Source organism: Myxocyprinus asiaticus, chromosome 27 (genome assembly GCF_019703515.2).
Source record: "Myxocyprinus asiaticus isolate MX2 ecotype Aquarium Trade chromosome 27, UBuf_Myxa_2, whole genome shotgun sequence".
NCBI classification, from domain to species: domain Eukaryota; kingdom Metazoa; phylum Chordata; class Actinopteri; order Cypriniformes; family Catostomidae; genus Myxocyprinus; species Myxocyprinus asiaticus.
Genome location: NC_059370.1, coordinates 33,984,498 through 34,223,391, shown reverse-complemented (window position 1 = coordinate 34,223,391; position 238,894 = coordinate 33,984,498). Strand labels below are relative to the sequence as shown.

The 238,894-nt window shown below is 39.0% G+C and overlaps 2 protein-coding genes across 2 annotated transcripts; both read right to left on the bottom strand.

The window, feature by feature from the left end:
* Positions 1 to 716: 716 nt before the first annotated feature.
* Positions 717 to 21,480, bottom strand: LOC127417805 (matrin-3-like). Its single transcript, XM_051658057.1, has 21 exons — positions 21,374 to 21,480; positions 16,946 to 17,855; positions 16,391 to 16,452; positions 15,101 to 15,139; positions 12,895 to 12,998; positions 12,447 to 12,505; positions 12,104 to 12,220; positions 7,935 to 8,060; positions 7,667 to 7,828; positions 7,067 to 7,191; positions 6,415 to 6,982; positions 5,698 to 5,815; positions 5,509 to 5,528; positions 5,252 to 5,374; positions 3,699 to 3,827; positions 3,487 to 3,609; positions 2,779 to 2,909; positions 2,370 to 2,667; positions 1,540 to 1,816; positions 1,261 to 1,376; positions 717 to 1,026 (listed from the first exon to the last, which is right to left on the bottom strand). The coding sequence occupies exons 2-21, from the start codon at positions 17,702 to 17,704 to the stop codon at positions 973 to 975; spliced, it is 3,510 nt and encodes a 1,169-aa protein (XP_051514017.1). The 5' UTR covers positions 17,705 to 17,855; positions 21,374 to 21,480; the 3' UTR covers positions 717 to 972.
* Positions 21,481 to 40,616: 19,136 nt separating this feature from the next.
* Positions 40,617 to 192,489, bottom strand: LOC127417998 (5-hydroxytryptamine receptor 4-like). The gene is made up of 7 exons (XM_051658303.1): positions 192,274 to 192,489; positions 154,699 to 154,780; positions 134,121 to 134,234; positions 125,490 to 125,690; positions 91,045 to 91,198; positions 79,043 to 79,605; positions 40,617 to 43,848 (listed from the first exon to the last, which is right to left on the bottom strand). Exons 1-7 carry the CDS (start codon positions 192,344 to 192,346, stop codon positions 43,761 to 43,763), a joined length of 1,275 nt encoding a protein of 424 aa, XP_051514263.1. The 5' UTR covers positions 192,347 to 192,489; the 3' UTR covers positions 40,617 to 43,760.
* Between the last annotated feature and the right edge of the window lie 46,405 nt (positions 192,490 to 238,894).

Below are 238,894 nucleotides of genomic sequence, written 5' to 3'. Positions count from 1 at the left end.
AAGTCACTTGGGGTAACCTCCTCGTGGTTGCGATTAGTTGTTCTCGTTCTCAGTGGGGTGCGTGGTAAGTTGTGTGTGGATGGCGGAGAGTAGCATGAGCATCCACATGCTACGAGTCTCCGCGGCATCATGCACAATGAGTCACGTGATAAGATGCACGGATTGACTGTCTCAGAAGCGGAGGCAACTGAGACTTGTCCTCTGCCACCTGGATTGAGGTGAGTAACCGCGCCACCACGAGGGCCTACCTATTCCCCTAGTTAGGGAATTGGGCATTCCAAATTGGGGAGAAAAGGCGATAAAAAAAAATAATAATAAAAATGTAAAAAGAAGTCTCAAATTTACAGATCAGTTTGATTTACAGAAATGGGGGAACCAAGTCCAATATTAGCAATCTAGATATATTTTCTGACATTCAGTGTCTGTCAATGGTCCAGAAAAAATGAAAGCTTGCCAAAAGCCAAAATTCCAACGCCTTGAGTACTCTGCAAGTGCAGATGAAAAAAATGGAAGACTGTGGCTAGCAGGTTTAAACTCAAAAATTTTTTTTTACTTTGAAAACCCTCCCTTTCTGATTACATTTTACTTCCAGGACCTAAAGATACCTTGTGTGAAATCTCATATATTACATTATAACACTGAATTTTTCCTTTTACAAAAAAAAAAAAAAAAAAAAAAAAAAAAAAAAAATCACAAGAGAAAATTACGACAACAGGCAGAGTCTGAGGAATGCTTAGTTTAATAAAAAAAAAAAAAAAAGGAAAACAGGACACAGTAATAGCAATTAAGGCATAAAATAACTCCACATCTATATTGCGATAACTAAACAGTTAAGAATTACTGATAAATGTGCCAGTTTTACTACATAAAAACTTTCTAATTACCACATAAGCAATCCCTCAGGTCATACTAAAAGTAGATGAAAGTCAATAGCATAACAGACATATCGAGAGATGTTCTAGCGTAAATGCTTCACTTCTTCGTCACATTACTCTGCACTTTGGCTTTCTCCTTTTCCAGATGTTTCTGGTGAGAATAACAGAACATATTTGTTTGAGAATCACATTGTATTGCAACAAAAATTTCACTTTAGAAACATTTTTTATTACAACACAGTTTCAAACACAAAGTATAATAGATTTCACCTAAAAGGTTTGCCTAATTTGATATGATACTAACTTTTTTGTCAAAATACCTCAATATTACTACTGTAAAATCATAAAAAAAAAAATAGTAAGGGAGTGTGATTGTGTAAATCACCTTAAGTTTATCATAGTGTGCTTGGCTACAGCAGTGAACTTTCTTAGCAGTGTCCTCATTGGAGTAAAACAGGAAACAGACTCTGCAGTAGTATCCCATCTTTACGAACTCCACACCTAAAATAATGAATAAAACAATGTTAAATGTGATTTATTAGTAAAAATGTCTCTTTAATGATTACACTGCACTAGGCAACAGTTTCCCTTTAAAGAAAAATACAGTGCATCACAAAGATCACCTCCAGCAAATCTTATTTCGTAGCAAAAACTGTCATCTTACCTACTGGGACATTAGGGTCATGTGCCCCAAGAGTAGCAAGGCTGGTTTCAGGCTTGGTTTCAGGCTTGGTTTCAGGCTTGGTTTCAGGCTTGGTTTCAGGCTTGGTTTCAGTTTCAGGCTTGGTTTCAGTTTCAGGCTTGGTTTCAGTTTCAGGCTTGGTTTCAAGCTTAGTTTCAGATGGTGGTGGTGTTGGTGTAGTGGCTTTTTCCTCAGTCTCCATACTCTTCTCCAATACAACATCAGGTGGAGTGGCAACAGCCTCTTCATCTTTAGCCTCCTGTTTAAAAGACAGCACAGGAAATCACTGGATAAAGAAGGTGCATTTTGGTTGGCAATGTGAAAGTACTGTATTTTTTTACATTTACTTGCGATTAAGTGATAAACTTATATTAACAAACATGAGCCAGGGGGTTTTAATGACCCAATGAGATTGCTTGATAAGTGCAGTTTTCTGTCCTCTGTTGCGAAGAACATATAAAATAGTTAGTCCCTTTTTCAAAAAGCCAACAAAATTTAGGTTACGTGACAGCCTTGAATCTTGATTTGCTATTGCTATTTGGAGGCAGATGGTATTAGGAGGAGGGAAATTCTTATTATAGACAGCATTTTATCAGATAAAATTTTGTCAAGATGAGCCATTAATATTTCTGATCTGTTTTACTGGAAGAGAGTATTTTAAAAGCATACATCTGCTAAAAGTTTATTTAATCAACTTTTAGGAGTACACTTGCTTATAGATGGCCTCAAAGCTAATAGGCATGGACTAAAAGTCAAAATTTAATTTCATGGGATCTCTGAGCATGCCATCTTCATCAAATGAGGCCACTCACAGGTTCAGTCTCCATGTTTTGGACCTCTGCTATGTCTTTGTTTGGTTCCTCCTCTGGCTCTTTCTCCACCCCAGGAGCAGCTTCTTCTGAAACACTTTGCCTTTCCTTTTCTTCCTGGTTCTCCACCTCCTCAGGTTTATCTGTGGCAGGAATTTCCACTTTGATCTTCTTGGCAGAGGGTTCTTCCTCTTTCTTGCCATTATTTTTGCCAGAGTTGCTGCTCTGGGCCTCAGCATCTCCAGAGCGCTCCCTCTTGGATGGCTTTTTATCCTCCAGTTCTGGGGTTGGAGGTCTGTGGCTGCAAGAGGGGAGATTATATTGGTAAAACAGACAAAACTATAAGAGAAATGCTCAAAGACAACAGCAATTTTTCAAGAAAAAAAAAGGAGGACCTGAATGTCAAACTGACCCATGTTTGAGTTGCTTATATTTCCTGCTTTTGTAGACAAGTAATCGTTTGCCTTCAAATTTAGGTGCATTTTCCTTGTAGGCCTCTACCATTTTCTCAGCATCTTCCCCTCTTTCCATCTCAATGAAGCACTGAACAAACATGATAAACATCACAACAGTGTTTCCTACAGAATTCCACAAACCATTCATTACAAAAATAAAAAAGCTCTTGTGATTTTGTAACTTAAACTAGGCCTATGATTATTGTATAAACAACCAGCCAGTAATTATACTAATTTAAGTCTCACAAACCATATTTCATAATTTGGTCCATGAACGGTTAAGTAAACAAAACAAGGTAACACTTCTTGGTTCGTTTTAAGTAGGAGAAGAATAACAAGAAACTGCTCTGACAAATTCAGTTGTTAACTTGTTTTTCCCGACTGAATCATTACGAGAACCGGCCAGTAAGAGAGTTTGTGAATCAATACAGTGGTCATGTTGCATATTTGTTTTGTTTAAAGCCAGCAAAAATGACAAGAGAAAAACACATTGTCTTTATTTTATTATACGTTACCCAGCCTTTTAACTCAATACATTCAAATTTGAATGCAAACTGTGGTAAAATCAGATTTTTCTTGATGTGGCACTGTAGGACAGTAGTGCAGGAAATACTGCATTATCATTTATTTTCTCCTTTTGCACCCCTTAGAAACAGATCCATTACCTCATTGCGTAATCGATTAACGAAATATCTTCGGACTTTTCCAAATGGTTCAGCGATTTTCAGAATTGATGCATCTGATGTTTTAAAGGGTGGAACATTGCCAACGTAGATAACTTTGCCAGTCTGTAGACGTTGCATAAACATGGGAGTTAGAAAGTTTAATCCTTGTAGATTCACAAGCACTTGATTCAGGGTGAGTTAACAGGTCTTACCTGGATGGTTGGATAGGTGTGTGAATGGTAAACCTTCACTGGTTTTCCACACACAGATGCAATGACATTTCCACTGTAGAAACTAGCCATTGCTCTTGCCTCTTGTTCACTGGAGAGCTCAAGAAAGGCCTTTAACACAGATCACAGCCACAAAAATTAAGAGGAAATTAGGGCTGTTAAATTTAACACGCACATTTCTGCGATTAATATTTTACACGTAAAAAAAATGTAAAAAAAATTATGCAGTATGTTTTTTTTTTTTCCCCCTTCCTGAGCCTAGTTGTTCCTGGCAGGCTACTGTGCCTTACAGGCTCCTTATGGTTAGGAATGGGGTGGTGGCGGGGTTAGAGCATCTGCTGCCTGCCTGGAACCCAGTCACCTGTGTACAATGTGAAACTAATGTTTTCCCCCACTTTCTGTGGTTAATTGGCATATATACATTTTCAGGAGGTACACACTCGACACGACTGTACATCCTAACACAGAAACTAATTGTGTGGAGCAGTGCATGCTTCGTTACACGCGACGCATGTCCCGGGCATAATAAACATGGGAGCGGATTTAATGCACGGAGAATGGAGACTTCACGTGAAGCAGGCGCACAAGAGGTACGAACCTGTAAATGCCCAACTACTGTCGTCTGAACCGGTTTCAAAAGTGGAACCGTGAAAGAGAGACCCCACGTGCGAGCATGATAGAGACTGAAGGACCTGTCCGTTCAGCAAGTTCCAGACAGGTATACTTGTAGAGACTGGATGGCAGCCAGAGAAAATAATAGTTCTGCGATTTTAAACTTCAGCAAATTAAACTTCAGCATTCAATATGGTTTATATCTGTATGTATAGTGTCTAATAATGTATTGTCAATGTACAGTACACTTAAGCTTATCTTACCAATAAAGCTTGAATTAAATTGAATCTGCACATTTGATCCTATTATTAAACAAAGTCCACTGTAAAACGGCAGGAGAAAAAAAAAGGAACATTTTAACATGTACATATTTATTTAGTAAATATATTTATGATTATTATTTTTAATGATTACTGTAATGTATCATGTACCATAATTTAATCGCGATTAATAACAGAAAATTGTGCGATTAATTAGTTCAACAATTTTAATCGATTCCCAGCCCTAGAAAAAATACATTTTGCCCAGAAAGGTTTAAGGTTCAGACCAATTTTGAGCTCTTTTTAGTGAATTTTGAAATAAATTATACAAATACTTTGAAATCAACTCATTTTACTTAACCAATATTATGCATATCTCATTTGTCACCATTAAATAAAATTATGTATTATATGATTGGCAAAATATTGACAATCAGTCACCCTCCAATCTAGACTTTTGCCTCGGTTATTAAATATATGTGTGTGTGTATTGATCGACCACTAGTTGTGGCGATAAAAATCTGCCAATACACACATTTTTCCTACACAAAAAATGTCCTACCACACAGCTGTGACCTAGTATGGTAGTCTAATAATTACAATTAAGCCGTTGCAAACACAGTGTCCTGAACCTTTAAGCAGCGAACAGAATTTCCAAGTTACCTCAGGCCTCACATCCAAGACCAGGTGCCGGACCACTCTCCCAAATGGCTTTGCAAGAGCAAGGAGTTCATCAAGATAACTGTAGCCACGTTTAAACCCAACAACATTGACAACTCTCAACCCCTACAATTAGAAAACACTCATTAGTACTGGTTTAATAGCATAAACATATACAAATATAAATGCTCCAATCAATTAATAGTGTAAAAATGTAATATTGCACAGAGCTACAAATAAATTAAATAAACTTCACTTACTCCACTTTCTTTGCCGCTTACTAAAACATAAAAGATAGAAAAGGGCACTTGTTAAATGGACTGACTTTAGAAAATTCATGCTTGTCCTCTTAAGAGATACATAATAAACAATGCAGATAATAAAATTGTATTTAAAATTTTGGCTGTTAGGCTGATATTAGGATGGTGATCTTCTTTAACGGGCACTACCTGATTTTTTAGGTTTGGACTTGGAGTCTTGTTTCTCGGCATCCTCTTCTTCTGCTATCTCATCAAGAGTAACAAACTCATCTATGTTTTCAGGGAAGTCGGTTTCACCTTGACCCTCCTAGTATAAGACAGATAGTCAACAGAACTGCAGGTCAAAACAGTTGAACATGCAGTTCATATTGAGTAGTTCACAAAAAAAAAAAAATATTCTGTCATTTACGCAGCTTCATGTTGTTCCTGTATGACTTTTTCTTCTGTGGAAAATAAAGAACATTGATGATGATGCTGCTCTTTTCAATACAATGGAAATATAAAGGCCAGGTGCTGTCAAGCTGGAAAAGCATAGCAGAGGGGAAGAATACCAGTGAATAACAACTTAAATTTCAGTCTGTTTCTCACACAAAGCCACCATATGGCTTCAGATTCAGAACACTAGGAAAATTGAGAACAAGTCATATGGAATACTTTATGACCTTTCTTAATCTTGACAGCCATGGTCACTATATTTCCATACAATATGTTGCAGTATGGAAAAGAGCTGCCTCAACCTTGTGAAAAACAAATAATCTCCTTTTGTTTTCCACAGAAGAAAGTCATACAGGTTTTGAGCAACAAGAGTGATAGTAAATGAAAGAAATTCTAATATTTGGGTGAACTTTTCCTTTAAGAAATAAATGGGTAGTGGCAATGTAGATGCTGATGTGCAAAAGGTCCTGCCTGCTCTGTTTTGTCCTCTTCAGCAACAGCATCTTCAGGTTGTTCATCATTTTGTTCCTCTAGCTCTTTAGGAAGCTCAGCGGCATTCTCCTCCTGCTCACCCTCAGATCCCGCAGGTTTCTCCAGCGTAGTCTCTACCTGTTTCTCATCAACGTCTTCTTGTTTCTCCGTAGTCTCTGCATCATCTATACCATCTTTGGCTTGCTGTGCTTCAGGGTCCTCATCCTCTATGGTTGTGTCAATATCTTCTGGCTGGGTACCGGCTTGCTCTGGATCATGAGATAGATTGACATCATCTGCAGAGGGCTCTTCATCAAAATCCTCTTCATCTCCATCACGTGCTTCCATAACATCAGCTTCTTCATCATTTGATCTATCTCCCTGGACTGCATCTTCATCTTCAGGCTTTAATTCCACTTTTTTCTCATCTGAGCTCTCCTTTGCTTTGGAGCTAGAGGATCTCTGGCTCCTTGATGAAGGTTTGTCACCAGTTCTGCTGGTGCCGCTGCTACTGTTGCTCTTGCGGGTATGTTCTTCCCTTCCTTGGCCATCTTTGCCTGGTGGGACCCTGAAACATCAAGAGAACAAATAACACATTTGGCTTATTTTCGTTCTGAAGATATCAATGGTTTCCCAGGAAAGACTAACTTACGTTAGTGTCTTGTACTTTGTGCAGATGTTCAGTCGGATGGATCTTCCACTGATAGTCAAATGATGTAGAGTGTAGTACTTGACCAGCATCTCTGCATCTTCATGATTGCTGAACTGAACAAAAGCCTGTATAAAACAAGTCAAAGTGGAAAAGAGATTAAGGTTGGGAAATATAATTGAAAATTCATTTGCAATGATTTGCTGGAGATACAAATTTAAGCAATATTGTGAAAATCAAAATGATTGTAACGTGCTTTTTCTTCTGCAACTTAAGTCAACTCCAGCAGACTTCATCATACGATTATTGTTGATTTACCTACATTTTACATGTAATAAAATGTTTTGGTAAAAATATATGCATGCAGATATTCCTGCTAATGAATAGTTATAGTGGTGCATAGAAATGAAAAAATATTAAACAATTTGTTTAGTACATAAAATTGTGTACAACATGCCTTGATCATTTAAAAAAGACTTTTATCTTTAAAAATAGGGAAAACAGGTAATAGGGATGTTTATTGCAAATCATTTCATAAAAAATAAATTACAGCACATTTAAACATGACATATTTGTCTAAAAAATGCTGCATTTGCAACATACCTGATCATTTAGGAAAAGATGTTTCTCAACAGTGCCAAATCTACGAGCTACTGTCAGGAGCTCCATTTTCTTGTCATTCCCTTGTGGCAAATTGGAGAAAAACACCACCTTGCTCTCTCCTCCCTTCACAGGTTTAGTGTCTCTGTCTGGTCTTCCAGATTTCTGAATTGATAAAAGCAAATAAGCTTTACTGATCTATTTAACAGCTAATAGGTTGGTCTTAACTACTTTCTAACTTTGAAACCCTAAATCATTTATGCCATCTTACCTTTATTACCATCAGTTCCTTAGACAAATAAATTTGTATCTCTTTCCCTTGTAAAATGGCAGGCTTGCGCTGGTAGTAATTAGCCATAGCCAAAGCTTCCTCATGTGTCTGCAGCTCCAGGAAAGCCTTTGAAAAATAATCCAGAGATAATGAGTGCAAAAAAAAAAAAAAACTGTCACTGCATCATGTTAGTTGGAATAAAGAGTGGCCCCAAAATTCTTTGGAATAGTTCACCCAAAAATGAAAATTCTCTCATTTACTCACCCTTATGTCATCCCATATGTGTATGACTTTCTTCTCAGAACATAAACGAAGATTTTTAGAAGAATATCTCAGCTATTGAGCTATATTAACCAAGAAGCAAGATGGCACCAGGTTGTATGTTGGCATGCCGTTGCTCCCTGTTTAGTTCATATGTTTTCATTATTTTTGTGCTCTCTGTGTGTTTAATCATGCATTTGGAATGCTCCCCTTTCGATCATCGGCTATGGACCTTTGGAGCCTTGACCCTAGCGTTGAGTGGTTTTCTGATCCTTGATTCATGTCTTTGGCTCTGGCTAGGGCCTGCCGTTTGTCTGGCTGCATGTACTTGAGGTAGAAACGCCGCAGGAAACGTGGTAAATGTGAGGGAGCTCTTTTGAGATTAAAGAAAATCTTGAGGAATCTGACCGATGGGTTTACGATAATTGAGGAAGATTGTGCTGCAGCGCGATGATGTTTAGATGCTCATTCCTGCTGCCTGTCTTTCCGGTTCCCTCTATGTCAACATTGCGGATTGTTCCGACAAGGAACAAAAAGAGTAAATCGCTCAAATCTTCGCTCTCTGGGTGGCAGATCGCCGATGGAATTGACTGGTACCTTTTCTAATCTGCCTCTTCAATCCACTTCAGTGCAAATGGCTTTGGTTAATGCACAATCTCATCAACAAAACTTTTATCTTCAATGACTTTTTCTATCACATGAACTTGATTTTTTTTTTTGCTACTGAAACATGGCTAAATGTTACAGAGACAAGCCCTCTTACTGAACTTTCGCCTTCAGGATGTTACTTTTTTAGTACCCCCAGGGCTACTGGTCTGGGTGGGGGGTTAGCATTTCTTTTTTAAATACATGTTTAAATGTAGATTACTGCCAGTTGAAAATTCAAAGAGTTTTGAAGTGCAATTAATTATGGTGGACATGTCTAGGTATGTGCTTTGCACTCTTATATATAGGCCTATATATAATAAGGACTCTATAAATTAGATTTTATCTGTTATTGTACCATCTTCAGACAGAATTTTGATTCTGGGTGATTTTAACATTCATGTCTTTTGCTCTTTGAAACCCTTGACCAAAGAGTTTTTAAATTTGGTTGATTCATTTAATTTGTCCCAATGTGTTTCTGATCTCACACATGAACACGGCCATACTCTCGACCTGGTGCTATACTTAGATATACCTGTGGGTGCTATCCTTAGGTATTCCTGTGTAGAATGTTATTGAGGATACTGTGTTCTCGGACCATAAACCCATTGTTTTTGATGTTGCTTTTATAGGTAAAGTTTAAACAAATCATCAGACACCTGCTTTTTTTTATCTTGTGTTCTTACTTCATCCACGACCAGTGAGTTCTCTACCGCTTTTAGTACCTGTTTTAACTACTTTTGAGTCCCCCACCTCACCCTCTACAGGACCCGAGGAGGTAGTTACTCTATTTAACTCTGTCTGCACTGATATCCTTAATTCGTTGGCTCCTTTTAAATCGAGAAGTCGTAAAATAAGGACACAACCGTGGTTAAATGGTACTACTCGGACCCTTAGACAAGAACGTAGAAAGGCTGAAATTAAGTGGCTGAAAGACAAATTACAGGTGTCTTATGATATTCTGAAAGAATGTATATTAAATTATCAAAGAGCTGTTAAGGTGGCTAGATCTACCTATATTCTCTAGCATTATCTCACGAAATAGCAATCTGAGAGTTCAGTTTGACACCGTAAATAAAGTACTAAAATCGGTTATTACAACTTTTTCAAATTCTTCTATAGACTTGTAAAAAAAAAGCGGTAAAAAAAATTTCATTGATAAGGTTGCCAGCATAAGATTCAGTATTTTACCATCAGTGCATGTTTAGTTGAATCTACTGCTGAACATTGTTTTAGTCGTTTTGTCCTTTTCACATTTAAAAGATATTATTCCACACCTGAAGACAATGACTTCTCATTGTGATAGCTTTGGTTTATTGTCTGGTAATAAGCACTCTCGTGTAAAACAAAATTGGGAATCATTTTTGACTCTGAGCTTTAATTTGATCGGCAGATAAATGCTGTTGTGAAAAACTGTTTCTTTCAGTTAAGATCTATTTCAAAGCTAAAATCTATCCTTTCTTTTAAAGATTTGGAAAAAGTTATGCATGCTTTTATTTCTACCCGTTTGGACTATTGTAATGCCCTGTATTTAGGTATTAGTCAGTCCTCTGTTTCTCGCCTGCAGCTTGTGTAAAATGCTGCGGCGAGGCTTTTAACAAATACCAAAAAAGGGATCATATTACACCTGTTTTGGCATCATTACATTGGCTACTGATAAAATTTTGAATCCAATATAATGTGCTACTAATTGTTTTTAAAGCCTTACATGGATTGGTGCCAGTGTACATTAAAGATTGTATCAACCTTCACCAATCCCAAAGATCTTTGCGTTCAATTGACTAGCTTTGCCTCACTTTTCCTCGGTCTCACCTGAAGTGCAAGGGTGACTGTCCTTTTTCCATTGCAGCCCCTAGATTGTGGAATGATTTGCCTCTGTCTATTAAATCCGCTACCTGCATTGATGCTTTTGAACCTGGCCTTAAGACTTATTTATTCACATTGGCTTTTGAATAAGTATTTGAATATTGGTAATGGTAATTATTTTAATCTGTCTTTTTTTCCTTGTAATGTTGTAAATGTATATCTCTGTACAGCACTTTGGTCTACTCTTGTGGTTTTTAAATTGCTTTCTAAATAAAGTTGAGCTCTGTAGGTTCATACAACGCATGTGAATGGTGACCTAAACTTTGAAGCTCTAGAAAGCACATAAAGGCAGCATAAAAGTAATCCATAAGACTCCAGTGGTTTAATCCATGTCTTCTAAAGCGATCCAATCGGTTTTGGGTGAGAACAGACCAAAATGTCACTCTTTTCTCACTGTACATCTTGGCATTGTAGTCTCTAGGCACAATCATGATTTCAAGCTCGATTACACTTCCTAGTGCTTGACACAAGTGCAGAGTGCTAGATGGCACTAGGAAGTGAAATGAAGCTTGAAATCACGATCGCTAAGAAGACTGCTGTCAAGCTTTAGTGCAAAAGGAGTTTGTTCTCACTCAAAACCGATTGAAGTGATTGAACCGATTGAAAACATGGACTAAATCACTGGATTCGTATGGATTACTTTATGCTGCCTTAATGTGCTTTTTGGAGCTTCAAAGTTTTGGTCACCATTGACTTGCATTGTACAGAAGGACAGAGCAGAGATATTCTCCTACAAATCTTTATTTGTGTTCAACAGAAAAAAGTCATACACATCAGATAGCATGAGGGTGATTAAATAACAGAATTTTCGTTTGAGTGATCTATCCCTTTAACCACAATTAAAATGTATGAATGGCTTTGCATTATATAACCAAGAGGCCTATATTTTAAAGAAAGCACAAACACACTTTTCAAGAAAAATATTTAAAAAAATAAAAACTTAAAAAGTTTGTTTGGTTTTAAAATATAAAACAATAGATATTTTGTTGAAATTCAGTCAGTTTCTGGTTTTTAAACTTAGTAGAACACATCCATAGTAAATCCTATTAACTACATCTGTGGTTACTCTGCTAGGGCACATGTGTGCACTTGAGGGGAACTGACCTCATCCAATAAAATGACCCTAGGACCAGTTGATTAAGGAATTAAAAAGTAGCTTAGAAAAGGGATGTTAGTTCTCAGAGAAAGGTCTAGCATCATTTGTTTGTAGATGCCACTTGGTTAATATTTTGTCTGCAATGATTCATACATTTTAAGGGGCCACTATATACCAATTATGTGCAATCATACTGCAAACTCAAGAATTAAAATATTGTAATAATGAGAAGAAAAAACAGCAGCAGCTTGTAAACAGACTTGAAACTGAGTGAAATATATATACAGCTATGGGCTAATACCTTGTTATTCAGCACTAGATGCACACGGATGGTACCAAAGGGTTTCGCCAAAGCAAATAGGCTATTTGGTGACAGTGGTTTCCTGTCATATTTAGCCACAACCACTCTACTTCTTATCTAAAATTAGGGGGAAAGAAATATTGATGAGTGCACAAGTGAAATGTCATCACTGAAAAGGCCCCTCCAATCAAATATATGTCAGTGTTTCTCAGCAGCACAAATTGCAGGTGTATTTCCATCCAAGAAAACTTGAATAATGGTGAACAAACTGACATATATTAACTTATCAAAACAAAGAAATTGTAACTGGAATAGAGCCTTGTCACTTTTAGTAAATTATTACCTTGGGAGCCGCTGAATATGATGACATTTTATTTTTCATTCCCATACTGGAATCAGACCCTTAAAAAGAGTGATATAAATTAGCCAATATATCATAAGAAAAGTGTTTGTTATTTTCAAGTTTCAAGTTTTTGATAAGGTAGCTGTTCGGGTGTAGGTAGAATATGACTTATGCACCTGTACATTTTTTCAAACATATGTCAAAAGTTCTATTCATAATTTTAGGGCTAAAACATTTTTTTGTAGAAAAAAAAGTTACTTGGTGGAGCTTTAACAAAAGAATGAGGAAAATCCACAGAAAAACTACTGCACTAAATTCTGCAGTTTGACAATTTTATGAAAGTGGATTGCTGATTCAGCAAAACGGTCCTTTTGTAAAATGATAACAAAAATGCTAAAGAAAAATAAATGTTGCTTTGTCGGACTACTTCCTCAGAAAGATTTATTACCCCAGTTGGAGCTCATCCCTGATCTTTGTAGACCAGCACCCATTGGAGCAGCTCCCAGCAATCCATCTTGACGACTCTTTGCGTCCAATGAAAGGGAAGTCGACCTAAGAGAAATTCATTTTAATGTTTTTTTTTCCAGGGGTGGGACAATAAGGTCATCTCACTAATTGCTCGATGTATGATATGAGGTTCAAGATTCGATATAATCTCAATTTGATTTAACAATACTTAAAAGACAAAGATCATGTTTCCACCTGGTATTAAGATGGGTTTTTGGTGATCGGATCACATTTGGACAACACTAAATACAGGTCTAAACAGGTTCTAAAACGCATTGTGATCGGATCACAAAACACACATACGAATGTGGTCAAAAAGTATCTGAATGCATCACAATTGAGATGTAAACGCTAATCTGTCCTGTATGCATCCCGGCAGCAGTGAAGCATCACCCCTCGCCTGTCAACCGCTGCACTAAAACAAGAGTTTAAATCTTGCCGGTTACAAGCGGCTTTAAAAGGAAATAACCGTCTGATCGGAAACATTTAAAAAGCGGATAGATATACACAAGCATGAGAACTTCACAGATCTTCTTCAGTGTGTCTGATATCAACATGCATGGACACTTATGAGAAGCACAAACATCTGCAGGTTAATACAGGTAATCCACTAAAATAATGGACAATTCTGCTCGAAATGTTGCTTTTGTGCTTAGATTAAATTTCAGCTGCATCTGGGAAAAATAGTGTGCTGTTTTTTCGCACTCTCTTTGGCATTTCTGACTTTGTTGCGGTTTATTATCATGCAGTAACACACTGTCATAGTGACTGATGTATGTCGTCATGAAACAGTGTCCTTCCCTCCAAATCCGATCACAAGTGGTCACAGAAGACACATTTAAACAACCAGGTGTAAATAGCGATGTGCCTCGCCTGACCATGTGATCGGATCACCCGTGATGCATCGTAATACCAGGTGGAAACCAGGTCAAAGTATGACAGGAAATTTTATATATATATATATATACACACACACACACACACACATACACACACATGAAAATGTATGTTTCAGCAAAATGCTAATTATAATTTCTCACCAAAATAAAGTTCTATAATACATATTATAAATGTTATAAGTTCAAATAATAATAGGTTCTCATTTATCTTTCTCTATACAAAAGATTAAAAATAGTTGGCTACATTGAGAATGATCAGGTGCAGGACAAGCAATTTATCTGAGCAGAACATGTCCTGAAACAGGTTGACAGGTTGCAATCAAAGCTCCTCTATAACATGCATGGGACAGCTGTACCTGTTTCTATCCCAGGTTTTGCCAGTAAAATATTCTTTTTTTCTTTTTTGCTTGTCATTATTAAAATCACATTTTAGATTTTTACAAATGTAAAAGTTCTAAATTCTATAAATTAATATCATCATGAAATTGCATATACTGCATAGTAATGATATGCACTTTCACTGTTTGAAATAATATGCACAATTTACAAGTATATACATGGAGCTTACATTCAGTTGTATTACAAGCGCTTAATTGGTACCGTCTCTTTAAGAATGGCGGCAGTTCAGCTGGCGCCTCAGTGTTTCAGTTCAGTGCACATTAACGAGAAGAGTTGCACGGATTCTTTACCGCATCCATGCTGTGATAAAAATTACTTTGACTCTCTTTTTACTTTCTGATCAACATCTGACTGTAAAGGGTAGCATGGATATTAAAAGTGCAGCGCAGAGCGTGGATCTCATCTTTGATGGACACACATTACAAAGAAGAAATGCTCCATTTTACCTTCAAGCACTTTTTAACAAAACAAGGTGATTTTCCAGGAATTCCAGTGCTTCAATTTCTAAAAGCTAAATTCAAGCACTTTAAAGACCTTTATGAAAATCCCATAAAAGTGCAGACAAAAAGCAAATGAGATTTTGATGTTTGACAGTCATTTATGATCACACGGACAAAAAACAATGCTGCAAATTTAAAAACATAAATTTTTTGCCTTGATATGGTTTGTCATTTATTTTGGTTTGCAATATTTTGAAATTCAATATATCGTCCCATCACTAGGATTCCCTACTCTTTTTTTCCACGGAGATTACATAGACAAGCAATTTTCGTATTCAAAAATGCAAGATGTCTCAAAATCATGGAGGCAGTGTTTGACAGTGAATGTGAGAATGTGACAGTGACATACATGCGAGCAGAGGGCAAGTGAGGATCCCAGTCCGGGTACCTGTAAAACAACAGGAAACAGTTTGCAGTTGCTTTAGAATTCTTGAGCTCTACATTTTAAAGACAAATACAAATTTGCACAGAGTTCAGTGGAAGCTTCAACTTTGATTTACTTAATACAGTAGTTTCAAATTGGACCTGATCCCAACTTATGTTGCTCCAAACCCGTTGTTCCTGAAAAAATTACTTTTATAAAATGAAAGTGAAAGGGGATGGATGCTAAAAAGTCAATACAACTTGTGGTTATATTCCAAGTGTTCTGAAACCATAAAATGGCTTTGTGTAAGGAGAAAAACTGAAATTTAAACTATTATACACTGAATTCTTGTTCTTAAATCACATTTGCATTTATTTATATGCCGCATTAGTGAGATATGAGAGCTATAATGAAGGGAAAGATAATAATTATAATAGCTTTAATTTTGGTCCTACACAAAGATTCATTTGGACTACTTTTATGGGTCTTTTCTGTTTTTTGGGGAGCTCAACAGCCCATGGACATGTGTTGAATTTACTTAAAATATAAACATAGAATTTTTGAATCAAACTTTTTAAGAAAATTCAACTTATGGTCATTTTATGTCAACACAACTAGAAACACAACTTTTTTTTTTTTTTTGATATACACAAATGTATCAGTTCATTCAACTTTGTTTACTTAAAAATGTGTCACAAATATGATCTAGCAGCTAAGAGCAAGTTCAAATTAACATTTATATCACTGTTTCAACTTAAATTACTTGGTTCTAAAGAAATTAACTGCGGTCAGGGTATTCCCCACAACCTCAGTTTTGTACTTGATTGTTTGAGTTAGTAGTACTACAAATCTTAATTTTATGTATTTGAAAGCTTACGAAGTTCAAGGGACTCACGATTATTCATTTACTTTATGTAACTCTCACCAAGTTCACCTTAAAATGTATATTTTTTGTTGTACACATTAATTAAATGCTAAAAATATTATAAATATTAACATTGAGTAGAAAATATTTCTTATTCATACGTTATGGTTGATGAGCCAAATTTATTTATTTTTATCAGAATGAACCGAACAGTCTCCATTAGAAAATGATTAATCCAAAGGATACTATAACTGGAAATGCACAAACTGGAGATGAGGCCAATTACACAGTAAAACCCAGAATAATTAACAGTTTAGGATTGTAAAATTTTACAATGTTTCTAAACGGCTATCAGCATGGTTTAAACATCTGAACAGGACAGTTGGACAGTTTAACACAAGTCCACTTACATTTGCAGGAGTAGTCTGCGGTTTTCGGAATGCCGAATCCCAGTTGTGTGCCGAGTCCATTCCTTCACAAACACAGAAAAGGATCAAATAAATATACTGAATACAGCAACAAAATGACCTGTATTTGACAGTAAATTTACTGCTAGAACTAAACAAGTGAAAGCCTTATCCTATTGGATCAAAGCTAACTTGACAAGTTGAAAATGTTGTCAAATTATCCCTCAGCTACCAATCAGCTTTGATTATTGCCTATAAGTGCCAATGATAAATGAGTTCAGAAATGAGCCTGGAATGTGTACAAGGTACAGGATTCCTAATTGGAGACAAGAATGAAGACCCAGCCTCTTTACCAAGTGTATACTATAGACGTCCAATGTGTTCCTCAATCACATTTAGTGCAATACTTAACTAACTCAACATATTCAACATATATATAATCTAATTGTTTTTTTTTTTTTTTTTTAAAAAAGGTCTTCTCAAACATGTGGGACACTTGGACAAGAAAAGGAAGTGTGTGTGTGTGTGTGCAAGAGGCAAGTGGCTTTAATTACTCACCATGACAGAGTGAACATCAAAATCACAAAGGGCACACACATGGGGAAACATAGGGGGCATGACTCCCAAGAAATCTTGCACTTTTCCCTGCGACGGGGTGCCCATTCTTCTCTGCATGAACATGTCATCAGATGCCGATGTGGACATGCCAAGGTAGGAGTCGTGGGAAAGCTCAGAATATTGGCCATCTCTGCCGCCACTGCTGCTGTAATCTAACATGTCATACCCTTGACCAGATGTATCGCGCATGGAACTATAACCAAAGTCGCCTTGTGAGCGGCTTTGACTCTGCCCGCTGGAACGGTCCAGTCTTCCGCCCTGCATGTCACCCCAATCCTCTCGCCCACCTCTGTAGGAAGTCTCTGAAGAAAGTCTTGACGGATCGCCAGGTATGCGGCGGCCAACTTCCATCTTGCGGTTCTTAAGTTGCATGATAAGATGGGGCAAGGTCTCCACGCTGATGTTCTCCTCTGGAATCTGTGCCAGAGCATCCAGGTCAGTTGGTGACAGACCTAGGCTGGAGAAGAGTTTCATGGTATTGCTAATGTGGTTGCCTGCTCGGTGGGGCAGCTGAGAGTCGTGGTCTTTTCCCTCCCCTCCAATTAAACCAGCCATGCCACTATGGGACTGAGAAACAGAGCTGTAGGGATCCGAGTGTGCCTCACCCATACTAAAGTTCAAAGTCTCTGCAGCTGCCAGAAGGCCACGGCCAACAGCAAAGCCTTTTTGAGCGCCATCATTGGTCAGTTTCTGGGACATGGTTTTAAAATGATGGAAATTCAAATCAGTAGGAAAAGAGAGGAACAAAGCGAATCAAAAAGTCCCCAGAAGGACAATCCGTCGATACAAGTCTGGATCTCAATGACACTTCAGTGCCGAGAAAAGATTGCTCCTCTTGAATGAAATGGGTCTGCAGAAACACAATTGGAGCAATGATTTCGAGCATGCTCACGAAATGGGTTAGCAGTGGCACAGGAAAGCAAGACAGTGAACTCCAAATGATACAATGCAAGTAATAGAAGCAAAAATTCTTTACAATGAAGAGACAGTTTGGTACACCGACCAATTAGACCATAAAATGAAGATTTACAAGTACCATAGAGTGTTATTAGCACCATTTATTAGGGAAGTGCAATCGAGCTTTGAAGGAAAAAGAATTAGAATAAAATTTAAATCCTTAAATGTGGTTGTAAGAGACTGGGATTGCATTGCACTGCATAGGCCAGGAGAGGATTTAAAATGTCAAGTTGTACTGTGACTGAAAACTACAAATAAGACAATCAGGAACAGAAATAAATTTAATGGAAATTAATTTAAAGAGAAGAATCAGAGCTAATGCTTTTTGGAACCAATCTTAGAACATAACTGAACATGATTTAGTATTACCGGTAAATGGACTTCTGAAAACAGACAAGCCAATAGTCGGGCTACAAGTGAAACACATGGGGTCGCAAAGAAAGAGAGCACAGAGCTGAACAATCTGAAGCGAACAAAATTGGTGAACAATCTTCATCCAAAGAAAAGTGAAAATTTACACACATTAAATTAACGGCTAGTGGTATTGTTGGTGTTTGCTACAGAAAAAACAATATAAGGTGGCCAAAAATGAAAGTAAGAGCTTCACAATTGACAAGCTATGCTGAAAAAAAAACAAAAAGCTGTTGTTCCGGAAAGCTGAAATGACATTGTTTGAAAATAACATTTCTTAAAAAACAGGCAGATGCTTCATTATTTATTATTTTTGCTCATCATCAGCAGAGAAAAATATTAAAATAAAAATTCCAAGGCTTAAGCCAACCATATATGCATTTATTCACAATATTATGTTTTATTGTGTCCAGTCGCAAGTCCTGGAGATTGTGCATGAGGCTGTATTTCACAGATAATCTTTCATTTTCTATGAACAAATCAAGCTATTTATCCACTTTCAGAGGATTCTGAGCAATAGGCTCTTTTCTGAATTGTAATGATGAATGAATTGATGACAAGAATAGAAAGAAGAGTGGAAGAGTATAAACGCCTTCCTGTTGTTAAAAGTTTGAAAGGTTGATGGCTTATCTTTCAGAATGACAATACTATACAGTACTGGGATGACTGAAAAGGTTAGTTTGAAAAGAGAATGCTTAGACCAGAGGTGCACAAACTTTTTCCTACGAAGGGCCAAAAATCCAACTTTTTGAGGGCAGTGGGCCAAAAGTATGTTGCATATATCAAACTGTATTATTTTAAAATTAAACTATTAATACTGCAAAACAGACAGAACTCTTAAAGTAAAATCATTTAGTGTCATATACTTGCACAATGCACATTATTGATTTCAATAAAAATGTTATGGATGTTGCGTCTCTCATTTGTGAGTGACTTTGAATAAAATGTCTGCTAAACGTCAAAGTAAGCCTATCTTAAAACATGGTCTCTTTAAGAACAGCGCATCTCCTCACATTGAACACACGGTAGTTCTGTGCAGTTTTGGAGAAATTAAGATACAATGGCATGACATAATACTATCAAGTAGGATACTGTTTTGCAACAAAGAAGACATTAAAGATATTTCTAATCATAGACCTAGGCTACACACAATCCTGGATTTCACTACCATATACTGGGACAGCCAAATGTAATAGGATTATTTAATTAAACAATGCTGTAATAGGGGCCTGGGTAACTCAGCAAGTATTGAAGCTGACTACCACCCCTGGTGTCACGAGTTCAAATCCAATGCGTGCTGAGTGACTCAAGCCAGGTCTCCTAAGCAACCAAATGGGCCCGGTTGCTAGGGAGAGTAGAGTCACATGGGGTAACCTCCTCGTGGTTGCAATTAGTGGTTCTCGCTCTCAGTGGGGCGCGTGGATTGCGGAGAGTAGCACGAACCTCCAAATGCTGCGAGTCTCCGCGGTGTCATGCACAACGAGCCACGTGATAAGATGCGCAGATTGACTGTCTCAGAAGCGGAGGCACCTCAGACTTGTCCTCCGCCACCCGGATTAAGGTGAGTAACTGCGCCACAAGGAGGACCTACTAAGTAGTGGGAATTGGGCATTCCAAATTGGGAGAAAGAGAGATTAAAAATCAATCAATAAAATAATGCTGCAAAATGTTTTTGTGTAGTTAATGCATTTAGCCTACTTTTATATGACATAAAAAGGAATTTTTGAGAGTACTGATCTGTTCACGTATAGTGCTTGACGTAATGTTGTGCGGTGTTTGGAGTGAATGGAAACGTTGTTTATATTGAAATGCTCCCTCATCTGACTTTATCAAGCCCGCTTCATGGGTACGCTTCAGTGGTCGCGTTCACGTGGATATGAAATGCTGCACAACGTATAGTGCGCGTTCAAGCCATATTTCATTTCGGTTGACTGTACCTGTTCCGCGAGTCCACCTAATTACCAGTCATTTCTTGACGATGCTTCAGTTCCCGCTCCGTTTTAAACCAACTAGGTTCTGTCTGGCGGTATTGAATGACCACCTTCGACTTTGGAGGATTTTGGGGCGGCACCTGGGATGGCCAATGGAGCGAACTCTCAGACAGGACTTATTTAAAGGTAACTGAAGTACGCATATAATATATATATATATTTTTAATTATTAAATCACTTATACTCTCTACTTTTCAAATAAGCTATAGTTTTTGTAATGCAAAAATAAAACAACAAAAAATTTTAAAACAAAAATATTAATCAAAAACGAAGAGCTGCAACAATGCCATATTTTTTGTCATCTATGGCAAGGCGGGCCAAATCAAAGGTCACCGCACGGGCCCTAGTTTGGGCACCTCTGGCTTAGACAGTCAGCTTTCGGTTAGTTTCTTAGGCTTATTCTACAAACAGAAATATGAATTGTAACTGCACACCAAAAAGAGTAACAGCTGTGTAGACATGGAAATGACAATGAGCTATGCTCCGTTTTAGTGCAGATGAAGAAAAAGGCAGAAAATACATGGGACAGCAACCAGCCAAGTATTGAAGAAACATCTCACAGCCGTTCCACAAGAAGCTCAATCACTAGACTGAATATCCCATAGAACTCAATAAACCTGTGATCCATTTCTTAAACCAAACAGATTAAATAATTAAATAAATTGTTAAATGAGAAGCTGCAATTCGACATTCCGCCCGCAAGGACAGTTCACTTCCATTAGCTTCTAAAAAAAAAGGTGAAATGTTTTAAGTGAATATTTCATAAACATGAAAGGATACGTGAAAGAAACCAGGCACGCTAAATACAAGATAGAGTAAGGAAGAGTAACGATAGAAACGGCATGTAAAAGACGCTACAGGAAGGACTAAACAAGAACGAGCAGGCCTAAGCGAAACCCTCCAGTTAATAAGTATTTCGAACCGCAACTCAAATTTATTATAAACTGTACTTCAAATTACAGTGTGTTACATAATATTTGTCTTTGTATTGGAGTGTATTACTACTTACATTTTTGCTCTTCTTTGAGTTTTATTTTTTGTGTGTGTGTGACGGTTTTGAGAAAACGTGAATCTCCAGCTACTAGGACAACAGCGAACAGAGTGAAGGCAGAAACGATGATGTAATACTTTACTTCCGATAGAAATTTCAAAATAAAAGCCTTGCAAAAGTAAAATAAAATAAAATATAAAATAAAAAATGTTAATACAGATAAAACTATAAATAAAACTCCACTCTAAAAATAATAATAATAATAATAATAATTTAAATAAACATTTATTATTAAATGTACAACAAAAATATAAACAAGCCTGCTTGACGGTCTACAGATAGAGACATAACAAGGCACTGTCAGATAGTATTTTATTTTGAAGAAAAAATGTGAACAGTTTCATAAATAATAACACTATTATTATATTACTGAACAGAAATAGAAAAGGAGATGCGTTACAAATGAGACTGTTGCAGAAATGGGATGTGTAAGTCATGACTCAGGAGAGGAGGGAATGGTTGCCTTTTTTTTTTTTTTTTTTTTTGCTTTAAAGAGGTCATGACATGAGGAATTACATTTTCCTTTATGTAATATATATATATATATATATATATATATATATATATATATATATATACATACAGGGTTGGGGAGTAATGGAATACATGTAACAGGATTACGTATTTAAAATACAAAATATTAGTAACTGTATTCCACTACAGTTACAATTTAAATCATTGGTAATTAGAATACAGTTACATTCAAAAAGTATTTTGATTACTGAAGAGATTACTTTGCATTGTATTGTCATTTGTTTCATTTAATGTTTAGACTATTCAGTTGGAAAACATTTATACATTTAAATGATGCAATCTGAGGAGCTTTCGAACAGCAGTGAAACACTTTTTTAAGTTGTATTACATTCATTCAAGTTCATACTGTTGTGAGTGAAAAGGTGGATATGACGTCATTGAGGAATTTTCCTTTGGGAGCTTAATAGAGGAGCTACATCACGTTTCTACAGCTTAACAAGAAAACAGTTAGAAACACTTTGACAGATGAAACAGAAATCCAATAAATACACGATTACACGCCTTGTCAATGTTGTAATGCCTTGTTTTTACAAGAAATGCTAACCAATGTAGCCTTAACATAGTATAGAAAGCTACAACCAATATATCTATGACGAAAATGCACATTGGAGCATAACTTCTTTTTTTTTCTAGTGAGACCTTTGATATTAGAGCAAAGATGTACTGCAAAAACCTTATTCTTAATGAGAATTTAAATATTGTTTTTCTGTGGGGGCTTGGGTAGCGAGTTCGCGAGTTCGAATCCAGGGCGTGCTGAGTGACTCCAGCCTGATCTCCTAAGCAACCAAATTGGCCCGGTTGCTAGGGAGGGTAGAGTCACATGGGGTAACCTCCTCTTGGTCATGATTAGTGGTTCTTGATCTCAATGGGGCGCGTGGTAAGATGTGTGTGGATCGCGGAGAGTAGCATGAGCCTCCACATTCTGTGAGTCTCCACAGTGTCATGCACAATGAGCCACGTGATAAGATGTTTGGATTGACTGTCTCAGAAGCGGAGGCAACTGAGACTTGTCCTCCACCACCCAGATCGATGTGAGTAACCGCGCCACCACGAGGACCTACTAAGTAGTTGGAATTGGGCATTCCAAACTGGGAGAAAGGGAATAAAAAAAATAATAAATAAAAATATATAGATTGTTTTTCTGTAAAAATATCAAAAAATCCTTAAAGCATGATAAATTTAAGTGAATGTTCGTACTTTATTTACTTGTTTATAGTCAAAATAAGTGAAAAATTTGCCAGTACTGAAGAAGTAATCCAAAGTATTTAGATGCGTTACTGATTTTAAGTAATCTAATGGAATATGTTACAAATTGCATTTTACAGCATGTATTTTGTAATCTGTAGCAAAATACTTTTTAAAAGTAACCTTCCCAACCCTGTATATATATATATATATATATATATATATATATATATATATATATAAGAATTGATTGTACTATAAAAATATACTGTACATTTCAGAATTCAAAACTTCCTCCTCCCAGCTAGAGCATTTGTTGGGTCAGAAAGAGTGTGGAAAATTATCTTTTTTTTTGTCTTTTTTTTTATATCTTTTTTTTTTTATATATATATATATATATATATATATATATATATATATATATATATATATATATATATATATATATATATATTGTGCAAAAACAAAACAATAATTAATTCTCACAAATTCTGTTAGTATGTAAGTGTTACAAATAAGAATATTCTACAGGAAATAATTGTGTGATGTGTTGGTTGGGAGAGAAGGGGATAATGGTCTTTAGTATATTTGCACTCTTAAACTGGAGTGTCTTATAGAGCTCTCTGATGCGTTGTTTAAATAAAATGTTGTCTTAAACTATATTCAATAATCTTCAAGTGCATGTCATTGTTTAAATCTATTGTTTGTTTGCTTGAAAATGACATACCCAAAGTAAAACTCTTCCAGTTCTTAAACCCTATGGTCTACAAACACAAATTTAGGCTCGTTTGAAAGTAGACACTTAGACATTTGTTATTCAAGAGTAAAAATGTATCATTGTAGTATAAAAAAATTTGTTAGAGCTATTCAAATATTTTGAATAGTGACCACAAATATTATTTATAAAATATAATTTTTTTTTTTTTAAATATGCAAGACTATGCGCAGTGCCCCAAAAACACATCTGATACAAAGCCACATGTCTGATGAAGGTCTAACACAATTTTGATGTCGATATGACCAAAACTCTTTGTTCAATAATGATTTATGTACGTGTACTTACACAAAAAAAAAGGCCACTTGGAGGCGCCAATAGACCACTTGTAGTAACTCCGTAAACCAATTCTCAAAGTGGTTCAAAACACACAATTTGTTTATATTTCAATGTAAAAAATACCATACAAACCAAAATATACATGAAGATATCTTTTTTATTATTATAAAAATTATTTGAGAATATATTATAATGCATTCCATTTATATTTATGTATTTTATAAACAATGTGAAAAGAACATTGCAATTTGAAATGTTCAGTGGAAATAAAAAATGTTTTAAACTTACTTACAATAAAGATGCTTCTGTTAATTTTTTCCCCCATACAAATGCAAATTGACTTATTTTATTTTTTATTTTTCAGGACTTTTGCTCTGCCGTTCACCCTGGGTCTTTAGCCACTGCCTCAAGCTGGGGAGCCTCGCGCTCCCCGGCTTCGACCGCCGTCAGTGAAGCCTGGAGCACACCTGCTCCCAATGCAAATTGAACGAAAAGCAGTGGAAAAAAAATTTGTCAATGCACTGTGAGCGCATGTGCTCTGGGGTCTAACTCATGCAAGAGCCCCCTGGATGTGCAGTTGAACAGGGGTTTTGATGAATAAATGCAGTCGAGAGGGCTCATTTTGTTCGTAAGACCCTCCCAAATATCATGTTTGGGTGTTTTGCTACTGAAACACTACACAGAGTGCAAGATTTCACAGAGAATGGACATGAATGATAATGATGAATATGTAAAACCTGAACAAAGACAGATTGATCAATATTTCTTCATATTTGTACATTTTTGGACAAAAATCTCTAATGGATTTCATTCTTGCAATGAAAAGCATACCAAAGTTTGGAGATTGTGCTCATCTGTGTTTGGCTGGAAGACACTAAATGTCAGAACTTCCGGTTTCATTTTGCGTGTTTTGATTTTCACTCTTGACACGTTTAATAAAAACGTATTGTTGTAACTTTGCGATCATGAAAATCTCTTTAAAATATCAAATCTTGAGACCCAGATCAAATGATATATTGGATGTCAATATTAGCTTACAATTTCACAGTTTAAACATTAATTAAACATATATTAAATATAAATAAATATGCAAGTTGACCCACCCATCATTAAGAGGTTAACATAGCACACATTGTCTGTATTTTTTAAATAATAACTAGTGTAAAATCAGATTAAGTGTCACTGGTTTTTATTCCAAATAAGCACTGTTACACAGGTGATTGGAAATACTAGTCATTTTATCACACTATACATTTACATTTATGCATTTGGCAGATGCTTTTATCCAAAGTGACTTACAGTGCACTTGTTACAGGGACAATCCCCCTGGAGCAACCTGGAGTTAAGTGCCTTGCTCAAGGACACAATGGTGGTGGCTGTGGGGATTGAACCAACAACCTTCTGCTTGCCAGTTCAGTGCTTTAGTCCACTACGCCATCACCACTCCATATACTGTATATAATAATGCAGATTGTCCAGATTACTCTCACTGAAGAAATCATCTAATATCATTGCTTTCAGATATCATTAAACTGTTGTTTTCTTGTTTTGCACAAGCACCAACGTTTTTGCTATTTTATCATGCTTCTTGATTATCAAATCAAATCAAATCAAATCACTTTATTGTCACACAGCCATATACACAAGTGCAATGGTGTGTGAAATTGTTGGGTGCAGTTCCGATCAACATAGCAGTCCTGACAGTGATGAGACATATACCAATTTACAATAACATCAAATTAACACAGCACAATTTAAACATCTGATATACACATAATTACACTCAACAATATACAAAGAATAACATACACTGTACAGTATACAATACACACATTATAGATACACATTATTCAATAAAAATAAAAAATAAAAATATATGAAAAAGTATATATAGTATATATAGAATGTACAGTATTGTACTGTATTGACATTCAGGCTGTCAGTTGATAGTCATTTGTTCAGAGAGAATATAATATAATAATAAAATAATTTATGACAGTCCGGTGTGAGATATAAGAGTAAGGGTAATAAAGTGCAGTGCTGATGTATTTGATCGTGGGAGATCAAGAGTTCAGAAGTCTGATTGCTTGGGGGAAGAAGCTGTCATGGAGACGGCTGGTGTGGGTCCTGATGCTGCGATACCGCAAAGAAACCCAAGATCAAAGGACTTAATGACTACAGACTTTTCACTCTGACGTCTGTGGTCATGAAGTTATTTGAGAGACTGGTGTTGGCCCACCTGAAGGACATCACTGAACCCTTTCTGGATCCCCTTCAATGTACTTATAGAGCATTACATACATCAGCATCTAGATAGATCAGGGACTTATGCAAGGATACTATTTGTTGACTTCAGTTCGGCTTTTAACACCATCAACCGCTCTCCTATGGACTAAATTAACCCAGCTCTCTGTTCCCGGCTCTATCTGTCAGTGGATCACCAGCTTTCTGACAGACAGGCAGCAGCTAGTGAGAATGAGAAAATTCACCTCCAGCACATGTACAATCAGCACTGGTGCTCCCCAGGGACGACAATACGGTCATCGGCCTCATCCAAGATGATGATGAGTCTGTACACAGAAGGGAAGTTAACATCTGGCCGTCTGGTGCAGTCAAAAAAACCTGGAGCTGAACATGCTTAAAACAGTAGAGATGATAGTGGACTTTAGGAGGAACACCCCAACATTAACCTCTTGCTCACCATTCTGAACAGCACTGTGGCAACAGTTGAGTCATTCAGGTTTCTGGGCACTACCATCTCACAGAACCTGAAGTGGGAGACCCACATAGACTCAATTTTGAAAAAGGCCCAGTAGAGGTTGTACTTCCTTTACCAGTTGAGAAAGTTCAACCTGCCACAGGTGCTGCTGATATAGTTCTACTCAGCAGTCATTGAGTCTATCCTCTGCACTTCTATAACTGTCTGGTTTGGTTCAGCTACCAAGTCAGACATCAGAAGACTTCAAAGGATAGTTTGGACTGCTGAGAGGATTATTGGTGCTCCCCTACCCACCTTGCTAGAACTGTACACATCCAGAGTGACGAAAAGGGCTGGTAAAATCACTCTTGACCCCATTCACCCAGCACACTTCCTCTTCAAACTGTTGCTCTCTGGCCGGTGCTACAGAGCACTGAGCACCAGAACAGTCAGGCACAGGAACATTTTTTTCCCTCTTAGGCCATCCACCTCATGAACAGTTAAAACTGCCACAAAATACTTTCCTTTGGTCAATGCAACCATGTGCAATATTCAGTCCATCCATTCCTATTTATATCCATATTTAATTTATATTCTTTAACATATCCTACCTCTTCAATACATCACCTTCACACAACTTTATATCTGTATATAAAATATTCTAACAACATTATTGCGCTATTGTATATTTCTCTTTTATTTATTTGTTTATTTATTTATCTTATCTTTTTATTCTTATTTTTTTATGTCACTATATATATATATATATATATATATATATATATATATATATATATATATGTGTGTGTGTGTGTGTTCAAATGTATATGTTTGTATGTTTGTATATACGTTGCATTCTCTTGCACTGGAAGCTTCTGTCACCATGACAAATTCCTTGTGTGTGTAAGCATACTTGGCAATAAAGCTCATTCTGATTCTGACAATTGCTGCATCTGATATAGGCTTTAGAATCTTTTAGATCATCATCAGAGGCATATTTACTAAAGCAGCCCCTGCATTTGTAGGAGCATTAAGTCCTTTTATTCAGAATTTTATCAGCCTTTTGTTTTGTATTGTTTTGATTTTCATCGTAAAGAAAGTGTTCTAGGCTTGAATGTGTTCTGTCCTCATCAATTTTTGACATGACGGCAAAGTCTTTGACTTCTCCAACTATGGGTGGTGCATCTGAGCTGCTCTCAGTGATGCAATGTGCATTGTCTTCAGTGGGGAGTTTTTTATTTTGCATACGGGAAAGGATGCTATCTGTGGCAGGGGTTAGTTCATGCTTAATGGTGGCACTTGAGATAAACATTTCATTGGAGACAGAAAATGTATTTATTGGGAACATTCCCATTGCACTGAAACCATCTCGGGCATCTTCAACAGTGGCAGTCTTCCATGCCTCCATGAAAACAGAATAATAATGTGCTTCGGGCAACTTCATTCCGGCACATTGCTGATTCCATTTTCAACGTACCTCATGCCAGTTGTGCTTTGGACTCCCAAAGAGAGCTCTGTTTGCTGACAGCAATGCAGGATAGCATATGACTTCCACGTTGTTGTCCTTCATGAGACTGAGGAAGCTGAGTTTGAAGAAATGGCTACTTTGGCCACCAAGGAGCAGGATGTGGGGCCTGGCATCATCCTTTGGAAGCCATGCAACAAACATTTCCCCCCACTCTACGAACATCTCTGCTGTTATCCAGCCATTATCCAATGCTCTCACGCACACATTTTCCAGGGAACCATTCAACCACTCACTTCTCAGAATGTTTCCTTTAAAAATGATGGAGTGGAGGAGCATATGTACCAATGGCATTGAATGCTGCTAGCACAGCAGTGGAAGTTTCCTCCTCCTCTTCAGCTGTGGTCTCAAAGCAAGGCTCCCCTGCTTCCACAAGAAATTGCTAAGAAGAGAAGTTGTGTTGAAGACCTGATACGTCACACTTCCAAATGTGTGAAGGGACGTCTTTAATTCCCAAGGCATTGAAGGTGGTTTCATAAGTTCTGAACCATGATCCCAGCTCCACCTCACTCCCCTTTGAAGCACAAGCAGGGGATATAGCCTCTGGTCTCTTTATTTTCACACCTGGGTTTCTCTTCATAAAGCCCTCGAATCAGTAATAGCCTGCCTTTTGCTTTTCTTCAGAAAACCTTCAGATGCCATTTCTCTTGGCAAACTCGAAAGCAAAAGACTGAACATCAGTCTTCTTTAATAGGAAGCATCTCTGTCAGAGCGAGGTGAGAAGGCTTGCTAACTCCCTCTCTGCTTTAACAGGGATGAATGGCTTTCTTCCAGATGCATGCCCAGATCCCTCGACAAGGCCTTTCACTCGCCTCTGAAGGGTTGTCTTTGGAATGTTCCATGTCCTTGCAAGTAGCCATAGTGCGGGCTTCCTACCAGACTCAACCTGCTCTTTATACGCCTCTATTGCTCCTTTCATTCTGTCCTCTGTCCAATGATTCATCTTAAGGTCTTTTCTTCCTTTTTGCTCTCTGTCCTCTCGCTGTCGTTTCTGCAATTTTATAGACTGCTTTGGGTCAGGTGCAATTTTTCTATGACAAGTTAAAAAGGCAGAATTATCTTCACACATCAGCTTACTAATGCAAAGCCTGTATACATAAAACAAATCATATACACTTGCATGCTTGCTTGTTGATGCTACACCACACCAGGTCTGGTAACACAGCACCAAATATTACCTATTGTAATAGCATTGCTGCTTTAATACTTATTAATATTGCTGAATAGTTTTTTTCTTTATATGAAACTAATTATTTTAGCTGTCAAGAATAATATGCTTTTATGGCAAAGGGTTACCTTCATTATACTTATTTGAAATAAGTTTAATCCCTGATGCTTCCTCATACTTGAATCTTCAGCCAGTTCATGTTAAGTAATGTTCATAAAATATTTGATAAACTTATCAGTCATAACCTATAATCCATAATCATTGCATATTAAAATTGTCTGTTTCCTCTAGCATAGCTACAATAACGCTCCTATGAAATATCAGGTCGAATTTAATTCATCAGAATAGCTCAAGTGTCCCACTTTGACTTGCATGTTAAGCAAAGACAAGTGGGTCGTATTTTAACATAACCTTCTAGAAAATTTAAAGCAATTGACAATCCAATCATCATCTTAAAATAAAATTACTCAATGAATGAATTTTAACGATGAGTTATAATTTCATAGCTTTTGTGTAGGGCATAATTTAACATGCGCTTGTTGTTACCGAAGTTATGTTGATGTTTCGCCACACCCACCAAGATGATGTCCAGCAAATGATGTTTATGTCATAGACACTGTGGTAATTATTCATTACTTTTGTATTTTTATAGGTTCCTGATATTTAAAGGGCAACCCCGCATGAAATTTATGTGACCCATTTTACCAGATGTCCCCTTTCTGCAGGCTCGTTTTAAACATAGTCCTGAAATTCAGGATCTTTCTTCACGGTCAAGAAACTAGATTGAAATTGCATTGTGAAATAGCCTCATTAACATTCAAACCCAAAGTAAGGGAAGGCCATTCATAACAAATTCTAAATTACACAATCAATTCACCAGCCCTGCCATTTGTAACGTATGCTGGCAATGATGAAGACGTGACGATGAAGAACCCAAGTGCAGTTTATTTACAAACGTGAAACATAACTATGGCTACAAACTTGACAAAAACCATGGCTTAACATAAACATCTACACTCACATTCAATACTTGACAAAGGCAAACATGAGGGCTTAAATACTAGACATGGGAAACATCAACCAATGAACAAACAGAACTGATAACAAGCTAATTAAACAATAAACCAATGAAAACATGACACATGAACATGGAGGGAAAACATGAAATCACATGAAAAGGGAACAGGAACTAAACTTTTCAAAATAAAAGACATGAATCAACAAAATACACGACACCATTTAGCAGAATTTTTTTTTTACAATGTACTATTTGCACGGCCAGTCCCTAGAGGAACCCTGCAGCTTAGTTGTTCCATACAATGCAAGTGAATGGTGGCCAGAACTTTGAAGCTCCAAAAGGCACATAAAGTCAGTATAAAAGTAATCCATACGACTCCAGTGGTTAATCCTTCAGAAGCGATATAACAGGTGTGGGTGAGAAACAGATCAATATTTAAGTTCTTTTTTACTGTAAATGTCCACTTTCACTTTCACATTCTTCTTCTTTTGTTTTTGGCGATTCACATTTGTTGTGCATAATGCCACCATAACGAATTTAAAGCAAAAGTGGACTGAAATATTCATCTGTTTTTCACCTACACGTATCATATTGTTTCTGAAGACATGGATGGAGTCTTATGGATAACTTTTATGCTGCCTTTATGTGCTTTTTTGAGAAATGTTATTTTTTAAGCTAATCTCCAAGCCTTGCCAGGCTATAGTGCTTATCTTGTTTTAGTCCTGCTCAAAGCCCCTCTAAAGCCAGCATTAAGACCACCACCCTTGCTTATTATTAAAAATCATATTTAAACTGACTTAAACTTTAAGACTATTCATTAAACAGTATAAGTGTTAACCACCATTAACTAAAACTGATACTTTTAGTTTGCAGTATTCTATTTTATTTATTTATTTTTATTGCACCCGTTGTCTCTTTCTGTTCGTCTTCTTGGTGTGCCTAACATGTACTCTCAATGAAGTAGACTTTGAACTTTTCACTCCAACACTGACCTTTTACATTACTTTGAAATTTTAACACTACTGCTGACCTTTTACATTATTGACCTAAACTGTAAAGACAAGTGAGTTGTCACAATGTTCGACAGTATCTTCAGTGCAGGCCAACGTGGCTTGTTTTCAAGTCATTGAGGTAATTATTTATCCATGCATCATCGAGGTTATTATAGCAAGACCTCCACAGGCCTATTTTGTAGTTTATCTCTCAGGAATGCCCTGCTATTCACAAAAAGGGACAATCTCTTGAACTACAATACAACTTGTCAAAGCAAACACATTTCCACAAGAGCAATGTGAAATAAAAGTATGGTCATGTGATTACCTAGTGGATAAAGCTTGGTTTATTAGAAATACAATGTTAAAATAGTATTTTCAAAGGGGAAAAAATATGTACAAATATTACAGTAAAAACCTGTTAATTGGTAAAAACTAACTAAGTTACCTTACCTTACACAGTGAAAAATTATAATTTTTTTACAATAAAATGGTGGTTAAAGTATGTTTCTATTGTGCCTTTCTGCCACTATTGATGACCAGTCTGCCACCTGCATTATAAAGATGGTTATCATTACATTTGATGGTAACATTTAAGCAGATTTTTGTAGTTCAAGATGATTGGTATATTACTATTACATCATGTAATGATGTATACAGACTGTACAAATTATATTGTTGAATTTATTTTTTTTAAATTGTCATCCCACAATGCCTGAAACATTGTCACTGTATTCCATAAAATTCTGGCAACCACAGCTGTCAGTTTTTTAACTGTAATATTAGCAAACATATTTTTGTTTTACAATGTAAACTACTCTAAGGTAACTGTTGCTTTGGTTACTCTGATTTGAGGGGTATTGAATGAGCTAAGATTATATATGAATATAGCTATTAATTATAATGTGATTTATACATACCAATTTCCCACAATATTCTAGAAATGGCCCACCACTGTCTGTAGCTCATGAGTATTTAAAAGTGACAATGAATTTCCTGCCATTCATGCATGACCTTTCACATTTTTAGACAATCTGACAGTGAACATGATGGACAGCAGATGGCACAATAACACTTCTTACCAAATAATGGTATTAGCACTTTTTCAGGCCTTTATCTCAGTGGGTCCTAAGCACATAAGGTCAAAAGTCACTAGACATTGAGGGAGACACAGTATCACTCCAATATTCAGAATTATGGTTGATCAATAATTAATAGTATTTCCTCAATAACTGATTCCTAAACTATTACATTTGGTCCTTCACCGGTATTTGGTTAATCTTTGGTTACTTCCTTGCTCTGATCTACATTATCTAGTAACCTGCAGGGCAAAGTTAAATTCAGGACATGGGCGTCTCACTCATGTAAAAATAATTTTAAAATAAATAAATATATTAGATTAGAAATCAGTGTGAGAAAACCTTCAAAACCCACTTCCCAGGCCATTTCATTTACAAAATCTATGGATTACACTCCACATTTAGGGCATATATTTTATATATTTATTTTAGGCATAGTCAGAAACTCACTCACTGCACTTGTTTACAGTGTATACAAAGACATCTGAGATGTTCACTTGTTTATGAACAGTTTTCCCCACACCAAAGCGAGGTGTATGAATTATGTAATGCAGTCTACTGACAGTCAGTCATGTGTCACAGAAAGTAGAACAGAAAAGCCCCATTTGATGTACCAAACAGCAGCCCTATAAAAAGATAAAAAGCAAGATATGGGGAAAACTGCTCTGTATCGCAGACTTTCTCTAAAAGCATTTCAAGCTCAGATCACAGCCATAAACCTTCGAGAGGAGAGAAACACCCTATTCAGTTTCCATTGCTGTGTGTCATGTAACTGTAACTGTCATGTTACAGTTCTAGAAGAAATACCTCACTTATCCTGTGACGACACAGCATCTCAAACAATACTTGTGTGAAAAGTACTTTAAGCCCTAATCTGACTCATTATGACCCCAGAACAAAGGGCAAATGGCATGTGGTTTGTTTCAAACAAGGCTAACTGCATTAACCTGACATTACCTCATTCGACCTCCAGTGACTCTTCGCTCAGTACAAGACAAAAAGTTAAGACTCTGGCTTAATGCCTACATTTCTCCCCATGTTTAAAGGTTAGATTCATTATTATTGTCCCATGAGGGACGGAAAAGCTTCAAATATGCAAAAAGGCCAACAAAAATTAGCAGAGAGATCCCACTAGCACATTAAGTGAGGGGAAAATAAGCAAAATTACCTCGTAGCAACGATGCATTAAAAATTGAAAACCTGCAAAGCAAATGATGAGAGTTTCACACTGAATTGCCAGCCTGTGTGTTTGCGTGCTAATTGCTATGTTCGATTTCCCACCGGCCAGCTAGCACTCTGCTCAGGCTTTGATTAAGAGAGAGCTCACCAAGCACAAAGGCCATTATCACACTTGACATTTAGGGATGTATAAATGAAGCATTCTGAGATTTTTCCCTAAAAACCGCCAAAATCTGTTCTTCAGGGCTGATGAGGGAAGCACTTAACACAGCAAGGCGCTCTAAAATGTAATCAAGGGAGAAGACATGCCTCTGCCCCTTTAGATAACTCTCAGTGCAGTAAAGTGTCAGTATTTCTCTGTGAAAGTCTGGGAAAAATCACCTATTCACCAAGACCGAAAACTTCTGTCCTTATGTAAAGGTGCACTCAGTAATATTTTGTTTATGTTGTGACAGTGTCATGCAATGTTCAGTCTCCCCATGAAATCCTGTTCCCCTTGGGAGTTGTTTATAATGCCTGCTGAGAAGTTTTAGCTGATCACATAAATACAGTCATTAAATATAGTATTACTTGCTGTACATATTGTGTCGCCATCAACTCTGCCCTCTAAACAGTATTGCACGGATCATTTGAGTGCTACTTTCTGTTAGCCATTTGGCTAAAGCATGGCCTGGTGTGGTTCGTGCAGGTTCTTGCTTTGTAGTAAAGTTTGATGTTTTTAATCTTGAAACTTGGCGTTGGCTGCTCCTCTCCAGGTATTTAATTATTTATTTATTTTCTTTTGTGTGTGTTGGAAGTTTGCTTCTCTGCTGCATTACAGCATTGTCAATTGCTCTTTTCTTGTTTTAGCCAGCGTATATATTGCGTAGCTGCAGTTGGCTGTTTTGGCATAGTCTGACAAACCACCTGTTCCTGGTATGTATATAAGGTAGAGCATTTTAAGTGTTGTAGTTTGTTTTTCTGTGTTTGTAATTGGTTTTGTTTTTAGGTGGGCTGGTTGACATGCTAAGCATCCTGTCTGTGGCTGGAGCTGTGGGGTTCACCCACTGACTAACCATTGGTGTACACTACTGTTTTGTTTTGTGGTTTTGTTTATATATGTTTTATATTTGTTTTGCTGTTGGGTAACCCAAGCTTATTGGGTTAAGTTTTGTTTCTAGCCAGATTGGTTAGTTATATATACAGGTGCATCTCAATAAATTAGAATGTCGTGGAAAAGTTCATTTATTTCAGTAATTCAACTCAAATTGTGAAACTCGTGTATTAAATAAATTCAGTGCACACAGACTGAAGTAGTTTAAGTCTTTGGTTCTTTTAATTGTGATGATTTTGGCTCACATTTAACAAAAACCCACCAATTCACTATCTCAAAAAATTAGAATATGGTGACATGCCAATCAGCTAATCAACTCAAAACACCTGCAAAGATTTCCTGAGCCTTCAAAATGGTCTCTCAGTTCGGTTCACTAGGCTACACAATCATGGGGAAGACTGCTGATCTGACAGTTGTCCAGAAGACAATCATTGACACCCTTCACAAGAAGAGTAAGCCACAAATATTCATTGCCAAAGAAGCTGGTTGTTCACAGAGTGCTGTATCCAAGCATGTTAACAGAAAGTTGAGTGGAAGGAAAAAGTGTGGAAGAAAAAGATGCACAACCAACCGAGAGAACTGCAGCCTTATGAGGATTGTCAAGCAAAATCGATTCAAGAATTTGGGTGAACTTCACAAGGAATGGACTGAGGCTGGGGTCAAGGCATCAAGAGCCACCACACACAGACGTGTCAAGGAATTTGGCTACAGTTGTCGTATTCCTCTTGTTAAGCCACTCCTGAACCACAGACAACGTCAGAGGCGTCTTACCTGGGCTAAGGAGAAGAAGAACTGGACTGTTGCCCAGTGGTCCAAAGTCCTCTTTTCAGATGAGAGCAAGTTTTGTATTTCATTTGGAAACTAAGGTCCTAGAGTCTGGAGGAAGGGTGGAGAAGCTCATAGCCCAAGTTGCTTGAAGTCCAGTGTTAAGTTTCCACAGTCTGTGATGATTTGGGGTGCAATGTCATCTGCTGGTGTTGGTCCACTGTGTTTTTTGAAAACCAAAGTCACTGCACCCGTTTACCAAGAAATTTTGGAACACTTCATGCTTCCTTCTGCTGACCAGCTTTTTAAAGATGTTGATTTCATTTTCCAGCAGGATTTGGCACCTGCCCACACTGCCAAAAGCACCAAAAGTTGGTTAAATGACCATGGTGTTGGTGTGCTTGACTGGCCAGCAAACTCACCAGACCTGAGAATCTATGGGGTATTGTCAAGAGGAAAATGAGAAACAAGAGACCAAAAAATGCAGATGAGCTGAAGGCCACTGTCAAAAAAACCTGGGCTTCCATACCACCTCAGCAGTGCCACAAACTGATCACCTCCATGCCATGCCAAATTGAGGCAGTAATTAAAGCAAAAGGAGCCCCTACCAAGTATTGAGTACATATACAGTAAATGAACATACTTTCCAGAAGGCCAACAATTCACTAAAAATGTTTTTTTCATTGGTCTTATGATGTATTCTAATTTTTTGAGATAGTGAATTGGTGGGTTTTTGTTAAATGTGAGCCAAAATCATCACAATTAAAAGAACCAAAGACTTAAACTACTTCAGTCTGTGTGCATTGAATTTATTTAATACACGAGTTTCACAATTTGAGTTGAATTACTGAAATAAATGAACTTTTCCACGACATTCTAATTTATTGAGATGCACCTGTATTTTTTTCCTATTTCTTTTCCATGTATTGATTTATTTGTATGTCTAAACATCTGTGCACACATGAATTTATGTTCTCCATGTTCTTATGCGCATTAGCTAAGTAAAACAAAATTGTTTAGCCTGCTGTAGTATGTATAATGTAATCCATCATATACTGTATAGCACAACATTGATTTATGTATGACTACATAAATATTCATGTGATATTGTAGGATTTCCGAAAAAGCACCAAATAGAATGCCAAAAAACCTTTCACACCAGTTAAATTGCTTTGGGGTCCAAGGGGGACAGGATTTCAAGGGGGGAGTGAATATTGCCAATATGACATTAGAATCTATACTGATGCATAGTGGTGCGGATGCAGCACCATGCAAAAGCAATAGTTTTCAGTGACTGGTGCCATTGCAGTAAGCCAAGATTAATTTCTTTTGACTGTGACTGGGGGATTACCAATTTTTCCTGGTCATGTGATCTCAACATGGCGGCCCCCATTAGGCAACCTAGCTCAAGGTAAAATAAAACTGCAGCTGTGTCCCTAATGATACACTATGCACTTACAAAATACATTGTAAGTGTATGTGATGAGGAGGGCAGATGAGGAGACATGGCTGCTGTGCGTGCGTGCGTGCTGTTGTTGTTTTAAGTTGAATTTATGAGTTGACCGTTCTGCCTGTTCTCGCCACCTCCTTGCCCATCCCTTACCCCTTACAGTGTATTTCAAAGTGTGCTATCTTCCCAAATGGAACACTTAACATTTTTTTTTGTTTGTTTTTTTTTTTGTTTACTACACGGAAGCATTCACTATTTAACAGCTGACGTTTCAAACACACTTGATGTATTGCTGCTAGCTGTAGTGTGTTAGCCAAACTCAGTTCAACACTTATATCTCAAATAATGATCATATTCACATAGTGTGAGGTGATTGTAAAGCATTCATCTCACATTTGTAAGGTGCTATCTTCACTCAAGTTTTGCTAGTTGCCACATGCTCCATTATTTACAATAGAGTGCAACAGTCTGGTTGCGGAAGTAAAAATCCCATTAATTTTTTCCATGACTAATTGTTTTTCAACAATAACTTATAAGCATTTAAAGACAGACCTACCATGAGCTTAGGTTGTTTATTGATGCTTTCGTGGAAGCCATCAGTCTGCGTTATTTCAACTTCATTGTTTAAAAATCGTGTTTCATAGCAGAATTTCTGGTGAATAACTACATTACCCATGGCCCAGCAGAGAAAGCTTCACCAATCAGAGAACAACAAAGCCTGCGAAACGAACCCAGGAGCGACCACCCACTCCCATGATGCACTTTGAATGACACAAATGAGTTGGTCTCTCTTCACTCTTAAACTAATTATATATTTGTACATATCTGAATATTTTGAAATAAATTAAAATATAGTTTTTATACTTATAATCAACAACCTAAAATCCATGGTTTGATATATTCCCATTGTTTTATTCAATTACATTATTTGCAATGCTTCATAGGATTGTAGTTCATGCCCATGTAAAAGATGGTAAGTACACACTTGTATCTCTTGACTTTTGTTTTTTTGTCCAGTTTTTAAATACTTTTTTGCCTCAAAACAAAGTTTGTAATGATGATTTACCTCGAAGCTGGTTGGTGTGGTTCATGGCTGACAACTTTTTATGGAGTATTTTATGAAAAGCAGATGTAAAAAAAATTAATGTGAAAAATACTTCCGGAACCCAGATGGCTGAAAAATAAGTACATCATCCGGGTACTCATAATACACTTCTTTTTGTTGCATTTTCAGTGTGAACTAATCGCACTACTTACACTACAAAATGGCATAGAATAGTGCAGAAGTGTGCAGTTTGGGACACACCAAGCTTTTATTAGGCTTCTGATTATGAATGGATTCTGCATCTCACGTGTATATGATTTTAATTTTTTTTTCAAAAGAACCATTTATTTCTTAAGGGGTAGGCCTAAAATGTTTTTTTTTTTTTTTTTTTTTTTAAACAAGGAAACAGTTATTGAGCCTTTTATTGAGTGACTAGTATTACTTTTATGTACACACCCCAACTTGGAATTGTTGACGCATTTCCCTAAAACATCCATAGATGCCATAATGTCAAGGTCAAAGTTCGTGGCACAGGAAGGGCATTTGGGGAGCTTGTAAAGCTGTTTATGGTCCATCAAAAAGGTAAATCAGCTCTGGCAAAGGTGAATGCTGAGCTGCATGCTCTACAGGGAGCAGACCTGAACAGTCTGCACCTCATTATTGCAGGGCTCACTGCCAGTAAGTTGTTTTTCAGAGTAAACATATTTATGAATAATTAAATGCTGTGCTTCCTTGTCTGAAGATAGCCTTATAGTTTGAAAATATAAATGTAAGTGATAGAGAAGAGAGGGATATTGAAGACATAGAGGCTAAAATCTAAAAGAAAATGGCAGGATGCATAACAGGGAGACAGACAGGAATAATGAGCAATAAATAAATAAGAAAATGAGTTTAAAACGATAGTCTTTATAAATGAGGAACAATTGGATTGCTTTTACAGCTGTTTCTGGCAAAGATCACATGAAAAATTCCAGAGCACAAATATCTATTTAGTCTACTGTGCATATGTGGAAAACAAGATGTTTTCTTTATGCGTTAAGCTTATCTGTCAATGTCTCCAAAAGTAAATAGGGCCATGTGGAGAAGCGTTTAACTCTTCTCATAATTACTGTCAGACTTCACATTGTGGAGTCCAAAAATACAATTCAACTTCATAATGAAAATGCATAAGTTGCATGTTGTCTACATTTCTTTATACCTACACAAAAAACACACAACACAAAGGTTAATAGCATCTCATAGTCTTTAATAATCATTTTTTTTAGAGCTGTCACATAGCAACAGAAAAAGTAGTACACGTAGCTCCTTGAACAAGAAGCCTTACATGAAAATATCAATCTTAAATCCACCAAAATAAATACTGAGTTTACAAAAGTTCTACAACTTGTTGGGTGATTTACAACACACGCATGCTTAGAACTTCTGCCTTCAGTGCTCTGAGGTGTTATAGAACGGTTTGTATGCGAGGTTGTTAGTTCTAAGGAGGCTGGAGGCATCAGGGTAGGGAACAATTTCATATGAAATTCTGACTACAGTGATTACCCTGAAGGTCCAGTATCTGGGCATGAAGGTTTTGGGAGAACTCTGAATAATTCTTCTGTCATATCTAACACCACATATTTTTGCCCACTCTTTTAGAAGCAATAATTCACAGCTCATATGAGTGTATTTGGTACTTTTATGGCTATGGAGTATCACATATCCCTCAAATCTGTCCATATCCATCTGGGCTCGTAACACAATATATTCCCTTTTCATAACTCAAGGGAAATCTGTTTTCTGCTCTTAGCTCACTTAAAAGTCAAAGTTATAAACCTCCATTCAAATTTAAACAAAGTGATGTGATCCAAACAGTAATTGACAGGAAATTGTGCAAGCTGTTTGCTCCTATAACCTACAAAACTGCTTGGTGTTAAAGGAAGAGTCTACCCAAAAATGAAAATTTTTTTATAATTTACTCAATTTTATGTTGTTCTAAACCCGTACGACTTTCCTTGTTTAGTTAAACACAAAATGAGATATTTATAGCAGAATATTATTATATAAGTAAAAGAGCAGCTCGGACAGTCTGCTAAACTTCTCCTTTGAAGCAAGAATGTCATAGAGTTTGGAATGACATGAGGGTGATTAAATGGTGATAGAATTGTAATCTTTGGGTGAATGCAACCTCTTAAATAATGACAAAGTCCCTTAAAATCAAAGGATGCTACATAATTGAGAGTAAAAAATTAAAACTGAAGATCAATATTTTGAACATTATACCTAATCAGACCCCTGTGGGTGGCTGGCTTGCCAGGGAAATTTTCAACTGTACGTAACAACCTTAAAAAGATTTTTTTTTTAAATATATATATATATATATATATATATATATATATATATATATATATATTTTTTTTTTTTTCAACCACTCTATCATTTATTTGTGTTAACTTGCACAGTTTCACTGCAAATCACAATGATCTGTACATCCGTGAGATGGTTGTGAAGGCACGACCATGTACATGTTTAATTGTAAAAAAAACAAGTAACCTGGCATACAGCTTATGGACACTGCTTTGAATGACACTGTGGAATTCATGGTCAGCGTTTGCTTATATACCAAGCTGGAAGAAGAGATGCATCGGACTAAAGCATTTAAAGGAACAAACGGGCCACTATCAAATTTCTTGCATAAAAATATATTCCTATGTACAATAAAAACAAAATAGACTTCAAACTAAGCTCTACATTAAGAAATTAAATATCAGCTGAAAAACATATGAACATGAAATAAGAAACCGAACGTGGGCATTCCCTTGAACCGGGTAATAGCTAGGTTTGTTTGCAATTCAGGTCAGAATTACAACAAATAAAGCCAAAATAGATCATTCTATTGGTTGATCAAATTTTAGTCTCTTTCTCTCATTCTGTCACGTTATTTCATCACATTATCACGCACATCACTCCAACAAATGATTACGATTATGAAAACTGATCACCAAAGTCATATTCATTCTTCTTTCATATTCTTCAAATATTAGTTTGGTCTGCAATAACATATTCATGACCAGAATACTGAATGACTTGTGGATACAATAATCTTTATATTATAAAAGTGCTACAAGTGCTTTATTTGCAGGAGAGGTCGCCTTGGAAAATAATCAGGAGAATGATGCATGAGGATAGTGCTGAGCTGTACATGTTTGATATTTATTTTGTTCTAAGTATTATGTTAACGTTATTGTCAAAGATGTGTAGCTGTCAGTACTTCCCTGCAAAACAGCAAAAAATTAAGCTTTTTTCCCCCTCATGAAACCTGTTGACACAAAAAACTTAAAATATTTACATTTCTTATATCAATTCAAACAACAATTTGTGTTCCCATAAGTGATTAATTTTAGATAGAGAGGCACGGTTCAAGGTTGCAGACTGGCAAGTGCTGAAATTAGGGGATGGAATTGTTCTGGGTCAGTTCTGCTGTGTCGGGCTCTCTAAGGAGCAAATATATTGAGGCCCTCATCTCTAGAAGTCAGACTTATTATGGCACACCACTGCTTAGGAAGTTTTTAGTTAAATAAAAAAATCTATTTGAAAAAATAAATAAATTATTCTTACGTTTTGTCCATGAAATTAGATTCACTGAGCGGTATATTTCCCCTTGTGATGTCTTGGAAGCATTCAAATGAAGTACTGCATTATGTATCCTTAAAGGTATAATTCATCCTAAAATGAAAATTCTGTCATTATTTACTCACCTTCATATAATTTTAAACCTGTATGATTTTCTTTCTTCAGTGGAACATGAAAGGAGACATTTTTGCCATAAAATAGGTTTGTGTAAGGAACAGACTGAAATTTATGCCATATGCACTAAAAATGTTCCCTTCAATCGCAGCTCTCAAATCTCATTTGCACATTTGCAGATTCAAACCTGGTGCCTCAAGATGCGTCATTAATGCCATTGGTTCTCATGTGTCTTGAGACTGATTTCATTACACAAAAGCATGAATGAAATTTGGTCACTCTCTATAGTCATTATATGGAGAAAAGCAGCTTGGAAGTCAGTCACACTGGTTTGGAATGATAAATAAAAGACTTCTGTCTTCTTTTAAATGGTGACTAAAAGAAGACAGAATTTTCATTTTTGGATGAATTATGCCTTAAGAACTTCTGCAAGAACAACTTCAGATTTCTGATCATTATTTTGCCCAAAACAATTGCAGCCACTCAACCTCAGGGTAACCTATATTCATCTTCTGCAGTTTAAGACATAGTAGCTGAAATTTGGCCCTGATTGCTGCCACCAAATGTTTTGTTTGGAGAGCCCTGACACATTGTCAGTAACAGGCAGAGTCACCAGGTATCATGTAGCTAAAGCACTCTCACAAATACTGTGCATGCCAGTGAATTGTGATGCATGGGAAGCACAATACTGACCTGACTGGGAATGGTCAGCCGTGGGTTCAAGACAAGCACATATGCCTATTCAGAGAGGTTTACAGAAAAGCCAACTGCGTGAACTAGCTAGGAGCACCAGTTTGTTGTCTGTGACCAGTACACCTCATTGCTCAAAGAGCCTTAGAAGTCTTACAGTACATAAAGGAGCTTTCAATTAATATCAAGGAAATGACAAAAAATGGAGATAGTAAGTTTCTCCCTGAAGGCCATTTTCATGGCCAGAAGAAAAAGTTATTACCCTGCAAAAATCCTTGGTATAAGGATTCTGCATTTGAGTCTAGAACTTAAAAAAGAAGAAGAACTAAATATATTTCACATGATGTTTTTATAAATTCATTTGGTGGTGCACCTTTGTAATAGATTTAATTTACCAAAAGGCATGACTTCTGCTGCATTCCTCTTCATTCAAATGTGCACGCTGAATCTCAAAACATCTTTCCCCACCAACAGACAGAAATTGTATTCTTTCATGCTTTGATCTCACAATTAAATGAGTTATTGTCTCTTAATATTAAAGGCCTTTCTTTTTAATTTAAGACTTTAAATTCAGGTGAAATTCCATGTTGTTATAAAGCATCAACTGTTGGTCTGAGATTTCATTGCTAAAAACATGGAAAGAAAAATCAATCCCTTATCAGTGCTACCAGTTGTACCTCTTAATACTGTGTGTGTTGTGAATGTTTTTGAGTCTTAACTATCTTTGCCTTTTAGAATAAAACAAATCTGGAACTTTTGAACAAAGTGTCATCTTAGCTACCCAGTTTTTGTGCAGTACTTTTTAGAAAGTGCAATCCTGACTCTCGATCTAATCAAAGCCTCTCCAGATAAAGCTTGTAAGATGTTTTTTGGTTTGGAAATAGCATTCCCAGGAGAACCAAAAAGGAAATAAACATATTGAGGGAATTTTACCACCATTCCTTTACAATGGAAATATTCATATCCTAAAACATAGACCAAATACATTTGGCTTTCCTTCATTGTTCACCAGCTCTTTGTGCAAATACTTCAGTCTGACTCCCTGTATGTGAGTCCTGAAATGCTCTGGCTGGGTCTGAGCTGCAGGCAGGGTGGTATGGAATGGCACCTTCCAGTGATGGTCCTCATTAGAGGGTGACCTGTGTCAGAAACATGACTCTTGGGACTCTGTGTCATTCTGTACTGACAGTTTCTCGTGTTCAGTGTGGTTTCCATTGTGAAGAACTGAATACCTGAAATAACAAAACAGAAACACCTTTTTAATTCCACTGTAACAACATTTAAAAGCACCTTTCAATCTCATATTCATCTCTCTTCTTGCTTGTAGAAATTTTTTGAAGTGATCTGGAAGAGTTGATCAGCAGGTATGTTGCATTATACAGTATAATAACTCACATTACATCTAATGAAAAGCTTCGTTGACAAAAACCTCAAATATCTTTGGCTCTGGTATGCACACTAGATTTTTCAACTAGGTGTTTACAATTTGCATTGAATAAACCTACAAATTGCTTTCTTATAGTTCACCCAAAAATGAAAATTCTCTCATCATTTACTCACCCTTATGCCATCCCAGATGTGAATGACTTTCTTTCTTCTGCTCAACACAAACAAAGATTTTTAGAAGAATATGTCAGCTCTGTTGGACCAATAAATGTAAGTGAATTGCGGCTAGAACTCTGAAGGTCCAAAAAGCACATATAGGCAGCATAAAAGTAATCCATATGACCCTAGTGGTTAAATCCATATCTTCAGAAGCAATATGATAGGTGTGGGTGAGAAACAGATAAATATTTTTTAACTTTTTTAACTATAAATCTCCACCTTTGACCAGCCCTGACCAGTAGGTGGTTATAATATGCACGAAGAATGTGAATTGCCAAAAAATATTGATCTGTTTTTTTGTTTCGTTTTTTTACCCACACCTATCATATCACTTATGAAGACATGGATTATACCACTGGAGTCTTTTGGATGACTTTTTTGCTGCCTTTATGTGCTTTTTGTACCTTCAGATTTCTGGCCACATTCACTTGCATTAAATGGACCACCAGAGCTGAGATATTCTTCTAAAAAAAATTTTTTTTGTGTTCTGTGATGAAATCTGAGTTAATGGGTTAATGATGAGAGGATAAGAGAAAATATTTTAACCTTGAAAAATATAACACACTTAATCTTTAAATCAGATGGAAACTTTAACAACTTGTGTGTTTTAGCACCTTACAAGGAATGGCCACTCTCTGAAATGGTTTGAAACTAGCTGGAAAAACTACATTTGTGCATCTAGATGACCCAGGTACAGTATGTCTTATTTTGTTAAATTACTGAAGCAGAACATATTGCCCTGCTGTTGCACATCGCTCAGCTTCCTCTGTCTGTAGCTACAGCAGCCATGAACCCCCCTTTCTTCTGGGCCAAGAAAAAAAAATCATACAATCTTTATTCATAAACAAGCAAACTCAAGGCAATTCCTGTGAGGTAATTGGGCATGAAATTTACCTTGAAAAAAAGGAAAAGGTACAAAAGAGAAACCTCTCTGAAGTCACCAATGTTCCGGGATTTAGAAAGGATATGTGCAACAGCTATTCAGCGAAGCAGAGCCCAAAATTGCTGCCACATTGCAGCTTTCTATCAGTACTGTTGGCCATAAGATGGCCCTGCACAAGCCAACCAAAGCCTGAGATGTGTGACAAATTAATATCATCTAGAGCAAACATACAATACTCCCCAATACACTTCAGTAATAATGTCTTGATCATGCTGGTACATCCAGTCTAGACATTAGCTGGCCGGATTAGAGGGAGAGCTCATTAATTTACATGAACATGAGCATGAGCTTTGGGTCATACATACACAGAGGCAGGATCTACATCATTCACTCTGAGGACTTATTCTCATTCTTAGACGCATTCTTAATTATGTGTGCTTAGGCACTGTGGAAACTACTGTGCCAGTCACACAAATAAGACTACACAGACCCCCGCAGAGTGACGGGAGAGAAAACAGTGGTGATTAAACAGAATAAATACATAAATAAATAAATAAATAAATAAAGTTCCATTAAACCGTTGGAGACCCAAGCATTGATATTAATAATATATATTTTTTTCCTCCTTGAAAATGTTTTGAGGAAGTTACTGGTTATAGAAATTGTGATTTTAATGCATATTTTGTTTGGAGAAAATTTGGGGAAAATGTTTTTTAAGGTCACAACATTTCAACATTGTTAAAATTAGTATACTGCACCAGCTTTTTATTTATAAATCCCTCCCAGCAATACAGGAACTGAAATTTGGATGTCAGAGCAGCCTTCTGACACTCTCTTAAGTTTAATGATCCTGGGATACTCCTAAATCATTAACCCTCCTGTAAATTATACTGAAATGCACATTTAAAAAGAGACCTAAACTTCTGTTGCTTTGCACTTTGTATAGTTTCTTGATTTCCCAGTAAGCAAGAAGGCTGAAACTGAAGTATGTTCAGCCATCCTGGGACACTCAAAATCATTTGAAATACTGTTTACCAGTGATTTACTGAACGGGATTTGTTGTGTGAATTAAATTAAAAATGCTTGACCAAAATTGTCCATCTGTATAATATTTGGAAAAATGATCTCAGCTGTTTTTTATTGAGATTTTGACATTTTTCTATTCATCATACTTTAATTGTTTTAAACAACGGTTGCAATTTTGCAACAGTGGGAGTCTGAGGGTCAAACATTACATGGACCTTTACTACATATGAATAGGCCTATGAAAGTATAATAAAGAATAATAGTAAAGAAAAATATAATAACAAATATACTGTATATGTTTATTCACCTAAGTGCTGCTATTGCTTTATGGATTATCAAAAAAGACAATAGCTACCGTGTTTCCTTCCATCTTGTACTTGCTTTATGTGACTAACTGAATATTTACACATACTATATATAGTTCAATCTTCTATTTCAGAAAGAAGGTTTATTAAAACAAACCACCTGTTTTCCTCTTGCACCATCTGCATTGCTGCTTTGATCACCTCGCTCTACTTTATTCACCAAACAAATGTATGCATGCTGTTTGTATAATTTATATGACTGCTTAATTAGTCAATTTTTTCTATATAAGGTAGGAGATGTAAATTCACAGTACCAAGCCATGAGGTTTGTAAGTTTCAAAATGTTTTAGTACACATCAAAGAAATTCATCAATGAGTGTAACAGCAATGTGATCAGTAAATGATGATAACCTAATCAGTCCAGGCTTTTAAGGCATTAGTGGCTCTCCACGTTTACTGATGTATGAAACTGGGAGAAGCTATAACCTAAAATGCCTAAAAATGTAGATCTTAGGTCTACCATCTGCCCAGTCATGAAGAGCAACAAGGGAAAAAGTAGTTAACATTTTTTAAAGTGAAAAGAAATGGCCAACAGTGACAAAATATGTATGAATTTATCACAATTATTGGTAGGGGCAAATATAGGATTTTTGGACACAGATAGGGGCATGTACCATTCAATGTTCCCTCTAAGCTGCATGCGTGCAGCACTTCTGATTTTGCTAATGTGCAGACGGAAAAAAATTCTATGCTGAAGGCAGACACAAAAATGTGTGGAAAAAGCTAGAGATTTCTTGAATCAGAGCTAAATGAATGGACTGGAGTCCATCTGTATGTCCACTGATTTTCAGAATGGAACTGAAGCTGTGAACATAAATATGCAGCAATGATTCATTTGTGAGATATGGACCTCATCCTACAGTCAGAAGTTCATAGTAGCAGCATAATTTAAACAACTAATAACTGTTTCTAAACACATATGACAACCCACAGAGGCCATGCATTATTATTTTTCTGCCTTGCTTACTCTAAGTCATGACATATTTTGCCTTGTAATCTCGGTGAAATAAGTTCTTTCTCAAGTTATTTTCAGAAATTAAGACACAAAAATAACACAAATGCATGGGCTCCAGAAAACTTAACAATATTAAATAACTCATTCTGGCACACATAGCATTATATTTATTCATTTCTCCATTTAGTTACTGTATAAAAAAAAAAAATCAAAAATCAAAGTGTGAGTCTACCAAAATGATATAAATAGCCTAAGAAAGAAATGACCAGTTTTGCAAGAGATTTTTTTTATTTTTATAGAATTTTGTTTAAAAGAATGGTCAGAGAACTATTGGTCTGTGTTCTGTATATGTTTTGTGAATTAGAGTGGCTCATTGTTGTTTTTGATATATTTGAAAACTTTGTGTGTATGCATGGAAACTTTTTGAATTGGGCCATATAATTAATTATTTTTCTAATTTTTCATTATAATATTCTTATTTGAGTGCTTATTTATATTATTTTATATTTTATGTTATGTATTTATTATATTATATACTTTTAATATACTCTTAGTATCTTAGGCAAAATAAATAATATTTTTATGTTAATGAGGTTTTATTACAGCCTGGAAGTACAAGGACTGTTTCGACATCTTGGTTCTCAGTTAATTAAATGTTTATGCTTCTGTTTCTTTAATTTTAGCTTATCATTTTGTGCCTGGCACCACACAGAAGGGTGAGGTTGTGATGGGCATTGTAGGGACTTTGATAATTTTGTTTATATAATCACTATGAATTGAATTAACAGTTTGTTATTAGTATAAATGTCAATAAATAAATGAATACATGAAAAGTAATGTGACATTATAATAACCAATTAATTTTCAAATGCCAGTGCCTAATTCAAGGTAACTACCAAGGCATTTTCTGAAATCTGAGCACACAAATGTTGTTCACATAGTCAGTGTTTGGATTGACAACCATATTTTCTAACAGGTGTGACTCTCAAATTGCCCTGTACACACAACAGCATACTATAAATAAAGTCTATATAATCAGGTAATCAAAGTCAATCTTCTTCTGTAACTTGTGAGTAATGCCTGTAACCATAGTGACAGATAAAGATAGTAAATAAAGACTTATTGTGACGTCAGGCATTACATTTTTGCTCTAAACTGATATTCCCAGTGCTTTCATCCTATGATTTTTGAGGCCAACTCTGTGGTTCCGACCAGGGATTTTCTTTCTCCTCAAACACTTAACATAAATTTGGTCCTACTGTCTGACCTGGTTACACTGCTATTTTCTGCAACAGCTGTTATTTTCATAACAGCCCTGTGAGGTGAGGTTGGCAGCCCTAACATTAGTGATTGACAGCAAAGAATACCCTGTGAAGTGTGTGTCTCATGCCATACGTATGTCAGTCATACAAATGCGGTTAATTTCATTCAGCACACATCAACCAAACTCTCAAAAATTCGGTTGTGACACCTAAGAATTTAAGGGAGTCACTTTGCTTATAGAATGCTGTTCTAGAACTGAACTGTGTATGAGAAGAAGTGTATTTAGCACTCCAAACAGGCCTGACAACCATATTTGGCTGCCATGTGAATATAGCCATGATTTATGGTCTTTAAAAGATATGAAGTTTACATCCAGGGAAGTGAAAATTGTATTCAACGGCTGGTAGAACAGGTCTGCTCAATTAAAACACACTACTGTCAGAATCTGAACAGTACAACTGAGCACAGACTAAAATGAATGGTTCCAAAAAATAACATAATTACAAGTAGAGCAGTGAAAATAAAGCTATTCTTTCTTTAAAACACATACACATCTAATGGAGGTGGTGATAATGGAAGACTTATTTAATTGGAGCACTAAACCCTGTTTATCAAGCCGTCTTATCTGATCTAACAACCTCTTTGTGCTACAGTTTGTGACATGCTCACTGTAATTTTAGAGTGATAGAGGCAATCCAAGAAAATCTCCTTCCACTGAATTGTTTAGGATTAACCAGCAAAGGCAAGGCAAGATAACTTTATTGCTGTCTGATACCATCTGCAATTGCAGGCTCACTTTACAGGAAGAATGCGTAGGCAATCTATTACAAACGTATCTATTCAGACATATTCCAGTTCAAATCAGGTCATTGCAAGGCACTGCAAAATTGTCCAATTTCAGTGGCTGACGTATTATAGCTCACACTCAGTGACAAACTAACTGGGCTTAACTCTGTCAGACCTCAGAAAATACTCATTTGATCTTTAATGACAACATCCACCCTGTGTAATACTGTGTCTAAATTGATTTTGACTGGCGGCACTCTTGTGTATCTATGCAACTTCCAAACTGATTTCCATGCTGCTACAATGAGGGCTTCCAAGGAAGAAACAGTTGGTGGATTTGACAATGTTTGTGAGGTTCATGGCATTCAAAAGTTTAGTTTAAGACACTTATTATCAAGTAAACAAGATATCACTGGACACACCTGTATATTCCTACTGTACCTGGCCTCATAGAAACATACTACTATAGCTAAAAAAATATATTTTTACATGGCTCATTGTATATATTGTGGCAGTTTCCTGGTGAAATGAAAGCAGTGCAACAACAATGACTTTTATTCCCTTACTTCACAAATCACGAGTAAAACGGCAGATTATCAATTCATAAACACTTACTTTTCACTCTGTTCCACACAAAATGCTATCTTATGACATAAAAACACTTTTACTATAGTACATCACTTCAAAAGGTCATTAAGTGCAATTAAACTGTGCTGTAGCTCAACTAATAGAGCATAGCACTTGATATGCAATGGTACGAGGTCTTAAGAGCACACGCGTTGACATGTGAGGTTAAAGTGTCATAGAAAGAGACAGACAGAGAGAGAGAAAAAAAGTGAAGAAAACAAATCAGGCCTTAAAGAAAAGTGCCAGCGCCAACGTTTACCTTAGAAACATAACTTGTGTGTATGTACTTCTTAGCAAGTCTGTCAGAACTCAGGCAAAGGACCAAGACAAGAAGGCAGTGCAACTCCATTTAGGTCAATGTTTGATCCATTTTTCCATTAAATAAACAAGAGAAAAATCTACTAATAAAATGTCAGTGTTCCCTCTGAGAAAGTGAAAGGTAAGACAAGAACAGCATCAATAAATAACTGCACTCATGTCTCTCAAAATACTTCACTACATGGCAAAGATGGAATTGATCACCACAAATCCAAGCAGGCTTTTTAGAGGAGAAATTCGTAACATTTACAGGATTAACCACAAGGTTCAAACATACAGCAAACACAGCATCAGACAGTGACAAATTCCATCAGTTAAGAATAAGCAACCTGCACATGAATTATGGAATAGGCTATGATCAATGGAGAAAGCCTTGTAAGCCTGACAGAATGAGATAGCAGCTGGTGTTTACCTGCCTCTACCATCTCAGGTGACAGTTTATTCTTGACATTCATAATTATGGAACTGAATGCTTGTTTTGTATTTGTGAAGTAATTGTTTAGTATTAATAGTAACTAATACATCTCTCATTCTACAAGCTTAATATATTTTCCGAAAGAGAATGTATCTTCTGTTGTTTGATTTTTCTTTAATCCAGTGTTATATTCATATTATTTTATCAATCAGCCCTAGAGATATTTATTATAATTCAAAAAGTTATTTGAGAAATCATACATACATACACTTTATAAATGGTATCACAACATCTCAAACTGTTCTTACATCTGTCAATATTGAAGAAAGTCTGCAATCAAAACTCAAACATATGAATTTTTTCAAGATCAAATTATCTGAGCTTTAAATAAAACAAACAGTAACTGAGAGCTCCATTAAGTATTGAGAGCAATCAGAGCATTTGCTCTTGAGAGCAAAATAATCTGCATATGCCACAGAAAACTGATTAATAAAAAAACAATCTCTAAATATATTTACATTCATTCCTTAAGGGGCGGTCACACTAGATTTTGAGCATGCAAGTTTTTTTGGTGGCTGAGCGGTTAAGGCTCTGGGTTACTAATCAGAAGGTCGGGGGTTCAAGCCCCAGCACTGCCAAGATGCCACTGTTGGGCCTTTGACCCTATCTGCTCCAGGGGTGCCATATCATCAATGATAAAGGAGGGCTTCTGGTGTAAGTAAATAATACATAACAAATAATATTAATATTAAAAATGTTAAAATATATTGTCTACTCACTTTCCTGCAACATTAAAGTGCACAGATTTAAAATATGTATTCTTTTTATTGAGCCAAGAGGTCAGGGTGTGACGTTTCAATCTTTTATTGGTCACGTGTCCTCTTGTCGTACGAATTCAAGGTTCAGAGTTCACCAAGCTTGAACTCTGGTACGCACTGTAGTACGTAATTTCTTTGCATGAGCTTGCATTTCTGGTCTCCTGCGTTCAGATGTGTTTGAATGGGAGTGAATGGAGTACAAAGTGTAGTGTGAACACCCATTTAGATGTAGAAATTACAGTCTGAATAAAACAGAACATACAACGCATGGATGGTTCACTAGTTTAAGTACTTTAATTAAAACCTGGTATTCAGTTAATAAACCTCTCCTATCCAGCTCAGTATTTTAAAAGGAATCAACAGAAAAAAGTATCTGACTTCTTTTGAAAAAGTCTTTGACCTGCTCATTTCCTAGGAAGTGTGAGTCATTTTCTAAGACCATGACTCAAGGTTCATTTAGATTGTGCACTGTGGTATTTTATTCATGTGCTCTGAATGTCAGTCTTCCTGTCTCCTCTTACACAAAAGGCAGTGATGGAAACAACAGCTTTACAAAACTGCATGCCATTCTCTAGAAGCTATTTTCATTTATTTAATAAGAACATTACATAAAAAGCAGAAAATAATCTCTGTAGCCTATAATGTATTCATCCTTTGCTAGAAGTACTTTGAGCTTTATGAATGAATCAATAAGTAAGTTATTCCCCGAAGGCCATTAAAAAGCTTTTTTGCTGGAAAATGTAAAAAACAATATTTGAGACTATTATATCTATTATATTTTCAGCAAAGTAATCTTTGGTCATGCATGTCTTCATATATTTCCCTTTAAGATGAATTTTCATATTTTACTGTTGTTTCTGATTAATTTGAATACAAATATATCATTCATCACACTTTATGGAATGAGTCATTCACTCATCAAAGAATTTAAGAACACAGCCTTGAACCGTTGTTTTTTTTTATTTTCAAATATGTTTTGCTTCGAATCAAAGCTTGTAATGTTATGATTCATCTTGGAGCTGGTTGGTTTGGTTGATGGCTTAGAATTCTTTTTTGAAAGTCCTATGGAGAATATGAATGGGAAAAAAACATCTGTAACCAATGCTAGTGAAAAGGCAAAAAGACAATGTTGCATTTTATTGTGCTGCATGTTTATTCCCTGTTACTAGTTTGCATTAGATATGTCATTAAATACAAGTCACATTAAGATGACTAGTTATTTCAGCACCACAGTGTTGGTCGTGGCTTTACGGCACAGCTGGACAGAGGGTTATGCGGAAAGCACATATTGGCTGTGTCTCGTTTGGAAGGATGCATCCTCCGGAGGTCGCATTTGTCAGCCGCATACATCATCGAGGCTGTCTCGTTTCAGAAAAGCAAGTAGGACACTTCGAATGCAGCCTTCAAATGCGACCTTCTTTCACGGGAATTCGGAGGATGCATGAGGTGTATCCTTCGTGGGCACTCATAACCCACAATTCTTTGCTTCAACGGAAATGTCTAAAAAAATGACGCCAATTTGCCCGTAAATATGATGTTCAAACACAAAGAATGTTAATTCCCAAGTTGAAGTACCTCAGTAGATGGGTGCAGAGTATATAATATGTATAATTATATTAATATATAATTAAAATAAAGTATTAGACTAAGAGTACACCTGTAAAATCTGTTTTCATTTCTCTTTACATCATTATAACTTCTCACTCAAAGTGCTCATGCTTGTTAAAGACTGGCGTGCTGTCATAGCAACCATATTACATTCCGTTTCCGTTTGTCCTACGAAGGCCGTCTCATTTAAATGAGGCTTGTTTAAAGGAGGACACTCGGTATACTGCAGCCTTCAAAGGATGCGTCCTACTTAGCACGCAGCCTTCGAAACTTGACACAGCCATAGACAGACCACACTGCCACATTATAACAACAATTTGAACCCACAAGCCAGTTGGAATATAAACACACTCGTGTTTAAAACTTCATATGTTACAGCTGCGCACTGAAGCAATACAAAGGGTAAAATTAGGAAAGTATACAAATTCATAGCATAAGCACAAATGTATATTCTAAAAACTAACTTAAATAGCAGGTGCCGTCTATCCAATTCGAAACAGAGCAAAGAGAAAGGAGGATAAGGAAGCTTTTGGAAAACAAACAAGCAATAATAAAAAACAACTTTAAAGTTTGGCCCAAAGTCACTCTAAAATACTACTGGATGAAGGCAAGGAATGCTGGGCATGGCTGGACTCTTCCAAGTGCCTCATTATTCTCAATCAGTGATTGCTGTTACATAAACTATAAGAGCTAATAATGGAGCTGGGGATTTGTTTTGACTTTATGACCTGATATACTGTAGAAACAGCACTCAGCCACAAAACCTCTTGCACAATCAGATTTTGTCCCATTCTGCTTGACATAATGCACACTTAATGGAAATTAAGAGCACTGAAGGTTTACTACAAGTTCCCTTTTCTTTTCAACTGCAGAGGCTTCAGGTCATGTGGGCTGTTTGCTGTGAGTTATCCTAACATTGCATTGATCTGCTCCTCTTGAATCATTTTTTGTTTGCATTAGGGAGCTACAGCATTTTACACACACAAACAAACAAACATGTTTGTTTTCTTTCATGGTGGGGACTCTGCACTGATTTCTATTGTTTTTATACTGAGCTAATGATATTTTCTATATCCTAACCCTCACAAAAACCTTTCTGCAATTTCAGTTTTTAATTAAGACACTTTTTAGAATGTTTATTAAGACAGTTTCCTATGGGGACTGTTGGATGGTGTCCACAATGCAGGTGATTTCAAGTTTTTCTATTTACTGTGAGGACATTTAGAAAACCTAACCCATACACAGGTTTATTATGGTTTACTATTTCTACTGTTTCTATATAAAGCTATTATTGTAATAATATAACTATACACTAAACCTAACCCACATAGTAACTCTACCCCTAAAAGAAAGAAAAAGTAATTACACAGTAAATGATGATGTCCCTCAGTGTCCCCATAAGGAGACTGTGTCACATTTAGTTCACTTTTGGGGACAATTTTGTCCCCACAAAATAGCTAAGTAAGTATACACACTGGACGTGCCCCTTTATCTGGTAGCTGAGTTTAAAAACACTAAACTGTTGCATAAGGGGCTGTGAAACACATTACATTTGGATATACATTTGAGCGTGTGCTCATTAGGAGGAAAGCAGGAGCCTGTCTCATGTAAACAAGCAATAAGCAAACTGCACTTCACTCATAATACTTGCTTCTCTTTTTAATGGTCTGATCAAAAGTGTTTTGTGCTAAAATGTTACTGACAAGATCTTTAACACTGTGGGAATCCTGTAATTGTGCCATGCTTAAAGTTCAGTCATTATTAAAATCCAGATACAGAGAACTCACTCTAATTAGGGAGACCTGACTAAACTTGAAATCGCTGGATGCAAAATAGTTTATTAAACTAGATATCTACATTTTCTGAAGTGAAGTTTAGTGGCGCTTGCCTGCGCAAAACTTGCCAGCGCCGACGCGATGCATTGGTGTAAGTGGTTGCAGGGCGTTGCTATGGGGTTGCTAGGGTTGCAAGGATGTTCTTAGTGGCTGCTAGAGGATTGATAAGTGGTTTCTAGGTAGGTAAATTTAAACCCACTAACCCTTAGCACAAGGAGCTATCAGAAATCTTACAAACAAATAAAGATAAGAATTTCAAATAAACACACACACACAAAAAAAAAAGAAAAAAAAAAAGAAAGAAAGAAACAAATTAAAGAAGACAGAATCAAACAAAGTAAGGAATAAAATAAAATCATGGAAAGAGATAAAAAGTTGGAGTTGTTCAGGAGAGAGATGCTGACAGTTCAGTGCATATGGCAGTACCATTCAAAGAGCTATGACAACCATCATGCTTATAGCTCTGTAAATGGCGCTGCTATCTGCACCACACAAGTTCTTCCTGGGTGTCTTCCTGTGGGTCTTTGCTGTAGCTTGGCTACAAAATAAATCCATTAACAGCCATGAAAGCAAAAAACACAAATCAATGTGGTATGCCAAAATTGTGTTTTCCCATTCAAAGGCATCGGTGTAACTCAACTTAAAAAAAAAAAGGACCTTTCCCAGCTGAGTAAGTCAAAATGAGAATTTGTGAAGCCAGGCAGAATAATTAGTAATCTATCAATAATATACACCTGCTCTAAAGCTCCCAAAATCAACACTGCAATCCAGCTGTTTACAGAAGCAAATGCACTGAGCTGAGTGACATTATTGAATATTATTTCTCGAGTGGAATGATATTCTGCCAGAAACCACTCTAGCTGAGCTTGTATTAAAACAAATGAAATATTGAATGATCAAATCATTTGTATTCATTTTCCACTGAATATTTTTATCAGGCAAATCCAATTATTTTACAATAAACCATCAAATAGGATAAAACCCACCCAAAAGAACTGTAAAGGGGTTCTTAAGATGGGCAAGGAGGAGGCGGGAACCAGCTGAACAGTCAATGTTAAACTTTAATAACAAACTGAACTCAAACATAACATAAACTGCAAAACAAACAAAGATGCATACACCCTGCTTCGTGCCCCCCTTATCTCTCTCCCGCTGATTAGTCAACTCAGTGCCAGGTGTGCGTAATCATGGCCTGGCCATGCCCACCTCCTCATCACACTCCTCCACTACCAGATTCAGGCCAGGGAGACCTCCGGCCTAACTTACTTCCCCCTTCCCTTCCTGGAGGGGAGGTGTTGCCCTTTCAGACGTCCTTTCTCTGGCCAGCCTCCCTCGCCTCCTGGGAACTGAGAGAAACGAGCCAGCGGGAAAGAACGAGAGAGAGACAGAGAGAGAGAGAGAGAGAGAGAGAGAGAGAGAAGTGGCTCGCAGGTCCCCAGAGATGCTGTCGTCTGGTCCACAGCCGCTCCTCCCCTGGTGGACAACAGCGAGTCCTCCATCCCCTGGCGGACGGCAATGGCTCCTTCGCTTCCTGGCAGATGGCAGCGGTTCCTCCAGCTCCTGGCGGATGGCAGCGACTCCTCTGTACCCTGTCCCGGCAGACAGCAGTGGCGAGGACTCCATGACAGCACATCCCTCCTCCTTCCCGGGTTTCGGCACCAGTGTAACATGTCTCTTTTTATTAACACACAAAACAGTAAACAAGTTCGCATAAGGCATAACGGAGAAGCTTCAGTCTATCATTGAGGGCCGGGTGATCAACACATACACAGCGTCAGGTGTCTGTCTCACTCTCTCTCACCCCACACTCTAAGGACTGGCCCTTTTTATTTCCCCCATCTCCCCCATATTTATTTACTCTCTTTCCAGACGTACGCTCGACCATGCCCTCGCCTCCACATACCCCCATCGCCCGACTCAGGCCGGGGAAATGCCTGGACTGCTGAACCCCCACCCTTTCTGGATAGGAAGCCCGCGACATCTGTGCCCCCGGTCTGTGGACCACCTCGAACTTAAACAGCTGGAAAGCTGTTCTGGGCGTTGGCATCCTTCATGCGGTGGAGCCAATGGAGTGGGGTATGGTCTGAACAGAGGGTGAATGGTTGTCCCAACAAATAGTAGTGGAGAGTGAGGACTGCCCACTTGATGGCCAAGCACTCCTTCTCTACGGTGCTGTACTTTGTCTCTCTCATAGAGAGCTTCCGACTAATGTACAGCATTGGGTGCTCCTCCCCCTCCACCACCTGGGATAATACAGCACCCAGCCCCTGTCCGATGCATCCGTATGCAAAACAAAAGGGAGAGTGAAGTCAGGGGAATGCAGAAGCGGCCTGCCACAAAGTGCGGCTTTTACCTGCGTGAATGCTTGTTAGCATGGCTCCGTCCACTGGACCGGGTCTGGAGCTCCCTTTCTAGTGAGATCAGTCAGCAGTCTAGTGATGACGTCCGAATAATTAGGCACAAACCTTCGATAATGGACAGCCAGCACCAGGAACTGTCTCACCTCCTTTTTGGTCTTGGGTTTCAGGCGGTCGCAATCACTGCAGTTTTATCAATTTGGGGTCGCACCTGCCTGTGACTCAAGTGGAACCCCAGATACCATAACTCCACCTGCCCAACTGCACACTTCTAGGGGTTTGCTGTGAGCCCCACTCAGAATGGCCCCCAGATGCTGCATGTGCCGCTGCCAATCATTACTGTATATAATGATGTCATCCAGATAGGCAGCGGCGTATGCAGTGTGCGGTCTGAGGACTCGGCCCATAAGACACTGAACCATAGCCGGTGACCCAAACAAACCAAACGGAAGGATCACGTTGGTGTAAACCAAACCATGTGGAGAAGGCCATTTTTTCACTGGACATCGGCGTTAAGGGTATCTGCCAATATCCCTTTTTGTTTTCCCCCGTCTCTCACTACGAACACAGAAACACGCAATTACCAGCAATTCATCTCAGGTGAGAACACTTAACGCTTACTCTCTTTCCAGACAAACGCTCGTCCATGCCCTCGCCTCCACATGAACATATAATGAACTAAGCAGTAATTTTCCCAGTTAAAAAAAGGTGATGTCTTTCAAAGATGTAGTTCAACAAGGCTAATCCAAAGAAAAAATGTGAAAATGTATTTATCAAAATACATAAATAAAGAATAATAAATGATAAATGAATTAATAAATAAATTAACAATTTTAGACTGCCAAGATTGCATTGTGATATTATATTTTCATTACATTTACGTTATTAAATATATTAAATTGTGAAATATATATATTAGTATATTTGTGAGATTCACCCATGATGATGTTTGGATGGTGTAGCACAGACAATGGAAAAGAAAGCACTGTTGTATTTTTCAAAGATGTCTCGAAGGCAATTGCAGTACTGGGTTTTAATTGCCATAATTAGACAGTGCTTTGACCATTGGGTCAGATCCATCTGCTATTAGTTTTTTTTCATGACCCTAGTGAAACTCTCCTTGCTGAAAAATAAAATCGAGTGCTCTCCTAAAGGAGCAACTCTTAGTTGCTGCACTTAATTACTAGAGCACTTCATACAAGCCACTGCTCCTCTATAGTCGAGATAAAATGCAATTTCACGGCTAAATGTGTTTTGTAAACAAGTCACTGGCTCTATGAGTCTCATAGCTAATTTCCTGAAGGTTCCTACAAAGATTATGAAGTCTATGTTATGTGTATGATGCTGTTTTTAGTGGAAAACAAAGCTGTTTATAATTAAATGGGTTATTAGGGGTGGGTCAAATTTTTGTTATAGTAGCAGTGCCTGAAAGGGAATAAAATTAAGATAAATAAACATATTATACATAATATGCAGGTCTCTGTTTTTTTCTGTGGACTATAAAAGTTAAGTACAATAAAAACCTATTTATTTCTTCAAAGTCTTACAGTTACCTTTGAAGGGCTGGCCGGTTTTTGGCTTCAGCCTGTGCTATTTCTAAAATGTCTACTGTCTACTATATGTACACATGCAAACAAACACCTTACGTTGCGTAGTATTTTGCGTTTTCATCATCTTGCACCAATGAGCATTGCGTTTTTATGACAGTTTCAAGTAAAACAAATTTTATCATCACACCTTGAGACCCCTACATTTTTTAAAATTCTTTTGTACTCTGATTAGCTGTTTTTGAATGTAAGAACGCATCCTATGAAACACACTTTAAAAAAAACGGCCCTTAATAAAACACATTTGTTTTCAAATGACACAGTACAATGTGTTCACATCACACTTAATAAGACATTTGCCCAGCCAAACATCTTGTTTGATGTGACAGGCTCACAGCTCTGGTTTGGTTTAGATCCTTTGTCTCCAGTATCCTGGGTGACATGGCCATTGATTTGCTATAATAACAGTTAAATTACCACAAGCTCTGGGCTCTGAATATTTCATAGCTCTCAAAACATCAGCCTAGGCAATTAGAAGAATATTGACGTCTGCTGTGGATTCACTTGCAGCCCTGCGAGGTGCTCCTCTGAGGTAAGTTTGTGCACGTCATGTTGAACAAAGCCAGTTCGTCTGGCACAGGAAGGAAATCATTCACTCTCCGAGCAGAATAATAATCCTCTCATTCACCAGCTGAATCTGAGAATTCCTTTCTAAAAGCCACCTCCTCACTTTAATGCACCTATTGATCTTGAGAAATTTGGCAACTGAGAAGAAAAGCATCAAAAGTTTCAGAGGTGATGAGACATCATTGCTGGATGAAAACATGAGTGAAACTCAAATTACTGGTGAGGGATAATTTACTGAAATGTGTATGTGAGGACTGCAGTCTTAACATGGTAGACCCAGCGAGCGTGTGCTCATTAGAAGGAAAGCAGGAGCCTGTCTCATAGAAACAATTATGAGCAAACTGTACCTTAATCATAATGCTTACATCTCTTTTTAACGGTCTGATCTAGGGGTGGACGGTATGACCAAAATCTTACATCATGGAAAGAGCAGTTTCCAGTATATTTCACAATGTAGTTATTATGGAAATATTTAATAATAATTTGGTAAACAATAATATCAAAATGCCTTATTCATAACAAATGCATGAAAAGTCTGGCATCGGTCTAAAAACAGCTGCTGCATCTGTACAAAAACACCGATACACATACAAACCTGTGACCGCACATCAGTTGAATTCTATATTGAATTGTGCTAAATATTCAGCCATTACTGAAATCCAGAGAGAACTGACTCTAATTAGAGAAACCCGACTCTAGCTAAAACAGACTTTCCACCTTCTCTTGATTTGCTGGATGCAAAAAAACTTCAAAAAAGTAGATTTTTACATTTCCTAAAGAAAATTGTATGTAGCGCTTGCTTATGCAAAACTTGCTGCCAAAATTCAGTAGCATCATTAGTGACTATTATCCATATGTTTTAGGGTACGTTTACACAACTACGATGTACTAAAAACAGAAAAGTTTTCCTTTGCGTTTTTTGAAAAGTTTGACGTACAGACGACAACTTTGTCAAAACGATCCCCGTTCACACAGATCTGTGAAAACGACAAAAAATGCTGTATTATGCATGCCAGGCCAGTAGTTGGCGATGTCACTTTGTAAAGAAACACTACGCGCCTGCGCACATAAGCATTCTTCCACAGAGCGGTGAATACAAACAATGAAGATGGCGATCGCTGGTCGTAGTAGTGATGTAGTAAATCTACACTTTGCTGGAGAAGCGTCAATAAACTCAAAAACTTGAGCAGCACAAACACAGTCCTGTAGTCCGCCATTGTAGTTTTGAATGTCTCACGCGTTGTTTTGAAGTACTCGTGCGCATGCCTATAGACTGAACTCTCAAGATTATTCAATAAACTCTGCTCATTTTTACCATCACTTCGTCTCCTGACTTCTTCTGTATTCCCCCTGCTGACTCTTGGGCTGGTAGGAGAGTAAGTTAACATCAGCTGTTGATGTTGACTGGTTTTGGATATCAGACAGAACACTGATATATGGACATCTTCTGATGGAGAGAGAGGTCTTGTGTACACTAGATCTAACATGCATTTTCACTGCCTCATGTTTTCATATTCTAAGCATATCATTGTACATGGCATCACATCTCTGTCTATAGGCTGTATACATAAGTGGTGGGTGAATGAATTGCAGGGTAAAGGTACATCAAATAAAATTAAGTAAATAAATAAATAACATTTAAAATACAAATAAATTTTTCCCATCTGAATCCATACATTAATTTCAAGATTTTCAAATGGCAGGTTCTGCCTACTATACAATGTTCACACTCCATACACAACACTCCAAATGATTAAATTGTTAATTATTGATATTTGCACAGACACCAGTATTCATATTGATAATTATACATCTCAAATTGATGCCTATCAATCCATCATTCTTTATATAACACGTGTGCGCATGACGTCATCGTTTTCACAAATGCACGTTTTTGTATGTTTACACGGAGACGATAACGGCATCGTTTTCAAAAACTTGCACTTTGAAACCCGTTTTCAAAAGTTTGCGTTTTCAGGCCCCAAAACGCCATTGTCGTGTAAACGAACAGCCAAAACACATAAAAAGTTTTCCATTTTTAGTTGAAAACGTTGTCGTGTAAACGGCCCCTTACTAAATGAATACTAAATGAATTGCAATTCACAGAGCCAGCTGTAAACAAAAAAGCTATCACTAAAGCATGAAAAAGTCATGATGAGTCAACAGAATAGATCTGCATTAACAAACACATGTAAAGCACGCACGCACACACAAGAACTATGAAGCCTTTTAAAATGCTGATGACAACCATTGGATCATTTGTTCACTGTACACCCAGCATAGAAAAATATAATCAGATGCCACACTAAAAAAAAACTTGCAGTGATAGGAAAAGAAAAGACTCACTTGAGAACTCCATATACAGCACTAGACAGGAACAGGTCTAATGTTGCAGAACCAAAGAAGCAGTTTGGAGGCAGAGGAGCAGCCACTGGAGCAAAAAAAGGACAGGGGGCAGTAGAGGGCAGCACACATGGAGGACAGAGAGGAAAAAGAGGAAGAGGAGGAGAGAACAGGAAAAGCAGGTTATTTACTGTAAGTCCTGATTGATTCAATCCATAATCAAACAATGAAAGCAATAAGAGTGAGAACTAGAAAATGAAAGTTTATGAAACTTGGAATGTTGACTTGACAAAGCCTTCACTGAAAGTTTAATGAAAGTTTACAGTAAAAAAGGCATAGTGATAGATAGATGGACAGGCAAAAGATAGAACAATGGATGATGGATGGATAGATAAATAGCTTACATAATGAGAGTGAGAGAGACTGAAAGAAAATACAGGGGAGAAAGAAAAATAAATCTGTAATATTATAGTTATAATTAGGAAAATCTGTTAAACTGTAACAGAAAGTAACTTATTTTTTGGGGTGTTGTAACTGATGCTATATTGTTTGTTTATTGATTGAAAAAAAAAAAAGGTTATTGTAATAAAAGAAAATGACAAGAAATAAACAATGAAAACACATGCAAGGTTATGTGTTTTGGGGATAATATTGAACAGATTGGGATAATTTTGAAATAACACCATTAAAAAAATTCTGTTGATTATGAAAACAGCTCAATAGTTTGAGAGCATAGTTTTACACCTGATCTTATTTCAATTTACGCAAAGAATTTGAGTGCTAGTATATCTGTCAATAAGAAAGTTAACAAATTTAGTACAGTTTATCCAATATTTGCAATGAAAACACTTCTCAATAAGCAACTGGGCTGACAGATTGCAGTGCCTTTTATGTACCATATAAATATATATATTTTTTTTTTTTCAGGTTTTAAGTAGGTGACACTTAAAAATGTATCATATCTTTGGTTCCTCATTTGTTGGCTTTATAATGGGCTCATAACACAGATTACTCAAACACAGAGGCTTGCAGTCGACCCAGGAATGATTGCATGACTCATTGTGCTGCCTCTCATAAAGGTTATGGATCAACATTCACTGTTCAATCAATGACACCATTTATGTATGTGTGCTATAAAACAAACAGAGCTGACGCATAGACTTCTAGATCCTCGTAATGAAATCCTAAACCAAATTTTCAAGTGCAAATCAACTATTCCTACAGAAACTCTGAGCCAGGCGTGATAAAAAGCAGAGGGCAGATGCACACTGGAGTACTCTGAAGGTGCATTGTGGGTAAATTCCTCCATCTCAGACATCACATATTAGATTGGTGCATTTTAATATCATCTCACATCACCAGTGAACGCATGGCCAGTTTCATATTAGGATTGACAACTAGACTTGCATTTCAGGAAGGAAATACCAGTGCTTGCAAAATTAAATAATGTTTAGTGTGAATAAAAATTATTTTTCTTTTGATATTAGGGTGAAATGGACTGGACCCATATACAGCTCCTACTGTAAGTTGGAAATTTAGGAGCAACTCTTAAAAATTAGGGGCGTGTCACTCCTAATTTTAGGAAATTTTTCATCAAAAAGTAATAAATAATTTTAATGTTAAAAGTAGCTCCTAAACCCAAGACAAATTAGAAATCGTCCTGAGGTCACTTAAATCCCAAACACCCTGTCTACACCAGATGCGGTTGGTGCGGCACGGAGCATCAAAAGCAATAGAACCCCATTTTAATCAATGATGCTGTCTACACTGAAAGCGTCCGTTGCGGCACGTCCGTCATGCCGACAATAAACGGGTGTCGCATTCCATTTTACAATGCATGCGCTGGTGCTACTACATAAATTAAATGGTTTAGAACGTTCGTGTTGACGCATCCAATGTAGACAACCTCAAGCTGTTGGGGCGCGTCAACGGACGAGCCCGGTGTAGAAAAGGTGTAAGAGTGAATCACAAACATTCCAATGCATGGCTTCTGTTGTCAATCCACATTGCAATTGAGTCATTGTATGAGAATATTATTATGACATTGACCTTTTAAAAAGGTATCGCCTGAATCACAATCGAGTCAATGTATTTGAATATTATTATATTGACATCACTTGAATCACAAGTTGTTTTTTTAATAATTGTAAACATATTTATGGATACAATTACCTCTCCCATGAATCAAAACAACCAAATTACACCAAAGATAAAGGTATTCACAACTCTGTGCTCCCTGGCCACAGGAAAAAAGCTACTGTGAAGCGTGGAAGAATTGGGAATTTCTGTGTCATCCGTCAGCAGAATCATCTACAGTTTCAAACTATAAATGCCCTCTCCAGGCCATACATCGTCCGTTGATTTCATAGCATATGTTTTCCTGCGGATGTGTGCTCACTTCAGAGCGACAAGGTGGCATTCATGGCCATCGCTGGGCTACAGTGTAGTTGATCCAATAGTGGTTCCCTGTTTACCGATCACTTTGTTCGATTTAAGAAAGCACACTCATAAAATGTCACATCATCCATAGCAACGAGTTTTAGCAAAAACTTTTAGTTAGGAACTCTTTGGAGAACTCCTAGTGGTAAGATAAATATCACTGTGAATATGAGCCCTGGGCATATTTTGATGAAGTTCACCGTAACTGGGTCAATTCTTAAATCATCCTGATTAAGGAAGTAGAACATGTGGCAAATGTTTACTAGATTTAGTGTGCACAAACCGAACCATAATTTTATAATTGAATCAGATTAACCATTTACTATATAAGTATTGTTATTCTGTTTTTGTAGCATTAGTGTACTGACAGCACCAATCAGAATAATACACACTTAAAATCACAGACATTGTTTCCATCCTCTCTGGGCATTTCGTTTGATCTGTCAGTTCCTGCTCTATTCCGAGGAAGTTTATTGTCAAAGAGCAAAACCCTCTAGGCGTGCTGCTCGGCTGTATCCAAACACTGGTAAGAGCTGACATATGTGTGGTATTGTTTCAGTCTGAGGGTTGTTGAAGAAAACATCCTGTCCCGAGTGAAACAGTGTTGAGTGATTGCTCATGCCAGATAACATATGCTTATCATCAAAATCCAGAGCCAACAGTGGGAAAATACTTTATCAAATTCAAAACCAATACGATGGCCTAAAGATAAGTTGATCTATGGCGATGACCTGTATAGCCCATACAAAGATTTTATGGTTCTCTCTTATGATGCACACTGATCTTTTACGTAGTCTACGGCTAAAGTAATCAACAATTTCCCTTCATGAAAACCATGGTTAATACCTCAATATTAATGTTAAAATATTTACAGGCAAAACTCTGCAAGCTGGGCAGTTTTATTGGGGCTGGAGACAAGAACCGTAACTTTAAAATACGATGTGGATGTGGAATGCTCAATTAGACTGTTAAGTCTGCTTCTGAATGGCTGATGGCATGCACAAAAGGCCAGCTGTCATCACCATACTGGTGTGTTGTGCCATGAAACGCAGGTCCATCATTTAAGACAGGACTCATCATACTTGCACAGAGACATGCACACAATACTTTGCTAAATCCCATATATCACCGCAGCTCAAGCGCAGCTAACGTGTAAAACTGCTGTTAGTTTTAGCAATGCCACCTGGGTGTTATGTAGCTAACTTCTGCTTCACATGCACTTCTTGTGCTAACGTTTGCACAGTACAAATCTTCCTGGCCCATCAAGACACAAGCTTTCAGATCTTGGGACATGCACAGGCCCTTAGGAATCACTCTCCTCCTCTCTACATACCTTAAAAGCTGTTTACAAAGGACACAATCTTGTGTGCAAAAGCAGCTAGATGCAGCACAATGGAATGAGATAAACACAGGGGTCTGAAGTCGTGTTTTTAAAGTTTACTTAACATGGCGTCTTAAACACTGCGCTTATGGTGCAAATGCTGAGAGGTGTTGCAACAGTCAAAGATGTCCATTTAGCATGTTTACATAGAAAAACAAAACTAGAATTTTTCGTTATAATCATTGCAGTTGCATGCTTGCAGTGCAGACAGCTTCATTGTTTATAATGAGAATGTTCTAGTTTTGTCATCAAGATTGGGTGTCAGTCTAAGCACAAGACTCATCCTTCAGGAAGAAAACTGCCTTTAAACCGATTTTAAAAAAGTCACTGAAATTTGCTGACTGGTTCATTGTGATATTCATTGTGCCCTATCAGATGTTTGAAGGATTGACATGTCAAATGAATCCCAGCAAACTGCGTGAAAAAATACAGGATCCCGTGTTATGTCTAGGTTTCATGCCTTCCTAGATCTGATTTCAAATACACATCAGTGGCCTCATCTCTCAAAACCCTTTAATGTGATGAGTGCATAATGTGTTTATACAATTACACAATCTCTGCAAGTTGCTTTATGGAGTAGATGTTGAGGTAAACAATCGGTGGAACAAACTTTGATGCAGTCTGTCAGAAATGATTGGCCTACCTCATTAAGCCAACCATAACTTTCACATATAAATTTTAATAGGGATAATTTATGGCATGCTGTAAGAGCCAGAGACCACAGCCCAACACAAACAAGCCCTTTCAGAGTAGCAGACATTACTGTTAGTTCTCTGCCTGACCTCCATAAGCTGACTCTCCCAAAAGCTGCCATATTCTTTGAGCCAGGTATCCGTGACAGTCCCGGGAGAGTCATACTTACAGTACAATTATGAATCCAATATATCAAATATAGTGCTGATGTTAGAGCAGGGGCCCTAGAGCATTTCTGTTATTAAGTTTCCACAACTCTTAATTTTTCTAAATTACTGTTGTTTTATTTTAAAAGACCACCTGTTAATTGTAATATGCAGCCCAAACATTGTAAGACACAAACCACATTCTTCCAAGCAGCAAATGCTAAATTAGTGAATATTTCTGCTTGTGTTTAATTAGTTAAATAGCATAATCAAATTAAAAAAGAACTCATCAGAAAATCAGATCCAGAATTTTTTTGTTTTTGTTTTTTTACTTGATCCAAATTTGGGAGCACATACAACAGTGGAAGTTAAGTGAATAGCTGAGCTGTGTGACTGGGGTCTTGAACGGAGTCAGCATGAAATCGAAATGGACACTATTTACTTTCTTAATACACATTCCTTCTTATGCATAATTCATTGGTACACATTATTACAAAGAAAAAATAAATTATTTGTAATATTTTAAAAACATTACCGCCTCTGACACTACTTTAATTTTTCAGCTGATATCACCAAAACCTCTTGTTTTTCAGTCCCTCCCCTCCAACCACCTAGCTCCATTCTGGTATGTAACTCCCACTTTTTACAATCCAATCAATTCCCAAAAGATGAAATCAAGTCCTGTTTTACATGTTTAACTCAGAAATAGTTTAGAACGCTTTCAACGTTTCATGTTGTCATTTTTGCACCACTCTCGTCACCAAACATAATTGCAAAAATAATGCCAGGTTTACTAAACACTCCTACAGTACCAACCTTTCCACCCTGCCCCATCTAACAATGTTCAAACAAACAGGTAGTCCTGCCCCAAAATCACACCATTAGTTGAGACATAACTTGGACTGCTCAAACAAAAAGAGCACCATTTTAAAATCATCACAGTGTCACAGTGTTTTAGGGACAACAAACTATGAATGCCTTGCATATAGATCTATTGAATTGGGAAAGGATGAATATTTTAACATTGAAAAAATTACACACTTCATCTTTAAGTAAAAAATCTACATATTGAAGATGGAGAATACCTGCACTTCGATTTGAGAATGTAATTTGGGATTAACAAACTAAACCCTGGCCATTAATCCATGACAATAGTCCAGTGCACAAGACAAGCATTAAATTGACCAGGAACTGGGAAGTCCGTATGTGATCATTAAAGACTGACCTAAATCTAAAGTAATGCTACTACATGCCACAATTTTAATTTGATTAACTGTCCATTTCAGTGTACAAGAAGTAACAGAGCACGCGTTCAAAATAAGCCTTTAAGCATTTTAAAGCTGTCGTGTGTCAGTCATACTGCGCACTGGTACGGGATAGAGTCAGTGATCGGTACTACTGCAGAATCACTGGCATAGTTATATCTTTTTTTATTTTAGTATCGACTTGGTACCAAAGTTCTGGTACTTTTGACAACACTACTACTGATTATTAATGTAAGTGCTGCAGATGCCTATTAGACAGACGGATTAGTCACAAAACACATTAGAGTATTAAGTATACAAATGTATTCATAATAAACACAGATGTTGAACAGCAACACTGAGCTTAAGTGTAAACTGTGCAATGACTCCCTATGCTTACAGACAAATTTATTTATTTATTTTTCCCAGTCAACTGCACTGCGAGAATATTCAGTGCTCTCAGATTATAATCCATCACAATATGTGATGTCTGTTGTGCATCTTTGCAAAATAGCAGGATTTGGAAATTCAGAACAGTAACCAAGAGAAAATATTGTGACAATTTTCAACAATCTACCAAATGGTGAGAGTCACTACCCTAAGGGGAAGTCCTCTAGAAAGTGGGTGTTAGTATACTGTACTGTTGCATGATCCTAACAGCACCAAATGATGTTCATGTTTTGGGTAAAAGACAAATAAGGATGTCCAAGATTATGTGTCAATATCTCAGAAATCTTTCTATTCATGTTGGTTAAACAAAAAGTATGCCATTTTCAGCAACAGTTTGATTTAATCATCCTAAAATTGTCAAGTTGTGTATTTTCCTTACATCTTGAATACACATGAGTTTACACAGCTTAATCATTATATATATATATATATATATATATATATATATATATATATATATATATATATATATATATAAAAAAAATTTCAGGTAAAAAGCAGACTTCACAAATGGTATTGATCTATGAATATTAGGCTGTTTTCTATGGAGTTAAATTCCTATTTGACTACCTGAACTAAAATGACCATGATATACATTAAAATGGTTAAATAACTGACCAGGGAATGCAGTCATGAGGATCTACAGGACTCCTCTCTACATTGCAATTTCCTGTTTTATGCTTTTCTTGTCACATGACAACAAAACAGACTTGATTTGGCAGACAAAAGCTTTTCAAATATTAATAATAATATATGAACAAAACTGCTTTACTGCTTTACAAAACTGCAGAACTACTTATAGTCCTTTATTTGCAAGAACTTTAGACTTATTTTTCTTCATTAAGATCTCAGGATGGGAACTGGTATACTTTATTCTCCCACAAAAAAAAAATCTAAAAATTATTTATAATTTAGAAATTAAAAACATGTTTATCACAGAAGTGGTGTTTTCAGGTTATTATCTGTATGAATTGCATTTTTAATTGATTATAAAAAAAAATAAAAATAAAATAAAAAAAAGATCCAGACACAAAAAATGTGCCACGTCACTGACCCATTTACACTACATTGCTGATGACTTTTATCAGTGAATAAATTAATCATATCTTGGCAAGACCTGAATACATGTTTGACACTGCTAATTCTAACCATTAAGATAAGAACACATTCAGACAGAACCCAGATGACCTTAAATACTCAGATGAGTATAACTTCTCCATGTTGCACTGCGGGTGAACAGGCTAAATAATTAAGACGGAAGACAGCAGGCCTGTGTTTAGATCTGTGTCGTCTGTGTTAATCTACCTGGATCCTCCCAAAATAATTAGCCTCTCCCACAATTTATGCGTCCAGCGTCTGCGGCAGAGCTATGGCTCTCCAAAGCAGCTGCCCCAGAGATCCCTACATACTTCACTCCAATGTTTATCAGCCAGATTAACATGCTGACATTCCCGCCATTTGGAAACAGTTGCGATTTATGTCCCGGGCAGGTTTCCAAGGGCCTTGGAAAACAAAGATTGGTAGGACATAGTGAAGAGCCTACATGGTCATTTGCAAAACCCAATCTGGACCTGTTTTCACCAGTAGGACTTGCTTAGACAACAACGTCTGTGGTGGAGAGGCCTTTGAAGAGTTTGAAACATAGGTTCATTGTTCAAGCTGCGTGAACAACCCGCGTCTCTGATCTTGCAAGTTTGTATACTATGGAGGTCTGGCAGACTACATTGATCTCTTATTGTATTGACATTAGTAGTGAATAATTTATGCAAAGAAGCAACCCTGGTATCAGTATTAGTTAACAATGTTCAATGCATTTTGATGTCTGTATACAAAATATTAGTATCTAAAGTTTTTACAGTACATCTAAGGCTTGTAGCTGTGACACTTTAGTTATAGATATGGCATGAACTGTACAGTGATGTTTGCTGAAAATCAACAAAAGTAATTTGTTGTTTTTTGTCTCGTTTGATGCACCTTGTCTTGAATGTAGACAAGATTAGGCGGTTGCAATCAGCGAAGGAAAAAAAAAGTTGGACACTTCCCACTTCTCATAGTCGGATGCATTTGAAACACTGATGCTTTAACATGAATATGAATTTCATGAACAACAATTCGCTCTATGTATTATTTAATTCTGAGGAAATCTGTGTCTTTTAAAATTTGTTCAGTTAAATAAAGACATGTAGAAATACAGTATTTGTTTTCCTAAACAAGCAATACAACAGTGGTCTTTGACTTTAATTATGCTTATCTGCATGGATGCAGCATCACTCAAAAGTAGGGGTGTAATGATTCACTTATCTCAAGATTTGGTTCACGATACTTAACTCATAGTTCGGTTTGTTTCACGATTATTTAAACTAAGCCTGAATCAAGAAAAGTTAAGATTGAAAGTTTCTTCTTCTTCTTCTTCTTCTTCTTCTTCTTCTTCTTCTTCTTATTATTATTATTATTATTATTACTTTAAATACATGCAAAACAGTTCCTTTCCTTTTATTAGCCCAGAACAGGGCAATGATGACACCAAATGGAAATATTAGCTAATAATTCTGCTTTGCTGAAATACTAAATTATGTTAGATACAGTACATTCTTCTTTCACACTGACACTGATTTCATATATTTTAAATATTTTAAAATAATATGGTATTGTTTCTAAAATAATACTGTCTCTGATTACATCTAAATATTCTTTTCAAAAATACATATTTAATGGGAGTGCTTGCCTATCCATTTAAATCATATTATACCATGGGTCTGTTAAATGCTTGATTCTGATTGGTTCACGCATGTTCTAAGGTGTGCAATTATTTTTCAAGGAAATGCACGGCTATGAATTAGTTCCAGGTCTTGATGACATAACGGTTCCATATCACTTCACCAAATTATTTCAGTTATTTCAAAGAGCCCTACAGGCTACCACAACAAAATAACCATATAAACAAAGACAATTGTTAAAGTTAATTGGTTAAGAACGACAAACAATGTCTAAAATATCCTACATTTATTTCAATTTTGGTTAAAAAGAGCCCTCATGCTCCCTCGTCTCCCCCTCACTTACACACGCTCACGCACGCACGCACGCATGCACGCATGCACGCATGCACGCATGCACGCACACACACACACAAACACACATTGAGGCTTGAGTCACGACCAACAAATAGAGCCGCACCCCCTGTGACTTGATTAATACAACAATATCTATTATCCGAAATAACTTTTAATGTATTTTGCCCTAATCAGCCTCACATAGCTATAGCAGAAAGCACCCCCCACCCCCCTTCACACACACACACACACACACACACACACACACAGAAAAGCAGCGCATCCTTCATTGCTAGTTCTAAAATGACATTTTCGAATTAGCAACGAAGGCTTTAGCTGTATCAAAGCTAGATACACGTGATCAATACAACAGTTTCTATATTATCTGAAATATCTCTGATATCTCTGAATAACCCTCGCACTCCACTTACCCCTCTCTCACACACTCTTGTGGGCACACATTATATGCGTAACGCACACACATGAAGCCCAAACATACTCGTGAGAGAAAAAGAGGATCGTCATGTCAGCGCACTACTGCATCTCAGTCAGGATGAAAAAAAAAGTTGTTAAGGTCTTGGATCAAGTCAAATCTTGGTGATTTTGAAGCGATGTTACTTCTGATGAGAGCATCGTCACATTTTTGTACTGCAATGTATTGTAAACCGTTACACCCCTATGCAAAAGCATAAGTAATATAATTATTCGTATGTGAGAGTACATAATTTTAACATAGTTCTCAAAAGTATTATTTATTCCTTTAGGGTTAAAATGTTTTAAAGGCATCATGTAATGAGGAATCAAATTTTCCTTGATATTTTGACATATAAGAGGTCATTCTACTATTAAACATACTGTAAATTCCAAAACTCAAAACTTAGTCCTTTCACACTAGCACTTTTGGTGCGAACCCGGGGTCGACTGGCATCAAAGTTTGGTTCGTTTGGATAATGTGAACGCTGTTTTCCGAAGTCAGGTGCGCTTGAAAAGGTGGTCTGGGGTACGGTTCATGTGAACACCAGTACGGTTTGCTGCTGATATGAATACAATTGTACCAAATCGCAGAAGTGATCTGCTTGTGATGACGTTCATTTGCGTCTTTGCAGGCTCCCGATCACAATTATTATGGTATAACTAATGTTTTGGTGCTTGTTTAATCTCTTCCGATTGAGTTTCAAAAATGGCTGAATTTGAGAGACTGTACGCTGTTAGCCATTCATAACAGAGGGCATTTATGGTGAAGTCGAGCTTTTCAGAAAGATGGCCAGAGACAGGGTGGAAAATTATCATATATTACAAAATTATGACTGTTTTGGTGGGGGAAAAAACTTTACTAACATTATCAGTTGACCTCAGGGAAGATAATGAAACTCTAAAAAAAGAGCATTCATGACCCCTTTAAGTGGAACAAAAATTATGTGCCCCTTTAATTTAAGCCTATGAATTTTATTATTTTTAAATTTTTTTAAAGAATAATAAGTTCAAGGAACTTAGATATTTGAGTTATGAGCTCAAAACTTGGCATTTCAAGTAATATTTAATTAAGAAAATTTGTGTAACTAAAGTCTTATTCGTATGTGAGAGTACATCACTTTAACATAGTTGTCAATAGAACTATTTATTTCTTGAGGGATAAAATGTTTTAAGCAGAACAAAAATTATGTGCACCTTTAATTTGGGTATCGAGGCTGAGAATACAGAATTAAACTGTCAAGGAAAAAATTTGCAGTAAATTGCGACATGAATGTTGTGACATGCAGATGACAGTGACATGCCACTCTGTAATTGCTGTCCCTCTAAGACCCACACTGTTGACATTGCAGTGTGTCTCATTTCCATGAATCATTTAATTGGAGTGGTCATGGAGAGACCTGAAGCAGACAGGACTTTGGACAATGACAAAACATATTATTCTTACTATGTCAAACTATGTGTCACAGATAAAGGAAATAGCTAATTACGTTTTTGGACATTGATGTTGTGGAAGAATCACACAAAGAAATGTCTGGGTTATATTTCATAGAAAAACTAAACTAAAGAAAAAAAAATTAATTCTTTTTTGCACAAAGTGGCATTCTTTTCATGATATTAAAGCACATTTTCCTCCAAAAAAAATAAAATCTAATTCCCTTAGTGTAATGCAGTAATTTAAATTATATTCTTTTTACACAACTAACGCTTAAATAGTTGTTGTTCTCTGCTTGGATTGCTCATTCCAGCAGCAATCATCATGACCCCGGCCAGCAAATGATCAGGAAAACTGTAGATACTTGCAACTGTACTTCACAAATGCATTTTTTTTTTTTTTTTTTTTTTTACATTAGAATAGGCTTCATTTTCCTTATGCAAATTGCTTCATTTTCTTTATGCAAACAGAATCTCTTATGTTTTTCTTTTGTGTTTAGTATCATGTTTTTCACCATTGTTTAGTATTACATCTGCTGACCACATTCTGTCCACTTGGTCTCAGAATCAATGTCTATTTTATCTGGGGACAGCTTCCATTTTACTTGTCATCTTTAAAATGCAAAAACTAAACGATAGATTAACAAATGCATTATGACTCCCTCTCCATGCCAAAGTGTACCGTGAGATGGCCAAACACAAAGACAGTCTAAATGTCAAAATGGAGGTAATCCATTGGTGTTTCCATGGAAACAAAATCCACAGATCTGTTTTGAGAAAGTAATTTAAAAGAATTTTCATCATCATATGGCATCATATGGTTAGGATGAGAAGAAACAGTACAACAATATTCACTGTGTGCTCATTACCATGAGTACAAGAAACAGTCAGGACTGTGAGGAAGACGCAAAACCCAAGCAGCTTCAAATTAAACTTTCGGCCCTACAGATCTGGACCATATGCTTTTGGTGACAAAGCACACCTCAGGTTTTAATCTCACTTCTACGTTTCATTATTTGCAGGACTGACTATGCTTCAAAAATTGCAGCAAATTAAATATAAAAAGTATGCAACAAACTGAAAGCACTAGCAGTGAAAACAGAGCCGAAAGGCACTGATCTGAGGATTTGTGGACATGAGGTGCCCTCATCAGAATATTTTTATTTGGCCTCTTTGAATGTTTGTCTCCTCATCCCAGCAGGCCCACCACTAAATGTCACCAACAAGCCATGCATAAAAGCACTATTATAAAAACAATGGTAAACTCCAGCTATAAAAAAAAAAAAAAAAACATAAATTTTTTATTGATAGTTTTCTTATGCTTAGTGTCTTGAATTGTGGCTTAGAATGGCTTAAGTGTTGAATTACAACAATTCATAATAAAAGATCTAGAGAGAGGACCAGTCAAAGCATATGATAAAAGATACTGTAATTGTGAGCATCTATAAAATGCATGAATATGAGCATCATAAGAATTTGAGATCTTTTCACCAGAATGTTTGTGGAACAAACGTAATTTCTACAACTGGAAAGGAAAGTTAAAATCTTCAGAGCACAATAATAATATTCATAATTTAAAGGCAAAAAAAAAAAAAAAAAAAATATGTTGTTGCCACTTGCAATAATATAAGTGTACAATATATGTGCACACACTGCAAATATGAATGCCCTTCAAAAATGTTACATCATATTAATGTCTTTTATATACAGTATACCTCATTCACTTGTGCTCAGCATATTGTACATCTGTCCTCCATGTCTTGTTGCATTAATAACAACAGACACAGGCATGTATTCTAGATTTCCCTTGAGGGTTCATGAGTTCAAATAAACCAGCTGGCTTAAATCTTTAATCTTCACAGTATCAAAAATAACATGCTATGCTGTGGTTAAAGCCTGAGGGAGATTCCCTCAGTAGACCCCTCACAGCGAAGAGCATCTCTCTCTCCTCTACAAATCTCCTCCATCAGAGCACTTCAGCTGCAATGACCAACAATCACAACCATGTTGTGTAAGGTTAAGGCCATTTGGGAATTGTTGTGTTCTATTAATGCTGACACTGTATCCTGCATTACCAAATGAGCATTTAAAGTGATTACATCATGACAAATCAAACTCTTCTTGATCTTTTGAGATAACGCTTGAACACTTGAACACACGACATCCCACATTTACATGTCAACAGAGTTTTTTTGGATATTCAGAAACTTTGCTAGTCCAGTTACAGTTAAGTAATAAGGAGAAAGCTAGATATACACTATTATTCTTAAACACCAGAATAACTAAGAACTAAGAGTAAAATGTAGGAAATTCCACAAAACCCAACAGAAATTCCACAAAACCCAACATTAATCCCAACATTAGAGACTTTAACAAAGTCCCTGATTATTTCAGTCCATCCTTCACAGTTTCAGCAGCACATTTCAGCACAGATTCTTGCCTTACCTTGTCACAATATATTGCAGGCTTTCCAAAAGGCTGTAATTTAAGGATGAGGCAGTTAAAACTATATATGACCTGAAAGCAAGCTTGCAGCTCATGAGTAAAAGTGTGCTGTCTCCTTTCACATGTGAAGAGGGCATTTATATAAGAGTCTTAAAGGCACTGCAAAAAAAAAAAAAAATAAATAAATAAATAAATGGACCCATTTAATTGTAACGACAAAGAGTGAATGGGAAATTGTCATAAATAATTATGAATAATAATAAAATAATGATGCAAAAAAAAAACAAAAAAAACTTAACATTATACAGTAAGTGAACTGCATAAATGCATGCCTAAACCTAGTGAGCTGCCTCGCTGTCTCCTGCTGTCTTCTATGGCAGCATCCTAACTGAAATGGAGCCTTAAAAGAGCTCTACATTGGTGGCAACTCCATGCGTCAATCAAATAGCACTCCTCACGGGCAGCGCACGGGAGCAAGTAGGGATAGCTGCAATCCAGAGATCTCCAAATTAGGGTGGAATTTCCAGAAGGGGGCAGGGTAACTCTAGAAGGGGGTTAGGCCAGCTTCAAAAGGGGGCAACACTTCCACAGTTGGGGTTAGGGGAAGAGTTAGGTCAAGGGCTCTGTATATCTTTGCTAACAGTTTGGAGCTTCCGCCTCTTTTTGGAACTCGACGCAACTGATTTCAATACAGGTGACGCGAGAGGAACGACGCAATACTCTAATAAACATAAATACACATAACACACACACATTTATGGGTAAAATAGTAATTGTCCCAGGGAAGAATACATACAATGCTACCATAGAATTTAATGAAAATAAGATATCATATAAGGGAGGACAATTAAACTGCCTACCTTGTGGAATTGCCTTTGCGTCGGGAGCATGCCTATGATGACTTAAAATGCTGCCTCCTGTGGCTCACTAGGTTTAGGAACTGACCCAATTTTTGTCAGTTTTAACACCAAAATCTTGCTGTACAGAAAAGCTCTGATCAAGTAAAACAATCCACCTTCTCAATCAACGTTTTTCTTAGAATAGTTTGGAAATGCATAAAACAGATTAAAAAGTAGTTTTAATTAGGGGTGCATCGATTAATCGGCCACCAATTCTAAATCGGCAGATTTTTGTCTTAAAGAGCACCTATTATGGTTTTTCAAATATTACCTTTCGTGTAGTGTGTTATATAGCTGTTTGTGAATGTAAAAAAGTCTGCAAAGTTTCAAAAATCAAAGTGCATGACAAGTAATTCCAGTGCACGTTAGTAATTCCAGACTTACTTCCTGTACTAACCTACATAATTTGGTAACAAAAAACCCGTCTCTGGTCTTCACTGGCTGCTCACGAACAGCTTTGACCCACCCTCAAACACTACACTAAGCGTTAGACCAATCACAACAGACTGGGACATCTGACCAATCAGAGCATAGTAGGCTCTCTGAAAGGAGGAGTTTAGAATTAATCCTTTAGAACAGATCATTGAACGAGTCGTTTTTGACACTGGGGAAAAAAAGGTAATGCTGCAATTTAAATTATGAGCAAATTAAAGTGTTTTTTGACCTTGGATACATGTAAATCTATTGTATGAGACCTTTAAAACAAAATTAGGCACATTTAAAAACCATAATAGGTGCTCTTTAAATCCATGATCAGCGATCGGCCGATCGTGCCTAGATTCACGGCCGATCTTTTTTGCAGCACGCATACACAGCTACTCTAATGAATGAGTGCTTGCTCAGACATTGAAGCATACAGTGTGGCCACTGGAAGGTGAGTTGGTGGCAATTATAAGCATTCACGAATTTAAACTTTCAGACCTACTGTAATTTATATTAATATGCCGGTTTGTTTTAAAACGTGTAAGAATAACGTGTATGAAAATTAAGCTGCCCATTTTCTAGAGTCAATATGGTAGTAATCTGACGTGCTGCACTATGAGCATGGAGAGGATAAAGAGACTGCAAACAGGCATAAAAACGAATTAAACAACAAATAAACATGCAAATACAAATCTGAGTATATGTTATGTAACGTGAGTCATGACAATCAGGCGATGTGTGGAGTGATTGAGACTGTTTGAACGATCATGAGTGCTATTAGCTTCTCCACCTTCAACATAAGCACTCTCCGTGTCAATCAAACAAGCGCGCTCTCCAGGTGCTCTCCATATCTCATCAGTCACTCATCTCAGCACTATTCCCAATTTAATTGAGGATCCCAATTTAAATCAGACTGATGTTGGCCATAATGCCACTAATAACAGATATAACTGTTTAACCTTAAATAACAGCACCGCATCTTCACACATTTGCTTAATAATTATTGATTTGTATTGCAAAAAAACTCCAAAGGCGGTAAACAAATCACAAATACTAATGATTCCACACAGGAGCAGTTTTGGAGCTAATAATAGACAACTTTCTTATTTTTGAACGTACCTCTGCTGTGTGTGATGCCCTCATGGTTTTTACTGGTTGCCAGTATGTCACAATGACCTTTGATATTGACAACAGAACTATTCATAATTGTTTTCAATACAAATAAATGTTAGCAGTTCACAATTAATGTAATTTTACAGTGTGGGGCATAAACATAACTGCAGAATATGCAAGTGTGGCTAAGGGCACTTAAAAAAAAAAATAAAATAAAATAAAAAACGGTATTGTATCGGCCGATCTTAGCGTAAAAAAAATCTGTGATTGTATCGGCCTCAAATTTCCTGATCGGTGCAGCACTAGTTTTAATAGTTCAAGCAGAATCACAGTGAAACTGAGATGGCTAAATTTGAGGTTTATGCTCTCACATAATATACCGTATAACAGCCCTAGTTCCAATGTACAGATTATTTGTGTGCTCTTTTCTGAGTAAATGTTGTTAGGTCATGGAGGTGAACTATCTAGAAAGGTACCAAGGAAGAAAATTACACCTGACATTGACCAAAATGTATGTAAACATAATGCTGAGCATAACTCGAAAAAAATAAAAACATATGTTCACTTTCCATGGCTTTTCCATGACTTAAGATTTTAAAAGTTTTCCAGGCTTGGAAATCAAAAATTTTAAATTCCCTGATATTTCCAGGTTTTCAATGACTGTGTGAATCCTGATATTCTCATAACTGCAACTGTAATTCCTGTGTTTGCAACTTTATATCTTAGACTGATGTCCCCAGGGCCTCACAGTAATTATACTGTATGTTTCAAGTAGCAATGCACAATTCAAGAGAATCAATCAGAACCACAAAAGAGAAAAGAGAAGAACTAGGAAATTTTTTAATTCTTGTATCACTTACTTCAGGACGTGTGTAGAGCCATTGATCTGTGTAGCCGCGCAGGGCGTTCCAGGCCCTAGGATGGAAGGTCGACGGTAACGTTTATGTCCACAGCAGAGAATGATGAGGAAGGCACGACGGAAGGACTTGTTGAGGAAGGCGTAGAGGATGGGGTTGAGCATGGAGTTAATGTATCCCAGCCAGAGGCAAGCTGCCCACAGCTGCTCAGGAACACTGTAGTCTATGAAAGGATCCACCACATTTGTGATAAAGAAAGGTGCCCAGCAGAGGCAAAAGCAGCCCATAATGATGCAAAGAGTCTTGGCTGCCTTGGTTTCAGTGCGCATACGGTGGTTGCGTTGGTGGTCCGCGCTGTCCGAGGCTGCGTTCCCTGCTCCTCCTGCCCGCTGCAGCATGTTGATCTGCCGGGCGTGTTCTCGAGCCGTAACATAGATGCGCTGGTAGGCCAGCACCATCAGGATGAGTGGTAAGTAGAAGGCCACAACTGAGCAGGTCAGCGCATATGGCTTGTTCACCATGAAGACACACACTGTGGAGTTGCCGGAGACCTTCCGTTTCTCTATCTGTGGAGAGGGGGAAGTGTATACATTCAGCATATGGAAACATAGAAGAATGTGATATTCTTTTTCAAGATTTCTAGCGCTTCTCCCTTTGCATAAGTTCATTAAAATTCTATTCTATATTTCTCTGGCCTAAGGGAACAGTCAGTATGAGGAGACATTTTAAGAGCAGAGCTGGCACTTACAATACTTAATTTGGTCAAACACACATATGGACAGACTTCACTCATAAGGCATTAATTTTTTAATGTTTTGCTCAAAAACACAATATATAGAAACAACCTCAGTACTTTATCTGTTATTGTTTCCCCTTTGTCTTAATAAAACCTACTTGACAAATGATTAGCCTTTTAAAGATTAGCCTTAATTAAAATGTTTTTAATATCATGAGAAATAATAAATAAAATAAAAAATAATAATAATCTGGTAAGCGTGTGTAAACTTTTGGCAGGTATTGTATGTTTCCTGTCCTTGCCTTTATAAGCCCATTCAAACTGCAGGAAAGCATTTTTAAATTATCTGAACAGGGAAAAATATGAATATATGAAACATATGAAATCTGAATCCATGTTCCATTTAGAAATGTTATCACATTTAATTACATTAATTGCTTCACACAATAAATGACTGTGGATCACTCCAGGTGTCAAGTCGATCCAATCACAAACTCATGTGAAACGCATGCCCCTGTTCTATGAGACACATGGCAGATGTAAACAAACATGGATGTGCAGGTGCGCTCCACTGATGTTGCTGAAACACTGAGTCTCAAAAGAAATGGGCCGAGCGCATTTGGGTGCAGTCATGGGTGGAAAGACGGAGACTGAAACATGAGTTGGAGGTGAGTGCCGTTAAATGTTTAGCTCCACACTGAGCGCTTCTTGCCATTCCATTTCTTTTTGGTCCAGTGCCGTGGCAATGTGCGGTTGATTTCCAGTGGCTGCTCACCATTTGACTTCATATTTAAGTGGTGGAGAATCATATACTAGGAGATTTCCTCTAAAGTTGTCTCTAAAATATATATATTTTTTATATCCTCCAACTAAATAGAATAATTTCACCATCTGTCCTATTTGATTACATTTTTTGATTCCAGAGTTACTGAATCATCTCCATCTCACGTCAACGCATCCTAACCTTGTACGTGCTCTAAACATTAATCTTACGACTCTCTTCACACATAGCATCAAAGCTGAACCTTTCAGGTAATTTTACAACTTCTCTTTAAGGAAAACAGCCATAGCTAAATGTATCGTATTTTCAAATGAAAAAAAAAAAAAGTGAAAGTGACTAATTTCGGACATTATGAACAAGAAAAGAGAAAACAACTTCAACTTCAAGTCTGAATTAAAAATCTAGTGAATTCTACAAAACTTTTAAGTATGTCTATGATAAAGCTGTTACTGTAGACAAAAAAAAAAAAAAGACAAAAAAAAAAAAAAGAAAAACATAAATTGTGTGCAATCCAGGGGGTCAGGAATTGGCTAGTTAGCATTGCCCCATTAAAACTATACCATATGGTGCCAAAAAGCATGTTTCCTCATTGATAGCCATTTATTCTGGCTTTTTTTTCCCTCCAAGCAGTAGGCCTATACAGTATACAGTTAATTGCAAGTATACTGTATGATAGTTGTTACCAGTTACAGATTGTTTTTTGGAGGGCTCAAAAAAGTGTGAAATGGACTTCTATTTTTCCATATCTGCTACCACTGACGAGTGATCAGAGTGGCCATGAGCAACCTTAAATTGTGTACTTTGTGGGGTCAGCAAAGCATTATAGTGATGATGAGAAATGTTAATGGACAGCTCTCTCCGGGTATATTAGAACACCTTGGCTGCAACACACTCTGACGCAGGCATCAGTTGACTACTGAGAATTTTAGAGAGGTGGCTCGAGGAGTGTTTTAGAAAGCCAATTTGCTGTATTCAGCTTGATTTCAAACTGACCTAGCTCTTTCCACACCCACAAAATACGTCTTATGCATTCCTATCCGTCAAATGCTCCATCTGAACTTTCTCTAGTGTTCTGCTAAAACATTACAATTCACTGATTCTTCAGATAAGGGACAAAAACTGTTTAAAATGAATGGATATATTTGTAGACAAAGGTCTCAGCTAACAAAACAATGTAAGGGAACATTTTTCTATAAAAACGCTTTTTTCCCCCTAAAAATTTACATTTATTCACTTCATAACTTACATCTTACTGTCATTTGTGTCAACTCCATCAGACACACTAAAATGGATACAATTTTAATATGATACTTCCAACAAGACCACATAGTCTTAATTATCTAATAATAAATAAGTCATTAAATACATTCTATAATTATTTTAATTTTTTTCTGTTTTCACACTATTCTGAAAATTCCAGCCTGGTCTCATGAAATTTACGCGAACATGACAACATTTGTTAAATTCAAAATTTACGTGCTGTATAGCATGTTTGGCTGCAGGTTTCCAGTGAAATGTCCAGCTGGGGGCACCAACAGCAAGTAAAATGTGTCATATTCAGAGGCGTTTTTAAGGTGAATATTAGATTATTTAAAAAATAAAAACATACCTCCCTAACCTAAAACTTTTGCCTGAACCTAACCAATAGTGTTTTAAAATATAAATTAGACATTTAAAAAAGACATCCTTACCAAATCAACGCCTAAACTTAACCATTAGTGTTTTAAAATACAGTATATATGAGAAGTTAAAAAAGACACCCTTACCTTACCAGTGCCTAAATCTAAGCATTAGTGTTTTAAAATGCAGAAGCTAAATGAAAATGCACATTTCTGAAGCAATCACCTAATTTCAAAGGGCGCTTCAATTACTCTGTAATGTCATATGTCAGCTTGAGTTCATGGCTGGACTTGAACTGTGGTCCTCCATCTCTTAGGTGAGCTCCTGTGCAAGCTATTCATGTTGGAATAAGTGCATACACTATATGGCAAAAAGTTTGTGGACACAATATGTTTTTGATGAACATTTGATTTCAAAACCTTATGCATCAATTTCCTCCTTTGCTGTAATAACAGCTTCCACTCTTTTGGGAAGGAGTTCCACTATACTGTATGTAGTAACATGGCTGCAGGGATTTGCTCTCATTCAGACAAAAGGCTATCAGTGAGGTCAGGAACTGATGTTGGTCGATGGGGCCTGACTTACAGTTGCTGTTCCAGTTCACCCCAAAAGTGATCAGTGGGGTTCAGGTCTGGGTTTTGTGCAGGCCAGTCAATTTCTTCCATGCTAGACACAGTAAACCATTTCTTTATGGACCTCACTTTGTTCACAGGGGCATTGTCATGCTGGAACAGAAAAGGGCTATCCCCAAACAGTTGCCACAAATTTGGAAGCACACAAAGCCCAAGCCATTACATAAAGAAACATTAAGATTTTTCTTTACTGGATTTAATGGAGTAACCAAATTTGTTAATTAGAAGGGGGTGTCCACAAACCTTTGGCCATATAGTGTATATGTAGAGTCTGTAATACAAGCATTAAAATGTACTGTTTCTCAAAAGATGTGTTTGAGTAAAAGTGTGTGGATATCATAAAATAGCAGAGTCTGAGTAATAGTGAGAAAAATAAGTATTTATAAAGTCATAATCAGCCATTAAAGTCATGATTTGAGTGAAAGTGAATAAAACAGTTTTTGTAGCGCCTCTAGTGTTCATTTCTCCTGGAAACTGCAGGAAATTGTACCTGGAGACACGTATAACAAGTTCTGCAAAAATGTATATAGAGTCACATTTTCACTATGAGACCAGGTTGGAAAATTCTGATGGAGTTGACAAAATTGAATATTTTTCCATCTTAACCATGTGTTGTACTCTGGAGCTATTTAGTTTTTTTCCTGCTGCCTCTATAACCTAAACTCAAATGCCAAAATTTAGCCCACAATTCTTACAGAAATTATCACAATTGGAATGACGGAGTTGACATGTTTACATATATTCATTTGGCAGATGCTTTTATCCAAAGCGACCTCCAAAAGAGTAATACGTTATAAGCAATTCATCTTAAGGAGACAGTGGTACGAAAAGTGCTGCATTATGCAGTTTCACTAGCATCAGAATAGTAGTGCAAGACAGATTAGAGTGCAACAAGAATACTATATATACGTATATTTAATGAGTGAATGGTTAAGTGCTCATGGAAAAGATGTGTTCCCTGTCTGTTACTGTCGATATAGTGACACTAGGGGTTCGATCTTGAGAGCCCCAATCACCTTTGCTTAAAATAGAATTGGCGATTGGAATTTGCATGCCACTCTCCGCCCCCGGACATACGGGTATAAAAGGAGATGGCGTGCACCGCTAATTCAGATTTTTTCTTCGGAGCCGAATGCATGTTTGTGTTCATCCTCTCACCTTTCACATACGCTGCTGGATTTTACGGCACATATCATCTGTCACCCTCACATGGTTGAGTGCTGTATTTCCCCTGTGCGCTTCGGCAGCCTGAGCCTGCAGGTGCTAAAAGAGTATATTAGAAAGAGTATATTTCCTTCTAAAAGTGCTTGCGCAAATGCTTGGCCTCTTTTTAAAGATGTCCTTCCGTGTTTGCGCTATTGGATCATTATATCTCCCCTCCGGACAACCATGAAATCTGTCTCGAGTGCTTGGGGTGCCAGTACGCCGAGGCAGCTTTCGTGGAAGGGTTATGTTCTCATTGTGAGAACACGCCGATCAGAACGTTGTGGTTGCGGCTCACTTCCTTCTTCATGAAGCAAGGAGCCACCACGGCTGCTCCCCAACCCGCTCCATCCTGGGCTGATGTTCAGCCGGCCGGGTTGGCAAGCACTGCTTAAGTTTAGGCAACCCCCGAAGACCTCCCATCCCCCAGAATGCTCGTTCTATCCAGAAGAGCTGTCACGCGATACAGGTGGTCTGCCTCAGGGCGGATTTAATGTGTCGTTTGCGGCGAGGATGAGGTTTCGGTCGCAGCATTGGAGGGTGGGCTTCTGCTGTCGGAAGTGGACAAATCTTCTGAGCTCCCGCCCACGGGTGGTAGAGCACAGGATGAGGTGGACGCTGAGATGGCAGCCGTGCTTGCCCAGGCAGCTGCGAACATCGGGCTGAAGTGGAACCCTCCACCCTGCCCTGAGCATCCTGCCGCAGCTGGATGATTGGTTTCTGGGCTCGGAGCGCGACTCACGGCCGCGCTTTCTTCCCGGAAGTGCACGAGGAGCTAACGAACTCATGGAAGGCACCTTTTTCTGCCCGTACACGCTTCACAGGCTCGTCCATCCTAACTACCCTCGATGTCGAGCTCCCCCAAGTAGAGAGCACTGCATTTATGCCCGCAGGGTGCAGCCACCTAGCGCGACCAACCAAGGCTCCCTTCCAAGGCCTGTAAGTTCTCTTCCTCATTAATGACGAAGGCTTACAAGGCCGCGGGTCAAGCCACTTCTGCCCTGCACGCCATGGCCATCCTGCAGGTCCACCAGGCCAAGGCGCTGAAAGATCTGCATGAGGGTAAAGAAAATTACGGCACGCGCCCTGGGCTGGACGATGTCCACTCTTGTGGTCCAAGAGCAGCACCTGTGGCTCAACCTTGCGGAGATGCATGATGCCGAGTAAGTCCGCTTTCTCAATGCGCCCATCTCCCAAGGGGGGCTTTTTGGCGACACCGTCAAGGATTTCACCCATCAGTTCTCTATGGTAAGGATTAAGCATCTTGCCGCGGTGCGACTCGGCCGCCTTCAGGCCTCCAAAGTCCCGTGCCCCATCTGCTTCTTGCCAGAGCCGTTCCCCTGCGGTGCTGACCCCGGCTCCCTTACCATCGAAGCCTGTATGCCAGCCTCAGAGAAGAAGATCCACATGGTCGGTAAAACAGCAGTTTCCTTATTCCCTGGGTCAGCGCAATCACAACGGCCAGGCGCTGGAAGTCTTTCTGGTCAATCAAGCGAACACGAGTACCTCCCATTTCCTCATTCTCCTTTGAGAGACAGCCGGCGAACAGGTAAGTGTGCTGGTCTCTGTAGTCGCTCACCGGCCACCGTTGCGGGATTGCAGAGCAGCACATCCCCCCTGGGATGTCTTCCAGGTGGGGCGCCTGCTCTGCCTTGCCGTGAACCACCCTGCCCGGGCACGGTAATTCAGTCGTCCCCTAGGTGCCACTGGCGTGGAATCTGGAGGCCTGGTTAGCGCTCTCCAGCCCCTCACTGTGGCTCATCAGGACGATTCGCCTCGGCTACGCAATCCAGTTCGCCAGATGCCTGCCCAGGTTCAGTGGCATCCTCTCCACTATGGTGCAGGGCGAGGGTGTCTCTGTCCTCCGGGTGGAGGTTGCCACCCTTCTGGCGAAGGGAGCAATAGAGCCCGTCCCCATAGCCGAGTTGCGCAAGGACTTTTACAGCCCTTATTTTATCGTAACCAAGAGAGGGGGAGGGTCGTGCCCAATCTTGGATCTGCGTGCTTTGAACAAAGCCTTACACAGGCTTCCGTTCAAGATATTAATGCAGAAGCGCATCCTGGCATCAGTACGACATCAGGATTGGTTTGCGGCCATTGACCTGAAGGACGCGTACTTTCACATATCGATCCTTCATTGACACAGACCCTTTCTTCAGTTTGCCTTCAAGAGATGAGCATACCAGTACAAGGTCCTCCCCTTCGGTCTGTCCCTGTCCCCTCGCATCTTTACCAAGGTCGCAGAGGCTGCCCTGGCCCCGCTGAGGGAGAAGGGCATTCGCATTCTCAATTATCTCAACAACTGGCTAATCCTAGCTCACTTGCGAGATCTATTGTGTGCGCACAGGGACCTTGTGCTTCAGCACCTTGACCGACTAGGGCTTCAGGTCAACTGGGAGAAGAGCAAGCTCTCCCCTGTGCAGAGCATCTCTTTTTTCGGTATGGAGTTGGACTCGGTCACTCCCAAGGCACGTCTTATGACCAAACGTGCTCAGTCAGTGCTGAACTGCCTGAAGACCTTCAGGCAGAAGGTAGCAGTGCCAGTGAAACAATTTCAGAGGCTCCTGGGACATATGCCATCCTCAGCGGCGGCTCTCCCCCTCGGGTTGATGCATATGAGACCGCTTCAGCACTGGCTACAGACTCAAGTCCCGAGGTGGGCATGTTGTGGTCACGACAGATGCCTCGAACTCGGGATGGGGTTCCATGTGCAACAGGCAGGCAGTCTCGGGGCTCTGGACAAGGCCCCGACTCCTTTGGCAGAGCATTAACTGCTTAGAGTTGCTGGCGGTATTGCTGGCCCTGTGGAGGCTTCAGCCGTTTATTCAGGGCAAGCATGTGTTCGTCCAGACTGATAACACAGCGACCGTAGCGTATATAAACTACCAAGGTGGCATACGCTCGCGTTGCATGTTGCAACTCGCCCACCGCCGCCTCCTCTGGAGTCAGCAGATGTTGAAGTCGCTGCGAGCCACTCACCTTCCGGGCATCCTCAACCAAGCAGCGGATGCGCTCTCACGGCAGGTAACGCTCCGTGGGGAGTGGGGACTCCACCCCCACGTAGTCCAGCTGATTTGGGAGAGATTCGGGGAGGCGCAGGTAGACCTGTTTGCCTCCCAAAAGTTCTCTTACTGCCCCCTTTGGTACTCCCTGTCCGAGGCTCCCCTCAGCATGGGTGCCTTTTGAGGTGCAAGTATATGTCTCCTCCAGTGAGCCTCACTGCACAGACTCTGTGCAAAGTCAGGGAGGATGAGCAGCATGTCCTTTTCATTCTGCCGTACTGGCCCAACCGGTCTTGGTTCTCGGATCTGATGCTCCTGGTAGTAGCACCTCCCTGGTGCATTCCCCTGAGGCAGGACCTTCTCACTCGGGGGCAGGGCACGCTCCAGCACCTGCAGCCAGAACTCTGGAATCTCCACGTCTGGCTCCTAGACGGGACACGGAAGACCTAGCGCGTCTTCCGCCAATGATGGTAAGCACGATCACTCATGCTGTATGCCTTGAAGTGGCGTCTCTTCACGAACTGGTGTTCTTCCCGTCAGGAAGACCCAGAGATGCGCTGTCGTGTCTGTGCTGTCTTTTCTTCAGGAAAGGCTGGAGAGACGGTGAGACGGCTGTCTCCCTCTACCCTGAAAGTGTACGTGGCTGCCATAGCAGCTTACCATGACACACAGGACAGGAGGCCCTCATGACAGCACGACCTTATCAACAGGTTCCTCAAGGGCGCGAGGAGATTGAATCCTCCTAGACCGCGCCTGATTCCCTCTTAGGATCTCTCTGTGGTCCTACCTGCCCTACAGAGAGCCCCCTTTGAGCCCCTGGAGCAGGCCGAGCTCAGTACTTTGTCTCTGAAGACGGCCCTCCTGGTGGTGCTCACTTCTATTAAGAGGGTGGGGGACCTGCAGGTGCTCTCTGTTACCAGCAAATGCCTGGAGTTTGGGCCGGCACACTCTCATGTGATCTTGTGACCCCGGCCCGGTTACGTGCCCAAAGTTCCCACCACTCCTTTTCGGGACTAGGTGGTGAACCTGCAAGCGCTCCCTTCAGAGAAGGAAGACCCGGCCTTGTCGTTGCTGTGTCCAGTTTGCGCCCTGTGAATCTATCTGGACCACACGCAGAGCTTTAGATGCTCAGAGCAGCTCTTTATCTGTTTTGGAGGACAGCAGAAGGGGAAAGCTGTCTCCAAGCAGAGGCTAGCCCATTGGATTGTGGATGCCATTTCTCTTGCATACCAATCTCAGGACTTGCCGTGTCCCTTGGGAGTCCGGGCGCACTCCACTAGAGGTGTTGCATCCTCCTTGGCACTGGCAAGTGGGACCTCTCTAGCAGGCATATGCAGAGCTGCGGGTTGGGCTACACCCAATACCTTTGCGAGGTTTTAAAACCTACGCATAGACCCGGTTTCGACCCGAGTTTTATGCGGTAACAGCAGGTAGACAGGGCGGCCGGTTGTGTGTACCGCTTGCATTGTGCCTTTCCCCTTTTTCAAAGGTGATAATGTGCGCCTTTTTGTCCACAACAGTTCCCCATATCTGGTGAACCCCGGACGCCTCTTTAATTCTTAAGCACTGTCCAGTGACGAACTCGGCGGAGGAGTAACGACCAGGCCCAGTACTCGTTTTATGCCCCTTTTCAGGTGAGCCCGTGTGCTCGGGCTCAGTGCTCCATGTGTGGTGATTCCCCCTTGGTAATCCCGTATGAAGAGTTTCCACTGTTCGGTTTCCCCTTAGGTGAACCCTGTGTTTCCCCTCGCCAGAGCTTTCTCTGCCTCGGCCACTGTGGTTGCGTACCCTCTCTGTAGATAGGGTCCTCAGGTGGTATCATTCCATATGTGATCTTCCCCGTTGGTAAGTCCATGTGAGGTATTCTCCACATGTTAACCTCCCTCTGGTAGGATGTGGTCTCCATAGTGCTCTACTTCCTGGAGAGGGAAGAGCACTTCCCAGCACTATTCTAGAAAGTGCTCGGTGGGAAATTGCTTAACAGCAAACCAGGAAAGGCACCGCCAGTAGCCTACTTGGGTAAGTGCCTCCTCCCCCCTTAACGGGACTAGGGAGATGCCTTACCTAACTCGCTGGAAGGTCACGACGTGGTTGAGTGCTCACTGCGAGGCACGCAGCAGCTTGCCCGTGTCCACTCTTCCATGCCTCGTGACACGGTTCAGCACCTGGAGCATTTCCTATAGGAACCCCTAGTGTCACTACATTGACACAATGTCAAGTGAGTGACAGACAGGGAACATCTTGGTTACTGATGTAACCTCTGTTCCCTGATGGAGGGAACGAGACGTTGTGTCCCTCCTGCCGTGGCGCTGAACCGGCTGCTGACATGGCCGGGACTCTCTATCGGCTCCTCAGCAATAATCTGAATGAGTGGTGCACGCCATCTCCTTTTATACCTGTATGTCCGGGGGCGGAGAGTGGCATGCAAATTCCACTTGCCAGTTCTCATTGGCCTTTTCTATTTTAAGCAAAGGTGATTGGGGCTCTCAAGATCGAACCCCTAGTGTCACTACATCAAAAGTTGGGAAGGTCATTCCACCAATGTGGTACAGTGAAACCAAAAGTCCGGGAAAGTGTTTTGGTGCCTCCTTGTGTTGGTACAACAAGGCGCCGCTCATTAGCCGACCGCAGGCTTCTGGTGGGAACGTAGATCTGCAGAAATTATTTTAGGTATGCTGGAGCAGACCCATTGACTGTTCTGTATGCCAGCATCAGAGCCTTAAATTGGATACATGCATCAAATGGCAGCCAGTGAAGAGAGACAAGGAGTGGTATAACATGCGCTCTCTTTGGTTCATTAAACACCAGATGTACTGCTGCATTCTGGATCATTTGCAGGGGTCTAATTGCACATGCAGGGAGGCCTGCAATAATGTTGAAGCTGTGACCGCAGATACTTAAACATAGTTTGTTTAAAATATAAAAAATATCAAACTTCTCAGACCATGTGTCCTACTGTTGCATCCACCATGAGCAGGAAGTGGGAAAGTGGTCCTCAGCGTTATAGCTGATCATGACGTTTTCTGATTTATTCAAGATTGTAAAAACATTGATGTAAAGTGAGGACAACTTTGATAGGCAGTTTTTTTATGGAAAATATTATTTAAAGTTTACTTTATGTATTGTTTGATATCTTACAGATGCCTACCTTTCATTTGATATTTATATTTATGAATTTGTAGCATTTTTAAACACTTTGTTTGACAGTTTAACATTGTGACATCTTGCTGAGGACATATGTGCTTCCAAGTATAGAGCATGCATTTAAAAACAATCGAATGAAAGTATTAAAAAATATGAGTAATAAATGGCGGAGTATACACATTTCCTTTAGACTGAACTTTTCCAGTAATTTTATTCTTTTTAATTTCTTGATTTTTAACATAAAGGTGACTTTTGTATTTAAAACATGTTTTGTCCCTTATCTCAAGAAACTATTTTATTTGAATTACATGTGCATGTCAAAACCGGAGAGAAAGTCTTTCCAGACATTCCAATACCATTTCCTTTTTTCCACCATGACTTTAATTATGGTGCATCTATCTTCACCCTGGGCCATTTTTGTTTGATTACAGGAAAGTAATGGATTAAGTTCCCTAACTGAAACTCTGGCATTTAATTTTCTACTCAATCATCCCACCCCTCAAAAAGGGTCTTTATGAGAGCCCCTTCGTACTGCAATTGATTTCCTCGATACATGGACAGTGGTTTGGTTTTCTGTGAATGGATGCATAATTGCCTTTTTCAAACTGCATAGAGAGTGGAGAAAAAAATATAAAATGCTTCAAAAAGATTTGGCTTTTATGATGTGCAAACACATGCATCTCAAATTTGCTGGGATTGCTAATAATCCCTCCCTGCACTTTTTATAGAGCATTTTAAAAATCCACGCTTTCTTGTGGTTTTGCTCTGATTGTAAACAAGGTGTCAGAGAATCAAAGAAACATCATTATTAAAAGAACCAAATTCAGATTTAATTCAGAAGCCTTATCAGCACAAACAATCTGTAACATCTAATGGAAATGACTCACCAAATCATTTATTCCAATACTGTTCCAGCCTTGCATTATTGGTAAGAAGGAAATAACAGTTGGAATTATCCAGCATCCTCCGATCATTAGAGCCACTCTCAGCGGTGTCATCTTATTCCTGTAGACCAGTGGCTGGCAACAAATGGCATAGTACCTATTAGAAAAGGGGAGCAACAGTTATGGTAATATTATGTTGCAAATTTTTATTTGTACATCAACACAGTAAAAGCTGCTCATGTGTCCTCCAAAATAATTGTACATAACCACGCTTAATATGTTGCAGAAAAATATTAGTACATAACCATGCTAAACACACTGCTGACGTTTTTCTTCTATGATTTTTTTGAGGGGGGGAAACTATAACTTTAATACAGTGTGCATGTGATGGACAACAAGGCACCTCAAAAATCCTGAAGGAAGATGACCTATCAGTGCCCCTGGCTGACAAAATGTCAACCTATCAAGCATCTGGAATATACAGGAATAAGAGATTCTGTCAACCTGCTAGACCTTCTTAACCTTCCTGATTTGTCGGTCTAGATAACTTAAAGTTCCCTGTCTGTCACTCACTCGATGTTGTGTCGATGTAGTGACACTAGGGGTTCGATCTTGAGAGCCCCAATCACCTTTGCTTAAAATAGAAAAGGCCAATGAAAATTGGCGAGTGGAATTTGCATGCCACTCTCCGCCCCGGACATACGGGAATAAAAGGAGATGGCATGCATCACTCATTCAGATTTTTTCTTCAGGGCCGAATGCATGTGTGTTCATCCTCTCACTCTTTGCTACGCTGCTGGATTCTTATGCCGCATATCAGCGGTCACCCTCACACGGTTGAGTGCTGTGTTTCCCCTGGGCGCTTCGGCAGCCTGAGTCTGCAGGTGCTAAAAGAGTATATTAGAAAGAGTATATTTCCTTCTAAAAGAGCTTGCGCAAATGCTTGCCGTCTTTTTAAAGATGTCCTTCCGCGTTTGTGCTACTGGATGTGGCCGTTATCTCTCTCCTCTGGATACCCATGAAATCTTCCTCGAGTGTCTGAGGTGCCAGCACGCCGAGGTGGCTTTCGTGGAAGGGTTATGTTCTCATTGCGAGAACATGCGAATGAGAACATTGCGGTCGCGGCTCACTTCCTTCTTCATGAAGCAAGGAGCCACCACGGCTGCTCCCCAACCTGGTCCGTCCTGGGCTGATGCTCAACCGGATGGGTGGGCAAGCACCGCGGGTGATCTGGATGTGGACATGGGAGCATTTCCGGTGGCTCAGCCCCTGCGGACCTCCCATTCCCCAGCATGCTCGTTCTGTCCAGTTGAGCTGTCAAGCGATGCAGGCGGTCTGCCTCAGGTCGGGTTTAATGTGTCGATCGCGGCTCGCGATGAGAATGAGCTTTTGGTCGCGACATCGGAGGATGGGCTTCTGCTATCGGAAGTGGATGAATCTTCTGAGCTCCCGCCCACGGGTGGTAGTGCACAGGATGAGGCGGACACTGAGATGGCAGCCATGCTTGCCCGGGCGGCTGTGAACATCGGGCTGAAGTGGAACCCTTCACCCTGCCCTGAGCGTTCGCAGCTGGATGATTGGTTTCTGGGCTCCCGGTGCCTTTCTTCCTGGAAGTGCACGAGGAGCTAACGAAGTCGTGGAAGGCACCTTTTACTGCCCATACACACTTCGCGGGCTCGTCCACTATGACTACCCTCAACGGCGGAGCGGCTAAGGGATATGTCGAGCTTCTCCAGGTAGAGTGAGCCATAGCGGTGCATTTGTGCCCGCAGGGCGCAGCCACCTGGTGCGACTGACCAAGGCTCCCTTCCAAGGCCTGTAAGTTCTCTTACTCTTTAATGATGAAGGCTTACAAGGCCATGGGTCAGGCCGCTTCCACCCTGCACGCCATGGCTATCCTGCAGGTCCACCAGGCCAAGGCGCTAAAAGACCTGTACGAAGGTAGGACTGACCCAGGGCTGATGCAGGAACTGCACACTGCGACCGACCCTGCCTTACGTGCGACAAAGGTCGTGGCATGCCCTGGGGCGGATGATGCTTGTGGTCCAAGAGCGGCACCTGTGGCTCAACCTTGCAGAGATGCATAACGCCGAGAAAGTCTGCTTTCTCCCAGGGGGGGCTTTTTGGCGACACCGTCGAGGATTTCGCCCATCAGTTCTTGATGGTGAGAAAGCAGACCGAGGCAATTAAACACATCCTGCCACGGTGTGACCTGGCCGCCTTCAGGCCACCGAGGTCCCGCACCCCGTCTGCTTCTCGCCAGAGCCGTTCCCCTGCTGTGCCGGCCCCGGTTCCTGTACCATTGGAGCCCGCAAGCCGGCCTCAGAGAAAAAGATCCTCCTGCGGGAAGTCGGATCCACCTGCCCGTCAGTCGGCCCCCAAGAACCCCAGACGGGCTTTGAGGCGGTCCTGACATGGCCCGCCCAGGGAATGAGGAAACTGCTCTTTTATTAACCATATGGGTGCCGAGGCCCAGAGGGCACTCGTCGATGTAATACTCACCACACTCTGGCCCAGGGGTGATGGTGGGGCTGGAGAGATGTCCCGGGCCAGACCAGTCAGGAGCGGTAGCCTCATCCCTGGGTGGGCCATGTCAGGCGCACTCGCAATGGCCAGGCGCTGGAAGTCTTTCCGGTCAATCAGGCGAATGCGAGTACTTCCCGTTCCCTCATTCTCCGTCGAGAGACAGCCGGCGAACAGGTAAGTGTGCTGGTCTCTGTAGTTGCTCACCTGCCCCAGTCACTGGCCACCGTTGCGGGCTTGCGGAGCAGCATGTCCCCCCTGCGCTGTCTTTCAGGTGGGACACCTGCTCTGCCTTGCCGCAAACCACCCTGCCTGGGCACGGTAAGTCCAGTTGTCCCACTGGTGCTGCTGTCACGGTGACTGGAGGCCTGGTTAGAGCTCTCCAGCCCCTCACGGTGGTTCATCAGGACGATTCGCCTCGGCTACGCTATCCAGTTCAGCAGACGCCTGCCCAGGTTCAGTGGTGTCCTCTCCACTACGGTGCAGGGCGAGGGTGCCTCTGTCCTTCGGGAGGAAGTTGCCACCCTACTGGCAAAGGGAGCAATAGAGCCCGTCCCCGTAGCCGAGTTACGCAAGGGCTTCTACAGCCCTTATTTTATCGTGCCCAAGAGAGGGGGAGGGTCACGCCCAATCTTGGACCTGCGTGCCCTGAACAAGGCCTTACACAGGCTTCTGTTCAGGATGTTAATGCAGAAGCGCATCCTGGCGTCAGTATGACATCAGGATTGGTTCGTGACCATCGACCTGAAGGACGCGTACTTTCATGTATCGATCCTTCCTCGACACAGACGCTTTCTTCAGGTTTGCTTTCGAGGGACGAGCATACCAGTACAAGGTCCTCCCCTTCGGTCTGTCCCTGTCCCCTCGCATCTTTACCAAGGTCGCAGAGGCTACCCTGACCCCGCTAAGGGACAAGGGCATACACATTCTCAATTATCTCGACGACTAGCTAATCCTAGCTGACTCGCAAGATCTATTGTGTGCACACAGGGATCTTGTGCTTGAGCACCTCGACCAACTCTGGCTTCAGGTCAACTGGGAGAACAGCAAGCTCTCCCCGTGCAGAGCATCTCTTTTCTTGGTATGGAGTTGGACTCGGTTGCTCTCAGGGCATGTCTTACGACCATACGTGCTCAGTCAGTGCTGACCTTCATGCAGAAGGTAGCGGCACCAGTGAAACAATTTCAGAGGCTCCTGGGGCATATGGCATCCTCGGCAGTGGTTTTCCCCCACAGGTTGATGCATATGAGACCGCTTCAGCACTGGCTACAGACTCGAGTCCCGAGGTGGGCATGGCGCCATGGCACCCGGTGTGTGACCATCATGCCACTGTGCTGTCAGACTTTCAGCCCTTGGTCAGACCTGGCATTTCTATGGGCAGGTGTTCCCCTAGAGCAGATCTCAAGGCACGTCGTGGTCACGACAGACGCCTCGAACTCGGGCTGGGGCACCGTGTGCAATAGGCAGGCAGTGTCTCCATTAGCACATCAACTGCTTAGAGTTGCTGGCAGTATCGCTGCCCCTGAGGAGGCTCCGGCCGTTAATTTAGGGCAAGCATGTGTTGGTCCGAACCGACAACACAGCGACCGTAGCGTACATAAACCGCCAAGACGGCGTATGCTCGTGTCGCATGTCGCAATTTGCCCGCCGCCTCCTCCTTTGGAGTCAGCAGACCTTGAAGTCTCTGCCATAGCAGACCACGATACACTGGACGGCAATCCCTCATGACAGCGCGACCTGATCAACAGGTTCCTCAAAGGTGCAAGGAGATTGAATCCTCCTAGACCGCACCTGATCCCCTCTTGGGATCTCTCTGTGGTCCTACCTACCCTACAGAGAGCCCCATTTGAGCCCCTGCAGCAGGCCGAGCTCAGCACTCTGTCTCTGAAGATGGCCCTCCTGGTGGTGCTCACTTCCATCAAGAGTGTGGGGGACCTGCAGGCGCTCCCTGCTCCCTGAAATAATAAAGCTGATTCTAAGGTGAAAAGTAGGCCTTGGCCTGTAGTAGTAACTGAGTGACTCAGATGGGCCTCACAAAAGTGTCACCATTTAAAAATGTGAGTTTATATGAAAAAAGTAAAACTGCACAATATAGACACAGAGAGAAACTACTGCGTAACACTTCACAAAGTCCTTCATTCATATTTCAATAACAAACATCAGACGATCAATATCATTTAACATTATTTTCAGCTTAGGTGACGTCAACTAAAAAAAAAATAGTTGCTGCAGAGGCGGAGGAATTTATTACTTTTTGATGAAACATTACAAAGACAAACATTATTTTTTATATAATGTGGACTGATGAATCATGCGCAATCAGACTTGGAACATGAAATAAAAATGTAAATAAGGCTAATTTGACTATGCCTATACTCCATCGATATTTGAATCTGTATATGACTCAAAGATTCATGAAAACATGTCTCTTTGAAAGTACATTGCTGTAATATATAATCTGTTAATCACACATCCAGTACTACTGTGATACTAATGATATTAATATTGTTATTAATGAAATTTATAAAAAAAAAATTCCATCTAATAGCTCTAAAGCTCTAAACCAGTTTCAAATTAATTGCATTTGATAGAAAAATGCTTGACTTGTTGAAGAGCTGAGTAAATGTAAGTACTGTGTATGGGCACTCTAAAAGTCTGTACCCCTCACACAACCTTCCACCCTTCGCTTCCCATCAAGTTCTAACCCTCACACTTTGCCATCTAGTGCACATTGACAGACTGGTCAAGGCGTGTGAACATTTTGTGCCTTTCTAGCAAGGATATGTGGTTGGATAGGTCAGGTAAGTCAAAGAGAGAGAGAGACAGGAATGAGGAAAAAGCCACAGTACCAACAATCCTTTAGATCAAATGGGTCCCTTGACCCAGATGTGTCAATGCTTCAGTCTGTGTGTGCTGAGGTTCCTGTTTATATCATGCTTCTGGCCATGAAAATCTGCCATTCCTACCATGTGGTCACCACAGCATGTTTACAGCTGGCAAAGAGTGCTAAACACTGTTGTACGTCAGAGGAAGTGCAATGTGACCTCTGCCCCTCCAGGTGAGTGTCTGGGCCTTATTGCACCTGAGTATGAAAAAGATAAAGCCTTGTGCCTGAAACCTACAAAGGCAGCATTCGCAGGCAGTATATGGCAGTCTCAAGGCACATTTGAATTGGGTCTAATGACATGCCTTCATCTAGTCTGTGCATTCATTATTTCTGAAGGCAGCATAGATTTACATGTACATTTAATCATCATCCAAAGTGACTTTCAGATGAGGAACATCACAAGCAATTTATCATACACAAACTAAAAACTTTGCAGTAATTATACAATGCCAAGGGTCAAGCATAATTTAGAATAAAACAGAAGCAAAAGCAGAAGTAGAAATATATATGTATATATCTCCCTCGCTGTCTATGATATCCCACAATTCAAGAAAAACATCATAACATTCTTAAGAAATCTTTTCAGGAATACAAAATATTCCTAATTTTTCCTTTAGTTAGAAAATATTAAGAAAATAGCAGTTAAGAAGAATTTTATTCTAAATTTTCCCGTTTAGAAACTTTCCAAACTATGCTGCCTTGTGCTTCACATCAACATGGCTGAGTGAAGCCATTCCGGACAGCATGTTACATCTGCCGGGCTTTCAGCTGTTCAGAGTGGATCGCATTGCAGAGTTAACAGGGAAAACAAGAGGCGGTGGAACATGCTTTTACATAAATGAAAGTTGGTGTACAGATGTAACAACGTTAAAGAAGATGTGCTGTCCTAATTTGGAATCGCTCTTTATCAACTGTAAGCCTTTCTACTCGCCACAGGAGTTTTCCTCGTTTATTCTGGTGAGTGTTTATATTCCTCCACAAGTGTGTGTGAGCGCAGAATTATGTTGTGACTAAACAAAATCCAAAATATATCAAAACTGTGTTATATTTTAGCATCTTCAATGTAGACCCATTTGCCTAGAATTTGCAGAAATGTACTCTTGACATTTTCTCAACCAACTTCTTGAGGTATCACCCTGGGATGCTTTTAAAACTGTATTGAAGGAGTTCCCATCTATGCTGGACACTTATTGGCTGCTTTTCTTTATTATTTGGTCCAAGTCATACATTTCTAAAACTTTTTTTTTATTATTTAATTTTAGTTTTATAATGAAATAAATTAATATGGTGGTATTTTTGTCTATAAAACTAATTTCAAACATTTAAGCATACGCCTTCAGATCAAAAGATTTTTAAGATCATGAGAAACATTTCAGGCAAGTGTTTCAAAAGTTTTGACCCGTAGTGTATGTGTGTGTGTGTGTGTGTGTGTATATATGTGCATTTTGAAATTAGTTCATGCAGCAAAGTTCACCCCGCAAACCTACATAAGATAAAATAGATGGATGGATGGATGGATGGAAGGAGGGATGGATGGATAGATGCCGCAGAGTTCAGATTTCTGTGTCTTTATTCAAAATGTCATGGTTACTTTTGTAACCTCCGTTCCCTGATGGAGGAAACGAGACGTTGTGTCGATGTAGTGACACTAGGGGTCACTCTTGGGAGCCCCAAACACCCCAAACACCAATGAGAATTGGCGAGTGGAATTTGCATGCCACTCCTCCGGACATACGGGTATAAAATGAGCTGGTATGCAACCACTCATTCAGGTTTTGTGCTGAGGAGCCGAGACCAGGTCCCGGCCATTTCAGCGGGTAGTTCAGCATTGTGGCAAGAGGGACACAATGTCTCATTTCCTCCATCAGGGAATAGAGGTTACGAAAGTAACCATGACATTCCCTATCTATCACTCGCTCGACATTGTGTCGATGTAGTGACACTAGGGGTCCCTATACAAAACGCCACAACTATCTGAACTGTGTTACATGAAATGGCGGTGTGTGATGGGTGGTGTGCCTTGTAGCCAGCGCACCAGGCCATCACGTAACCTCCCCCAATGCTCTTATGAGCATCAAATGGTCCTTCAGGAACAAGTCGACTGCCCAACAATAGGGACAGGCTAGCCCAGCCGAGGCTTCTTTCCCTCTCTTTTCTCCCCAAAAAGAGTGGAATTTGTTAACCGACTGGGAGCCATAAGTGTCTACGTCGGGGGGGGTGTCATAGGGGAATACACAGCGGAGACCACACCCTGGCCAAAAAGAGGGGGTATTTCGAGTGGAATACGTCACATGGTCTTACCGAGTCTTGTCGGAAGTATGTCATGTGGAGATGTCCCATGGTAGGTCCTAACTGAAGGGGGAGGAGTTTCTACAGAGCATGGCGATCGGGGGCAGAGGGGTCTCTGCCCAAGGAAGATGCAGTTTACCAACAGGGAAACGATTTTGCGGAAGATATCACATGGGGTCGCCTTGGGGGAACCAGCACATGTGGAGCACCTACCTTAGTGCAGGATCTCATTAGCGCATGTACTGGGCTGGCAGTGAGTTTCTCTGCAAACTCAACTGCCAGAGGGTTAAGGAGGAAAGTCATCCAGGGATCACAGTCTGTGAACACGACTGGGAGTCAAGAGCGCACGTCTTCACCTCAAGGGAGGGGAAAGGCGCTATACGCAAGCAGTACACCCGGCCAGCTTTCCTGGAACTTACCTGCTCGTGCCTGCCAATACACGGGATGAGACCGGCTCAACCCAGAGATTGTAGAACCTCGCAAAGGTGTTGGGTGCTGCCCAGCCCACTGCTCTGCAGATGTCTGCCAAAGAGGCACCACTGGCCAGGGCCCAGGAGGCTGCCACACTCCTGGTAGAGTGGGCTCGTAACCCTGCAGGGGGTGGCACGTCCTAAGCCTGATATGCCATCACAATGGCGTCAATGACCCAGTGGGTGATCCTCTGTTTGGAGACAGCGCTTCCTTTCTGCTGTCCACCAAAGCAGACAAAGAGCTGCTCGGAGCTTCTAAGGCTCTGCGTATGATCCAAATAGATGCGTAAAGCCAGCACCGGACACAGCAACGCCAACACTTGCAGGTTCACCACCTGATCCCTAAAAGGGGTTGTGGGAACCTTGGGCACATAGCCCGGTTAGGGTCTCAGGATCATGTGAAAGTAACCCAGACCGAACTCCAGGCATGATTCGCTGACAGAGAACGCCTGCAGGTCCCCTATTCTTTTTATGGAAGTGAGTGTAGTAAGGAGGGAAGTCTTCAAAGAGAGTGCCTTAAGCTCAGCTGACTCCAAGGGCTCAAAGGGAGCTCCCTGTAGACCCTGAAGGACTACAGAGAGGTCCCACGAGGGGACGAGGTGTGGTCTGGAGGGATTCAACCTCCTAGCGCCTCTCAGGAACCTGCTGATCAAGTCGTGCTGCATCAGACTGGACAAGTCCACTCTCTGATGCTGCGCTGGATAACTCATCGTCTTCTCAAGTTCCGAACGAGAAGTCGAACTCACGCTGAGACGAGCCGGCGGTCTCGTGCGAGAGCCCGATCGGGGCAAGCGAGCGTGCTGGGAAATGGGAGGTCCGTGGGGGGATACCCAGCGGAGGTGGTCCCACTGATGCCCCCAAATCGCCCCCAGTGCTAACCGACGCAGCCTCAAACCCGTAGGTAGAAGGACCGGTGCGGGGAGCCACTGGGATGGCTTGCTTTCTTACGAAAGCAAGCCGCGACTGCAACATTGCCATGGTCATGTTCTAGCAATGAGTACATGACTCATCCATGAACGATGTCTCCGCGTGGGTAGTGCCCAGATATGTAAGACAGCGATCATGGCCGTCAGGGGCAGAGAGATAATGACCGCAACCTGGAATAACAAACAAACGGAAAGACATCTTTAAAAAGACATTCCGTGTGTGCCGCTCTTTTTGTGAATGATAATATACACTGTTAGAATATACTCTCTTATTTTCGCTCTGCCGAAGCGCCCAGGGGCGTTCTTGTCACTCCACAGGTGCAGAGGGGGAGAAGCCGCTGAAATGCGCCATAAATCCAGCAGTTTTGAGGTGCGTCTTTGGAGGGAATTGAATTCAGTGCACTGAATACAACAGCTCGGCTCCGAAGAGAAAATCTGAATGAGTGGTTGCATACCAGCTCCTTTTCAGGGAGTGGCATGTAAATTGGCCTTTTTTCAAAAAAGCAGAGGTGATTGGGGCTCCCAAGAGTGACCCCTAGTGTCACTACATCGACACAATGTCGCGTGAGTGACAGATAGGGAACTGCTTGCATCAACCTGATCTGAAAGTAAATTCATTGTTGTTGCCTTCTCAGATTACAGTATATTATGCTAATATTACTTTTGTATCTCCATAAAATGTGTTATTACTCTGAAAGCTGGGTGATCTGCTCACTCTGCCAGGACTGTACTGTCACGGATCCATGTGATCACTCTCCCCTGAGTTCTAATTACATGCACCTGCACATCATCAGCATTCTAATCAAGGACTGCATTTAAACCCTGCTCTCACTCACAATCATTGTCTGTTCTTGTCTATGTTCTACCTGTGACCACAGACTCCCTAGTTTGTCGATACTTACCTATTTATACTTACTGTGTTTAGTGTTCTCCTCTTCAGAGTTTGGTGTTGTGTATTCCCACGTTATCTCCCCTGTGTTTGGACTCTCCTGTGTTTGTTTATGTTTCCTGCAAAGATCCAAGGATTGTTGTGAGTTTACCTATCATCTATACATTGCTACATAACCCTGTCTGGATCATACTCACCATCTGTTAGCATCGCTACTCTTTCTGGACTGTCTCTCCTGTTGTTTACATTGCTGACTCACTTCATCTGTTCAATAAACCCTGCGATTGAATTCATCGCTCTGCCTTTGTGAGTTTCTCCATGACAGAAGACAGACCAACCTAATGGACTCAGCGGGGGCTTCCAATTTTCCACCAACACCGACGAGAACAATATTAGAGGAGCTGGTGAACGAACTTCGTCGAGTCGTATCCCCATCTGGAACTCCGAACGCTAGCTCCACTTCTTATTCCTCCATTCACATCAGCTCCCATATTAGTCCACCCTGATCCAGAAAGACCGTTCATTGTGGAAGTTGATGTGTCCACCTCCAGCGTTGGAGCAGTATTGTCCCAGCGGCAGGGGGATCCACCCAAGCTTCACCCATGCGCCTTCTACTCACGGAAGCTAATGCAGAGCAAAATGATGACATTGGCAGCCGGAAGCAGCTCACTATCAAGCTGGCACTGGAGAAGTGGCGCCACTGGCTGGAGGGATCACGTCATCCTTTTCTGGTCATTACGGATCATCGCAACCTTGAATACCTGAGAGAGGCAAAACGGTTGAACCCCCACCAGGCCTTGTTCTTTACTCGGTTTTACTTCTCTGTATCTTATCGTCCAGGGTCCAAGAACACCAAAGCAGATGCTTTATCACGACTGTATGCTGCGGAACCTCCTTATGGAACACTGGAGTCCATTCTACCACCAGTGCTAATCGTCAGTCCCATCCAGTGGGCCCTGGATGACCAAATAGAGGAGGCCACCCGGGAAGAACCTGCTCCACCTGGATGTCCCGAGGGATGCAGATACATCCCTCATCACTTCTGTCCACTCCTCCCTGGGCTCTGGTCATCCTGGCTACCATCAAACCCTCTCACTTCTCAAAAATCGCTAGTGGTGGCCCCGTATGTCCCAGGAAGTCCAGCGATACATCCAAGGCTGTCCGGAGTGTGCCATCTTCCATCTGGTAAGCTCCTTCCTCTGCCCGTTCCTCAGCGCACCTGGTCACACCTAGGGGTGGATATTATAACTGACCTACCCGCCTCAGATTCCTTCACCTGTGTATTAGTTGCTGTTGACAGATTCTCCAGCTTGTTGTCTGGTTCCAGTGAAGGGCCTCCCCACGGCGCTGGAGACTGTGGAAGCATTATTCCATCACATCTTTCGGAACTACAGCCTCCCAGAAGACATAGTGTCTGACCGCGGTCCCCAGTTCATCTCACGGGTATGGAGGTCCTTCTTCTCCCTCCTGGGGGTATCAGTAAGTTTAACCTCTGGTAATCATCCACAGTCTAACGGGCAGACGGAGCGGAAGATTCAAGAGATTGGCCACTTCCTGCAGACCTACTACCACAACCACCAGAACAGCTGGAACCGTTTCCTACCCTGGGTTGAGTACGCACAGGACTCTCTCCATCAACCAGCCACCAGACTCATCCCGTTCCAGTGCGTGCTCGGTTTTCAACCTCCTCTGTTTCCCTGGTCTGGAGATCCTTCAGACCTTACAGCTGTGAGCCACTGGTTCGAGGAGAGTGAGAGGGTCTGGGACTTGGGTAGGGTGGGTATTCCCACGTTATCTCCCCTGTGTTTGTACTCTCCTGTGTTTGTTTGCGTTCCCTGCAAAGATCCAAGGACTGTTGTGAGTTTGCCTATCATCTATACTTCGCTACATAACCCTGTCTGGATCATACTCACCATCTGTTACCATCGCTACTGTTTCTGGATTGTCTCGTCTGTTCAATAAACCCTGTGATTGAGTTCATCTCTCTGCCTTTGTGAGTTTCTCTGTGACATGTACAGCATCAGTCCAGTACTGTGATGCAGGAATGAGAATCATCTCTTTAACATGCCAAAAGTCTGCATGACTACACCTGCATCTGGATATACGCCAGGTTAAAACACTCTTCTCCAACATGTTATCATTATTTTATAAATTATCGCTATTATGACTAAAAAGAATGTACACAATTGTTTTTTTTATTAAATTCAGTTCACCGTTTGCTTTCCACAGGCGGTAATAATGTGATGTTAATTGAGCTGGGCAAATAGAAAAGAGATTGGTGAAGTGTAATCTATAACGAGCCTACCTTAAATAGAATGGCGGTGTTTTTGCGCAGAAAGAAATTATAATGACTTACTTTAAATACTCAAGATGCAGTGCTATTTCAATGCTAATTGTGCCAGCTTAAATTAGATTCCTGGTGGTTAGTAAATACTACAGGTTTTTGAACTGAAATACCATGCACAAAAGTGTTTAGTGAATTTGCCCCTCAGAGTTAGGTTTCCCTCACCAGTGAATGTAAACCGAGCAAGGGTCAGGTAATAGAAAACCCAAAGTAGAGTTGGAGCAAAGTTATTCCAAAATGCTTTGAGTGGGGAGTACAAATTGATGTCACTCCACACCACTCACATTCTCTGCCAACGGATGTCATCAAGGACGTTCTGTGCACTTGCTTACCTGGCTTATTGAATTTTGACTATGGCACCTATTAGTGGTATCTAATGGGATGAAAGTGACCGTAACGGTGAACAGGAGGCAGACTTAAAACAACATTAGTATCATAATTACTGTCCTTATGATCAATGCGACCGGGGATAGCACTCGTTCTCTGAACACAGAGTGTATTTCAGGATATCTAAATCATTATCTATATGGTGTTGAAATGATGTGAAATTTGATCAGCATCATAAAATGAAATCTGTGCTTACAATTCCTAATATGTAGAAGTATATTGCCATTTTTGGACAGCTCCTGAAGCATGTACTGTATGAACTATCAGTCATGCAGATAAGTTTCCTTGAGAGTTGGCCCCATGGGGACATAGCATCATGAAAGTCTGTGTGAAAATCCAATTCCAAGCTTGGCTGGCATTGGACAAGCATGTGCTTTGGAGAAATTAACCTCCACTCAAATGAAAAGCAGACATCTAGCCTGAGTGGGCAGACACCCAGTTCTAATGACTATAAGCCTGTGAGCGAGAGCCACCTACAGGATATCACTGTTGTCACAGACTCATGCCTCTGTTGACCCATATCCTACTCTCATTGGCTCTTTCAAGTAACGTTTCATTGATAAGAGGAATATAAATTTTGTGGTAGACTTCTTTATTATAAACCGAACTGCACACACAATAAACCCTCTCTAGAGTTACGAAGACTCTTCCTTGTGCTATAAGCTTGTCAGAAATAGTTCTAGAGATGGTAGTCTGGACATAAATCCCATGTAATGCCCCTACAGAGTCAACAAGCGAGTCAACATATCTCTGGCAGTAAAACAATGTGGTATATCAGGCATGCCTAGAGAAAACTCTTTATTGTTGTCATATAAGGTGCATGACAGAAAAAGAGCAAAGTTCTTTGTGATACAGCTGGTTGAATTTGGAAGCTGAGATTGCAGGGGAAGGTTACATTCTCAAACATGTTTGCCAATAAAAATAATATATTAAAGTGTGCATCTTTTTTTTAAACGATTACAACCTCAATTCAAATCTTACAGGAATGCAACAGTTTATTGAGGTATCAGCCACATTACATAACACTCTACGAAATTTCAAAACTGCAGCCAAAAAAGCTGAAAGACTATAACAGCTCCCCCACTGCTCTTTTATTTCCCATGTGGAGGCTGATCAGGTGTGCCACTCGACATTTCATCTCTGGAATGCCATCTGGGTCTCTCTCTGTGCTGCTGAGGTGTGCAAATAGTCATGACAGCAGCAGCTCCTAGATCAATTTAAAACGTACAATGCATTTGTGCTCGCTCAGAGATTCTGTGCCTGAAGTTACAGAGTGTTTTGTCTGTGTAATGCAATGTTTTCAGTATGTACTACAATACATTCAACACTGATGTCTTGTTTTCCATTAAAAATATCTTAAATATCCTTAAAACAAGATACATTTACCTGAGAAGCAATATTTGGTGCAAGCATAACTTTAACTAAATTCAACTAATTCACTAAGCATACGGGCATAACAGGATATTAAATAAGACAAAAGTGGGCATTTCAATGGCGTACCAGACTGAAGCCAGACCTCAATGGCTTTTTGACCATTGGTTCAATGGTTAACATTATTTTTGCACCAAGGTGACATCAGCCAAAAACAAAAGTCTGACAACATAAAAGATTTGTATTGAAAGATTACAAAGACAAACATGATTTCTTAATAGCGTGCACTGGTGAATCATTCACAATTAGACTAGGAACATCTAGGCCTATTAAGAGAGTAAATAGGAACAATTTTGATTTCATGTTGATCAAATAAAAAATAAAAAATTAATATATATTTTTTTTGTAATATCTTATGCAATTTTGCTTTTTAGGTTAATTTATCTTGAATTGAGGATGTTTAGATTTTTTTTACCAGAAAACACAGCCAAGATAACAAGACTAAGATTAAAAACATGATTTCTTCAAGTGTGGCAGGTTAACGTTGAGCTATCGTGATAATGACATCACTAATGTTAGTAGAATATGTGTACAGTTAGAAAAAAAAATTCTTCATGGCTTGCTTTAATGTAGGCAAAATGAAAGCATAACACCTTTGGGACAGTTTATGCATGTTTTATCCTCTAACTGCACCTTTTCAAAACACCATAAAGTATATGACCTTCCTTATCATAGATATTTCACAAGTCTTAATAACCCAGAAGTCTTCAATAAATATCTCACTTGCTGAAATACACACCAATTATCAAGTGAAACTTCAGAAGGTTCTGAAACATATGCAAGTGGCTGCTCATGATGCACAAATAACACAGCTAACAAGCACCAACAATTAGCATTCAACTGGAATGAGTCAGATGAGCGGAGGCATAATAGAGAGCATTAAATTAAGCATTAAATCAACACTGAGATGGAGATTCATGTGAAGAGATACACGCTGTATCTGAGACATTAGCGATATGTGGAAAATTCATGATTTTGCTGGAGATTTAAAATTAAGCAACATTGTGAATATTGGGTGATTTTAATGTGCTTTTTATTTGGTCATTAGATTTTCTAAAGACAGTGTCATTACACTAGTTTCGGATCATTCCTTGTCTCTTGATTCGCAATTATGAGAGTGTTAAAGGCATAGTTCACCCGAAAATGAAAATTCTGCCATCATTTACTTAATTTCAATTTGGTCCAGACTCCTATGACTTTCTTTCGTAGGCATGTGACAGTATTCGATAATACAGTGTATCCCGGTTATTAACATGCATGATATTGTTATCGTGGGCACTTCAAAATACCGTAAATAATTCTAGATAACCTTTTAGCAAAATTGTTCATATTTTTGATCGTACAGTAGTTTTATTTTTCATCAGTGAATTAAGATTCACAACACTGCGTGTATGCAGCATGAATGACACATGCGCACTCTGATGTAAACCAATCCAATATGTTCGTTCATCTGTGGGACAATCATCCCATGCAATTCAACAAGATAAAGGTACGTTTTGACAGCTCTGCTTGTTTTTCCAAACTGTTTCTGAAAACAAAGAGACAACACTTTAAGAAACAACTAGCTAAGTGAAAATTAAGATGACAAAGACAGTGAACTGTTGTTGCCATTTGCAGATAATATGTAGCTTGCTTTCAATTGGCCAGAGAGTAGTTTGCTAAAACTATGCTAGTTACACAGTAATGTTTGCATCTTGTAGTAACAACTAAAATACAGTTGTAATCAGCTAACACTAAGTCCTATAATTAATAATGGTAATGAGGCACAATGATTATTTCAATATTAAAGGGATAGTTCACCCAAAAATGAAAATTCTCTCATCATTTACTCACCCTCATGATATCCCAGGTGTGTATGACATTCTATCTTCAGCAGAACACATTTGAATAAAAAAATCTTATCTCATTAGTCCTTAAAATGCAAGTGGATCGTGATCATACATTTAGCATAAACGTCATCCATACGACTCCAGCAGTTAAATTAATATCTTCTAAAGCAATACGATCGCTTTTGGTGCGAAAAAGATCAATATTTAAGTACTTTTTAACTATATACCATCACATCTGATAAGCTTCGAGAGAGGGTGGATTCCAAATGGTCTCTTGTGACGTATTCATGTTGCCATGTTACGGACGTAATCTCACATTCTTCTCTCAGTTGAGACATCCAGGATAAGCACACAAATGCACCATTGTGAGTAAAGAAACAGATACAAATACAGATGTAAACTAAAACCAATGAAGCTTCAGTACAGCGTTCCTCCTACAAAGTTGTAAACAGTGCTGCTCTTCTGGGTGTGTCGCAGCTGGAGTCATATGGATGACGTTTATGCTGACTATCTTTTCTTTTTGGAGCTTCAAAAGTTGGATCACCTTCCACTTTTAAGGACCTACATACAGAGCTAATATATTTTTCTATTTTTCTTCAAATGTGTCCTGGTGAAGAAAGAAAGTCATACACACCTGGGATAACATCAGGTTGAGTACATTATGAGAGAATTTTCATTTCTGGGTGAACAAACCCTTTAAGTTCAAGTTGGAACGCAATGCAATCATACGTTGCCATGCAGTGAGTGAACTTGCGTTTTTTTGCAAGCTAGCGCCTAGCTATATATTAGCAACTGGCTAACTGGCAACTATGGTGTTGAATTTTGTTCAATTTAAAAAAAAATATTTTATGTTCAGGGTTCTTTTCAAAGTTCTTTGTTATCTGTTAATTGAAAAGGCCAGTTTGGTATTGAGAAAAGTAATTAAACTTATTATTAAGAGAACAACAATAAAGTTTGTTTATCTTTCAACCCGTTTTTGCATTGTATTTCAATACCATGATAATACCGTACACCGTGATAAAAGCAATTATCATGATGTGAAAAAAGATGTAATGAAAGTGAACAGTGACTGAGGCTAACATTCGGCATGTGTTATAAGTCATATAGGTTTGGATGGAACAACATGAGGGTAGTAAATGATGAAATAATTTTTTATTATTGTGTGAACAATCCCTTTCAGACAGATATTATTTAATTAACTAAATAATGTATTTTTTTTATTACTGTGTATTGTTATATTGATTAATATAAATGAAAATGACTAAATATTATTCTTTAAATAGCAATTAAAAGCTTAAATGTAGGAATACATGCCTTGATCACTTTAAACTAGCTTTAAATAAAATATTTTGAAACTACTTGGCAACAATGGCTGTTATCTCAGAAATGATGGATCCTTATTAAGTCATTTGAGACACATAAATATCAAGATATATGAAATATCATCAAAAAGGCTTAAAGACACTGTATAAAGATTTTACTATATATGAGGAATGAGAGGAGACAGCTACTAAACCCAAAGGCCAAAATAAAAGGAGAAAGCCGCTTTAAAAAAATAAATAAATAAAATTGCGGAGTGTGTTTCACACACTCTTAAATGAGATGACATGGCTGTTATTGCTCTATGTGTAAGTTAATGCCTGAAGAACACCCGGCCAGCTTCACTGTCAAAACTCTGAGGGACAAATTAATTGTGAAATAGCTGTTTCCCTTCCTTGAGATACATGATTGTAATAAGTGCTGCCTGTAGTCGAGTTGACTGCAGCCTCTTCATTCCTCTGCACTCAGGAAAACATTACTCTCCTTTTGAAAATCAAACAAGGGCACAGCAGTAGACATCAGTGGAGTGTAAGGCGTGATAAATAGAAAAAAAAAAACCCCAGATGAACAGAAATAAACTGAGAGTGAAATCACTTCTATAAAAAGTTACTTGCTGCCATATTTTACTTTTAAAACCCTCGAACAATAGCAGAACAAGAAAGACCACAACAATTTTGAGTGCAGACATGTAAAAGACCATATGCTGCACTGCACTGCCATTACCATTTAAGGGCTATCAGTTGGTTAAACTTAAAAAAGCTATCTCTCGACCGAGGTTAAAGCACAATAAAAAGAGAGGACAATAAAGATGCAATGGAATGAGAAGGTGAAGGAGATGACAAAAATAAGTAGAAAAAGCAGTGCCAGCAAGGGAACAATATTGGTTTTGGGGTTGGTTCTTTGTAAATTAAATGCCATATCAGAGCCTCTTTGTAGTTGTCATGACATTGAGCTAGCATCTTAAAAAACATGACAATAAATAACACAACACCATCTTTGTAGTGTAACGATGGCTATAGATGTCTAAATATATGCAAGAAAGAAAAGCCCAATCACAATTTAGTGTGCAAATAGAAATAAGAAAGAAAACCATTTGGAATTCACTGTGCAAATATTGGGTGCCTACACCCTGGAGAAAGTGGACCCACCTCTCTGAAATTCTCATTGGTCAATGGATGCCTATGTCAGAGTGCGTTGAAGCACAAGTTAAAATGTTCTCAACATGATGGAGCATCACATTCGCAAACCCTCTATGCCCTTAGAGATGTACTATCCCCACTGAAATAAACAGATTTGCACTGTTTTCTGCACTAAACAGTCGTAATACAGTATTACATGTCCCTTTTCCACCCTGTCTCTGGCCCTCTGTCTGAAAAGCTTACTTTCTGTGTACTACAGGTTTAAGACACGCCCGCCATTATGATTGGCTAACATCATTGCAGAGCACATGCCACCATTCTCTACATAATATATACAATATATATATATATATATATATATATATATATATATATATATATATATATATACACACAGTATATGTAATATAGGCTATTTCAACAATGTTCATTTAGAATATAAAGTATAACATATAACACAAGGCTATTATTATTATCTAAACATAATTTTGCAACATTGGAATGGAGGCTTAAAGAGTAGACATGCACAGAAGAGAAACTTCTTATTCAACAAGAACCATTTCTGAGGTTGTACTGAATTATGATACATATGACAATTCACCTGTAGTCCCAATGTCATTGCATCATGAGTAGTGGTCGACCGATATATAGCTGAGGCCGATAAATCGGCCGATATTTTCCTTGAAGGTGCAGAAAATCACCTGCTTGCATGTGAAGCGTCTGAGACATGTAAACGACCAGTCACGGTTCGTTTTGTTGTTACGTGCCATCATGTGACTACAATAATAGACCGGTGTGCAACACAGTCTCATTTAAACGGTCCGCATATCTGAGCCGCGGCAGATGCGTTTGAGCTCATATTTTTAAAGTTTTATTCTCCCTCTCTCTCCTCAACAGTTCCCTGTAACTTTAACTGTCTTGTCTAATGAGAAAAAGGCAAATATCAATAAAACTAATATCATATACTGTCTGCAAATATATGCATATCTCGTTTAAACAGATGTAATAAACCAGCCTCACACAACTCAGCAGATCCAGCGTTCTGTGGAGCGCTCATAAATCTTTCTCTGAAGCATGTACTCTAACAGTCTCTCCTAAACAGTTCCCTGTAACTTTTCTAATGATACAAGGCAAATATTTAAAAAAAATTATATTATATACCATTTGCATATATGCAGATATCTCGTTTAAAAAGATGTCATTCACGAACCTCATGGAAATCCAGCATTCCCTGTCTGTCACTCACTCGACGTTGTGTCAATGTAGTGACACTAGGGGTTCGATCTTAAGAGCCCCAATCACCTTTGCTTCAAATAGAAAAGGCCAATGAAAATTGGCAAGTGGAATTTGCATGCCACTCTCCGCCCCGGACATACGAGTATAAAAGGAGATGGCGTGCATCACTCATTCAGACTTTTTCTTCGGAGCCGAATGCTTGTGTGTTCGTCCTCTCACCCTTTGCTACGCCGCTGGATTCTTACACTGCATATCAGCGGTCACTCTCACATGGTTGAGTGCTGTTTCCCCTGGGCGCTTCGGCAGCCTGAGTCTGCAGGTGCTAAAAGAGTATATTAGAAAGAGTATATTTCCTCCTAAAAAATCTTTTTAAAGATGTCCTTCCACGTTTGCGCTACTGGATGTGGCCGTTATCTCTCTCCTCCGGATACCCATGAAATCTGCCTCGAGTGCCTGGGGTGCCAGCACGCTGAGGCGGCTTTCGTGGAAGGGTTATGTTCTCATTGCGAGAACATGCACATGAGAACGTTACGGTCGCGGCTCACTTCCTTCTTCATGAAGCAAGGAGCCACCGCAGCTGCTCCCCAACCCGGTCCGTCCTAGGCTGACGCTCAGCCGGACGGGTCGGCAAGCACTGCTGGCGATCTGGATGTGGACATGGGAGCGTTTTTGCCGGCTCAGCCCCCACGGACATCCCATCCCCCAGCATGCTCGTTCTGTCCAGACGAGCTGTCGAGCGATGCAGGAGGTCTGCTTCAGGGCGGGTTTAATGTGTCGTTTGCAGCTCGCGACGAGGATGAGCTTTCGGTTGCGGCATTGGAGGGTGGGATTCTGCTATCGGAAGCGGACGAATCTTCTGAGCTCCCGCCCACGGGTGGTAGAGCACAGGATGAGGCAGACGCTGAGATGGCAGCCGTGCTTGCCCGGGCGGCTGCGAACATTGGGCTGAAGTGGAACCCTCCACCCTGCCCTGAGCGTTCGCGGCTGGATGATTGGTTTCTGGGCTCCCGGTGCCTTTCTTCCCGGAAGTGCACAAGGAGCTAACGAAGTCGTGGAAGGCACATTTTACTGCCCGTCCACTCTGACTACCCTCGACGGCGGAGCGGCTAAAGGATATGTCGAGCTTCCCCAGGTAGAGCGTGCCACAGTGGTGCATTTATGCCCGCAGGGCGCAGCCACCTGGTGTGACCGACCAAGGCTCCCTTCCAAGGCCTGTAAGTTCTCTTACTCTTTAATGATGAAGGCTTACAAGGCCGTGGGTCAGGTCGCTTCCGCCCTGCACGCCATGGCCATCCTGCAGGTCCACCAGGCCAAGGCACTAAAAGACCTGCACGAGGGTAGGACCGACCCAGGGCTGATGCAGGAACTGCGCACTGCAATCAACCTCGCCTTACGTGCGACGAAGGTCACGACACGCACCCTGGGGCGGACGATGTCCACGCTTGTGGTCCAAGAGCGGCACCTGTGGCTCAACCTTGCGGAGATGCGTGACACCGATAAAGTCCGCTTTCTTGATGCGCCCATCTCCCAAGAGGGGCTTTTTGGCGACACCGTCGAGGATTTCACCCATCAGTTCTCGACAGTGAGAAAGCAGAACGAGGCAATTAAACACATCCTGCCATGGCGCGACCCAGCCGCCTTTAGGCCACCGAGGTACCGCACCCCTTCTGCTTCTCACCAGAGCCGTTCCCCAGCGGTGCTGGCCCTGGCTCCTGTACCATCGGAGCCTGCACGCCAGCCTCAGAGAAAAAGATCCTCCCTCAGGAAGTCGGCTCCACCTGCCCATCAGCCGACCCCCAAGAACCCCAGACGGGCTTCGAGGCGGTCCTGACATGGCCCGCCCAGGGATGAGGTGACCGCTCCTGACCGGTCTGGCCCGGGACATCTCTCCAGCCCCACCATCGCCCCTGGGCCAGCGTGTGGTGAGTAAAGAGCAGTTTCCTCATTCCCTGGGCCAGCACACTCGCAACGGCCAGGCGCTGGAAGTCTTTCCGGTCAATCAGGCGAACGCGAGTACTTCCCGTTCCCTCGTTCTCCGTCGAGAGACAGCCGGCGAACAGGTAAGTGTGCTGGTCTCTGGGGCCGCTTGCCCACACCCAGTCACCGGCCAACATTGCAGGCTTGCGGAGCAGCATGTCCCCCCTGGGCTGTCTTCCAGGTGCGGTGCCTGCTGTGCCTTGCTGCGAACCACCCTGCCTGGGCACGGTAAGTCCAGTCGTCCCCCTGGTGCCGCTGTCACGGAGACTGGAGGCCTGGTTAGAGCTCTCCAGCCCCTCACGGTGGCTCATCAGGATAATTCGCCTTGGCTACATGATCCAGTTCACCAGAGGCCCTACCCGATTTAGTGGTGTCCTCACCACTATGGTGCAGGGCGAGGATGCCTCCGTCCTTCAGGCGGAAGTTGCCACTCTTCTGGCGAAGGGAGCAATAGAGCCCATTCCCATTGCTGAGTTACGCAAGGGCTTCTACAGCCCTTATTTTATCATGCCCAAGAGAGGGGGAGGGTCGTGCCCAATCTTGGACCTGCGTGCCCTGAACAAGGCCTTACACAGGCTTCCGTTCAGGATGTTAATGCAGAAGCGCATCCTGGCGTCAGTACGACATCAGGATTGATTCGGGGCCATCGACCTGAAGGATGCATACTTTCACGTATCGATCCTTCCTCGACACAGACCCTTTCTACGGTTTGCTTTCGAGGGACGAGCATACCAGTACAAGGTCCTCCCCTTCGGTCTGTCCCTGTCCCCTCGCGTCTTTACCAAGTTTGCAGAGGCTGCCCTTGACCCGCTAAGAGACAAGGTCATACGCATTCTCAATTATCTCGACGACTGGCTAATTCTAGCTCACTCGCGGGATCTATTGTGTGCACACAGGGATCTTGTGCTTCAGCACCTCGACCGACTCGGGCTTCAGGTCAACTGGGAAAAGAGCAAGCTCTCCTCTGTGCAGAGCATCTCTTTTTTCGGTATGGAGTTGGACTTGGTCACTCTCAGGGCATGTCTTATGACCGAACGTGCTCAGTCAGTGCTGACCTTCAGGCAGAAGGTAGCGGCACCAGTGAAACAATTTCAGAGGCTCCTGGGGCATATGGCATCCTCTGCGGCAGTTCTCCCCCTCGGGTCGATGCATATGAGACCGCTTCAGCACTGGCTACAGACTCGTGTCCCGAGGTTTACATGGCGCCACGGCACCCGATGTGTGACCATCACGCCACAGTGCTGTAAGACTTTCAGCCCTTGGTCGGACCTGCCATTTCTACGGGCAGGTGTTCCCCCAGAGCAGGTCTCAAGGCTCATCGTGGTCATGACAGATGCCTTGAACTCGGGCTGGGGTGCCGTGTGCAATGGGCAGGCAGTGTCGGGGCTCTTGACGGGCCCCGACTCCATTGGCACATCAACTGCTTAGATTTGCTGGCAGTATCGCTGGCCCTGAGGAGGCTCCGGCCGTTAATTCAGGGCAAGCATGTGTTGGTCCGAACCGTCAACACAGAGAGTGGCATGCAAATTCCACTTGCCAATTTTCATTGGCCTTTTCTATTTTAAGCAAAGGTGACTGGGGCTCTCAAGATTGAACCCCTAGTGTCACTACATTGACACAACATCTCGTTCCCTCCATCAGGGAATAGAGGTTACATCAGTAACCAAGATGTTTTCTTCCCGTCGAGCGCTCATCTAATATCTTCCTCTGAAGCGCTTATCCCATCGGCCAGAATCAAAACTTCAGGATCAGGATCAAAAGTTCCTCTTATTCACAAATCATGATGGTCCGTCTGTAACAACCCAAGTAGGCGATCCAGGCCTTTAAACTGTCAGGAGATTGTTGCTCGCGCTGGATCCTCACAAGTGTGTGAGCGCAACTTCAAGGCTGCGTCAGAAACTAGGAAAATGCTGCCTCCGGAGGCTGTATTTGGAGGTAGGATTAAAATAAGGTGCTTTTCAAACTGTTCGGAGATCAGTTTCCTTAAGAGTTCCATTCATTCAAAACAGCTGTCAGTTATGCCATTAACTGATTAGGCAGCAAGGTAGCAAGCCAGCTGCCTACATTTTCGGATGCAGCCCAAGGTAAAAGCGCTTCACGTGTGCAATAAGTAAATGTCTTATTTACTATGCACTGTATGTACAATTGGTTTGATTAGGTATTTTTTGAGTAAATGCGATTACTAACGTGGACATGCCATCTATGGCTGCTGGACTACTGTGTGTACTGTTATTTCCTTCTTCCTAATATATTAACAATTTCTTCATGTGCAAATAAATAAAAAAAATTTTATGACTAAACAGAAATAAGAAGAAACTGATATCTACCATTTAAAATACAATATTATTTTTTAGTTTTGTGTGAAATTGAGTAAATATAGTGCTAAATAATAATTATTATTATTATTTTTAGCAATTTAATGTTTGTTATTTACTATATTAAATTGCGTGATATATCAGCATAGTATTGGCCTTTCAGCCACCCAGCTGTTTGGATCTCAGCATCGGCCATTAAAAACCCATATTGGTTGACCACTAATCACGAGATGGTCTGAGATATGCAACGTTCTCAGAGAAGACACTATTCTTGCAAATTGTTCTGAGAGGACTGACAGAGAAGAAATAGTGAGAACCCATCATATGTGTGTGTTCCGTGAAACATGCACACGCTGCGCACGTGAGCACCAAAGCGCCAATAAACATCTAAACACACGGCGAATCACACACGTGCATCGCCGGCTTTTCTTTCATCTGTTCTTCAAAATATAATCAAGTGCACTTCATCAAACCCGCGTCTTTGTGTCTGTGGCAGACAAGCCTCTCGTTCATCAGGAAAGGAGGAAGCAGGAACTGGTCCCCTGGCGGACGGCAACAGCTCCTCTGCTTCCTGGCGGACAGCAGCAGTTCCTCCGCCTCCCAGCAGATGGCAGTGACTCCTCCATCCCCTAGCAGATAGCAATGGCTCCTCCGCTTCCTGGCGGACAGCAGTGGCTCCTCCGTCTCCTGGCGGACTGCTCCAGTACCATAGAACCACTCCTCTACTCGGCGTCGTGATCCTCCGTCAGCGGCGAGGGCTCTCTGATGGCGTGACTTCCTCCAGTCCCGGGTTGCAGCACCAGTGTGGCAGACAAGCCTCTTGTTCATCGGGAAAGGAGGAAGCAGGAACCAGATTAACAATCAAAAAGACTTTAATTCAACATAAAACACTGAACTGAAACATAACAAAAGCACACACACAAACACTGCTGCATGCCTCTCTCTCTCTCTCTCTCTCTCTGGCATCCCTGGTTCCTCCTTTTATCTCTCTCCGGCTGATTGGGCAACTCAGCGCCGGGCATGAATCCTCTCGGCCCGGCCACGCCCTCCTCCTCGTCACAGTGTCTAATGGCATTTATTGTCATTTGTCATTCTGAGATTTATTGGTCGCCTGCAGCATGAAACACCCGCACTTGGCAGGTGCTAATTTCATACCCTGGTAGGGATCCTTCAGAAGGCTATGCCGAGATGCAGTTTTTTAACAACCAGGAACACAACAACATCTGGGGACCTTCCTTGACATCTTAATATTTTCACTGGTTAAGAGTAAATTACAGTAATAATAGTACCACTTTCTGTGTTGAAATACCTCAGCCGTTCTCTCTTTCACTGCAATGATTTCATGTGTTGTGGAGGCAGGCTATTCAAATGACACTGCACTGTGATGTCACAATGTAGCCGATTTCAAAACAAGTCGTTTTTGCAGGGTGGAAACAATAAATGTTTAGAATTTTTGAGTTCTGAAACTTATAGACCATTTGAAGCATGCAAACAATAACAAGGAATTCGAATGTAATTTTTTCTGCAGCACTTCCGGTATCATTAATGGATCCTATAAATAAGACTCTCAGTTAACATATTTTCCTCAAATAATGTCAAATATTTACCTGAAGTGACTTATCTAGACGTGATGTTGATTTTGAGCGTGTACGTGGTGATGAAATTGTATTGCAGTTTAGATGCTCACAATTATTTCCTCAGCGGAGAGCTCAGGAATGATCGCTTCTTTCATAACAAAGTCTTTTTAGGCAAGTCAGCTTCACCATCTTTGGAACGCTCTCGTGCAGATGTTTTCTATGTAAACAAGTAGCATACAAGTGCAGCTCCTATGTACTTGAATGGGAAAAGACCAAAATCCCCAAAACGGTTGGTCAAGATAACTATCAAAAAACATATTTCAAATCAGCAGTAAAGTATGACAACATTGGTATAATAAATTGTGCTTCTTTATCACAGATTACAAAAAAAAAAAAAAAAAAAAATCCTGGCTTGTATAGCTAATGCGCATGCACATTCTCGAGTTGATTGACAGATAATGTCTGTATAAAAGGTGATTGGCTCGTTTACCTGTAAGACGGGACTTCCTTTTTACATCTGTTGACCGCTGGGTGTTCCAATTTCTCCCATTCATTTTAATAGAAGTGACCCGTCTCTGCTAAATAGTCTCTGGTTATAATCAATGAAGCTGTTCAATAAAACTGTCTGCGTGACCTGCGGACAAGGTAATAATTTCCTTTTTTAATGATTAAAATACTTTCCTTGTCTCTTTCTTCTGGATAAAAGCGTCTGCTAAATGACTAAATGTAAAAGTAAATTACTTACAGAGCTTAGTAATCGTGTTTAACCCTGTGATACCCACAGTTTTAATATTACATCAATTTTAGCTCTACTAAAATAAACCTGCACATGTTTGTTTTTTTCTCTCTAAGACCATTTACACAACTAATAGGTCCTATTGTTAAGCCTTGCAATGCTATTGGATGGTAGATTTTGTAAACAGGCCTGTTCACCTGGCCATGAACTCACACAACCTGCAAACTTGCCTTGAAGCACATCATCTTGTTTTGCTGGACTGGATGAATCAAAATTCAAGTAAGTAAAATGTCTAAAATATTTTTTTTCTGTGATTAGTAATATGTCTAGATCATGCAGATATTAAAGTATTGTTGAATGCTTTGATCTTTGATTTTGAGCTTGTTATGTCAATGTTGTAATTTTACAACACTGGGCGAAAGGGGTAGCAAAATTTGCCTGTGCACCTTACACATTACATGGATGATTTGTACTTCTCACCTGTTACAAGTGAAAAAAATACTAATAGAAACATACTATTTTTGATCATTCACAAGTTTAAAATGTCTTCTTTGTTACCATTTTGAGTTTCAATCAAAATTAAATGATTATTAAATGATAAGTTCAAGTTGAATTAAAGAATATATTATTTCTTTGAGAATTTGAAAGTATTTGTGTAGCAATATTTGAAACTATCTGTATCTTATCATTTATAAAATATACTTAACTGGTCCTGTTTTCTTTTCTGGGCTTTGCTTGTTTGCCCAAATATCTGCTTGCTTCATGAGGGACAGGTGATAATGTTCTGGAATGTGGGGGGTATAAGTGCTATTAGCATGATAAGTAGAGGGCACAATAAGCTAGCCAGACAGTATTGTGTAAATTCTGTGGAATGTGTGAATTCTGTGGAATGGGTCAATTCTTTAAAATGTGTAAGTACGATTGGGATTTATTTGCATTGAGATTATTTAGCCTGGAAAATAATCAGTGATTTTTTTTTTTACATTTCAGAATGCCACCAGCCAGAAAAGACCGTCTTATCTACAATGTGTATGATGTCATTGATGCCGTCCAAAATGGGAACAGTGACTTTGAGAAGGACTCTGATACAAGTGATGAAGAGGAATGTGGAGATGCCTGTGAACTGGAAAAGGAAAATAAAAAACCCAATGATCGCCCATCGGATGATTATGTGGACATCATGCCAACAAAACCAAGCCATTCAAGAACACAGACCATGCCCCGTGACAGGTATCGTTGGCTGAAAAAGGATTTTATCAGTACCAACACTGATTTTTCAGGTCAGTGGTATGAACAGAGCTAAACATAGTAAATGCCAAAGTTTTCATTCAGTTCATCAGGTTTTGTAAATACAATCTGAACATATATCTTTTATAATAAACAATTTTTAATAAAAATATGACTTGTCTGATTATCATTATTGTGTGATTATTAGTGTATAGATATATAGGCTACTGTTATGGGGCTACATAAGCAGTACACCCTGCAAATGAACCATTAGATGTTCTCTACATTTGTTCAGACAGTGAGTAAAATCACTGAAATTCTGCTACCCAACAGGCCCAATGTTGCAATATTACAACTTTTTCCTAAAAACTTACTAAAATGTAAAAAATGTAAAAACCCATTTATTTCTGTATTAGAGGCCTCCTACAACAACATATAAAAGGTTAATTTTTTTTTTTTTTAAGTTTCTATATTTGGGTCTCACAGGGTTAAGTCGCTATGAATGAAGCGCCTTGCACTGTTGTTTTTAATAAGGGTGCGTTCTATTCAGAAGTAATCATCCATTTCACTGTGAGATTATTGTGGCGCCCTAGGCAAGATCCATTTTAGCGCCCCCGTCAAGGGGGTAGGGGGTGTCACGTGACGCGGTGTTTGAGGGAAGGACCCAAATGCAGATTAGCTACAATGAGCTTTCATTTAAATAAAAAGAAAACAAACAAAACCAAAAACTCCCACAATGGGGAAAAAGGAAAAACAAAGGCAAACTAAAAACTTGAACTGACAGGGAATGTAGACAGAAGACACAAGCACTCGACATCAGGAGAGAATAAAACAATCCAGTACAGGACAGCATACTAGAGGAGCTAATATAGGGTGAGAAATCAAATGGGTTAACAAGGAAGGCAGGTGAAACAAATGAACTAATAATAAGCAGACAAGGAGGTGGGGTATGAAGCAAGACTGAGAGACACATGGCAATACGGAACCAAAAAAAAGCCACGGGCTCTCACAGACAAAACAAACAAATGGCATGAGCAGATATCTCCAAAAACTACAAGGCAACAGGAGCTCATGCCAAACGACAGACAAGAGAACGCATGGCAACACTAACAAAGTGATGCCATGCACTCTCATACTAGACAAAACCTGAGCGAACATCGCAAAGCAAATACCACATGATGCACGCAACAGGTGACAAAACGAGATGGGTCATCTATGCAAGAGTCATCTGTGCGAGGTTCGGCTACAAATAAACAGGCACTGAAGACAGAAGCGGCCGAACCCCAGCACAACATGAAGACGGATCGCGACCTAGACATGCAGCGCAAGCGAGCGCAACGCGAAGCGCACTCGAGGTCGCAAGAGACAGACACAAACGATTGACACAAGTGCATGCTGCAAGGATGACATAAGAGCAGTGCACTCATGCCAATAAACAAGACAAGAGAAGGCATGACAATGCCAATAAGGCAAGCCATGCATTCTCACACAAGACACAGCCTATACAAGACACTAAGTATGAGTGTCAGAGTTCAGCCACAAAGACAATGGAACATGTGCATGGCGGTGCCTAGTTCACCAATGCCTAGAAACAGCCCTGCTGTGAGAGCACTGTAATACAAAGAAAGAGGAAGTCAGTTATAAGAAAGAGGTAGACATTTAAAAGAAGCGAAATATTATCATTCTCTCCCTCCCGGTGTGCCCCTGAGACCCCTTTTTATGAGCGAGCCATTGGAAGGCAGTCTCTGTAACTGCAGGGGCCGAATGATGACATAAACTAGAGGAGCAGCTGAACACTCAGAGCTAATCTTGAATATCAGCCCTCTGATCTAATGCATCACTCTAGGGCAGTGGCTCCCAAATGTTTTACAGTGGCGTACCCCTCCAAACATTCAACATCCTTTCACGTACCCCCTCTCTAACGCATAGATAACATTCACACAATGTATTTTGAAAATGTCTATTTAACACAATTATCTTTGTAAAACAACTCCCTTATATTAAACATGTTTAATTTTTTACGTTTTGTACGTTATATTAAAGCTACACTACGTAACTTTTTTTTTTTTTTGTTAAAAAATAAAATGTAATTAATGAGTGCAACAAAAATCCATCTTCCAAACCATGTCTTTACCCAAATACACTTTGATAAACCTATAATAATGATTTATATTTTAGAGCTGTCGGGACGGATTTCGCGGGAAATTGCATACATATGTCATTCGCCCGTGTGTGTTGACATCATATCCGTACACAGAGAAAATAAGCTCTGGCTACTGTAGCACATGTATGGTGTGGGAGCAGTGTGAAGCTGAAAATTTGTTGTCACAACGAGCAAGAAAAATTGACCATGGATCATTCAAAACGGCAAACCTCTGGGGAATCACCGGTTGTAAAAACAAAGGAACCCCGAACAGAGCAGAGTCTACAGGCAAAAAGGGAAAGCGACAGAGTCCGTAATAAAACCTGAATCAACATCGGCTTGGCTTTTCAGAGATGGCGATAACTGAAAGGATTTAAAAGCGACCCAGAGATGGCTTTTGCCTTACTCAACAGGTAAGATATTTTATTGAAATGGTTTATGTATAGTTGTGTAATCACACACATATGTCTGTGTGTGTGTGTGTAGTGAAATACAATAATTATACTGTAATCGGTGCAGAACATTTCACTTGCTAACACATGTATGTATTTTTCTTTATAGCGGCAATAATTTATATAAATAAATCCTTTAGTCCTAGACTTGCCAAGGACATGTGAGTCTTGAAATGATGTTGACCACTGGTTGGTAACAATGACAATCTATAAATTAGTTACTACCGTGGTCTATTTGGCCAGAATATCCAGCAGTTATAAAAACTTTACAGCGTTTGACCTTATCAGACTAGCAATCGTTATGTCTAATGTTAACGAACGTTGCTTAACTTTTGTAACGTCATTTATTTCAAAACATCAGTGTTTCCAATAAGTCAAAACAACAGCATAAGATATGGCACTTACCTGCTCAGATTTCAGATATCCGTCTTATCACTTCTTTTGTTATTTATTTGTCCATTCCCTCTGATAAGATGTCCTGTATCAATGTGTACACCGGTGCATCGAACCACATTCATCCACGCAGAGGAGCAGAGTCGAAGCACAAAAAAACAACGTTCTTCCGCAAGATGCATGCAGTTTTATTTTTTAACCACTAGAGGGCCAAAAGTTACACAGTGTAGCTTCAATCATATACTTACTGAATAAATGGCTTACCGATTGAGATGGGTATGCTAGATATGATATAAATGCATAACTTGAAAACTCCCCCCTCATTGCGGGTAAGTATCTGTGCAATTGCGTGGTCAGCTCAAGGTTCTTTTTTTATGTCACATTTGACACTGTTAGCAAGGTTGAGCTCATTTGCTGAAAAAACATCATGCAACAATGTAAAAACAGGTCTCTAGCATGTGAGCAAATGTGAGTGAAAATTACTGCATGTGAATGTGGGAAATTATTTGGCGGCACCAGATGTCTGACACCTGTCATCAAATCTTATGAACTTATACCATCAGAATCAAAACTCCCTATGCATCTAACCTTAAATACAAATTATGTTTTAAACTGCGAAAAAAAAGAAAAGAAAATACAACCGTGGACGACTGACATTTGCGAGTCTGGTAAAACAGTGAAGTATTAATTTTACTTGCTATTACTAAGCTAAGTCACCTATCAGTGTGCTGTCTGGCGAAAAAAGATACTTGTGTGACGCATGATGCATGAGTAGATGCATTTTGTTTTACCGCAAAAGATAGGGTTATTTCATTGCATATTTATCTTACCTTTAGGACAACCCATTTTGGTGTTTCTACAATAGAGGGCACGCAAAAATCTTTTTGTCAATGAGAAATACAGTTGATGAGGTTTACATACACTTAGGTTGAAGTCATTAAAACAAATTTTTTAACCACTCCACAGATTTAATATTAGCAAACTATAGTTTTGGCAAGATGTTTAGGACATCTACTTTGTGTATGACACAAGTAATTTTTCCAACAGTTGTTTACAGACAGATTGTTTCACTTTGAATCAACTATATCACAATTCCAGTGGGTCAGAAGTTTACATACACTAAGTTAACTGTGCCATTAAGCAGCTTGGAAAATTCCAGAAAATGATGTCAAGCCTTCAGACAATTAGCCAATTCTGATAGGAGGTGTACTGAATTGGAGGTGTACCTGTGGATGTATTTTAAGGCCTACCTTCAAACTCAGTGCCTCTTTGCTTGACATCATGGAAATAAAAAAAGAAATCAGGCAAGACCTCAGAAATAAATTGTGGACCTCCGCAGGTCTGGTTCATCCTTGGGAGCAATTTCCAAACCTCTGAAGGTACCACATTCATCTGTACAAACAATAGTACACAAGTATAAACAACATGGGACCACGCAGCCATCATACTGCTAAGGAAGGAGACGCACTCTGTCTCCTAGAGATGAACATAGTTTGGTGTGAAAAGTGCAGATCAATCCCAAAACAACAGCAAAGGACCTTGTGAAGATGCTGGAGGAAACAGGTAGACAAGTATCTATATCAACAGTAAAATGAGTCCTATACCTAAATAACATGAAAGGCTGCTCAGCAAGGAAGAAGCCACTGCTCCAAAACCGCCATAAAAAAAGCCAGACTACAGTTTGCAAGTGCAAATTTTGGCCCATTTCTCCAGACAGAACTGGTGTAACTGAGTCAGGTTTGTAGGCCTCCTTGCTCGCACATGCTTTTTCAGTTCAGCCCACAAATGTTCTATCGGATTGAGGTCAGGGTTTTGTGATGGCCACTCCAATACCTTGACTTTTTTGTCCTTAAGCCATTTTGCCACAACTTTGGAGGTATGCTTGGGGTCACTGTCCATTTGGAAGACCCATTTGCAACCAAGCTTTAACTTCCTGGCTGATGTCTAAAGATGTTGCTTCAATATATCCACATAGTTTTCCTTCTTCATGATGCCATCTATTTTGTGAAGTGCACCAGTCCCTCCTGCAGCAAAGCACCCCCACAACGTGATGCTGCCACCCCCATGCTTCATGGTCAGGATGGTGTTCTTCGGCTTGCAAGCCTCACCCTTTTCCCTCCATACAGAATGATGGTCATTATGGCCAAACAGTTCAATTTTTGTTTCATTAGACCAGAGAACATTTCTCCAAAAAGTAAGATATTTGTCCCCATGTGCACTTGCAAATTTTCTGGAATTTTCCAAGCTGCTTAAAGGCACAGTAAACTTCGTGTATGTAAAATTCTGACTCACTGGAATTGTGATATAGTTGATTAAAAATGAAACAATCTGTCTGTAAACAATTTTTGGAAAAATTACTCATGTCATACACAAAGTAGATGTCCTAAATGACTTGCCAAAACTATAGTTTGCTAATATTAAATCTGTGGAGTGGTTAAAAAATTTGTTTTAATGACTTCAACCTAAGTGTATGTAAACTTCTGCCTTCAACTGTAGCTGAATGCCAATTCACAAAGTTTACACAAATTATCCATCAAAGTCCTATGCATACAAAAGATAAGCTCAGATGGAGAAAAATATAACGATGCACTGGATGTCCTTATTAAAAACAGCTCATCTTTGTGTTCTAGTATTTATTTGTCTTTCAATGCTCTTGTGGTTATTACAGTAATTCTTTTTTTTTTTCCTCCCCAATTTGAAATGCCCAATTCCCAGTGCGCTCTAAGTCCTCGTGGTGGTGTAGTGACTCGCCTCAATCCGGGTGGCGGAGGACAAATCTCAGTTGCCTCTGCGTCTGAGACCATCAATCCGTGCATCTTATCACGTGACTTGTTGAGTGCGTTACCACGGAGACGTAATGCAACCTTCATCATTTATGGACTGTAAGTCCTAAGAACTAGTGAATGTATGTACAATGCATCTAAAGAACTTTTTGTCTTTGGGGGTGTGTGGTTTATAATGCTGGGTGATATAGCAAAAAACATTTTCAACCATTTATCAGAACACAAGAAAGAATTATTTTGAATAATTTTCTTTGATAAGCACCAATATAAGGACACATATTATTCAACAGTAATAATTACAAACATTTTTACTAAAACATTTCAATGCATGGAAAATGGCACGTGAACATTTTTGAGTCAGGATGCAAACTAATAGTTGAATCAGAGTGAAATTGAAATGAATCAAACTTTACAACACTGTTTTTGCTACTGAAGCTTTAATCAGGGACGCTTTTAAAACATCTCTTTCTTAAACCTCTCATACTTTACTTGCGATTGTGAAATCAGTTTAATGACACTAGTCCAATGAGACTCTTTCAGAAACTTAATGGCCAAATAAAATGCACATTAAAATCATTGAGATATTCACAATGTTAATTAATTTTATACCACCAACAAAATCATTATTTACATATCATGAATGTTAGATATATTGTCCAGCCCTAGTGGTGTAGTGGTTATACCACATCACTGATATTCAGAGGGTTGCTGGTTCAGTCCTCACAACTTAACCTCAAGGGTGACTGTCCCTGCAATTCATGTTGGATCAAAGCATCAGCTAAATGACTACATGCTTTCTGTGTGTTCTAGCACCCAGATGTTTCTCAATCTTACTTAAACATTTGATGTCCTTATGGCTTTAACTGCTGTTTGACCATAAGACTTTATTTGGTTTGTAATCTCCAATTTATTTGGCAAAGGATTTTGTGTGGTCACATTCATATCACCATGGAAACAGCATCACCACACAAAGTGCAAAACTAAACTCTCAACTGCCTGTCCTCAGTGGCGAAACAGTTTATGGCTGCCATGACAACAGCAACTGCAGTCATGTGTCAAGACTATACTGTATGTTCACTGAATTTCAATTAATATAACTTGATTTACACACAACCAAGATGCCTCATAGGCAGTGGTACAAGCATTCTGAAATTAAAGGGCATGAATTTTTGTACCTGTCTAGGGATATGCAGCACAGGTGTAGGATGGAGGCGGTGGTAAGCAGCACGTCCAGAGAGGTGCGGACCAGGCAGAAGGTCTCACCAAAGATCCAGTTCTGATGGATTAGTTCTATGGCACCAAACGGCATCACCAGCACTGATACCAGCAGATCAGCAAATGCCAGTGAGGCGATGAAGTAGTTGGTTTTGATTTTCCTGCAGGAGAAACAGAGAGAATATGTTCGTTTCTACTCATTTATGAGTTCAATTGAGAGAAAAAAAGTGAATGTTTACTCTATTATTTTGAGATTTTAGGGGGAACTGATAAGGAAAAGAGCAGTGTAAAAGAACAATTTACAAAATAGGTAGTTTTACAAAATTTTAAAGCTGAAGTGTGTATCCATAATCCCAGCGTAATATGCAGAGGCAACTACAAGTAAGCCATTTCTAGGACGATTTCCCCGAAAAGTGTTAACATTGTGGTGCTATCAAAATACTCTTCTGTTTGTTTGAGCACCCGACCAGCCAGACACAGAAATATGGGCTCAACTAATGGCATAATTCTGGGACAACTGTTTGCCTGACCAATGATAGGTGGATTTATAAACAATCCTTATTTTTACAACTTCATTTGGTGACTCTAGTGGTGCAGAAATTACAAATACATTTATGCATTTGGCTGATGCTTTTACCCAAAGAGACCTAAAGTGCATTTAACATTTGTTTACCAGCTTCTGTATTTCTGGGAATCAATCCCATGACCTTGGCACTGCTAGCACCATGCTCTACTAGTTGAGCAACAGGAACACCTTATACACACTTTAAATTAAATGAATAAATGTAAACACACAGACGACAGCTAGGCAAGATGTGTTCCCACATGAGTGGAAATTCATATTCCCCATTAAATCAATAATTTGGGGGGAAAAACTGTAACAGGATGTCCTCTGAAAATCAGGTTGATATGTGTGTGTATATACGTGTGCAGTGACAGCTACATGCATGCATCTGTTCAAGCTATGTGTGTGGTACGTTGCTGAAAGGTTGTCATAATGTTCGCTCCCCTTGAGAATGTCCAGAGCTCTGGGCACCTATTAATGAGTAATAAAACTCTTGCTTGAGCATCCAAACACACAGCTCTATTTATAGCTCATTGAGAACCATTAATGGGCTCAAATCATTGTGACACTTAACCATAACATGGCATAAAAGCCACATACCAGCTGCCTGCAAACAATATACATCTTTGAAAGAATGCAGAGTGGGGCACTGATTGGCTTACATGCAAATTTGACACCAATTCAGAAGAACAAAAATCAACAGGCATCTGATAATTATGCCATCAGATAGAGTGTCAGTATTTACAAATTCCTTTTGGATGCATCATTAAAGCAAAATGCACCAGATGTTCCATTTGACCCCGCCGGAGGTGCATTTGGACATCGATCATAACAACATTCACCAGAGTTGCATTCAGACATTGATCATTACATAACATTCGCCATGCGACACTTGGGAGATCTTCTGAGTAATCCTTGATGAATGTAGATTATTTTATTCATGACCTCTATTATGAGAAATAATACACAGGTGGTGGAGTGGAAACATGCTGCAGTGTGTGAGTGTGTCTAGGTGGTATGCAACACAATAAGCAGTGCATAAATCAAAGGGTAGTACATTAAAAGGAGGCAGGAATGTATTTAAGTGATGTGTGGCATGAGGTTTGAGAAGACAAGGAGTATGCCAGAGTTCCCAGTCTAGAGAGATAAAGACACAAAGGAACCTACAGCATTTCCAGAGCTCAGATGGAACTCTCCAAGGTTGTCAATTATTTTTACCATTCATATGGCGAACTCTCGGCCAGCAAAGCCTTCTATGTTGGCGTAACATGTCTCAAAATAAATATTTTTTTCCTGTGATTTAAGTAGGGCTGCCCCCTGATAGTCGACCAAAGGTTAGTCAATGAGAAGAGTCTTGGTTGACCAAGTTTTGATTGGTCGGTTGGTCGCAGAAAAAACTCCACATAAAAACGATGTGCAGCAAGTATTAGCGCTGGTTGAATGCGAGGTGGTACTATGGGGTAATTTTCATTAAGCGGGGTTAGGGTTAAGCCTACACAATAAAGCAAGACACCTTGATTTCAAACATAGAACTTTATTTTTTATTTATTTTAACTAAAAATTCAAATGAAACTGGAAAAAAATATGTGCAACTAAAATGTGTGTTCTTCAACTTTTTGAAAGATGGTTTTACAACAGTTGTCAACATCTCTCTGGCAAAGAACTTACTTCATCTGTGCATTCTCTACCGGTCGGGTATTTCGTTATCCAGGAAAATACATCATATTTGTGAATAAATTTGTTTTGTTCCCTCCTTCACGATATATATATATATATATATATATATATATATATATATATATATATATATATATACAGGTGCATCTCAATAAATTAGAATGTCGTGGAAAAGTTCATTTATTTCAGTAATTCAACTCAAATTGTGAAACTTGTGTATTAAATAAATTCAATGCACACAGACTGAAGTAGTTTAAGTCTTTGGTTCTTTTAATTGTGATGATTTTGGCTCACATTTAACAAAAACCCACCAATTCACTATCTCAAAAAATTAGAATATGGTGACATGCCAATCAGCTAATCAACTCAAAACACCTGCAAAGGTTTCCTGAGCCTTCAAAATGGTCTCTCAGTTTGGTTCTCTAGGCTACACAATCATGGGGAAGACTGCTGATCTGACAGTTGTCCAGAAGACAATCATTGACACCCTTCACAAGGAGGGTAAGCCACAAACATTCATTGCCAAAGAAGCTGGCTGTTCACAGAGTGCTGTATCCAAGCATGTTAACAGAAAGTTGAGTGGAAGGAAAAAGTGTGGAAGAAAAAGATGCACAACCAACCGAGAGAACCACAGCCTTATGATTGTCAAGCAAAATCGATTCAAGAATTTGGGTGAACTTCACAAGGAATGGACTGAGGCTGGGGTCAAGGCATCAAGAGCCACCACACACAGACGTGTCAAGGAATTTGGCTACAGTTGTCGTATTCCTCTTGTTAAGCCACTCCTGAACCACAGACAATGTCAGAGGCGTCTTACCTGGGCTAAGGAGAAGAAGAACTGGACTATTGCCCAGTGGTCCAAAGTCCTCTTTTCAGATGAGAGCAAGTTTTGTATTTCATTTGGAAACCAAGGTCCTAGAGTCTGGAGGAAGGGTGGGGAAGCTCATAGCCCAAGTTGCTTGAAGTCCAGTGTTAAGTTTCCACAGTCTGTGATGATTTGGGGTGCAATGTCATCTGCTGGTGTTGGTCCATTGTGTTTTTTGAAAACCAAATCACTGCACCCGTTTACCAAGAAATTTTGGAGCACTTCATGCTTCCTTCTGCTGACCAGCTTTTTAAAGATGCTGATTTCATTTTCCAGCAGGATTTGGCACCTGCCCACACTGCCAAAAGCACCAAAAGTTGGTTAAATGACCATGGTGTTGGTGTGCTTGACTGGCCAGCAAACTCACCAGACCTGAACCCCATAGAGAATCTATGGGGTATTGTCAAGAGGAAAATGAGAAACAAGAGACCAAAAAATGCAGATGAGCTGAAGGCCACTGTCAAAGAAACCTGGGCTTCCATACCACCTCAGCAGTGCCACAAACTGATCACCTCCATGCCACGCCGAATTGAGGCAGTAATTAAAGCAAAAGGAGCCCCTACCAAGTATTGAGTACATATACAGTAAATGAACATACTTTCCAGAAGGCCAACAATTCACTAAAAATGTTTTTTTTATTGGTCTTATGATGTATTCTAATTTTTTGAGATAGTGAATTGGTGGGTTTTTGTTAAATGTGAGCCAAAATCATCACAATTAAAAGAACCGAAGACTTAAACTACTTCAGTCTGTGTGCATTGAATTTATTTAATACACGAGTTTCACAATTTGAGTTGAATTACTGAAATAAATGAACTTTCCCACGACATTCTAATTTATTGAGATGCACCTGTATATTGCAATATCCAATTACATCAGCAACCCCTGGGCTGAGGGATCAGTGAATATTCTTGCTTTAGTGATGTTGCATTGAAAATTTAATTAATTTATTTAAAAAATGAAAAACTTAAATCAAATACATTTCTAAATTCAAATTGCACTTCAAACGAAACAAAAAAGCAATTACAATAATGAAGTGATAAAAGAAATATATATATATATATATATATATATATATATATACACACCTTTCCATTTACCATCAGGCAAGAATCCGTCTTAACATCATGGCGGAAAATTACTTAAATGAAGACATGAAACAATTATAAATGTAAAAATAATAATTATAATGATGATAATAATCACTGAAATATAAATCATGGTACGAGGTGAACGTGTTTTTGTATTATTTTATGTTTTAATCACAGATGTAGGCTATAGGCTGCAGAGTTGGTCACAATAAACTGCTCTGTGGAAATAAAGTGAACTGAACTCAAAGCACCTCCTGAGCTGAGACGTCTGAGGTCATCTGCAGCATTCTCATAGACGATACTGTTCTTGCAAAAAAAAAAAAAAAATATCGGAAGACAGAAACAAAGAGTGAGAACCTTTTAGATGCGCGTGTTCCACGAGACTGCATGCCTCTGTATCAGCGTGTCATACATGCGCATAGAAGGCTTTTCTGTCATCTGTTCTTAATAATATAATAAAGTGTTAGTTCAAGTGCGTGTCTGTGTGTCTATGGGCAAATTATTTGTAATATTAATTTGATAATAATAGCCTAATAATAATAATAATAATAATTTTTAAAACGAGCCAAATATCGTCTTGACATCGTCAAAGACATCAGCTATTGGCGATCCCTCTGATCATTGTCGATCCCCGAAATCATTGTCTGTCGGCACAACCCTAATGTGCATTTCACTCTATAAATGAACAAAATGTTCAGACAGTCTCTTTGCTGGTTTTTCCAACACATTCAGAATCATTACAGCTTTTGCTGGTGTCACTGTGGCTCGCTTCGTGTGTGAGCTTGTAAAATTTAAGCTTGTAAAAGTCTCATTATTACGGTTTAGTATTTCTCTGTCATGTAGAACAGCGTTAGCAATATTACTTATAACATTCTTTCTCAGCGCTGGAACTCAAACCATTTTCTGATGCCCCTCAAAATATATATATTTAAGTAATTAAATTAATATCATTAACGTGCGACTAGTCGACTAATGGCTTAAATTAACTCCTACTAGTCGACTAGGAAAATCTTTGGTCGGGGGCAGCCCTAGATTTAAGACTGTAATGTGCAATGTCCAAAGGGTGTCCTGTTTATTGTGAATGATGGGGTTATTTTCCTAAAGCAGTTCTCTTCTCTACTTAGGCTCTGTCCGAAACCTGAAAAATATTGCTTTTGCAGGAAGTATACAGAGGTAGGAAGGCATCAAGACACATCCAATTAAATGATTGTGTCAAATACAGTCTACTAGATGCCTTCATCAGATCGATTTTGAAGACAGCATACAGTAGATGTATCCTCTGCTGCCTATGATATCACACAATCCTGTGTGTGTGGTTCAGTAATTGGTGGCAAATAAGGAAAGTAAATGCAAGTGAAAATGTCATGTGATCCACGGCTAGTCAACACATATCCAACAGGTGAACTAACGACAGAACAGATTGACTAGTCAGTGCAACCCCAAGTGAAAAGAATAAAAATTATGTCTGAAGGAGCGGTAAAACGAAGCAAATTAATTCGTAACTGTCATTTTTTAACCTATGATTCCATTTCCACAAAGAAATTAGAAATGTTTACTTGAGTTGATTAAAAGTGAAGTATTCAACTTCACTATAGTTATTTTTCAGCACAGTTACAAAGTACAAAAAAATACATAATATTTCTGAATTTATGGGAAATTTTTTGGGAAGAAGAAATCGGCAAGTTATAAGCATTAAATCTGTTTATAAACTAAAATGCGCTGTGTCTAAAACAAACTTTTTAAATACCTTAAAAAGATACAATGCCAATAGTGTCGGAAATTAATGGGGACTCAGGGCAAAAATGCCACCGAAATTGACAAAAATATCCCAGAAATTCAAAATATGTGGGCAAAAATGCCCACGCAACGAGTTCCTGTGTTTTATTAATAATATCTGATATAGTTACAATTACATACATTGTGATCTTCTTTTGACTTTTCACTGAATAAAATTTTTTTTTCCTGCCATACGGTTCCTCGCGCCATCCGGTTCCTCGCACTCGCTCCGCTTCTATCAATCTGCATCAGTACGGTATTGTACTCCCTCGTTAAATTCCGTAACCATTTGCCCCTCTTGTTAAAAATAAACTGTCCTACTGGGTAACACTCTTGCTCACGTGCTGTACTGTACTTCCCTGCCATGTGCTGCTGTTTATCTGTCTGAAAAGTCTCACCCATTAGAGGCCAAAAGTGCACAAGGGATGGATGTTATATAAAGAAGGTATGAGAAATCACAAAACATAATGTAACCAAATGCTACAATTTATTTAATAATAATACCTCAATATGTTAAATAACCATAATGTTAATTAAGCCTTTATTATTACAACTGTATTACAATAATACATATACAGAACAACCACTTTTAGTGGTTGAATCAATCATATCTCTCACTAAAAACTGTGTGAAATGTTTATTTTTGCCTTATTTTATTCAGTTGACATGAATTGAGTTGATTACAGTTTGCTTAATAATCTCATTCCATATCCGGATAATTGCTATAATATCATAGAGGATAAATTTCCTCCTCCATGATATTGCATTATATTAGTTTTGTACAGTATGTTTACTTAATAGCCAAAATACTTGGACATACGTGAATGAGAATAAATCTGAAATAGGAATGTGTTTCAGTCACAATGAACATTATGTAGTTTAGAGATGATTTAGAGACATTTAAAATGTTAGAAATGGCTATTTCTATTTCAATAAAAGTTTTATTCTTAAAATGTTCTGTTTGTCCAAGAATCCTATTGCAGCAATGCAGGTCTTTGGCATTTAGAAGCTGCTACTTTTGGACCTGTGAGGTGTCTGTTTCTCAAACTAGAGACTGTCTTTTTGTCTTTTTGTTATGCATCTGGGCCTTCCACTTCCCTCTCTATCCTGGTTAAAGACTCTTTTTTCAAAACAGTAATGCATGGAATAGCCTTCATCTCTCTAAAACAACAGACTTTAGGAGACACAGACTGAAATGATTGTGAGAATGTGAGATATGATACAGTGTGTGGGTGGAGATCTGGAGCTTATGCAAACAACCACTGTTTTTTTCCTTTCAGACAAATTCTGTTAATAAAGGACTCAAAGCTCCATTCAGCCAGTGGCTTTCATTGATGCAAAAACAATTGCTGCATAGTTTTCCAAGAGCACAGCAGGACTCCAAAGGAGTAATTAAAAAGCTGCTAATTACCCACTGAAATGGAACCCAAAGAGGCTATATATAAATGCTTATGAGCTTGTGAACTGCTAAACTAATAAAATATTCGCCAACTGTTGCCAGAGACTGTTAAACAATGATGAGCCTGTAGACTCATTCTTACAGTTAACCAGTAATCTGTGTATTGTGTGTAAAAGAGGAGAATTTAAATCAATAACTCAAGGAGCCATTTAGTTTTTCAGAATTCCACTGCAATGCATCATTTTCTTACTGAGTATTTTTGTCTTGTTTTCCTGTAAACATATCTAAACATTATTAAAATAAGATAAATTTACTTGATAAGTAAAATGACATAAGACAATTATAATTTTTAGACAAATGTTACAAAATGTTGTTACATTTATGCTTATTACAAGAAAAAAAAAATTCCCAATGGAGTAAGAAAAAAAAAAATGGATTCAAGGGGAAAACAAGTTTCTTTTTCTTTTACCCTAAATAGTTTTGTATTGTTTTAATCATAAACCTCACTAAATTGTGTTAATTTCTCTGAAAACAGGACTAAATATATGTAATTCTGCTTTTCAAGTAACTTTTTGTTTTGTCTTAACGATGTTTCATAAAATTGACCAGAAAATAAGACAAAAACATATATATTTTTTTTTTAATATACCACAAACAAAAGTGATGTGAGATCTGAATAGAGATAGTTATCATACGGAATTCAACGATTCTGGTTCCAATTCTGGTTCCAATTTAATGAAGTATTTAAAGTCGTAATTTACCAAAATTATTGACTTGATTCATGGAGTGAGTGAGCCGTTTTAGTTCATCCAATTCATTCAAAAGTACTAGTCATTCAAAAAGAAGAGTCATGCATTCGCATTAATTTATTACAGGACTACACTGGCCGTGCTGTATGTTTGTTGTTGCGTGTCTGGTTTTTCGTCACTCATCGCATTTAATTCAGATGGCAAGCTTACATCTTAAGTATCAATTGTTTTGCTGTGGCACAGATAATTTTTTTTTTTTTACAGTGATATGTTTGTTATGATAGAAGAATGCAGACATTTGTGTTTCACATTTTAATGGAACCAGTTCTTATTAAGAATTTACAATCCTCAATTCCCAACCCTAGAGCTGGACAAATAAAATGCTACATGATATTTTTCCTGGGGTGAGAGATTAACAGAGAGTAGTGGGAGGAGATAAGGGGAGGGAAAAGAGGGCGGAGCTACTGACCTGAGCTGACGGTCCTTGCAGACAGCCACCATAACCAGCAGGTTGCCCAGGACGCTCATGAGCATGACCAGCGACAGGAAGCTGATGAGAGCAACCCTCTTCGCCAACCCGTTGCTGTGGTAACAAGAGAAAGGACAAAGACTTATTGAAAATCAGTTAATCGTATGGAATGAAGAACATACTGATAAGTGAGGTGGTCCAATTATATTGATTGATATGTCATCTTCTTTAAGACAAAGAAATTCAACAAGGCTAACAAAGCCACATACTGTTTCAATTCAATATTTGAAGACATTATTGCATAATTGTGACTAAAGGAAATGCTCCCCATTAATTGTCTATTTAAGGCATGTAAAGTAAGTTTGATATGCTAATTGTTAAATGTTGATATTTAAAAAAGGTTTTGTCACCTCTGTCCCCATGGAAACAGCAGTGTAGAAAACTGCCCAAGAATAGAAAGCACATTGCCCACAAAGCGTGGTGGAAAAAGACAATTCATTCTTGCGTAAAGGATAATTTCTTGTCATGAGTACAAATTAGGCCTGTTATACTAATGACGTGAATCTCGCCGACACAAAGCATTATTTCTCATCAAAGCTGCTATAATCATTTGCAATGACATCTGAAATATTTATATTTCTGTTACACACATTTATTTTTACATGTTGTTTAGATTGCCAATTAGATTAGATAGTATCCATACTGTAAGGCTCCTCATCAGTCTCTGCTCCCTCTCTTCCCCGCTCCAACTCCCCCGAGTACTGATTACCCTCACCTGATTTCCATTAGCCACCTCATCAAGGACAATATAAACACTCACCTCTAACTCCCATTCCTTGTCAAGTCTCGTTTTGACTCCTCACGTGTGTACTACTCATCCTTGTCACGCTTCCTGAAGAATATCTCCTATGTTTAAGTTATTAGTTTGTTTGACTTCTCCTTTGTTTTTGATTTCTGTTCTCTGTATATATCCGTATTTTGTTTGTATCCCTTAGCAAATCTGTATTTGGGTTCATCACTTCTGTCGTCCTCTTCCTCTGAGAATAACAGAAGACTACAATGAACCCAGCAGAAGCAGCGTCTCACGTCGTGCGGTTGGCTGAACTTGGACATCGGCTCCAGCAACACGAAGGTGCGCTTGATGAAATCCGTAGCCTCCTGGAAAGACTAGTGAATATTCCACCCATCACCTCATCTTCCTCCGCTCCGGACACCTTCACAGATTCCACAGCACCCGCAACAGCTCCGCCGCTCCTTCCATTTCCTCTGGCATTAATCAGCCCAGTGGCATCGCTGGCAAATTACTCTGGCTTAAGAGTGCAGTGGTTTTCTTCTCCAGTGTACCTTGGTGTTTGAGACACAACCCCAGCGATTCACCAAAGATCGATTTTTTTCATCTCCCACCTCACCAGAAAGGCTCTTCAATGGGAAGACGCGATGTGGAAACAGGGAGGCTCTGTCATGCAATCCACTGGGGCTTTCACAACGCACTTCCGGGAGGTATTCGATCCATTTGCAGGGGATTTCCATGCCGGTGAGCAACTTAGACATTTTAATCAGAGAAAGTTGTCAGTCCCTGAGTATTCCATATGCTTCCGCATGTTAGCCTCAGCCAGCCATTGGAATGAACCAGCGCTGATTATCCGCCATCAACAAGGTTTGAATATGGCTACTCCCTCCTGGCCTTCCACGGCCAACGAGCCAACGAGCCAACGAGCCAACGAGCCAATGCCTACGGCTGCTATGGCCAATGAGCCAACACCCACACCTGCCACGGTCAACGAGCCAGCATTGCAAGCTGGAATTTACAGAGCCCGCGTTGCAAGCATCGTCCGTCCCAGAGCCCGCGTTGCAAGCCTCGTCCGTCCCAGAGCCAGTGTTGCAAGCACTGTCCGTCCTAGAGCCAGCACTCGCTGAGCTGTTAGATCTGGAGCTGGTTCCCACCCTTGTACCCACCCCGAGTACCCTTCCTCCTCCACTGGTTCCATACAGCCCTTCTGCTCCACTGGTTCCATCTAGTATCCTTGCCCTTCCTCCTCTGCTGGTTCCATCCAGCACGATGGATATTCCTCTTCAGCTGGTTCCACCAAGGACATTAGCTGCTCCTCCTCCTCCTGATCAGCCGGTTCTCCCCAAGTCACCGGCTCGACCATCGCCCCCTGTGGCATTACAGACGAAAAGAACTTTTGACCCTCCGACTCCGCCTAGACCCTCCAAGCCCTGGACTCCGCCTCAGCCCTCCGATCCCTCGACATCACCTTGGCTCTACGATCCCTCGGGGTGAGGGTACTTTTAGGCCCCTCATCAGTCTCTGCTCCCCCTCTTGCCTGCTCCAACTCTCCCAAGTACTGATTACCCTCACCTGATTTCCATTAGCCACCTCATCAAGAAAACTATAAACACTCATAACTCCCATTCCTTGTCTAGTCTCATTTTGACTCCTCATGTGTGTACTACTCATCCTTGTCACTCTTCCTGAAGAATATGTCCTGTGTTTGAGTTATTAGTTTGTTTGACTTCTCCTTTGTTTTTGATATCCAGTTCTGTTCTCCGTATAACCATGTTTTGTTTGTATTCCTTAATAAATCTGCATTTGGGTTCATCACTTCTGTCGTCCTCTTCCTCTGAACGTAACACATACCATATTGTGCAACACAAATTGTAGTGTACATCAGAGAGGGACCGAAATTCCTTCACAACAAATGCCTCTTGCATAACCTTTAAACTCTAAAGTAATTCTTATCTGACACAAAGTTTATTCTCAAGATTGACAGTGACTGTAAGATTGTTGTCACGGTTCTGATAAGTGGGATCCATATACAGCCGCCGGAGGCAGCATTTTCCTGGTTTTGGACACAGCCTTGAAGTTGCACTCACACCCTCATGTGGATCCAGCATGAGCCTCAATCTTCTGACATTTTAAACGGCTTGGAGTAACATGGATTGACCGTCATGATTTGTGAATCAGTGGAACTTTTGATCCTGATCCTGAAGTTTTTTATTCTGACTGATAGAATATGCGCTTCAGAGAAAGATATTAGATGAGCGCTCGATGGGAAGAAAAGGCTGGATTTTCGTGAGGTTCGTGAATGGCAGCTTTTTAAACAAGATATCTGCATATTTGCTATAATAGAAGTTTTATTGATATTTGCCTTTTATCATTAGAAAAGTTACAGGGAACTGTTGATGAGAGACTGTTAGAATACGTGCTTTACTACTATGTACTTAACCATTTGATACAATGTACTTATTATGTACATACATGTTGTTGCATTGTAATTACATTTAAAGTACTTGCATTTAATTAGATTTGTAGCTACACTGTTAACTTTACCCCTTACCCTATCCTAACCCTTACCCCAAAACCTACCCGTACCTCAACCTCAGTAGCAGCAAATGTGTGAATTTTGCAGAACAAAATGCAGTTACATAGAAAATACATAGTCTTGTTTGTATTTAATGTTAGTACATAGTAGTTAAGGCCACCTAATATAAAGTGTGACCAGTTTGGTTTATTACATCTGTTTAAACGAGATATGTACATATACAGCACTTTAACATTATGAGCTCAAACACGTCTGCTGCGACTCTGATATGCGGACCATTTAAATGAGACTGTGTTGCACATTGGTCTTTTAATGTAGTAACACGATGGCACGAAACAACAAAACAAACCGTGACTGGTCGTTTACATGTCTCAGACACTTCACGTGCAAGCAGGCGATTTTCTTCAATGGGAAAATTTATAGGCCGATGCCGATAATGAAAAAAGTCAGAATATCGGCCGATTTAATGGCCTCGGTGATATATCGGTCGACCACTACTTCTAATTTCTTGACTGCCTTATATTCTTAAAACATTATAAAAACATTCACAAGCACTTCATTAAGAACACTATGGTCCTAATAAAGTGTCAAACATGTTCTTCTGCTCTTGTAGCCCATCCACCTTAAGTTTCAACATGTTTTGCATTCTAAGATTCAATTCTGCTCATTGCAATTGTACAGAGGGGTTATCTGAGTTACCGCAGCCTTTCTGTCATCTCAAACATTCTCCTTTGACGATCTCTCATCAACAAGGCGTTTCCGTCTACACAACTGCTTCTCAGTGGATGCTTTTTTATGTGTGATGTTTTTGGCACCATTCTGAGTAAACTCTAAAGACTGTTGTGCATGAAAATCCCAGGAGATCAGCAGTTACAGAAATACTTAAATCAGCCCGTCTGGCAAGTCGATATCACTGAGATCACATTCTGATGGTAGATGTGAACATTAACTGAAGCTCCTGACTCAAATCTGCATGATGCCACAGGACTGGCTGATTAAATAATCGCATGAATAAGTAGGTGTACAGGTGTTCCTAATTAATTGCTCGGTGAGTGTAAATGGCTGCAGCTGAATCCAGGAAAATGCTGCCTCCAGAGGCTGTATACGGAGGTAGGAAGGGACCAAGGCACGTCCGAATCCAATGTTCATGTCACATCCTGTCTACTGAGATACCTTCATCTAATTGATTTTTGAAGGCAGCATAGATGCATCCTTCACTGCCTATGAAATCCCACAATCCTGTGTGCGCCATTCCACAAAAATTTCATTGATTCCATTTCTAGAGAGAAAGTAGTATTGTAGTAATTAAATATACACTTGGTTAAAAACTCTCTTGATTTTGCTCTAGATTATTAGACCACTCAGTCCAACCAAACCACAATGAAGCAGACGCGTTACCTTTAGTGGACACCAGATAGCGATAATCAGTTGCTGGTATCCTAGCAATGATGTGACGTTATGCTGCCTCAGTAGACTGTCCAAAACCAGATTCTGGAGGTACCTTCATATGCAAACGCTGTCTGTTGAGGCAACAAGACAGCTACCTTTTGTGTTTTGGCAGCTACCTTTTTGTTTCACATTATTTAAGTGCATTTCTAAAAATTAGACTTAAGAAAATATGAATCGTTGCAAGTTTCCATCCACTACGTAATGCACATTATCATGAGGGAGCTGCCTCGTCATGATGGAGCAGCTGAATTACCTCTCCCTGCTTTGGGGACAGTTTTATTTGCAAGATTGGTGCAAGTATCTCATTTTATTAAATGCATCCATGAGACACCGCAGAATAAGTGTAATATCTGATATAATGTGGGCTGAAATAGCTGCGATGCCCAAACACCTCCGGTCTCCGCATACCTGGGAGCACCCACTCTCAAAACTGTTCTGCCGGATTGTGAGGACCCAATTTATCGACCAGTTGTGGTTTAAACACTTCCGAATGACAAGCTCTATGTTCAAAGAATTGTGTGCCAAGGTTGGACCTTTCAGTGGACTAGTCACATCAAGCTATCGCATACTCATAACACATGCATGAATGGTCAAAATACGTCATCGTTTTGCAAATAAACCGTTTCCATCACCTTAATGAGCATTTTAACTAATGTGAAACTCTAGAAAATCCACCTCCTCCTAGCGCATTAAATTTTAAGCAAATTTAGAAAGTTTATTCGCATATCAAGCATTTCCATTCAGGATCTCTTATGCACAACTTCAAAATGCGCATAAAAATAGTTGGATGGAAACCCACATATTCAGTGTTGGGGAAGCTACTTTTAAACTGTAGTGTGTCAAGTTGCAAGCTACACTTATTTTAAAGTAGTTGCATATTTTTTTTTTTTTTAAGTGTATGCACTATGAGTGTAACGAGTGGCTGGCGCTGACAATGATGAAGACGATGACGATGAATTGAAGAACCCAAGTGCAGTTTTATTTACAGTTGTGAAATCCAAAACCCTAACTAAAGATGTGAACTAAACAAAACATAAACATGGACAATTAACATGAACATAAACTTGACTTGACTTGGACTTGACTTGACATAGCATGACATGATACCAAACACAAACAAAGTTACATTCAACAATACCTGACAAGGAACAATGGAAAACATGAGGGCTTAAATACTAGACATGGGAGAACACATGACAAAAATGACCAATGAACAGACAGAACAGATAACAAAATAACAATACAATGAACCAATGAAAACAAGACACATGAACATGGAGGGAAAACAGGACATCACATGACTAGGGAACACATGACACGAAACAGGAACTAGAATACAAAATAAAAGAAATGATATACATGAACACATGCATTAAACATTACAATAAGCTACGAACAAAATTAAATCTATGAAAGGTGCAATATCTTTTTAAATACTGTTATGTAACTATACACTTCTATTGTTTACGAGTAGAATTTAAATGGCACAAAAACAAGGATCTCAATTAGGGTGCATTAATATCCTTTCATCACAACAAAACACACACACACACACACACACACACACACACACACTTTAAAAATTAAACAAAAACACACTACTGTAGTTTTTTTAATGCTGTACTCCCACAGCTGTGGAATGTTTAAACTGTATTGACTGAGGAGATCAGCAAAGGAGCGGAAGTCTCACAGAGACTAAAATCAATACTAGCAGATGGCCGCTCCCTCTGCAGCGTACAAGTTGCGTGTGTGTATGTGTGTGTGTGTGTGTGTGTAATTACTGGTGAAACCTTTGACCCCGAGTATGTAATTGAACTGAGGGTGCAATCAGAACATAGAGGCTCGATCAGAGCACTCAGCGCGATGACATCAGGTCAGTCGGTACACTGGCCCTTTTGTTGTCTTCTGTCGGAAAACGTCACATTTCTAGACAGCATGTCGGAATGCATTCGAATTCCTCATTTAAATTAATTAGTAGCTTTTGTGCCACAAGTGCATGTTAGTCAGAAAAAGACCTTGATATAAAAACTACCCACTAAAGCAACCTATGACAAACTAAATATTGTGGAGAAAAATTTAATGTCTTAATAATGTAAATAATATACAATCTTTTTTCCTTATTGCACATGACAAATTGGCTCCACTTTAGAATGCAGTTTATGGAAGTTCCTCTTTTGTCTCATCTATCTTTAGATGAAAGGACACAAAAAAAGTTCTCCAAATTTTAAGAAAGTTCGTTTTTGCATTGATAACATGTAAAGTAGTTAACTGTATGTGAAGTAGTCTTACTTTAGTGCATAATATAATATAGTATTAAAGATCTTATTTCATGCTTGTGACATTAACTCTTTAACTTTCCAAGGGCAAGGGACTGACTTACATCTTCAGTAAGTCATTAAGGCGATTTTGACTTGATCCTTTATTTGCTGCAATGCTGTCTACCTGTAATATGATGTCATGTAATTAGACCACATGTTACTCGAGTTGTACATATTTTCTTTTTAGTGCAAGAGCGGTGTAAAAAATTCCAGACTCTAGACTGAACTCTAAGTGAAAACATGCTTTTTCCTGAGAACGATGGCAGCATCTCACGTTAAATTTCAGTCCTCCTGAATCTACTCATTATATAGCAAACATTAATTGTTACATTTATACACACTACTATTTGCTAAAAGAAAACATGTCTGAAATATTGAGGAATCAACAGCCAAAATGAGGAAAGTCAAAAGTTTTGCTGTTCTCAAATGTTTTATTTGTTATATATGTAACAGTAAAGTTTTGCAGTCCTGTGTACTATTTCTCAAAAAATATAATTCACCAAATACAAAAGAAAAAAAAAGGAACAAACAGTGCTGGTAAAAAAAAGAAAAAGAAAAACAGGCCTTTGAATCCCCAGCATTGCTGGTTGGCTGGTTTGAGCTTTCCCATTGTCTGGCATGTCACGCATTCAGCCATACCTGTTGTTATTCAATTGCTACTGAAATGAAGGTTGAAGGAAATTTGCCCTCAATTGCTGGGAAACTGGCCAAGAGTCTAACTGTTGACAATCCAAACTTGAACTAAAGCCCTTCATTTTCATTAATTCAGCCCTGTGCAAACTTCACGGCCACTTGTGGTGGACAAATATGCTGATTAAAGGCACAAAGTGCATGGTGTGAATTTACCAAGATCAATGAATAACTGACCCTTGCAGAAGTGGGCATTTGCAATTCAGAATGTGCAACTCTAAACGTTAATATGATTGGAATCTGTAATTTTTCAGATCAACTAAACTAACTTTCAGTTTGCACTAGAACTCCTTAAAGTTATATTGTGGATAATGAACAACTTGACAAACAATATATACGATCATGAGATTTTGTTATTATACTAACTGGTCTAACATCATGGGTTCAGTTCATCACATGGTTCTTAAATCATAAACTAAAACTGCTTTGCTTGAATGTATTGCTGCCTTCCAGCCCTCCTGGGAAGTTCCTACTTGTAAGTTTGGAAAGCAGGCATGATAATATCATAATTATTTGTCTCTTTTTCATATTCTGACAAAGACAGGAAACTTGTTAATGCTAGTACAACTAAAATAGAGCAAAGGATGCACATTAGTTGTGTAATTGATGACTTATCTATGTATTTTATGATTCTCATGCTGCCACACAGAATAGTGGGAAATGTAGTTTCCTAATATTAATTATGTTATGGCATTCCTGTGTGTCCAGTAAATATGATCATTCTAGTAAATCAATCTAGTAAATACCTGTACGATCATTCCGACATATTATAACAAAGTTCTTGCCTTGTTGTGTATAGTAGTATATCAATGGGACTCTTTGGAATACATCTAGCCATTTATTTTGAGAAGCTACCCCAATAAATCATGCACAGCTAGTTCTTGCCTTTCATGACGTTCATGCCGACGTTCAGGCTTGTTCTTATTTTAAATTTGACAATTGCACCTGTGCTCTCGAAGACCAACAGGAGAACAGACTGAAGATACTGAACAAATCATCCATAGCTTTTCATTCGGCTATCTTGTGTAGCTTCGATGGTACCTTTGCATTAGAAATTCTCCATAAGACAGTGAGCTTCAGACCTCATTCTGCTTTACCAAACAGAAGCGTAGTTGAAAGGCCACACACACTACATGACCTTCAGCATTGGGATGGAGGGCAAACTGAACTGCTTTTTGTTTGTTTTCTTTGATTGTATTTTATACATTATACACTGTAGGTGAAAAAAGCAAAGTCTTTTAAAGTAATGGTTATAAATTCAGACCCTTCAAGGTTGTTGATCAAATTATATGCATCAAAAGGCCACATCTCTGGTTTCCCTGGAGCACTGCTGCTATCTGCTGAATTCCTCAGGCTAAGTATGTCAGACGAATACACATGAGACAAAGAGCGCACATTTAGAAGAACAAATATTCTTCCACACATCCAAGGTGCCATATAATTCTCTTAATTCCATTTGCAGATGAACACATCCCTGAAATTGAATAAGGCATCTCAATGGAGTTTAACCTCTTCGACCTCATCCAATAGACTCACATAGGTAAATGTGTTTCCTGACTATTATAAGTCATTTATTTTTTTCTCCATCCTGTTCCACGGATTGACACTAATTAATGGGAAATCTGCAAATAACTTGCACCTGGGAATGGGTAGGGTTTTGTGTCAAGCTTTGCTTTTTCTAAGGGCACATGTGACTCTTCCATCCGTGAGGACAAAAGAGTCTTTTGGGATGAATCTGAAAGAGCGCAGATCTCCACAGGATGACTGGCATGAGATTAAATGTGGATCGTTTAGCGCTTGTAAGCTTCGTATTTGTGGATAATTTACAGGTATTTGCAGATGTCATGTCATCAACACTGAAAAGTGTTTGGGTTGCTGTCAGAAACCTTTAACCCTGATGAGGTGTTTGAAAGCATGTCAATATTTTTCCCCATTTTGACATGTGTTAGGCTCATTTGTTAGGCTCAAAGCAATAGGGCGTATGTGTGTGGTAGCCTATAGATGGTTAAATATGTTGCACTGCTTATCTTGCGGGGGTGAGTAAAAACCTAATTCAGAACCTCAGTGTTATCTCAGCTATCCATTGAGAAATAGCTGAAGGTAATCCATTGTAATAAATCTATGTTCTCTATTTCACATGGTGATGACAATGCTGACAAGAGGTACTTAAAACAGTGCACAACATAAATGTCGTCAAAGCTCATTTGTTTCACTACACTGTTTACCCACTATAATAATTACTTAAGATTAGGGAGTTCAACCCCTAAACCTAAATAAACTTAAGCATGTAACTTGTTCAGGGGTGCGTTTCCCAAAAGTATCATTAGCCAACTGTGGTCGCAAGTTACATCACTACCAACATAGTTAAAAAATTTGATGTTTCCCGAAACTGTATTTCCAACGAACATTCGCAAACAGCATTGCAAAGTTGTGTGGTTGGAACTACAGCTCTTTACTTATGGTAAGAATCATAGTTCATTGTTAGTCTGCTGTGTGGACATCATTTAACTTGTCTGAGGCTTCTATATATTTAATTCCATAAATATATTTCATTCTGTCAACATTTTGACCACAATTACGAGCATTAAAGAAAATTCCAAAGTTTTGCAGAAAGTGGCGTTGTGAAACATCACGTAAACGCGAATGCAGCTGTTTAAGTAATTAAAGGCCGTTTAGAGAAAGCACCTTATCACACATGGTTTCTGTTTGAGAAAATGGCTTTTATGTGTTTTTGTTAATGCATAAGTGCTGTTTATATGTTTTTGAAGACTGCGCATGTGCGTTTGTGCTCAAGTGCGTCGGGGGAACCCCGAAGTCTGATGTAGAGGAAAACCCCACTATTGCAGAATATGTATCTATCACATTACACAGTGCATGCAGCTTTCTCGCATTAAAAAGCTTTCTGATGTAAGTGTAAATAAGCTTTTATAATTCAATATTCGCAGAAGTTATTACTCCATCATCTGTGTAACGCCATTAACAACGACAGCTCTATGTTACGATGTGTGAACGATGGATGTGTGACATAGTTACAAGGGTTTTGGGAAACAGCTGTGACTAGCTCGTTCATTTCTCCAAGGTTGCCTGGTACTATGGTAGTTAAGCAGTGAGTTAAGTCGTTGTACAGGAAATGCACCCCTGCAAAGTTTGAGGTATGATTTTAGAAAAATGTATGAAGGCGGGACCCAAGCACTAATCTTGGGGGTAGGCTCTTTTAACTTGGGCCAGTAAACAACTACCTAGCAACCACCCAGAACACACTAGCAACTGCATAGCAGTGTTAAAAACCACTCAGAACATCTTAGGAATTACATATCAGTGAACTGGCAACCACCCATAAAAATTTACAGGTTCAATATGTTGCCTGGGACTATAAAGCATTTAAGACAAGTTATCTTTTGCTTCTATCACCATCAAACAATAAGCTTGTGCTTGAACATCTCCCCTAAATTTGTGCTGGATTCACGAAAATGTTCTAATGACAGGCTTTGACATTGTCTGGTTATCCTAGCCTGCTCATGAGGTTGCCTTGTATAATACAACAAATTCAATACTTCTACACTGGTAAATCGTAATGATAAATGTATCTATCAATTAAAATAGTTTTAAGTAGATTGCAATAATTTTTTTGAATGTAAATTGTGTGAGATGTATTCTTTTAACAACATTAACTGTCATAGGACAATTTACTTCTTGGTAAACATTAGGCCAGTGGTGTAGTCTGGGCCATACGCACATATACGGCGTATGCTTTATTCCCAAGGCTGTTTGTATATATAACGACTTCTAAGGATCGATATTTGCGTATACCCTCGGTATACCCACTTGTTTTGCTGCTTCAAGTCCATAATCTACTGTCGTTAGTTTCCCTTTAACTGTATTGGATGCTGTTTTGTGAAACTGGAGATTCTTTGTTGTAATTGGTGTATTATCACTTGAATTCTGCCATTCCCTGCCCCTGACAACCGTTGTCGCTGCCATCATTGACTGAGGGAATTTATGATAGTGAGTGGAGAGAGAGTCACCCTCACGCTGAAGCAGTATCAGGTAAAATTAATTAACAAATTATTGCAAACATCCTGTAAAATAAGGAATCGTCCCATAATTAAGGGAAAAAATTGCTGTATGAAAACTATACACGGTTTGTCCCGTATTTTAGTATCACACACCCAAACTGCTGAGAATGTTTTACAAATCGAGAGAAATTGACCTGAAACACACACACCTTTTGCATGAGTTGTGTGAGATATTGGCTGTTGCTTTACACGGACGCTACACTTGACACAGAAACAGCTGGAGAAAAGATCAGTGACAATCAGCGTGTGTTTTTTTTTTTTTCAGAAGCAAGATAATTTTGTCAAAATCATATAGCATTCGAGTGCATGTTAATTGTTTAAAACACCAGTAAACGCACCTATTCATGACATGTCATTACATTTTATTGCATATGTCAGAGCTCGTTCTGGTAGAGAGAGAGTGAGAGGTAAGAAAAACTGGATTACCGCATTAATTCAAAATAAAAGTACAGTAGTACAGGGGTAGTTAAAACACTAAATGTGATTTTCTTACATTTCCCTTATGATAAACCCTATTTACTACCAAACAACGACACTAATCCAATGAGAAATACACTATTTTCATGTTAAGCCTTCTCTCTCCCTTTCGCTCTTCTTCCTGGTCATTGTATTAAATCATTTTTCATTTTAAGTTTACTAGGGGACGTTCGCATTGAACATGCTTCTGCATCCGTCTTAGCTGTTTTTCAATGTAAAGCAGTGTCTTGCACAGGAACGCCTGTAAATATGGGTCATTCCTACAATTCTGTGTCATTTAAGCCCCCATTACAAGTGTGTGTGGTATTTATCTTGTTTAATTTCACCCGATTACAATTTTGAAAGTCTTGTTAAAAAGAATAAAGACTTTTTAGAATGTTACACACTTCTGTGGGCTTAAAAGTAAAATTTTAAATAACTGAAATAATTTTCTGTTGCACTGCGTCATTATATCATGGCACATCAAACATCTAAATCATTGGATTTCTATTTTTCCCTCACATACAGTTAAGAGTTAATGTTGCATTCTCTCACTAACATGTATACATTTATGGTAAATGTGTAATTTTATCACTGATAGTGGAGGATTTTTGTGTGTCCCTTGATTTATTGTGCACCCTGTTATGTCATGAAACTATGACCTTTCATTGAAGATATACTGTATGTTAGGAAATTACATCACATGCACTGGGGGTGTACATCACCCATTCTGCAAAATTACTTTGAGTTATTTGAAGTTTATAATTATTGTTTTATTTATGTTTTCCTTTATTTTGTGGTGTTAGTCATATGTGGTCAAGCATAACATGTCCACCCTGATATGGGAAGATATATGAGAAATTAATATAATGAAAAATTTCAATATACAGTTTATGTTAACAGAAATAAAATCGTAAATATTAGTTTACAAATATGTTTCCTAGATATCAATCACAGACCATGTAGTGGCTCATTTATCCACTGGATGTCCACCCTGTTATTATCCACCCTGATGCTGCCCATTTAACTGGATGGACATTGAATTATTTAGTAATTTAGCTTGACCAGTATGACTAATACAATCTTTAATATGTCCCTGTAATGATGAAACATAAAGAAACTTGTAAAAGTATGTTTGATTTTTCAAAAGTTTCAAAGCCGGAATGTCACCGTATTGTAGGAATGACCCATTTACGATATGTACAGAGTTGCAGTTCCACCGCTCTCTATATGCAGATTACGCAGTAATCTACAGTAACAGAAAAGTACAATCTATAGTAACAGACACCCCCAGTCAGATGAACAGGGACTGGGCAATAGTAAACCACTTTTTTTGGTAGGACTACACCACTGCATTAGACAACTTTTAATTTGACATGGAGGAAAAAAAGAAACAAAAACTTCAGTTGACAAGAGCTGGAGGAAAAAGTTATCTTTGGGAAGCTTTATAATTATATCACGTCAGAAAGTAAGAAGTAGACATGTGAAAGGTTGGCGGAAGACACTCTCAGCTTTCTAATGATATAATTATTATGTTTCTTTGGACTCTAAAGATAGAGAGAGTGAGTAATTCAGTGCATCCATTTAAATTGACTAGTATGATTGGTCACCACATTAAGAAGCTTCAAAACAACTATTATTTGAATTTTGTGATAACATTTACATGGTTTGAAAGCTGAAAATAAAAATAACATAAAACTTAAAACAGTCAAAAAATGTGTTTTGGTCTAAAATCACATTTCTACATAAACAGCCCATTGCACTTTCCAAAGTCAACATGATAGAACGTGTCACATTTGAAACAACCTAGTGAATTCATTAAACATCTTACCTTTTGGGATTTAAGACAACTGTGAGGTTATCCTAAGTATAAGATGTTATTTACAATTCTTTAGTTTTTTCTTAAGATCAATCTTAAGAAAAATATACATTAAGAATATTCTTAAAGGGATAGTTCACCCAAAAATGAAAATTCTCTCATAATTTACTCACCCTCATTCCATTCCAGATGTGTATGATTTTAGGTGTCTGTAAGAAATATATCTATTTTTAAAATTTACAGCCAGCTGTGATTTGCACAGTCACAAGGGTGGAGTTCAAATTGCCTCTCGCATGACGTGAGCACGTTGGCATGTCGATATCGCCAGATCCCTCGGCTGGTCTGAAATTAGCAGGGGAAAAATATTCACTGCACACCCTCAATATTTTGAGTGACTCAATGGGTGTTTTGATATCCCAGTGAACAGCAAGCAGCTATAGCTTCAGTCACTCAGAATCAATGATAGGAAATATGTGAAAAATTAGTCTTTCCTCTTGTGATGATACCCGCAAAGATAAAGCTTTACTGTAGATTGAGGCATCCAGGATAAGCACACGCAAACACCATCTTGAAAAATAAACTGATACAAATACAAATCTATAGCAAAACCAATTCAGCTTCTGTATAACATTCCTCGTATTTCACGTCAGATCTCGCGTGAACTTTCCAGCACGCTTCCGTCATGCGAGAGGCAGCGTATATTTGACAGCTGGGCAGCTGGGCAGCTGGGCAGAAACTACATTTTATAGTAAAAAAGTTTTAAATATTGATTTTTTCTTACACATGTAAGAGTCGTATGGACTACTTTTATGATGGCAATATGTGCTTTTTGGAGCTTCAAGATTTTGGCACCTATTCACTTGCATTGTGTGGACCTTCAGAGCTGAAATATTCTTCTAAAAATCAATAATTTGTGTTCAGCAGAAGAAATAAAGTCATACACATCTGGGATGGCATGAGGTTGAGTAAATGATGAGAGAATATTCATTTTTGGGTGAACTAATCCTTTAAGAAGAGTTTTATTTCTTTCGTAAATACCCAAAATTCTTAACTTTTTTCTTAAATTAGAAATCAAGAAGAAAATAGGAAGGTAGTTAAGAAGAATTTTCTATGAATTTCCATGTTTTTTCCATGATGTTTGTGATTGCTGGATAATGACTTAAAAAATTATTTTATTGAGATTGCAGTCACAATTTCTAGCCAATAAAATATTGGCCTGCGTTCTGAGTAGTGGTCGACCGATATATCGCCGAGACCAATAAATCGGCTGATATTCAGAATTTTTTAATTATCGCATCGGCCAATACATTTTCCCGTTTGCTTGTTTTGTTTCTTGAGGGTGCTGAGAATCGCCTACTTGCATGTGAAGCGACTGAGATATGTACAGTCACGGTTCGTTTTATGTGCCATCTTGTTACTACAATAGACCTGTGTGCAATACAGTCTCATTTAAATGGTCCACATATCAGAGCCATGGCAGCGCCTGTTTCATTCTCCCTCTCTCTCCTAAACAGTTTCCTGTAATTTTTAACTGTCTTGTCTAATGATAAAAAGGCAAATATCAATTAAACTAATAACATACTGTATACCATCTGCAAATATAAGCATATCTCATTTAAACAGATGTAATAAACCAACCTCACACAACTTGAGCAGATCCAGCATCCTGTGGAGCGCTCATATACAGTATATTCCTCAGAAGCACGTATTCTATCAGCCTCTCCTCAGCAGTTCCCTGTCACTTTTAACTTTCTTTTCTAATGATATAAGGCAAATATCAATAAAACGTCTATTATATACCGTCTGCAAATATGCAGATATCTCATTAAACAGATGTAATTTACGAACCTCATGAAATCCAGCATTTTCTTCCCATCAAGCGCTCATCTAATAGCTTCCTCTGAAGCACGTATTCTGTCAGCCAGAATCAAAATGTCAGGATAAGGATAAAAAGTTCCTCTGATTCACAAATCATGACGGTCACTCTGTGACAATCCAAGCAGGTGATCCAGGCTGCTTAAACTGTCAGGAGATTTCTGCACGCGCCGGACCCGCACAAGCGTGTGAGTGCAACTTCAAAGTAAAAGCACTTCACGTGTGCTTTAAGTAAATGTCTTATTCACTATGCACTGTATGTGCACTAGTTCTGAGCCACTGATGAAGTGCCAGCTTGCAACGAAATGCACCGGGCACCTAGTCTTGGTTCCTCATAATACACAAGAGACTTTGCACCTATAGTTATAGAGATAAATTATAAGGCTTTAGAGCTATTCTTTTGTAAAATACAATACATTTGTATTGTAAGGAACATGAGAGTTTGCATTCAATTCACACAGGGGTCATAAATTCTGCATGACTACTTTCAAGTGCATATCATTAGGTCAGGAGTTTATCAAAGAGACCTGTCACCGTACTCATAGCAGCAGTTCACAGGTCGGTTCAATAGTAAAGTTTACAGCAGTGGGGTGATGTGCAGGTTGATTTGCTGAGATCAAAAGACTGTGACATCTCTAAAATAGCATGTCTGTTCAAGCAGAGAGAGGGTGGAAGAGAGAAAGTAAATGACAGACATCAGATTAGTGCAGCGCTTCTAACAAGTGGTCCTTCTTCTTACCATTTTACCAAGGGCTGGGCGGTATGACATATTGCATACTGTGCCAGGGCCGTTTCTGGCCATTTCTGTACCCTAGGTGAGATCGCTATTGTCACCCCCTTGGGTTGGGTTGGGTTTGGTTGGGTTGGGTTGGGTTGGGTTGGGGGTGGGGGTGGGGGGTGGGGGGGGGGTGGGGTTGTGGTGCTCTCGACTGCTGGAGCGATCTCATCATTAATGATCCCTGGGGTCGGACCCTCTAGTTCGCCTATGCCTAGAAACGCCTATGCCCTGTACTGTGCAACTATAGAAATGTTTCAATCAGCAAGGATTCAGCTATTTTATTTATACCATTTTTTAATAATAATAATAATAGGAGCAAATTAGTTTTGTCATGTCACTTCTCTTGTGTTCAGTGTAAACATGCAGCTGTAGGTTGTTTATGGTTGTAAAGCATCATCACAATTTACCACATTAATAGAGCACAACAGCGCCCGCACTCTTTTTAGCTGTCTGGGTTCTGGAATTATTTTTCAATTAATTTCTTTCATAGGCTTTTCATAAACTCCTTCACAAAAAAGTGTAAGCCATGAATCAAATCAACCAGCTCCGAGGTGAATCATGCCATTACAAACTTTGACTTAAATCAAAAAAGTATTTGAAAATCGGACAAATTGCCGTCTTTTATGAGGGCATGAACTACAATCCTATGAAGCATTGCGAATGACATAATCAAATTAAAAGCTATTGAAAAAATTCAAACTAATGAAAGTACAAAAACAAGATATTTGAATTTTATTGCAAAATATTCAGATATTTACAACTATATACAGTAAGTAGCTTGAGAGTGCAGGAAGATCGAATCTGTTGCGTCATTCACAGTACACCATGTGAGTGGGTGGTGGTTGGAGTGTTTGTTTGGAGTGCTTTGTTGGCCGCGATTCACTGACTGGTGGAACTTTTCTCTTCAGCAGCATATACCACTGATTAACAATATCGGAGCTCATGGTAGGTCTGTCTATAAAGGTTTATAAGTTATCCTTTAAAATTAATTTGCCTATGGTAAAAATGAATGGGATTTCTACCTGACTGTTATGGTATCTAACTGTGTGTATAGGTTTCAAATGTGGTTTCTCCAATCATTTTTGGAGTTGTGTTTCTACCTTAAGTGTTACATAATGTGAAGCTGTTTCTGCACTGATGCCGGAATTTTCATTCATGTGTTATGAATAATCTTTGTTTTTGCTCTTGCGTCCATCAAGTTCCAAATAAAAGTTATCAAGTTATGATATCAAGTTATCAAAACAGACATTACAACATGTTTATATAATATATAAAATATTTTTGCATTGAATTTCCAACTAAAAAAATGTTATCATGATATATACCGTTTCTGTATTAATGCATACTGTACAATGAACTATGATTTTGGTCATTCTGTGTACCAAACATAGTCTACTTGGCTCATTAACATACATTATTTACAAAGCACATTAGGAGGTTAAGTGATCCTGCTCTGTGGCCCCAGTGCTTTCCAAAGTTGAGTAAAGCTCTGGATTTGTGCATCCTCATTCGTTCCCATTAAACAGAGCATTAACATTAGCTCAAACTGCATCATTAAGCACATTGGTATTTACCTCTAGTGTTGAGCTCGATGACAGGCTCTTATGATAAAATTATGATCTTTACATTTAATTTTGCAGAGTTACCCATCATTCTTTTTAAATTTATGACAGCTCTGGATAACGTTTCCCCACTTATGACAGTCTTAAAATACAACATCAAAGAATTCCTCATCTGAACATGGCACAGACCTGGAATAACCTCTCCTGTCTTCCTCTAAGCATAAAGTGCAGTAACTTCCAAGATACTCTGGAGATATTCTTCAAGAGTGCAGTATACAGTGACAGAGGGATAAGGACTGCGGCATTCACTGGAGACAGGGACATATTGCTGATAAGCACCTGAAAAGAGTGGATCTTGCCAAGGAGTTTATAGTGATACAGGGCACTCTGTGATCAGTGATGCTTGCCGGTATGAATGAAAATATTTGAAAAGACAACATGTCCTCTAAGATCTGCGGGTACAATGATGATCTCACACTCAGACTGGGGTGTTGTGTTTCCTCATTTGAGGATTTGACAGCTTTGTTGGATGCGCTAGAATTCAGACTCACAGAGAGCTGGATGGCAGCCGGAGCATCTAGCTTTACCATGCATAAGGCTTTTACTGGGGGTACTGTCTTAGAATTAATCTCTCTTTCTTTTTTCATTGCAGTGCTTGCAAATTGGCACTATGTTGACCTTCCTGAAACATTCTGGTTAGTGTTTTTTCTAAACCCTTTATTATTAAACTTCTGCTATTAATTCAGCCTGAAATGCTTAATGTACAGACTCCTTTTAAACTTTGTTTGTCTTAGGTGTTTTACTTTATACTTTTTAAATTAAAGTTTGAAAATGTCCCATTGACTTACACTAATAGAATGTAACTAACATGGTTGACAAATATTTGCATACCAAATTGAGATTTGTCTATATTTTTAAATTTATTTAAATACTACATTGTTATGTCTATTTTAATTTATATTGAAACATTTATAGTTGTCTTGATACTGCACAGTGATTATGTGTTGATTCTTGTGTGCAGCTGACTAAAAACAAGATACTGTATGTGCAAAATTTGCAAAGCCTTAAATCTAAGCTTACCTAAAACTTAAACACTATTTCTTTTACAGTCTTGCAAGCGCTGCTGTTTCAATAAATGGATTCAATTTTTCAAACTCAAAAGTGCCGATACAATCACTGTTAATTCTAGCCATGATTTGTAAGTACATGATAATGATTAATAATACTCAACATTCTCTGTAATTTAACGTGCCAATTTTCAAGAGTATTGGCTTAACAGTTAGACAGAGTGGAATAGAAACTGCACAAGGATGTAACAATGTAAAACTTAAACATCAAACAAAGATTCATACACTGTACAAATCTGAGTATACTTGATGAACATGAGCGTGCCAGTTAGGCTGTGCGTGCATTATGCAAAAAGATCTTTATTTCAAATTGTAAAAAAATCTTTATTTCAAAATCACGAATGTCTGAAAGAGTCATGAAAATAAATTAGTCAAAAATTAATCAAATAATTGGTAAAAAAAAAAACTAAAAAAAAAAAAAAAAACTAAAAAAATTATAATTATCAGCCAATAATAGTGATAAAATATTGGTTATCGGAACTGTTTTACCCCTAGTTGGCACCTTGAATGTAAACAGCAACAATGTTTAAATGGCATAACATTTCACTGACAGCAGCAGACCTGACAATGACATGTAGACGCTTCCATGAGCAGCGCACACTCCGTGCTATTTATAACTGTCATTACTGTGTTGTTTAGTGCTGTGAGACTCCAGTTATGTTACAGGATACTAACTAAGGGTTTGGGGGAAATGTAAGCAGATACAGCAATGGAGAAAGTTGATGCCAACAAAGAAAGACCATATTTCCTCTGTCCTGCTGTGCAAACAGGCCCAAACTCTCTGGAGACCTTCAAGTCCCCCTGATTCTGAAGCAGCTTCCCCAGCAGTTCCATATAGCTTGCATTCCTTTGGATTCTTGAGGGAACCGGTGGCATTTACAGCAGTGACATTTAAAAAAAGCAGGCTACTGAGGTGAACATATGGTAGTATGTCACTGTTGTGCCATTCAAGTGAATTCATGCAAAGGCCCCAGGCAGGGTTAAAATGCTTTTCAATGATTTATGCATGAACCGGGTCTATTTATAAGCTAACTTTGGCCAGCTTAACAGGTCAGCTTAAACATGTTAAGGAAAATGCAGATGATGGTGGTGGTGCTCTTACCTCTCATTGGTATCTACTTCCTCCATCTCAGGCATCTGGCCGGTAGAACTCAGATTCATGTACCCATAGATCCAGAGCGGCCCTGGAAAACAAGGAGAAACACAGGTTATGGTGATGGTGTGGTCAAGCATATACAAAAGTCATTTTTTCCATGTCTTGTTTTCCAGTAAAAAAAATATCTAAATCTAAACTAATCTTAAATTAAGATTTATTGTTATCAAGATTTTAAAGGGCTAGTTCAGCCAAAAAGAAGAATTCTGACACCATTTACTCACCGTCATGTTGTTCTAAACCTGTTATAACTTTCTGCCATGGAAAACAAAAGAAGAAATTGTTTAAAATGTTGACGCTGCTCTTTCCCATCCAATGAAAGTGAATAGGGACTTAGATTGTCAGTCCCCAACATTCTGCCAAACATCTCTTTTTGTGTTGTACAGAAGAAAGAAAATCATACAGGTTTGGAACGACATGGGGGTGAGTAAATAATGGCAAAGTTAAATGTTTTGGGTGTACTACACCTTTAAGACTTTAAGACCTTTAAGACAGAATATATCGTAATTTTTTTCTAGTTTTAAGAATTAACTGCTGTTCTGATGATTTTGTGTGTTGTGCTGTTGTGGTTTTCTTTATACAGATGACAAAAATAGCTGCGTAAGGAAATTGGGTCAAGCCTAAATTTTAAAGAAAGACAAATAAATATCAGTGCATCATGTGTGTTATCTATTAACCCTGGGAACAATGTGAGAGACCGGTTGTAACATGGCGAGGGAAATATATTGCTGTTGTTGAATGTCATGTGTCACAGAGGAGGGTAAAAGTACAGATGCACTCAGCAGCCTATTTATACGAAAACACGGAACATGTGCTACCAAGACTTCAGGTAAAAAGGAAATACTCAAAGAAAGAGGCTTCATAAAACCTCAATTATTATTGGTTTAACTCAAGTACTCAACAAGCATTGCTGTTTGCATGAAGGTGTGGAGAATGCAGAGTTTATGTTAGTTCCAGTGCAATAGCCAATAAATTCAAGGCTTATGAAACACCTTGATTGCTATATTTGAAACCAAGTTTAACACATGGTCAAGTTTAAGCATGGTCACGGTCAATTGCTTGACTTTTACTTCGTTGACAGTGGATGTCACATCTACTGTATTGTATTAACTTTGAACTGCTTAAATGTGACATTCTAGCAAATTAATATAGCAATTTTCTTTCTACCATGGAATAGAAAAGAAGATGTTTAGCAGAATGGCCACACTTCTCTTTTCCATACAATTCAATCATACAGTGACCAGGAATGTCGACTTGTGCACTATATTTATGGTATACTTGTACAGTACTTTTATGGTGCCTTGTCCTTTATAGAGACTGAGAGTGTGCGTTCCCATTTACTTTCATTGTATGGGGAAGAGCAGCCTGGATATTCTGCTAAACATCTCGTTGTGCGCTCCACAGAACAAAAAAAGTCATTCCGGTTTAGAATGACACAAGAGTGAATAATGATAATATACATATACTGTAGATATGATAAGATAAATACAGCCTTTTCTCTCTATTAAAACCTGTCAGGAGAAACAAATAACCTCAAGTATAGCTTGGTGGGCCAGAACTATTAGCTCTTGAAAGTTATTTCACTCAAGTCCAAGGGCACATATGAGAGGTTTGATTCATTCTGCTGGAAAGAGCTCCTTGTCATATGAAATGCCTCCTGTTTTCTTTCACATTTGAAGCAAAGAGATTTGCAACTGCAATAAGCGTTTGGGTCACCACACGCACAGACATATAAATCCATGCTTGTGCAATAACAGCAACACTGCAGTTGGGAAGCATGCCAACCTGAAGTGCAGAAAGAGAAAAAGAGAAAGGGAAATCTGGTAAAGTGAACCGTGGCTGAACTGGTTGGATTCTCATCACTCTCAGCTTTGCCTAGAAGGAGAATTCCAGCAGGAGCCCACAAACAGGGAAGTTAAACCTCTAGATGGGATACAACTCTCCCGGTTGGTGCCCAGACTGTCTTTTACATTCATTCTCCTGAGCAGACCACATAAACACCCAGTCCCACACAAACGACTTAACAGCAGCAGACAACTGCAGGGTAATTATCATCTAGCCAACTAAAACTTAGACAAAACTATCAGTCTAAAAATTTTTCGTAAACTGATGATTTCGTAAATCATTTTCAAAGTCACATTAAACTTTACAACGAAATCAGTTAGACTGAGAAGACACATTGTTTATAGAGGTGGGGGAAAAAATCGATATGCAGTGCTGGGTAGATTACTTCAGAATTTTAATCAAGCACTGACTACAAATTACATGACTAAAATTGGAATTAGTAACATAATCTATTGGATTACAGTTTTTTGGTAATCTAATTTGATTAATTTGGATTATGTCTGACCTAGGCCTGTCGCGATTATTAAATAATCGTCTGAGCGCAGTTATTTGATCTAACCGTGGTTATTTAAGATATCGGTGATTATTGTGCACCTCAAAATCCAATACTATTTTGATGCCCAAATAAGAGAATTTTAAACTAATATATAAAAGCCATCAACAGCACATTTGTGGGTCATTCAGTTGAAATCTGAGCGTCACTGAGCCACACTGCGGGCGTCAACCAGAGCATCTCCTGTCCGAAAGAGCGTGTGAAGCACTTCTCAAACGCTTTAATGTGTGTGATGTCAGCAGAGGATTGTGCCAAACTCCCACAAAAATATAAATGAACAAATCTAAACTTTGATAGTGAACGCAAAGTGCTCAGGCTTCAGTGACACAGAAGAGGAGACGCACGCTTACTCTATTTCTGGGGAGTGATAAAATGAAGAAACAAAATCTAAAAGGTTTTGCTTCATGAGAAATGAGGTCTCATGTGTTTAATCAAATATTTTCATGGGTTTGTCAGTGACCTGCATCAGTTAAATTAAGAAAAAAGGTCTGTCTCTCCAACAACGTGCATCCATTTCTTAATTTGGTATTATTTATTGTGTGATGTAAGCCCAGATGCAAATACTCAGTAACAGCTGAGTTCAGTTTACATGTAGTATGTGGCTTGAACAGCCAGATGCATTTACACTTGACCGAGTTTTGCATGGAATGCATCTCAAACCACCTCTGGAGATTTATATCCGTCTCGAATCTGTCTTGGAGGGCATTTACACTTGGTCTTTTCATGATTGGATAGTGACCAAGTATAAATACCTCCTCATTTGAGGGTCAGCATTGTTTGTTTACAAATTAATGGTTCACATTCAAATGATTTCAGGCACTTTTATAATAATCTAACAATGCATTTGGTGATTTGTCAACAGTTCTCTGAAGTCCTATGAAGAAGAATGAAAAACAGTGACTAAAATATTGCAATATACATTATCGTTTTGAATCGCAATACACTAAAAATGAAGATTATTTATATCGTGTCATGACCTAAATATCGATAATATTTTATCGCCAGTTACCTTTTGATTCCCACCCATTTTTACCATGCATGTGTTAATCTTTCCTCAAAGGTCCTGCTAATTGTAGATCTAAAAATCTAAAATCAGACAATGTTTTGCTAGTTCCTCAACTATATGATTAAGAAATAAACTAAAAGTCATTATCATGTCAATGGACCTCAACCATAAACAAAGGCACTTCCCAAAAAATTTAATAATAATAATTAAAAAAAGAAAACTCTATGTACCCTCTCTTTTCTCTACTCTACCATTTTTTTTGTTCTGCTCTAGCTGCTGTAATACGCTAGTATACTCTTAAAACTTGGCATTGCAATTCTGCAAATACTGTTGTCTCTTGTATGATAATTGCTTGTGATGTTCCTCATTTGTATGTGACTTTAGGTTAAATCATCTCCTAAATGATTAAATTCATATATTTACATTTATGCATTTGGCAGACACTTTTATCCAAAGCAACATACACTGCACTTATTACAGGGACAATCCCTCCAGAGCAACATTGAGTTAAGTGCCTTGCTCAAGGACACAATGGTGGTGGCTGTGGGGATTCAAACCAGCAACCTCCTGCTTATCAGTTCTGTGCTTTAGCCCACTACACCACCACCACTGTGTAATGGTTATATAAAACTGAAACTAAAATAAATAGAAATCCATTGCTGAAACTACTTGAAACTAAACTGAAATGTAAAGTGACTTTGACAGTGTCTGAGCTTCCCGACTCGTCCTTTCCCGTGCAACCTTCACAATATTGATCCTCATTCACAAAGCAGTCCGGTGTAAAATGATATGCACAATCATACATGAATTTCGGTATGTTTTGGGGCACATTTGCTTCAAAAACAAAACTTGTCCACTGCGTCTTCAGTGGCTCTGATGCTGGGAGTACATGAAGACTCTTATGTTCACTTTTACAGCCAACAACAGAGCACTTATGACGCTTACGAAGCTGAGATATTATTCTTCTCACCGTAGCTGCTCCAGTGCGGAAAAAAATGGCGGACTGTGTGTAGATCACTCAGGGGAGGATCTATGATAATAGGGTGGAGTCCGTCACCAGTCGTGGGCGAGGCCTGCTCTAAAGTGACGTCACTTTAGAGCAGAAACGAAAACCGATCATTTTGAGACACTGTTTTTGATTAATAGAAATATAAGAAAGAGGAGTGGGTGGACTTTTAACATTGTAGGGTGGTTGTGTACACACACTGCCGACTCACATTTATGTTCAAACACCATGTAAAAGTGAATTTTGCATAATAGGTCACCTTTAATTCACACACTCAGTATTAACTAGTGTTACATTATTAATTAAGAATTAATCAATCCCTAGCCTATAACTCAGGGCCCTTTGCTAACAGTTTTGTAAGGGAACAGTCAAAAAATTTGGGGAAATGAAATTCATAAGTATTTAAATGTATTTTCAGTATAACTATCTCTGTTAAGCGTCGCATAATCCAATAATGCTTAGTGTTAATGTTATTCATGAAAGTTATAAAATGTTAAAGGTTATTCCGGGTTCAATACAAGTCAAGCTCAATCGACAGCATTTGTGGCATAATATTGATTACCACAAAAATGTATTTTGACTCATCCCTCCTTTTCTTTAAAAGAAAGCAAAAATCTGTGTTCCAGTGAAGCACTTACAATGGAAGTGAATGGGGGCCAATTTTTGACCACTAAAATACTCACTGTTTCAAAAGTATAGCCACAAGACGTAAATTTGCGTATCCAAATTGCTTACTAACCTTTTCTGTGTAAAGTTACAGCCAATTTTACAACTTCGTTGCCATGACGATGCAATGTCAACAAACAATGAAACACTAAAATGACTGTAAAAATGACAATTTAAACAGATTTACAGCTCAAATAATACATGAGGTTATAAGTATAAATTGAAAGACATCACCCACGTCTCCCAAACCGCTGTCTCATCATTAGCGCTATTTTTCCCTTCTGTGCAAATCAGTGAATAACAGGTGCAAGCTTGTCTTTCATGTTTTTTTTGTTGATGTGCTATGACGAATAAACCCTTCTGTTGCTATGTGCTTGAGTTTGTAAAGAATTTAAGGATCCTAATATCAGTCAAGAATGATGATTGTGCTTTTGATACATCCATTCTTCGATCAGTTTTGTAGTGTGCGCTTGGTATTAGTATATGCACTTTTCTACCATCTCACTATGTCTCTGGCACGCACTTAAATGTCACTTCACTGCCAAGGTTTAAATTAAACTCAGAATCGATTCAGAATTTTTTGAGAATCAATTCAGAATTGTTGGAGAAAGAATCTTGATGCATTGGAGAATCGAATTTTTCTCCCACCCCTAGAAAGAACATTGGTTGACCATTTTGCATGTTGGTCAAATGGCCCGCTCCCCTTTAAGCGGGGCAGTTCCTCGCCATAATAATCTGCAAAATTGACCATACTTTATACCAATCATAAAAAGTCGGTTTAAACAAGAATAGGTTGGATGAAAATAATTAAACTGAAATGGTTCATTTGACATGCCATTTGCAACCCCTTTACTTCCACAATCAGATGCATTTCAGAGAGAAATAAGATGTTCAAAGAGAAAGAAGATTTTATAACATCCTAAAATGGAGTCAGAAATTAGGGGAGGAGTTGAAAAAAGGGAAGTCCTATCAGAGCAGGAGTAAGAGTATTCAATTTTGATAAAAGATTAATTTAAGTGGATTAGAGTAATGTGCACTAAGTCATTAAGTATGTGCATTAAAAAGGTAAATAGGCTCAATTTTGATTTAACTGATTTTAAAAGTAACGAACACAAACTTGAAGTCAATATATTGTTTTCTTCATTATCACCAAAAAGTTTGGAATGGATGCTTTAAACACCTGTTTTTCCAATAGTGCAACAGACTAATCAGAGAAGCAGGAAATTCTTTCAAGACCGCCATACACTGTACGATTTTTACAGTCCTTTAGGATTGTTGCTTGTCAGACTGTATGATATGAACACATTGATATAACCATGGCACACTGTGCGACATTATGTCAGACTGTACATTACACATCGTAGCCGAATGTGGTACCAATCGTCATGATCAGTGAACGTAACTCACGTTACGGGAGCGTTGCGGAATAGATGCGAAGTGGCGAGATTTGCCCGTCCTGGAGGAGCAATTTTTTTTTCTGAAAATCAGGACATAAGCATTTCCGTTGCTCCAATACCACTCCATCACGAGCATTTGCTAACATATGAAAAGAAAGATGGATTTTGTCAGATAGGCCTATAATAAGACAGCCTGATCACAAATACAAAAATTACAGATGTTGAGAATGAACGCAAGTGGGAGAGGTAGCCTACAACAAGCAAATAAAAAGACTTGTGGCCCGAAAAGTTACAAACTTTTTGGTTCACATTGGGGAAAACAAAAAAGGTGGTTTATAGTATGCCTTTCTCCTCTTTTTGATTAGTAACCTATAGGACATGCAAAATTAAAAAAAATAATGCAGGCTAATAATATATCGTGCTCGCAAATTCCCTGTGGATAATGCACAAACATGACATAGATTTCTATAATTGTATCCAACTGTATCTGCTGATTTGGATTAAAATGACCCATTAAATGGGTATAAATTGTTCAATTTTTATTTTATTTTTTTATAAAATTGGAGTGGTGTGAATCTTAACTAAAGAAGTTTTCAGATGTTTAAAGTAAATTTATTAAAAGTAAAATAGTAATTAAAATAAAGTTGTAAAGAAAATGCATGATAAATGTAAAATAAAATAATAGTAAAAAAAAAATGTGTTAAGAAAATGCAATCATTTATTTATTTTCATTTTGTAGCCTAAGCTCTGTATTTATTAAATTCAGAGAATAATGCTTTCATATTGCGAAGTGTTACACTTTTCTCCAAGTATTTTCTGCTTATTTATTTATTAAAACTTTTTATATAAAATGAAATGAAGAAAAAACATTGAAAGAGCTTGAGTAAAGTGATAACTGGGCACAAATGTTGCTATGGTGGTGCAAACGCGGAGCAGGCTTCTTTCCAAGTTAATTTGGGTGCGAGAAAGGAGCTGAATATCTCATCTGGCCGTCGTAATAGCAGTCACACTATACGGCTGCGATGCTAAATTTCTGACACTGCCAGAACTTCATTGGAGGCTAAAAATCATCGAAAAGGCTATTAATCTGCTGTCGGTGAACATGTCATACTGAACGTTGTAAGAGTGCCGATTTTGCCCTACGATGACACAAATCCTTTAGGATTCCTGAAATTTGTCTCAGACGGTAGAATCGCGGCCAAACTTGTACAGTGTGCAAGGCTTTACACAGATCACAGATATGTGACTCCTTGCCAGGTAAACTCAATCACTCTGGCTCAAAACTGAGGAATCCCTTGAATGTCAGGCACCAACTCAGCCTCCCTGAAAACTGAGAGGTCCTCACCATCTCAATAAAACAGATCTCGCTGAGTCAGCTGTCTCCAGTGGGGAGACAGAATTAACACTGAAGACCATCTCCCAGATGTGAGGAGGGTCACCAGCACTTGAGGTTCCCCCAGTATAGAACTGAGAGTATCAGAGAGAGTAATGAGAGCAGGGAAAGTTTCTTCTTCCAAATGAGCCTCCTCGCTATACCTGAGGCTATACAACACTCCGAGGAGTTTCACATTTCATGTAAATGCAAATTTTGGGTGTAATGATGATCTGGGGCATCTACTCTTTAAACCCGTACATCTGTTATTTCTCAGGATCACATATTTAAAGCCATTCGTTTGTCAGTGGTGTGTTCTATATTGCTCAGATTAAGGCAGCGGAGTTCTGTATTTTCCTTTTTCATCCCAGTGTGTCATTTTTGCTTCACTAGCATCATCAAATAAAATTGCAAAAATTAAAAGAGCTTTTACGAACACTCCCCCTGTCTTTCATGGTTGGTCATACAGATTATTCCACCCCAAACTTGGTTGAGTCAGTGTTGCTGTGTTTGGCTGGCCGAGTTGCTCAAACAAACAGAGCAATGTTTTAAAAGAGCCACACTCTTTTCAAGGGAATCATTCCCAAGTTAACTTTGCATATTAAGCTTGGATAGGAGCTTGGATAGGAAAAAGTATTTTAACGTAAAATGAAATTACACACCATTAACAAATACATTACATCTAAACTCTGTTTATACAGTACCTATTGGGTCATGAGTCCCTTTTGCTTTGTAAACCACTGACTGCTTACAATTTCATGCATTCCTCTCAGTAATGTGTGTGTTTTGTTCATAATTGGTCACTTAAAGGAAATTTACAAAGCAAGACGAAGTGTTTGCCAAAAACACTCAATTTTAACAGGCTATTTGTTTTTACAATACATGCTGAATAAGAATGAAATGTTGTGCTAAAACACAGACATCTGTCTGTTCGAAAATTGTTATGTAATATCTTCTTGAAGTCGATCAATATTGGTGAGTGCAATAACGGGAAATAAATGATGGGTGATAAATTTGCCACAGTAGCAAATATAAACTGCACTCTAGCAGCTGTCACTCTTTAGGAGGGAAATATTAAACCACTCCATGAAGCACAGTAACATCAACTCTTTGAATTGTAGAAAAAGCCCACAAGAAAGAAAAATTACCAATGAGATCTCTAGGCAAATTCCAATCAAAAGTGATCATCCCTATGCTCTACTCACTCCAAAGGACAGAGCTCTTTACGTGGGCACCCTAAAGGGAGCATGTCATTATGAATGTACCCTTCGTTAAGGGTCCTTCGTGGAATTTTTTTTGGAACGACCCTTCGAGTGTGTGCTGTTCCCGCAGTGCACTTCAAGGGTGCAAAAATACAGTTTGGAAAATGCCCTCAGTTGATTATTTTAGACTGTAGTAAGATTAAAGGAATAATTCACCCAAACATGATTCATCATTTACTCACCCTCATGCCACCCCAGATGTGTATGACTTTCTTTCTTCAGCAGAACACAAACAAAGATTTTTAGAAGAATTTCTCAGCTCTGAAGATCCATACAGTGCAAGTGGATGGTGATCAGCCCTTTAAAGCTCCAAAAAGCACAGACAATCATAGTAAACGTAATCCAAACGACTCCAGTGGTTACATGAATGTCTTCTAAAGTGATATGATCTCTTTGGGTGAGAAACAGATCAATATTTAAGTACTTTTAACTATAACTGTTTACTTCTGGTCGCTCTCCAATGTGCCTTCATAAGAGGACCAATTACACGCAGTCTCTCACGTGACGTAGGCGTGTTGGCATGTTCACGCAAGAACTGACACAATACAACCGGCAGTGCAGCTTGGATTATTTACAAAAGAACGCGGTTCACAAACATAAAGGAATGTTCCGGGTTCAGTACAAGTTAAGCTCAATCGAAAGCATTTGTGGCATAATGTTGATTACCACAAAAATTAATTTCGACTCGCCCCTCCTTTTCTTTAAAAAAAGCAAAAATCTAGGTTCCAGTGAGGCACTTACAATGGAAGTGAATGGGGGCCAATTTTTGAATGCTAAAATACTCACTGTTTCAAAAGGTTAGCCACAAGACAAAAGGGTTTGCGTGTAAACATGATTTTAGTGTGATAAATTCACTACAAACATTTTCTGTGTAAAGTTATAGCCAATTTTACAGCTTCCTTAACATTACGATGTAATGTCAACAAACCCTAAATGACTAAAAATTACGATTTAAACAACTTTACAGCTCAAATAATACATGAGTTTTAACAGAAGAATTAATGCAAGTGCTTTTATAAAATTATACGCTCCACATTTCTGTGTTTAAACCCTCCAAAAATTGGCCACATTCACTTTCATTGTCCCCATTCACTTTCATTTTAAGTGCCTTACTGTAACCTCGATTTTTCCTTTTTTTAAAGAAAAGGAGGAACGAGTCGAAATAAATTTTTGTGTTAATCAACATTATGCCACAAATGCTGTCGATTAAGCTTAATTGGTATTGAACCCTGAACATTCCTTTAATTGGTTTTGCTTTCATTTGAACACGACAATGTGCTTACATCACGCATGAGGCTGCGTGTTATCAGTCCTCTCATGAACGCGCATTAGAGATTTTTTTTATCTGTTTCTCACCCAAAGAGTTTAAATTGCTTTAGAAAACATTCATTTAACCACTGGTGTTGTATGGATTACTTTTGTTCTTTTTGGAGTTTTAAAGTGCTGATCACCATTCACTTGCATTGTATGGACCTACAGAGCTGAAATATTCTTCTAAAAATCTTAATTTGTGTTCTGCAGAAGAAAGAAAGTCATACACAACTGGGATGGCATAAGGGTGAGTAAATCATGAGAGAGTTTTCATTTTTGGGTGAAAAATCCATTTAAATGGAGAGCAAGTGGAGACTTCTCAGATTTTTCTCTTGAGAAAATAAGCTCAGTATGCTGCCATGTGTCTCCTTTGGAGTTTAAAAAGAGATCAACAATGTCACAAAGTGTGCTCAGATTTTTCAAAATTCTAAAGTCAGAAATTTCAATATCAGCTCAAACAAATTCTTTCAGTACAAAATTATCTGTAGCTATACCTTCTACATACAGTATGTCATAAGTATACAGTATGTATGTAAACACTCTTTGACAAACTGCTATAGAAAGCACATTCTGTTTATGGAAAATAAATATAATTCCACTCACCTACAAGTGATAAGGTATAAAAAATAAAAAAAAGGTTTGACAAAAATGACCAGTCAAGCCATTTTGAACAGTAGCTAACAACTTCAAAGCAGTTCCCTATAGTATTGCAGACACAGCATACACAGCCCTCATCTGAATGTTTCAGTAAACGAGGGAATTTCTCCAGTCTGTGATTAAATACAGTGGTGATTTAACCTCCGAGTAAAGTCCTGGGCACAAATCCTTCCTTTACAATACTTTTATCAGACATGAAGCATGTAGTCTTGGCAAATTAACCAGTAACATTGGTGATTTCACCGACCATAGAACTTTCCAGAAAGGCAACAACGCCTGTAAAGCCGTGAGCCTTGCCAAAATCAACCAACAATCATTTCTCTACAAACAATACAGTCTGTCTATTTCAATAGTGGATGCCATGTTTTTACAATCTTAACACCCCCCAGTATTTTACGACCCATTACCGCCTGTCTAGGTTTCTCTCTATATCTGAAAATGAGAGCAGAGTCCAAGGACTCCCATATTGTGTACTGTTTCCTTTGTGCTAACCACCACCACTGACCACACACTCTACTACAAGCCACAAGTTTATCAAAAACAGAATCTCTGGCTGTGTTTCAAAATCTAGTGAGCTACCTACATAGACAGCATTTTAGGCATCATAGGCATGTTTGAATTGTTTTAACCAGTGAGCTGCCAAACTATTGAGATCGACCGATTTACAGGTTTTGCAGATTTCTCTGTGGAGATAAAAGATTTTGGAACGATCAGATATAGGATAAAATTAACACAATAATTTTGTTTTACATACAGACAGTAGGTGCCAATGGAGGGTTTTAGAATATGACTTTAGTCTGGAAATAAAACAATAGCTGACCCATTCTCATGAATCTTTCATTTCAGACTCAAACGGAGAACTGTTATCATGTCATGTTTAGCCTACTTTTCCCTCTATGGACCCTCTACTGACTGGTTGTTAATATAACAATTGCAGGCCTAGTTGAACTTACACATTCACAACAGAGTTTTTTTTAATGAGTGGAGTGGGAAAAAAAGTTACATTTGATAGGCTATTTAGCACCCAAGTTAGTGGTATCTGAAAAAATTCATTAATTGGACAACCTCTACCTACCTAGACAGTATTTTGGGGAATCACTGGCACATTGTGATGCCCTAAATATGCTGTCTTGTTTGGGAGCTCACTAGGTTTTGAAACAGCCACTGACTGCAGGGATGCTAAATTACATGAATATGTAAAAATATGAAATTAAATAAAAATAAAAAAACTCAACGGGGGACTCTGCAGGTAGACAAATTATTTAGCAAAACTGCGAGCCATTCTAAAAGCATGTCCCCTCAGTGGGGTTTAACTGAACTGGACTGTTAAGCTGTCCTCCAAAGCCCAGTCAAAAGCTTTTCAGAGATGGAACGTGTTACTTTGCATCTTGCAAGTGTTTCATGGTTCAGTTGCCTGAAAGTGGTGTCCTTGCAGTGATAAAGTCACTTGCTTGTGCATGAACTCAAGGCTAGCTGTTTGTTTTGATCTTCACCCACTTAATAAAAGCCTTAGAAATAAAATTATAAGCACAGACAAATTTCCATTTGTTTCACTGCTGCAATGACTGCCTCAGGCAGGCAGAGAAAATTAAAAGGATGCTGAATGGCTTCCATCTTAAATGAATAAAATGGATAAGATGTACCAAAAAAGTAATGTCCTTTCAATCTCCCCTGGCCAGATTATATTATGTATATGAGAAATGTAATGAATTTCAGAATGTTTGCAGCTAACATTTGCACACTGCTCTGTGTTGAGGGTTGTCAAAGGTTAACCACAAATATGGGACAGGGATTGAAATACCGGTGGCAGTATGTACTGTATAGTATGTTGATAAATGAATTATGTGTAGCAGTACTTATGTATACACAAGCATACTATAACTACTATGCTGAACTATTTCACCTTGCCATTTACATTTTACATTTGCAGTTTATATATAAATTACATTTACATTTGCTTTGAAAGGCCTGTTCTCACCATGTCTGCTTTTTTAAGCTATGGACTCTAACAGTACTTTTACATTCTGCACAGCAAGAAAGAATTCCTTGTACAAAAAAGGCTACTTTTGCTTTAAAACTGCCACACTTTTTCTCACCGTTAGTTGGACGAGGCTCTCTCTTCGTCCAATGACATTTAATGAAAAGTATTTTATGGCCACAAACAGATGGTATGAATGTATTTATACAAGAACCACAATCAACAATCACAGAAAACAATGTAGATCACAATAAAATGTTCTTTGTTTATTCTTGTGCACAGCTGAAAGAAAAAAAGACATGCTGATTGTCATGACAACAGCAAAGTTTACAAAGCATTTTGTTTACAAATAGCTGGGATGAAACAATTTGGACCAAATAAATACATGTCTTAGCTAATATGGGATGACTGGCAACCCCATAAATTATGTTTGTGTTAATTCACACAGAGCCTACAAATTCAAGTGCAAGTTTCCATCTCTCTCTGACTGTCAGTTCATATCCCTATGAAGTTTAAGCAATCTTTTATCCTTAATAACTGTAATTATAATGACCATCTTTTGTCATTTTCCATCATTTTATTTACCTTAAAGGGTTAATTAATAGTAAACATGTTCGTCTTCTTGACTGGGTAGATGGAAGAGCTCACATCGCAAATTACTGTATAGGCATTCTAGGTGAGCTCCAGCCAGTTTCATATATCAATGAACATGGAGAATCGCTGACGTCAGTGGAGATGTTGCTCAAGCTAGCCTGTCTGGACTGAGATGGTAGACTATACTGCCTGACTGAGTTGTCAGTAAATTAGTGATATATTTTCAAGATGAAGTAATTTCTAACACTAGCATCACTAAATGGAATTGCAAATATAATGACTGTTTTTAAAAATGTTTCTCGAACACTCCCCAGCCTGTCTTTGGACAACAAAAAGATAGTCCTGCCCCAAAGTCATGTCATAGGTTGAGCCAATGTTGCTGTCTAGGGCTCGGCAGGATGCTCAAATAGTCATGTGACGGTCAGGGCTATATTAACGAATGGGCTTACTGGGGCTTAAGCATTCTCCCCTGTCGACGTTCAGCCAGAGATGCTGATGTAAACACAGAGAGGGTGCACAATGGCTAAACAGCCATGATGGTATTTAATAATACGGATATCACAGTAATTAAAATGCACAATATTGTTATCATGGGCACTTCAAATACTGTAAATAATTCTAGATAACCTTTTAGCAAAATTGTTTAGGTTTTTCTGATCACACAGTAGTTTTTTTTTTTTTTTCCATCACTGAATCAAGATTCACAGCAATGCATGTCTACAGTGCATAAACGAATCATGCGCACTCTGATTTAAACAAATCTAACATGTTCGCTCATATGCGGGACAATCATACCATGCAATTCAACGAGATAAAGGTGACAGTTCTGTTTCTGAAAACTGAGACAACAAATTAAGAGACAATTAGCTAAGTGACAATTAAGACAACAAAGAAAGTGAACTGTCGTTGCCATTTGCAGATAATGTGTAGCTTGCTTTCAAGTGGCCAAATAGTAGTTAGCTAAAACTGCTAGTTACACAGTAACATTTGCATCTTGTAGTAACAACTAAAATAGTTGTAATCAGTTAACACTTAGTCCTGTAGGCTATAATTAATAATGGCAATGTGGCACAATGTTGATTTTAATATTAAATTCAAGTTGGAATGCAACGCAATTGTACGTTGCCATACAGTATGAGTGAACTTGTAGTTATTAAATTTGTAGCTAGCAACTAGCTATATATATTAGCAACTGGCTTTCTATCCTGAAAATAATGCATACTATTGTTGTAGCCTAGTAGCTGGCCTGATCAAATTTGTCTAGCCTTACTTTAACATTAGCACCAAAAAGTTGTAGGTCTGTACTGATCTGTAATGATCAGTGGCCCTCTGACATAATGACCAATTAAATATTAAGACATCAACTTATTGATATATATGGCTATGTATCTATGGTGTTGACATTTTGTTCAATTAGTTTTTTTTTTAAATGTTCAGGGTTCTTTTCAAATATCTTTCTTATCTATTAATTTAAAAGTTCAGTTTGGTATTGAAAAAAGTAATAGTTAAAATAAAGTTTGTTTAACTCTCAACCCGTTTTTGTAATGTAATTCAAAACCGTGATAATACTGTATACCTTGATAAAAGCTTCAGCAATTATCATGATGAGAAAATTTTATACTTTCACATGCCTATGCTCAAACAAACAGAGCAATGTTTTGAACATCATATAGCCACAATATTTCCTTTTGGGGGGAATCAGCCTACAGTATGTGTAACGTGTTTGGGTGTTCTTGTTTCATGTTTATATTGATGTTCTTACATCAAGGCTGGATTACTGTAATTCACTTACTTTTTTGTCTACAAAAACACTCAAATGCTTACAATGTGTACAAAACTCTGCAGCTCATCTTATTATGCTTACAAAAAAAAAAAAAAAAAAAAAAAAAAAACTGTGCACATTACTCCTATACTTCAGCACCTACACTGGCTGCCTATCATTCAGTTTATACAGTAAAGGATCCTCATTCTCTCTTACAATGCTTTTAATAATCTCACACCTCAATATCTAACTGAGCTACTCCAGGTTTATTCCCTTGCTCTAAGGTCCTCTGATGCTGGCTTTTTGACTGTCCCAAAATTTAGACTAGCATCAATGGGTGCTAGGTCTTTCAGTGTGGCTGCCCCTAGACTTTATCTCAGGGCTGCACCTTCTCTGTCTGATTTTAAAAAACGTATCAAAATATATATTTTTTCATGTTATTTTCAAGAGTATTTTCACTTGCTGTTTATATATATATATATATATATATATATATATATATATATATATATATATATATATATATATATATACTGTATATATATATATATATATATATATATATATATATATACACACACTACCGGTCAAAAGTTTTGAAACACTTACACATTCTTTATTATAATTTTTTTCTTCACATTTTAGAATAATAATAAAGTCTTCAAAACTATGGAATAACATAAATGGAACTATAAGAATTATGTTGTGACTAAACAAAATCCAAAATAAATCAAAACTGTGTTATATTTTAGCATCTTCAAAGTAGTCACCCTTTGCCTAGAATTTGCAGACATGTACTCTTGACATTTTCTCAACCAACTTCTTGAGGTATCACCCTCTTTTATTTTGTAATTATTTCACTTCCGTTTCTAGTCATGTGATTATCCTGTTTCCCTCATGTTCATGTGTCTTGTTCTCATTGGTTTATTGTCTTGTTTGGGGCAGTGGTAGCTCAGCGGGGGCAGTGGTAGCTCAGCGGTTAAGGCTCTGGGTTACTGATCAGAAGGGTCGGGGGTTCAAGCCCCAGCACTGCCAAGATGCCACTGTTGGGCCCTTGAGCAAGGTCCTTGACCCTATCTGCTCCAGGGGTGCCGTATCATGGCTGACCCTGCACTCTGACCCCAGCCTAGCTGGGATATGTGAAAAAGAAGAATTTCACTGTATATGTGCAAATGTATAATGTGTGATAAATAAAGAAAATTATTAAAAAATTATTATTATTAAAATTATTAATTATTGTTAACTTGATATCAGTCTTGTCTTTCAATGGTTCATGTTTTAGTAGTCTTGTTATCTTGTTATTAGTTTAGTCTTGTAATTGGTTGTCATTGTCATGTGTTTGCCCATGTCCTTGTATTTATACCCTCATGTTCTCTTGTCCATTGTCAGGTATTGTGATTGTTTAATTTGGTAACGGTTTCTTTAATGCTTGTTCTTTGTTTTTCTTATAGTCACATCATGCCAAGTCATAGTCAAGTCTAGTTTCTTGTTTTATATCTTTTGTTTCTTTGGCACTGTATAATAAAACTGCACTTGGGTTCACAATCATCTTGTCCTCATCTTTGTCCTCATGCTTGCTCAGCCCTGCCTGAACGTTACAGAATACCTGACCTACTATGAACCCAGCAGTTCAGCTGATGCATCTCTGCCAGGGTAATCACCCCCCTTGAGGATTTTGTTATGGATTTTCTGGAATTATGTGATCTTTTCATGCGGGATTAGATGAGCCTATCTGTTCCCAGATGCCACCAGGGGGAATAGATTGAACTCTTCAGCGGTATATTGACTTTGCCCTGCTCCTGAGTGGATCGTCTTTCACTGTGGGAGTAGCTGGTGGGGAACCCTGCGCTCCTACAGTGGCCACCTCAATGTTCCCCATCATGGCCGCCAGGGTCCACGAGCCAGCACCCACACCTGCCACGGTCCACAAGCTTGTTCTTGAAGCCTCGTCCATCCCAGAGCCAGCATTGCAAGCCTTGTCCATCTCAGAGCCAGCTCCAGCCCTAGAGGAATTTTTTTTGGGGGGGCACTATGGCTCCAGTGGTCTCTGAGCTCCCTTCAATGGTGACCACTTTCTCCCCAGCCTCGGTGGTCCTGGAGCCTTCCTTCATCGAGCCTCCCACAGCTGTGCTCACGGCCAAGCGGAAGAGAAGAAGGGCTCCTACTCCAGTCGCTGCCCATGCTTGCGGCCACAAAGGAGGTTTCTCCCATCAATGCCAGTGCCCATGACCACGGAGGTCATTCCCTCTTCACTGTCTGTGCTCACGACCATGGAGACTGTTCCCCTGCCGCGGCCAGTGCCCGAGCCTTCCACAGCTTCACTCCCGAGCATTCCATGGCTCTGCCCTCTGAGCCGCTCCCTCCTGAACCCGGTCCAGCGGCCACAGCCCAGAACTCTGTTCCCTCTGCCCTGAGGCCACCTCCTGACCCTGTTCCTGCCCTGTAGCTGCCTCCAAGGCCTCCTGTCCTTGCCCTGTGGTCACCCCCCCCCCAAGCCGCTGGACCCTGCTCCTTTCTTAGAGCTGCCACCCAAACTGCTGGACCCCACTCCCTTCCTGGAGCCACTTTTCTGGCCACTGGCTCCACCCTGGTCTCTTGCCCCATGCCCTGTCTTGCCAAGCCATGCCTCACCAAGCCCACCGCCGGCTCAGCCTTGGTCTCCTGATTCGCCCTGGTGTCTGGGCCCTTTGCCAGCTCTGCCCTCTGCTCCACCATGGTTTACAGCGCCCTCTGGCCCCCCATGGTCTCTAGCCCCTTCTGGTCCCCTGGTTTCCCTGCCACACAGCCCATGTCCACCCCTGCCCCAAGGTCCAGGTCCACCACTGCCTCCAGACCCACCTTCGCTGATAGCTCCCTCGTGAACTTTTGTTTTTGGGCATCGGGAGCCGCCCATGGGGAGGGGCAGTTGGAGAGGGAGGGATATGTAACGTGTTTGGGTGTTCTTGTTTCAGGTTTTATTTTTTTTTATTTTTTTTTTCCAGGTCTTTTATTTTGAAATTAGTTCACTTCCTTGTCTAGTCATGTGATTTATCCTGTTTCCTTCATGTACATGTGTCTTGTTCTCATTGGTTAATGTTTTAGTAGTTTTATTAATTTAGTCTTGTTATTGGTTGTCATGTGTTTGCCCATGTCCTTGTATTTTATACCCTTGTGTTCTCTTGTCCATTGTCAGATATTGTGATTTGTTTAATCTGGTAATGTTGTCTTTTTTTTTTTTTTTCCTTATAGGCATGTCACGCCAAGTCAAAGTCTAGTCTCTTTTGTATCTTGTTTCGTTGGCACTGTATAATAAACTGCACTTGGGTTCACAATCATCTCATCTTCATCCTACTCATGCTTGCTCTGTCCTGCCTGAATGTTACAGTATGAATGGGTTACTGCATATCAATGCATATTAAGCTTGGATGGCAAAAAGTAGGAATGTCATAAATATCATTACATTGATTACTGATGGGCACATTACTTGGTTATGTTTTTGAGTCTTTTTGATTTTCTCCCCCTTTTTCTTCAATTTGGAATGCCCAATACACTCTTGGTGGCATAGTGACTCACCTCAGTCCAGGTGGCGGAGGACGAATCTCCGTTGACTGTCTCAGACGCGGAGGCAATCCGCGCATCTTATTACGTGGCTTGTTGAGCGCATTACCGCGGAGACATAGCGTGTGCGGAGGCTCACGCTATTCTCCGCGGCATCCACACGCAACTCGCCATGCACCCCACCAAGAGCGAGAACCACATTATAGTGACCTCAAGGCAGTTACCACATGTGACTCTACCCTCCCTAGCAACTGGGCCAATTTGGTTGCTTAAGAGACCTGGCTGGAGTCACTCAGCATGCCCTGGATTCGAACTCGTGACTTTAGGGGTGATAGTCAGCATCTTTGCTTGCTGAGCTACCCAGGCCCCCCTTGAGTCATTCATATATTAACATTAGCCAACATTTAAATTAGAATGCTAATTTATGTGCTTTTAACTGTCAGTTGGCCTTTTAATGTAGCCTGGCGTAATAACTTCTGGAGACCACAAGGGGGTGATATAACATTTACTGTACTTAATGCTGAAGGAAGTGTCGATGCAGTACAAGTGGCAGTCCAAAGTTGTGAATCTAGTCATCATACACACAAAAGTTACAAAGGTTTTTGTACTTCAAGAATTTACAAAGTTGATGAGTTTGCAGGATAGTGTATGAAACAGTTTTAAACATGCAAACTGAACAATTAGAAATGTCAATGTTTATAATGCAAATGTTGCCTTTAATAGGTTTTATTCACACTGTCAAACCACAAAAAGACATAACGGTAACTGAAAAACATTGTGTAGGCTATATGAAAGATACATATACACAGTGTATACTAGTGTGGAGCTACTGATTTGTAACTTTTTTTCTGTCCATGTGACGAGCCAAATAAAACAAAGGCTTTTTAAGTTTTAATTTAATAAATAAAATTATATTGAGCAGCCTCCGGAGTCATAGCTGGGCACCGCCATCACATTTTTTTCATCTAGTTTTTTTTACTGCGAATTTGCAAGTTCTCGTGCATGTTAAAAATTAGCAGTATTATTGATACAGATGTAATTCATTAATCCATAAGTCACACACTGTAGGCTACATTCACACAGCAAGTGTTTGGATTAACAAATGTTTTAACTTCAAGGTGTGTGTCTCAAAATCTCCTGTTCATACAACAGCTTACAGTAGCAGTAACAAGTACCATTTGTGTTGCATGTCTCGCACTCCCTAGCAGCTCTGGTGGAAGACAGCAGCTGAATCTTCAGATGACACTCCGTGAGTTAATGAAACGCCTCATGATTAAGACGAGACATGCACGTGTACAATCAGTGCAGTGTAGCTCTCACATTATATGATGTGACTGACAGCTAGTTTTCCAGTACAGTTGCGTGCACACAGTACGGGTTTGCCGTTGTGAGACCTGAAAATGTATGGGTGTCACTCTCATAAATAAATGAACTGTGTGTGAATGTCGCTGTAATTAAGCACTTAAAGAGCCCATATTCTGCTAATTTACAGGTTCATAATTTTATTTTGGGGGTCTACAAAATTTTTTTCAAAAAAAATTTTTTTTTTTCTCATACTGTACATTTCTTTTCCCCTCTCTTCATCCTCTGGCTCAAACACTCTGATTTAACTCCTGTCTCTTTAAAGCCCCCCTTTCCGAAAAGCCCAGTCTGCTCTGATTGGTCAGCTGGCCCAGTCTGTTGTGATTGGTCAACCACGTAGAGCGTGTGTCGGAAATGTAACGCCCCTTACCATAATCGAGTTTCAGCTCCCGAGGCTTCGTGAGCAGCTCTGTAAACACTATTGTAACTATGGTAACAGTGGTGATGGTTTTTGCCGTACCAGCTCTAGCCCAAGTCCGATAATGAAAGTTTGGAAGAACAAGCTGATCAATCCAAACCACCTTCGCAAGCACAATTTCAGCGGGACGTTTCACAGTGGTAGGCTTTAATTTAGTAGTCTTCTTACAAGTACACTGTTGAAAGCTACCGCAATGCTGAGCTGTAGTCTACAAACAACATTCTCACATAAGTGTTCTTTTTTTCCAGGTGGGAGAGAGCAGTGTGTATTGTAGATGCGATGGCATCATCAGTGGAGCGGTTGTTGCGGTAAGCAAACTGCAATGGGTCTAGTGATGGAGGCAGCACAGAGCAGATGTAATCTCTGATTAGTCTCTCAAAGCATTTGCTGATGATGGGAGTCAGAGCAACAGGATGCCAGTCATTTAAGCAAGTGATTTTGGATTGCTTTGGAACAGGCACAATGGTGGACGTTTTAAAGCATGTGGGGACTACAGACAAAGAGAGGGAATGCAGTGGCCCGGAATGCCGTCTGGACCTGCGGCTTTGCGGATATTTACCTTGTCGGAAGGATCGGGTTACATCCGCTACAGAGATGGAGAGTGAACTAACCTCTGTAGCTTCAGCCGCGAGAGCTCTCTCCATGAGGGCGGTGTTATTTTCCTTTTTATGCTCATTTCGAGGGGAATAACACCGCCCTCGCGGAGAGAGCTCTCGCGGCCGAAGCTGCAGAGGTTAGTTCCAAAGCAATCCAAAGCAATCCAAAATCACTTGCTTAAATGACTGGCATCCTGTTGCTCTGACCCCAATCATCAGCAAATGCTTTGAGAGGCTAATCAGAGATTACACCTGCTCTGTGCTGCCTCCATCACTAGACCCACTGCAGTTTGCTTACCACAACAACCGCTCCACTGATGATGCCATTGCATCTACAATACACACTGCTCTCTCCCACCTGGAAAAAAAAGAACATTTATGTGAGAATGTTGTTTGTAGACTACAGCTCAGCATTCAACACCATAGTGCCCTCCAAGCTAGATGAGAAACTCCAGGCTCTGGGCTTAAACAGCTCGCTGTGATCCTGGACTTCCTGTCAAGCAGACACCAGGTGGTTAGAATGGGCAGCAACATCTCCTCATCACTGACCCTCAACACTGGAGCCCCGCAGGGCTGTGTTCTCAGCCCACTCCTGTATTCCCTGTACACACATGACTTTGTGGCAACACACAGCTCCAATGCCATCATTAAGTTTGCTGATGATACGACGGTGGTACGTCTGATCACTGACAATGATGAAACAGCCTACAGAGAGGAGGTGCACACTCTAACACACTGGTGTCAGGAGCACAACCTCTCCCTCAACGTCAGTAAGACAAAGAAGCTTGTGGTGGACTTCAGGAGAAGAGATAGAGAACACAGTCCCATCAACATCAATGGAGCACCAGTGGAGAGAGTCAGCAGCTTCAAGTTTCTGGGTGTCCACATCACTGAGGAACTCACATGGTCCATCCACACTGAAGCCGTTGTGAAGAAGACTCATCAGCGCCTCTTCTTCCTGAGATGGCTGAGGAAGTTTGGAATGAACCGCCACTTCCTCACACGGTTCTACACCTGCACTGTAGAGAGCATCCTGACTAGCTGCATCTCCGCCTGGTACGGCAATAGCGCCGCCCACAACTGCAAAGCACTGCAAAGGGTGGTGCGAACTGCCAGACACATCATCGGACGTGAGATTCCCTCCCTCCAAGACATATATACCAGGCGGTGTGTGAAAAAAGCTCGCAGGATCATCAGAGACTCCAGCCACCTGGGCCATGGGTTGTTCTCACTGCTACCATCAGGCAGGCAGTATCGCTGCATCAGGACCCGCACCAGCCGACTTCATGATAGCTTCTTCCCCCAAGCAATCAGACTTTTGAACTCTTGATCTCCCACGATCAAAATACATCAGCACTGCACTTTATTACTCTTACTTTTATATCTCACACCGGACTGTCATAAATTATATTATTATTATATTATATTCTCTCTTAACAATACACTGGCAACTTACTATCAACCGACAGCCTGAATGTCAATACAGTACAATACAACCTACTGTACATTTTATATATACTATATATACTTTTTTATTGTATAATGTGTATTCTGTATTGTGTGTATTGTATACTGTACATTGTATGTTATTATTTGTATATTGTGTTATGTGTAATTATGTGTATATTAGATTTTAAATTGTGTTGTAAATCTGATGTTTATTGTAAATTGGTATATGTCTCATCACTGTCACGACTACTATGTTGCTCGGAACTGCACCCAAGAATTTCACACACTATTGCACTTGTGTATATGGTTGTGTGACAATAAAAGTGATTTGATTTGATTTGATTATTGTGAACCTAACAAAGCTTCAAGTAAAAGACATGTAGTGCATCTAAGATTGTCATCTTTTGCTGGAATGGGTGTTGCCGAACTTTTTTTGCCTGAGCTATGAATGGAGAACAAAGGCTTACTCCCGGTTGGACATTACCGGGTGTACTAGAGAGTTAGTGAGCAAGTTAGCCATGGACTACCGATAGCGGCTGTAACATTACAGCTTGTAATTATATAATTATATAAGACTCTTGAGATTGACCATTTTGTTACACAGTTTTAGGTAAAAGCCGGCCCACAGCTGAATAGTTAACCCTTACCAAAACAATAACATTACATAGCAAGTTAGCCGAGCACTACCGTGGATTGCAGACATAAAATGACCATTTGTAAAAATAAATCCATCTCCACACTTGATCACTATTCATGATAGTAAGAACGACAAACAATCTGCATAATTCTACACAATTGAAGGTAAAAGTGGGCCTGCAGCTGATTAGCAAACTATTTAAACACAATAACATTAGCTAGCAGGTTAGCAGAGGCCTAAAGCTGTGCACTGGGTGAACACCGTAGCTACAACACAAAACTCCACATTTGAACTCTCGGTAGCAGATAAATCCACAAATAATCAAACATACTTACAGGTTGTGATCCTGAAGCGCCAGATTGTCCCAAAAAAGTAGGAACTGCACCATCTTTCAGGAGTAAGTGTCTTGAAAATCCGGCATTGGTTGTGGTTGTACTGCTGAGGAATATTTGTAAAAATAAATTTTAACCACTTATTCTTCCATTTGTCTGCCTTTGGAAGTCGAAGTTTTGCTTTCGCAGTGAAGAAATCAGCATCTTCTCGACATGGCCACAACACTAACCCAACTCATCCTGGCTTCTGCTATAATTACATTTGTTTGAGGGTGGGCCAAAGTATCCCTTAGGCAGGCATTATGCAAATGTGGTACATAATGACGTAGATACTTTATGGAAGAAATGGCTGGACTACAATCCAGCCGTTTCTTGTAGTTCTTGAGCAGTGTTGTCTGTGGGAGAGTATAACTCCCTTTTGCATGGACTTTGTGCTTTGTAACTTTGCAGACCTTTTACATGCACAAAGAGCTATGTTACACACTAAAGGAAAGGTAAAATCCCAAAAAGCATAATAGGGACATTTTAAAGATAGGACTGACAACCGTATTCAGTTGCTGTGTGACTGTGGCCATAGATAGTCTAAACTGAGTGCACGCATCTTTTTTTTCCATTGAAGTATTGAAGAGCAATCAAATAGGTGCAACAGGTTATTTATTTTAATGCTTCAGTGATTGTAACACTACGTGTAAGACTCGTGTTAGACATGTTTGCACACGGATAATGTAACACAGTAACTGTCACGGTCCTGTCACTCTGTCAATCTGGGTTTTTGTCTGACAGGACCATGGCATTATCGTCCCATGTCTGTCTTGTGTTTCGTTGTCTGTCTTTGTGTAAGCACGTGGTTTCGGTTGTATTCCCTGCCATGCGCTCTTGGGTCCGTCTTGTTTCATGTCGGGGGCACGGTGTCTGGATCCTGACTTTCTGTCTGGTTCGGTTTCGGTCTGTGTCGGGATCCGGACACTCGTGCTCCATGTCTGTCTGTTATTGACATGGGTGCATTGCGCATATGTCATCTTGGCAGCATGCACTTGCGTCAATAATTTGTCTGGCTCTCGCGAACGCGGGTGAGCCTCGCTGTCTTCATGTTGTGCTGAGGTTCGGTCACTTCGGTCTAAGGTGTCGGGTGTGTGTATGGCCAAACTCTCACACAGGTGTCCTGTCTTGTTTTTGTCGCCTGCATTGTGTGGCATTTTCCTCGCAATGTACTCTCAGGTTTCATTTAGTGTGGGAATGCATGGCATCACTTTGTTTGTCATTGCTATGCATTCTCTCATCTTGCTTGTTGGTTGGCATGAGCGTATATTGCCTTATTGTCTTGGTGATGTGCGCTCATGCCATTTGGGTGTTTTGTTGTCTAGTGAGAGCACGTGGCATTGTTTTGTTTCTGTATCGCCGCGTGTCTCTCTGTCTTACGTCATACCCCACCTCCTTGTTTGCTTATTATTAGTTTATTTTCCTCACCTGTCCCCTGTTAACCCATTTGATTTCTCTCCCTATTTTAGTCTCCTCGTGTTTGCTGTCCAGTGCCAGTTTGTCTTGTTTCCAGTCTTGTGTTTTCAGTCTTCCCTGTCCGTCCTGTTTCTCCCACCTGGTTCCTGTTTCAGTCTGGTCGGTCCTTTTTCTCTCTGCCCCAGCCTGGATCTCCTTCGGGGTAGTTTATGTTTGTTTTATCCCCCTTGTAGGAGTTTTGGTTTTGGTTTTTGCCCTTGTTGTTATTTAATAAATTCCATTTTATTTTTCAACTTTTTTCCTTTCTATAGAATGAATAGAGGAAGATGCTTAGATTAATTTCCACAGGCTTGATTTATATTGGAGTCGTTAAGCAGACAGGGAAATTATGTAATTAATGGAATTTATATAAATGCAATGGAGACAGGGATGTACAGTGCTGTAGATACTGAATAGTGGGTTACTTTATTTGGAAAACAAACAGCATTGGGCTGGGCGATAGGATGATGTTTTCATATATTGACGATATCTTACAAAGATCCCAATGCTGATTGCGACACTCAATTGACAGACGCTGATCAACAATATCGGGAAATGGCAAAACCATGGATCTGGGAAGTTGCCAAATATATTACACAGTGGCCAGTGTGTGAAACTAGCACCCACCACCCGCAAAGAGGCTGAATCCAGTTCGCAAGCTTGTCCAAATGCAGGTAGCCTATTTCATGCGCGGGTAGTTTTGTTCATCTACCCGCAACAAGCGGGCAACCTGTAAGACGTCTCGGAGTGACATATGACAAGAAATGCTGTTAGTCACAAAGACACGCACTTGAAGAAACACAATTTATTATATTTTTAAGAACAGACAAAAGAAAAGCCGTCAATGCTCGTGTCTGATTCACTGTTTGTTCAGAGGCATGCAGCACAAGCCTGTCTTGTGGAAACACGCATGTAGGCTGCAGCGCGAGCCTGTCTCGTGGAATAAGTGCATGTAAAGAGTTTTCACTCCTTTTTCTCTGTTTCATTCATCTGAAAACTATTTGCAAGCATAATGTCATCTATGAGAATGCTGCAAATGATCTCCGATCATCTCAGGAGGTGAGTAGTGTTGTCACAGTACAAAAATTTCAGTAGTCGGTACCGATACCAGTGAAATTTCATGGTTCTCGATACCAATTTCAATACCACAGCAAAAATATGCTAATATGATAATGTGCTATTGAACACACCAGTTTAGTTATTTTTAATTATTTAATAATTATTATTATTTTCCATATCTTTTGTTTATGTTGTTCATGTTTCAATAAATTAATCTATTTTTTTAAAGCAAAATCAATAAAGCAAAAATATTCACCGACCCTCGGCAGGGGGGTTGACGATATAATTGTATATCACGATAGTTTTTAAGGCGATTATCATAAAAATATTTTTTTACATATCGCCCAGCCCTAAAACAGCATTCTGCTCTATATTAAATACAACTGTAACAAATCCACATACTGTAATGCTTTGAAATACTGAATTTATAATGGAAAGGTGTCCTTATCTTTATGTAAAAGAACTTCCTTCTAGGGTAATATTTTTGAGAGTATTTTATTCCTACTCGTTATTCCATTGTACAACAAATCATTACTATGTTCCAAGCTATCATTTTGCAAGCATTAAACATTTTTGCGAAATTCATTCATCAAATCAAAACAGATTTAATGGATGAAGCCCGGCAGGGGAAAAAAGCTTGGTGGAATCCATTTTCACGTTGTGAAGTGGGCTGTAGCTCTAAGTGTTTATTTTCTAGAGTCAGCGGGTGCAGAGGACGCAATGGTATCTCATACAGGCATAATAAAGCTGGTGCACCTTTGCCAGGGTAAACTATGATGATTTCTCTCTCGAGTTACTTCAGAGTAAATACTTCACAGTTTGCTGTCTGGGTTTCATGCACTCCTAGTCTAAGTGTCAGATGTGGAGCGTTTAGATTGCACCAGACCTAGAATTCAGACTCTGTACAAACTCATGCGGAGAGCAGAGAGCTGAGTGTGTTTAATCGATTATTTGGCACACAACTTAAACTGGCTCTTGCGTGGAAATACAAATGGCAAAAACCTGATTAGAATATCAAGTTCGTTTGCTTTGGAGAGAAAGGCATCTTCGTGTAGTCCTGGCTAAGTGACAGCAGTAAAGCTACTGGTAATAGAAACAACTAATCGTTAAGGGCTTTAGCTGGTATTATGTAGAACAAATATTATCCTTACTATGTCAATATCCTTCTTATGTCAAACACTCTGTCTCTGCCTGCAAATAATTCTGAACAACTATGCAAATTAAAATAAAATTTACATTTTCATTTGTCACCATGAGACAAATTGATCCGACCTACTGTACAACATATGGAGTGCTTTTACATTCCAGACCGCACTTGTAAACTGTAGATTTCTTCAATCGAGTCCAGAGAGGAGTGACAGAGATAAAACAGTGACAGGTCAGCCACATTTATACAAGCCAGGAAAGCACACATAAGAGCAAGTGCTCCATTCCTGGGTTTGCTTTATATCCGCAGGCAGGCGAGCACTGACAGCAGCAAGCTTGTTTTTTTCATATCTCCTAAGTATTCCCATGTCATGGTTAGTGCACAGCAGAACAGCTAGTTCACCGCTGCGCCTTTGCCTTAAATGACTGATTCAAAGGACTTTATTTTAGTTTCTTTAATTTTTTCTTTTTAATAAACAAAATAAAAATAATTTTGCAACTCTGGTAAATATCCTGGAGTGTTTTACAAACAAATTAAATATATTTCCAGGACTAATATGCATATGTCTTAAGGGAAATCAATATTATTAATATCATAAATGTCAGAATGCCAAACATGTAAACTAAACTCAATTGTCTAATTCTTTGTTTAAAACAAAAAGCTTTTAAAAGCTCAGATCTTGGAAACTGGCCCAGATGCTACCAAATATGTCCTATCAATCCAGTTCACAGAGGAACTGAAGGATTTTTAAACAAAATGAGGACTTATTAATCACATTTGGCAAAGAAAAAGAACAATCTGAAATTGCTGAAGTAATGGTGTAATTGTGTGATGTGAGCTAACAAACTCAGTATGTACCGCTCTAGTACGAATGTCTCTAAGCCACTGTAAAAATGTACTTTCTCAGAATTAACTAGCTGGAGCCTTTTAGCTCCCCTAAAATTGCAGTGCTCCTAATAACTGCTGTGATCTACACGGAGATGCAATGTAATACTAGTGGACATCCTGAGGCAAATAGGTTGTATTAAACGTGCTTAAAAGGTTGTATTAAACATGCTTACTAACAATAAAGAGGACACAATCATCTTTTAAAAATACCTCTAAATGACATTCACTGAATTAAAGGGGAAAAAATACTTTTTATTAAGTTTAATTCAGTAAAGAAATTTACTACAAAAAATCCTATTGTTATCAAGTGTTTTTGTCTTTTTTTCCATTTAAAATTGTCTAAAAATCCTTAAACAAGATACATTTTCTTGAGAAGTAACATATAAGATATTTAGACTTTTTTTAAGAGAATGTATCATAAATATAAGTGTATTTTGTATATAAGTATATTTTTTCACTTGGTTATACTTCTGCAAGTGCAGTAAAGACAAAATATACTTATATTCAAGATATATTCTTTAAAAGCAAGTCTAAATATCTTATATGCTGCTTCTCAGGTGAATGCATCTTTTTTTAAAGGATTTTTAGATATTTTAAAATGTTTGTATTTTTAATAATATATTCAACATTCTCATATAAAAAATGTTGTCTTCTGCAGTATAGCTGCTAAAGTAAATGTATATTCTTTTAAAGGAGTTTTAGATATTTATATTGGAAAGCAAGCCAAAACAAAAACAAATCAAAAATGTATTTTGCTGCAGTGTATAATACTACCTCTCTCACCTTTCTGTTCACTTCAATACATGTTTAACTCACAAAAAAACAAACTCACTCTTATTAATAAAGCTGCGTATTGCCAATTTTCTTCACAATAAGAAATGCACAGTGACACATATACTGTATTATGATACTATAAGTCGCGAGCCATCACGTTATAATCTATCTGCATTAAGCGTGCACGCTCAAGGGATGAGCATCCCCGTGACAGAGTGTGCATCAGCCGGGTGCAGTTTCAGTCTCTCCCCCTTAGATCGGGACATTCACTCAACTCACAGAAGAGGCGCTGACCGCACAGAGAAAGGCCAGTTTCGGAATTTGTAGTTATTTACATGATCTGCTTCCATATTATTTGAACTTAAAACTGCATTTAAGATGTAACGCTGGGGTGTTTCCTTTAAAGAGCTCCGGCTCCGCTTATTCCACAATGAGAGTGCTTCTGTATTTACTTATTTTGTATTTTTTAATAATAATTCCCTCATACTTTGCGATCTACATCACCTGTAGCAGATTGGAAAGTTTGTGCATCTGGACTGTGAGCTGTGCAATTCTTCCTCTCCTCAGTCAGGCGTGAGCTGTAGTGCTGCTCTCACGAGTCATCATTAGAGTTTAATGTGATCTCGTGTTACGTTAAATGAGATCAAACGACTATTCGACAACAAACATTTTTCTCGACAATTTTTTATTGTCGACGTTGTCGATAATGTCGGCTAATCGTTTCAGCCCTAGAGGCAAATGAACAGAAATCCAGGTGTTACTTTGATTTCATGCCTCCAGTGGGACCCACTCTGATAATGAGGCCATCGGTCTTCTGATAACACACACTAGGCCCAAGAGCACCTGGATTTTTCTATAAACAGCAGAGGACTGTGGATCTGTAAAAGGAGTGTTGTTCAAGAACATCAATAACCTACTAGAAGGTGGCTTTCTTTAAGACAAAGGAAAATTAGTATTATATGAATATTTATACAATTAAATGTGTAAATATTAAAAACACAATGCTTTTTCATAACAATGAACTTGTAATGGGGTGTTTCTTCTAATACTGTAATCTGAGGCACCTTTATGAGTGTGCAGCATGAATGTCCCTATATGTAAACCTTATCCGTAAACCTTATCCAAAGTGTTGCTATCAGTGTAACTACTGTTAGATTTAGATATGACATGATACTTGGCCATTATGCTGTTTTATTAGGCCTACATGTTATTACACGGCTCTCTAGAATGTTTTATTCTGATTAGTCAATCTCAGCAGTCAAATGTTTTTCTAAAACCACTAAACTGTGTAACTGACCAGTGTCCAAAGCAACCAATATCCTAGTTGTGCTAGTCTTATGTCACTTGGGATATGTTCACACAATCAGTGTTTAAGATTGACAACCAAATTTACTTACATGTGTGAGTCTTGAAAAATCCCATTCATACAACAGCTTACAGTAGCAGTTTGAATGCTGTCTGTATGAATGAACACCCAAAGTCACAACCATAATCTAACAGCTGTAACCATTAGTGACAGTGACTAAAAGATGGCGAAGTCCATAACACCGGCATATCTTATCACAATTTCCATGGCGTTATTAAATAAACGAGTCCAATCGAGGCACGAGTTCATCCATTAGATCATAATGAACTGACAGCAGCTTTGAATGATTTTTAACCACGTGAAGAGTGCAGCATTTGTGTCGTGCGGCTCGCACCCGTGAGCAGCCGGTGGAAGACAGCTGCTGAATTTTCGGATGACACACAGCTCATTTCTCCATCTCCGTGAGCTAAAAAACCCCCACATGAAACATACCAGACACACGCGTGTACAGTGCAGCATGTCTCACACTGTACATGACGTAACTAAGAACTAGTTGTCCAGTACAGTTCTGTTCACACAGCACAGGTTTGCCGAGAATGGGGCTGTGAGACCTGAAAATTTGCGGGTGTCAGTTCAGTTACAGAATGCGGTTGTCACACCTGTAAATAACCATCCTGTGTGTGAATGTAAGCGTATTAAGCACTCAAAACAGGTCTGACAACCGCATTCTGCTGCCGTGTGGCCTTGGATCACTCTGTGGTCTCTTTCTTCTAACATAATCAAATAATTTCAACTCAAATTAATATTCAATGCCCATTTATTTATTTATCTATGTGCTTTGTGATCAACCTGTCGGGGTATATTTGTAATGACCGGATGACTGTACAGTACATTATCCCAAACTTAAACATGCTCAATCCATTCTTTGATGTGAAGAACAATGTGTTACAAACTATCTGTTGCAGAATTTGCTTACTTCACCTAAACCATAATTTCACATGTAAGTTTGGATCCCCTAAGACGGTGTAAGGTCATCATGGCAACAAAGTTGTAATTTTGGACATAATTTTCCACAGATAAGTCTAGTAAGCAATTTCATCAAACTAAAATGAAGTTAACATGTAAAATGTTTGTCTGATTTATCGGTTAGCTGATATTATCGGTCGGCCGATATTATCTGCCGATATTAGCCTTTCACAGATATATCGTATCGCCGTATACGTTTTCCGATATGCGCAGATATTAAAACTTATATTTCAGAACATATAATGCAGAAAACAATGCTTGGGGTGATTTAGAATTGGTGTCATAACATAGTTGTCCAGCAGAGCGTGCTCCAACTCCATTGTTTACAGAGCTGAGCTGATGGTGGTTCTGCAGACAGTGTGGCGTTAAGCGGTGTCTTACCAGTAAGCTGCTTACTAGTTTGTGAAATACAAACTGGAAAGTTAATAAACAATGACCCCATCATTTTCCCTTTTCAATATAACTAATATAACATTAACCCTGTCCTTGACAACCATGTCACTCATGTTTATCACATCTATTTGCTATGTTAGCCAGCTATAGTTTGTCAGTGCAGTCAGTAACATAGCAGATTGAAAGGTACATCAGAGCATCTTTTTGCAGCTCAGCAGACAATGGTGCGGTGGTGGATTGTTTCTGTTGAGTGTTGATTTCACGTTACGTTGTTACCTGGTTGGTGAGACGCAATGCTGGAAAGTAAATAAACAATGTCCATCTTTTACTCTCTGTGACAACAAGCTTATAGCTAACCAGCTAACCACGTAGCTACTTTCATACCTTGTCAGCTGAGTGGAAGCTAATGTGTAAACATGTATTCACCAAACTGTTTTGTTCAGGATTTGCAGTTTGGTACCGCCTTCAATCGAACAATTCCAGTCACTGCATTTACAAAATGTAATATTTAAAAGTCTGGTTTTCCACTGTTGAATGTTTCTCCTGAACTTGTATAGCAGAATATGGTTTAACACCGCTGCCGCTATTTATCTCTTGACTCGGCAGCAGCGAACCATGAGTTATTGTTTGTGACTGTTTTGTTATACATTAACAGCGAAATATTGCTGATGATGTTTTAGAGGTACTTGTGCTTTACTTGAGTATTACCATGGTATTTTCTATTACTTTATACTTCCACTCCACTACATTTCAGAGGGAAATATTGTGCTTTTTCCACTGCATTTATTTTTTTAACAGCTATAGTTACTAGTTAATTTTCAGATCAATATTTTATACGTAAAATATATGATCAGTTAAGATGAACTGTTATCTCTACATTTAAAAAATACTCATCTTAAAAATGCCCAGCTTAAATCAAATTTTCTTTCCTCTATCACCTACAGATGGCTGAAAAGCGACTGAAAAATTAACTATATCGGCCACCATATCGGTAATCAGTGAATTTTCCCCCTCTAAAATCGGTATTGGTCTCAAACATCCCATATCAGTTGGGCTCTACTTCTGGCTAGACTTTTGAAACAATGGATAATTTAAAGTTTATGCACTGGCCTTAATCACTTCCATTGTAAGTGACTTAATATATCCGCAACTTTTGCTTTTTATTTAAAAAATAGACAAAGGACGAGTCTAATAAATTTTTTGTGGTAATCATCATTATGCCACAAATGCTGTTATTGAACCTGTGTTGAACCCAGAACATTCCTTTAATACTAACCTTGGTATTTCCCTAATAAATAAATAAACATCCAATTTGCCTGACAGATATCCATGCGATATCAGTACAAGACAAAAGATCAGATTTGAATTTAAAAGTGTGATCTTAGGTCAAATGAGGAGGAAACTGGAGAGGCAGGCTAACGGTGCATGCAGAATTCATCACAGTTTGTGTCTGGGGTCAGTGCCCATTTTTAGACAAGTGAGGGAAAACAAGAGCTCTTGTTCACATTGAGGGAAATGTGTCTGCACCTCATTAAAAACCTTGATTCCTAAACACTTTTTATTACTGCAGTAATCTGAAGCTTTGAGGAGGGCTAAACTCTGAGATACAAATGGCATTAATAACCATTAACTGTTTAATGCATTAACATCACGTCTGACAGCAGCTCTGTGAGCAGATAAAAGTTCCTCCTTTCAACCAGCATAAGATGTTTCCTCAACAAACTACTCAACATCCATGGCAACACCAGGGACAGGCAAACTAATCATTCCAATCACTGCAGTGTACCAGACTTATTAATTCTTCATGTCAAAATCGAACATTGCTTAACATGGCTCCCTTTGAAAATTTAAAACTCCACGTCCACCTACAACTACAGTACATTCTATTTAATCAATGGATTTACACATTGGGTCCATGGAAAGTGATTACACAAAAGAGGAAACTGATTAGGGAGTTTCAGGAAATGTAAATAGAGCTGCATGTTCGCAGTCGCTTAGGGCTTCACCTTTGGTTTTAGGTTCGGCACAGGGGCCCTAATGCAATGTAAAAGACCACATATTGATCTTCTGGCCAGTGCCCCCTAGTAAGCTATCTATCAAAATACATTCGTTCCATGCTTGGCACGGCAATATTAACCGCTCTGCACTCACTACTGCATAAACACAAATTGACTTAGCAGCTCTCTGGATAAGTGATAAACTTATCCTATTGCTAATGCTAAGCACAGCACACTGAAAAAAAAAAAGAAATCCCATTGTTTTTACAAAACAAAACAAAAAAACTGTACTCTCTTGTTAAACATAATATACATTTTAACCGTTAATTATACAGGAAAATCATACTTTTTTCATCTAAAATGTTTTAATTTTTTACAACATTTTACTGTAAAACTACATGTATTGTCTTTTTAAATATATTTTAAAATTTTAACGTACATTTTATGGTAACTAATTAACAATTTACATTTTTTTTTTTACTGTAGCATTTTTACAGTCTTTTACCGTTAAAATTACGGACATTTTTACAGTGCAGCACAGAGGACTACTGGTGGTCTCTGTCCTCTCTTTCAGGATCACTACCTGAAGCATCCCATTAGAACTATTTGTTTGTGAACTTTTTAGAATTATCTGTAGTAGGGCTGGGTAAACAAAGTGATTTTTCCGATCGTTGCAATCTTTATTTATTGCTATTGATATTGCTTCTTAAATCCCAAGATCAATTTTTTACTCTATGCTCAATCCTCTACAATGTGACCAAATTTAGTGCTATGCAACTAAAATATCTGCATTTAGCCACTGTCTGGTACATTTTCCGATTTCATTCACAAGTGATTGAGTAGTACAGTGTTGAAGAAGTTCAGCACGGAGCTCGTTTCACTGTGTTGAGAACTAAAGTTTGGTTTGACTCGTTCTGTGTAATGTTTGTCTAAAGATGAGATTCAAGCAATCCATTTGTCATTGAATAATGTCATTAATACCGTTTCTGTTCTTTACAGTCAGTGGTTGACCAAAAAAGCAAATAAAAATAAAGATTAAATTTCAATCAGGCGTAGCATGGATGCAGAAAAAGAAGTCATTTGACTCCACTCACCTTAATGTGTGCTCAGCTGCTAATGAACTGCCTGTATTCTTAAAGAGACAGTACCATTTTAGCATGTGTTTTATAAATAATGTAAATACTTGTAAATAGTACAAATTAGGCATGTTAACAATAAACATACACAATAGGCTATATACATACAATATATATGCAATTCAATATATGCAATTTCAAGACATCATATTTTTTTATGGAATGCAATGATTTGTAAATGATGAAAAACTAATAATAAAATAGAATTTATGTTTTCATAATGTATCAAGTTAGTCCACTGTATAAATTAACAGCATTAGCTGAGAGAGATGCAAAATAGACATTGTAACTGAAAATACCCATTTGAATCAAATTGGAATCGAATCAATAGCTTGTGAATCAGAATTGAATCAAAACAGGAAATGTGTATCTATACCTAGCCCTAATCTGTAGTCCTGCATTTAACCTAAAATGAGAGCCTTTATCTAAGTCACTCATCTGTCCATGGTGAAATAACTAGCTGTTCATATTATAAAATCTTAAAGTCTTTAAAATACAGATGATATCAGATATAATATCAGATGATATTTTGGAGAGCAGTTATTTCTTCTCTGGTATGTTCCCCATTCATGCCTGTCTTTTCCAGTATTTTCTCTTTATTGGAAATGCGTGCATTTTGACTGATTAGCCATTGCAAAATGGAATGGAGATCCTTAGCTGTGAATTACCCATTGGCCTTGAAATTTGCTCTTTGTTTGATTTTAGCAGAACACTAATAGGAAGAGAAACAATGCTGTTGTATTTCCTTGTTTTGATACTGTCTGGTTGACTGTGAATCTTTAGTTTTTCAATGGCCAATGCAAATACAATATCAATATCTACAGAGCAGGATGGCCGATTGTTATTGTATGTAAAATTCATGAAATTAAATGAACACTTAGGGCCTATTTTACACACAATTTATGGCAAAATATTTGAAATTGAAAATGTGCATCATCCACTGTCAAGTCTTACTTCTAACAATCGGCAACAATTATTGCATGGAACGGATATTGGGCAATAATAATAATGTCTAAAGAACAAAACATTTTTTTATAAATTGGCCTGGCCAAAATATCGGTCTATCACTAATCTTTAGAATGGTTTGTACCTACTCTATTTCGAGCCTTGTTAATATTGACAAATCTTTTTCTTAGGTCTTTAAAAGTCTCACTTAATCATGGCAAATTTGACTTCATAAACCTGTCGTTCACAGCATAGTCTGAGATAGCAACAAACAAAGTCTGTGTTTGTTTTGCAGGGAACGGCACTCAAACTCACACCTCTTCCAATCTCATTGAAATTACCCTCTTAATAGGGCCCATTATCCAACAGGTTTACATAGTTTTTCCGGCAAAGATTATGAATGTCAATTCAATATGTTTAAAAAAAAAAAAAAAAAAAAAAAAACATGAGGAAATATCCCTATTTTGTGTTTTTTTCTTTAGTGAGATCTGTTTCTTAACCTTAGACGAAGATCAGCTCACATTTTAAGTTACATACAAAAACTCTTCAGACAAATCCAAAGTATTCATTTCTAACACTCTAGCTCTCTTTCCCCTCCTTTCTCTCTCTCTTCTCTCATAGCTGCAAATCATGAAGAAGGATTACTGCCTGGTGATTGAGAAAGAGCGCTTTCCAAATGTGACAACCATTAAATTACCTTGTTGTAAAAATGTACTGTCAACATCTAGTCAGCACAGGTGATTTTCAAACGTTGATCGTAAAGCCACTAAAATCCACAAAAAAATGCTGAACAAAGAAAAGTAAAATTAAGAAATGTTTTAAAAAAAGAGCTAAAGAAAATTGCTACATGATACTTTAGAGCTCAGGTGGCCTTCGGCTAAAACACATCACTACAGAACAGTAATATAAGGCTCTGCTCAAGTGCCTGTGCTTTCACAGCATCTTGATATTTAAATATCATAATATATCAATATTTAATGGGAGCTTTAAAAGCCCTTAAGCACTTGATAGTCTCACCATCTAGTCAGTTAAGGTGCTTCTTGCACCTTTGGGCAAGGTACATAGATTCACTCTGTCCTTAGGGACACGTTTTAACTAGATTACACAATGCTGTGCCAAATGTGAAGAATGTCTTGGCCTATTATGACATTTGTATTTATCAACAATAAACGATGACATGGGAAATCATGTTACTGCCAAACCACTTGTTGAAAAGACTCATTTACATCAGTATTTAAAAAAAGGTTTCAGAAGAGTTTCAAACAGGTTTTGCGTGTGTACTTTGATTATGAACTGAATTTTAAAGATGTTCAGCGTTGAATATGAATAAATGATATTCCATTAAAAACCCTGAATTAAATCAGTAATATTAAACTAATGTGAGAAAGTGTTGTCTTACAGAACACCGTTATTTCTGACAGCTAATATTTCCCACACATTCGTTTCAAAACTGTTTGACTAATAAGTATATTACAGGCTATACACCCTACATATAAAAACACTTTTTTCTAAACATTTCTGTGTATTTTCAGCTTTACCACAGAATAAGAGACTGAAGAGTTTTCTTTATTTTAGCCCAATTATAAAGCGGTCAAGTTCAAGATAAATTAATCACTCACCATTTCTGTGTGGAGCGCGCGGGTCAAAACCATGGCACGGCTTTAAATCCTTTGAAAATTCACATCCTGGCATGGAAGAGACAGGCTTGGAAAGAAACAGACAACTTCTAGGATTCGCCGAGTTCACCGAATGTGGACCCAGTTGTGTGAGTTTCAAGCGACGGTTATGTCAGCGCAAACTGGAAACGATACGCGCGCGCGGACAGTTCCGTTGCTCAGTCAGACAGAACCGAGCGCGAGCGCCTTTCGCTTTCCACACAGAAACGTAAACTGAAGTCTCAAGTCCCTCCTCTCTCACACCGCTTCCATCTCTAGAGTCTGCCTGGCGTATACAAAAAGCGCTTTTGCTCCCTCTCCTTCCAGTGTCACATGTGCGTAAAAATGTGTTAAACGCGCGCGTTTACTTTTCAACTAGGCGTTCACGCGATATCGAAAACAGAACGCAGATACTTGCTGTTTCTTTTCTTGATCTATACTTTAAAAGTGCGTTGACATCGATGTAACTAAAAATAAAGGTAACCCGTATGCAATGTAATTGGAATGTGATGTTTTCCAAAACAAACACTAATTTAATTGGTCCCTCATTTAAATCAATGTAAGAATGAATAGTTGATGTCAGCTTTCACTATGTTTTATTATAGACATTTTTTAAACACATCAACAAAGATCCAGATATAAAAGTATTGCATTTATATTAGGAATGTCATAAAATATCGATACATCGATCACTGATCAACTAGGCTACGTTATTTTCTCAATACGTTTTTGATCCATCAATATATTAAAGGGATAGTTCACACAAACATGAAAATTCAGTAATTGTTTACTCATCGCTGTGTTGTTACCCATCTGACTTTATTTCTTTTTCTTAACGCAAAGCGATAAAATAAAAAAATAAAAATCTTGTGCTCAGTTGTGTCATACTATGACAGTTTATTGTGACCACCTCTTCCAAATTCAAAAGGAAGCAAAAGCATAATTCAGAAGTCAGAAGTTTGCACTAAGTGCAAACAGTGTTAGATGCTATTTGCACCCTAACATACAGTAAAGGCTCAACACTGCAGTGTGTTTATTGTGTTTATTAATAGTCCCACAGACAAGCTACAGTGCATCCGGAAAGTATTTACAGCGCTTCACTTTTTCCACATTTTGTTATGTTACAGTCTTATTCCAAAATGGATTAAATTCATTATTTTCCTCAAAAGTCTACAAACAATACCCCATAATGACAACGTGAAAGAAGTTTGTTTGAAATCTTTGCAAATTTATTAAAAATAAAAAATGAAAAAAATCACATTTACATAAGTATTCACAGCCTTTACCATGACACTCAAAATTGAGCTCAGGTGCATCCTGTTTCCACTGATCATCCTTGAGATGTTTCTACAGCTTGATTGGAGTCCACCTGTGGTAAATTCAGTTGATTGGACATGATTTGGAAAGGCACACACCTGTCTATATAAGGTCCCACAGTTAACAGTGCATGTCAGAGCACAAACCAAGCCATGAAGTCCAAGGAATTGTCTGTAGATCCGAGACAGGATTGTATCGAGGCACAGATCTGGGGAAGGGTACAGAAAATTTTCTGCAGTATTGAAGGTCATAATGAGCACAGTGGCCTCCATCATCCGTAAATGAAAGAAGTTTGGAACCACCAGGACTCTTCCTAGAGCTGACCGCCCGGCCAAACTGAGCGATCGGGGGAGAAGGGCCTTAGTCAGGGAGGTGACCAAGAACCCGATGGTCACTCTGACAGAGCTCCAGCACTTCTCTGTGGAGAGAGGAGAAACTTCCAGAAGAACAACCATCTCTGCAGCACTCTACTAATCAGGCCTGTATGGTAGAGTGGCCAGATGGAAGTCTCTCCTCAGTAAAAGGCACATGACAGCCCGCCTGGAGTTTGCCAAAAGGCACCTGAAGGAGCTCCAGAAAACCTGCTCCAGAGCGCTCTGGACCTCAGACTGGGGCGAAGGTTCATCTTCCAACAGGACAACGACCCTAAGCACACAGCCAAGATAACAAAGGAGTGGCTTCGGGACAACTCTGTGAATGTCCTTGAGTGGCCCAGCCAGAGTCCAGACTTGAACCCGATTGAACATCTCTGGAGAGATCTGAAAATGGCTGTGCACCGATGCTCCCCATCCAACCAGATGGAGCTTGAGAGGTCCTGCAAAGAAGAATGGGAGAAACTGCCTAAAAATAGGTGTGCCAAGCTTGTAGCATCATACTCAAAAAGACTTGAGGCTGTAATTGGTGCCAAAAGTGCTTCAACAAAGTATTGAGCAAAGGCTGTGAATACTTATGTACATGTGATTTTTTATTTTTTTTTCGTTTTTTATTTTTAATAAATTTGCAAAGATTTCAAACAAACTTCTTTCACATTGTCATTATGGGGTATTGTTTGTAGAATTTTGAGGAAAATAATGAATTTAATCCATTTTGGAATAAGGCTGTAACATAAAAAAATGTGGAAAAAGTGAAGCGCTGTGAATACTTTCCAGATGCACTGTACATCAACCCCTACCTCCAAACCTAACTCTAACCTTCCCTTACAAAAATTAACCATGGTTTTACTACAGTAACCATACTATCACCATAGTATTTTGGAGTAAAATCATAGTAACCACAAAATTAAAACATATTACTTTAGTAACACCATGGTTAATTACATTAAAACTATGGCTTACACCAAAAAACATGCTTACTACAATATTACTACCATGTAATATTAAAACCATGGTTAATTTTACCCAGATCAAACCTTTCTCTCAATTACTCAACCTTCACCATTAACAAATCACTGCGAGGCAATCAAACTTTATATAATTTTTCATGTATTATTATAAGTAGTATTAAAGGAAATATTAAGAGTGAAGACAGGAAACAGGATGGGGAAAACTGGGGCATAAGGGGGAATCGAACCTGGGTCATCCATACAAGAAAAACACATCCATTGTGTTTTTACATACCACACCATTGAAGCAACACCTGGTGGAATAGTTTGTCTTTAATTTCAGTGTTTTCACCAGACTATTTGAGTGCAAATAGCCGTGATATGGGTTTATAATTTACAGTCTATTATAAAAATTATATATATATATATATATATATATATATATATATATATATATATATATATATATATATATATATATATATATATATATATATATATATATAAGGTTGATTGCCTCGCAGTGGTTTGTTCATGGTGAAGGTCGGGGCGTTGAGAGAAAGGTTTGATCAGGGTAAAACTTACCATCATTTTAATAGTACATGGTAGTAATATTGAAGTAACCATGTTTTTGTGTTTTTGGTATAAGCCATAGATTTTTGGTTACTATTAACTACTATTAACAACATGTTACTGTAGTAACACCATGGTTAGTACATCAGAACTATATAGTTTCCACCAAAACACATGGTTACTACAATATTACTACAGTAAAACCATGGTTAATTTTATCCAGATCAAATCCTTCTGTCAACTCCCCGACCTTACTGTGACCAAATCACTGCGAGGAATCTCTTTTATTTATTACTATAAATAGTATTATAGGAAATATTATGAGTAGAGACATGGGAAAAAGCATGTCAAGGGGTGGGATTCAAACCTGGATCTCCAGCATGACAACACATACACATACCATTGTTACACTCAGAGCTACTACAGCTGCACATGGGGTGCAGTTTGTCATAAAATCTTAAGTTTCCACCAGACTATTGGAGCGCAAATAGTCACTTAGTTATCTAATCTCTTAATCCACTAAATGTCTAAACCGTTAACCAGTTTAATGTCTCTGCCCTATCGTGAAAAATTCAAATATGCCCACATTCATTTGATCTGCAGTTGACCCCAAATAAATCTGTCGTGGCTGTCTTGAGTTTGGTCTGAGCAGTGGTGGGCAGAGTTAGTGTAAATGGCCTCTGCCAACAAGATGGGCTATTTGCACTTAGTGAAAATAGACACTCCGTATATGGATATATATATATATATATATATATATATATATATATATATATCCATATAAGGGATAGACCAAATAAGGTATCCTAAAGGCATCCTCATATCGACAAAGGAATATATACTGTATATATGCACACACATACATATCTTGTTATTACTTAAGTCTTGTCATTGGTTGTCTTTGTCATGTGTTTCCCTTGTCTGTGTATATATTGCCCTCATTTTCTCTGTCTTTGACAGTTGTTAAACCTGCATGGATGTTTGGTTTGTTCTTTTGTTTAGTTTTGAGTTACGTGTTTAGTTTTATGAGTTTTGAGTAAAAGCCTGCACTTAGATCCTCCTTCTCATGCCTTTTTCCTACAGATGTTATATATATATATATATATATATATATATATTCCTTTGTCGACATGAGGATGCCTTCAGGATACCTTCTTTGGTCTGTCCCTACCCCTGTACCCAAATAATGTGTCAACGCTGTTATCATAAAATGTTTCTCCCCGTTTAACAGAATGACCCAAATTATTTACTTAGACATGGCATTGTGGCATTTAAAACACAATAAAGGAACTGAAAGTTGTGTGAGATTGAATATAAACTGTAACTAGACACATACACAATGCACGCACATGTCAGTCATTTAAATATTTTCAATGTAGCAATTCAAGATAGTCTATTCACTTGATCCTCTGTATCTAATCTTTTTAATCTGCATGTCTCACAACCACTGTCAATTTCTCTAATCTAATATATATCTTAAATAATAATAAAAAAAAAAAAAAAAAACAGACATAAGTAAGGCATAGAAACCTATGTTCACAACCTTGAGAGGCCAGCTGCAACATTTAAAATGTTTAATTTACACAGCCAAGCAACGTGAAAAAAAAAAAAAAGTAAAATAAGCTATAAAAATCCATCAGAGAAAAAAATAGCTATTACCACTCTATACTGTATATATAGCTGTTCACCAACATAATGTATGTTATGTTTTAGATGCTGGTGTGCAGGTGACACCAGGCTGTTTAATGAGCTTAACCAACAAAACTTCCTTGAGCTCATGCTAAGTTTTGCTGATGAACACTATGCTGGTCCACCAGCTAGACCAGCAATAACCAGCATAAAACAACCTGGAACAGAACGGACATTTTTCTTGTTCTAAACTGATCTTTTCAGCAGGGGAGGGGAACCTTTTAATAAAAAGAATTATTAAAAATTCAGAGAATCATAATACATGTGTTGACCACCACCAAGACCCCTCACAGTCCAAAGAGCTTGTTGACGCTCTCAAGAGTCAAGGGATCATGAGAATGATCATCTCCCTAAATGATTTCCTTTCTAGAGGACAGAATGAATGATATTTTTCTAAAGACTTCACTACTGTAGCATATTCTTTCCTTGTCTCTTTTCCCAATCTCTATTCTCTCTGCGAAAACTGGTATTGCTGTCCAACGAGTCCAGTCCAGCCATCAACCAGACAGAACCATTGTTATTATGCCTCTGGTTCTTTGTCTTGCTATGTGTAAATGGAAGGCACTTTGCACTGAATAAACAGAAAGAGTTGAATTGTAGAAAGAGCATGCTGTCTTTATAGTCGTCATCTCATTTCTCAAGCTTTTTATTTTGTGTTCACTTTGGTATAGACATTGAATGGGCAACATGCTTTATACCAATGGGCTACAACCCAAAATTGGACCACATTTCTGTTCTGATGTCATGGAAAGATGCGGAAAAAACACTGCTTAAATCAAATAAAGAATGCAACTAAACACATAATTGTGCGTCGTTAGGATAGCAAAATAAATAGACTAATCAACTTTAAAATTATTTTTTGGTCGTTGATATTCAAATTCAGTCAAATTCTACTGTATTCTGGCATAAATTCATCTGTCACTTGGTAGAAGCTATAGCCAAATTATAGGCACATGCCAACATCAGGACAGTTGTTTGACATGCCCACTTCCCTAAAAACCAAGAACAAAACTATGCAAAGTAAAATAAAACACAACCCTGATTACATTAAATACGGCTTATGTTTAGTGTTATGTTGGGTTGTGACTTGATGACCACTGTAAAATCTGGGTCCTGAAGCAAAACCTGTTGAGAACCACTGCTCTATACTGTAACATATTCTCTCACACAATATATAATTTCCTTGCTTAACAGTTTGTTGTGCTTCAAATATGACAAACCAAAAAAAGCATGGATCTCTCTGTTCTTTCATGTGCAGAGCCAAATTACTTGAGCACCTAGTCATTGTTCTTGTGAAAATACACTTCCACTCCACCCACAGTGTGGTGACAAAATTGAAAAAGATTAATCTTCAAAACAGTTTCTTTTCAGTTTTCTGTTCTGCTTTCTCATTCAGTCCCACTTGCGTTACAAGAGAAAATTTGCCAATCCTGGTATTTCTCTTCATTATGTAAAATACATCATCTGCTTCCCTTTAGGTATACATAAAGGGTGAATGAACAGCCAGCACATTCAAATGTTAGTCATACATCTTTTATGATTACATGTACACCTGTTGTGCTTACATGAAGTATACATTTAAAGCTTGTTCTTATCAAGTCACCAGACAAAGCAAAGCCAGGTGAATACCTCTAGCTTTTCCAGTTAATTAATTCAATAAATTAAGGGGTCACCAACAGTAGGTACTCGAGCGATAAGACAGAAAAAGAGGAAAATTATATATTTTTACTTTAATTTAGTTGTTTATTTTAAAAATGTTGAAATCAATCACATATGCTTGAAACCACTTTTTGCAGTAATGCTTCTTTGTTGTTACACAGCCTTCGTTATAAGCTGTATGGGAAGCGAAACCCAAAAGTGTGACAAAACTGTGCTACACAACTGAAAAGTGCAGTGCCATGCGTCTTTATACTGCACTTGCAACCTACTGATAATGCAGCACAGACGGTGCAATGCAAACCAGAAAATGATCTGGCCGCAGTAACAGTGAGTCATGTAAGCAAATGGATCTGCTCAGAGATATTCAGTGGATCATGCAAGTACATACTTATTGCACTTTGGTCTGCTTTTTTGCTGCTTTTTTTAATCTCAAAACAATAGTTTGTAAATTAGTGGATGTAACTTCTCATATAAATTATATCACTTTATATTGTATTATAATGCACATACACATTCAAATGGGTAGGTTGATATGATTGTGTTTACCAAGATTTTTTTTTTTTAAATGGCCCTTAAAGGGATCATTTGCTCTCATCATTTGCTCAACCTCATGCCATTTCTTCAGCAGATACAATATTTCAGTCCTTTATTACTCTAAATCTCCATTTTACCTTTCAATTTCAGATGTAAAAGTGAAACTAAATAGGCACCACATGTGACTTTCAGATGTGAAAGTGAAAGTGGAGATTTAGAGCAAAAAAGGACTTTAATTTTGATCTGTTTCTCACCCACACCTATTATATCGCTTCTGAAGATATAGATTTAACCACTGGAGTCTTATGGACTTCATGTGATTTTTGGAGCAACAAAGGTCTGATCGCCATTCACTTACAATGGACCTACAGGGTTGAGATATTCTTCTAAAAATCTTTGTTTGTGTTCTGCTGAAGAAAGAAAGTCATACTCATCTGGGATGGCATGAGGGTGTGTAAATGATGAGATAATTTTCATTTTTGGGTGAACTTTCCCTTTTAATGTCAAAAAGATTGTTGAGCCCAAAATTAAATCAATATCTGTCTTTTAAAGAATCAAACTATTCTGCTCCAACATTTGGGCCACTGCAGTTGTAAATGTGGACAAATGTTTCACTCAGATTCAGGGGAAAGCAAAATGTTCATTGTGGCAACAACCGTCTTTTTCATCGGAAAGGAGGAAGCAGGAACTGTGTTATCAAACAAAAATACTTTTAATAAACAAAACACAACATAAAACTGCTTTTCAGCATACACGTCGACACACACACACACACACACACACAGCTCGACCTGGCGTCTCCAGCTCCTTATTTCTCTCCCGCTGATTGGGGCAACTCAACGCCAGGCGTCCATCGTCGCAGCCCTGCAATGCCCTCCTCCTCGTCACATACCCCCAATGCCTACTCCAACCTTCCCCCCAACCCCCCCACCCCGAAGGGGAGGAGTTGCCCCTTCGACCATTCCACCACCGGCTGGTCTTCCCCGCCTCCTGGGAACCTGAGAAGGACAAGGGGAGGGACGGTAGCAGGCTCCTCCACCAACTGACAGACGGCAGCGAGCTCCTCAGCCTCCTGGCGAACTGCTCCAGTACCACAGGATCGTGTATCCTCGGTGTCGCAATCCTCCGTCAGTGGCGAGGGCTTTCTGACGGCGCGTCTTCCTCCAATCCCGGGTTTTCGACACCACTGTGGCAGACAAGCCTCTTGTTCATCGGAAAGGAGGAAGCGGGAACCGAGTTATCAACCCAAAATTATTTTAATAAACAAAACACAACATAAAACTGCTTTTTCGCATAACCAAAACACGAGTCGACACACACACACAACTCGGTGTGTCGCTCTCTCTCTCTCTCGAACTGGTGTCTCCTGGTCCTCCTTATCTCTCTCTCGCTGACTGGGGCAACTCAGCGCCAGGCGTCCATCATCACGGCCCAGCCACGCCCTCCTCCTCGTCTTTAGACTTAATTTTGGTCCTTTTGCAAACTTCTAGTTAATGTGTGCTTTCATGGCAGATTCTTAATGGATGTAATAATGACTGCCATATTGGAAAAGCATCTCCATCTTTATCTGCTTCCAGACACCACTTAGCACTTGACCCACATGTTTCATTGGCTCCAAGTTAAAGATGTCTATATTGATGGCAGCCTGCTCAGTCATGGCCCTCCTCGCAGAGGCTGGTGTCAGAGCGCATCGGTCTGGGTCAGCACAATTCCTTTGATGGACATAAACAGGGGCCTGTGATATGCTTGAGATGAGAGAATTTAGTGAATCCCTAGAAAGAAAGTGAAAGGTCAGGGAGAGAAAGGCAGGAGATCTGATGCTTTAATTCTAAGAAACCTCTGCCCTACCATGCTATTTATCCATACTTGGCCAAGGTTTCAGAGAATGCGCCTGCCAATGCTTAAGGCAGCAAATATTCCTCATGAACCATGAGGTTTTGCTGTACCTAGAGGAATCAAGTGTAATTTAGAAGTCATGCTGTGCAATATTTTTGGCTTTAAGTTCTTTTCGCATCTATCAGGACCATCCCTGTAAACAAGGATAGATTTGAAGTTCACTTGGGTGAGCTTGTTTAGACCGCCAAATTTTCTATTTCATTGTAACTTATATGTTCTTTGCTTGCAATGCACGCAGACCACGAATTGAAGATCAAACTGCTAATTGTGTCTGTATATACTTGCCTAGACCATTAAGTGACCAAGTGTCTAATTCTTAATGATGTGTAATGTCTCTCCCAGACAAATGCATTTGGATAAGTGGATATTGGCTTTTACCTTATCTAGATGACAACTGTAGCATTTTTATAGAGTACCTTATTAACAGACATTTAACTGTGGATTTAATTTGTACTTGTACGATGCTATTTAAATGTCTAAACCTTTTTGGCATTTCATTCTGACAACTAAAGTCAAAAAGCAAGTTTATATGACAACAAGAATTGGAAGCCAAGGCATTTTTAGAACAAACATCTTGCTCGTTATACAAATTGGGATGTCAGCTGTGGTTGTTTCTTGGACAACGTTTCTTTGCAGCACAGAGACAAATTGTATGCATGATCTCTGATTTCCCACACAGTGTCCTAGAGAGAGAAATCGTGAAAAACAGACACATAACATACACAAGCCTACCACGATGTGCTTGAATGCCAGGTGTGGACTCTGATATTGAATGTTTGTATGAATGTTTGTTGTATCGGGCAGCCCAGCTGGCTTAGATCATATTTTTTTCTGAAATTCCCAGCTGTGTCTGCGTCTAGAATTCTGGCTTTGCTCCTCGGCATCAACTCACAAATGGCAGTTTTGCCTTTGTTTGTTTGTCCGTCTGATCCAAACTGATGTCATTGCACATGCACTGTGTGTTTGATACGAGTCTGGATGCCAAACAGAAATTTTAGTAAACTGATATGGGAATATAAATGCAGCTTTTGATGAACTCAGATTACTGTATTTGTCATTCACTTGACATAAAGAGGAGAGTCGGTCAGATCACGGTAATGAGTTATGTTATTTTGCTGTTTGGCATTGTCATGTGTGGTCTGAATTGGCTGGCAAAGGTCTAATTAAAGGTTCAAAATCAAAATGATTTATGCAAATGTGGCTGAAAGGGCTCAAGTGAAACAGGTTGAGTCTTCTATTTTGCAATGTCATGGTGACAAAAGGTGGCATGATGTGATTTGTAAATTGGGTATTGAGGTTGTATCACGTAATTTAATCCCTTTATAATCATCTGTGTCAAAATGTCCTCTCTCCAAACACTTCATGCCCTGTGAGGGATCAAAAGATAACTTATTTTATCTAATTCAAAATCCTTTTGATATACAAATTGTTGAATGTGTACCTTTTGAAACAAAGGTCTCCCAGAGAAAAATAGTAGCTTTTGCTCAGAGGTTGCTCTTTTATAGCTCATGAGACTTATGTAGTTCTTAGTGATGTGTCATTTAACCCTTGTGCACCCTTCATTATGGGGGCATTCTTGAGGCCTTTGGGGACAAATCTGACCTTCAAACATTAACCGTGTAATTTCGTACGATAATCATGGAATTTTATTAAACAAATGTAATAACACTAACTTCTCTCATTTAAAGTTTTACCTCTAAACTACTAAACTACACCATTAATTTTCATATAAAATAAGAACATTTTATGTCACATTCATTTCAGTGAAGATCTACATTTCTCAATTTAATTGAGGAAGAAAATATGAAAAAGGTGTCAGGCATTAGGGGCAGATTGCTTCCATCTGCTGAAAAAAAAAAAAAAAAAAAAAAAACTTTTAAATTAAAATGACCTGAAATTATACAATTATAACCAGTGGATTGCTGCAGAGGTCCACTCATTTGCCCATTTTTTTTTTTTTTTTTTTTTTTTTTTTTTTTTTTTTTTAGATCTTATCACAAGTTCTGCATTTGGATATATATTTAGACATTATCAAATACATAAAAAAAAAAAATCACTATTTTTGTCAAAGTTTAGCATTTTTGGTAACACTTTCCATGAAGCCCATATTTACAATGCATTGTAAAGGCATTATAAATGCATTATACTGCATTCATAATGTCTCATAATACACCTTATAATAAGTTATAACTTCACATAAATAATAATAACTACAGTTATAATACATTATAAGACTTCCCCTATTCAAAGTTATACTTTAGAGGATAATGCATTATAACACAAGCAACATCCAATTTTAATGCAGCAGATGTTAAAGATAATTGTACAAGTGCTGTATAGTGTAAACAGTCAAAAGACTTTATGACGTGATCATATTATAAGTGGTTTTGACCTACTTTAAGTAAAGTTACAAAAGCAATATCTTCTTATTAACAGCCATAACATAAACATGTAACATACAATACATTACAAGTCAAACTTATATAATGGAAGTTATTTATAAAATAAGTCTTCAAATAAGATGCACAAACATTAAAGTTTATTGAATAGTGTCCATTATAGAATCAGATTGATTTTTGTTTACACCAGTGGCAAATTCTCAGGGCCAGCAAAGCCTTCTCTGCTGGCCTAACATGCCAAATAAATAAATATTTTCCATCCTTTCATTCTCAATCACATTTTTGCCTCTGTATTTTTAATTGCTTTCCACTCTTAATTAATCTAGAAACAAATAGAGAAAAATGAAAAGTTTATCAAGTCAGAATTTATTCTCGATGCTTCCAAGCAAAGTGTGACAACTTTTTCACAAATCGCATGCCCGAAGCAGCGTGTGAGTCTGAGCTCCACCCCCTCAGGCCTTCAGAATTTCTTCAGAATCCCTCAACAGTGCAAATGAATGCGCATCTAATGTCAGATTGTCAGATTCATCAGCAAATCAGATTTATTTATTTGTTCTTGGTGGGTGTGATCTTTAGGATATGTCCCAGTCGAGGCCTTCTAGCTGGCCTTGAGTGACGCAGTCACACTTTAAGTGATGTACGTAATTCAAGAGCGAAAAGCATAAAATCAAGCTGTCTGACGAGTCGGCTGTCATCACTGCTGGTATTGCCATTGAGAAAGAGATCCTTATGGATTTAAAAACACGAGATGTTCTGCATGACCATGTGATTGTTTAATTTATTAAACAGGAAAGGAGGACTGATTTTCACTTCAAGTAAATTGGTAAGTGCTTTTTGCATTGTTATAGCAACATCAGGAGTTTTCTAAGTGTAAATTAGGCTGCTTGAGCATTCAGTGTCGGATCAAGTTTTGAAAAGTAGTGCTGTGTTCCATTTAACTCGGAAAGTTGGATTTTACAACTTCTATTAGGAAAAGTGCAATGGAATGCATCTTTAAGTCAGAATTACAATTTGTAGGCTCATTCAGAAATTCTCAACTCCGATTTCGCCGAGATGCAGGGGCATGATGTCACACAAACATGTCAACACTCAGGGAGATATACAAAGTAAGTGATAAACATTCACTTTATTAAGTAATATCGATAAATGAGTTTGTTTCCACATTACATGATATTAAAGCTTGTTTAACAAACGCCTGCAGAAACAGGTGTATAAAACTTTATAATCTCTTTTGATAATCGTTCACCTGAATCACAAATGCTAGCGCTGCAGCACTGTTTATCAGTTGGGTTGCTATGAGACATCTCTAATGAGAGTCAAACCACTGCTAAACTAACGGGAGCGTTGCAGTTTTGTTTCCTTAAACGTCATCTTCCGAATATCGGGGAATGGAATGCATTTATGGTCAGAGATATCAAGTAGGAATATCCCTCATCCAACTTGAATGGAATGCAGCATAGCCGTGTACCCTGACGAAATTAAATTTATTGCAAGCAACATTTAAATCGCAAATATTATCAGATAGATTTTTCCAGGTATTATAGACCTCCTTGGTAGATTCATATGAAAAATTATGATTTTTGAATGTCTGTTCGGGAGACATTCATTTCATAAAGAGTAATGCTGCAGTTAAAATTAGGCTTGCTTGAGCATTAAGTGTCGTTTCAAGTTCTGGCTTTCGTGCGTGGATGTGTTTTTAAAATGTTAATTGGTATTATTAGTTAGCTGCGACATAATGTATGAAGCCCAAAGGCATAGGGTGTCTTATTAATTGTGAAACTGTGTTTTCTTAATGGCATGAATCAAACTGAAGGCCTAGACTGTAAATGCACGGCCCGCCACTGGTTTACACCCAAGAAGATTAGCTACATGTGTAATCAACATACATATTTTTTATTCTGACATATTTTAACCTTGTAGCTTTACAAGTCTTTTTCACAATTTCTCAAAATGTACATTGAATGTGTGTTATTTTGTATTTTGTGCATATGTAATGTATATAACTTCCAGCATGACTTGTAATGTCTTACAACCAATAAAAAATATCTTATGGATGTTTATAAGAAGACATTGCTTTTTTCACTTTACTTAAAGCATACCTATTATATATATATATATATATATATATATATACAAATATATATAATACATAACTTCTGCAGATGAAATTGGATGTTGTTTGTGTTATAATGCATTATACTCTAAGGTATAACTATGAATATGTAAGTGTTATAATGTATTATATTTGTTGTTACAAGAATTTATGAGAAGTTATAACATATTATAAGGTGTATTATGAGACATTACTAATGCAATATAATGCCTTTACAATGCATTGTAAATATGGGCTTCATAGAAAGTGTTACTGTTTTTTTTTAGGTTTTTTTTAAGTGTCAGTTTTTGCAATGATGACACATTATGATTACAAACCACAGTGTTACAAAGAGAAGACATAGAGTAAAATTTGTGTTACCTATCATTTATTTCAAACATCCCAATTCAATAAATCAATAGAATAAATTAATAAAAAATGTCAATAAAACCATTAGCATGCTTGGTGTGTGCTAAGTACTAATGTGTGTGTGTGTGTGTGTGTGTGTGTGTGGGTTCTCCATTCTGGATGTGATATGGTCTCACCCCTTTATTTCTGTGTGTGTTCTGCATTGTGGCTGATTTTATTTGACAAATTCTATAAGAAATGCTCTCTTTTATAGTCTCACCTTTTCATTCCTGTGTGTGATTGTGTGTGGGTGTGTGAACATGTGGGTTACGCAATGTGGATATGTTATAGTATCACCCCTTCGTTTCTGTGTGCGTGTGTTCTGCATTGTGGCTGATTTATTGATTTTATTTGACAAATAATAAAATAAATGCTTGTTTTATCCTCTCAGCCATTCATTTCCTCTGTGGAGTCAAATTTCACCCCAACATCACGAGTGTGAGTTTTTTTGTCACACCACCGCACAACCTCAATCCAGCCCAATTTTTTTGGTGTGTGTATGGATAGAAAATGTAGGAAAAGTCACCAAATCTCATGCCACTGAAATTAAGAAACCCATAAAGCAAAGTTCAAAAGGGGTCATTTTTGAGCCCAAAGCTAATTTAGGGTTAAGTATTAGCTTTGTCTCAAGGTTTTTCCTAAAATAAACAAACAAGACAATTGTTTACATACAGTAAGCATATAGACACATAAAATTATTTATTTTTTTGTGGATGTTTTCCCCTTTTTCTCCCAATTTGTAATGCCCAATCCCCAGTGTGCTTTTAAGTCCTTGTGGTTGCATAGTGATTCGCCTCAATCTGGGTGGCAGAGGACGAATCCCAGTTGCCTCCGCGTCCGAGACATCAACCCGTGCATCTTATCACATGGCTTGTCGGAGGAGCATAAACAAGCCAGTTATGCCCTCTGAAAAACTATCAGAACCGCAAAACGCCAGTACAGGGCAAGATTGAAGGACAGTTTAACACCACCAACTCTAGAAGCATGTGGCAGGGAATTAACATCGTCACGGACTTTAAAGGGAATAAAAACTCCGCCATGAACACCGCTGCCTCTCTCCCAGATGAGCTAAATTCTTTTTATACTCGTTTCGAGGGAAATAACACCGCCCTCGCGGAGAGAGCTCTCGCGGCTGAAGCTACAGAGGTTAGTTCACTCTCCGTCTCTGTAGCGGATGTAACCCGATCCTTCCGACGGGTGAATATCCGCAAAGCCGCGGGCCCAGACGGCATTCCGGGCCATGTCATCAGAGCGTGCGCAAACCAGCTGGCTGGAGTTTTTACGGACATTTTCAACCTTTCCCTCTCTTTGTCTGTAGTCCCTACATGCTTTAAAACATCCACCATTGTGCCTGTTCCAAAACAATCAAAAATAACTTGCTTAAATGACTGGCGTCCTGTTGATCTGACCCCCATCATCAGCAAATGCTTTGAGAGACTAATCAGAGATTACATCTGCTCTGTGCTGCCTCTCTCTCTTGACCCGTTGCAGTTTGCTTACCACAACAACCGCTCCACTGATGATGCCGTTGCATCTACAATACACACTGCTCTCTCCCACCTGGAAAAAAAGAACACTTATGTGAGAATGCTGTTTGTAGACTACAGCTCAGCATTCAACACCATAGTGCCCTCCAAGCTAGATGAGAAACTCCGGGCTCTGGGCTTAAACAGCTCGCTGTGCAGCTGGATCCTGGACTTCCTGTCAAGCAGACGCCAGGTGGTTAGAATAGGCAGCAACATCTCCTCATCACTGACCCTCAACACTGGAGCCCCGCAGGGCTGTGTTCTCAGCCCACTACTGTATTCCTTGTACACACATGACTGTGTGGCAACACATAGCTCCAATGCCATCATTAAGTTTGCTGATGACACGACGGTGGAAGGTCTGATCACTGACAATGATGAAACAGCCTACAGAGAGGAGGTGCACACTCTGACACACTGGTGTCAGGAGCACAACCTCTCCCTCAACGTCAGTAAGACAAAGGAACTTGTGGTGGACTTCAGAAGAAAAGACAGAGAACACAGTCCCATCACCATCAATGGAGCACCGGCGGAGAGAGTCAGCAGCTTCAAGTTCCTGGGTGTCCACATCACTGAGGAATTCACATGGTCCATCCACACTGAAGCCGTTGTGAAGAAGACTCATCAGCGCCTCTTCTTCCTGAGACGGCTGAGGAAGTTTGGAATGAACCGCCACATCCTCACACGGTTCTACACCTGCACTGTAGAGAGCATCCTGACTGGCTGCATCGCCGCCTGGTACGGCAATAGCACCGCCCACAACCGCAAAGCACTGCAAAGGGTGGTGCGAACTGCCAGACACATCATCGGAGGTGAGCTTCCCTCCCTCCAGGAAATATATACAAGGCGGTGTGTGAAAAAAGCTCAGAGGATCATCAGAGACTCCAGTCACCCGAGCCATGGGCTGTTCTCACTGCTACCATCAGGTAGGCGGTATCGCAGCATCAGGACCCGCACCAGCCGACTCCATGATAGCTTCTTCCCCCAAGCAATCAGACTTCTGAACTCTTGATCTCCCACGATCAAAATACATCAGCACTGCACTTTATTACCCTTACTCTTATATCTCACACTGTCATAAATTATATTATTATTATATTATATTCTCTCTTAACAACTGACTATCAACCGACAGCCCGAATGTCAATACAGTACAATACTGTACATTCTATATATACTATATATACTTTTTTATATATTTTTATTTTTTATTTTTATTGAATAATGTGTATCTATATAGTGCGTATTGTATACTGTACAGTGTATGTTATTATTTGTATATTGTTGAGTGTAATTATGTGTATATCAGATGTTTAAATTGTGCTGTGTTAATTTTATGTTATTGTAAATTGGTACTGTCTCATCACTGTCACGACTGCTATGTTGATCGGAACTGCACCCAAGAATTTCACACACCATTGCACTTGTGTATATGGTTGTGTGACAATAAAGTGATTTGATTTGATTTGTTGAGTGTGTTGCCATGGAGATATAGCACGTGTGGAGGCTACACGCCATCCACCGCGGCAACCATACTCAACTCACCACATGCTCCACTGAGAACGAACCACATTATAGCGATCATGAGGAGGTTACCCCATGTGACTCTACCTCCCTAGCAACCGGGCCAATTTGGTTGCTTAGGAGACCTGGCTGGAGTCACTCAGCACGCCCTGGGATTCAAACTAGTGAACTCCAGGGGTGGTAGCCAGTGTCTTTACCACTGAGCTACCCTGGCCCCAAGACACTTTACATAAATATGTTTAGCATGGCATCAAAATTTGGGTTTTGGAAAAATTTGATGAGAAATTAGTTAAAGGAATATTTCACTCAAAAATGAAAATTTGCTGATAATTTACTCACCCTCAGGCCATTCAAGATGTATATGACTTTCTTCATCAAAACAGGATTTAAGATTTTTAAGAAAGTATCCCAGGTTTTTAGCTTCATCCAATGCTAGTGAATGGACACCAATTTTTGACGGTCCAAAAAGCATAATTAGGCAGCATCAAAGTAATCCACATGACTCCAGTCAATTAAGTAATGTCTTCTGAAGTAATTTTTTTTTTTTTTTTGTGAAAAACAAATTGCTAATTAAAAAGTTTTTAACTTTAAATTGGCACTTCTGCCAGCTCTCTGTAGCTGTTTGAATTTACCTAACTCTCGTGTGAAGTATGTTCCTCTGTGGTAAACAGAGTGGAACCTCTGAATTTTCGCCAACATGATGACATCACGCGACAGCAACGGGAGGCATTGAGTGTTTACAGGAAGCGATTTTTTAAAAGTTAATAAAGTTTTAATTAGCGATACGTTTTTCACACAAACATATCAATTCACTTCAGGAGACATTACTTTATCAGCTCGAGTCATGTGGATTAATTTGATGCTGACTAAGTGTGCTTTTTGGACCATCAAATATTGGTGCCCATTCATTTGCATTGGATGAAGCTAAAAACCTGGAATACTTTCCTAAAAATCTTCAGTTCAGTTCTGATGAAGAAAGAAAGTCATATACATCTTGGATGGCCTGAGGGTGAGTGAATTATCAGCAAATTTTCATTTTTGGGCAAACTAATCCATTAACATTGAAATCTCTGACTTTCGGTTGTAGACTATCTTGTCAAATCTGAACACAGTCTGTGAAATTGTTGAGATCTTTTCTAAAGCTCTATTGGAGAGAAGTGTAAAATTAAGAGGACATCCCTCTAGAGACTTAAAACATTCTAAAGACTCTGTAACAGTATAAGGACGGGCAAGGAGGAGGTGGGAACCAGCTGAACAGTAAACATAAACTTTAATGGTAAACTTAAAACCAACTTAAACAAACATGCAGCGTGGCCGCGTGTGTCTCTCTCTCTCGAACCGGAATCTCCGGCCACCACTTTATCTCGCTCTCCCGCTGATCAGCTGATTTAGCGCCAGCTGTGCTCCATCACGGCCCGGCCACACCCTCCTCCTCGTCACACTCCTCCACCGCCCGATTCAGGCCGGGGCGCCACCGGTCTGACTAAATCCTCCCCAATCTCTGGGAGGGAGACGCTGCCCTTCCGGCCGTTCTGTCAGCCGGTGGCCCACCCCGTCTCCTGTGAACTTGGGGGGAGAGACGAGGGGAGGCGTGGGGAGAGGGAAAGGTTGAGCGGAGACACACAGACAGAGAAAGAGAGAGGAGAGAGAGAAGAACTTGCTCACAGCTCCCGGACACGCTGTCGCCCGGTCCTCAACTGCTCCTCCCCTTCTCGGCAGATGGCCACAGTTTCTCCGGCTCTCGGCGGCCGGCAGCAACCCCTCCGTCCCCAAGCAGACACTGCGGCTGCTCCCCTGGCGCATGGCAGCGGCGAGGACTCTGCAACAGCACATCCCTCCTCCCTCCCGGGTTTTGGTACCACTGTAACTGTATAAGGACGGGCAAGGAGGAGGCGGGAACTAGCTGAACAGTAAATATAAACTTTAATGGTAAACTTAAAATGGTAAACCGCATCTCTCTCTCTCGAACCGGCTTCTCCGGCCGCCCCTTTATCTCGCTCTCTCGCTGATCAGCTGATTCAGCGCTGGCCGTGCTCCATCATGGCCCAGCCTCCTCCTCCTCGTTACAGACTCATTTACTAATCTATATGTTGTTCCAAACCTACATGTCTTTATTTCTTATTAGCTTTCATTGAATGGCAAAGGTGAGGGTGAGTAAACGATGACTAAGACTGCATTTCAAATGGCTTATAGAAAGCCTTCGCAGGGTACTTCAAAGGAAAATAATCATGGTAGCCATGCTGTAGGGTCGTTCCAAACAGAATTCACAATAAAATAAATCGGTGAAAAAGGTAGTTCAGCCTTCCAAAGCTCTAGAGCGAAGGGTAAAGTCTCAGAGGGTGATCACTTCTGAATGAAACGCTACCAGAATTTTCATTTTTTGGTGAACTATCCCTTTAAGCAAAAATCTTAATTTGCTCTTCATTTAATCTCAGAGCCTTCTAGAAGAAATAACTGAGATATTAAAGATATCTCCTTTGTGATTCTCTCCAATGGGCTGACCTCAAACAGCCATTTGACTGGTAAATTTAACATGCTGGGGAAAAGTTGCTTGTCAAGACAATGTCAATCAATCACTGCCAGAAACTAGTTCAGTATCATCTCTAATTTCTTCTTGACAGCACCTGATGTCGATTAAGGAGTAAGAGAGAGAGAGAGAGAGAGAGAGAGAGAGAGAGAGAGAGATTTAAATATGTTAAAGTATAATATGCCACATTAATTTACAACATTATAGATATACAAAAATACCACCATGGATATTGAAAGCAGAGTGACATACTTGATTACTCCTTCACTGCGTGTGCAGAGAGTGTATTATGAAGTCTATTACAAATACAGTCTGTAATTGCCTGCCTGAGCAAAATCAGAGATATTTCACTGGCAGCTGTCTTTGTGATCATTCTATGGTTCTATCATAAGACACAGTTGTGTTTTTCATTCATTTATTTGCAATGTTACTTAGAATAAATAGTCTCAGGCAGATCATTGTTTTCAATGAAAACCTCTAACAAATCAACAAGAATAAAACGTGCAAGCAGTCACATCTGCTTACCATAGAGTCTTCTAAGTATGTGGAGCACAATGTATGCCTATAGAAATGCAGTTGCCCAGCCTCTAAAGCTTTCAGCAGATTCTGTTGGTGGGCAGCAATGTATGGGGATAATTAACTCTGATGATCTAACTGTGCAGGAATGACTAAGATCTGTAAAAATACCTTCTCTTTATAAGGTCTGTTGTCTGCCTACTGAGTTTACATAATTGTTCAAGAAATTATAGTCACTGCACATGCACTTTCAAAGACTTTAAATTGGTTTTCTTTTTGGTTTCCTATGGATCACATTGCTTAGCAGTTCACCTAATTCTGCTTTATGAAGATTAAATTATTCAAAGTGTTTTGTTCAATGACTGCTGATAATGACTGCTGTTAATGTGTGTGGGTTTTTTTCCTTCTCTTTTTAAAAACCTATGGATTGTAAAAAAAAAATTCTTTTCAAGCAAACCTCTCATCATCATTTCTGATCTAAAATAGTTTTTTCACTTGCTGTGAAAATAAATAACATTTGTGGACAATGTCGAGGTTTTAAGGAATGACAAAATGCAATCTCGACGGGAGTGAATTTGGCTAGAAACCCAGAACAAATGGTTATCTATAAAATTATCCGGAAGACAAAGTGTTTTGTTCTCCCGAGTTAATTGGGTGTCATTCATCAAGTGTAGACAAACAACTGTTCTGATATAACAAGTGCACATTTGTGCCAAAAGACACAAAAAGATGTCTCAAAAAAGATTCAAGAGCCGTGTCCACACAACAAAAGGTCAGAGTTGATCGACAGAGGGGCTGTTAAGACCAAAGTGATACTTTCATGTTGATGTGTTTGTGTAACCATAATGTGAACACTAAATCTGACATGCTTGGACACTAAGCACAACAACAAATTGACATTTAAATAGTGGTTCTCAAACTGTGGTACGCAGAGTGGGACACAACATGACGATCAATACACAATTTTAATATAGCTTTGTGCATCTAAGACTCTAACACTACTGTGTTTTGAATATGGACATGCTGTTCAGAGTTTGTGCACCACTATTATTTTATTCTGCACGCTTAAAAGATACAACATACTACTCTATTTAACTACCAAGCAAGCATCAGATGGTTGATTACATAAAGGCACAATTTAAGAGTGGTAATACGATATTGATAATGTAACCACCAGTCAGACTAGTTCTTTAAGATTTAAGACCAAATTCCAAAATATATTTAGCATTTATGTGTTCAATTTAGATAGAAAAGAGTCTTGCAACACCTTAACAGGAATATTGATATCATATTTTACTCACAGCTTGCACTTAAAGAGATATCAATTTGTTCAGTGCTAAAATATTTAAGCATATCTGTTGAGGGGGCCTGGGTAGCTCAGTGGTAAAAGACGCTGGCTACCACCCCCGGAGTTCGCTAGTTCGAATCCCAGGGTGTGCTGAGTGACTCCAGTCAGGTCTCTTAATTCAACCAAATTGGCCCGGTTGCTAGGGAGGGTGAGTCACATGGGGTAACCTCCTCGTGGTTGCTATAATGTGGTTCGTTCTTGGTGGGGCGTGCGGTGAGTTGAGCATGGTTGCCGCAGTGGATGGCGTGAATCCTCCACACATGCTGTGTCTCCATGGCAACGCACTCAACAAGCCACGTGATAAGATGTGTGGGTTGACGGTCTCAGACGCAGAGGCAACTGGGATTCGTCCTCCGCCGCCCGGACTGAGGCAAATCACTACGCGACCACGAGGACTTAAAAAGCACATTGGGAAATGGGCATTCCAAATTAAAAAAAAAAAAAAAAACACATTTCCTTAAATCAGTACCTCATATATTTATTACTGTAAATTCAACTACTTTCTGCATTTTCGTGGTGAATTGCAATTTTGTATCATTTCTGCATAAACTGTGAATCTGAGGTAATCCGATCACTGTTCATTTGGAGTGCTCACATAATGCACCAGAAAATGAGACACAAAAACATGGCATTCTATGGCATTTCTTTACTCATTTAAAATGTCCTTATTTGGATAGTCAAAAATTTGATTAGAATTGAATCTAAATCGCAACAGACCTAATTATTGAATCCTAAATTGTGTTTTTAGTTTACAGTTTTATTGTATATCTACTATTTTAACCTATTCAAAGTTTACTTGCATTATCTGAGGCAGAATAAAATAATAATAATAATAATAATAATTTAGGGTCTTCGACTGAACTCATATGATCTCGGATTGCACCTTTTAAAATGTATGAAATGTTGGTGTGTTTTTATTTATTTTTGCTAGGTGCATATTCAGTTATTATAATGCACTAAAATATTTAGAGGTTATTGCACTTATACCATCACTGACACAAATTACACAAGTATACTATGATTATTTGTGAGTTTTTACTGCAAAACAATAATAATAATAATAAAATAAAAAAATAAAAAAAACATTATTTTAGACTGCAATTATCAAGAAAAACTATCAATAAATAGTGAGACTCCCTATACATGTTGGGAAGCCCAAGCCTTGTTTAGCAAAGGCAAGAGCAAAGTGTATGACATAGGTTTAAGGTTGACCAGTGACTTGTGTTGGCATGGTATGTACAGGGACTAGAATTACATGAAATCTCTGAAAGAGTGGATATCATAATTCAACTCTTTCTCGAGACAGGAAATTATGTCATGGCTGCTCCTTGACAAGTGAATGTGTGTTTAGTTTGTTTAAAGAGCCCCTTATGCTCTAATTCACTCATCCATCATTTTAAATCTAACAAAAGCTACCAGTTGTGATCCCAAGCTAATTACGCGACGTGACCTGAACCAGTGCCAAAAGACAATATTTTCACCTATATTATGCCTTTCTCAAACTCATTAAACTAAATGAGCCACCAGGCTCTTCAATAATAATGACTGATCAAATACATGAGGACTTGGCAGGTTTTCATATGTAAATTGTCATATAGAACATCAAAAGAGAAAAAACAAAATGGGTGCAATTCAAATTAGCTTCTTTATTATTATTATTGAAGCACCTGCTTCAAATATACCTGAAAGAGCGTCAAGAGTCTTCACTATTGAAATCCAATGACGTTCAGCAAAGAGAAGGCATTATCATCTAAAATACAAACACGATTCAGAAAATAAACATTTAAAGGTCTAGTTCTCCTTCGCAAGGAACTTGAGACCTCCATGCCCTCACCAGCATCTCTTGAAATGGGGAAATATTGGGATGACTTTAAAGTAGCTAAACACACTGCCAGACTTGTTATCTCAGTGAACCGGCTGCCGCTACTGACTCCACATTCTAATTTATATTCTGTGTGAATGTTTGCCTGGAACCAAACCCTCAGGTGACACAGATCAGGGTGGAAAATGTGAGCTGGTGAGACTCTGGTTTACCTTTCCAGTTATAGGAACTCAAGAAACAGTTCCCCACACTCCTAAAACATATCATTACGCAAGACCCTCTCAAGTTGAGCACAGTGCTAATGCCGACAAATCAATGTTTCCCTACATGAGGGTCAGAAATTAACTTTTTTATTGGGGGTCAGTATTTGCTCACTGAAACTTATTTTATGGGGCATGTTTAGCTTTATTAGAGCACTTTTCATGTTTTTAAACATATACAAACAGACAGCATGCTGTTTATTTTTGTCAAATACTGAACCCAAAATGAAAATTATGTTGGTGCGAAGCACGGTGTGACAGTGCGAGCACGATGGTGCCCCTCTGAGGAATTGGTGCCCTATGCAGACTCCGTCATATGCGTATAGGAAGTGGCGGTACTGACACAATAAATGCTCTACTAGAATATATATAAAATAATGTTACATGTAGGATTACGCAGCTCTCATTATGTCACTACAGTGTCTTCAGAGGCACTAAACCCATGTAAAAACTAAATATGCTTAGAACTGCATTTTTTAAAATTATCCAATGGTAGGGAACATGTAAAGGAGGAATTCACTCCAAGGTTTTTTTAAATTTTTTTTATATCTTATCTAATTATTAAATGTTATATATCTGTGCAATTGTGTCATTTTCGCCCTGGTTAATTTTCCCTGCTCTACACTCAGGATTTTGCAGTACAAGCAATGTGCTACGTGACTGTGAATGAAAAATTTTCTGTGAATGTATTAAGGCGTCTCTGAGGTTGTTAGCACGGTTTCTCCTACATGGCTGTTGGAAGTAGATTTCATCTGTCTCAGAGTAAAAAAGCTGACAAGACTAATCAGGCTGTGTGGCTTCAAACTGCAGGGGAGATGGAGAGGGCAGGCCAGACACTGGGCTCCTGCATGTCAACCAACTACTGCAACTCTGTGAAAAAAACAAGCAAACGTTTTATTGGTATTGACCAAGTGCAGATGGCAGGAAATGAATTAAACCAGGTCAATGTATTAAACTCTGATTTCTGAAAAAGGCACAATTTGTCTTCACTGATTGCCGATACATTATTGCATTTAGACATGGCACTCTCTTTGTTGAAATCCCATGGGCGTATTATCCCTGATATTCTTAGAATTCATCCTGTTCACCCACACATAACTTTAATGTGAGCCGTAATGTGGGGAACAGTCACTACTTAACCCTCAACAGGAATGTGAATGCAGATTGCAGAACAGCAATGGGCCAACCGAATTTTCCATCAGCGTAAAATGTACAAAGGTGCCTTGTGACTCTCTGATGACTACATACAATATGCTTCTATTTCGTACAGTTTGAAACATTTGCTCCACCATCTCAAATGTATAGGGTTTCTACAGCTGTGCATCTAACTCAGACTTTTCTCACTTTCCAGTTAAAAAAATATTTTGATACTCAAAAGCAATCATTGTCAAAGAATTGCAGGAAATCTTTTCTGGAACTTGATGTGGACCAGAAGTTCTCAAAGCATCTTATACTTATTTTTACATGTGGTTAAACAGTCTACTGCTGGTCATTTCCCTTAAATGGTCCTGGTAACATGATTAAGGCACAGATTTCCGCAGACAAAGACCTAAAGTGTGTGTGTTAGTGAGAGTGTGTAGGTTGTACTGTACTATAGGTGGCTAGAGCAAAATAAAATGCCACCACTTGTAGATATCATTCCGTTCAGATTTGGAAGATGGTGAAAAGTTGCTTTATGAAACCTTGTATAATCATGAACTCTGCAGGGAGTGCAAACACTCATTTTTACACATCTCTCACACACTGCTCTTCATCTGTCCTACAGCAAATATTCGCCATAGCTTCTGCATGCCATAAAACTGCAGATTAGTTTATTTCTCTCTGGCTTTATTTCACAGGCAAATTTTTCATGATTTCAAAATTTCTCTGTTCCAAAACCTAGTTTGATGTCTACCGAGGCAGCATTTTGAGGCATCATAGGCATGCTCCCAAAAAAGAAGCTTGTTCCTAAAGGTAGGCAACATAATTATGATATGTTCATAAGATACCCTGGTTTACAGCATCCAACATACAGGTACGGCTTTGGGATCACTCAAAATTTGTTTCACAAAGTTTTCTATTATATTCGACCCAACACAAAACATATACATAATTAACTTTTACAAATGCTAGAAGATACATTATGTACAGGCAATTTTTCAGTAACAAGTCTCTCAAGTCATTGGTCCTCAAGTCAAAGTCAAGTCATTTCTGCATTTAATCAAGCAATTTATAAGTCCTTAAATTTGCAACTTGAGTCAGACTCAACTCAAGTCTAGTCATGTAACTTGAGTCCCCCACCTCTGATTATGAGGTTCCATAATGGCTGGCATGATACCTTAGAAAGCAGCAGCCTATATAGACAGTATACACTATGGCAGCTCACTAGGTTCTGGAGCAGTGCACGATTTAATTACTTACAAAGCACTGTTTAACCACCCTATATATCTGATATCAATATGGTCTGGCTCTCATGAGAAAGAGGGACAGAGGCAAAAAAACAGCCTTGCTGGGAGGCATACAGCAGAATAGCAGTATGTGTGTGTGGTGTGTGTTTTATAAGCAGGGAGTAAAACTACAACCATATGAACAAGGGTCATGTCTTTACACAAGCTACACACGTCTGCTGCTGTCGGGCTATGAGACAAAAAAGAGTGTTTCTAATGTATTCTAAGCCCTTGAGACATTCCTATTCATAGTCTATTCAGCCCTAATGTCACTGATGCAGGGTTACGTACAGGCCACTCATCTACTAATATCTCAAAGAGCAGTGTGGATACTGTGCGTTGATGAGAACCTTGTGCAAATGTGGTTTATAGAGGTTTAACATGATCTAAAGAGTGCATTCCAAAATGCAACCTGCCTACCTCCAACACAATGGCGGATTCCTGAAGCAAGGAATATGAGTGCTGTCAGCCTCTGTATGGTGCCTGTTATGCTTGTAAAGTAAATTCCAACACTGCTCTTAGCCACAGAAGAGGCCAGTATCAATGTTCAAAGATAAGACAAGGTGACTTTGACATTTCTGGGTAAGGATTGTGGATAAACCGTCCTCAGTTCATCACACAGTCTACGTGGGAGTATCTTTGCGAGTAGACAAGTCTAAATGTCAAGGGTCTCACATCAAAGCCTCACTTTCTGTCCAATCTGGCGAGCCCTTCTTTGATCAGAATTTCATTACCACAGATGAGGACAGAGTTTGGCAGGAGGGTTGATCATGCAGATAGTTCGGCCTGGACTCTCATGCTTCTGCCCTACGTACCCAATATCCAAAATCCAATCACTCATTTTGTATCCCGGTGAATGACAAGTCACAATACAAAGCAAATCTGTGATGCTTGGTGGTTCTGAATGGGACACTTATGAATTCACATGACATCCTGCAGTGCGAAAGGGTAAAGAACATTATTGGATTGCTCAGAGAACAAAATGGCAGTTGCTACTGGAAGAGCGGACTTGGCAAAGGGCAGTCCACTCATGTCTCAGAGCTTTAGTCAGCTAGAAATAACAACAGCATAAAATGGATTGAAGGAGGCAATTAATATGCCAGGCACTAAACAAACATGCTGCAGTGGCTTCTAAATGTTGTGTTTAATATCCACAGCTGCTGAACACACACGCCTCGATGAGCCTTGCTCTATCAAACAAACACAGTATCTTTGATCAACCACACAATTACCCTTTAAAGGTTTTCATATGAAAAACATTTTGGTTTAATTTACCTCCTCTGCCTTTATCTGCCGTGTTTGTCTCATTAAACTGTCTGTAGGGAGAGGGCCACAGTAGAGGGAGTGGGATACTACAAACTTCTTGCGCTGTAAAAACAAACTCTTTATCAAGGGGTCTAGCAATCATTTTAACTGTGTGTGTTGGTGTTGTGGAGGGGGGGGTGGGGGGGTTGGGGGGGGGGGGGTTAAATCTCAGGTTTAACAAGTTAACGCATGCAATTAATTAAAAAAATTGAATGCGTTATTTTTTATTTTTCACGATAAACGCAATTACCTGACATTTTATTCAGCTCTGTGTGAGTTCTAAACACTAGTTGGAGTAGGGAGGAACCTTTGTGCTGTGACCACCTGTGGTCGTTACACTGACGCACACTCAACAGTGAGTCCATATCAATGAACAAGTGAAGGAGAAAGGATCTTTTAACGCTCATTGTTGAACAAAACAAGCCCAGATGAGACTTGTGACAGAAATCAAGTACTCTGCAGCCTCTGTAAACACGTCAAGTCTTAACTATCACAAAAACACAGAATGAGACTGTAGTGAGACAGACTGCTGTCTTGTAGTTTTCCCCTGGTTTTGTCATTTCTGTCATATTGTGTATAATAGTGACTTTCCCTTTTATGCATAATATAATTTAACTCTAATGTGACCTGCATTATACCATATGGAGAAGACACAGTGCTTCTGTCTGTTTTATTGTATCACGGCCCTTTGGAATTAGGTTGGGTTTGGTAGCCTATCACTGTGCTTTCGTGGGGTATATTAGGCCGGCTACGTGTCACCTAGACATGCGTCACGGTCTAATGACCACCCCTTTTCCGGAGAAGCTTCCTTCTGCGTTCTTCTTTTCCAGTATCGGTATAATTCTGGTTTTTGGTATATTTCCATTCAAATATCTGAAGGTGCTGTTTTGGGACTCACAGAGACAAGTGTGAGCCTTGTCTCAGTATTTATATATCTTGAGCCAACAAGATCATGATAAGAGTTTGGAGGCAGTGTTTTGTTCTGTTTGAAACTTTTATATTGTTGTTGTTTCTGTGAAGTTGAACTTAGCAGGGTGATTTGTCATCAGCTCTCTTTTCTTTTGTGTGGGTTAAAACCCTTGTTTGAGTTTGTCAGCTCTGTGTCCTCTTGGTGGTGGCCAGAGTTTGTCTTTTTGTTTTGTTGGTTTATTATGATTATTTTATTGTTAATTTGTTCTCTTTTTCTCAGGAGCTTAGGGCCCAGTTTGGGGGACTAGCCGTTCCCCGCTGGATGGTGTCGTGTGCTGAGTGCTGTGTATTCACAGCTGATTCACCTGTGTGCTTTGTGTGTGTGAGTGTACACCTGTGGGTGAAGTGTATCTTTATAGGGGGGAATCGCTGCACTCGGCTAGCCTATCTGCTCCTGTTAAGCCTCAGCTCAGCTTTTTAGTTCCTTTGAGTGTGTGTTAAGCCTTATTGAGAACCACACAGCTATTGCTTGTGCTCATTGTAATGTTTAAATCACTTTTAAATGACTGAATGAGTGTCCAGTGTCCATCAGACTAAATACATAACTAAAAATTTTTGTACATTGGTATCCACGTCTCTTGCCCTTTTGTTTTGAAACAACAAACCTGTGTGCCCTTTCTATTTGTGATTGGGTGGCGTAGTTGAACTCTTCTAACTTAAAAACCTCAATTAGTCATGTTACTCTGCCCACCACTCCGCTACAAGACTCTGTCTGCAGGCGCTTTTCATGTGGAGTTCAAGCGGCACCTGATGCAAATCGTGAATACGACTTCACGATTGCTGCGGCAAAGCAGATGGCCACAGTCAGATGGTCAATTAATATTGTGGAGAATGAGAGTTTAAGAGATTTAATGCACACTGCAATGAATATGCAACCTATGGGAACTAGTTCTTTCAATTAGTCAACCTCCTAATTGTGTTTAATAGGGAAACATTACATGTTACTTAAAGTGGTGCTCTTTTAGTGCATTTCTATCATTATACTTTGGAAGGCTTTGGTTGGAAAATGTTGATAAAACATTATTGTTACATTTTGTTTTGTTTTCTTTCCTAATGTAGCCGGTGGGCTGCAAATAACCACACTGGACACAAAAATATCTTTTGGGGTTTCATTCTGATGGCTGTTTATTAAAAAGGAAATAAAAAAACAGCGGTCGATGGGGGCCGTATTATTCCCATCACATCTATGATCCTGTATACAGTAGGACCTCATGAATTCTGTATTTTGTTCCTACCCAAAGGTCTGTGAAGCAAGTATACCTACTGACTCACATCAATAACAGGGCAACAGACCTTGTCATTCAAAGGGGCAAGTCTCTCAGCAGCCTTGTGTTTAGCATATTCCCTGGCTTTCTCATGAGCTTCTTTCAATCTATCTTGGTGAATCACAAACCAATCATGTTTTCTGTCCACAGTTTGCTCTTGATCTAGCATTGCATCTACTGGAAGATGTGAGTTGACACCAAACAGCAAGTAATGTGGTGAGTATCCAGTGGTTGCATGTGGTGTTACATTATAAGCATAAACCAACTCAGGAAGCTGTTCTGTCTAACGCTTTTTATTTTCAGGGGGAAGTGTACATAATGATCATGGAGCGTTCAGTTAAAGTGCTCGCACTGAATGTTACCCTGAGGCCATTAGGGTGTGGTGCGGGTTTTCATTACACCATACATTTTACCCAGCTCAGCGATCAGGTCACTTTCAAAATTTCTACCCTGATCAGAATGTAATCATCCAGGCACACCATATTTCATGAACCACTCTTTCAGAAGGATCTTGGCAGTGGTATCAGCCCTCTGATCCTTGGTTGGAAACACCTGTGTGAACTTTGTGAAAATATCAGTCACAACACATTCTCACAGCCATCAGTTTCAAGCACAGTAAAATCTACCACCATCACTTCAAGGGGCCTTGAAGCCAGAAATGGCTTCATAGGAGGATGTATCCTTTAGCTGTGGCATCTTGGTTAAGATGTACCTTTGACACTTTTTGATCCACCGCTCCACATCATTATACATGCCAACCCAGAAGCATCTTTGTCTCAACAGGTTTAGCATGCGCTCAATGTCCTGATTTCCCATGCTGTCATGAACGCTTTCAAGGACCTGTTCTTTCAGACATGAGGGTAAGAGCAGCTGTTGACATTCACCACCATGTTGGTCATTCATAATGCGATAAAGCAAGCCATCCAGCTTTCTAACACACTTCCACTGCTTTATCAGTGACAGAACAGACTTTGATAGATCAGATCTCTCACAAGTGGTAGGCTTTTGTTTACATTCCCAAAAGATTCTGAAAGAACTGAGAGTGGGATCTTTCATTTGAAAATCCTTCAGTTCAGCTGTTGTATAACCCGACAGGGTAGGTGTACTTCCTTGAGGGTTACTGCCTTCCTCTACTCCACACTCTAAAACTCGAATCTGTCTAACCCTACAGCACTTTTCACCAGCCATCACTAAGTCAGGCACTAAGGCTCTTCCTTTGTTTATTATACTGCAGAAGGCAGTACAGACATCATATTCTGTATCCTCATGAGTGGCAGGCTCCCCTGCTGATGGCTGCCTAGAGAGCTGTCCTAGGCAGTATTTCACCTCAAAATAAAAGACGGCTAATTGAGCAATCCATCTTTGCTCAATTGCACCGAGCTTGGCCATTTTTAGATGGCACAGAAGGTTGTTATCTGTGATAACCACAAACTTGGAACCCGGCAGATAACCACAGAATTTTTCAGAGACTTTAGGGCCAGTAGCTCAAGCTTCATGCTACTGTAATTTCAGTCATTCCTTTCTGCTTTACGAAGTCTTCTACTGGCATATGCTATGACTCTCCTACACTCACCCTGCTGCTGGTATAAGACAGCACCCAGGCCTTCATTGCTCACATCAGTCTCCGATATGAAAGGAAGATTGAAATCTGCATACTCTTACACAGGAGCAGAAGTAAGCTTCTCCTTCAGCAGCTCAATTGCTGATTGGCACTCTGATGACCATAAAGCACTAAACTCTCTCTTTATGGTGCCAAACTGCTTGATACACAGGTTCACTAAATCATGGAGAGGGATGCCAATTCTAGGAAAACCCTCAATAAACTTTCTGTAGTAACTACAGCACCCTAAGAATGAGGCTAATTCCTTAACTGTTTTGGGAATTTTCCATTGCTTGACCACTTCAACTTTACCTAGATCAGTACCAATACCTCGAGCTGAGATCTGATGACCTAAGAAAGTTTCTTCTTGCTGCAAGAAATGACACTTTTCTTACTTAACTTTGAGACCTGTTTTTTTAGTCTGTTAAAGACTACTTTCATTCTCTGCAAGTGCTCAGGAAAAGTGGGTGAGTACACTAGTATGTCATCAAGGTACACTAGCATGATCTAAAAAATTAGATCACCCATGGAAGCCTGCATAAGACATTGAAATGTCAAAGGCCCATTGCAAACCCCAAAGGACATCCAAGAATACTCAAAGATCCCAAAAGGAGTCGTAGATGCAGTCTTATGCCTGTCTCGGTCGTGGACAGCAACCTGATGATATCCACTAGCTAAAACAATGGAAGAAAAGAACTTTGATCCTTGTAGTGCATCAAAGCTTTCATCTATCCTTGACAGAGGAAACGTGTCTTGCTTGGACTTTGAATTCAGCTGCCTGTAATCGACACAAAGCCTGAGACTGCCATCAGTTTTCCTAACTAGCATGATAGGTGAAGCATAAGCACTAGTGTCTTCTTGGATCACTCTTTTCTTAAGGAGCTTGGTGAGATGTTCTCTGTGTTGCACTTTGTTGGTAAAACTGAGGTCTTCATCCTCGAGAGCAAAAATATCAGAGTCCTTCATCAACAAATCACTCAGCTCTGCCTGCTGTTCAGGAGTACCACCATTGTGTAGCTTGTTGAAAAACTCTTTGGAACTGTCCTCCATTAACTGACTGTCTTTTGTGTTTACACATATCTCTTGAATATCAGCAGAAATCTATGTATTTTCCAGCTACTCAGACTACACTTCACTTTTCTAGACTGCTGGCACTCTGCATCTGCTGAAATGCCTCCCTCCAGACTACAACTCTCGACCTAGGGTAGTATCAAACTCTGCATGAACCAGTTATCTACATCTACAAATGATGTTCATGCCGATGAGGGCTGGTACAGCAAAAGAGTTTTGTGAGTCTCTGACTATTAGAAAACCATACTCTGGTAGGGTAATACCCATGGTTTCAACCTCCAACTCAAGATAACCTAGGTAAGGTATGTCTAAACCATTGGCAGCTGTAATCTTCAGCCAACCTGCTGTGGACAGCATATCTTCATCCTCCCCAGACAGGTGTTCTCTGAAACTCTCAGAAATAGTACTGAATTGGCTTACTGTATCAAGTAAACAAGAGGTCATTACTCCACTAATCTTTAGATTAGCGACAGGACATTTTCCCACAGCACGCTTGCGTAGTCAGTCATGACAAGTATTGATATTGGTTGAGCCTATGGACTGCCCTCGCACTGCCTGGCTCACAGCAAGCGAGGGTGCAAGTTTCCCTGCTGTACTGACGATTTAGCATTCTCTTTGACAGTCTGTTTGTTTTTCTTCACAAACTTCTTAGCTATGTGTCCTGCACCATTACACCAGAAATATACTGGCTTACCATCATCTGTAAACCTTGGCTGAATCTAGGGTTTACAAGAACCACAATTTCTAACTTAGTGCACTGCAAAATGAGTTTCTCGACAGTTTGTGTTAGCTCTCCTATAGCTTTTCCTTGCTCTGCTGCAATTTTTAAAACTTCTTCACTTGTAGCAGGGTTTTTCTCAGGTATACCAACAGCAGCGCACTGAGCTTCTGCTGTTTCAAACACAACACTTCTGTTGCTGACTAATCTTGTGACACAAGATTTAGGATCTTCAAGAGACCACATAAGGGCTTCATCTCACACTTCAATAAGTGTTGACTGTGGCTTGTCTCTCACAAGCTTACAAAGCTCCCTTCTAAGGCCTGTGTCACTAATACCCTCAGTGAATTGATCTCGTTTTTCCAGATTCACATTTGATATTGCATTTGATGATTGCTTCAGGTTAGAACTCAGAATTTGAGACAAAGCATGAGAGTATCCTTCCATTTATTTAAAGCTATAGAATGTTTGTAATAACTGAGTCACACTGCACTTTTCTCAAAAAGTTTATCTCAAGTACACAAAGAGGTCACATGGTTGCTTCGGTTCATTACCCATCCATAATCTGACCTCCTCCATGGCTGCACCCTTTAAATGGGAGAGTATGTGGTCTAACTGGTACTCTGTGGTCTGATTTCTAGCATGTAACACCCTCTCTACTTCTTCAAAAATGTCATGAACATATCTCCCATCTTTGCTGAAATCACGACTAAATGGTTGGATGTGACGCTCTATTGGCACATTTACATAAGACATGATTGGCTCTCTACTCAATTTGGTGATAGCTGCCATGGTCACGTCATGCTTTCTGCTGAGTTCTTGAATCTGTCCCAGAATATCATGCATCATGCATTAAACTATAGTATAACATTAAACATGCGTCAAGCAGACTGAAATCACGGCTCTCTGGAATACTCAGTTCTGACTGGTCAATCGCACAATCCAGCAGTCTGATATTTCAGAATAATGACCACACATCTGAAAAAAGTGATATTTCACCAGTCATCCACGTAGTGCAAGTCACCTTTCATACTTCTCGTATCACTCTGCAATTTACAAGTGGATAAGTGAAATAAAATAATTTGGTAACACTTTACAAAAAGGTTCCATTTGTTTACATTTGTTAATGTATTAGGTATCATGACTAAACAATGAACAATATAATTTTTTTATACAGCATTCATTAATCCTTTTAAATGTTTATAAAATAAAATGCAATTGTTCATTGTTAGTTCATGTTAGTTCATAGTGAATTAACTAATGTTAAAAAAATTACTTTTTGATTTTAAAAATGTATATGTTTAAATGAACATTAACCAAGATGAATAAATGCTGAAAAGTATTGTTAATTCAATATTCATTCAAATCAATATTACACAATTAGACAGCATTACATGACAGTGCATATAATAGAATATGATAAATGCACTATTGTAATGTTATGTCAACTATTTACGTGACTGTTGTGCCATAACTGGGTTCATGCTTGTCAGTCATGGAGTATCAGGTGGATTTGAACTAAGAGAGAATCAGTGACATGGTTTCTAAATTTGAAAATCGAGTTCCTGTTTCATGTCATGTGGTCCCCTGGTCATGAGATTTCATGTTTCCCTCCATGTTCATGTGTCTTGTTTTCTTTGGTTTATTGTCTAGTTATCTTGCTATCAGTTCTGTCTTTTCATTGGTTAACTTGTTTGTCTTGTTACCCTTGTCCATTTATTTAAGCCTCATGTTTGCCATTGTCCATTGTTAGGTATTGTGAATGTAACTTTGTTGGATTGTTCATGTCAAGTCAAGTTTATGTCAAGTCAAGCTATAGTGAAGTTCATGTTTTGTATTTTGTTCACGTTTGTAGTTAGGGTTTTTGGATTTCACGTTTGGAATAAAACTGCACTTAGGTTCATCACTCTTCATCATCTTTGTCATTGTCAGTGCCAGCCCATCGTTACAAATGCATGAACTAATGTTAACAAATGGAACCTTTTTGTAAAGTGTTACCACTTCATTAAATCAGGATAACGGCATCATTTTTCAAAGTAATTGATCCCACATAATTCCACTGCGTACTCAAGACTTTTTTTTTCCAGTTTCCATACTGAAATGCTCCCACTTCAACTTTAAAATCTCCTCATGAAAATACAATTAAAGACAGCGTTTCAACAGGCAAATTAAATTTGCTAATTTGCACCGAGGGCCTTTCTGTCCTGTGGTCTTCTGTATTCTCTGCCACCCTCTATAGCTTCAGTAGACCTCTTAACAGTACCATAAACATTTAAATACCTCATTTAGAAATTCAGTGCACTGCTAACATCACCATTTGACCTACTTATTATAGTATGTGTGTGTGTGTCAGTTGGCATTCTTGCGATTGTGTCGGTGCATTGTAGAGTGGCTTTGTGTGTGTGCTTAATTAATCACAGCTCTGTCTAATTCATAATACGAACAGATTCACATGAGCCCGGCAAGGTCAGCTAACAGCTCAAGGATTGTTATTAAATTTTTACAAAAACACATTTGATGGACTAGGGAATATTGGTGCCTAAACTCACAACGTGCAAGCTTTGGTAATTACAGTGCTTGCAAAGATATTCTTCTAAATATACTGGTTGGGAGTTTTTCTAAACTGGTTTAAACTTCTGCAATTAATTCAGCTGGAACCACATAAAATACTGACTCCATTCAAACATTGTTTTGTAATATACTGTACAAACTTTGTATTATACTTTCAACCTCATTTACACATAACCATATCTAAAACCTAAACTTTAGGTAATTTTTTAAAATGATCGTTCACCTAAAATGAAAATTCTCTCATCATTTACTCCCACTCTTGACATCCCAGGTGTGTATGACTTTCTTTATTCAGCAGAATACATTTGAAGAAAAATAGAAAAATATCTTAGCTCAGTAGGTCCTTAAAATACAAGTGGATGGTGATCACACTTTTGAAGCACCAAAAATCACAGACAGTCAGAATAAACGTCATCCATATGACTCCAGCAGTTAAATTAATGTCTTCTAATGTGATACAATCGCCTTTGGTGTGAAAAAGATCCATATTTAAGTACTTTTTAATTATAAACCTTCCGGTAAGCTTAACGAGAGCGCTGAGTTCCTGTGGTCTCTCATGTGACGTATTCGTGTTGGCATGTTTCGGACATAATCTCACGTTCTTCTCTCGGCTGAGACATCCAGGATAAGCACAAAGACACACCATTGTGAGTAAAGAAACTAGGGATGTTCCGATACTGATACTGCGATCGATATCAGTTCCGATACTGCGCTCATGTACTGGTACTCGTAATAATCCTCCGACACCAAAAACTGATACCATCTGATGTACGAATGTCATTACGTAAACATTCAGCCCACAAATTAAAATCACGTTATGTCCTAGTGAGATTATTTAACTGTAAAATCTGTGTTTTAATGAGATAAATATATAGTTTGCATGTAATTCAAATGTGAGTGCTTGTGAATGTGTTGTGCTGATGCCGACTGCTCATACCTTTTAAGGCTCCTCTTGGCTCATACAGGGAAAACACTGTCATTAGCATCGCACACTCTGTTTGTGGCAGATGACAGTAAACAGAGTGCAAATTCACGTTGTAGCGTGAGGGACATATAGAGTATATACTTATTTAATTAAATAACAGCTTTTTGCGGTGGTAGCAACTTTGAGTCAGGTAGCAAACAGCTTTAGCAGAGTGGGAAGTTACCATCTTAACATCAGAGCTCCTTGGTCAAAACAACACAGAAACATTTCAAAATAAAAGCTCAGTCAAAATTAAAGGTAAATTTATAGGAAAAAAAGTGACAGGAATATATCACTACTATAAATGTATGTATTATTCACCGTAATACTACTACTACTACTACTACTATTACAACTAATAATAATAATAATAATAATAATAATAAATCAGTAGTAATTGTATTATACTTAAGCAGTATCGAACATCTGTATTTGACAAAATATAACTCCAATGTTGCATTTTAGGTTGTGCAGTGAGGTTATGATATAAGCACTTCATTTGTTAACAAATAATACAATATTATGTTGCAAATTAATTGTTATATTTTCATTTGATTAAAGTTTTGATGAATTCATTTATTTAAACACCATTTTGATGATAAAATTGAAATAAACTGTTTATATGGAGTAAAAAAAGGAAAGGTCTCGGCGAGGACCACAAATTTTATCGAGACATCCCTAAAAGAAACCGATACAAATACAGACATAAACCAAAACCAATAAAAGTTCTGTACAGCATTTCTCCTACTCAGTTGTAAGCAGCGCTGCTCTTCCTGGTGTGTAACACATTCGTCAGTTCTCACGTGTCTCACATGCCAACGCAATTACGTCACAAGTGCATACTGCTGCTGACCTGAAGCGATGATTAAGAGTTCAAAAGTACTTAAATATTGATCATTTTTGCACCAAAAGTGATTGTTTTCTGGAGCTTCAAAAGTCAGATCACCATCCACTTGCCATTTAAGGACCTACTGACCAACTGAGCTAAGATATTTTTCTTCAAATGTGTTCAGCTGAAGAAAGAAAGTCATACTCATCTGGGATATCATAAGGGTGAGTAAATAGTGAGAGAATTTTTAGTTTTGGGGTGAACTAACCCTTTAACCCAAAAATGATGAGCGATAAGAGAGAAGCTCGTTCACACTGTTATTGATGGCCCATTGCGTGTGCAAGAGTTAATTGCTCAAATCTGGCATAGTCAGGAAGCAAACAACTGAATGCATAACGTAATGATCTTCCAGTAAATCCAGGCCTACTGTACGCAACCACTCTTTAAGAGCCCTGCTATTTATTTGTCACAAACCCAACTATTTGTATGTACATCTTGCTGAACCTTAAATCACACTGAGGCCTTCCACATTACACCTGCTATTGGAGAAACCTGGCGGTTTTCCCACTTGTTATTTCAGACCAATGGCATGTGTCAGTGGAGATAAGGGAGGCTGAGCCAAGATGTAAGTGAGATCAGGATCAGAATGGAAGTACTCGGCTCAAAGGGAAAAGGTTGCCTGCAGACATCACAAGGGAATATGATTACGCTGGTAGGTTGTCAGATTTGGACATGGGGAATAGTGACAAATGTGTGGTCATGTTCTGCACTTTATGCTTCCTGAAGTCTTTAAAGTTTATTCAGTTTTTCGCTTTTATTTTTACTTAGTCACAGTTAACACTGTCTCACAGTGTCTTGCATGTTCTTGGGAGACCTTTTAGCACTAAAAACAATACAAACGAGTTATCGCGTGAACGTGATGTCATGAACGTGCAAAGTTTGTTAAATGACATACATTTTGAGGTGTTTCTTGCCAAACATATTGTATGTCTTCAGAAGGCTTGGAATATGAGTCAAATTGTGTTCTGCATTAGAAAGACAGTCATACAGGCTTGGAACTACATGAGGTTGAGACTTTATTTGTGTGAACTATTCCTTTAAACAAATATAGGATATTTAATTTGCACAAGAACAATGGATTGTTCAGTATTTCATCAAACGTTATTAATTGGATTTGACTCAAGCTGTGATGCAAATAATGTAATTATCCTTCATTTTGTAATTATCATGCTTGCTTTTTCCACACAGCATCATGATTTATTTGTTCTTAAATTTGCATTCGAGAAAATGTTTTCACCCTATTGTCATGATAAGTTGATTAAAAATCATACTGTTCTCTTTAGTTTGTCCCATAAAACATGTATAACCCTCCTTCTCATAAAACCAGATCCACAAAAAGCAACACAACCCCCCACCGTGCCGGGACACTGTGTGAGCTTATACAGAATTCATTTTGGGGATTAAAACAGTGAGTGAACTCACAATTTGTTCTGCTCACTGCCTTCTCTCATAAAACTTGTCTGAACTCATCCACTCATTCTATTCATAGGGGATAAGAACAGATTTCACTCAGCTAAATCTATTTCTGAATTTTAAGAGCTCTTTAAAAGATATTTTACTTTCCCAAGCAAAGAAGTATTACTACCATGATGGGAAAATAACATCCCCCACCAGCCATATGGTGGTCTCTTTTTTACAGTGACAGGTGATAGTGATGGAGTGATTGGGCCATTTTACTGACTTGGATCTTTGAATCTCGTTCAGAAAAATTAACACATTTTATTTAAGTCATTTCATTCATTTGTCATGTGACAGTCACATAGGCTCTATAGGAAAAATAAATGATAAGTTCACCTCCGACTGCGTCTTCGGATCTGAGGGTGAGTTCAGAATAGCATACTACCCTTACTACTCCTGCTACTTTTGCCATGTCTGTCTATGGCAGAAATAGTAAGCGTAGTATGGTAGTAGTATGCCATTCCAAACTCGGCCTCTGAGTCTTTCGTTCATTTGCCACATGATTGCTACTTGGCTCAGCATAGAAGAAAAACAATTTGTTCACGAGTGACAGTTACTGGTCTTTCATTAATTTTTCTCTTTACAGCTTACAGTTCAGTGTGTTGCAGTTGTTTGTATCGTGATCAATACATGTCAGTGTGACTATAAATTACTTTTTTTTCAATGCAGGAAGTGTTTATTCTCTGCCAAGTGTACATTTTAAGTAAAATTGTCTTAGATTCAGAAGGAAATTCAAAGGGAAATTCTGTAGGGCATACTTTATTTGGGTCTCACCCCAAATACATAAGGATATAAATCATACAAGGGGATGCATCATGAAGGAAAAATAAATGACAATTTATCCAAAATCAATTCAATTGTCAAGTCAATATAATGGAATTTTCTCATAGCCTTTGTAGTCTACACTGTATGATATTTTCTGAAGAGAAAATCAAAGATGTAAATCCATTACAAACAGTTTAGGACTGGGCTTGAATTTAACACATTTTGCTTTATGAATGTGATTTGCCCCATTATACAGATAAAGTTCAAAACATTAACTAACTCTTTATTACCAGATTCAATGTTATGGAAAAGAACCACAATGACAGAAATATTCACAAAGTTCTAAATTGCAAGAAATAAGCTCAAATTTGAGACCAGAAATGTGTTGTGTATCTGTAAGGGAAAAATTAAAACCTAACTAACCGCTTATATTTAAGGAAGGTTGGGAGTATGAACTCATTTCTGTCAGCCTATGCAGCTGTCACGTGTCAAATAAATGAAACATGAACAATAAATTGTGCATATATGCGGCCTTGACAAAATGAACAAATCACTCTCTGAGACTTCTCGTCAAAAAGAATGAATCGTTCATGAATGACCCATAACTAGCAGGTAATTTTTGTCTTCATGTGTGTATTTAGCTTTCACATGCATAAACTGGTGTACTGGACACCCCAGCAGTCTTATGTGGATAAAAAGATGCAATAAAGTAAATGGTGACTGAAGCTAACATTCTGTCAGACAGCTTCTTTTGTGTTCCCTGAAGACAGAAAGTCATATGGATCTGGAACAAATGAGGGTGAGTTAATAATGGCAGCTCTTTTCATTTGGGGTAAACTATTCCTTTCATTTTTTTGAGATCTTTTATATAGGTGTTTGAAATGAAAACATGAAAATACTGTGTGACGAGGAGGAGGGCGTGGCCGGGCCGAGAGGATTCACGGCTGGCGCTGAGTTGTCCAGGGAGAGAGAGAGACGCACGTGTCTGTGTGTGTGCGTCTATGTTTCTTTGTACTGTTTACATTTTAGTTTGAAATTAAAGTTCTGTTGATTGTTCACTCCGGTTCCCGCTACCTCCCTGGTAGGGAAGGCAGTGTCTGCCACACTGGTGCCGAAACCATGGGCTGCAGGAAGACGCGTCATCAGAGAGCCCTCGCCGCTGACGGAGGATTGTGACGCCGAGGAGAGGAGTGGTTCGATGGTACTGGAGCAGTCCGCCAGGAGAAGGAGGAGCCACTGCCATCCAGTAGGAAGTGGAGGTGCTGTTGCCATCGGCCAGGGGACGGAGGAGTCGCTACCGTCTGCCGGGAAGCGGAGGATCTGCTGCCATCCGCCAGGAAGCAGAGGAGCTGTTGTTGTCCACCAGGGGATGGAGGACCTGCTGCTGTCCACCAGGGGACAGAGGAGCCGCTGCCGGCCGCCAGAAGGCAGAATCCAGTGCCATCATCTGGCGTTGCGTAGGATTGCTGGACAGCTGGCTGAGGGCAGAATGGCAGTGTGGTCGGGAACCAGATTTTTTTTTTCAACCAGAGGTTTCCCCGGCCTGAATCAGGTGGTGGGGGTATGTGATAATACTATGGGTGTAGGATTCACGCCCGGGCTGAGTTGCCCAATCAGTGGGAGAGAAATAAAAGGAGGAGCCGGGGATGCCAGAGAGAGAGAGAGAGAGAGAGAGAGAGAGATAGAGAGAGAGAGAGATGCACGCATGCAGCAGTGTTTTGTGTGTGTACTTTTGTTATGTTTCCATTCAGTGTTTTATGTTGAATTAAAGTCTTTTTGATTGTTAATCCGGTTCCTGCTTCCTCCTTTACAGATGAACAAGAGGCTTGTCTGCACAGACTGGTAAAATGTTTTATTTACCAACCACTGTGGCTGACAAGAAAAAAAGGTACATTTCCCACCCTCTTTGTATCCCATTGTAGTACTGTCTACATAAATGTTTGCTGGAGTGATATTCACAAACGATTGGCCCGCGACGTCACTACAGATTTGAATCTGATATTGATTGCTTTCATTGCACTGAGCATTACAGTAATGTTGTCAAATGGTCTCATTGCTGGGATGGACATACTTGACATTGTCAGTATGCTTTATCTCTAGTGTGTGGCTAATCTGAGGGTGATGTCCATCAGTACACACTGATTTGTAAAGCCTATTCTCTGTCAGCAGCACCATCATGGCTGGTTAGCATCAGCCTTTAGCTCCCATTGAGGGTTCCCTGCCCCTTGCCGTCCCTGTCAATCACAACCCACTCGAGTTGCAGTGACAGCTGTCCTTGTGAAGATGGAGGAGGAGGAGAAGGATGGGTGTACAAGCACACTTCACAAATCTTAGATGACCTCTCAGTGACATGGCTTCACCCTGCCCTGTAAGAACATCTCTTCAATCCCAGTGTCCTTCAGAGCTGGACTGAAGTATTTCTTGAGACCTGAACACTTGTTGTTTTATGTAATGAGGGTGAGCATGAAACAAAGAGAAACAGAGAGAGACAAAGAGATGGAAAAAGCTTCTGTCAAGTATCAGCAGCCCCTATAGAACATTTGTACAACCCCAAGATGCATATGTGGGTTGCAGTTTTTTTTTGCCATATTTTTTCCCTTTTGTGAATTATATAGTTTTCACTTTCAGTTTGCTATTTTTATATTAAAATTGTGTTTTTTATTAATACCAATTGTTTCCATATGTGGGTTAAAATACATTTTATTCCCCCCTCATTTTACATCTACTGGCTATATGTATTTACATTTAGGCAATGAGAAATTTATACTTAAAGTAAATAACAAGCTGTCATTTAGCAGATGCTTTTTCCAAAGCGATTTACAGTATACTCATGACTGTGACAGTCCCCTGAGGTTATGTACATACAGTGTACAAACACACACTTGCACACACACACACACACACACACACACACACACACACACACACACACACGTTCAAACACACATGCTCAAATACATTTATAGTTCTTGGCTATCTAACCCTATACATACTGTACCATAGATTTCTAATATTTTTATATAAATCTAAATATAATACATATAATGAAGACCATAATAACCATAACCATAACCATAACCCTAACCATAATTTTTTTAGCATGAAAAAAACACACAAAAAAAAACAGTATTTGCCTTATTTATTTATGAATCGAATGTCCTCAAATGTCCCGAAAGGTAGGTTTTGTCAGATTTTGTTAACTTCTTGCAGACAATTTTGTCACCAAACTAAGTGCATACACACATGCATAATCTACTGTTAATACATTAATTTTTATTGTCAAAACAAGTAGGTTTAGAGAGAATGTTCATCTAATTGTATGAAAAGTTCACCATGCATTTTAGGATTAAATTGGCTGCTTATCACTGGTGTTCAAACATGTTAAAACATGATAATTTAAGTGATTATATACAGAACTACTACAACAAACCACATTTAATCACAGCTGTCAAATGCATCCAGAGATCTTAGACTTTGATTATTGAGTAAAAACTCATCAATATCGTTTCATGAGAGGTCAATATCTTTTGAGCAGTACATACTCACTCTTGAGAGGTTCTACTAACATGATAATTTATCATGTTGGTAATTTACTGGGATATATGAGAGTACTAAGTCTCGCGCCTAAGCAGGAAATGTATTGTGCACTCTTGGGCAGATGCTAATAATTCTATTATCCAGTTTTACTAAATTCACTAAAATTGTGATCCTTCGGTGACCTTACACAAGAGATGGAGCCTTTGAATGTAAATGAAGGTACATTTTCATAACACTTTTTTGTTCATTTAAATTGAGTGTATGTTTCAAAGAGATCCATTAATGACTATCTCTTTATTTAGCAGCTGATGGCCTCCAATCTTTTCTCCAGCAGCTTAATATCATAGTCTGATTATTAACTATGGGATATGAGGTCTGAGCATACGGCTCTGATGAATGAGGAGGTGAGTTTCTCTAAAAGTCTTGATTAAGACACAGTTCTGTAGGTATCTATTCTGAAAGCAGTACCCCAGCTGCCTCACAGTAGGGGTGATCTGATTGCCACAGCTGTGCCTTATTGAATGCCTTCCATTTCTTTTATGCCCAATTTCCACACTAATCTGCATGCAGAAAAAAAAAAAAAAAGAAAAAAAAAAACATTGGTTGCTTTGAATGATTCTGAAATGTGGATCTTAAGTGATTTCTGAAAATATCTTAATTCTGATATATTGATATGTTGCAGTGGTTGTGTTCAGACTCTGAATGAGGCCATTTTGGAGAACAAGTTTAAAAATAGAAACCTCTCTGGGAAAATTACATTGTTGAGATTATGGAGGCACAAAAAAAAAAAAAAAACAAACAAACAAACAAAAAAAAAAAAACAGCTAGAGTGGGCAAAAAAAAAAAAAAAAAAAAAAAAAAAAAAAGAGGCTTGAATTGAATGCAAGAAAAAGCAAAGCCCTTTGTGCCGCTATGAGGCCCTGATGTGGTATTGGCTGTGACAGCGGGAAGCATCCTTAGAAAGTGTAGGTTTTCTACAGGCTAGAGGAAAGGTCACGTTCTTTATCCTCATGACGTTCTGGATGCACTTGACCTAACTCCACCATTAAGCAAATACTTGGTCCACTGCCCTCACCATTGGAGTACCTGATCTCCTACCCTACTGAAATATCTAGCTTGTGGACTTTTCAATAGGGTAAACCAGCAAGCAACTCACATGACCTACTGAATCACAAAGCCAAATACCATCTAGTCCTGCATGAATCAGTCTATAATCGGGATGGGAAATGCAAGGAATTTTATGATTCTGGTTCTGATTCCTCTCAATGATTTCAGTTCCTTGATGGTTCCATTACCAATTCTTTTTGTCCTTTGGAGGAAAAAATATTTGGAAAAAAGAAAAAAGCCTATCATTCTTATTGGATTTACTGCCCTCAAAAGACTGTTACCAAACGATGAGATGATTTTAAATTTTAACCTATTCAAAAAGATTCAGAATTTAACAGAACTTTTTATTAAGATATTTTATTAATTAATTAATTTTTATAAAATACCAGTAATTACAACTAAACTCTCAATGTGTATCTTTAAGTACACATTGTCATATCAACAAACATCCAGTCATTTCACTGAATCTTTAGTTTATTTCAAGTCGGACATGAAGAAATTTGCAATTCAGTGCCGGTAAGTTTTTGATTCACTAAAAAGAACTGGCTGATAAAAGTAAGTTGTTCTGGAGAAATGCTGTATGATTTGTTGTGTACATTTACATTTATTTATTTTAGACGCTTTTATCCAAAGCAACTTACAAAAGTGGAATACATTATAAGCGAATCATCTTAAGGAGACAGTGGTACAAAAAGTGCTGCATTACAGAGTTTCAGTAGCATCAGAATAGTAGTATTCAAGACAGATTAAAGTGCAACAATATTTTTATTTTTTATTTAGTGACTGGTTAAGTGCTCATGGAAAAGGTATGTTTTTAATAATTTTTTGAAGACAGAAAGTGAGTTAGCTTCACGGATGGAGTTGGGAAGGTCATTCCACCAACGTGGTACGATAAAACCAGTGTAGATTCAAAAGAACCGATTCAACAGATTTGTTCTGGATTCTGGCTCCACTGGTCGTGCTGTATGTTTTGCACTGTAGATTCAAATGATCCGCTTCATTTTGGAATCAGATACTGTTACGTCCTAAGATGTATTCAAGTGGGCATTTTTTATCATTTGTTTTGTTTGTGTATTTTGGGGTGGGAATATCTTTTGTGTGTACATGTTTTTTCCCTGTCTTCTGTCTCCTTCTCTCTTGCTGGCTCTATCACTCTAATGACTACCAGGTGAGACCACTAACGAGAGGTGCCTGGATTGGTCTGGCTGTGATCTGTGGGGATAAAAGCTGCTGGGAAACACCAGTTTCTGACTCCCCTGTCCTGTCCTAGATGTGCTGAAGTTCTTTGTGTATTGTGGTTAAGTTTTGTATAACAGTGTTAATTGGTATTGTTGTACTGCTTAAAGTTGTTAGCTACTATTGTGAGCTTTTGTAGGGAGGTGGGTGCCATTTCATTTTACCTACTACTTCTCCTGTGTGTTGCCAATGAGGGAGGAAAGCCTTTGTTCATTTAACTTTTTCTTTTGAAACATCAGGTAAGACTTTTTTTTTTTTTTTTTTTTTTTTTTTTTTTTTTGGCCTTTTTCCCCCTCCAGAAGTTTTTGCTGTTCCCCTTTTACTTTTGTAAATTTAATAATTTTGATATCTGATTCAGTGTGTTTGAGAGCAGGAGACAGGACTCCAGGATTCCTTTTCAAAGGACTCGTTTACCTTTTTATGTTTCACCTCAACATAGACTTAGGGTTTTAATCATAACAGATACACTGGCTTTGCTGATTCAATAGCATTGTTGCTGTGCCGCAGTGTGGTAGCAGGAAATGCTCTGAACATTTTGGCATGGTGATGCATCTGCATTTGAGAAAAATGCATGTTCAAGAACCATTAATTGATCTGAAAATCATGTGGTTCAGAGTGGGGTTTTTTTTTTTTTTTAAATGGAACTGATTCTCAAACCAGCATTGTTTTAAGCTTCATAGATAATCACTGGTTAACTAAAAGGCTGTATGTCTCAAGCTAATGTCCACTTTCAAAAGTGAATCCTGCAGTGTCTCAATGGTCTGTACTGCAGTTTAAAGTGTGTTGTTACACGGACAAAACATTCAGTATACAAAGAACTCCAGACAGCAGGAGTTGTGGTAAATCAGATGTGATTCTGGAGCTTTACACTGTGCGTGCCTTTGAAGACATTGTAAATCTATCCCTCACAGCCTTGTCATTCCCATTAAAAATCAAAGATAGCACTGGTGTGAGTGAGGTCTATAAGAAGTCTTGAATTTGATTTTCAGAATTTGATGTTCCTTGAGTTAGACCAATGTTGATCCCACAAATTCATGGACTTCAAAAACCATATGGTTTTGACACAGGAAGTGTTTTTGGCTTAATGGGTCACTTAGGTTTGACATTTCTGTAAGTTAGCTTTCTCCATTTCTGTGACTTTTTAAAAATGGTGTTGTCTCAAACGGAGGAGCGCACTAATTAAAAACACTTGCCTGAAAGCAGGAAAAGTTGTTCTGTCCCAGCCTTTCTTCTGGTAAACTATGCACATCTGTGATCTAAATCAAGCATTGTCACACAGTAACATTCTGACAG

Bases quoted from the DNA above. Each gene is read 5' to 3' on its own strand.
- LOC127417805 (XM_051658057.1), bottom strand. From the start codon at position 17,704: ATGTCCCAGAAACTGACCAATGATGGCGCTCAAAAAGGCTTTGCTGTT. The intron at 16,453-16,945 runs GTGAGTAATTAA...GTGTTTGTGAAG, and splicing joins TTGATGTTCACTCTGTCATG to GAATGGACTCGGCACACAAC. The intron at 5,529-5,697 runs GTAGTGCCCGTT...TTTATGTTTTAG, and splicing joins GTCCAAACCTAAAAAATCAG to TAAGCGGCAAAGAAAGTGGA.
- LOC127417998 (XM_051658303.1), bottom strand. From the start codon at position 192,346: ATGCCAGGATGTGAATTTTCAAAGGATTTAAAGCCGTGCCATGGTTTT. The intron at 154,781-192,273 runs GTGAGTGATTAA...CTTGTTTTCCAG, and splicing joins GCGCGCTCCACACAGAAATG to GGCCGCTCTGGATCTATGGG. The intron at 125,691-134,120 runs GTCAGTAGCTCC...TTTCTCCTGCAG, and splicing joins TGCAAGGACCGTCAGCTCAG to GAAAATCAAAACCAACTACT.